Genomic DNA, 288,358 nt, shown 5'->3' with positions numbered 1-288,358 from the left:
CCTCTGTAATATCTTCCAGCCCCATGCAACTCTCTTGGATACCCCAGGGCACCTAAATCAGCAATAGGCACCCAAGTTTAATCAACTGAATTCCATTCTAGAACTGCATTGCTGAGATTTAAGGGTCAGATCCAGAATCCTGCAGATGGAAAGATAAATAATGTTCTAAAACCATGAAAAACAAGTGTCTTCATACTCTTACTCTGCTGCTAGGTATACTCCAGCCCATGTTTCTACGTATCTACCTTCATGTTTTTCAAGCATTCCACAGAGCTTTAATTGTAAGAGTCACATTAAAAGCAACTCCATATATATTAAAGCCTCGCATATCACATATGGAAGAGATTAATAACCAACAAGGCATTTTTATTTCTGCTTTGTATATAGTTATATTTGTTCTGTAAATAGGAAAATGCAAATGTACTTTCATGCAAATGTAACCTTTCTACTTGTAAGAGCTGAATTAAAAAGGTGTCAGCATCAGTTGGTTTTATAATAAATTTTATGGCATCTAGAAGTTGTGTAGATGGAAAGCTGAAGAGTTTTGTTCCAAAATTACCAAAGAAAGCAGAAAAATACAAAATCTTTTCCTACCTTTCATCATGCAAGTTCTCAATAAATGCTACGAGGCTTCATAGTGGTGGTGTAGAAACATTTTCAGGGAGCACACTTGTAAGCAGCAGATCTGACAAAGATAGTGACATGTTTTTTCTGTTCTGCTCAGACAAGAAAAAGATTGACAATTAGCACCTTCTTAATGTCATTTGGAAAGCCAACACTTAAACCATAACCTATCTTCCATCAAAAACCTTCTGTTATTTTCAAAGATCTCTGGAACTGGTCCCAAGATTACAAATGTGCCAAAACCAATAGGTGGGATAGGCTACTGAATTTAAATTCAATATGATTAAATCATTGCAATTTTTTATTGCAACTTTATAGTGTTTTATTGCACTTGACATACAACAGATCCTACTCTGAAAATCTTCCTATCAGTCAGCAGGTAAGCAGAGTCCCATGCATTTTCCACAGATAAGTGAGCGAGCAGCTGTGGATAACCTGGCTATAGCCCTGCTGTGGGTGGAAGGTGAGGAGGAGGAGGGGGCTAGGCTTTTAGCATCTGGTAAACTTGCAGAGTTAAGGGAAAAACACTGGAAAAAAGAGAGAAATGTGTAAGTGGAAGAAAACGAAAGGAAACCTGCATATGGGGACATCAGCCAGTCATTTGAGTTGGTAAGTCCTAGCTGGTTTTTAAGCAGTGCTTACCTTATGGAAAATGCCTATGCAAATTCACTTCAAAGCTGTGGCTGACTTGGTGCCCCATTACAGGGTATAAGAAGTGAAGAGGATTGAGAGAGTAATTCAATTTTAAGTCTATGTTTGAGTGGCAGCAGAAATCCAGAATAATTCAGCAGAGCAACAGCTACAAGAACCTGCACAAAGGACAGAAGGTCAGCAATATCTGATGAAATGCCAGCTACATATCAAGTGCTTCATTGAATTATGGCCAGAACTAAAATTTACTGTCCAGTCTGATTCAAAATTTCACCAAACAACTTCCGCCATGAACAATTATTTACAAAGGTACAGAATTCAATTTATGTGGCCATAGAAAGGCTATTGTGAGTTACCAAAATAGAGATAATAACTGAAGTTGTGTGTGCAAATTAGGTCACCTAGGATTAGCTTGAACATAGACAAGAATGGGCTGAAAATGCAGACCAGAGGCGATTGACAGAAAGCATAAATAAACATTAAAACAATTTAGCAACCTCTTAATCATAGATCTATTATAGTCACAAAGACAGAGCTGTTAGCATCTCTACATCTATAATTTTGGCAAAAAATACCCTTTTGAAAAAATACAGAAGTACATCATGAACTGCAAATTATTTTGTTTACTACCAAGCCTTAAAGAGGCAAGGCATTGTTTTTCAAATTACAAGCTCATATGGAAAATGCACTAACAAAAAAGACCAGGAGTTCATCTGGTTCAGCTGCCTGCTTCTGGCATCGGGAGGAGTAAAAACATGCCATGTGATGCACCTGGACTGCTCTGCAAAGCTGTGTCACAGGGAGAAAAGCTGTGTCACAAATGTGTTTTGCCTTCAAGTAGGAGTTCTATATGATTTCTCCAGTGCTCTTTATTCCACTTGATGCCTTACATTTTATTTAAGTCTAGGCTGGAATCTTTTAAAATATCTCTTCTCATTTAATTTCTGTGCCAGTCCAGGTAGGGTTTAAGTTTGCCTCTGGGACAGAGCAGGACAAAGAAGATGGATTTTAGATCAGAAGCTACTGATCAGGACTATGAACCTGTTGTTTGTCACTATGCACAGCGCTTTGTCAGCATTTCACTGCCTAACTCGGAAGACCATCTCCCATCAGGGGACTAGACAAACCCCTCACTGTTAGGACAATGTCTGTGGTCTCTTATTTCAGTTCTGCATAAGGCTGGACCTTTTCAACAGTAGATAGCACCTGTCTTTTTAACTCAGATTGCTACTGTACATGACAGCAAGGCCCTCTAATATTTCATAAAAAGCTGCTCAAAACATTTTTGATTGTTTTTAGATTGTTTTCTGCTGAAAGCTGTACCTGGAAGTGGGACATTTCAATGAAATATGTCCATTCCCATGAAGTCTTTCAACAGAAAAATGACTGCAGGTTTTGTTTAGCCAAAGGCAAACACTCCAGTGTGACCACTGTGACTTTTTTCTTCCAAGTGCGTTGTTTTGATGCATTTCAGTTTGATTGTTTACTGTAATAGAGCGAGCTAACAATGGGTTATACAGTACATAGCATTTAAGGTTAAATAAGCTGCACTGTGTTTAATATTTAATGGCAATATTAAAGGCAAACCAAAATGAATCAAAGTGATGCTATTGAAATAAAATATCTTAATAGTCCCTGAACAGAAATTTTGGCAAATTTTCATTTCAGGGGAAATGCTGAAGCCCTGTTCCTTGAAAAAAAACTCAGGAACAGTAGATCTTGTTGTGTAAAACTTCACAGAACATGTGTACAGATATGAGCTGATATTCTGAGTTACAGCAGCAAAATTAGTAATCACCAGTTCATCCTAGGATGTTGGAGCACTAGTGATGGGCTCAGCTGGGCTCTGTAGAATACAGAACAAAACAAAGAGCCAAAGATATTAGAATCTATTAGTGGAAAAAAATACAATTGATGGAGAAAGGGTATACAAAAAATAATTAGACGGTCTCATCCAGCATGGTGGGAGAATTGCCTTCACTCACCATCACTCTAACAGTTGTCATAGCTACTCTTCATAACACACTGGGTTTGCATCTTTTTGTACCAAAGTAGCGGTATCAATTTCCATAGTTTTCAGGAAAAAGAATTCAGAAAGAACTATATTTCTTCTCTGTAAACTATGTAACTTTTCTTTCTTCCATTAGCAATGCCTGGCCTGGCTTATGTGTCCTGCTATGGAACACAATGGCAACGTACAACTGCTGACCCCTCTTCACATGAGCCAGGACGTTTCCCACCTCCAGGTATTACCTACAGAAAAAAGCAACATCTAGACTTTGTGAGCGAGTAAGGGCTAAATGGACCCAGGAATTAAAGGGCTTTCTCAGCCAGATCTGTAGGCTGTCTCTGGATGTTAAGTTGAACTGCAGCCTGGTTTTGAGCTCCCACTCAAAAGTGCTTTCTGCCACTAATGTACAGCTACTTCTGCCATTAGCCCCATGGTCATGCTGACTTCAGACAGGAACATTACTGGTCCTTGGCAGAAAACTAGACTTTGAAAAACAGTGTGCTGGTCCTCCACTGTTCTTGTCCTACAGTTACCTGTTTGGTATTTGCCCTGTGTTCTAGCAACAGACTCTAAGAAAACCGCCAAAGTATATGTCAGCCAAGATGTGAGAAAAATGGTCTTTTGTATTTGAATCAAATGCAGCAAAATACTACTGAGCTGTTCCAGAAAAGGAACTTCAAGCTCCCCTGGCTTTTCACACTTTACAAAAAAGTCTGTATATTCCTTGCATAGCAGTAAACCTTGAAGGTCAAATCTCCTTCCTTGGGGCTTCCTACAGACATGGATATAGAAGCTGAGGATATAGGAGGGAAATTGCCCTCAGCAGAAAGGTGCCCTGGTAGAAAGGTGTATGATGCAGTTAATCAAGCATACAAGAGCATTGCCCCAGCCAGCATGTCTCATGACAATCTGCAGAAGAAGAGGAGCTACAGGCGGCCACAGTCAGTGCAGGGGATGTGTTGATGGGCTAATAACAGCAAATTTTCATGATTGCCCTTAACCTGCATCATGTCATGTCTCTGAGCCTCCCTAGTGTGGTGGTCAGCATATTTAGAAATACAGGATTAGCAAACTTTTATATGAGAGGTTTAATTTCCCTCTCACCAACTGTGGTGTTACAGAGGAATGAGCCTCAACAGGCCACTGCATCTCCTCAGGGAGAAAGCTGGGGTGGCAGAACACAGGCTTCCCCTAACAGTGTTTGCGCTGTTGGCCATCGCTGCTGCCAGGACTCACTGCTGGCCCATGTCCCTCTCACTGCCCACCGGGACCCCCAGGGCCTTCCCCACAGAGCTGCTCCCCGGGCAGGCGGCCCCAGCCCGTGTTGTTGCACAGGGCTCTTCCATCCGTGGGGCAGGACTCGGCACTAGTTCTTGCTGAATTTCACAAGGTTTCTGTCGGCCCATTCCTCCAGCCTGCGTAGGTCCCTCTGAATTACACCCCTACCCGCCAGTGAATCAACAGGTCCCCCAATTTGTGGTCATCTACAAACTTGACAAAAATGCGTGCCATCAGCACCTAAACCCAAGTAGGTGGACTATACATCACGTTGCCTGTTCACAACACAACAATAAGGTCCACCTGGCTCCAGTGAGAGCCTTCTCCAAGCTCAGCTCCTGCAGGGGTGGCTACCTGCATTCTCAGTCTATGCATGCCATATGTTTTTGATTTGGGTGCCTGTTCTGTGTTCCATCCAAAATCCTCTTTCACAGTGGAGTATGGCTGTACTCCCACATGTTTCTTTCATATCTGTTTTGTCCCTGGTGTGTTTATTCTAATGTTCTCACCGCGTGATATTTTCTGCCATATGTCATGGTGAAGCGAGAGCTGTGCTTCCTCCGTGCAGGTGCCAGTGGGTGCCAGAGGCACACTTCCACTACGTGTTCATGCTCGAGGAGAAGCTCACATGCTAGATGTGTCAGAGGCAGCTGCCCACAGAGACACAGGAGGCTCCAGAGATCCATACTGCTGGAAGCGCAATGCAAAACGATCCCCTCTCCAGGACCCCCGTCTCTGGCCAGGCTGAGCGTGGTAGCACCGTGCAGAGCACGCGTGGAGCCAGTGAACAAAGTCTCAACAGTACAAGTGGTGTGTGCCGGAACATGGGATCTGCTGGCCATTCCCAACGGGATCTCTTCCAGCCTCCGATTTGGAGTAGTGGAGTCATTTCAAGCACACACAGCAGTGACCGGACTGAGCAAGAGGACTGCTCACAGGGTGAGGTTTCGGGATAGGACTTGTTTTCTCCAACTCCAGCTGCATGAAGGTCAGGCCTCTAGTCTAAGCTGGACGTTAGGATCCCGCTATGGTAATGGAGAGAGAAGACTAGAGAAGGACCCTGAACTTATCCTTCCTCTTCTATTTCAGGATAGGATGGATCATCCCCTGGAAGTCCCTGTCTCTCTCCAGTGATTAGAGGAGGCCAAACATGCTTAGATTCTCCTTCAAGTGGCTAAATTTGGATAGGGATACTCCTGGCATTCTTCAGCCTGTCTAGGGGTAGCATATATTCAACGAATGAGGGGTTTTTACTATCACTGCAAAAATCAGAGATCTGATGGGATCAAGGGAAACTCTTTGTCTCAACAGCACTGCTGTCTTTCATTCACCTTAATCCCCCTTAGTTCTCAAGCAGGCTATTTAGCCTGCAAACTTTTTGGAGCCAGGACCTGGCTCCTATCTGCTGGTAAAGCAGCTGGCACATGGTTAGTCCTGTACAAACAAGCAATAATAATGCTTTCTAGAAGCAGATGTTTGGAACCTGTTCTCAGATGAAAATGGCTCAGTCTAATTTAATTGAATACAAATAATGTGTTGCATGCAATTATCTCCATATGAACGTTGGACTCATTAATTAAAAGGGGACTTAGGGAATTTATTACACACTACGTCAATCTGGCCTCACAGGTAGATGTTTTCCATACAAATGACTATGGGTGTCAATCCTGGTCTGACTGACATCTGTTGTGAAAATGTCACTGAATGCAGTGGGAGGCAGATTTGGTTCTCTTCTCACAGGAATGACTGTGAATATTCCCTTCTGCCTTTAATATGAGCGTAACTACAGAAATATTATTAGGCCAGTAAGGTTGTCTCCAGAAACTGATTATTTTCTTTGCAATTTTTAAAATCTTTAAAGATCGTGTATCAGTACTTGAATGCTGATGCTGTTTCTCTCACTTCATAGACAGATTATACAGATCCTGAGCTGCTACACTGATCATCAGTGGGTATCTCTCAGACAGCAGAAAGCAAAGATGTAAGATAGGTGGTATTCATTCTGCCCATCCCGTATTTCGTCATGGATTTTAAAACGCTGACTAATATGTTAGCTGCTGAACTGGAAATGATTCCCCTTTGGTCACCCATCTGGACCAAACAGGTATTTATTGTAATCAGACACTCTAGAGACAATGTCAGCAGATTGATTACCCTACTGGAATTTAGTAAAAAGGGATGAACTATGTGCTTGCAACGTAACAGAAGGTATCTGAGAAGAAGATATTATATATTTATATACACATTCTAGAATATATAAATTATAGAAATCCAATGTAACAGAATTTTCATTTCAGCTGAAATTGAATCTTACGCCTCCATCATCCCCAGCAGCCTTTCACAGAGGTAGATACCAGACCTGTGTGTCCTTCGTCACCCCAAGCCATGGTCTACCTTCTTTGCTAATTCATTGCTCAGGACATTATTGCACCCTTGTAAGTTAACTCAGCTTCTGGCTTTAAGGACCCAGGCCTCACTTCACCAATCACTTCTGTTTATACCTGCACTGATTTCAGTGAAGTTATTACTGATTAACAGCAGTGTAAGTCAGAGAGGAATCAGAGCTAGCTTCAATTTTCTGCTATGATTACCTACAGATTCAGAGCTACAGATAGAAAAATATGTGCAGAAACAGTGCTTCTGAAGTGTCTTCATATTCACAGTTTCTGCTGAAGAAACCTGGATAATGTTTCTCTGGCTTGCCAGGTTACACTTGCTTTGCTTAGTGGAGAGATCTGAATCCTAATTCTGGTTGTGACAAGTTCTGGTCAAAACCTTGTGGGACAGCCCTCTCCCAGAACAAAAAAAAAATGTTTTGAAGAAACCAAATTTGTTCATTATATCTCATTCATTTAGCACCATATCTTGTGCTAGGATCAAATATTTTCAATATAGAGGAAAATGCTCCAAGATACCAATACTGAAAACAGTTGCACCTCTTGATATTACGCAGTGCTTATTGTTTTTTTTCAGAGTATGGCACCGTTTTGTTAAAACATGAAGGGAAAACCATGTGATTTACAGACAAAAAATAAGATGTTTCAAAACAATACAAAATGAATTTAATATTTTATTTTATGTTGCGTATAATTAGGTATGCTCAGAATTTCTGCAGTTCCAAGCTCAGAACAAAGACAAACACCACAGTGAGAAAAAGCCCCACAGATGGGAATTCTGCATCTTGACCAGCTCTATTAGTAGCCCTGAAGTTCTCAGTGAGCTTGGGTTGTAGGTCTTAAGGCTAGGATTATCACCATATGGATTTGGAAAGAAAAATGGAGCCTGAATATTAGCAAGTATTAACTAATTGGAAAGCTCATTACACTGCAATAGCATGTTGGAGAAACTTAAGGAAGATCTTTCTCTTGTAGCACTGAATATATGGTTGGACAAAAGCACTTAGAAAACTCTGCTACAGACAAGAAGACAATCTGATAGATTAATACACCATAGCAAAACATTTCCATTTCTACTGTCTGTCCCTCTGAGTGAAAATTAGGTACTGAGTTTTATCAAGAAGACTGAATTTGATCTAACTGCTGCACAGCCTTCTGGAGTTTCATCATTTCAGCTTTCAAAACTACTTAAGCTAATTCAAGAAATTTCCCAAACCTGAATGTTGCCTTTCATCTTTCAGAGGAAACAATTCTGAGCAGTATTTTCAGCTCTGAGGTTTCAACTCGCTGCAGTAATTGGAAATGTGAAGTCTTTAAAGTGAGGTGAAGCGTGCTGCTTGACACTTTGCTCTCTGCAGTATGTTTCCACATACGCTCTTCCAGATACACAGTCTGTGCCAAATTCTCCAGTCCTACCAAGCACTGCAAATGTAGCACTTGTACCAAGAAGAATAGCATGGCTGCTGTTCTGGATTTGTGGTTTCTAACACTTCTTTTAAGCAGTTGTTTACCTCCATCCAAGTAGCCAAGTTATCTGATACTCTTAAAATATTTTCATGATGAAATATAAGGATGATTGTTCATTTTTTTTGTTCCATCCAGTTCACATTTTTCCAGTTTCTATGGTGAAAAACCATTTGATATCAATAGTAAATTCCTTGCTAAAGTTAAAATGTATTCCTCTCTCAATTTTCCAGAAACTCAGTATGATCATATTGTGCTCCAAGAAATGAAAATTTGACTTTCTAAAAACAAGAAAGCATCAGAGGCCCCAAATCACTTGATTTTCTGTGGTTGGTTAGAAGATTCCATTCCCTGCAAGCTATGGTCTGGCTGTTGGCTTCCACAACTTTGTTACCTCCTTGTTGAACTGCGATAGTAACAATATTAGCAATATTGTTAATGGGGCATATCCAACAATACATTGGATGTGACTCTTTCAGGACTTGCAAGATTCCAGTTAGCACACAAGTTTCATGTCTCAGATATCCTCAGCCACTCGAGCTCTAAGAAACAAATCAAACTACCCTCACTCTCCCACACTGCCTCTCCTAGGCTTCCCCTGAGTAATAAATCTGAAATCAAGATCCCAGACAGGTCTCTAAGGCACACTGCATCCTGCACCTACTTCTAGATGAAGTCTCCGGCTGACGCTTCATGTCTGCAGCACAATAAAACTTACTAAGGTAAGAATAAAAACTTCTCCGTACAGGGAAAAAAATAAAACCAAACTTCCTCAGGAGGCAGCACGAAACATTGAGGTGCCCTTGCATTGAAACTAAAGACAGTCCCCAGCCTCTCTGCCTGCTCCTCCCAGGGCAGAGCACATTTCTTTGACTCTGTCCCCTCTGAAAGTGCCAGACCCATGCATATTGATATATCTTCTTTAGACATTCAAAATTAAACCACCACCTGGAAAATCTTCTTCAACTGAAAGGAACAGAAAAAGCATATTATGTATTAGTCATGTCAAAGAATTCACTCCTAGAAGGTGCTGTGCTGTTGAGAAATTAGCGTAGCATAGCATAGCAAAGAAGGCAAGGCTGTTTGGCTGATTTCAAGCTCAAATCAGTGTAATTATGCAGCTCAGATCCTCCCTACGTACACCTACAATCTCCTTATTTTCACTTCCTATATTAAACTGTGATGCACTAATCACAACAGGAGAGCTCTATCCTTACAGCAGCCTTCCAGTACCTAAAGGGGGTCTACGAGAAAGCCGGAGAGGGACTTTTTACAAGGGCGTGTAGTGATAGGGCAAGGCGTAATGACTTGAAACTGAAAGAGGGTCAATTTAGATTAGATGTAAGGAAAAAGTTCTTCACTGTGAGGGTGGTGAGGCACTGGAACAGGTTGCCCAGAGAGGTTGTGGATGCCCCATCCCTGGAAGTGTTCAAGGCCAGGTTGGATGGGGCTTTGAGCAACCTGGTCTAGTGGAAGGTGTCCCTGCCCATGGCAGGGGGGTTGGAACTAGATGATCTTTAAGGTCCATTCCAACGCAAATCATTCTATGATTCTATGATTCTATGAAAAGTGAATTCATTAAGAAAACAAATAATTGCTTTTCTTACTATGCCTTGCCTATGTCAGTGGCAATGGCGTGAGTGTTAATGTTATATTTATGACATACTGTCAAATTTTTAAAATCCAAGTACTGGTAAAATACAAATACACCTGCATTAAGAATAGGTTCTTTGTTTATGTTAGCAGAGGTTATTAATTTATCTGTCCAGATGCATCAGCCTTGAATTCTAGGAAAAGAAAGCTTTCAGCTGAAATATTACCACAGTTATAGCTGCAGCTGTTACCTTTGTTAAATGTCATTTTGCACAGGCCAGGTTAGTTTCATACCAGCTGAGGTATTTGCTTAAACAGCTATACCCTTACAGAAATCACAGTACTGAACTTTTTCTCCGTGTGTGGGCTGGTGTAAGAAGCTTGTTATCATAGACAGCTCAGTGGTGTTCCTGACATTTTTCAATAGCTGCTAAGAATAGGACATCTAAAGCCATTTCCTTCAGTTCTCTGTTTGGGAAGGCAGGGAGGTGATGACAACGATCTAGAAAGCCGCAGGAAGTCGCTTTCAACTCCATTTTAATTGAACTCCAAAGCAGCACAGGCAACAGCAAAGAAAAGGTAAGAAAAACCCAGTATTTATGGTAATGTACAAGAAAATGTAAAAAGGTCTGCTAAGATTGCCAGGTAAAGAAAGATGGGCTGCAAGGGAGAGCGATGTGAGCAGGATGCTGGGCTGAGAGCCTAGAGATGTGGGTTTCCTCTGGGACAGCTTGGGGGCTCAGCAAAAGTCACTTCACTCCCCTGTGTCTTGGACTTCTTCTCTGTAAATGGATTTAAGTGACCATTTCTGTAAAGCACTTTCAACCTAAGAAGAAACAAAACTATGTAAGAACTAGGCATTAGTAAGTTATTACTCATCAACAGCAAATTTGTGATTCAATCTTCACAGGTTTCTTGAGACAATGCTAGCAGTTGCTGTCAAACTGACCATGAAAGCCAGTAAAAAAAACCTTTTCTTTATTGACAAAATGGCTGGATCGGCCATGTAAGTCTGTTCTCAGAAACACCCCAGTTACTAATTTCTGTACATCAAGCTCTGTCATTCCCCACCAGTACAACTTAGTAGATACAAGCAAGCAGATAAATGAAGGATTTGCCCTCTTTGGATTTTCCTGCACTGCACAGTGCCACGCTTTTCTTCAGTGCATACACAGCTGCTGAGTGCAACATTTACCTTCTGGGTCCAATCTTATAAGTTACATGCTCACAGCTTAGATGTGTCATCTGCTTCAGTCCCTTCTTGTCCCCCCCTCGACACCATCTCTGCATTGCAGGCACACAACATGGCTCTCCCAGCTCCGTTACGAGTCAGGCTCCTTGCACAAGGCAAGGAGAGGCAGGTATCTGGCTGACCATCGCAGCAAGGGCTCCAGCAGAGAAATCTGGATTATGGAGCAAGAAGGAGATGGAGAAAAGGAAAAAGAAATAAGGCAGCAATTACGGCGCAGTGTATGAGGAACATAGTACAAGGATCCAGATCAGGAGAAGCCATCTGGAAATTGAGACTAGGAGCATAGCAGGGGATATGGAGAAATTTTGTCCAGAGGAGGCAACCCTTCATTAATTCAAAGCCACCATGGCCTGCCAAAGGAAGCAAACTTTCCTTCAGCCAGCAGCCGCACTGATTTCAATGGGATATGGAAAGCTGGGATAGCTGTAGGCCCTGAGCTCTTCTTGAATTATTTATTAACTCAAATAGTCTGTAAGGAACAGACTGTACCATCTCATAGTGCTGCTCCACAAAGATCGAAGTCTTTAGAAAGAATCCACCTACAGTGCTGCGGATTTTGGAAGGCAAGTCTAACCCATTTACTGCTCTGGGTGTTACATGAAAGCCCACTTTGTCAGAGTAGGTGAAAGGAACAAGAGGGATTTTATTGTCTGGTAACAGCCAATATGGGAAGCTGAAATATTAAGATTAACTGTAACTTTGTTTTTAACAATTAACAGCAGGGCTTTTTCACGAGACTTGTGTGCTTTGAAGGATGAGCACTACAGATAACCATGCAATGCATTGAAAAGCACCATGCACAATGGGATTAGGAAAAGAAAATGCCCTTTGAGCAAAGGAAAGGCTGGAGTGACTCAGGAAGTAAAAACACAGCCTTGTACCTTTGGATAGCCAATTCAGCAGAAGGAAAGTAATGGGTATGAAAACAAGCACAGTTTTTAATCACACAAAATGGAGCATTTTGTAAAATGTACTGTGTGTCTCTGGGTAGATTTATTAGATTTACTCAGATACAGAGAAGAGAAACTCACTCAAAACCTCTTAATAATAGGAAGTCAAGATACAGATTTTGGGGGCCTTTCAAACCCTGCAATGCTCATCAACTGTTGACTATAAAGCCCATGGAAATGAATGATCACCTGTCTGTTAATCTGAAAGGATTCTGTATCAGTAATACAGATTGCTGACACCTTACATCCACAGTGTTTATGGTAATGTACATTCTTCCTGATGACAGTGACATCCCCTTCTCACTTGCTAGTGGAGAAAGCAGACACATCCCACCCAGCCCTCTGCTCTGCAAACCAGCTGCACACAGGGACCCTCTGCTAATGAAACAATTATCTTTACCATGGAAGATAATTAGAAGAGGCTAACTCTCTGTCTCAACCTGATTAGCCAATAAAAACTGCAAACTGGCTTCTCTTCACAGAAATTTCAGATAGAGTTAGTTAATTAATTCTAGTTAAAAACAGTCCTTTTCCCAGAAAGAAGGGTAGGGGCTGACAATTCACCTGTATGATGGTAGACTGTCCTTGTTCATTAATGTCTTCTAAAGCAAAAGCTCATCTTATTTAGCAGTGAAGACACAGCCTTAAACTCTAGTAACCAAAACTCCAGTAAATACAGGCCATGCTGATGTAGTTAGTTATAGTGTTGGGAGAAGCCTGGACTTCATCATGTTCTGCAATACGACTTGCCAAATCTTCAGTGCATGTGCAGAAGTTGGTGCTTCAGCTATCTTGGTAAAGTTAAAGCAGCAAAAATGCCTCCTGGTACGGCTCAGTTATACCAGTGTATATGTATGTACATTAAAATATTCCGTGGTAAGCACCTGCATAGTAAACAAAAACCTGCCATGGTTTGGTAGGATGGGCTGAGCTCTCCAAACAGGGAATGATGCTCTAGGTGAAATTCCTCTCTGCCGAATTCAGCTCCTTCAGTGGCCAAGGGCAGAGACACAGCTGCTTCTAAGACATGATTCCCCTCACCCACTTTGGATTTAGGATGAAGAGACTGTGGCATGAATGTGCCTGTTTGCTGGCTACAAAGGAGGTGAGATGACAATAACTAGAGCAGATGCAAACATCTACAGGGTCAATATTATATTTGGTCACATAAATTCCACCCTTTGTGTCAAAAAATGGCACTACTTGTCCTTGTAGCTGGGATGGCTCAGAAGCAATTTTCAATTAGAAATTAATATTCTACTACATAAAGCATATCTAAGAGAACAATAGCTGATATCTGCTACATAGCAGCTCCCTAAAAAATATAATAATTCATACAGTGGGAATAAAAGAGTTCTGATAGTCCCTTGATTTGAGTGAGTGACATGCACTCAATTTTTCATGCTGCCAGTACTAAGTGATGCCTAAAATTTCTAAAAATATGTATCTCACTTTCCTAACTCACAGAAAATGTGGAAAAAATCTATATTAGGCTTCATCTTGACACAGAAAGTAAAGCTGATTATAGAAAAGGTTGCTCCAGTTGGACTGGCTGCTCCAGAAAAAGTGCTTGTGCATTGATTACAGTTCACATAGCAAATGTCTTGACCACTAAACTTGGCATCTTCAGAGGGCTGGTTCCACAAAGCCAAAGATTCTTATGCACTAAATCAGTTATGAGAATGAATTTAAGTAGAAAGACATGAATGACCATTGAGAAGAGTTTAGAACACTTCCCTAGGCACTCAAATGGCCAATGCCCTAATGAAAAATAAGGCCTGGCTCATTAGCAAATCAGCCTGGCTTAAAGAGAAAGTAAAGCACGGATAATGGTAGCAATGCAAATAAGCGTATTCACATTAAAAAACAGAAATTTAAGAAAATCAAAAAGGAAAGCAAAGCCACAAAGACACTTCCATGAGCCACTTGCATGACTTATAAATAATATGCTGGGTTTTAAGCATCTCAGGTATAACACAAACTTTAAGAAGAATTAAATTCCTGTACTGTAATATATATGTTGGTCTTGGGCAATTACAAAAAGTAGGCAAAAGTGTTCAATAAATGTTTCCATTATTCTTTGGGTAAAAATATGTATTGATATCAAATGATGACAAAATACTTTCTTTTCAACAGAGCAACAAGTGACAATGTCAATCAGCAGTTATTCAATATTTATTTAAGCATATGTGCCTAAACTGCACGTGGGAGTTCGAAGAACCCAGGCCAGGAGTTTTCTGGATCATTCATGCTAAGGTTTTTGATTCAGTCCTTAAGAAATGTGGACATTGAAAGGCCTAAGGTCTTTTAGAAGTTCTTGACATTCAGAGAAATAGTGTTGAGCTAGTGTGACCTGTGGACTTGCAAGCTTGTTAGCTTGACATTGATGCCCAGAAAAATAACAATGCGTGTGATATACGCTTAGTTAATACAGAACGACAGAAGTCAATGCAATCTTTGAATATCAATGTGGATTTATAGAAAACAGATTTGGTGAAACAGCTGAATGAAATTTTTTCACGGGACTATATATTTGGATGATAAAAAGACTAGTGTTGATGTAATAACAGCAGACTTATGTAAGCAAGTTGACTTAAGACTGCACGACATTTTAAACAAAATATAACCACACAATATCAACATGGCATGTATCCTGTGGATTAAAAGCTGCCAAACTGATAAAAGCATAATCTCTCAATTTTCCAAGAAGGATATTTTAGAGAGATTTGATTATCATTTTTTAATACCTCAGAAAATGTCATAATGAGGTTCTTTGACAGTTCCTTCTACTTTTTTCATTATGCTGAAAAAACCCACAGGTAATGAGGATTCAATAGGTGGAAGTTGAAGTTAAATGCATGAGCAATTACCCATAGGAATGGCTCCCTAGGGCTTACAGGGGAGTCCTCCTCTATGGGTATTTGAAAATTGGGATTGATTGCTTTTCCAAAAATGTTGCTCTATATCAGACATATATGTAGTCAGCAAAATCCTATGACTTGTGGTATGAAAAGGTTGGACTAGAGGATAGCTCTTTCTGGCTTTAATTTATGTATTGTTGATGTCAGTGCGTTTGCCTGGGTAAACCTGAACAGTCTGTGTGGGTCCGTAGGCAGAAACACAGGTAAAGGAAAAATCATTCATACTGAAATAAATTTTGGTTCTGGCTTCAGTGGAGGCAAGATTAAGCAACCGATAATCTATCTACCCTGATCACCAGGTTTGCTGCATTGCCAGTAGTTCCAGCAAGCAAAGATACGGACGCATCAGACAGCTTCATGTGTCTGCACAAAGTCCCTGGTGCCCACAGGGCTCTCTGAGAGGGCAGAGACACTTTCACAGAGAAATGGGATGGATCAGACTATCGAAATTACTAGCAATATTAGTTCCTTTACTTTGCAACAGATCTATGGGTCTGTCTTGCAATTTTGAAGTTATAAAATATATATGCGGATACATACATGCATTTTTACACAAATAGAGCATTAAAGGAGCATGAACAAAGTCAGTGTCAAAAGGGCACATCCTTACCTATGAGGCAGATAATGATATTAACAGGGAGGATTCTCATAAAGGCATGAAGAGAAATCACTTCTGCTTGTGCACAGAAATGATCCAGGGACAAAGCTGAGTTGGAGGACAGTCAGACTGCATGAAATTCACCCTTGTGCCCAAAGTGATGCAAAACCTACTCATTCTTTAAGTTTATTTGGGAGCCTAAATAGGATATAAGAAATGCTAAGTCCAGTGCTGAACAGAATTCAAAATATATCCTTGCTTCATTCAAACAAAGTCTCAGAAGTATTTCATCTTGCAAGAGGCTGCATGTTCCTGTGAAAATGAAAAGACATGTCATCTCCTGGTGGCAGAATGCACCTTGGGCTAAGTTTTATGTGACTGAAAGACCCATCATTGCAGTGAGAGCTGCACATATGGAAAAAGCACAGGTTTTTGACTTCTGAAGAGAAATTAAATATCTCCTGAAGCTGAAGGGAACAACAGTTTCATGAGTATTGCTTGATGTCCAGAGAGGAGGCCTATCTTTCCTTTTGTATATGTAGTACAAAGTAAGAGTGAATCCATATTAGCAGTGGAATTATTCCAGGGCGAAGTAGTGGGAGAAAGCAGTGAGACCCATGTATGAGAAGATAGAATTAGCCTATTTTAGTGAAGCAATCATGTACAAGGCAAGTGAAATATAAGAAACAAAATTCATAATAATTATTATCTCCAAGGCACTGTGCTAACACTGGCATCAGTTCTTACAGTTAGAGGTTATGTTTAACGGCTTCTCCTGTAGTAGGGGAATTCCATCTCTAATCGAGCTTTTATTTGCTTCACAGGCTTAATGGGAGCAGACAATATTAACTACAAAAAAATAATTGGGCTTCATTTCTTCTGTCTGTCCGTTTTAGGTTGTTATTGAGCCTTAGCCTGCAGAAAAAACTCCAAATAAAAACTTCTGAAAAGTATTCTGTTATGGCTCTTACTGAACTAAAACCAAGGTGGGCAGATACTTTAGGATTCTTATGCCTAAGTTTAGGTAAAACATCCAGAGGTGAACATAATAACCATATAATAATGCTATATACCATTTTTCTACTGTATTTCTAGTGGATGAGACCCTAATAATCACAGAATCACAGAATAGCTGAGGTTGGAAGGGCCGTCGGTAGATCACTGAGTCCAAGTCCCTGCTCAAAACAGGGTGACCTACCGCAGGTTGCTCAGGTCCATGTCCATTTGGGTTCTCTGCCAAGATGCTTTCCAGCCAGCTGGCCACCAGGCTAATTCTTTGTCTGCAGTTAATAGATAGATACAGTTCCACTTACCTCATCAGCAGCTATTGTCCTTTAGGATTTGGCTATATTTTCAATTTACAGAGGATGCATAATGATCTCTAGGTATTGTAATGTTGCTCATGCAAATGCACATGTTACTGTAGGAAAAGCAAGTTTAGATTAAGTATTCAGACAACATTAATGCTGATAGGATAAAAAAGATAGCTTTTCTTTGATGAAGAAATAATGTATTGAATTATACTGAAGTCTATTTTAAATGAATACTTCATTAAGCATGAAATGGAGAAGTATTTATCAGCCTGCATAACAAATGATACAATGTAGCAGCAGACTGGCTTAGTAAACACCTATTATTACTGTTTTTACTGTGACAGTACCTCATGCAAGCACAGTGGAGGACGTCACCAAAGAGGACAATACAGGTAAAGAACAGAAGGATCAAGAAAACACAGAGGTGATGTTACTCGTCCAGTCTCACAGCCACAAAGCTGGAAGATTAATCCAAACCTCCTGAATTCAAATCTGTTCATGTCTTTAAAGCTACACATTTGTCCTGGTTTCAGCTGGGATAGAGTTAATTTTCTTTCTAGTAGCTGGTACAATGTTGTGGTTTGGATTCAGTATGAGAATAATGTTGATAACACACTGATGTTTTCAGTTGTTGCTAAGCAGTATTTATATTAAGCCAAGGATTTTTCAGCTTCTCATGCCCAGCCAGCAAGAAGGCTGGAGGGGCGCAAGAAGTTGGGAGGGGACACAGCCAGGACAGCTGACCCAAACTGGCCAAAGGGGTACTCCATACCATGTGATGTCATGTCCAGTATATAAAATGGGGGGAGCTGGCCTGGCGGGGATCGCTGCTTAGGAACTAACTGGGCATTGGTCGACGAGTGGTGAGCAATTGCATTGTACATCACTTGTTTTGTATATTCCAATCCTTTTATTAGTATTGTCATTTTGTTATTGTTATTATCATCATTACCAGTTTCTTCCTTTCTGTTCTATTAAACTGTTCTTACTTCAACCTACGAGTTTTACCTTATTCCTTCAGATTCTCTCCCCCATCCCACTGGGTGGGAGGGAAATGAGTGAGCATCTGCGTGGTTCTTAGTTGCTGGCTGGGGTTAAACCACAACAACATTAAAAAAGTCCTGGTGGAACAATTTTCTTCAGATTTTGTCAGTCTGTTGAAATGAAAACAACCCCAAAGATGGCTGGATTTCAGTTGTGTTCCAGTGGAAACCACCTAGAAATCTGTTTACTTTGCCAACAGTTCATCCCTCTTGTTCCAAACGCAGACTCTGATTGGGATCCAAGGAAACTGGGGTCCATGACCCTACCACAGCCTCCTGCATTTTGAAGTGGGAGCTCTCCTGACCCAGTCGACCCCATACATTTGCTGAAATGCCATCACCTTTTGTGGAAAACTAAAGAAAAAATGAGACCAGGTAAAATCAAAGACCTGTCTCACAATGGGATGATTCACTCTTGGAGGTGCCCACCTCTCTTCAGAACACGGAATGAGAAAGCCTTGATGACTAGCTTAAGCCGTATCATACCTTTCAGATGGTTAGATGATACTGGAGATGAACCCAACAGTATGTGTGCAATACAGAAGTGTATTCTCCTTATAATGATTGCCAGCAATTAATATAATTATGAACTGGATTTGCAGGCTCATATCAGCTGGAAAACAGCGTACAAAAATCCTTTAAAATGACAGATTAAAAGAATAAGGAAGAGAAGGAACAGAAATCATTGTTTTCTCATGTCCATTTAAAGCAATTAAAAAGAATGCTTTGATCATCTCTCTTTCAGATTAACTATCCTGCTACTTTGGAGAGATCTTTTCCCAGATCAAGGAGAAGATAGGAGAATTACTTTGAATGAATGTAGTATAAATTTCATAGGAGCAGTTAAATAAAGCATAATTTTTCATTAAAGTTTAATAAGTTACTGTAATTAGAGATTACTTTTTTTTAATAGCACTTAGCTCATATATGGCACTGAAGTCTGATCTTGAAGAAACAAATTAAAACCTAATTCCCAGAAGCCCCACCTCTGTCTGCTACTCTCCATCTCTTTTGAAAGGCTTATCTTGTCATAGTCTCTTGATATCATCAGGAGAACCCAAACAGGTCAGCACAACTTCATGATAATTCCTATCTGTCATATTATGGTCTTGGGAATTATTGCTGAATTTAGTAGGTTTTAATATGTGTGCTTTGAACAACACAGTACTGGTGTTAAGTTTGCAATATCTACCAATTCAAACCCTTTAACACTTTATTTAATTGACCGATATTACTGCCTTCCATGATTATTTGACTATGGGACCTCGGTGATCTTCATGTTTGTTCAGAGGACTTGTTCTTCCTCAGGCACTGCCATCTATCTGTTTTTAGAATAAAAATATGGCTAACCACAAAGCAAAAAATGTTGCTAGTAGCAAAAGACCTGTCTGGTCATGTTCCCTTACAGTCATGATGCATACAGTTTTCAAAAGTATCCATCAAATGCCAAAGTCCTTGACATTTAGAGGTCCGAGACCTTTATAGACCTTTCAGGAAGACTTAGATTATATATTTGTAAACCACCTTTGGAAATCTGAGCTTTTGGTGGTTTTGGAAATTTTTTTAACTCCTCTGTAACTCTCTTTTTCATGGAAAAAGCATTTATATGGTCCCATGGATTGCACGTGGTAAGTTTTTGACAACAGAAGCAGAGAGGGTGCAGAGGAGAAGCTGTCAGCTTGCAATACTATGTTGTGACCAGTCAGAAGTTACAGGATTTATGAAATAAATGGTTTGTCAGACCAGGAAGAATGCTGGTCCTCTAAAACTGAACTAATGTGCTCAGAGGAGTAAACTGATGTCAGGCCTCCTGGAGAAGGTGCATTACCAGCTGGAGTATTTCCTCTGGTAGAAGAGGAGACAAGGGCATGGATCTGCATCTTCTCCTTGTACTAAGGACTAAACTCAGCTTTCAGCCCAAGGAATACCTACAGTGAAAGAGAAATTAATTGTGAATATCCTCAAAAAAACAACGTAATCAAAGGCAGAATTGTTCACTGTTGTAAACGGAATAAAAATAACCATGTCCCTGCCAGCAGGCATGCAAAACAATGTCAGCCAGGATTTGGTAGGATAAGAGCTAGAACATGTGTAACGACCGGTACAGTGGGTAGATGGGAAAAGCATACTGAGAAGTGTACAGGGTCAGACAGCACAGCCTGAGCTCTGCTGCTGCATACCCTACCCACGGTCCTCTGAATGTCAAAAGGCACTACGAGGAATCAGAAACAAGCAGTCATTCTGCTTTGTTAAGATACAGCATAAAGAAAGGTCAGGGTGAGCAGAGCTGAAGCCAGATTCACCAGTGCTGCTGCAGCACCTGATCTCCTGTCATGCTCCTGAGACACGGCGCATCCTGCAGCTGACCTTAGCCGAGACACCGAAACGTATCTTGGAATGACTAGGTGATGGAGAAAATCCTGGGAAGTGCTTGACATTGTTTAGGACGGTATTCAGAGAGTCACAAGAGGGTAGAAGAGACTAAAAGGTGAAAATAATTTATTTCAAATCGTCAGGTTGATTTTTAAATGTGTGATTTGCTATGCACAGTCTTTATCTGTCACATGAACATAGAGACTGACACAGTGGAACAAATCTGTCCAATTCAATTAATTACCTGATGCTTCAGAAGAAATGGTATGATGAAATATTCAGTCTTCCTACACCCTGTCACCGGCCTATGCATTGAAGCATAAAGATTACTAACTTTTTTTTTTAACCTCATCCAGTTTGCTTGTGGATGGCCTCATTTTCCATATTATTCTTGCTCTCTTGTACCCTCTTGGCTCTAAAAAAAATTACAGAAATAAACAAAATTTACTATATTTCAGAACGTAATCTATGTTTTGCCTTTCACTTCAGTTGAAAACCATTGCTGTCCACTGTGTTTGCCCTCCTTGGTGACAAAGAAAACTCAGCAAAGGGATGTTAAAATATCAATGAGGGCTACTCAGGTCTTCCTCCACAAATTACAGATAACTACTTTATTTTTCTGATGACTGCAATCCAGTCCCAGGAAAAATCCCCTGTTAATATTCAAGTGGTATATAAAATGTTTTCAAATTGTGTGGCATCTCATTAGCATGCTTTTCTAGATATTTTAAGTGACTAGTGGATTTGAATGTCTCATTTTGAAGATATCTGAAGATGCTTCCCTTTCAGAAAGCAACAAACTCTCCCCTCTGTAAACTAGGTGCTGTATGTGTTTGCTGAACACAAGACAGACTTAAAATCACTGATAACTTTAAAAAAAAAAAAAAAAACCAAACGCAACAAAAATTACAGCTACAGTTCTAATGTACTGAAGCAAAATAATATTCTCCAGTGAACTGTTTCCTGGGGATTGCTTACTAACAGATCTGCTTGTAGCAGATCTGAAAAAAATTCCTTAAAACAAGCAATGCTTCAGCACAAAGCGGCACCCAGCATGCTCTAGAACTGAGTCTTCCTGGGAAAGCCTGCTGCTGAGCTGGGCTCTTCTGAAACAGCTTATCTATTTGCTAAGACCACCTAGGAGTATGGATTGGGAATTGAAAATTTGATTCACAGCCTATTCAAATAAATAGTAGTTCCAACTTATTCCTACAGGCTCTGCCTGAAGATAGTTAGCAAACAGCTTTTAGCTATTAGCTTGGCTTGTAGCTAAATCATTTACTTAACAGAATTCCTGCGCACGTTGAATCCTTCTACATCCTGCATCCCATCTTGCCTTGCTGGGCATCATTTGCATGTAACAGGAATGGAAATAGTTTTCAGAGTACTTTGAATAAATTAACCTGCCACTAGAAATCTGGCATCCCCTTTGCTCTTGTCAGACTTCTTGATTCTGTATTAAAAGATCAGTTGTTGATACCATTGACAGCTTTATTATTACTAAGTGACAGCATGTGTCAGAAAATCAAAAGAAAGCGCAGCAAGACTATGAGAAGCTTGAAAGCAATAGAGACAACATTACTGTTGCCATGGTACAGAGCAGCATCTAGCAAGGCTGGCAGGACAGTAGCAGTGACAGCCAATGCTCAGGCAGTTTCCTTATCCCAGATAATTCTAACAAAGCATCTGGAAAGAGGCAGAGATCATCCTGCAGAGCGCTGCCATCGTAGGTTAAGCGAGGCCTCAGTGAGGACCACGCCAGCAGCTTATTCTGAAAAGTCAAAGTTGATGAGGGAGAAATGCTTGAGTCCTCCCCAAGCAGCACGAACAGCCACTTAGTTACTTATCTCAAGGGTTGCCTTGCATTAACAGTCATATGTTTTGGCAGTGGCTCTGATAAGCCACCGAATAACATTTTATCACTTGCCAATTCTTGACCAGTTCATGTAGCAAATTGACAGAATGTGCCATTAATCACATCAAAAAGAAACACACTTGGCATTTGCAACTCTGAAGTCCATGAGGGGAGTTTGTTTCCACTCCTCCAAAGGCAAGTCTTACTTTTTTTGTTTCTGTTTCACAAAATGTCTCTCTGTCTGTCCAACTGCTGCTACTTTCTAGACAGGCATGTGGACATAGGAAAGCAAGTCAAAAGCAGCTTGTTTTCTAGCTTTCCAAACTTCTTAATTTCAATTACTTCTGAAAGTTTTGGCTGCTTCAAAAAATAGATATGGCAGAAAGCAAAAGAAATAGCTGATTTAATGTCAGTGGGAAATTAAACCTGGATAAAAAGTTGTGTCCTGTTATTCCCTATAATTACTTATATTTGCTATTATTCTCACCTTTTGTCTATTTTTGGTTACCTCGTCTCAGAAGTATTTCTTCTGTTGAGAGCCATAGCACAGTCATCCATCTGCAATGACCTTAACAGCAAAACAAGGAAGATGGATTATAGAAACAGATAAATCTTTTTACACTTATGACTGACCCTCCCTGTACCCAAGGTCATGGCAGAACACCAACCTTCCTGCAAACAAAGCCATACTCAGAGTGACTCTCTTTGAAGAACTGAGTATACCAGTTCAATCAAGGTACTTGGCTCTAACACAATAACATTGTCTTTAAATTCATTCCTTTGGGACTAACATGTATCAGTGTTTTATGTATTCTAATTAAATTTTTTTAAAAAAAAAGCTTTTACCAGAACAAATACATCAGCTCACTGGCAGAAACAGCATAAGCAACTTCCAAATATCTTGTGAAGGCACACGGGGCAAACCCAGCCGATTTAATGGCAGGTTCACAGTAGTGTGTTAGTTTACACCCATTGCAAGGGACCAGGCAGACTGGTACGGAAGAGGGTGATTGTATTTCTTCCTCCTCATCTTTGACCTCACATCCCATTTCCTGCTATTAATATCACACTGGTGTGTCATGAGGAGTCAGGACACTGCCCTTTTCCACCAGCAACTCCACATTGCACAGATTCATCCTGTGCCAGACCTGGGGAGAGAGGCAGAGGCACAGAAAGCTGCACAGAAATTGCTGGTCTTGCATGTTTCTGTAGGGATGCCCAACCTGTCTCCTTGCCCTAGTTCTCCATTTGCTGACACTGACCTCTAACCATGGTATGGGCTTTAGCATTTGGTTTCACCTAACACCTGATGAGATCACTTTCTAATACAAAAAGTAGTCAGATAAGTTGTTCTAACTAGACAGAATCAATATTTGGTATTACCCCAGCAGCCAAGGTAGCTGTGATAACAGAAAATGTATTTAATCCATTTTAAGCACAGATGAGTATTCATTTACCCAAAGCATACCCATCTGCCATTTTCCCTTGTGCTACGATTTCTGTTTCTGTAACTTGGGTTACAGATGGGTATTTTGCAGAGTGTTTCACTTATGCTACAAAGGTGCAAAGCAGATGAGTCTGAGAAAACCAACATGCTGGGCAAGATGTGGTCTCCAGTTTTAGAATTGCAGGACCCAGAACAGCCCAGTCCACATGAAGACCATCTCCAGTCCCTGCCTGCCAGGGTGATGAAGCACAGCTGGCAAGGCCAGAGACCATGTAATCCTCCATAGAGCTCCCCACACTCTCAGAGTGGGATGAGGTGCAATGGAGTAAGCATGGACTTTTTAGCCTCCCACACCAGCACTGGGGGAAGTGTGGCAGGACAGCCTCCTACATCTGTACACCACATGGCAGGGTGGCCCACAGCTCGGTCTCTTCCATCAGCCAGCAGTTCTGTAGTGCATAGGTGTTCAACCATTGCTGCCCTTTAGTTTACAAGTTTGTCATTCTTGTATCTCCTCTTAATATTTTCCTAAAACTACAAATATTGGGCCAAAATGCATTCTGTCTTGCAGGTAATGCCTCTTCTTTGATGCTAAATGAAATTATGCATAGCAAAATGATGCAGAAACTGGTCATCTGTCTCTATGATCTGTCCCCATATGAAAGTTTCTCCCTACTCATAACATTTTTTGAAGAATGCAGATCAGTAAATTTCCCATAAAGGCCCATGTAACATGCATCTATAACTCAGAAAAGGTCCTAAAGCACACATCCTTCATGTCTTCTTTGGAAATCCTGTTCCAGCTCCCCGTGCTCTACAAGGCTACCAGGAACTCAAATGAGGCTTTTGGTATATATGTTATTGCAAAGTTGTTAATCTGCTTAGGGGCCACATGAGTTCTGATTCTCATAGAGAAGGAAGGAAGGAAACTTTTATAGCAGTAGAAATTTAGGATCATCACTTACACTGATATTTACAGAAGCATCACATGAAAATACACACAGTGCAGTTTGGACAGGCAGCTCAGTGTGTTCCTCCATACTCTCTTTAGTGTTTTTCATCGGCTTTGCGATCAAATGAATGGAGATCTTATTTCTATTATGTTCTCAGATTGCTTCCACAGAGGAAGAGCTAGTTTTTAGATCTTAGGCCAAACTCAGAGTTATTTGGATTCAAATCCTTCCCCTCACAAGGATTTCTTAATCTTCAACTCAAGAAAGATTTCTCAACCTGCCTGCCACGGTGCCACTGTCAGGACTTCCCAGCTTTGAAAATATCCCTTGGGGTTAGCCAGTTGGAGGCATCATGTGCTGAACACTTCACAGAATCAGCTAAATATAACTCCAGTGTTTGACTGAGTATTAGCAAATCACTAACCCACAGAGGAATGAAATGTTCTTTTCAATCTGAAATGCAAAGAAAGCATATAAGTGTGTAGGTTTTTTCAAACATTGGACATTATATTCCAAGCAAACATGGAAATTAACTATGTATTTTATGGAAACCTAGAAATATGACTAATATATGGGATCATACTGAGTCTAGACTGAGACTAGACAAAAGGGAAACAAAACACATTAGGTTGCCACAGGTTTAGGCTGTTCAACCATGAATTTTAATTTAAGGGTTTCTGTAAAAACATAAGATGCTCTTAATACCATGTAAGACCTCATAACCAACATCTAAAAATTCAACATCTTTTTTCTTAAGAAATACAAAGTATTTTCCAAGAAAGTGAGACACAGGAGCTCAAATAGTTTGAGGAACTTCTGGCATTTTCAAATGGCTAAAAATAACCCATGACATACATAATTCCATTTTCCCAAATAACAAATTCTTGCACAAAGGGTAGGACTGCCACCCACATTGTCTAAGTATGCCAGCCTTTTCCAAGAGAGAGTCAGCCAAGTCACACAAGGGAAAAGCAATTTTGCACCATGAAGGATGCCTGGCTTCCTTCTCCTCCCACAAGTCCATCAGACCCGCTGGTTGTACCAGCCTAAATGTCTTTTTTGCCAGCACCCCACTGTCTGGGAACACGGCTGTGGGCAAGTTCTTCTTGCCGGTGGCTTTGCCATCTTCAGAGCTGGATGTGTGCGCTAGGATTCCCTCCTTATAGATGTAAGGATTTGACCGCCACTGCATGGAAAGGGGAGGGAAAATAAGAACAGGGGTGTCTTTCTTTCTTACCAAAGGAAATTTTTTACCAATGGAGAGAACAAGATGGGCAGCTCTAGTTTCATGGAAAACAAGGAGAGCAAAGCACTCCTGGAAGGCCTGCCACAACTCACAGCCCTTGAACTCTTGATGGAGCACAGCAAGGAGAGCACATGAGCAGCTGAATCCCAAGCAATGTCCATGAGACTTCCAGCTCCCTGAAGGAAGCTCTCACATGCACACAGTAAAGCAGAAGATGAAACTTTAATTAACTATCTTGATCTGGCCCAAAATAGTCTATGCATTGTCCTCTGCTCCATTCTTCTGTCATGGTGGCTGCCTGAATCCAAGGAATGGACAGTGCTATGCTGTACAAGAGCACAGATGACATTCATCAGAAAAGCAGAAAGATTTATAAAAGCAGGGCCACATCCTAAAAAAAATCCCAAGCCTTCGGAAAAAAAAAAACACAGCTGGACCCATGTATGTAAAGACAGGCTGAGGGGAGGTACACAACTGAGCTGAAGAGGAAAGGCCTCTGATGATGTATGTTGGAGGAAGACAGTCTGGTTTCCTCCATTAGGGGCAACAACCAGTTCTGCAGGCATCATCATACCACTTTTGTCAGCGAGTCAGCTTGCCATGCCTGGTGTCTAGTCAAAATGAAGGTTGTACTCAACTCCTAAACCATTCAAGGCCACAGAAAAATTAACTCAACCAATTGGTAATGCCACAGCTTTCACTGCATATCATGTAGGATTTTAAGAAAGAATAATCAACAACAAATTGTCCATTTAAAGGAAGGTTATGATTATTTACATATTTTACTATTTTTTTTCTTGAAACCTGTTGTTGCTAATTTCTGCAAAAGCACTTGCACCTTCTTACTGAGCTGGTTCAAATATATTAAGCTTCACACACCACAAGAAGTCAAAAAAAATTTGATGATTATTATAATTATGTTCTTTTAACTTCCTTCTACCATAGTGTAACAGGCTTTGTGAATAAGGAAGAAATAACTGCTGTCCTTCTATCTTGACTTCCAAAAAGCCTTTTCCAATCTGTCATTACATTCCCATAAGTAACTGAGAGAACATGGTCTACATGAATGTTGTTGCATAAAGATTCCCAGGGCATAGCTATGAATCTTTCCTTCTTGACACTGAGAACATTTGAAGTGATTTTCTGCATGGTTATTTCAGTTATTCGGTTCTGTTTGGTATTTTAGAGACAATTTGGATATCCAGGAGAGAATGTGCCTATTAAATCCTGCACAGAACTAGGAAGGACTGCACATGTGTTGGAAAACAGGATTAGGATTCAAAACAACAGTAAAAAGCTGGAAACATGAGACTGCAGCTCAAGATGAACAAGTTCAGGGTGCTATACTCTACCTAGAATAATCAATGGCATAAATACAGGGAGAGAAGCGGGCAGGTGGATGGCACCACCATCTGAGGTCAAGGTGCAGTTGAATGAAAAAAATCACATTGCCATAGAAAAGAGAAAAATCCTACTAGCAAGTCTAAGTAAGGAAGTATCTTGCAAGTCACAAGTACTGTAACTTGCTATATATCAATAGTTTTGGTGAAAGAAACAGTTATCACCTGGAATACAGAAAAGAGCAGGCTGGAAGAAACTTCATACTTATGGGCATAGTGGGGCACTGGAAGAGGACAGCTGAGAAGACTGTGGGGTCTCTACTATCACTGAAAATGTTGGATAATTAGGAATCATGAAATATATAGACACAAATTAATCCTGGCTGAGGGAGGAAAGATGATCTAAACAGACTCGCAAGGTTGTTTTTTCTTTTATTTCTCTAAAGTGCTAGGTTTTTATGACAGTCCACATGCAGGTTAAGAGAAAGTCCTTCAGCATTTTAGTCAGACAGGGTGCATGGTGTGGGAAAGAAAATCTATATAAACAAGCTTAATTTTTCTAAGAAAAGAAACCAAGAAAATGGCAAAGAGTCTGCCCAACATTACCAGGGTCCCAGCCCAAAGCAGCTTGTAACTTGCATCTCTGAGGGGTGAGTAGGAGAATTGTCTGGACTTCAGAGACACAGACAGCCTCACTTAGCTCCTTCTCTAACCCAGGTATTTCTGCCAAGAAGTAGGATGAAGGGAGGCATTTTCATCTTCAACCTTAACAATGTCTCTTTAAAGCTTTTTACCATTTCAGCTGAAGTAGGACTAATTCAGACTGCTCAGTGGTGGGTCATCACTTGCTTCCAGCTTCCTTTATGTGTATGGACACAGATGCCACACATTGTTCGCAGTTTAATTTCCTTCTCCCTCAGCAAATAAAAGCTATCTTTCTTTTCACCCTTAACTCTTTAATTAATAGACTGCTAGATATCAACATCTACCCCCTCTGTATTAGACATGCCATCACTACACCATCTGATTGCTATCTCGGGGGATTATGGAACCGCTGCAAGCAGGAGACAACAGGAGGCAACTGACCAGCCTAGGAGCACACAGATTTCAAGCCACAAAGGGAAAAGGGTTGTTAGAAATGGCAGGCATTCATCTATGCTGGGACAGATCAAGGATTAGATTTCCCAGAAGCTGTTCTCTCAAAACTCTCTCAAAATCCAACCCAGCAACCCATTAAGTTTAAGAGCAAGCAAGCCAGCACCATGCAGATGAGCCAGCTCTCAGACTCAGTAATGACTCAATTCAAAATCATTAATGCCAAATACAGATAACATCAGCACATCCTTGGGAAAAGCAAATCACCATAAATGTGGGGAAAAGAATTCCAGGCAGTTTTTGTAATGATGTATTCACTGATACCAGAGGGGAGAAAAATATACAAACCTTGCTCAGGATATCGTTTCTACTAGTGTGTAACAGAGATAGTCCGAAACAGGTGGATTCTCTTTGCAGGCTTCAACCATTGCTCTCGCAGATTACAGGACTTTAACACCTATAGGCAAATGCAGAAATCCTTCCTTAGTGATCCTATTCATTTCAGCCAGTATGCTTTCGTTCATTCTGTGCAGTGTGAGCAATAACTTCCTCCCTCCCGGGGAGCTACATGGTACTAGTCTTTGACTTCTCAGAGCCTTCACAACACTTTCTTCTGGAGGAAGAGTCCACTTAGCAGAAGAGTACATATCAGAAAATTGTATCCTGTCTCTCAGGCTGTTCACTTTATAAGTCTCTTGCATGGCATAATGGTAGCTCTGATTTTAACCTTGACTTCTGAACCAGTACCCAGTTACCATATATTTAGCACTTGTTTAGCTGTTCCCATTCCAATACCTGTCAAGCAAATCCTTCTCCCAGTGATAAAAAACACAACAATTCAAGCTTAATTCCTTGGTGTGAATCCAAAATGTCTCTATAGGATTTCACTGACTTTCCCCAACAATTAATTTGATTCATATAGTTTTCAGCAAACTGATGCCCCTTCTCTGGATACTACTGATCTGGGTCAGTGTCTTGTTATGGGAGCAATCATTAGCCCAGTTAGGCCACTATTTACAGTTGTAATATGTTCGCAGCCCTTAACAGGGATGTGCATGTGGACCTACCATGCAGCAGGGCACATCGTGTAGTGACTATACTTCCAGGTACTACAGAAGACGTGGCTGAGGGGCTACTGGGAAAGCTGGCAGGAGGCTGCAGGCTTCTGGCGATGGGGATGGTTCCTCCTGCAGGCTGGATCCAGCCTATGGACCACCTGGGGGCCTCTACTTCCTCTTGAACCCCTCACTGGGCACCTCCTGGGCATCAGTCCTTCTTCTGCAATGGTTTTCAGTGTGACTTCCCAGGGAAAGTGCCTTTTCCCTTACAGTCCCTGACGTACCCTTGAATGAGCATTGAGAAACTGTCCTCCAGAGCATTTAGCACTGCTGGCTCACAGCATACATAATGGCATCACCTGTTGTCACACCAACAAAAAACTTGAGCCTAACGGTTTAGCTAAACCATGACTTTAAAAGTGTCTCCATGTCTTGATGGTTTGTGGCCTTCCCTTCCTTTCTATATAGCTGATGTCAAAACTGGAGGAATAGCAAATACAGGAATTAGAATTAAACTAAAAAAATTAGTTTCAAATCTCAGAACCAGATAAACTGCCTCAAAACCCCCCTAGCATTTTAATACAAAATTATGAAAATGAAGTATACTCTTAAGCTACCTTCAGCAGAAGACCTTCTCCATATTTCTGTCCTAGGCATTTCCAACAGAACTGAACTGAGGGAAACTTATGATAGAGTTAAGCCATGCTTGGGTAACAGGAGATATAATAAATAGCAGACATGGTAGCAGAAGCAATAATGTTTTTATACTGCTGTCTGGAAAAGCTTATTAGTATTTTTTCCATTTTGCAATTTTCCCCATAGCAGCATTAAAGAATGACACATACTCTACCTGTAGGGTTTATGAGAAAGGCACCACATGCTTTCTACATGAGAAGATATTCACAGCCTTTGCACCATCAGATCAGCAGTTTCCTAACTCCATATAGCTTGTTTACCCAGCAAATACGTGTTCTGGACAGGGTACTTGCCAAATGCTGGTCACTGGGCTGTTAGTGCCCATTGTTTCCTGCCAAACAAAACTGAAGCATGTGCTTTTTTTAATGAAATTGCACAGAAAGACATGTTAGAGCTTTCTATTAAAAAAAAAAAAAGAGACTCTATATGAAATCACAGCTCTTTATTCAAGCAATATCACAATCAACTTGATAATGTTTCAGTTTTTCTATTACTACCAGCTGTGGATGCAGAGTAAGCCCAAACTTCATGCAATGTGGTCTTATTTTGTCTAACATTTTATATGTAAATTGTGTCCAAAAGGCCTTACAGAAGTAAATACACAGCTACAGGGAAAAATAGCAGAGTCTGAGAGAAGTAAAAAAGACCATCAAAGAACTGGAGACTGAAGAGGCAAATAGATGCAGGTATTCTTGGAGGCAGGCACTACAGAGGACCACAGTCAGAAGGACAACAGCTAGGGAAGACCCTCTGCATACAAGTGAGGGGAGAGGTTCATGTAAGGTTAGCAGGAACCCTAAACCTATGGTCTGACCTTGTATCATACCAAACACTTCTTGAAAGGTATTTTGCTGGGAATGAGGGCTGCCCTGAAGCTCTCAGCAGATCAAACTGGCTGGACTTACTTGAGAACAAGGTTTCAGATGAAGCACAGCAAAATTAAAGGGAAACAACTTTTCAAATAATCCATCTAACATAAATTAACAGAGGCAGATGAACTATACGTGCATTTTTGCAGCAAAAAATGAAATTAATTATGCAGCTGTGAACCCAGAATTGCATTTTGAGTCTACTACTAACTGTGAGTTCTGTTCTTTGCTGTATGCTTAAACTAATTAGATGATATAGTAACAGAACAAAACAGTCTAAATTTACTATGACTGTCGTTAGAAATGCATGACAAACTGCTAGTAAGTAGGTATTTCAAAAACAGCGGAGCAACACTAAATTAGATTTATTCAGCTATTGTGCAATGTTACATATCATTTAAGCATAAAAGGAAAATTCTTTAGCTAATCGTTATGATTTACATGGATATCGGTACATTAGGCAAAATATTGATTATAATTAACTGTTGCACATTTATATAGAAGTTGTTCCTGTCTTCCTTTTAATATGGAATAAATTAGAGAAATTTACCATAGACATTTAAATACATTTGTCTTTGAAATCTCGAAAGAAGAAAGGAAAATTCTTAATGTAGAAGAAGGGATTGATTTACATTATTTATACATGGTAAAGAAATCTACTTCCACTGCAAAGCAAATGTTCTAGAAAAAGTCTTCCCATATCTAGTCCAGACAATGACATATGCATTGCAGTAATAACACAGATGCTACAGGGCTTTGGGCTTTACATAAATTTAGATTTCTGGATCTTAAAATGAATACCTTCTGAGTAATCATAATGTAATTATTTAAACCAGATTACTTGATTAGAATGGCGTGTTAATATAAGAATCTTGTCATTTAGATTTTGCTCTTAACTATCTTCCCTTTTTCCCTAGGTAATCATCATTACAGCAACGACAACGATAAAGGCCCATATGTTTCTTTGTCTTACCGCGCTGCCAGCTGAGGGAGCGTGGTGCAAGTTAATGTAAAATGAGCTTCACAGCACACTGTGCCAGATAAAGATGCCTATGCAGAATTATGTGAGAGCAGCCACGGCCCCAGAAAGCAGGGCACCCAGTGCCTGGGAGGCTGCCAGCTGAGATGGGGGTACGGTTCATCGGGCATCGCAGAATCGGTGGGGAGCAGGAGCGGGGACACACGACACAGGCTTTGCCACGTGATTGCTTCATCATAACCACGGATACGTACATTTGTTAAGATGAAGAGACTAATGCTGTCTGATGGGGTATTAATGTGCAATGTGCAGGAAGCACATGCTGCAGATGTCCCAGCCAGCACAAACCCCAGTTTTTCAAAGCTGGCAGCTCCACGAATGGAGGTCACTTGTGTCTTTAACCCGCCTCTTGTCTGGAGGCACATCTGCCACTGGTGTAACTGTGCCAATGCAATTCTCTCAGGTAAGCGTGGTCCACGCCAGCATTGAATGACTTGTACAGCTGTACCGCAAGTTGTGTCGGCACCAAGACTTTGCACAAGGACAGCCGTCCCAGTGGCTGAACTTCAGGTGCAGATGAGTTCCCAGAGTATGAAAAATCAGTACACATTACTGGCCTGCAGCTGTGGCTCCTGTAGTGCTCCACACTAATTTCTCATGATCACAGAGAAGAGCACAGATTGAGAGCAAGGTTTATGAGAAGATCTGGTGTCACATAATAGGAAGCTCTTTGCAATAGTCTTTGCTGTCCAGGAAGGTAAAGGATGTTTTCCTGGCTGTATTTTAGCACTTCTGCCACTACTCAAACAAACAGGTATCTTTTTGTTTTTACTGTCTACCCACAGACAACAGTGGATGCTGTCGTACAGCAGCACAAGCTACTCTCCTGGGCTTGTTTACTTGTTCCCACTTAATCTAAACACTTTTTGCAGGACAGGAGAGTACCTACCTCCATCCTCTTGCTGTGCTCCTTGCAATGTGAGAAAACAGAACAAGCTGGTTGGCTTTCCCTTCCAAAGGCTAATCTTCATGTATCACTCCTTGATGCTGGATGCTGCTTGCGCTGTATGCTGTAATTTTTCCTTTAGCGAAATTTAATCTCTACTGTTTAGCAGAAGAATCCTGTGCAGGGCTGGCAGTTGTCAATCTGAGTGTATACACATGATATGCTGACATGTATGCTTAAAAAACAACTCAGTATGTCCCCTGCTAATATGTACAAAGAAACCTGGAAAGCAAAATACCTTCATGGCACTCCATCATGCTTGTATTTTTCTCATGAGGAATGATTAAAAATCATGCCCATGGCAGACAAAGAGAAAATAAAGAAGACAGCAGAGAAAGAACTGCTACAATGCTAGACAGACTAAACTGCTTCTGGCATTTCAAACACTTTATTAGGGTCAATGTGCACATGGGAGAATCACAATTTGTGAAATGTGTATGGGCATACCCATTTTCAAACTAACCACTAGTTTTCATGAACTTCATTCATGTAGAAAGAAGCTCAGTTTAAAATAACTTGGCGTTGGTTTCTTCAGAGGTGTTGAGCATTATTGTCTCACATTGACCTGAATCTGTGCTATGGATGCTCTACCCTTTTGAAAACCAGTCCCATGCTGGCCACACAACATCTCTATTTGCATCCAAATATGCATTCCTTGATGTGCAGCACATAATCAGATTGGGTTTTTTCGGTGTTCAAAGAAAGAAAGGTAAAGAATGTCACCGGAGTTCAAAGTAGTCATGGGTTTGATTCACATCTCAGTTGTTGATCTGGGAGAGACTTTCTCTTCCAAAGAGAAGCTTGGCCTCATTAATGCTGACATTAATCCTTGACAGCAGAAAGGAAGGACTGGTTCCTTAATTTGAAGCAGATCTATTGATTGCATTCATAAACAAGAAGGAAAAGCTGGGATTTCTGCATGACCTTTATCCTCCCTCTTCATTTTAAAAAAGCAAAATAAAACAATTCTGTTGACCTCAGCTGTGCAAAGTTTGTGGGTTGGGGTACTGCACTGTAACCACCCAGCCCATCTCCCTGCCACAAAATCCGCTATAGATTGCTCATGGTCTTGATGGATTGACCTTGATTTTCTCTTTCTAAGTGAAACCTTATATGCTGCCTGGAAAAGAGTCCAACAGCTTATTTAACTGTGCAAGGAATAGCTTTGGGGTGGAGGCTGCACTCCTTGCCAACACCAATTGCCTTGTGGAAAGCTTTCTGGCTTAGGAAGTACTGAATGCTTCAACACCCATCACAGCTTTTCCTCTTCTATCTTAAAAGATGTTTAATCTACACTTGGGCAGGTACTTTAAATGGGGTGGGAGTTCTTACTGGGGAATGGAAGAAGGCCTCCTTATGAAAACAACCTGAAAGCGTCTTTCTAAGAGTCTTTTCTGAAGGTTGCAGATGATAAACCTCTATTTTTGGCATGAGAGAGTGAAGGCAAGTCCAGCATTAGCAGAATTTGCTATTTCACATCACAGCTGACCTCCCTCCACAATATATACTCAAAGCATATTTGTTGTTTCTGGAAGAATTATGTCTGACAGGAGAAAAGAGCTGTCTCTTGAAAATTCAGGGTAGCTATTCATCAGAACAGATGTCAAAAGCTTTAATCATGACCACTCAGCCAAAGCCTTCTTTCTGACAAAAAACATTCTCTTTAACGATGCAGATAAAGATGACAGACTTGACTGATAGTTGTTGTTCAGTTTCATGCTGTTAGTATTTACCTTCATGGACAAAATCATCCCGCATTCTCAGCACTTCATAGTTTTTGTGTAATGAAAATTACAGAGATTTGAATTTAAATGGTTTTTTTTCCAACATCTCTTCATCTGAAAGGGAATAAAATCATAGGGATATTTTGGAGTCATTTGGTGAAAAGCAAAAGTGATTTGGTGAAGGTTGGCCCTTCAATCCTTTGCTACAGTATGAACAGAAAACCTAGCTCAAGGTAGCATCACCTTATTCCGTTTTGTTCCTCTATTGCTGCTTAAACTTATAGAGAAGGGGTCCAGTATGCTACAAGTCAGATCTGTAGTAAAGCAAGATAGAAGAGAGGGTCACAAAGTGGGCCAGATATTCTCATAAAAGTGCTTTAATTTCCAGGGCATGTCTTCGGCTGCCCATGCCTTGTGATTTTTCTGTAGACACCACTGATGTGTATAGACATTAGCAGTGCTTTTATTGTCTTGTTTCTTTGAGCATAAAACATTTATTTAAGGCAACAGGAGGCAGAACTTAAGAGTATTTTATTCATAGAAATACAGGACTAGAAAAGATGTCCAGGGTCACTGGGTCTTGCCTTGCTCTGCAGTAAATGTTCCATAAAGACCTTCATGAAGTGAACAAGTTTCACCTTTAAATTTGTTAGGTATTTTGTCTGCACTGTTCTTGTTCCAGAGCCTCCTTTCCGTGATGGCAAAAAATATTCTTCTCATTTGCCACTTAAATGTATTCTTACAGCAGGATAGGGAGTAGGTAGGCAGCTGAAGAGGTGGGGGAGGGTCTGTTGAACCTTGCTAGTGAGGTGGGCTAAGGTTTTCCTTTCTCCTGAAGAGCACAGGAGGAAAACAGCAAAAACCTCCCGATCTACATACAAAGCCTTCCTCTGCGATTAACTCTTCTTTGAGCACTCACAGCCAGAGCAGAGCACAACACTCCAGGGGAGCACTTGTTGATGAGATTATATCCAATGGAAACATCTTGCCTTGTTCATCATGGGAACATATTTATGTATTTCACGGCTGTAACACAGTTGTTGCTCATACTGGTCCCGTGATTGCTGCTAATTACATCCAGCTCTTAATAACTCAGCTTTTTCTTTCTGGTCAGCTCTTTCTTAGTGATGAATTCCTACATTACTGCGGAAGATGCCTGTCTATTATTTCCTAACTACAGGGTCCTGTGCTTTGTATTGTTGCCCTTTTTTTTTTCATTTCTATTACTTCACTTTTGAAGACTATCCTCTTCTTCCTGTTTGACATATAAAGGTCTCTTTGAAGTCAGTGCCTTCCAGCCTGCCTTTTCGTAGCCTCCAGCCGCTCCAGCAGTCACCCCGTTGTGATCCTGCAGACCACAGGCCTCCACTTTTTGTACACGGAGGCCACTGCAGACTTGGAGGTGAGAGAAATGAGCAAATCTCTCTCTAGCACTTTCTTACTTAGCACTTTCACATTTCTAATTTAACTTCTATCATCTGTTCTCTTCTCTGTTAAGCAAGAAAGGTGATTGCATTGACACAGGCCATCTGTGTACTTTAAGGTGTAAGAATAAAAAATGTTCTTCTGCTGTCATAGAAAACAGTCCAAGGGAGTTGCGCTTTAGGTATCAGAGTCAAATTCATCTTTGGACAAGAATGCATTTGGAGTTTCTGTTACTTCACAGAAGTTCCCTTCAGTTTGGTCTTAATACCGTGCAACTACATTTTTAAAAAGGCTTTGGGATAATAGGTCTATTTATCTTAATCCTAGTAATAAACATAATAAAAATGTTTTTTCAGCTTACAAATATCTCCCCTCTGAAATTACTGAAAATCCCTTGCTGACATCAGCTCTGTGGAATTCCTAATGCTAGTTAGTTAGATTTACATCATTCACTATTTAAAGTGGGGGAATTTAGCTAGAATTACACCAAAGTAACGCCCAGAAAACTTGTAGGATAATTATTTGCAAGCTCAGTACCATATATTTAATTCCAAGAACTATCATTTGCTCAATCCATATTTATTTGCATTCTGCTTTATCTCTTCATACTTACCTGAAGACTTTAGTTTTGTAAAGATCAACAAATAAAAAATACAGTGGTTGTTAGGAATGTTTTACTTAAATGATCTGGAGAGTTTATTCTGAGAGAGGTAAAGATGGTTGGGCAAGAGGACTGTAGACCTAGAATGACATCTAAAGTGGAATAGAGATGAGAAGTGTTCAAAAGATGGAATGAACATCACCAGATATTAAATGGAAACCAAGAACCAAATGGGCTATAAAGACTACGAGACGGATAGCAGTGGAAGCAACTGGAGCGAGCACAGCAGCTTCTGTACATCTCCTTCAGACACATCACTTCAGTGCTACAAAAGCCCAAGGACTCTCACCCCCTGCAGAAGAAGTCTAGGCCAGTAGTAATGAAATGCCAGCACCACTGGCACTGAGAGAGATTTGGGTGGGCACCAGTAGTCATGTCTACAGCACTTCTTATTATAGAAGGATTTACTTCATAACACACCCATACAAAGCTTCCCTACATGCAAACTTTTTGAAGAGAAGGAATGAAGACTCTGGTGGAATAGCATAACCCAGAGGCTAATTCTGTGGGGGAGTTAGTGCCAAGCCTCACTTGCGTCCCACTTCAGAAGCAAGCTGATCGACTCTCTTGATACAATTGATATTATTATTTAAATTCTGGAAAAGTAAATTGATTAATGCAGTTTAAAGTGCCTAAAAAAAAAAAGGTTAAAAATTGTGAAGTGTTACATACGTACACCATGACCCTTAAGTTCTTTGTCTTCATAGTGGTGAAGCATAGAGGTAAAAAAGTAAAACCAAGTCCCAGTAGATGTTTTCAGAAATGATGGATACTCAAGGATACAGTGATTGAATGAAAGAGCAAAGCATTATTAAAAAGAAAAGATTTTGTAGAATGATTATTGTTAAACACCATTTTGAAAGGCATCAGAAAAAATTGGTTTTCAAAGTGGAAGAAAGAAGAATTCTTATTACTTTAGCAGCATGCTTAGGAAATAACATGTTTGACTGAAGTAATGTGATATTACGGTATTTTGAGAAGAAGGATGAGTTTATTTTTTTAATTAACTGTAATTCTCTCCAAAGCTCCTAATCCACTTTAATGGGATGCACATCAACAAGGACTAAATGCAATTTTACTATTTAATAAATTATTAGGTGGCATGTTCTACTGTTCAACATGGAAAGCTCCTATCTGACAAGGACTGCATAAAAGAAACTATATTGTCTTATGCTATATCATTCTTGAAGATTTAAGTTTTAAAGTATTGAATGCATCAAAATATGCAGCAGGACACAGCTAAAAAAGAATGAGCCCGCTCAGATATAATATTACAAATCTACTGAAAGATAATTTGGGCAAAGAGAAATAGTTTTCAGTTTGTTTAGATGAAAGGGTTCTGAGACAATATTGACAAATACAGTTAAATAGCTGTATGGTATTGTATTAAAAGAGTAACTAAGCTCGACGAACAATAAAATCAAACATGTTTGTGAACTTAATGCTTGAAATTGATCTAGTTACATCAAAACCCACATATTTCCTAACAAATGTTGAACCAAATCTGAGATACTTGTGGATTCCTACCCGTATGAAAAAATAACTGGGCATTCATGTGGCATTTCACTGCCACACATGAAATAGTTCAGACAAAAACAAAACACGTAAGACCAAAAATTATAATACAATAACAAATAAGTGAAAATTGTAACAAAAATATAAAGGGAATTGTATTGCAAGCACTGAAAATCACTAGTTCAAGGTAATTCTGGGAAAGGGAGTTCATAGTATTTGGTGATGTTGATGAATAAAAGTATGGGACAACTTAGTCATATGCAAGTGTTTATTCAGACTTTGGAAGAGGTAACATTATGGCTAGCCTCCAATGGCCAGACTTATCCATAACTGTGTTATCAACACTAGCCCACAGACTTCATGTGTTTTGCTAATTTTAATCTTGATCTCAGAACACTAAAATATCTATTTCAAGATCATGAAAAAAATGTGCACAGTATGCTCAAGCTTCAGGAGAAACTATTTTCAAGGATGACATTTGAAAAATTAAAATGTTTCGTATTACCGAAGCTACTTTGGTAAGAAGAGAGCATTTTCACAACAGTGCTGGCAGTAATTATGGAACATGGAGGTATGAAGTAATTTTTTCAATTTCATTATTTCATGAGAAGTTTAATCATATTTTTTTATTTAAAAAAAAAAAAACCACCACTAGAAAAAAACATTAGAATGATTCAGTTCATCATGAATCCTGATAAAGCTAAATTTCAAGTATTATAAATGCAGAATTTTGTCCATTTCGCTATAAAAAATGTACAGATGGAGAAGATTAATTATTAGCTGAATTCAGTTTGTAAAAATTATATAGGATTGATATAGGAGAACAATTAAAAACTCTTCAATGTGAAACACCACATGTCAACATCGAAAGTTAAATCCTAAGAGCCTAGAAATTCTTGCGCATGAAATTTTTACCACTGACAACGTGAAATTTTTTGAACCAATGTATTTCTCCAAAAAGTTGTTCTCATTTAAGAATTATATAAAATGCAATGCAAGAAAATGTCTTACAGAATAAATGAGGGTGACGCATGTAACTCTCAAAGCAGCCACATACAGGTACAGGATTATGCAGGTTCACAGATCTGCAACAGCAGACAACGCATTAAGTTTCGCATATTACCAGCAAGTCACAGGAGCACCTCTACTCATACGAAAGTTGACTTTTTTAATAAGTTGGTCTTCAGACCCCGCAAAAGTTGCCACCACAGGATAACGCTTTCCATACACTAGAGAGTCAAGACATATTCTAAGATGGATTATAGGCAGTTAAGTGAGACGTTTCATTTTACCATTGATTTTGTAAGAATCCTAGGCATCACTCTGCATAACTTGGCCTTTCCAAACACCAGACAAGAAGAGAGCAGGAGTCAGTCATACAAAAGGCCGTGTATACCGGCAGACGCCTGTGTAGGTGCCTCGTTCGGGCCTTCTTCATGGCTGCTAGCTTCCACTCATTCCAACACCCTCATTTGGGGACAGACGCTGATAGGGAGAGAGAGGAGAGCAATGAAGGGAGTGAGTGAAGAAGACAGCAAATCAAGAGGTTGTGGGGCTTTTTTTGAACAGACAAAGAAATTAGACCACTACTGAAGAATGAGGAGAACTGACATGTAAGCCCCCCCCAACCTTGAATTCACAGATCCTACGTTGCAGGCAAATGCCTTTAAGATCAGGCCAGAGAAAAATCCATGGTGGAGACAATCTCTACCCCTCCTGAGTCATGGGGTCATCCTATAAAGTGCAGAAGTCTTAACCAACATGAAGGCACTTCTCTGCGGGAGAAGACCCCTTTGGTTCCTGTCTCACCCCTCTCTCAAAGCAAGTGGGAACTCTACACGGGCAAGGTATAGGCAAGAACTGTAATCCGGGCCCCTACCACCCTATTCTCTGAAACCAAGGTGCCTAAAATTGTGACCTAAATTATGACTGAAAGACAGAACATTTCAGAATTCAGAGTGCATGGTCAACCTTAATTCAATTCATTTTGCATCTAGTCTGTAAATTGAATGAAAGAGTTTTAAAGAAAATAATAGGCAAGTACCCCATTTTTTTACTAAATACAAGTGCTTGCTTTTCCAGCTTAAACCTTTCTCCATTTTTTATACCTATCTTATTCCTAAGAAGATACTAACTAATTCTGATCTATCAAAGACCTCTATGAAGCCTCAAGGAAAACTTGAATCTTCAGTATAGGTACAATCAGACCAGGCAGGAATTCAGCACACTACAAATAGTGCTGGAGAAAGAACTTCTCCATGAAAAGGTTACTCTCTCATTCTAGACTTCTTCTGAAATATAACTGATGTAACAGAGTGGATTAGGTGACCTTGACAATATAACATATATGCAAAAAACCAGTCCTTCTGATGCATATGAAGCTAACTTATTACTACTGAAGAAAAGAATAGCACTATGTGTTATCACACTAATTTTCAGTGGTTTTAAAACACATGATTTCTTCAAACCAGATACTATATCCCACAAAGCAAAACTTACTTAGCAACCTTAAAAGCAATTTAATTTTTCAATAAGCTTCATAGATATCATTTTAATTGTGACTTAATGAGCTTAAAGTAAGCACAGTGTGGATATAATCAACCCTCCTCAGAGTCCCTTAGAGCCACTGTACAGAGAAGATTTAATCTCAGCAGCATTGGTAAGCAATATAAACTCTCTCCTATTGAGTGGCAAAAATGTACATAGTGATTCACAGTGGTTTATAATTACAGAGATTAGCGTCTCATAGTCATGGATACCACACAGTGTGTTTCTCTTTAAAAGAGAGATCTTCCTACCCATGAAAAGGACCAGAAAAACTGAGTGAAGCCTACACTTGTTGAGTACTCAGTGGGAAACCCCATACCACTAGAAGGGTCAATCACTCCCACAACAGCAAGTGTTTCCAAGCAGACCCATCTATTGGCTTTCACTCCATGGAGCTCTCTGTAAGGTCCCAGGAAATCATGGCAGAAGACAACTTTCCTTTTTTCATTCGTAGATAATGAAGTCAGTTACATGGAACTGCTCAGCATTACATTTTAATCTATGGTTCCTTGGTTTTTATGGTATGACTTTCTTTTGATGATCTGAATTTGCAGATTCCTGTACTTTCTGGAAAGGAACTCTCAAAATTTAAACAAATTCCCAAATGAGTTAAGAATGAGCTATTCCTGTTATACCTGGCCATGAAACACTCTACAGTCCCACTTTAGATTTTAAAACAACTCTTCCATTCAGTTGCCAAACAAAGGGGGTAAAGTAGATGGCAGACTTTATGAGGCAAATACAAAAATAGCAAGATGGAGAAGTGTTCACACTGGGATCACAGAGGAAGTTTATGTCTCCAATCCAAGAACCAGGTCAGAAGGCTCTAGTCTATCATCACTGCCAAAACTCCCCAGTTGGATGGGTGGGACCCCAAGTTCTCTTGGTACACCGTGTTTTGGTGCATGCTCAGAGTAGCACAGCCCAAGAGCTCAGCATCTTCCTAAAAACCACTTCAGGCCAGACATTAAGCCACTCATGCTGTAATTTCTGCTTTAGTTTAAACCCCGGTAAACAGAGTTGCAAATCAGCAAAGTTGCAGATGTGGAACTTTCTCAGGCATGTCAGAGCCTGAAAGTGAGATAAGTCTTGCCTCAGCTTCCAAACAAGACCCTCAAAATAGGCAAAGTTTTTCATGTAGATGTGAAAACAGTAAAGCATCTGGCTTGATCCAAAGCTAGAGAAGGTCCATCAGAGAGCCCCATAAAGCCCATGGAAAGCCACTTGCCAATTTCAGTGAGATTTGGATTAGACTTTTATTGCATTACTTATAGCTCTGGAATCCACAGGTGTAAAGAAGCCCTGCACACAAATTCTTAAAAAAGGAAATAGAAAGGGAACACCCTGTGATTTCTCATTCCAATTACAAATTTTGAAGCTAAGGCAAATAGTTAAAATAAATATGTGTTTTCACAGCTGCTCATAATAGCTTAAAGTATATAAAGCTTGAGTTATAAGTTATTTTTCTACTTTAGAACTGCATCATAACTTCCGCCCCTGTATGCATTTGCTCAGAGAGCCTGCTAAAATAATTTGCCAAGAATGGGAGTGCATTGCCATCTGCTAACAGTCGAATGAGACTGGAGCAAGGTTTACCCACTTTTTAAAAAAAATCTTGTCCTCATATTGCCATCAATTTCTCCCCATCCTCTGCCTTGACGTGACCTATTTTCAGTTTCTGAAAGAATCCTGAGGTCATGAATAACAGGAAATGTAATAACTTAGGCAAGAATCACTGAAGTCAGAGAGGAAGAACACTAAGTGGGCAACGAAGTCTGCCTCCTTATAACTACATGACTGTATTCACATTTTTTTATTTACAGCTTCAGTACATTTTATAGCCTGCCAATTGTCAGTGTTGCAGGTCTGTGTTGCTCCTGCTTCCTTTCAGAAGTGATTCTGTAACCTAACAGTTCTCATTCCCACAAGGCATTTCTTCATATCATGTGAGCATTTAGGATGACCCTTGTTATATGTATCTCAGTTGTTGCTTACTTCAGAGAAGTGTTGACTATTCGGTATTATATGGCTGACTCTCAGAGAAAGGAAAGCTGTAGCCCTTCCTTCTTTGCCAAAGTTAATAAGACACTGTGGCTCTGCAGTTACTTCTCCAGCATTTCTAAACAAGGTTCCAGTGTGGAGCTACACTAGTAATGGGACCTTTCTTTTTCATAGTGGGAACCTACTCACCCACCATGAACAGCATCCCAACTGTTCTCAGTACTTCTGATTTAACAGTTCTTCTTGTTAGTGAGAAAATCTAATGGGACTTCTGCTGCATAAAGAGAAGACTCCAGCAAGCTACACAGCCCAAGGTCACAATCACATTCCTTCAGGGAAGGAGATATTCCTGTACTTGTCAGCTAAATAAAGGAAACAGGAAAAGTCTCCATTGTGTTTTGGTGAAGAAGAGTCAGAGAAGAAAGTGGGAACAAAGCCAGACTCCTAGGTATATGGCTGAGATAATGTACCTCCAAAATACACATGCAAAGCAGCAAAGACGCATCTCCTTGGGGCGGAGATTAAATACATCACCTTCTGCATCTTTCATAGGCATGCAATTCTGAAGAATTTAATCAAAGGCAATATATCTTATAAGCAGATACCACATTAGTACAATTATGTACGACAATTATTGTTCCTACAAATTGATATTATGATATTACATTTTAATAAAGCCATATGACAGGTATCCTCTGCTTATCTCTCACTTACACCCACTTTCTTTCTATAGTGCGGAGGCAGAAAATTTTCCCAAATTAGTTTAAAAAATTGGAGGGGGGAGAGGATTTCTTTTTATTTCCTTCACTGTAGTTCAAACATCAGAGCTCACTGTCACTCATCTGAAATGATCTGGGAAACAAGTCTGCTCAAAAGCAATCTGCTTTTACTCTTTGCAAAAGAGGTATGATTTTGCTCGTTTTGCCTCACTAATTGTAAATTTTGCAAGTGATAGAGTCTGAGAAGTTTCATAAATTTTCTTTCTGAGTTCTGTTTATATCCACACAGCATATATTATATTCTCACATTTTCCTCATTTAAGTTATTTCATCTGTGATCCAGAATAGATGGAATAGTGCCAAAGGTCTGAAAGGTGAGACAGGGAACAAAAAGGTTCCTCAAATCTTTCCGGTTTGGTATTTTGAATTTAACATACTCTGTTCAACTGCTGGGCTTGCAGTAAAATCTTATAAGCAAAGAATGGGTGCCTCAGCCTTTCAAACTAGATTAGCCAGTTCAATATCATGCTCATGGATGGGCCATACAAAGGGAAAGCCTGAAATGCTGGTATTGCCTGAAGAATAGGAAGACATTTCTCTACATACTTCACGTGATGTATCGGGATATGTTCATGTTGTTTTCAGTAACATTGTTCTTTTCAATATTCCTCTAGCTGAAAGCAAGAATTACAAGCCTAAAATTTCAAATGGCCCTAATAATTTTGTAATTCATATTTTGGAAGTCATCTGGATGACCTTAGTGAAAAACAAGACATTCAAAAGCTAAAGAGCAGTTTTTTCACAAAATTGTCTGTCTAGAACAACAGAAATTATTGGACTCTGGTTGGTACAAGTGAGTATTCGGATCACAGTTTCTTTGCCAAAGGGTGCATGGTCCCCTCACTTGGCTTCAGGGCGGGAGGGGCAAGTAAGTATTTGGGTACAAAGTCTTAGAGACGCGAGTCTTGTACTGTAGCCTTGAACATATGTCAGACATTTGTTACGCTCTGAATGGGGATCAAAAAGGGCATTAGGATGAAATTTTATGTATTATTATTTCTTTATTAGAGACTGAGGTAGGACCACATCCTGGGGTTGCTAGACCAACATATGTGGGATTCTTGGATCTAGAGGTCACAAAAATACTTTGGCAAATTCAAGGTTTGTAACTCTTCTTTGCCTTTGAAAAGATCACTGATCAACTCTACTGATTTTAGTGTTGTTCTTCGCTTGACCTGTTGTAAATGAGAAAAGAATCAAATCCAGATATTTCCACAAAAAACAGTTCTTGTGATGATAGCTGCAATATTTTGTCAGAGTTCAGGTAAGTAGAGAGAAGCAGCCAAATAACTGGAACTGAAACATGGTAAGGAATAAAAACATCATAAATTTTCAAACACAGTAAGAGCAAGAAATATATCAGAGACCCTGCAGAGACAATAGACCACGAAGCTAAACCAGAAAGGCTCAGAAACAAATGAAGCCATAGCAGAAAAACTAAGTGTATTTCATAACTGCATTTGCTGTGGGGAAAAAAAAGAAGACAATATGCTGGTACCCATCCGAACACTTTTTTATGGTAAGCACATGGAAGATCTGTCTCAACTCAAGGTGTCAATAGAAGTAGTTGCGGAGTGAAAAAAAGAAAGAGTGGTAACAACTGGACAGGACAAGATGGTAGGAACTCATGATTTCTAAAGGTATTCTCAAGGATAAAAAAGCCAAACCACTAAATCCCTTAAAACTGCCTCATGAACAGAAAAGTGGCAACAGTTTTTACAAAGGCATTCAAAAGAGATTTGAGGAACTATAAGAAAATAATCTCAACATCTGCACTGGGGAAATTGGTAGCAACTATTCTAAAGAATAGAATTAGCAGGTACAAAGTGGGGAAGATCAACACAGCCTTCACAGAGGTCAAGTGTCATAAATCTGCTGGAATTCTCTGATTATACTTTTAAAAAACGTGTGGACAAAGAAGATGCATTTGATATAATCTACTTTCATTTCCAAAACGCATCTGGCAGGGCTTACTGTGAGACACTCTTAAAGAAGCAAACTAAAATGGACAAGAGGAAAGGGCCTTACATGGCTACATGGCTAGAAAACAAAGGGTAAGTATATTTACTCAGCTTTATGTTGTGGGAGGTCACTATGAGGCTCTGCCTGGGGCCACACTATTCACTGTATCTATAAAGAGATAGATAATATGCATAAGAATTGTCAGCGTTTGTTAACAATACCAAGCTGTGCAAGGTAATAGAGGTGCCAGCCAACTGCAGAAATGCAGAAGGATCTTATCACTAAGTGGCTGAGAGAAAAAATGACAGATCAAGTTTGGTACAGGTAAATCTAAAATGATTCAGAGGAGGAAAATCATAATTGCCTGTTTATGATGCTGGGCTCTGAGCTGGCAATTGCCAGTCAGGAATGAGGCCATGGGGTAATTCCATGAAATAACTTGATAACATTGTAAGAAATACAAAACATTCTTTTGAAAGTACTGGAAGACAAAAAAGTATCACAGGTCACTGTACAGGCAACTGCATCTTCAATACTGCAGCAAATTCTTACTTCTCCACACCAAAGTGGTAGGAAAAAGCATCACTAAATGCTGCTCATTTCTTACATTCTTACCTAAGCATCTGCTGTTGACCCCTCTTAGGGTTAGCAGGGCTTCATGGGCCTACTATGATCTAATGAATATTACTTTTATTCTTTCATATCTTACAGTTTCTATGTCTAAGAAAATTCATTCTTCCTACTATTGCAACATTATACTTCAAATCCAGTAAGCAGTGAGACAGGAACGCTTCCGGTCCTAGTGACTGGTGAGATAATGATTTCAGTCTTATCGCAAATCCACAAAGCTCTCTAGCAGAGCTTTTTTGGTATACACAAGCTTGAACAAATGAAATAGTAGAATTTAGAAAGGAAGATGCATGACACTATTTGGTTTTATGCCAGTTCACATTTGCTCCTGAGAATACAGTTTCTCACTGGGTTTTTTTCTACTGTCTAATTCCTAAGAGACATTTTTCTATGGTTAATATAGCTCATGTCATTTCCCAGAGGTTGTGTCACTGTAATTTCCAATCCCTGTGTGTGGTAAAGACATCTGTGAGAATTATAAACACCCACCCTGAAACTGCAATCTTAAGTTAGGCAAAATTCCCTTTTGAATAAATGGGAATGGCCCTCCTTGAAAAGAAGCCAGAGGCCTGTAGATGCAAGTGGAGGAAGAACTCGAATTGCTTTAGAAAAAAATGAAGTAAGAGCAAGTGTTTTTCAGCACAATATGTACCAGAGCTGCAATTTGATCATTATATCCACTCAGTCCCCTGGAACACAGTATCTTCTATTATTTCACAAATAATCAGGTGGTCTCATTCTGAACAGTGTGATTTCTCCTAAATACAGTTACAATGTTTCATAATGAACTGTATGATTTTCTCTTGTTTCTCTCTAATGCAAAGCAGTATCTTAATTTGACACTTTGGGATGCCACAAGCAAAATTTAAGCAAAAGATGCAAGAATAGGGGGTGATAGATACATCCCCCCCTTTACCACCGAATAAGCATACAAAAATCTGATTCATATACATACATTGTACAGGCCAGGGCCCTAACTGGACAAGAAGATGCTCCCAATACCGTATCTCAATGTTTCAGAGAAGCGTAAGGACAGAGAGGACCCCCAGAGGTGCTGCAGAGGCCAGTGCTTTCAGGTGAAGTTAACAGCAATTGACTTTCTCCAGGGAGAAGGGAGTCTGCTGGTAGGGTTAAGAGAGCCTTCCAGCTTGTACTTCCCTAAACACTTCAGGGAAGTCTTCATGGAAGACATGTTGAAGAACCAGTGGGTGCTACATACTTATTCGAGGACATCTGTGAGAAATGCTGTGGCCTGAAAGTTGCACTGGAGGGGGGACTGGTTTATGTCCTGACAGTCATGCTAGGGAGAATTTAAATAGTTCAATAGTTTAATGACAGAGGAAAGGGCGGGTACCAGCGGTATATATATAAAAAATTTAAATGGCCAGCTGGTTTTCTTGATTTCATGATCTTCTCCTTCAGCTTTTAGACACATCTGTCAGTCCCCTTGCAAAGGCTGCCTCATGGAGGGAAGGCTGCCATCCTCCATCTCAGACCCTTCAGGATCCTCTGATAGACTTCATAAAGCACAGATATGACCAAAAAGCTGCTTGCTGAAATCTGGACAGGGGAGTGTCTACCCTGGCAACTCAGCCAACTGAGATAGAAAAAGGAAGGCCAGCACCCTATAAATTCAGAACTTCAACATGAAACAGCACCCCCAAATCTTCCACGAGGAGTCTGGGCCTCTTCCTGGCTGCCACCATTGCCCAAGCACTGTCTGCAAGATGCGAGTCCCAAAGCCCTCTCAGGACTGCACCTAGAGGTAGCTGCCTTTGGAGGTACAAAGTCTTTGGTTCGGAGGGACTTGGTATTTTTTTCTGAAGACTAGGTGCCCCAAAAAACCTTATTAGTTCCCCTCCCCTCGAGAACACCATGGCAGGAGTAATATGAGTTCCCATCTCTTTAAGGTGTTGATCTGAAGAACACCCAGGCCGGGCTTTTTCTCTCCCTTCAACACAGAAACCCAAATGTGAATGTAAATGGACCCAGGACAGGGCATTTAAGGTTTAGTATTGTTACCAGTGACGAGAGAAGGTATACAGTATAACTATATACAGTAGAAGCTGAAAGACCAAACTACTTCATCTAAATACACACAGTACTGGCAAAGGCTATCCAAACGTCCTGGGACCACTCTGGACTCTGATGTGGCTAGTCGCTAGGCACATTTGGGCCACGTGGCAACTCCACCTCAGATATCCCACGATGGTATCAGAGCAAGGGGATGTGCCATACCTACACACTGGATGAAGGGTGTATACACGGGCTGAAGGGTAAGCCTGGGTGGTTTGGATTTGGTGTTCAAAGTAAACAGCTCCTGATGTTCCCAAGTACACTCCCAGAGCAAGGCACTGTGGATGCTCAGGGAATGGGACCATGGGAGAACATAACTGACATGGTTAGTAGAAAACAGGCCTCCTGTTCATCATTTTACTCTTTTGACTTTTTGACAGTTTTATTTAAAAAAAATACATGTTTTCCACAATCTTACTTCTCTCTCTTATAGGTAATCGAAATATGAAACTGAAGTAATAGGTGCTACCTGGAGAAATTCAGAGTAGATTCCACACATCTGAAATCCCTTGTGCAGTTATTTGTTCTTTACTTTGGAACTTTTTCCTCATTACAGATTGCATTTCAGTTTTTAGAGGATTGACAGGTAATACATATTTTTAATACGTGTCCATGGCAACATTTATTTCATTAAAACATACTGTATATGCCACACTGGCAACAAATTGACAGTATCTAAACTAATTCCAAAAGTAATAATTACACCTTTCCACATTGTCAACAAAGAGATCACTATCAGCATCCTCAGCCTCAGATAATTACTCAATCCACTCCTTATTTTCGGTCTAAAGACCACTTATTTTCGGTCTAAAACTAACCTCTTCCAGGAAACATCTGAGTGATTGTAAAGCCTTGTACTACTAAAGAGTCACCAAAATAAGTCTGTAGTGAAGTAAGAAATTAAGTGACTATGAGATCAGAGAACTCTCTACCAAGGATCTCAGATCCACATTTCAAAATCAGCATCAAATGTCGTTTAACAAAAGCAGTGTGGCTGAGTTCAGCTTTCTCATGTAGTTGGAATAAATGGTCTCTTCAGTGCTTTACGGATTAATATTTACTTTCTTGGGCTATTTCTATGATACCAGTGGGATTTACAATGCCTCTAGCGATGGCCTCATTCTCACCTAAATGAAGGATAATTGTGCATGATGATCGCAGAATGTGTTTCCTTCATTTATTGCCTTATTTTTTGGACCCTTCTCAAACCTTGCATGGCCCAATGTTGCCCTCCAGGTTAACTCAGCCAAGGAAGGATCCTGTTGTACACAGTATATACAGTACTAATATGCCACTAATTCTTCTACGTCTTGCCTAAATATATGCTGTCTCCCACATTCCTGTAGGAGCATGTTTTACCTTTTTACTGGTAAGCATGCCAGCACTGTTGCCAGCAGCAGAGTGGCTTCCTTGCCAGGTGAACACAGAGTCAATATTCTGCTTCTTGTTGGGAAGATTCAGTACAAATTAGCAGATCGTTGGCAGAACACTTCAATGAAAATTAATTAATTCACATCCTGCTCTAAGTGGACTTTGTTGCCAGTGACTTCTAAAAGTGGACTGAACTCTAGAAAACACTCTGTAAGGCATAACCCTTCATTCTCACAGGAAACTGGATACCCTAATAAGTATATCCTATCTGTGTTAGACTTCAGCACCTGTGGCCTCTCAGACATCAGGCCAGGTAGAAAGGTGTCTAGCAGCATCTTGAAAAGCATATTAATCTTTACTTGGATATTAATGAGGTTGTAGAGGTCAGATGTATAGTTCCAGCCCATGACTCCAAGATAAATGTGTGTGAAGCAGTTCAGTCATCAAGAAGAAATGATTAAAGATACTAATTCTATCTGCCTCACACCCATCGTACCAGCACCATTCCCTACACTTTATTAATGAGTCCACCATTGGAAAATCCATTATCAATGTTCTTATTATGCAAAGGTCACAGACTGCATTAGCATTTGCAATGCAGCTGTTTTTTCTAGAGGTTCTGCAAGTCAGTCACTTGCCAGACAAGCTACCATATAAGAACCCATCGTCTTTCTCACATTCACTCCTGCCTAGGCTCAGAGCAGAATCTATTAGAAGTCAAGAATTTCGTGAGCATCAAGAAGTCAGTATTATCCATATTGCTCACATCTCTTCCATGACACCCGTTTTCCACAAAACGTTTGCCTACGGAGATCTGAAAAGCAGCACAGTTGAAAGTATCTAGCTGCCAGCATGTCTCAACAAGTTTCTATATGTTTGTTTTCAGGATGTGATTTTGTGCCTGCCACTAAGTTCTCAAATAAATGTCAGTGCTGTTCCCAAAGCAGCAGAAACTCGGCTCAGAAGACAAATGGGGAAGGAAAACACAACAGCTTTTTTTATAATTGCCAATCTTTACAGAACTCTGAGGTCAACAGGATGATGACATTCAGATCTTGATAATGAACATGACATTTTCATAGTTATATTATCTTCTCTAAATGTCAGTACTCCAGTCACAATACATCAGTGCACTCGGAGGGGATCCAGTCTTCCATTCCCTCATATCAGTTTTATACCAGTTTGACTTCACTTACGTTAACAGAATCATAAAATAAAATTTAAATTAAAAAAAAAAAAATAAAAAAGGAATACAGCAGAGAGATGGACCCAATAATGATTTCTGAATTTCTGTGGGGAACACTTGCCTAAGTAGGGTATCTTGGACATTGTAACAGTTGTAATGATGATTATATTTTAGGAAGAAATCAACTCATCCATTCTCCAATATTTCAGACAGTACAGTGTCTGGGGCTTTTCTCAGATGTAAACCAAAACTGACATTTTCCCTGGTGTTTGGTACCTCTGTAAATGACCCTGAAAATTTGAACTAGACTTGCAGAAGGACATTTACAAACTGGTAAGCAGAAAATAAAAAGCAAACTGAAAAGAAAGAATCAACCCCCAAAATATTGATGCATACCCTTCAGCACAATCAATCCAGAAACTTTAGCCTTTTTGCTCAGAATACTTGGTTGAAAATATCAGACAGATATGGGCATACGGACAGTTAGAGGAGCTATACTGCTAAAACCATCTGTCACATCACTTTTTGGTACACATGCAAAACCTCTTAGTGAAGCTAACACAATCTCTGGCTCCTTGTCTTTGGCACATCACATGACTAGAGTCAGAACCTGTAGTACAAGAAGAAGGAATAATAAGGGAGCACTTATATTTTAGATCTCTGCTTGATTCCCCCCATACTCTCATAATGATATTTTCCTTTAAGTACCTTTTCAAAGGTATAATTAAATAAATACATACATAAATATATACATATACACATACATAGCTTTGACAAACATGCATCTGCCAACTTTAGTGAAAAAACAAATTTGTGTAATTTGGCAGATGAGAAACTTTACTTTAGAAAGCAGAGAAAATGACAAGGGTGTGACAGGGTAACCAACTGAATATGAGGTGAGAGTGATTTAATTTTAGCTGAGAGCAAAAACGCAACCTTACAGTGCATTAACAGACACTATGCAGTAGAAGTGGTGAAGTAGTAATCATTTGGTACATAGCATTTTGTCGGGTCCTCACGTCAAACAGGCAAAGGTTTGGAAAGCTATTCAAACAACAGTGGTACATCCAGATACAGCTTTGTTATTGAAGAATTAAAAGCACAGTCTACGCAGTTTCTCTAATGGAAGGCGAACACAGAGCTTGATCAGTCTCTAGGTATCTACACAGAAGAGAAATTTCTGAAAGTAAATGGATCTTTAAGCTAGCAGATGGATCATTAAGCTAGCAGAGGAAAGATATTATGAAATTCAATATGTAGATATGGAAACTGGAGACTTTGACCTAAAAATAGGTGGAAACAGTTAACAAGGAATTTAACAACTTTCTTATGAATGTGATGAGTTTTCTTTAATTTACAGTCTTTAAAGCAAAACTAGATGCAGGTCTAAAGGCTATTAACACTCATGGCAATTAACAGCTAGAACAAAAGACAGTGAAGAATAGTAAGAGTGATTTTTTCATAAATAACTAGCTGCTTTAATTCAGCGCATGTTTAAATCATGGCCACCATAACTGGTAACAAAAGTTACAAGACATAAAAATTATTGCAAGAAATTTCAAAATCATAGTATTATGGTTAAATGTGTTGACCTAGAACACATCTGGGACAGTTTGATTTCCAGTTGACTCCTCTCCCAAAGCCAGTGGCTTTTCACATTTAAAGAAAATCACACATTGTAAGTGTGTTTCCCACATGCAACTGCTCAAACGTGTTTTCTCTGTTGATGTTAACCACTAGCAATAGAATATTAGTAGTCACATTATGTACAGAGAACAAGTAATAAGAAAACATCCATTTTTCAGACAAGGCAATGGAACAAATAATAATAAGAAGACATTCCAACGATGTTAATCCTGGTCTGATACAAAAACTCACGTATCCAATGGCTGGACACAGCTCAGCAGGATGCACAGATATCAGAGTTCAGGTACACTGAGATCTCACCACCAGAAAAGCAAGAACTGTGGACAGTAACTTCTTCTTGCTTCCTTAAATAAAGCACATTTCTCATGTACAGTGAGCCTGGTCCATTCAAATTAGTTCTGCTTGGAACAAATGGTAGTTCTGATAGATGATGCCTTATATTAGCACGATATCAAGATGTAAGCATTACCTGTTCTTTATCTCGTATAATATCATAATCTTTGACTTTAAAATTCTTTTCTTTAAAAAGATTAAGTTACTGATATCTGTAATTCAATATACAGTGAAGAGCACAGAAATAAAAATGCAAAGAACTGATAAATACAATATTTATAAAAATGCTTTAGTAAATATTTTCCTAAGGTATTAGCTGTTTAGATCTTAATGGTATTATTTTGAAGTGTTTGGATCACTGGCAGGTATGTATCCTCATACAGTTCTACCACCCTCTTCAGAAACACCTTCTTCATCTCTTGTTAGTAAAAAGAAGAGACAGGAACATAAATGCCTTCCAAGCACAGTTTTTTAAACATTTTAAATGATGAAGAGAATAGCTCTGCATAAAGATTATCTTTTTTCCTCATGCATTTTCTATTTCCCACACTGTTGATCTCTCATAATTTTTAAGATATCTGTTCCCCAGCACCCTGGGAGGAACCATCTCTCATACCAAATAGCAAAACTGCAGATCCAGTTCAGTGTTTGACCACTGCACAGCTAACAGTGAGCTCTTGCTAACATGATTACATATCATTGCTTAGCTTTGCGCAGGTGTGTATGCATTCAGTAAAACTCACTTGTTAGACTGCCTTCATTGTGGATGCTGAGACTCAACCAGCTCATTACCAAATTTATCATTTTGATAAAAGATTTTGTTCTAAATTCTCAAGTGTATGGGGAATGCTTTCAAAATGTTACATATTAAGATTCCAAGAGTAGTGAGACCACAGATAGTAGCCCACTGACAAGGCTACTATAAGATATCTAACTACGCACACGAATCCAATGCTCTTCACAAATCTGCTGGTTTTGTGCTGCTGATTTTAGCTGTCAGTTAAACTGCTGGAGGCAAATCCCCTGCTGGCTTACAGAGAGGCAGTTTTACATCAGTAGGACAAGAATCTACTCCCAGTGGATTGTCTTCACTACAGCCTTGATCTGACAATATTTTGTATATCCTTGTGCATTGCACACTTTTCTAAAGGGCAATTGTTAGTTCCTGAGTGGCTGGTAGCCTCTGGCAGACCCAGTGTTTCGAGAACTTTTTCACCTTCAGACAGTAAAAAGTATGCTGCTCCATTAGGAATTGATTTCTTTATGCTTCTACAGTTACCACTTAATGTTGCCTGCCTGACATTACAAGGATTTATACTGAATCTTCTGTTTGTTTACTTTTCTTCCTGAACCTTCTCTCTCTCAGCCCTGTGTTCATTTTTTACCATGAATAAAACAGTTTCACATAAGTTATGTAAGATGACAAAAGATATCATAGAGAATAAAATATAGGAAATCTTTTAGTAAAACAAGAAAAATTAATCCAAAACTTTTGGGCAATAACAGTTGTCTCCTTATGCAGTCCACCCTTGCATGCTTGATACTGTCACAGTAAAGGTAATTTTCTTCTTCCTGTTTTTTAAATGAAAAATCCATGTTGAAGATTAGATTAGATTAGATTAGATTAGATTAGATTTTCCTAGCTGCTTAATTTTTTATGTATATTTATAAGTGAGAAAATGCATATATAAAACTCTATCTCCTTGTACATTGGTTCCCTCTCCTGCAATGAGCTGAGTGCTGTAAGCCCTCTGCCATAGTGTACAGCAACATAACAGTGTTTAAACCAGCTCCCAGAGGAAAGGCTGTCAAAAGGGCAATTGTTCAAAAGCTTCTGACATTTGTTTCTCCACAGAGGTTCAGTGGAATGCCTTCTTTTCACAGTCTTTTAAAATAAAGCTGTTAAAGAAAAAAAAGTGGGTTAATTCTCAGTGCTGGTCCCTCCTAACCTATTCTACCTCCCCCCTTCTCTTCACAGGGGTCTTCTCCAGGGCCTTGTGCACAGTGGTACTCTTAGGGTGTGCAGTGCACCGTCCTGAACTACGAGAGCATACCGTGTGAGCCTTATCAGCTCTGACAGCGGGTGCTAGCGGGTTGTTGGACCGGTGTGTGCTCTCCCCTTCTCTCCAGCACAGCAGGCCAGCCTTCGTGCTCAGTCCAAGCAGCAGAGCTCCTGTGGGGAAGGCTGTCTCGGTGGAGATGCTGAGAGATGCTTTCTGACCTTCTCCACATAGACACAGCAGGATAGTTACTCCAGCCCTCCCATGTCCCTTGTGCTGGAAATACCCATCTGCTTGAACTCCACCACACATGGAAAGCTGTGCTCCCTGCACATTCTTCATCTCTCTAATTTACAGCTCAGCAGACTCACGAAGGGGCAGGGGGAGCAGAAAGGTCTGTGGAGGTAATGCCCTTAACGCTCTGTGGCTCAGCAGGACGTTGGGTTACCACCTCTGCGTTGGTTGGGCTGTTGTGTAGGTACCTCACTCCCTTGTCAGTGCAATGCAGGGAAAGATTTTCACAGGAAATTTTCCTAATCCCAGTTCCTCTGATTTTGTAGCTTATGCTATTTAAACCTCTTTCTCCAAAGCTGCCTCTATGGTCATGTTAATTTCGTGAGTGAACTGTATTAATGTTGAAGTGCAGTCTTTGAAACACATGCTCCATCTGACTCTAGAGTGACTTTCTCACACGGACAGGCCCTTCTGTCTTTCTTTCCATTGGCCTCAAAGTGAGTAGAACTAGCAGATGTGGAAGTAAGAAGGAGGGAGGTAAAGCAGGTCGGGTACCACACCTGCAGCCCAACTCGTGGCACCATAAACAGCCACCTGAGACAATCGTGTGGGGACAGGCAGGGAAACCTACAATTTCATGCAGAGCAAAATGGCCTGAACCACACAGGCCCACAAGAGCTGTGGTTAAAGAACCATGCCTGAGCTAAAGGCCAACTGAGTAGATTTAACTTCCACAGCCAGCCGTGCACCTTCCACATAATGAATTGAACTTATTCAGAATCCAGCCTTTCTAGCATCATTTCTGTGTCTTGCTCTATTATTTCATACCTTTGGTTTTTATTTTTCTAAATTTTTTTCTAAAATTCAAGTAATTTGAAAATTACACAAAAAGAGCTGGAGTACTTCCTAATTCATTAAGATAAAAAACCAAACCAAAACAAAATAGTAACTAGGAAACATTTGCCCCAAAATGTTCTTTGAGAAATGACATAACATTTGTATATTTTAAGTAGTCTAACATTATAATGTTCCAGACTAGTGAAGAGAAAAGCAAGAAATTAAGTTCATAATGGTAACTCATTTTAAAAAACAATATGGATTGCATCCAATATAACTCAAGTTAATCCTTAACCAGGTTCAGGACCAGTTACAAAGCTTTGTTATTTTTGGTAGTGATAGTAGTAACCATAGAAGAAAAAAAACAGCTTTAGTAATTTAAATGGCATTTCAAGCATTCTTAAAGCACAATTTATTTTTACATTATTGAAAATTCATTAGTCATTCATTTTGTGTGGTTTGAGGAAAGCTTTAAGAGTAGTTTTCTAAGATTGTAACTCAATATATGAATTAGATGGTGTTGTCAAAGCATAAACATATTCTAATATTAGTCTTTGCACTGTATTCAGTGGCTTTAAATTCGCATGGCTTTACAGAAAGGCTTTCAAATGTGTGAGATGGCACAATAAATTTACATAGCCATAGATACATATATATAAAGATCTCTAGAAATCCACCTGTCACCTTTTTTTACATGTTAGCCTCTCATGCTTGCAGAGACCCTTACAAACCTGAAGCAAGTTCATCCAACATTATCTACCCAAGTCCTCCTTTGCTGAACTATCTGCTTTAAAGTACATAAAAGTCATCTGGAATCAAAACTATCTCATCAAGAAGCAGTCATATTAGTGGTTCAGATAGGGTAGGCACTGGAGTGAAAATAGCTCCATTAGGAGTCGAGAGTTGCACCATGGAGGAAAATGTTACAAAAACAAGGCAGAAGCCTTTCAAAGACAGGAGGGAAAGAAGGAGCAGAGATAAAAATGAACAAAATACAGCAGGAGCATAGAGCAGACCAGATTTTCTTAGTGATTTGCAAATGTAAACAAAAGGCACCAAATGTATCATAAGGACCTAAGTGTTCAGTTACCACAGAAAGTCACATTCTCCCTCTGATCCCCATGCAACCTTCCTACCGGTATCAATGGCTTAAGAGCTTTGTGCTTTGGGGAATTCACTGGCCTGATATTGTAGTCCTGGCCACATGAACTATGTTATGCCTAATCATATTTTGGCATTCATTATCACGACATGCCAGAGAAATTATATGCATAAATAGTTTTAAAATAATTAAGCAGATTTATGCAGAGAAGATCTATCAATGACTGTTAAACATTATTAATATTTAACCTGCTGGCTCCAGAAGCTAGAAGGACAAGCTAGGAGAAGGAGCAATCTGTACCTCTACTGTTTCTCTATGCATCCACTATTTACCACTACTTGATAGAATCCCAGATTCACTAAGGTTGGAAGGGACCTCTGGAGACCGTCTACTCCAACATCACTGCTCAAAGCAGGGTTACCTAGAACAGGTTGTTCACAGCTAGGTTTTGAATATCGTCAAGGAGGGAGACTCTACAGTCTCTCTGGGCAACCTTTCCCAGTGTTTGACCACCTTTACAATAAGAAAACTTTTTCTTATGTTCAAATAGAATTCCCCATTTTTCCATTTGTGTGCATTGCCTCTTGTCCTGTCATTGGATACCACTGAGAAGCATTTGGCTCCCTCTTCTTTAGTCCCTTCCATCAGGTATTTATAAATACTGATAAGGTTTATAAGGAACCCCTGAGTCTTCTCCAGGATAAACAGTCCCAGCTCTCTAAGCCTCTCCTCATATGGAAGATGATTCAAGCCCTTTATCATCTCCATGGCCCTTCGTGGACTCGTTCCAGTATGTCCATCACATTCTTGTACTCCCCCTCCTTGTCTTCCCAGCTCGTGTTTCCAATCCACTGCAGCTATCCTACCATATTGCTGTGATCACAGTGAGATTCTAACCCTGCAGCTACATGTAGACCTGTAACTCCTCCTGTTTGCTCCCCATGTGGCATGCACTAGCATACAGGCACTCCAGAGAGGTACTTGTTCATGCTGATTTAGCAGCTTAGTTCAGACTTTGGTCTGATGCGGTAAGGCTACTATTGTGGTTTAACCCCAACTGGCAACTAAGCACCACACAGATGCTCGCTCACTCCTCCCTGCTGGTGCCATGGGGGAGAGAATTGAAAGAGTGAGAAAACTCGTGGGTTGAGGTAAAAACAGTTTAATAATTTAAAAAATTATTATTACATCCAAAATGTAAGGAAAAGAGGAAAAAAAAACCAAAGAGAGAGAAAAATAAAACCCAAGAAAGACAAGTGATGCAAATGAAAACAATTGCTCACCACCAACTGACTGATGCCCAGCCAGGCCCTGAGCAGCGGCCCCCCGCCAGCCTCCCCCTAGTTTTATTGCTGAGCATGATGTCGTATGGTCTGGGACATCCCTTTGGTCAGCTGGGGTCAGCTGTCCCAGCTGTGTCCCCTCCCAAACTTCTTGTGCCCCCCCAGCCTGCTCGCTGGCGGCGTGTGGTGAGAAGCAACAAAGTCCTTGGCTCTGTGTAAGCCCTGCTCAGCAGGAACGAAAACATCCCTGTGTTATCAACACTGTTTCCAGCACAAATCCAAAACTTAGCCCCATACTAGCTACTGTGAAGAAATTTAACTCTACACCAGCCAAAACCAGTACAACTACTCTTATAAACTGGTGCTCTGAGTTTTTACCTTTTCAAGGTCAATATTGCAGGTAGTTACCATAAAATCATACGCAATAGGTAGAGAAGGAACATTATACGGTCATGGTCCAACACCTTACTCTAAGCCAGGGTCAAATAATGTTCCTGAGAGATGTTTTTTTAATATATTCTTAAGGTGTGCAGTAGTTTCAAATATCAATTATCTCATTAAGTGCTTATCCCTCCTTAATGTTTGAATCCTTTTCCATAGTATTTAACCTAACTAGTCTTTGCTTCAGCTAAAGTCCAAACTTTGTTCAGCTAAAGCTCCCTGAAGGAACTTCTGTTCCTTCTTCAGTGACCATGGACAGCAGTCCACTGACTTCTTCTTTTTTGATACCTTTTATATATACCAAGACAACCCATCTCACTGTTATTCACATTCCTTTAATTTTTGTTTCATTGGCTGTGCTTTCCTGTCCCCTGACAAGTCTGGCTGCTTTCCCTGGGACTATCCAACCAGTTCACCTTTTTCTTGACGTGCTTCCCCAAAACTGACATAATAGAGCAGTGAGGCCTGTCAAACAGAAAAAGTACACCAAGTATCTTTCAGATGACACTTGTTCACAATAACATACCATTATGGACTCCCATTTACTTGGTGACTTCTAAACTACATAATTACAAAATCCTTTCATAGAATATATACAGCCCCAGTTTACATCTTAGTTGAGGACATCCACAACGCAATGTCTGATGGAAGAAAGTGACACTAATGGTCTTGGGACATGACCTTCTCTCCTAACAACATCTGAAAAAGGCTACCACTCAGAGAACAGGTGGGTTAGCAGTCACAGAGGAGATGTGGCAAAGGCAGGAGAGGATGTGTTACTTCTATACAGCAAAGCATCTGTCTTTCCCAGAAACCTGTCGCACCATTAAATACCCAACCCTGAAGACTTCCTGCCTTTCTTTGAAGGGACTCTAACTGTATCACCTTGCATGAACATAGTGTATAATATCTATTATCTTCTATGTTATTGTTGAAGATAAAGCCTCAGGAACCATCCCTGTAAATAAAACCTGTATGTCCTCACGTGTTTGTCACAAATTAGCGCAAACAAATTCTCATTATGAATAGCCTGCTTTTTGCATGACTCCTTACTGATGAGACAGTTACTCTGTTTCTTTCAAAGACAAAATGTGTTCAGTTGCTCTACTTTCTCTGGCCCAAACTCCCACTAATCCAGGCTAAGAGCAATGTGAATCACAGACCCTGCATCAGTCATTCAGCAGTATGCAATGATCATGTAGTTTCCCAAATGGGAGAAGCCAAGTGGGCTCCTTTGATACAAAAGCAGGTTCACACTAGAAGATGCATGGAAGTGGCACTCCTTACTTCAAGGGTTTCAAGCACAAGAGCTGACAAAAACCAAGGATGTAACAACATCTCCTGAACTTTGTTTAAAAAGGTCTTCAAGTTGCTTTGTTTATTAAGTAGATCCAGTTTATGAGATCAGAGGGCACGATAAATATTTATAAGTATAGAGATATATATAGCTCCATAGGAATTGTCAGAAGCTTCTGCTTCCCCATGCATGTAGGCATAGGAATTGTTTTATGAAAATGCTAATGCCACTGTCTTCTACTAGCCTTCTGGAAGTACAGCACTTCTGAAAACCAGACATGTCTGAGCTATTTTTAACACACTAGATTAATTACATTAAATTAGGTCACTTTGTCTTTTAATGATCATTTTCACTTCCTGCTTTGATAGAGCATATAAGTCAAACTTCACCACTGAGCAGAAGCTCAGAAGAATATTAGAATTATAGTCAGAGCAAGGATAAAAGCAATAAATAAAGGGGAATATCAGCTACATTTGGGTTCTGAAGGGAATTATGAATATTACAAAGACACTGTACTATTCAGGCCTGGAACCTGGAACTGAGTGGCTCTGTTCCTCCTAATGATTAGGTAGGTGACCAAGGTAAGGTGTTTACAAATTCAGGTAATCTTTGGAGGGAAATCCTTCTATGAAATTAGGTCCTCTGTTCCCTCTAGTTTACTCTTTACAATAAGGGCTATTACAGACAGCCAAAAGTCGTCTTATTTATTATCAGCCACCTGCAGATTTCGCTGTTGTGGACAAAAAAAAAAAAAAAAAAACAAAACCTAATTTTAAAGTATTACAGTTGATACTTTATCCTAGGGAGAGAACAGACAGCAATATCCATCAGTCTTTAAATCCCCTTGTTTACTGTACCACTAGACTTTATGTAATGTTGTTTTTCTTCCTGAAATGCGTCTGCCAGTGATATGAAATGATTGCAATGTAATATCCTAAATGTTTTCATAATGTGTAATTATTTATTTTCATGCCATTCTGAAATCCTAGGCAGATTGCCGACTTGATGATCATGTTTTCCCCCACAAAATACTTAACAGACAAGAGACAAAAGCCTTAGAAGGATCAGAAATAGAAATGTTTACATAACCTGCCACTTGAATCATCAGAAAGCAAATGCTATATCATATTACAAAAACACAAACAAGCTATTCTTGTCAATGGATTTTTATTAATTGTTTGCTGTAAACCTTTATCAATTAATTACAGTAATAATTACAAACAGAAATTACAACAAAACAAAGAAGCAAAGAAAATAAGTAAAAGACAAACTGAGTGAACTAATTTGTACCATCTTTGCAAAACCTGGCAAAAGGCTAACATGTAATTTCAATTAATGTTATTAATTTAATTGAATGCCTCCAGAACTGCAGTTATATTAATTCAATTTACAGCAATTTGCAAATAAATTTACAGTGTAGACCTTAGTTTTTAAACCGGATGGAGAGAAACCAGTAATAACATCACAATCTGGTTTATTTTTTAAAAAAGCAAGATATTATGTGAATCTTTCAAAAAATAATGTTCAGTAAATTTTCATACCAGATCAACAATTCTGAAGCCTGCCATCAGAGTGGATAAAAACACATGACTTCAGGAGTATGGGGATGGTGTCTTTAACACCACAGCATGAAAAATGTAATTTTAGCATGTAATTTTAGCTACTCTGCTAAAAGAAAGATACCCTATGAGCATGTTCCCTGTGGTCAGATTATTTTACCATTTGGGTTGAATTAATTTGACTTTGAAAAGTCAGTTGCTGGATGAGCATAAAATGAAACCATTGCTTTTTTCCTAGGGTCTCAGATTTCAGGCACCCTTGGCACTTCTGCACACTTCTTCAAAGTTTCACTTGTAGTAAACAATTGTACTTCGGTCTTCTCTCAGTTGTGCTTGAAAGCATTAATAAATCCCAAACCCAGTACATGGCATGGCATGTGCATGGACAGAATGCAAGAGAACTTGTACAGGTTGGAGAGAAGAGACGAGACAGTTCTTCCAGACACATTATTAGATAGCAGAATCGTTTGGGTAGAATTCATCTCAGCGAAAGGTTGTAATGTAGTTGTCCCGATCTCAGCTACGTCTCTCTAAGTTCCCTTTATGGTCAGTGCAGGAAAATAGGCACTTTTAAGTGTGATTCATCTGTTTTGTTTTAAACATCTCTTTGAGAATGCAAAGACTGGTATTCTAAAAGTGCCTGTACCTCTTCACTAATTATAAAAGGGTGGTCAGATGAATCATGTCCAGGTTGCAAAGTTCTAGGAATCCATATGCTTATAAACTGACCCTTGAGGTGACACAGCAAATGCCTATTATGCTTGCAGATGTGATAGTTCTTCATCACAAGTAACAGAGAGCTGGTATTCTCCACTTCTCTGGGTCCCATGTCATTCTTGTCAGCTTATTCACAAGTAGGGCTAAACAAGGGCTGAAACTGCATTCATGGACTGTTTGCAGGGAACCAGCCCCATCTGGAAAACATTATTCTGCATGGTCATGTCTGCTCAGAATTCTTCTGGTCCTGGCTTTCTTTAGAGTGTGTCAGCTGGGTGGCAGGAGGGAGAAGAGTAAGTTAGCCAGACACATGTTTTCAAACCTTTTCTTGTGATGTCTTTGAGAATCTTCCAGGAAGAATCCAGCAAAACCATACTGGTGTTTTGCCATCTTCATTTCTTCCTAGCCTTACCAAGATAACCGTTATAACGGAGAGCAACATAGCTTAATAGTATTCTGTATAAGCTTTGGAACTCCTTTTGAAGCTGTACCTTTTACTAATACTACAGGAAACGTGGAAAATACAAATGCTCTTATTAGCCACAAGAATTACTAAAACTTAGGGGTTCTTATCAGTCCTAAGAAGAGCTTCTACTGCTACATCAGCAAAAAACAAAAAACAAGGTGAATAAAACCAGGTAAAATTTTCAGCAGAGTATTTTGGGCAGGGATGAATACACTTTTTATCAAGCTTTCTCTCCTGAAGTCCTTTCTTCCCACCTACACTTTCACAAATGCCACAGCTCTTTTCTTCTACATTCTCAAGTAAACTCCCTTCAAGTCCACATCCAGAAGCTGCTGAACCAGTCTTAATGACATTCCTCAACTGCAAACTCCATACAGAACCCCATCTGAGAAGGATGGGTTTTTAAAAGTCCTTGACAAAAAAAAAACCCAAACCAACATACACTTTCAAACCAATCTGTATGCTCTTTCCTGGACTCATTAGCAACTCCAGGACAAGAACAACTTGATTTGGGTTTCTAAACATGTGTCCAGGACTCTTGGACCTATGACCTGCTTGGAAAGACTGAAAACAACTGGCCAGGGATGAACTTTGCCTGGAATGCAACTAAGCTCCCCTTTGTAAATACATGGAAATATACTCTGAGGAATTTCTAGCATTTCTGATTCTATCCTAGTATTTTCCATTATTTTAACTGAAGTCTGCTTGAAAAGTTTGGATTTGTTTTTCTCCTTGTTCCAGCTACTGGTCTATCGCTCCAATCTGGCTGTGTATGTTGTTCAGTTTATAAGAACAGGTTTCACATTTTCCATTTAGAACTTCAGTGATTCCTGGAATATATGTGATTTACAGGGAAGAGCTTCCACATGTTATTTCAGCCTGACAAGTGTGACTGAAGAAATGGAGAAAGCAACATGGAGAGAAAATCCAGCAAAGCCCTTCCTTCACAGAAGACAAACAGACACGGGAAAATGTTTGAGTTTTTTGTTCCTTGATTAATACTTGTCATAAATTTTCATTATATATTTTCTGAAATGCTACAAACTTGAGACACATTATAAGTATTCACAAACAAGCTCTTGTCTGAATTAAATAAGGTGCCAGAACACCTATCATAGGAAATGTAAGCCTGTGCTTTAACTCTTCTCCATGTTTCTCCATGGCATTCCATCAGCAAGCCGTCAGCCTATACTGGAAGGATTATATCTTCATGTGAAAGAATGTTTTTCCCATTCTCAACTCAAACAGTGTCATCTTTGCTAAAGTTAATGTATCAGCTGAAATGTTAATTGGGATGTTTACCCAACCAGGGAATACACTAAAACTCAAAACGTATTTTAGTGATGCTATCAAATAGCTGACGTGTAACTTAGTCACTGGTATCATAAATGGATCTAAACCATGTATGAAAAACTAATCACACACCTGAAATAAGTATATGTGTGTAAAAATTTTATTGTATGTATACTGAATAATCTTGTGCCATGGTTGAATCTAGTTCTCTAAAAAGAGAGGCACTATATCACAGTATTACTCTACAATATTAACTTTGTATTAGACCTTTATTAGATTCTTGGGGTCAGAATCTATTAGTATGGAAATAAAAGCAAAAATATACTGGTCTATACCAAGAGACAATTTGAGAAAAGTGGCCTTATCTCTTACTGTGGCCATAAGTGGATGCTTAGAGCAAACATATAAAAATAGGCCAGCATGGAATGGTGTTTCCCTTACTAGACTTTCTTGCCATGAGCACTGAGAGACTAAGCGAGCTATAATAGATCATGTGTGCATCATCGTTTTTAACAGTTCTTCTTGTCTAGTTCATGGACCATAACATTGACTGATCATATTTTAATACATTTATAATTCTGTAGGAAGTAATATTTATTGTTAAATTATGGATTGTTTTCAAAAATACTTCTTGCTTAATTTAAGTCTGTCATTTTATCATTTCATCGGGTGCCTTCTGGTTCTTATGTTACTTAGAAGGAATGAACAACCATGCCTGTCCATGTTCCTACAGAAAACTCTATCCTATACTCCATTCTTCAGCAACATCCATCCTAAGGGTTATAGCCCATGTAAATTTTTTCCTACAGAAATATCTGCATATTTCTAATCATTCACAGTGATTTTTATCTCTACCTTCAAATGCAAAGAACAAAAGTGTATGCTCTTGTAAGTGATTTGGAGTCATTTTTCCTTAGATGTGATTATCAACATCAATTTTATGCTCAGCAATATATGAATGTACTGAAAAACAGCTTTTTCACCAATAAAAGTTATTAACCACATAATTCAATTATTATTCCAGAAAAAATCAGAAAGACAGATAAGTACATGAAAGATGAAGCAGCCACCTATACCAGACAAGGAATACAAAAAACCTTTCTGTTCATGATATTTTCTTGTATTTTGAAAGGAAGTGAAACTTAAAATACAGATTTTTATATATATATATTTTTTTTTTTTTTTATTCAACAAAAGCTCTGGGTGTATTAATTCTCATGTCCTGTATACCTAGCAGCAACACTTTACATTGTCTCAAATAGCAGATGTGCACCCAAAAAAATGAATACAAAGATCATTTCTGGGAACAGTAGGTACAAGAGGCATACAATCACAGCTTTCTCTGGGACCACAAACATTGTGTTTCTTGGATTTTTAATATTATACCTTGTGTAGAGAGTGATAGATTTAAAAGTAAAATACTCACAGTCCTGAGAATGTGCCCCATTTGCTTAGCAGTCTCTTTAAATTCAGATTCTCCATTTGTCATTGATTCCATTCCTTCTTCCTTATGCATGAATAACACAAAAACCTTCAGACATAGAGTACCTTCTAGTAAAATACTTAGATATCTTTCCTAAAATAGGCAGTATTAATTTCATAGTAATAACAATGCCAGAGATCGGAACAGGTGTGCCATGGGGTGATAAACCTGTTTGTTTTAAACATCACTTTTACCAGTAAAATAATAGAATTCAGAACCAATAGTATGTGATATTTCTCATAGGTATTACAACCCTTAATAGCTGTCCAACTCCTTTGTCTACAGTTTTGGACAAAACGTCACAAAACAACCAAAATAGACAAGGGGAATTGATGACCAATTAACTAACTAGCTCAAGGTCATACAAGGAGTTAGTAGAGGATTACAGTACTAAACTGTCATTTCATCAGTTCCAATATCCAAGCTCATAACCATCAGACAAAGCCTTATTAACCATAGGAATAATCCATACTCTCCCTTCATCAATACGCATTTTCAATGCATTATGAAGAATCCTAACTAGTAAATCCTCTAAATGCCTTCTTAAGAAATCAACTAGTTTCTATATATTGGTTATAAAAGACAAAGAAGCTAGTGGTTTTGTCCTACGGGGAGGACTAGTAAGGGACGCCAAAGCTGAGCAGCCCAGTGGGATGCTGAGAGGCTTATACAGACACACGTGGTAAATCATGTTTTCAACAATCTGCTGTGAGAAGAATCTTACTGCATATTTGCATCTTGAACTGCTGAAACTTCATGTATAGGCACTGAAAGAATACTGCTGATCTTTTCACTTTCATCTCGCATAGGTGATTCTGACAAATCTTCTAATAAATTCGGATCTTCACAAAAGAAGATGGTTTGTTGGGAGTACTCTTTATCATAGGACCAGATCACTGCATTTATCTCAGCATCCATCATGGCCTACAGTGCATAGCTGTTGACTTAGAAAGACCCCAAAGGAGAACTGAGAGAAGAAATGTCTTCTCTGTCCATTTCAGGGGAGGCCTTCTGAATACCCACAGCCTTTGCTTAGAAAGTTTCAATGTAGGTCATGAGCCAAATCTCTCTTCAGCATGTTTTCCATATGTAATCTCTATGGATACAAGAAGAGACGGCCTGTTTTCCAGAGTGGTTATGCTTTTCCTAAGCCTTTGCCTCCATTTGTGACTGGCAAATAATTTTCATCTTTGCTTCTGAATAATAAACATACTACAGCAAGGGATGCGGTTCCAATATGCGCATAACTACCTTGGACCCAGTTAGTTCAGACAGTAATACATGAAAAGACAACACTGCAAGCCTCAGTGCACACTGTAAAGTTTACCAGGGAGTCTGGTTGCCCAGGTTACCATGTCTTCACCATCTTGCAGACAAGCTCCATAAAACATAGCTGGAGTTGTTCTTTCTATGCATGAGCGGAAATATGGCAGTCAAAACTACACACAGCCTTTGCAGCACAGTGTATTATACTATCTTCTGCAAGATTATCTTCCACAGACTATGGAATCACTATTAATATAGTCTATCATCACATTTAGTTTCTGAAAGTAGCGGCACAGTGAGCCATTCTCTTTTTTTCCTGGAGAGTTCATAGTAATTCTGGACTACACAAGCATGTATGCAGTTGAAATATTTGCCTCCAAAAAGCATTGCTGAGCATTTGTCAGTGTTGGGTTCCCATGTTATTCCTTAGGCTCTAATAAAGTCTCCTGAAGGCTCCATGTACCTTTCGTATTTTTGAAGCTGTGTTTTAAAATCACCTAAGCAATAAAGTATGAGCTTAAAGTTACATTATATTATAGGATAAAAACAAATAACAAGCCTGCTCACCAGCATGTTCCTCTCAGCTATGCGTTTAGACCCTAAAACCCCAGACTTTTTTCCCCCTTGTACTAACTAAACAATAATCTATGCTCCAAAAATTTGGACTAGAAAGAATATTTCATGAAGAATTTCAGGTGGAATTTTTGCTGTGAAACCAAATTTCTTAAAGATTTTAAGAACAAAAAAGAAAGCTTCATTTGCCTCAAGACAGAATTTCATGTTCAATAAGCCTAACTGGCTGATCTGCAACATGGATTTCAGAAAGATTTCAACATCTTTTATACATCTCCATACAAACAAATATAATTGAAAGACCCCTCAAACAAACTTCAGTGCCTACACAGAGCCTTCAGTCAGACCCCAGAGGATACCACAGTCTCTCCCTTTGATACTCATTTCTGCATTGGGGCCCAAATCCGTGCCTTGCTACAGACATACTGAGTTTCAGAGGTTGAAAGCTGAAGTCAGAAAAAGATTTTCTGCTTGTTTAACAAGTTTTTATTTCCAGATATCCCTATTTATACTATGTGATCAAGGTGCATTGTAGTCTTTTCAATAGTAAACTAAAATTGGGAATACATGCTCAGCCTCGCTACTGGCTGGACCTGAAGAGATGGAGCTGCAACAGCCACACCTTTGTCAGGCTCCCAGATACAGCAGCTGAGCACAATGGACAAGGCTAACTCACAATCCAAACTCTGGCTGCTATTTCCCTACACGCTAAAAAAAGACAGAATTTAAACAAAAAGTACTGTGTTATGCTCACAGTAAAAAGCTTGTAAGACGAATTTTAAAGGATGAAAGTTTGACAACTTAAAAATCACAATAACATTTTAAATTAAATGCTTTTATACCTATGAATTTTCATGTCATATTTTTACTATTAATATATCTAAAGACAGATTCACCAAATGTCTTGCACTGTGCTTCAGACAGAAAAAAGATTCTGTAGAGAAAAGAAAGTAGTAAGTTCAACACCAATGCCACAGAAGAACATAGGACTAAAGTGTCCACCACTACATTTACAGATAGTTTCTTGGTTTAAACCAACAGGGTGGATGAGAAAAAAGTATCTGGCATACTTTGCAATTAATTTCATTTGTAGAAAATTAGATAAATAATAGCTACTGAATATAAGCACCCAATAACCACTACTATGAGTATATGCACATGTAAGAACAGCCACTGACTGCATTGTTAAATGCAAGGATTCAAGGCTCTTGGTATGAATTACAAGGGAACTAAATGGTTACCCAACAGCAACTTATAGATCCTGCTGACTGTATGGCTCCAGAAATGCTAGTGGTAACACAGGGGAAGGGTGAACACACACCTGTGACCAGAAAAATGCAAGACCTACTTTTTCAGCAACAGCACAGGTTTAGATCAACCTTAACTGGTCATAAAAAGTCATTTTAAGCACAGCGATAAAAGCAACACATTAATTGAAGGTGAGTAAACAATAACTTTTACTCGAATGACTGTTGCCAGATACTACAGTTGTAAAAATTAACTATTTATAATGATAGCAACTTCACTGAAGAAAATACCTACTGTAGAGTTAGAGCAGAAATTGTGCACATTGGGTAATTCTAGAAATCGCTAACACATACACCCTGTCTAACAAAAAACCCGACGAACTTGCAAAGTCTAATCCCTTTCATAGTATAAGTAACCTAAATCTAGGATACTTCAGAAAGGTAATTATAAATATTATGAGCCAGAAAATGTGGGTGAGGAGTTGAGATTAAGTACAGCATTTCCCTCAGGTACACTGATGTGTCTCTCTGTGAGACCACCACAATGTTTTGAGATTACTTGTCTAACTCGTGTAAATCTTAGAAACCAGATAATTCAGCTGTCAATGCAACGTAATTAGCATTTCATTGATGAAATCATGCTTGCAATACACCTGCACATCCCCTGTCTACTAACTTTTCTGAATCATTGCATTCGGCCCTGTCTGCAGTAATATAACAGGTCTCCTTCCTTCTCCAAACTCATGTGCAGCCCTTCACGTAACAGAGGAAAATGTAATGTAATCACATGGCCACACTACAGAAAAAAGCCGATAGCGATTACATACCAAATAACTGAGATATACATTTGCAGAATTTATCATCTAAATGAAAAAAAAAAAAAAAAAAAAAAAAAAAAAAAAAAAAAAAAAAAAAAAAAAAAAAAAAAAAAAAACCCAAACCAAAACAAACCCCAAACACTAGCCAGGTTTAGTGCATTTAGTCATTAAATTTTGAAAGCAAAAAATCTTGCTCAGAAAGGGCAAGATACAGACGATGAGAAAGGAGGATGAATTTGAAGAAATAACAACCGTCTGGAAAGATGATCTAGACAATATATATGTGTTTTCAACCTGCATTTGACTATGATTTTTAACTACAACTACATTGTTTGCACCAAAGACAACAGTCTCTTCAGTATTATCTTTCCAACACAGTGTACTTTCAACCACAGATAAAGCTAGTGAAGTGCCTGAGATCACACTTGTGCAAGTAGTAGCAGACGAGTGAGTCCACCCAGGGTTAATCCATGCTGCCATCTCGTGGTTACCCACATTAGAAACACTGACTTTTACATTGCCTGCATTTTAAATACTGTCGTATGAAATTAAAAAACATCAGTAATGTTCTCTGAATAGCTAAGGGCACAGACAGAAGGTGTTCCTTCTTTCCTGGAAAATTACTGTTGTCTTTTCAGAAATAATGAACCAAGTTGCCGGTTTTGTCTTCAGATTTTCAGAGTGGTATGAGTGCAAAACTGAAGAGGTGCAGTGTATGTTTATTTATTCTTTCATGTATAGGCTGACAGAGCTACAAACAAATGTAATGTATGCATGATATATAACATAACATGTATGTATATCTTTTATAAGTCTTTGCAAAGGCAGAGAGAACAGAATGTGTGGCTCTATTTTTATGAATTTTGACAAATTCACAAGCAGAAAATGATAACGAGCATTTGTTGCTATTGTTCACTTAGTTATTAAATGGAGCTCAAGCTGAATTATAAGCAAGGATTTGCTGTCTTCCCACCAAAGAGCTAATTAGGCCTAATTAGGCTTCTCATCAAAGAGCTAGTTAGGCTACTTTTTAGACAATCCTGTACACTGCTGGTTTAAAATTGCATTCAGACCTTTAACCAAGGCAATCCTTCCTATCATTTGCCTTTCTCTGCTACATCCGCAACAGCTCTGCCATCACCCACCCTACATTTTACCCCTCAGCTGTTATTCACTATGGTAAGTAATAAGAGTCAATTTTTAAGTGGGAATTAACAAAGACGATGGAAGACAAAATATTGGGTGCAAAAGCCTTTCCTCACCTTTGAAATTGAGGAAGCAATTTCCAAAGCTAAATACAAGTTGAGAAAACTCCTGAGATTTTAACTTCATTGGAGAATCTGACAGAGAAGACAACTGGTATTTATGTGTGATCTTTCAAACTCTGCCTTATTACTCAAGTCAAAACCCCAGCCTAACACTTACTTGGTACATTTAAAATGAAAGGTGTGGGGTAGAACCTAGCTTTACAGTGTGAACTGTGCAAAAATATGAATAACCTAGTTTTTGTTAGCAAACTTGCCTCTTGGAAAGCTGGTCTAGTTCATGATTTGGCAAGTGTCTAAAAGCTGCAGGGGAAAATCACTGTATTTTTAATTTTAAAATTTAACTATATCTTACTAGATGTGATTTAAACAGAAATCTGGAGATTATCATGCTACATTTATCACAGCCAAAACAGGAGTGCTAAAACACTGCAAAAACATCTAGTCCTTGTTCTGCAAATAATGACAATGCATGTAGAATAAAGTCACCCCGAAGCATGGGCTTAATGACTTCTACCCCAAGAAACACCCTGTCTTCAAAAAAGGACCTCTGGTCTCCCAGCAGATGCAGGGAAGGATCACGCCTGGCAGCGCCTGGCCCACCACTCCAGCACACCCCAGCCGCGCCTCAGGACAGCAACATGGCGGCGAAGGCTGCCCGCGCGAGCCATAGCAACCACCACCCTCCCGCCTCGCCGTGATTGGCTGCGATGGGAAGAAGGGCCGACGAAGCGCTCCGTGATTGGTGTAGCGGTTTTGGCGCGCGGAGAGCGCCGGAGGCTGCCCGCGGTGGGGGTGCCGTCGTGGTCCTTCCTTCGAGCTGAGGGGAGTCCTGTCGCCGGTGGTCTCGGTATGTCCCTGCTCCGGCCTCTTTACCGGCGGCCTTGCGGCATCTGCAGCGGCAGTGGTGCTCTGGGCGCCGGCTGGGAGGAAAGAGCACCTCTCTCATCGAGTAGCAAAAACAACAACAAAAAACCGCGGGGGAGGTGTAGATGCTGCGTATAAGCAAATACAGAAGGGAAAACAAATGGTAGGAGGCATTAAGGAAAGGAGTCGGGGTCAGTATACATGGTGGATTGCAAACAGGCTGTGAAACTACAGTATTGAGATACTGCAGAAAAGAGGAATAATCGTATTGAGGCTATATGATGAGGAAGGAGGTTTGACGACCAGTAGTGGTGTCTCCTGCTGTGTCTGGTAGTGGTAAGGTTAGGGGTGGAGTAGTGTATCTAGTGGAGTAGCTGGATAGTACAAAACAGGCCAGTGGTTTATTGCATTTAAAAGATTTGCTTTCCAAGGAAAAAATAGGTGTATGTTTTTTGTTAATTTTGTGTGTATCTTTTTCATTTTACTCTGCCAAGTGATTCACACTCTGTAGTGTTTGCTCAAGCAATGAAATGTGTATATTGTAGAGAATTTGTCACTTTTTTTTTTTTTTAAAGTCAGACACCATCATGAGTAGAAACAAAGAGTTCTCCTTGGTGGATGACAGTAATGAAGAGCTTAAGAGAAGAAAAATGAAAGCTCTAAGGTATGTGAATGTTGAGATTGCTCTAGTGGCTTTATTTTAAGTTCTGACAATATAATTATCAGGAAATAGTATTGAGGAAATGTAGAAAATAATGTTTGTGTTCTACAGTGTTGCAAGTGAGTCCATTTTTATGTGTTATGTATGTGTGTAAAATATGCAGTTTGTGGAAAGTTTTAGCATTTGGACTAGGTTCAGGGGAAAAGAAATTTTAAATGCTTCTTGGGATGTTGTCAAATACTGAGTTATTAGGTTACCAATATCTTGTATTGGTCTGCATGTATATTGTATAAGTAAATAAATCACTGTTGATCTGTTCAATGTATTTTTAGTTAAATAACTATAGAATGAATATGATGAAAGCTGATTACATAACAGTTTATTAATGTTGGTTCTAGTTAACTTAAATGCTGGTTCTGCATATCTAAAAGCTCTAGTACCACCTTTGTGGATGACGAATTCAGTATCATAGAGGTAAATTGCTTTTCCTCCAGTTAAAAGAGTATAACAAAATTTTTGTGTGTGTTGTGTATTTTATTAACTGCACCTTCTTCTACATAATGTCATTTGGTAAAAAGTGGTAAGCCTAGTTTTAAGAGAGCTGCAACTCAGAATTCGTATTTGGTTGATATCCCTAGCAATCTTAAACCTTTACTTTTACTTCTGAAGGCAATGTCTTGAGATACTAAAAGAGGATTTTGCGGAACCAAATCAGAGAAACAGTGATTTGTGTCATATATCAAAAGCTCGGAGTATGAAAGGTAAGGCTTTTGGATCTTGACTTTTGTTTCCAGCAATTTTGTGGTGTAGTATTCACTGTTAATTTATATTTTATGTGGTCTGTTAAAGACAATAGATGGGCTGCCAGATTTGATTAATGCATTGTTTATTTACTACATTTCCAGTACTTTGCAAGAACAATCAATACCTTTCTCTTCCCTTCCTGCTGTTTTTGTTGACAAAGCTACTGAAAAGTTTGTTTTAAAAGAAACCTAATTTTTCTGGGATTTTCTGCTTGAGTATCTTTTTTCCAAGAGTTGCAAAATTGTGTTGAGTACGTAGTATTTATGGATGCTTTATGAAACAATTTTTTTCCTGTACTATAGGCAAACATTTTGAATGCATGTTTTCTTTTGCCTTTTTGCCTTACCTTTCGTGTGTTTATCGTGTCCTGAATGTAGCAGCAATGTAATAAGCTAAGCATGCATGTAATACCCTAATCATTAAATGCAATAAGTTTTTCTAATTCCCAGGTAACTTCCATATGTATTTATCTGGACTTCTAGCTTTCAAATTCTGTCATTACAAAAATCAATGTCCAAATTCCTGTTGACTTGATGAATACTATCTAGAAGACTGCTCCCGTGATCATGTATTCCTGTTCCTCTCATTGATTAAGATGCCCTACAGTTAACAACATTCAGTGTCAAGTGTTTCCTATGCTTGCTCTTACAGCATTGCATGATGATGTGAAGGATGAAGACACTGATTTTTTTTGTTTCTCTTCTACAGAAGTAAGTTGATCTAAAGCTTTTTGTTCTGTAGTCACTCTGGTGGCCTGAATAGTAATATTTCAGGATCTTTTGAATTTTCATTGAAAGTGATTAAAGCAAGCTTAGGTCCTCTCTGAGGTAAGGGCCTGCACTTTATAACCACCTGCTCCCCAGCAAGTCTTTGCTAGCATTTCTCATTATGCATCGTACCTATGTAGTGCACATCTGATGTCCAGAGTCTGCTTTTAGGGAAGGTTTATTTTTACCTCATTAGCTCCCCACATTGCCAGCTCCCTTCCACCCTCACCTGCACATAATGTGTAAGGGAGCAACTGGTGCGTATGTACATTTTTTGGGGGAAAAAAAAAATCTCCCTGTCAGCTCCCAAATAAAAGGACTTAAAAGATTTTTTTTAGAAAGCAACTTCACTTTGCATAGTATTGCATAAGTTATGAATATATTTCTGTTTCTGTATTTCTTAAAAAAATGGTCTGTTTGTGAATCTTTTCTGTGTTAATGACATGCTAATGCCATTTGTTTCACACATCTACATTTTGGACAACTATTAAATGCTTTTTTTTTTTTTTTTTTAATTTATGCAAAAGATAGGGTGTGGCCATTCTGTTTTTTCTGTTGTGAAGTTCAGATTTAGCCTTTATTGCAAAATACAAATAAGTCAAATCTTTGGAATTAAGCCCTGCCATTAAACTTTATTGAAAAAATAAGTTGTCATCAGGTTCAGTAATGCAGTTTGTTAGAAGTTTCACATAATAGCGGGAAAAATACTAAGAGCAAACAGGAAATCATTGTTCCTTTTACTAAGAACACTTAACCATTTGCCACAAGGATACACTGATGGCTGCAGAGCTTCGGCTTGGAAGCTGTGTTCTTACACTTCTTGTGGCTCAATTCAACAGCACTTGCTTTGAAGCTTGTTCTCATTGAAATGGGGGGAGGGGTACTGAAGGTGAAAACAGGCTTATAGAACATTTTTTTGCTGGGACCCTGGATTTAACCCTGTATTTGAACTTGCTTTATTTTTCCCCTATGAATTTAGACCAGAACTGATTTTAAACTTGGGTTGTGCTGTGGCAACTCACAAAGGCTAGCAAGGTAAACCTTTATTAATTCAACTGGGGTTTTTATGTGTTTAGATGCCAGAGTGGGAGGGGACTTGACCGAGCAAGCGTTTCCAGCTGTTTTTCTTGGGCTGATTTTTTTTTTTTTTTTAAATCTGTTCTTTAAACTTAACTTGTGTTCTCAGTATGGGTGTCTAGTACTGTGGGAACACAACTTGCTTGACACTTGAGTACAAATAACATTTCATTGAAAGGCAACAAAAAACCAGTTTGGTTTGGCTTGAAAATGTTTGGAACTGAATTGGTTTGGCTTGAAAATGTTTGGAACTGAATGGTTTAAGCACTGTGGTAGCTCCCTGATAGGGGTTCAGAGGGAGAGTAGAGAACTGCTGAAATGCCAGGCTGTGGTAGGAAGGACTGTATCATTGAAGCACCTCCTTCCTCCCACCCCCCTGTTGCTCCCATTGCACCTTCTGCTTAGATAACCAGTCACAGCCATAAAGATTAGATGCCAGCAATGTTCAGTGGTATTGTCATATCTAAATTACATTCACTCGTTTATTTGTCTAGCCTACGTGAATTTGAAGGAAGTCTTAAAGCGAGTGTCTTTCCCCCCACTGCCATTGCTGCGGAGATTCATGTTGATACAAATGCAAACAGGCCTAGATAATTCTTACGGATCTGTTCTATACTGATCTGTTCTGTAAGGGAGGTATGGGAAATTTATCTTCTGAGATTGGTACATGTAATGTGCATCGCTGACCTTGTCCAAAGTAAAATAGAAACTCAAGATTTCATGTATGGCTGTTGGTCTCTGCAGCAGCGTTCTCCAAGTCCTCTCACAGTCCATAAGAAACAACCAGCTGAGCACAGGAAGAGCAACACAGTGCTTCCTGTAGTTAGGCTGGTTTATGCAGACTGTTTTTGTGGGAGTCTTGACAGCTGTTTACCCCCATGTGTGTTTTGCGGAAGAGCAGATATAGGTAGCCATGCAGCAGAATATAAGAGCCTTCCTAGGCGGTTGTCAGTAGATGGTATCTGTCACGTATTCTAAAGATTTTAACAGCCTAATCAATATCTGATGGGATATCTAAAAGAAAATATTTGGGCAACAAATGAAAAATGAATCCTGGCATGTTAGTAGTAGTCATTCATTTTACTCTCACTGAGGATAAAAATCACTATCACCTACTAAGGTTTTGTTCAGCCTTGCCAAAATTGTCGGATGAAAAATAGTTACTAAAGATTAATTATAAGATGATGCTAGTAGAAAGGAAAATTTCTGAAAAATGAGGTATCTGTAGTATATCACAGTGTGAATTCTGTTTCAGGAGGTGTGTGTATGTATTTAATGACAGATTTTGAAATACTCAAATTGTGTCTAAAGTATTTGTGGGAAGTTTGATATTTTATTTAAATGTGCAGGTTTTTTCCTTAAAGCTTTGTTTTGCAGGCCCTTCAGTCACAACACTGAAGAGAAAAATATTCAGCACCCAGTTTATTCAAATGGTGGGCTGAGGGATAAACCAGCTTTAGCTCCATCAGCAGATATGGTGTGTTAATATTGAATTTCCTTATATTCTCACTCGTTACTTTTGTATATGCTTAATTAATACTGCACTTCTTAAAACACAAAAACCTTCAGCCTTAATAGTTACACGCTATTATTCCATCTTATCATAGAATTGATGTGCAGCTACAGTGTTAATAACTTGACAAAATGAATGCAGCTCAAACCCAACCAGATCATAGCTGAGGAGGGCTAGTGTATTCAGCTGGCTGTGAAACAATGTATTTTGAATTTAGCTTTTCTTAAAAGACATCCAAGGCTTCACAATATTTAGGTTTGGGGCTTTTTTATTTCTTTTTAAATTCAAGATGGCTGCAAGGCTCATGGAACACATCCTTAAAGTAGTCATGCAGGGCAACAAGGTTGTTGGACAAATGGACCTCTCTTGAAACATTCTATTAAGTTTTCTAACTTGCTCTTTCTGAATGAGGTTTGTGAAGTTTTAGGCTGGGTGAGCTAGTGTTGTGGCTATTTTAAAATGACAGAATAAAATGGAAATGAATGATACATCCTGTGCCAGTCCCATTTTCTTCTATGGAGATTGTCCTGTACAGTTACCTTGAAAGAATCATAACTTGTGAATGTCTGTCTTGGCTTCTTAGGTAGTTTTGTTATAGTGCCTGTTAAAGTTTGAAAATATAAAGTCATAAAGATGCGTCATGTTACTTTAAATGTCAATGTGTAACTGTTGACAAAGTATTAAAGGAAATAGCCTGAGGTTATCTTTTGAAGTATCTTGAGTTTGAGGTCATAAGTAATATTTTGATGGTGGTCAGCTCTTCTGTTGACAGAATATTTTCTTTTTTTGGAGAAAGTTGTTGAGAATGAGCATATGTGAAAACCCCCATTTATTGAGATCCTAGCCTAACTGCTACTTACTTTTGTTTCTTAATTTTTTTTTTCAGACTCCTTTATTTTGTGGTTGGTGATTACTAGATCTTTGGCAGTATCATTTCTTACATCACTGAATGAGTATACCCGTGTCCTTTGAGTTTTGGAAGGATTTTTATTACTGAGTCATTGATCATAATGAGAACCACGAAGTAGAGAGGGAGCAGTGTAATTCCATGACATTTTTACCTATTATGTCTCCTTGCAGTTGCTTAAAATAGAGTGGGAATAGTTGTCATAGGAAGTATTCCCAACACAGTTAAAATCAAAGTCATAATAGGAGGAGGGTTTTCTTCCCTTTTCTGCTCCTAGGATGGAGACATAATTAGTCAGAGATATTCAGATACATTAATTGGAAAGTTGTTCTAGACATGAAGGTGACAATAAATATCTTTAATAAACTCCATAATGATGTGTGTGTAATTTCTCCCAGATTGTGAGCAGCACTTCCAGACACTTTCACCAGTGTGTGGTCAGAGGCAGAACTATTTCAGGTTTTTGAACTCTAAGCTTTAATTTCTCTGTAGTTTGTGTTTGTTAACACTCGTGAGGAACCCTTTAGAAATTGGAGATGTTTGCATGTTAGTTAAGTTGCCTTTTGGAAAGGTGAACTGGTTGCCTAATAGTGACAGACTTACACAGCACCATCCCTGACTTTTGGGGGCATTCCCAGCTGATGATGATCTCATTTTGCTTTTAGCAAAATACCAGCACTCTAACCAGTACTTTTAACACTAGCTTTAGTAGTGCCAGTGACAAAAATGAGACATTTCTGTATGTATATTTGCTTCTGTGCCAATTCATATGCAAGTATTTTATTGTCTTTTCTTGTATCAGCATAACACAGAGCTTATTACATTTTTTTAATTTTTGTTAGTTTTCCCCAAATGATATTCCTAAATATTTTACTTTTTTCTAGGCTGTAGTATTCCCATTCTTCAATCTTGCATGTTTTCTTTCCTCTCTATAAGTAACTTTATTTTGCTTTTCCTTCATGTACTATCTTTTCATTTGGTTTTTGTGTGTAGGGTGTGTGCAAATAAATTGCATGTATTTAACAAACAAAAAAATTTAGAATCCATGTTTCAGAAATACTACAGTGTAAATGTTCTCAGTGTAATTCAGGTGAGCTAAGTATTTTGGCCCTGTTTGCAGCCATAGAGCTGCTCAGAGCCTTACACAGATCATCAGTCACCCACATCAAGTGCTTCTTTGTCAACACAGCAAATGAGTATGGCTCATCTTGTCTTCTAGTCATACAAGCAACTTTATATTCGTTGGCAAATCTTTCCCCAGGACAGCAAAATTATGGAAGATATTGATGAAGCTTTGTGTGTAGCTATTTGTAATCTCAGCCACTTACATGATGCAGATGAGGTAGGTGAAAATAAGTTAAATAAATCACAAAATATTAAATCCTATCATTGATTGAAGCTTTTTGTTATGAGTAGTTGCCCATTAACAAGCTATTTAAACATGCTTTTACTGCCTTGGTTTTGACATCTCTTTTATCCTTCAACTGTTTGTGCTATTGCTGTGAATACACAGCTGTTCAAACTCCAGGCTATAGTCTGGAGTTTACAGACTACAGGAAAGGAGTACATAAGCCTATGCATAATTTAAAGTTAATAGGTCAATCCATATATTTAGCAGAACCATATATAAGCCAGTCTTTAAGTACTAAGCTTGTGTTTCCTTGGATCAGGGTAAAATTCAGCATTTGTTTTTGCTTTAGCAACTATGCTAACTTTCTAGTTTTCACCTGCCTCTTTCTGGATTTAAAGCTGGAAAAGAAATGGTATGGGCAACAGAAGTAATGATTTTAACAGACACTATGCAAAACATATAAATCAAGTAATGCATTTTTATGCACAGTATAAAATACAGGAAGAATCCTAAAATACTGGATAATGCTGTTAATAGGTTTTACTGAATAACCTATGAACTGCATCAATGATAATTATTTTATTTAAACTGTAACTCTTATTAAATGTGCTGTGGAAAAGCTTGCAGTTCTGTCTATGCCATTTATTTACATTTTATGTGTATTCTAAGATACCCAGGCATAGAAGCATTTAATGATCAAAAAACTTAAAGCAAATTCATTCTAGTAAGTGTGGCATGAAGTGTCCTTAAAACCTGCTTTCCATTCCCTTTCTAACTTGTTTTGTTGCAGTGGCCACTCTGTCAGTTAAGCAAAGTCACATTAAATACCTAATTCATATACTAATAGCATCTTGTAAAAACCTACCATTACAGCAGCTCTAATATAATAACTCATGCATGCAACTGTGGTCTTCCAAAAGCTTTTCAACAAAGACTGAGAATTGCCAAAGCAGTGTTGCATTACTGAGATTTTTTTTTTTTTCCCCGTAGTCTCTTCATTAAATGTAACTATAGCAACAAAACCCATGCTTAGCCAGAGGAAGAATCTTTTTTTTTTTTTTCCTTTATGCTCACAATGAGTTTAAAAAAACAGTAGAAATCTTAGCATGCTAGGTACCTGTGTATGGTGCTGTATTAGAATGTCAAGTAAGGAAGGTGAGGCAATGTGCCCAAGATCTGTGTGTTTCTTGCCTCAATAGACCTAAAGACTTCAGTTGGTGTGAGGATCCAGGCAGCGTGAGCTGATTAAAGTTAGAGAAATCAAAAGGATTAATGAGCTATGATTGGTTTAAGCGTCAATCCTGCTGGTGTATTGATCACTGTCTTACTGTTCATTGCTTCTGTTCTGTTCTGAATTAGAAGAAAAAAAATAATGTGAGAATAATGAAATAATAAATGCATGTTTATTCAATACCGAATGAAATAGATGCTGGAATACTTGGAATTGAAAGTGAAGCAGGAAGGAGACAAAGTTGGAGAAACTGCAGATAGAACGTTTGATGAACTTATTACTTCTCTCCTCTCAAGGTAGTAATCTGGTTTGTAGGATGGTGGGGGTGAGTTATTTTTATCAAGAAGTTGTTTCTAATTCAGATAAAAGAATTGGAAATAAAATTTCAGTCTTCCTTGTAGCAGTATTTCATAATACCTGTCTCTAATTTTTGTGCAATATTTTTGCCCTTTCATAGTGGCATTTTGGAGCTGGTTTGCATGGTTGGAAAACAGCAGCTTATGCAGCCTCTGCTCTTTAAAAAAAGAAAAAACTTGGTCTTAATTATGTTAGTTTTCTGAAATATCTCAGTTTTGAGGGTTTTTTGATACTGCCATTAGTGGATGATCAGTTTAACAGCAAGAATAACTTTTTTAAAAATTGACTTTCTGCAGATTTTCAAGCTGATAGAAGCCCAAGGATACTTTATTTCTTTATTTACAAAAATACTTATATCTTCAGGTTTAGGGGGTGTGAAAGCTTAGGATTCCAGAAGAGCCCCTGAGAGGGGGATCTGATATCTTGATAGACTGAATTATAAAATCCAACTGTTTAGTTTTCAGTTGGATGTGTATGGAAATATCAGGAGGTTTGAATGGAAGAGTGCTTTAAACATTCAATAAAAAAAATGTTTCTCCAAACAAAGTGGCTTTTCAGTGTGAACTCTTAACTTTTGTGGTTCCTCCGGTCATTAAGTGGGCTTTCCATGCTTTTCACTGTTTGAGGAAAATAATATTTCTGTGTGAGATGTATCCGCTTTATATTGAGGTATAACTGGCAGTTGTGTGTTATAGTTGAAATTTGAGTCTTTATGGCTGAGTGCTTATTAAATTCTGAAAAGTAATGTTTTTAATACAGGAAAAGGAAATTGTGTGCAGAATTAGTGAAGAGCATCAACAACTACAGTGCTGGTATTGCAAAAGCTAAGGAAGTCATTGAAGAGAAGAAAAAGTGCCTGATTGGTGCCATTAGGATTGCAAAGGAATTAAAAATTACACCTTCTGTAAGAACCTATTGTGATCTCGCTCAGGTAGTTAAATTCTTGCACTGCAAAATAATTTTTAATGAATATATTCAAATTTGCATTGAAAATTTCTGTGATCCATCTTTCAGTTTGCTGACTTTAATATTGAGATTTTTTCAGTAATGTATTCTTACCCCACCTCTACACATGTACACACAGAGTTTATATTTGGTCTTGGTCACAAATTAGGGTCTGGCAACTGATGTGAAACAAAAAAAGATGATTCTTGCCTTGAAGAGCTTGCTATCTGAAACAGCAAATGGAGGGGGAGGACAGGAAAACTGTGACACAGTTTTCACAGATCAGTGAAAGGGCAGCGTTTTTAGCACTTTAGAAGCCTCTCCAGCCTTTCCCATTCCAGAGCTCTCCCAACCTTCTCACTGAACTACTCCAGAATTAATAGCCATGCTCCCCTGATCCTCTTGGTCCCAGGCCTTTACTTCCATTCTTCCTCCCTATCATATCTGCTGTTCCTAGAAACCCACACTACCTGCTGGATGTATCAGACCAAAGGTCTATCCTGTGAAGTCTCCTGTCTCTGACAACAGAGAGGAAAAGATGCTTGGAGGAAGAATCTAAGAACCTGGGCATTTAGTGAGTAGAGGAAGTTGAAGGTTAAGAATTTTATAATCAGTAGGATACATCAGGGTTGTTACACTGATTAAACGTTACCTCATTCTGTCATAAGCTTGTGTAACGCTTCCTTGAATGTCTTCATAATGCTTGTGGCTGTGTGTGTACATATGTACCTTATATGTGTGTATTCATACGCAGTGGCAGTGAGTTCCACATTTTAATATTTAAAATGAGTTTTACATAAAATAGCGCTCTCTGTTCTTTCTAAATGTGCTACCCAGTAATTTCATTTGGAGCCTTTGTAGTCCTTGTATTGAGAAAAATAATTAATAACTGGTCTCATCATTCTTTGAAGTAGTGTGATTTTTAGACTGTCGTGTTCCCTGCATCCAGTTGTCACTTTCTGTGTGAAGAAACTTAGTCTGGCTCATCTGACCCAGAAAAATAAGTCTGATCCCTCCTTTTTTCTGTCACTTGCCTCCACCTTGCCCAGTATGACTTTCAGGAGCTGGCATCCACCACTGTCCTCCCATAGGCCTACCTTCTTACTTAGAAGTCACCTTCTTAGTAGCTGTTCATACAAAAGGAAAATCTGGCTTCTGCTTCTGTTTACATGATAATGTTACAAAATCCCCAACCGTTAGGTTTTACCAATGTAAGAAGGCATAATTGAGAATTGGCTATTGGCCATTAATGAGTAAGCTCTCAGGTTTTTTTCTGTAAAATTAAAGATGTCATACTCTGGCTTTGTCATGCTGTAGATAATGGGTGCCTGTATAATCTGCTTTTTGTATAATAGAAGCTAAGACTGTACTTCTTCATTTCAGGTTATTTATAATTTAAAGTTGCCAGTTGAGGCTGAGCTCTCAAGAGTGAATAGTTTGAAGGAAAAAATATCTCCAAGGTAAATGACTGGAGTGGGAGGTATATTGGGAGGTAAATGGGTGCACTGGTTATCTTAATTACAAAATCTGTTCATTTAACAGATAAACAGGAGAAATCGAGCTGCTTCATTTGCATTTTACTGAAAAACTACTAGTTCAGATGTATACAAACTCATCACTAACTGCACAGTAGCCTTCATCTGAGGATCAGGGAGAAAGCACATACAATTTGCTGCTATGTAATCAAATATATATGCATTTAGAAAATTCTTGACAGGCTTCTGCCACTTTTTAAGCTTCCTCTCCTTCCCTTGTAAGTAAAAATAAATTGGTGAAATAATAGCTTATTTTTTAAAAAATGAATCTGTTTCTTACCTTCAGGAAAGGCTTAAATGCTCTTTGGGGCACTGAAGTCTAAGAGGAAATTCGTGGGAAATCCAAATTACCATGTTGCCCTCCTTGAAATTGACAAATACAATTTCTGTGCCAGAAATGAGCAAGAAAATGTGTTGTGGCTGTGGTACAGCTGACCCTGTGCAGCTTGGTCATAAGGCTGGTCGGAGTACTGTTATCCTAGTGTATAAAGGCCACATTCGGGAATGATGAAGGACGGACAGAACAAAGATGGTGTTAGGTTGGAACATATTGGGGATCTCATTATATTTCAAGACATCGAACTAGTCTGGGGGATAGAGTGGTTGTGTGCCATCAGATTCTGACTGGCACAGAGGAATGAAGCTCAAAGTTGATTACTTGCATGCAAAGTGTGAAAAATTACCATAGAATTATTTAGGTTGGAAAATACCCTTAAGATTGTCGAGTCCAACTGTTAACCTAACGCTACCAAGTCCACCACTACACCATGTCCCTAAGCGCTGTGTCTACGTGTCTTTTAAATCACAGAATCATAGAATGGTTTGGGTTGCAAGGGACCTCTAAAGGTCATCTAGTTCAACCCCTGCAATGAGCGGGGACATCTTCAACTAGATCAGGTTGCTCGGAGCCCCTTCCAACCTGACCTTGAATGTTCCCAGGGATGGGGCATCTACCGCCTCTCTGGGCAACCTATTCTAGTGTTTCACCAACCTCATTGTAAAAAATTTCTTGTATCTAGTCTGAATCTACCTTTTAGTTTAAAACCATTACCATTTGTCCTATTGTTACAGGCCCTGTTAAAAAGTCTGTCCCCATCTTTCTTATAAGCCCCCTTTTAAGTATTGAAAGGCTGCAATAAGGTCTCCCTGGAGCCTTCTCTTCTCCAGGATAAACAGCCCCAACTCTCTCAGACAAATGCCTCCAGGAATGGTGACTCAACCACTTCCCTGGGCAGCCTGTTCCAATGCTTGACAAAAATTATGACTCCTCCTGTTGTATGTTAGTTGAGTCATTAGAATATGCATAGAGCAATATTTAAAATCATCTTTTAGTAAACTGGGTGACTTGGTGGGTAAGGCCTAATTTGAAGATAATGTCAGCGGTGAATGAGAATTTCAGAGAAGCCTAGTTAGATGCACAGTGGCAAACTCCCAACCTAGAAGAAAGCTAAAACATGACAAAATCAAATCTGTTTGCATTGGAAGACCTTTCAAGAACTTGAACAAAAGAGGGGAAAAAATCTGATGAAGGATGAATATAAAGGCCTCACGTGCTGGTGCCACTCCAAAATAACACCAAAGGTGAAAAAATCACAACTAGGTGGTGCATAGGAGTTGAGGCACATTCTGTAGATATAATTTCCTGAAGGGGTGGGGAGAAGAAAAGATGGACTGCTTACACTTCAGTTTTCACAAATTGTTCATTATAACTGGACAACAAAGCTAAGGATTTGATTGAATGAAGTTGTGTTTACAGTTCTGTTAGCCTAACTGTAAAAGTACTTAAAAGATTTTGCTAGCTTTCATCAGTAAAGGAAACAGCTGTTTATTAGTGTAGCAATAAACAAAAAGAACATACATTTTGGACTTCAGTTATGGTTTTGTTCTTCAGGACTGTTGGAGAATTCTTTCTCTCTGTGCAGAATAATTTATTGAACTAAACTGGGTATGGGTGTGAAAACTCATTAAGTGAATGTTGGAGTACTCTGCATGAGAGAGAAAGCAAAAGGCAAGAGAGTTTTTAAGTATGAATGTGCAGTGCAGATACAAGCAACCAAATCTGTTGTTAATGGGAGTGGAAGAATGAAACTGGAGTAGGTAATTAATCTCTTATTTTGCCCCTCTATGAATATTGTGCTGAAATATATCATACATCTCAAGACTGCCAAGAGTGATTTAGGTATTTGTGTTACCTTCTGTTATATTTCTTCTCTTCTCTCGAGGTTTTTCCTAAACACTGATGAGATTACATCTTTGTTAAAAAATTTGGGCAAGATTGAATGGGGAACAGCAGGGCCGTAAGTATTTTTTTAATAAAGAGGTTAGGTACAGTAACTTACCTGTTCTTCTAATGGTTAAGTATTTATTGGAGATTAAATTTAAAAATAAAAAAAAAATCTGTATATGCTTAGGGGTTTCTAAGAGTATGAGGAAACAAAGCAAAACTTCAGATGCTGGTATTTCAATCAGCATACCAATTAATCTGGTTAGTGTTTCAGTTGTGACATTTCAGTTTTACTTGTGTTTCACCCAACTATATTTCAGTGTATCACTCAAGTTATCAAGATTTTTTAATGCTGTGTGCTTTTCAGCTTTGGCTGGCATTTAATGATACAATCATAGAATCATTTAGGTTGGAAAAGACCTTTAAGATCATAGAGTCCAATTGTAAACATAACACTGCCACGTCCACCACTAAACCGTGTCCCTAAGCACCACGTCTACATGTTCATAGTACACGTAATAGAGATGTTTATCATTTCAGCATATGAAAATTACTTCATATAAGTGTAAATAAATCTAGAATCAACAGCAAATACTGAAATTTGTAGTATTTCTACTTCACAGTCTAAATACTGATTGCATCAAATGCCAAAAGAAATTACTTAAAATTAACTTGAACCAGAAAAAAACTTATTTTAAAAAATACAATTGCTTTTATTTTATTAGTCCTCTTTATTTATTTTTCCTTGCAGTCTTTGACAAGAAATTGAGAAAATAGAATAGAGTTGCTGTTATGGCAGTCTAGTTAGCACTGGTTATGTTAAAAAAGGCTTACTGCATACTATAATATTTTAAAATCCTTCAGATTACAGTGAAGAGTAACTGTTAGTACAAAAACATCTGACATGCCTTTTGCTTTTAAGGTGAACTATCTATCACATTATTAACATTTTTTTCAAATAGTTTGTATTTGTACTTGTGGTCTCTGATCATTTAAGCAGAGGTAGCTCTTGTACTGAGCTGTGCCCAAAAATATGTGCCATTTCTATGCCAATCCTTCTTAGACTTCAGAAATCATGTTACTGTTTTTGTTGTCTTGGTACTCAAAAACGTAACACAGTTTATTTCTGTAAGCTCTTATGAGGTGTTTTCTTAATACAGTGATATGTTCTTAATAAAACCTTTGCTTTGACTTGTGTGCTTTTCTGAAAACAGACTGGATTGTATTAATTTGTCTCCAAATAAATGTTTTCCCAAATGTAGTGAAGATAATGTACAACAGAGTCTTATCCTTGATGACAAAGAAGAAAAACCAGGCTGCTATACTCAATCATCTGTGGAGAATATTTTTCCAGTACTTAGCAGAGAAAGTAAAATAAAGGCTCTTGAAAATAAACTAGGTGTTCACAAAGAAGTGAAAAATACTCAACTACAAGAAACACTTCCTATGATACATCATCAGAGTATTCCTGCGCTACCCAAATCTCCATCCAGCCCTGATGTCATAATAGAAGAAATATTTGAAGATGACCTGGAAAGTAAGTTTCTTAATACCTGATGCTTTCAGTGTTCTGTTGTCAAGTATGATATTATGTTCTGTATTATGTTGTGTGTTTGTAGTTATACCTACCTCATACGAATTCTTTAATGATCTCTGTATTTCGCTTTATCTTCCTTTGAGCTAGCATTGTTTCTTTTTTGTCCTCCTTCAGCTTAGCTTAGTGAAAACTTTCTTACAAGTCCTCTCAAAGAGGAGTCATAAGTTCCTGTGTCTGCCTGGATGATTTTCTTTAACTCTTAGTTACTACAGTCCCCCTCAGAGTTTCTGACATTGGCTCTTGGAGAGTGCTTTTCTGGCAGGTCCCTTGGCTTCCTGAATCTTCTGCCAGGGTATTGTCCTATGTTAACTGGCAGTAACGATTAGGTTCCTCAGCTTGTCAGGTTTTCCCTGGACTGTAGTAGTAAGAGTGTAGCTAACAGGTCCAGGAAGTGATCCTTCCCCTCTGGTAGGCTCTTGTGAGGCTGAGTCTGGAGTACTGTGTCCAGCTTTGGACCCTGCAGTACTGAAAGTCACTGTCATACTGGAGTGAGTCCAGCAGAGCCTACCAAGCCGGTGCCAGGAGGTACTCAGGGGTAGGGCTGAAGGTGTTAGGAACAAGATGGAACATGGAAATTCCAATTAGATAATAGGGGGGGAATAGATAGATGCATCCCCCAGTATAATTAAGATGCTTAACTTCAGTGTTCTGTGTCCACAACATATCTAGAAATTCCCTATGATTAGTAATGCTTGGGGAGGATGAGGGAGAGGGTAGGGGTGGTATGCGAGAGTAATCGTGGTAGCATATAGCTGTGATCAAGGTGAAGTAAATTTCAGAGCTTGGGCACAACTGTCTAAAATAGCATATTACAGAATCCTCGTGGACTTCACAAAACTCTTGTCAGAACAAAATTCCTTCAAACTGCAGTGTTACATGAATTTTGCATGTCTTGAATCTTAAGAATTTTAACGTTGGTTTTATAATCTTGGAATTAGCATGTGGGCTGGCCATGTGCCACTGTGTGTGCCTCTGTTTCAGTCATATCAGATACGAGAGTTTTTGCCTTTGCAGTACTCTTACAATACATGTAATTTCTCTTTACTGTGTTTGCTGCTTTACTACATACATATAAATACTTAAGTAACCTAATTCACTAAACTTTTCTCCTAAAACAATAAACAGAGTTTCCCACAGAATATCATGCTGATGAACAGAGGAAGAAACTCTTCAGGAAGGAAACACCTCTTCAACACAAAGCTGGTTAGTGTTTTTCCTATCTGGTAAATGGTTTAGTTCACTAGAAGGGACCCATCCTCTCAGCAGTGAGAGCAGACACAGGAATTTGTTGGAGAGTTGGACACATACATTAGCATTCGAGTTGGGATCAGGAGGGTACTAGGAAGCAGATCTCCTGACCATCCCTAGTTAGCATGTATTTGCTCACATGTAAGAGCAGACTTGGGGCACATGAATTGAGTTCCCTCTAGTTAAAACTAGTTTGAGAGGTGCTTACAGTGCAGATGTCATTCTTAGTACCAGCAGTTTTGCTCTGCAAAAACACTCCCTGGCCTGCTCTCCTCGCTAATGTAAAGACTATACCATCTTTTAGATTTGCCATAAAACCATGTAGTTGGAAGATGCAATACAGGAAGTCCCAAGCAGCTTTCAGAAACTCAATGTTGGCAGTGTTTCTCAACACCTGGCAGATACTTGACATAATGATTGCAGTGCTTGCTGTGAACAGCGAGACCCATTTCTTAGTAGTTTATATATTGAATTTTGAACTGTTGTCTTGTTCTCCCTCCATCTATGTTTGGTTTTCTAAATTGTGAGTGAACAGATAAATGTACAAAACAGAGAGTAGTTTGAGGAAATAAGTTACTTCAGAAATTCTGTAGGCACAGTTCGTGCAGTGCTTTGAGCTTTGTTCATTGTTGAGTGTAGATGGTAATGAAGAGTAGAAGTCACAGTATTGGGAAAGAAAGAAACTGACCTAAGAAGTCGACAGAGGAAGAAGCACTGCTGCAAAAAGATGTGCCTTAATCTAGGACACAAAATAGTATTAGCAAAGAAAAACAATAAAGGAAATTGCATTTTTGTTGTTTGGTTGGGTTTTTTTAACATCAGAGTCATATAAATGCGCTTTCCCCTGACAATTTCCTGTCCAATAACTTCTGAATTCACTGGCTGCTCTTAATGAGACTTGACAAAGCTTTAGGGATTTTGAGCAGTTTAAGTCCATAACAAATTCTGTGGAAATAAGTAGTTAGTAGAGAAATTCTTCTAATGCTCATACTGAAGTTAGTGTAGTGTGCGCTCACCCTTTATTAGATATCAAAGAATTTGCATGGAGAGAAGAGAAACACCTCACAGCTATTACAGTTGTGTGATGTTTGAGCCTTACCAGACACATAAGTTTGAGTATCTCTCACATATACACTAGAAGAACAACATCTTAAGAGGTGAGATGATCACAGAGTTACCTGATGTGATTGTTTTTATCAGTAATATGCTAAAATAACTATTTTGTGCAACACTGGATCTTTTTGGATTATGGGAAGCAGAATTTGAAGTTTGATATAATGAGGTTTTCATTCTCTCTTGCTAGTAGGGTTAGTTATCAGACGAATAATATTTGATAAATTTTTCAAATCCTTTTCAGGCAGCTGTGGTTTGTTGGGATTTTTTGTTTGCATTTAGTTTAAGGAACATAATCAAACAGTTTAAAGACATCTCTTCTGGATCCATCTGGCTTTAGTGATCCAGAACTGGCCCAGCTCCTGTTACTGTTTTTGGCTGGAGGTATCAGCCTCCACTGATGTAGTGAAGTGGCTGTTAATATGTGCTTTTCCTGGTCTACTTAAGACAGCTGACTCATCACATTATTGGAGATGGTGACCAGGGGTAATTCAGAAGAGTTAGTGTACCTATAGGTGAAATCTTTTGAGTCATTCAGACTTTTTACTCGGATACCATCTTCTCCACTGGAAATGCCCAAGAGTAATCTTGCATCTGTTCTGGACACTGCATTTCCTAAACTTCCAAGCACAGTCCTGTGTACATGCTCAGAATGTTTCAAATGCCAGATTCTTTGTATCATCTTTTGCTCACCATCAGTTGTAGTTCAGAGATGGGCACAGAGATGGCAGTGCTCTAGGATGCTGCAAATCTGTCAGTTTGCTGTCCCCTGGTCAGTCACGCAGGAGGCATTGGATCTGGGTGATGCTATCTACTCCTGCAGGAAGTTTTGTGGTGTAAAATACTCGTGTAGGAGTTGAGTTGCTGGGCTTCTAAAACCTTCTGACCCATTCACCGCCTTCAGTGAGTAGCTTCAGAAAGAGAAACCTGCATTTTGGATCCCAAATCAAGGGAGGTACCTGCAGTACAAAGGATTTGGATGCTTAGTCAGAAGTACTGTCTTATATAGGGTCATCTCTTGGCTAGCTTCAGGTCATTGCTTGATCTTCATGTATTATCACTGAATAACTATACAAAAGTGCTTAGCATACCTGTTCTTAAAAGTAGGAGTCTTAATCTCTCTAATTTGCTTTCTAGAAGCTTCCTATTTCTCTGTTAAATAGAGGGAATACAAACTCTGAATTACCTACTTAAATTCAGGCTACCAATTTGTAAGCAGCAAGACAGCCTTTTGTTTTGCAGGGTAGCATAAGGGAGGTAGTTCAAAGGAGTGGATTTAATCAGAAAGCAAACATGGTAACTAGTTTGAAACAAGTATGAGTAGACTTGGCAGATTAAAAGCTATTTGAGGTAATGTTATCCTGATTAATGCAACATAAACCCAGTCACATGTCTAATAATATCTGTTGGAGTCACTTGGAGAGTGTTTAATAATCTGTTTTATGTCTTACTCAGGTTCGACAGAACTAGTGTTTGTAAGCCATGTTATAAATCCATGCCACTTCTATGTTCGGAGATACTCACAGAAGGAAGAAGCAGGGGTTTTGGAGAAGAAATTGAAAAACTTCTGTTGTAAAAATAGTTCGTATCTGTTCCCTTCAGATGTTTTGGAACTAGGTAAATGATTAATTTCTAAAGGTTGATGTTAGCTTAAAATACTCTCTTGCAGTATGTCTTCCTTAATATAATATTCTTTCCCCTGCCCCCCTTTACATAGTAAGCTGTCCTTATATGTTCTGGGACCTACAGTCAATGCTTTTTGGGAAACATTGTACATACACATTGTTCAGTAAAGTAGACTTTTATTAAAGCATATAAACAAAAATGATAGAAGTAAAAAAGACTGCAGTTCTTCACAACTTCAACAAATTGAGTGCTTAGAGTAACCAGCAGTTGAAACACCTGGCTGTAAACTTAGTGTTTTCCAGCATGAAGTGGTAATTGTTAACTGACAGTTTTTTCAGTATACTGATTTTAATGACGAGCCTAGTTCTTCCATTACTTCAATAAATCATGCAAGCAACATTCCCTTCAAGTGGATAGATGTTTTTTTTAAAGTTCACTAACTGGATAAAAACCATTCTAGAAGTAAAAATGAAAGACAATAATACATTGCTAAATCATTAAAATTATTTTCTACCCCACGTGTTGACAATGTTACTCACTTCTAGAAGGTGTTTAGAAAACTGATAAAAAAATATGTAATAGCCGTCAACTTCAATGTTTATTTGCCACTTTACTAAGATGTATAGAAAGTTTGCCAGAAATTACTTCTTAATACAAGCCAGACACCTCCTAGCCTTACAGACATTGTGTAAATGAATGTGGGGAGAAAACTTCTGGTGGCTATCGAGACAAGGTTTTTAATGTCTTTGTGTCTTTATTTTAGCAGTAGCACTTTTACTACCTGTGTGGAAGATAGGCAACAATGGAACATAATGCAGAACTGTAATAACACTTCCAGTGTGAAGTATCTACAAATACTGAATTTTAGTCTGTGTTTTTTTATTATTTGCTTCTGTATAGGTGCTAGAACTTTTATTAAGAATAAAGAAACTGGGATGTGGTGCCGTGGAACTATCACTGAACTAATTCCACTAAAAAGTAAAAATGAGAGGAAGCCTCGTGGTCCAATAAGATACAAAGTTTGTGATATTGCACTGCTGGAAGTATTCCTGATTGATTTTGGGAGCTCTGTAGTTCTAATTTTCTCAGGGTATGTTTACAGAGAGAGGTTTTTGTCTGCAATTGTTGTCCTTGACTGTTCTTACTCAAGAGGATCTCTACTAAGAAACAAGTCCTCTGTCAGCTTCACACAAACAGATAACCAGATATCCAAATGACACTAATATTCTATATGTACGTATTTCCAACAAGAAAAGTGGCAGTGTAAGTACACAAGTGTACAAGCCTTCACAGGTTAAAATGTTTCACTTAGACTTGCATTGCCAAAGAGAACACGGGAGTCCTCAATGTTTAAAAAAAAAAAGACATTTATTTCATTGAGACCTTCTAGTTTTGTTTCAGTGATGTGACATTATGCCAATTATTGCAATAATCACCATTACTTTTCTGGGGTTTGGTTTTGGGGGTTTTTTTTGGTGTTGGGTTTTTTTTTTTTTTTGCTTTTCTTTTAAGCTAGTACTGCTTTTATTCCCATTGACAATAGATACGTTCCTGCTGAAAGGCCTGAACCTGCTACTGTGCAAACTATTGAAACAGATGACATTTGTTTGTTTGTAAGGAAGCCTGATGAGCACATTGAGGCAGAACTCGCAGCTGTTCCTCCTTTAGCAGTACAGTGTTCATTGAAAGATGTTGTTCCCAAAAATGCAGTAAGTAGAAGCTGTTTGTACTATTTCAGTAGATTTTTTTTTTCTTCCTAAGATTTATATAAAAGAACTTCAGTACATAATTTACAATGATCTTATTCCAGTATAAACAGAAGGAAACTTGAGAGGAGTACAGGGTATATTTTATTTTAAAAAAAAAAAGTTAAATTATCTCTTGTAAAAAGATGGGTTGCATTGCTTTCATTGGAAAGGAAACAAGCTTATAGCAGTCTGTCTTAAAAAGCCTCTGGGTTTGCAAATACATATTTCAGGCTTAAATCTCACTACTCTTACTCTAAGCATGTTCTTTTGTCAAATTTAAAAACAAATTACAGAACTGATACTCTTATTTCATGGCTGTCTGATAACTTTATGCAAGTAGTAACTTTCAAAAATCATCCAGAGAAGAAATGGCTTCAGAATTTTTAAGAGAATCTTTTCAGGGATTGGCCTTTGTTCCTTAAATTTTTTTGCCACATATTGAAAAGTGTTATTTATTATCTTTCAGTATAACAACAAATAAAGTACTGTCAGCCTTTATTCCCTTTGAAAAAGGGCAGATATTGCAGCATTATTTTCTTCAATATTCACTTATTTATTAGGCTCTTTATTTTTGCCACTTTCACATGGGAATGAACTATGTCCAGTGCAGCTGTGCATTTCTGATGGTATAACTGCTGGTTGGTTTGGGGTTTTTTTACCAGTCTGATGTTGTCTGAAATAGCTTTAAATAGGAACGATCTGAAACAATTTTCACAGGTGTGGGTAAAATGCCTTCTTTATATGTGCTTTCATTTTTTTCACACCTAAAAAGCACAGATTTGCAGTATCAAATGAGAAACGCATTAACTTGATCCAAGAGAAATAAATTCAGACAGGCTTTTTCAAGGTAGGTAAAATGTCAAGAAGGATGATGTGGAGAGGAGGAATGTGTAATTGATCAAACTATATTTGTATATTTTTATGAAGCCATGATAAGAACAAACTTTCAAATGAATTGGGAGAGCAGAAATGTAAGTCATGAGATTAAACAGTGTATGACAATTCTGGTTTATCTATCAGAACAATCAGAGGGGATGAAATCTTGAATCTTTAAAAGAAACATGGTGGAAACTGCAGTCCTTTGATCTGACTCAGTTTTTTACAGTTAAAAACACTTCTAAATCCATCATAGAATAATACTGTTCAGTGCTGTCATGGCTATGGACTAGATAGTGTAACAGTGTGTTCACTATTTCATCTGTTCAGATGCATCTGTGCTCCCTTCCTTGCTTTTATTTTATTTTATATTTATATTTTATTTTATATTTAATTACTATTTTTATTTTTTGTTTTAACATTATCTGACATCTTCAGTAACTACTTCTTTCTTCCTAACACAGAGTGAAGGTTGGGGAGAGGAAGCAAAGACAAAATTTTTAGGAATGGTAAATAATAAAGTTGTTTTAATGACCATATTTAGAGAAGAGGATGGTGTTCTCATTGTGGATTTGAAAAAACATCCTTTTAATAAAATAAGCAATAACATGCCAGTGTCTCTCAAGGATGCATTAGTTTTTTTAGACTTGGCAAGGTACGTGTTTTCCTTTAGTTTATGCTCTTATGCCATAAATGGTAATGGCATGATACTTATAAAGTGAAGTTTACAAAGCAAGTTGTTTTTGCAGTGTTTGATATATTAATGTGTGATGTATTAATATTCAGCAATATCTGTTAATTTCCTTTTTTCACCTTCACCTTTTCACCAAAAGCAGTGTGGCATACTCAGCACTAGTCAGGCCTTTATTTAGATAATGAACTTTATTTTAGAAAATGACAAAATTTAAATTTCTGTACAAGTTTGAATAACAAGAGGGTGAAAGGAGAAGCTCTTAGTGTCTTACCATGTACAGAAAAACATACAGAAATCAAGCCTTGTATCTGTTTGATTTGGCTGGTAGGCAGTGACAGGCTAGTCAGCACATCTGAACCAGCCGCGTGACATGGTGCATATAGCACAGTGAGTAAGAGAAACAATGATAGGGTATAAGGGGGAGCTTGATTTTGGCGTTAGGACAGAGGAGAGCTGCTTTGGAGGGACCAGTGGAAGAGACAGGAGATGGAGAACAAGATGAGCATTTTGGTGTTCGGGTACAGGGGTACGGCATGCAAATCTGTAGGAAATTACAGTTCATTTTGCTGCACACAGAATAAGGTTTTTGTTTATATTTGAGCATATCTAGTTATGGTGGTGAGAACAGTGGGAGGTAATTTTTTGCTGCATCTATTCCTCGGGTAATTGCTTTTCCTCATAAGTAAGGCTAAGGAAATCTAAAGAAAATGGTTTTATCAATGTAGTGGATTCTAGCCTTTTACTTTTTTTTGACAATTTAAATGTACGCTACTGCATCCCAAATAACAAAATCTTTTTAGGAGCCAGCTGCCATATATCATTCTTCATATATTACTTTGTGAGGGGAGAAGCATTAGAGAGAACTGGCTGCACCAAATGCAAGAAGGAAAGTTCAAACTATTCATACAAACATGAATCAAGTTATTTTTATAAGACCATTTTGCAGTTTTTATGAGAAACTTGACATTTGAATATAAAAGGGTTCCTTCTCAGTTAATTTTGACAGAATTTATTAAAAATTTCATTTTGTTTACCTTAGGTTTAGATCACAGCTTCCCAGTCAGTTAGAAAATAACACCATCTTGCAGTACAGTCCACCTAAGATTCCACAAGAAAGAGAAGAAGTCTCTGTCGTTGTCTGTCATGTTAATAGTCCAAGTGATTTCTATCTCCAGTTGGTAAGTTTAGAAATAAGGTCTATTTAAATAAAACTCGGAACAAACATTTTAATGTTGAGCTACTTGTAGTCCACACTAAATAAGGTACAATTTCTATTAACTTCTGTCACTTGTTACCAGTTTTAGGATTCCTAGAATTAATAGATGAGATTAATTCCTACAATCCTAGATTAATCCTAGATTAATTCCAGGAATTCTTACAATTCCAGAAAGTTAACATTTTTTTGTCAGTTTTGTTACGTGATTAATTCCTATGTGGGTGTGTAGTGCTTTACTGTTTAAAGTGGAGATTGAACATGGCAATATTTAACAGTTGTTAGGCTCTTCAATTCACTTTATCTATTCATAACCACTGTTTAATTTCAGGTGGAAAACTAGGAAGTACACTAGAAAAAATGTCCCTTAAAAGAGAAAAAAATACCATTTTAAAGAAGAAAAAAAAATCTGGTGTGTATGTATGTTTTGTTTTTCTTATTTTAGAGAGATAGCCTGGATTCTTTAGCTCTTCCCAAGAAAATTCAGGAGGTATATAAACATGAGTATGGGAAAAACTTGGAAATTGTCTGCCCAGTTGAAGGCCAAGCCTGTATTGCAAAACAGGAGGATGGGAATTGGTACAGAGCACAGATTATAGGTGAAGTATTGGTTCTTTCACTCTAATGCTAGGTTGCAAAATCAGATGTGGTACCAGATCAGTCACACACTGGCTATGAATGGTAACAAACAGTCATTATTTTTACTAGGCATCCTTATACTAACAGGTAGGTTCTAAAGTCAGTAGTAGTAATTCATGTTATATTCTTTTGCTATTAATGGAGTGGTTTATACATTTTCTTTTTTAAATAGAAGCAGTATACTTAATTTTCTATATATTATGGAAATTTCATTATATAATTATTTAAAATAATGTTTCATTTTACTATTACAGTTTGAACTACAGAGTTGTCTATTATAGCCAACCCCTGAGTGTAACTAGTGTGGGTTAATAATTCTCCATAGGAATTCCAAAGGGGATGGGGGCTGTACTTGTGCTCACCCCTATGTTGCCTGCATGGGCAGTGTGGCATGCCTCTATGCTTACATGTCTACTTGGCATGTATTTAACATGCCAGTGTCTCATAAAGTGATTAGATGGAAGGGGACCAAAATGCTTACTCTGTCGTTTCAGGAACCTGAAAGAGCTGGCTCTTAAAAAATATGGGTTTTGAATTGGGTTATAGAACATTTGAAAATGTGATATTTTATGATTATATGGTATAAATGTGTATTTTGCTCTGAAATTCTGGTGCTTTAACCTGTATCAGGTACTCATTTTTTGTTTTAATAACTTGGGTTGTTTTTCTTGAAGGGCTGCCAAGCTGTCAAGAAGTTACAGTAAAATATGTTGACTTTGGCAATGTTGCTAACTTAACTCTTAAAGACATATGCAGAGTAAAAAAGGAGCTTCTGAGCTTTCCAGAAAAGGTAAATTAGTGCTTGCCTAGATTAAATAGTCAAAATTAATAGAATCTCAATGGTTGGAAGGGGAAAGAGAGGGTTGTTAACATTCTGAAGTAAATAAAATGTTAAGCAAGTTCCTTTTCACATGGGTTTATGATGTGACTTATTAAATATGTTTTGGGTGCACATTGAAAGCTCTTAATTTTTTATTTTTAATATCATTTAGTTTTAAATGAAATCTAATGTTACCTTGCGGTGAGGTGTATATACATTGTGTGTGTGTTTAATTCAGATACCTTCTTTTACTCCATAGTAAGCCAAATTAATTTTTACATTCTTTTATTTTCCAACCATAATTAACACTAAACTTTAAAACTTGATATATTGATAGGGTTTTTTTAACCAGTTGTAGGCACCAGAAGTAGTGAGTGTTGTAACTAAGGTTGTCCAGCATCTTCTACTGAAAGTAGGATTTAATTGTTTATATTTTGAGCAGATGTTTCAGGGGAAGGTTTCAGCCAAAACAATTGAGCCTTTTTTGACAGCAAGGGAGAGGAAACATTCTGAAAATGGCAAAATGTTCTTGCAGTTGCAATGTCTTAATGCTTCAGATCAGAGCGGCTAATGAATAAGGCTGTTGGGATTTTTGATGTGTGTTATCCCATCATTCCAACTGATTGCTTGTTATTGACCAAATACAAATCCTCAGAAGAACCTGTTAATTTGTCAGCTCTTGAGCACATACTACTATACCTGCTCACTTTGAACATAACAGAGAAGGGGCTAAAGAGTTACCAATACAGATGGGTATATGACCACTAGAGAATGGTCTAAAAAAAACTGAACCCATCAGTTATTCTCAAATTTCAGCATTCTTATGCTGTGTATAGGTTATGGTGAAACACTCCCGCAAGGTGTTTACAGTTGAAGTTTGTGTAAGAAGTAACAAGTTCCTCTTGCTATTAGTTTTAATACAAATAATAGAAAGATCAGCAGACTTGAGTCTGCTTATGTGTTGCTATGGTTTCAGATCTTTTGTATTTACAAAAAAAAAATGTTAAGGATTTAAAACTCTTTGAAATGTGAATGAACACAAGATTGCAAAATAGAGCATTCAGAAGGTAAGTGTATCAGAAATGAGGTTGCTTGTGCAGCTCTATCCTGTTGCATGAAAGCATTGTTAAGTCTTCATACATGATCATATATTGCATTGCCTCAAATGTAAGTTGGTTGTTTAAGAGATTTGAATTAGGCTGTTACAAGAGAAGTTGGACTTTTTTCAGCCAGTTAATACAGTTTGCAGGCATTTTAGGGGAAATGCCAGAAATCTTGGCCAGGACTGGAATAAGCAGTACTTAATGTAGTGTTGGTTTTGTCATCCACAGCCCTTTCTTCTAATTATTAACCTGTCAGTCTTATTTTCATATTCCTGACTGCCTGTATCCTAAGAATATCTGCACAAAACATTCTTATTTCTATTGTCTTTATTTCCTTTCTCTCCCTTTTCAGTCACTTGTGTTACTCTTCTTCCTTGTGGTGCAGTAAACAAGAAGGAGGAAACAATAACATTACAGTTAATTTAAAATTGAGGCATAGTGTAGCCACCAAAGTTTGCAATAAAGATGCCAAACAAAAATTCTTTTAATCAACGTACTTCATCTTGTCTGATTTCTTGTGTGTCTCTTTTTTTATGTCTTCTAATTAATACCTTTCAAAAATCTGTCAGGAATTTTTGTGACATAGTTACTGTGGTCCTTCAGACTTCTACAATGGTATAGTCATGTTAATCTTAGATGCTTTGAGTCTGAGTCATTACATCATAAGCAAGCCAGGATGAAGGCTTTCTTTATCACCTCTCTGCAGTAATCTTTCCTGATCTCTGCACCAATTTTATGCCTAACCATAAAGGGAAGCAAGGAGAAGTCAGCTCTTTCTATTTCAGCAGGAATGTATCTGAATTTGAGGTTCCTGCTCAGCTGCCAGCGGGGTGGGCGGGGATCATCTTAAATCAGTTCAAATAATGGTAATGTGGAACCAGAAGCCAAGGTCTTGCTGTCCTGCATGAGTGCGAAGCAGAGGCTGTGATTTGGCTGTAATGAGATGGTGTTGATATGTAATGGTAGATACATAATTTGAGTTATTCTTTAGGCAATCAGGTGCAGGCTGGCTTGCATTAAGCCTTATAAAGGGGCAAATGAGTGGAACAGAGAAGCCAAGGAGAGGTTTGAAGAAATGACTGAAGATAAACTTATGCTCTGTTCAGTTGTTGGTAAGTTATCAAGAGTGTATTACTTTAAATATTATTGAATTGACTCAAATGTAGAAACATGCACTTTCTTATTTTAAATAGTATTTATTTGAAATGCTTATGTTCATACTTGCAACAGGTAGCCTGGAGTGAGAGTATCTAAATCTGAACTGATTGGAGGAGACCTAACAGATAGAACTTCTGACAAAAGCTCTGTTTATGTCTTCTCTTAGGGACCACACCAGCATTAAGTGATACAAGTATCCTGGTTTATTAAAATGGGCTTGTTTCCAACAGTACTAGCTATCCTTGACTCTTCCTAATTTTATTAGTATCTGGGAGTGTGATTGCTGCTGCTCTAAAACATTGGGGCAGGGAGGGAAATTCAGATAATGCATACATGCCTTCGTAGGATTTTTCTTAATACCATTTACTGTTAATATACAGCTGGTTATTTTTCAACCCCTGTGGAACGGTGGTTTGGAACCCATCTAAAAAATGAAATTACATGTATCAGTTGGTTCCTTTGTACAAAAACACTGTAACTATTGGTGTATTTTAAGTTAACTTTATAGATATGTGCAAAGCTAAGCCTCTACATATTGTTGATGTTCAGAATCAATTATTTTATAAATCAAGTGTAATTTTACAAAATTCTGTCTTTTAGTACCATTTGCCATGCCTCCAAAACCATAAATAGTCTTTATACTGTCATTGGTTGGCACTAATTATGTTTATATTATTCATTCACAGAAATTTTAGATAATAACATCTTATCTGTTGAACTCTTTGACTCCTCTACTGTTCATGGAAGAAGCTTTAGTATTAACTGTCAGCTGGTTAAAGAAGACCTAGCATCCTACACACCTGGGTAAATACCCTGTGCATAACTTAAAGTATTTGGAAATACTGCATTTGTGTAACAGAATTACTGGCTTTAATATTCACCTCCAGTGGCTGGAACTTACCACATATGTGATAAATTCATTACAAATCACATTCGTCAGCTGACGTAAGTTAGAGAGTGTAACTCTGCAGTTTGGCATAGTTGAATTCTCAAACTAAATCTTGACTAACATAATGTATTGAAATTGTAATTGATTCAGAAGTTGGAGATAAATGTTTTGCATCATACTTGTAGCGTGCTTAAGTGCTAAATCTTCCCCAAACTGGTTATCATTAAGGTTCCTGTTCCCTTTTAGTAAGAAAAGAAATACTACTTTTGTGTGTTTAACCTGCACCTGAGGTAAGTCATCTCTTTGGAGGGTCTGTTATTAGAAAGCAAATACTCGGATAGCCAGCTATGACAGCGATAGAAGAGTTGGGAAGTTGTGAGGGAAGATGAGGCTGATAAGGAGATAAGACTGCTGCATTTAATTTGTTGACTTTTTAAAAAGATAATCCATGGAATGTATTCATGAAAATAAATAATTACTCTTTCATTAATAATTTTTGAATACTGATGAAAGTAAAAAGATTGTTATATAGAAAGTTTTGATTCCTAAAGGGAATTCCTGAATTTGCTTTTTTCAGGAGGAAGCAAGTAAGTGGATTTTCATCTCGTAGCTCAGAAATACAACTAAATCATAGTAACACTTTTGTACTGGTCACAATTTTTAGTAAGATTTTTTGTGAAGTCAAACAGCTTTATTTAAACCTGAAGAGCTGAATTGTTTTGTCACTCTCACTAGGGTATTTTGTTGTGTTACAGCTATACTTAGATGCCTGCTTGCAGCCTGCAAACAAGTGGGTATATTACTTTAGTATAAGTTGCTGTGTAAGACTGATAACTTTACTACAGTGGGTTTTTTGGTTGGTCACTGACTCCCCCTTCTTTAGTTGGACTGGGGAGAGAATAGAAGAAACAAGCAAGAAAACTCGTGGGTCAAAATAAATACAGGGAAATTGCTTACCAAGTACTGTTGCGGGCAAAACAGACTTAATTTAACTTAATTTATTACTAATAAGCATAAATATTTAATTAATGCTTCAGGCATTGGTACATAAGAGACAAAAATTTATGGTACCTACACTCCCCCTTTCCCAGGCTCAAGTTTACTCCAAGCACCTCTCCTCCCCCTCCTGCACTCAGGTGACTTCAGTGCCTTCAGTGAGGCAGTGAGCGGTGCAGGGGGTTGGGGTCAGGACACAGCAGTTTCTCCCTGCTCCTCCTTCCTTCTTGCTCTTTTCCTCCTGTGCTCCAATGTGGGCCCTCCACAGGCTTCAGTCCCTTCAGGAGTGTGCCTTTTCCCCCCACAAAATACCTTCTACTCTTCTGACTTTGCTGTTCCCTATTTTATTTCTTTTCTGTTCCCTCCTTTCTCTCCTTGGTGTTTTCTGCCGTTCATTAAATTAGAGGTGCCACCAGCTTCAGCAAAAGGCTCGGCCATGTCCTCTGGAGGGTCTGTTGCAGAGAGCGCTGAAATGGGCTGTGCCTGCCATGGTACAGCACCTGGCCTCTTCTCTCAGAGGTCACCCCTGCAGCCCCTCTCCCCACCTACCAACACCTTGCCATTTACACCCAGTGCTCCACGTCTTTTAGTTGGAATGATGTTTCCACTGGTGGGGTGGGGCAAGGGAGTTGTTTTGTGTGGGCTTGGGGGTTTTTGGCTGGCTTTGTTTTCCAGTGTGCGTAGGTCCCTAGCTCTTCAGAGTTCATTTAACACACTTTCTCACTGAATTTCACATTTGTGAAGATGGATGTCTGCAAAAAGGCAAGAGACTGGTGAATAATTTAAAACGACTTTATGTCATTTAGAATCACATTTGGGATTACTCTTTCATGTTTAATGCTGTTGAGGAATACCCAGGCCAGTTCTAAACTAGTATAAGGCAATATAAGCAGGAGAGCACAGTGCTTCACTGAATCCAGCTTGCTGACAAGCAAACATCTGTAACCTTACTCATGCATTGGGGTAGGAAGTAGTCCATACAGAATTCCCGAAAGAAACCTTGGGAGTCTGAAGTTCATTCCAAATGGATTTGTTTTTCTGATGGATCTGCAATGATAATGCTATACTGGAGTTACTAGAGAGGTCGTTGTAAGACATGTAACATGTATTTCACTTGGGACAACTCTCTGTGTCAGATTGCCTCTGTCCATTTCATAGTTCAGACTAGTTGTATGCAAGGTAAGCGTATTTGTGAGCTGTGGTGTTCATTTTTTTTCCTGGTTCTACAAGTTAGCTGTTTAACCAAGCAGTTTCCAAAGACCTGCATCAGGGAGGTTTGCATAAATAATTGTGTAGCAGTATGTAGTGGATGATTCAACACTTAAACACTATGGAATTTTCTCTCTAACAGAGCAGTTTTTTTCCTTCCCATGACGGAAAAGACAGGTGGTAGATCTCTGAAAACAGGAGAGAGTTTCTACCTGGAGGCCCAGAAATGGCTAGCATTTAAACTCAGCCTTGCCATCTCCTTTAGTCAGTGATGTTTGCAAGAAACCAGTTCTTTTGCATTAGCAGATGTTTCTTCAAGCTGCAACCTCTTACATTTCTAGCTGGCACAATTCATGCAGACTCATAGTAAGCTGGGTTGTGGCTCAAAATACATACCAGCCAACTCCTGATTGTTGTTGGTCTTTATTCTATCCACTAGAGCACAATTTAAACAAGTTCTCATAAAGGTATTAGCATGACTATACTTCATTCAGTACTGTACTTAAGAAAGTGGTAGCACTGGTTGTGTTGTATTTATATCCTCAGAGAATGATAGAAAGGTAAATGTTTCACTAATGTCAATATTCTTTACTTCTGAAAGGATTATTTACACATCATAGAAGTTGCATGTTGCAGCTTTTACTAAGAGGCAACATTGCTTTCCAGAAGCATGATAGTAGTAGTTTGACGGTTTTTAAGGCAGACACAAACATTAATGTTCAGCAGCCTGTTTGTCAGGCTTGCTTTTCTGCTAGCAGCCTATATTGCATAGTGCTTTCATTTTACAGTAGAATGTGCAAGGATACCTTCTGAAGGAGAATAAAAATGTTACTATCATGAGTGTTTCAGAAGTAGCATTTAGAAAAGTTTTTGTCTTTTGTTGGGATTTTTTTCTGCATTTCTGAGTTACTCTTTATTCACTCTGTTCATGTTGAATGATTCCTGTCATGTTGAAGTTTTATCATTGAGCTCTTTTTCACTTTGTTTCAAATGTGTTTAAACTTTCCATTCTAGTTATTTTATGCTCTTTACAGGTACACTGAAAGTACTGCTGTAAGGCCCAATGAAATATGGGATGTTCCTCTAGAAGAAATTCCTGAAACCTCGGAAGCTTTAAATCCTATAGGCATGGAACCTGTGGATGAAGGAGATTTCAGATCACTTTCTAAGAAAGAGCTACAAGCGAGAATTAGTCATGTTGTGTCTCCTAGTAAAATTTTTATACAATGGCTGTCATCAGAAAGTATACTGAAAAGGTACTTTTCTGAAAAAGGAAAATTCAAAGAACTTTTTTCAAGTTAAGGCATTCTTATTTCAAACTGGTGAAGTATAGTTAGAAGAAACTGTGATTAGGGTTGCATTTGGCACTGGGTACTCGTTTTGAATGCTGTTGGCTTATCTTGCTTTGTTGAGGAAAGTATAGGAGCAAAAGACAGATTGGCACTATGTTGTGGTTTATTAAATATTTGTGATTCCAAATTAAGTACATGATGTAACTCTATTTCAGATTGGTTTTAATGTAGTATCGGGGCCTGATAAATGCAACACTGTCCAGAAAGATTAAATCTTTTTGCTCTTTCTTTTCTCCTCCTTATTCCTTCATTAGGAATCTTGTTAAATAATACTGGTGTCCTAAGTCATAAAACTTCAAGTTATTTCTTTCAACATGATTCTAATACGCTGTTAGGAAAGTTTGAAGGCAATTTCTACATGTTAGTGTATCAACCTTCCTTTGGTAGATATTTAGGTAACATTTAGGTAATACTGACTACTGTTTGAAGACCGTTAAATGGAAATGTCATTGCTTAGTGCAAGAGTTGCTTATTATTCTGCCTCTTATTATTCCTTTCTTTCATCTTTTTACCTTCTTGCATGTAGCTACCTAGAGTCCCTTTGAATTAGTCATGACACTAAATGAGTACCACAGTCGCAAGTTGTCAAGGCAAAATAGTGCATCTTTCTAATAGTGCTATACAGAATGATCAGTACCACTCAGATTAACTCCATTGTTTAAGAAAACATGATAGTTTTACAGAATTTTAATCAGATTGCATGTGTTTTGAAGCTCCATTTCATGTATTTCTAGCATATCATGAAAAACTACAATACTATGTCAGACACTTATTAAAACTTTACTGTGTGCTAGTTAAGCAGTGATTGACTAAATAAGCCCTTTATTCACTGGGTAAAATTTTACCACTAAAAAAGTGTTGTTTTGAATGTTAGTTTACAGGAGAGGATGGCTACCATCTACAAAGAATCCCAGCCACAGTCCGTGAAGTGGGAAAGTAGTATGCACTGTGCTGTTTATGTACGTGATTTGAAACAGTGGCAAAGAGGTCGAATAAGCAGGATTGTCTCTGAAACGAGTGCAGAGGTAAACCTCTTATCATAACAGGGTTTATACTTTCATTTCTAAAGATTGTAACCATTCATTGATTAAAATAATGTGAAATCTTTGCTTCTTACTTCTGTGTTAATGTTTTCTCATACAGCCTTTTGCTTTTGTCCAAAGTAAGTTACATTGTACATTGCTGCAAATAAGATTAGTCTCATCAAAGCTCAGATGCCTTTAGCAGGGAACCTGGTAGTTGAAGAAGGCTCATGAGGTTGACTTTGTGTATGTTTACACTACTTTTTAGCTTAGATTCCAGAAGCTGTGGGAACCTGAGGGTCACATTAATTCAAACTTAATGATCCTTGCTAAAAGATGGAACCAGTTGAACTGAGTGCACACCACAGGAACACATGTAGTCATGCTGTTCCTTCAACCCTAAACTGATGGTGATGCGCTGTGCCATGTAGGTGTAACATTTTCCACAGTAACTTCTCACACAGTGCTGCATTAAACATGTGTCTTGTGCTCATTTGAAAAGAATAAGGAGCATCAGAAGAGGCATTTTGTGAATAGATAACTACTTGCCTCAAAAGTAAGAGTGGCTTTTTAATCATACAGATAATCCAGGACTGGATTGCCATGGGTTCTCTCCACCATTATCAGATTATGCCTGTGGGTCTTGTTAGTAGGAGGCAGAAGCGGGACTTCGTGTACTTCTGGTTTGCATCATCTGCTTTCTAAGGCTAAGGGCCCTCAAAGAGCTATTGAACCATGTCAGAATAAAAAGCAACAGGTGGAGGGGAGCTATTTCAGTGTTTCTAGGTTTACAAATTTAAATACACTAACATAACTGAAGCATGGGAAAAGAAGTTTTCTTATTCTAGTAACAGCATCTGTAAAGTTGTTTTAACCCCCTTTGAGCACATTTTTGTGTTTGTCCTCTGGGTACGCTGTGGTAGTCATTTGTGTTGGGTGATGAAGTACTTCAGTGCAAAGGCCGTTCATTGAATGCTGGTAATGTTTGTTCGAATTTTGTTTACCTATTCAGGCATGCTTTGAATTATCATTTGTTACAGATACACTAAGAGAGGTTTTTTTTCTTTTCATTGTGTTTCTTGTCTATAACAGGTGATACTTTATGATTCTGGAGCTGAAAAAACAGTGGATATCAGCTGTCTAAGGAAACTGGAGGAAAATATGAAGAAAATTAGGACATTAGCAATAGAATGTTCTTTGGCCGATATCAGGTAGCCTTTCCCTTATACTGAGCAGCAGTATTAGAAACTAATAATGACGTAACTTAATATTTTCCTGTGTTAGCACTGATGATCTAAGATTTGGATGTCGTTTGCTTTTTGAATAAAGAAGAAATGGGATGGCAGCTGTAATTTATTTTGTAAAGGGTTTTTTTTCTAAGGGTTATGCTACATGCCAGTAAAGCAGAAACCATGCTGTGGAAAGAAAGAACATTTATAGGATGAATTATAAAATACTGGACAGATGATAGAGTTTTTTCTTGAGATGAATCGTATCTCATTAAAATGTACAGGAGGTCTCTCTTTTCTAGACTGTAGAAAAGAGAGAACCGGGGTATTCTCCCACGGAGTTGTTTGTGTGCTGTCTATACTGTGAAGAAAAAATAATTATGTTTGTAATACCCATTCCCTGAATGAATATAAAAAGCCTAATTTGCAGATGAAGTACGGATTTTCCTTTGTTCTGTTAACACAGGCATCATACTTCTGGGACTCATGATCCTCCTCATTTTGAAGTTTTGGCGTTATATCTTTGAATTCTTCCTGTCACATAGATTCAGAGATGGATAACAATTTCTTTTTACTGTTGACTGTAATATAGATTGTCTTTTTTCCCTGATGGCTCAGGCAGTTTAAAAAAAAAAAATCAAAATCTCAGTAAAGGGAGGGGTTTGTGGTTAAGCTCAGGAGATGCCAACTTCTCTTGTACTAAAGGTTATTATAATTTGTTCTATGTTAGACCAACAGGTGGAAGCACGCAGTGGACAGCAACAGTGTGTGAATGTTTATCCTATTACCTAACCGGTGCACAAGTAAAAATAATCATACAGGTTTGTAATCAAAACCAGGGGTATTTGTAAAATCTCTCAAGTTGTCTGTTAATTTAATTTTTTTCTGAATATTTTCACTCTTCAAAAAGTCCTGAGTGGAACTTAACTAGATTGCTGTTTGCTGTAGGGGAAAAGAAGCTTTTTCTTTTTTTGCTTTACTTTTGTTACTCACTGGAGCATTAGAGCAGTTTGGCTACCCAGTGTGGAAAGAACACAGTCTTAGATATATTTAGTTATTGAAGAATAATATTTATATCTTTGGGATCACTGGATGCTGACAACTTTTATGGACAGATGAGCAAGATGCTCATGTTCTTGATGAGAATGATTTCAGCAGCTACTATATTAGTTTTCAAGTCTCAGAACCTGAAAACAAGTCCAATGCTATACAAACATCATTAGTAATTGACTTCTTCCACTGGTAAAAAAACCTGAATTATTACAAGGGTTTCATTTGTTCAGTGTCTGTTGGCAGCTGCCAGTGAAGTTTTACAGTGTGTCTGGAAATAAAAGCACTGATGAGCAAAGGTATTTATGAGTGGGTTTAGAGCTCCTGCTGGAGGAAAACAAGTGTTTGGCAGTTCATTCTAATGAAACAGCTAAGGGAGGAAGCAAGGTTTTATTCTGTTACTGGTTTTTTAATGTCATGTTTAGAACAGTTGGTAAAATGATGGGAACTATGACATAGATTAAACAAATTTTGTGTCTTCTGATGTGGGCATCAGTTGTTCAATGATGTCTGATTAGCAGTCAGTACCAATAAAATGAAAAATATGCCTGTAGTTTAGAGGAAATGCGTATTGTAATCTGTTGTTCAGCATGCTCTTGTTTTTTCCAGGGAAGTGTTGTGGCTTGTGCATTGCCTGTGAAAATTCTTTGCAAAGATGAAACAGGACAATTGATTGATATTTCAGAACACCTTATTAAAAAGGGTTTGGCTTTTAGAAAGAGAAGGTTTGGATACTTTTCTTTTATATTCTTTCAGACTCTAGTATTGGCATCGTGATAAGCTAATAAGTAAAACAAAAATTTGGATTGTCCTCTACAGCATATGTAGCAACAGAACTCCATTTTTAGTGAACTTATTTGAGTATAACATTATTAATTGTATCCATTGCACATTTCAGTTATCTTAAGTTGGTAGAGGAGATATTAACAGTATTTTAACAAGCGTTTGCCATCATTGTGTGTTTGGTTTTTTACTTCTATTATTTTATTCTTTTGCACTTTTCAAGTTCTTTGTCAGTTAATGTGTTGATATGATTTGATTGAATCTGCTAGAACTGATAAAGCTGATGTGGCTTACTCGGTCTCCAAGGAACATCTTGAAGTACATTTAGAGCAAGAGGACACACAACTGGATGGTTGTAATACCAGAACTGCACATGCAAGAAACAGCATTGCTCCAGAGGAAAACATCACTGTTTCAGAGAGTGAAGAGAAATTATGCAAAACATATAAGTCACTGCTTCATTCAGGAATGGGCGAAGTATATAAAACCCCTGTTATACCTGAAGCAAAAATTTTTCAAGCTGTAGTAAGTTGCGTTGGACATGATGGAACTATTTATATAATACCAAAATCATTTGGTAAGATTACATAGAAGAAAATACATTTACGTCTATGAATCTGATGGCTTTGGTGTATGAGAACATACCAGATATGTGTTCTAGTATACATGTTTATCTGTATCAGAACACAGTTATGGAATATTCCTGTTGGGGAGGATTGCTGTTAGGAGGTGGTGAGGCCTTTGGCACGGGGGGTGAGGGGTGCGTGCCCCTGCACCCCTTGCTCTGCGGAGGTGGGGAGAGGTCCCGCAGCTTCTGGCAAAGAAAACCCACATCCCCAGGAGGTGGTGCGCTCTCCTTAAACCCATCAAAATTGGCTCTCCTGTCCTTCCACCCTCCCCAGAAACCAAAAAACCCCAAGCCCTTGGGCAGGCAACTTACTTGCCTCTGTTCTCTAGGCAGTATTGGGTAAAGCAGCAAGTGCTTTATTTTATAATGTTGAGACTGTGATACATTTTACTAATAATGAAGATACATTCCTAAAGATTCTCAGAAGTTAGCCTGGTTCTCAAGTATTGCTGAGTTTTTCTCCTTCAACGTGAGCTCAGTATCCACTTTCCTTGGGCTTTTTATTTTTACTGTGATAGATTCTGTATATCTCTTAATATTTTCTGTTTGTACTGTTTGAAAGAGATACAGATGCAGTGTCAGTCTTCAGTACCATGATAATACATTGTACTTTAGAGAAATGTTTCCATATGAGAATGCTAATTTTTTTTTTTTTTTTTTTTTACTCCACAAGTACATTTAACTATTAGATCATATCATAAAACTTTGAAGTTCGAAGGACAGTAACCCCACTTGCCCAAGACTGTATTCTTACTGCAGTTGTTGCTGTAGACTTTACCCGTAGCAAAAGAGAGTCTTCTGGACACCTGTTTTGTGTTGTTGCATGGTGTCCTACCGCTGTCTGGGAATCTGTTGTCCTGTTCACGGAGAGGCTCTTGTATTAGTGCTGCCAAGGTGTCAGTTGCAAAATTTATGGACCCTTCTCCGAGATTAGAATCCAGAATTACTAATGGCTTCACAATTGGAAATGCAGTTTACTTTTTGTTCTAAGTAGTAACTTGTTTGCATATACTAGATGTTGAACATACATACTGTATCAGTGTTGGAAAATATTTTTTGGAGCAGCACATGTATTTTATGTTCATACATGTCTTCATCTGAATCTGCTGGGTTTTAGTGAAATAATTTGCACTAATAAGTTACAGACTATTTTGAATTTTTTTTTTTTTTATTCCTCCCCCAGAAACTGAACTAAACAAATTGATGACTGAAATACAAAGTAACTTTAAATGCCTTGGTCTTCTGGAACCCTACTGCTGGAAAAAGGGAGAAGCTTGTGTTGTAAGAGGATCAGATACCATGTGGTATCGCGGTAAAGTTGTGGAACTTGGTGGTAGTACTCTTCAGGTAAGTTTGATGGGGGGGAGGGGGGCGGTGTGCAGGAACATGTATGTGCACATGTATGTTAAGGGGGGGGGGGGGCAAATAATCTAATCCTCTAAAATAAATTTATGATCACACCTTTTTTCGTTCAGCTGACCTGACTATCCAGATGCTCATTCTGCTTAGAAGTGTGATAAATGTCCTGATTTTTACATTTATTTTAAAGACAAATTCTCCCTACTTTTTTCAGTTGTCACAATTTTTCCCATAGTTTTCCTGGTGATGATAAATGTTCTTAAGTAAAAAGCTACCTTTGATCATCTGTAAGTAATCCCTTTTAAGTTTTTTCTTCTTTTCTTGTTGTTGTTGCCATATGTGGAATGCTTTGAAAATTCTTAGTTTTAGCTTCTCCTCACCCTGTCCCCACCCAAGAAGTAGTGGCTGTCTTTGTTTTGAATTCTTTCTGCTGCACAGGTATACAGCTGCTTTTTCTAATTAGCAGTTAATCTTATCTAAACTCTTGAGTCTGCTCATGCTTTTTGAATGTAGATTTGCAAGTCTGATACTATCCTAGTTCACAAATTTTTTATTTCTTTCCATTTTAAACCACTGTAGGTTATTACACAAAAGGTAAGATCTCTTGCAAGATAAGTTGGGAAACTGAACTTCTAATCTACCGTACCAGTTTTTTAATCCTTTCCTTCATTTCCACTTTGTCACATCACCTACTTATAAGCAAACAATTATTTTTTCTTCCAGAAAAATGCATGCTGTAAATGAAAGCTTTCCATTATTAAATGACTTAAAAACCACAAATTATTTCAGGAAAGCTTTTCTTTTCATATAGGTACAGTATATAGACCACGGTTGCATAGAGAGGATTCCTCAGTGTCATCTGTATCCAACTACATTGTATACTGGTATTCCTCCATTTTGCATACCATGTCAGCTCTACAAGACAGTACCAGTGAGTAATGGTAAATTTGAAGACATTTTAGCAGTTACTCAAATTGATATACTGTTTAGTCATACAAAGGTTGTGACTAGTTGCTGGTATTTTTTCTTGCTGATGAGGATTGTTTCACAAGGCAGGCTTTTATCGGGAACTGCCAGATTGCTTTATGAAGTGACCATGCTTCAAAAGCAGCTGTTACTGGAATAAATCTTTGAGACAGGACACCGCAGTAGTTGGCAGGATGACACTCTGAAGTGGTAGTTTGTTTTGCAATAGCAGCAACAAGAAGTAGGGCCTGGATTTCTTAATGCAAAATGGCCAGAAAATTGTAAATCCTCAAGTCTTGCAGAAGTGTTTCTGTCATTCTGAACTTAGCTGTGTAGGAAACAATCTGTTATGCTAAACCAATACAAGTGAATTGTTTTAGGGGTTTTTGTTAGTAAGTAATTGGTACGTCAATAACATCTTCACATGCCATCGCATCTTACTTGAATTTGAATGGTGCATTTAGTAAATGTGAATTACTGAAATGACTAGCTTACTTTTAAACTTATTTTTAAAGAAAACCTTTTTAGTGCTGGAAGCACTTCAACTGATAGATTAAGAAAGACATGCTTATAAGCCTACGGGTTAGGAGGAAAACAGATATTGCAGGGAATAAAATAAGTATTTAAAGTATCCTGTGTTTTCTGTTGTCTGTTAAGTTATCTTTGAATGTAATTCTGTATCTTTGGGTTATGCTTTGGGTAATTATGCACACATACGTTATGTATATAGTAAAGGTTAGACTTGGCAAGCAGCATCTCTTTCTAAGCCACTTCAAGACCTGAAAATTGCTGTTCGGCTTTGTCACACAGTAAGTTTTAGTGTACCAAATAGCAGATAATGTTTAAACTGTTGTAGATAAATCAAACTAATGATGTGTGTTTTCAAATAAGTTTTTCAATGATAGGCATGTATTTTCATCTTACTGTGTTAAGAATAGTAAGAGTATTCCTTGTCAGCATCTTAATGTGTGGGGATTTCTTGCTTTTCACCAAATAGATTGGAAATTTTTGGCAGCAGGATGCAGTAGATTGCCTTCAAGAGCTACTTAAAAATGAAGAGGTTGAAATACATGTTCAGGTAGCTTAATTTATTCATAGATGTGGAATGAGGCTTACTTTTTGTTCTCTTTTTTTCTTTTAACTTACATTAAGAAAAATAGGTAAAGGAATATAGCAGTAAATGTATTTCTTAGACAAAACAAAATCAAAACCTAAAGTTATTTCTCCTGTGATTTTAGCGTTATTACAATTTTCAGGCCTTAAATGTGTCCTTTAGAGATATTAATATTTTTTGATCCTGTTTGTATTCTCTGTTGTCATTCTGACAAGCAACCTACCTACCAACAGCATAACTCTTCTAAATTCAATTTCAAGTGATTAAAATTTAGCATAATTAAGTATGGCCAAGCTTAAATTAATATATGAACATTATAGGGAAACACATAATCTGTATTGTCTGAAAACCTGCAATTTCAGATAGTTTAATTTCTAATGATAAATTGTGAAAGAGAAGGGTTTATGACTGAGTAAGCAAACATGGGATAATGTTTCAGTGTTAGACTAAGTAGTCAGTGCTGTCAGTCCAGAGATGGATATATTCCCATTTGTGTCATAACTGATGTTAATAGCCATCCTTACTAGTTTTGTATCTTTGATGAATGAGTATGGTGCATATAGGAATGACAGGTTTGAATTTCCTGATCACTATTTCTAAAACCTCAGTCACGCTATTACTGTTATAATCTTATTTTGTCTCCTGTAAGTAGGAATTACCAGATAATCCATGGGGCAAATTATCCATCAACCTGTATTTTGGTGGAATGTCGCTTTCTTCCTTCATGGCATTCCAGAAGTACTGTGTTGCTGAAGATTGTCAGGACATGGCAATGCTGGTGAGATTTTTTGTGTGTCTGTGTGTGTCTGTGTGTGTCTGTGTCTTCTACTGTTGTAATTCTGACATGAAAAAGATTACTCAGTTGCTTGTTGTGACCTTTGATGATTTGTTATTTCTTTTTATATTTCTGTACAGTTTTGTGATGTAAACAGCAGTAAGACTACATACACAGCTCTGTAGCATAAGAAGGGTAGATACGATGTATTGATAAAATTAAGACTACATACACAGCTCTGTAGCATAAGAAGGGTAGATACGATGTATTGATAAGATTGTCTGGAATAGTGAATTGCAAAGAGTTTATTCTTGGACTCCTTGCTGAAAAGAGATTTTTGCATTTCTGTTTAAAGTCCAATTAGTTTTTGTGTACATCTAAAACTTAAAAGGATAGGAATAGGGTAATATTTTTGTCACCTGAAGGGATTAATTAATCACAGAAATATATCCAAGGATGGAGATACTCAAAAGTAAATTGAATCAAGTATTTCAACATAAACCTAGTGATTTCTAAGGGAATTACCTAGGTTTTTCATTCCAAGTGTCTGAGATACTCATCTGGTGTTCTTTAGAGGAGGATTGAAATTTTCACCAAACTTCATTGTCTTAACACAAAAAAAGTAGATAAGTAATTTCTTAGTATATTTTTTTTCTTGAAATCTGAGGATCAGTTTTATTTAAATAACTAAGGCTTTGTTGTTGCATTTTTTCTCTCAATTCTGTTTAAGCCTGCCAATGTATTTTTCTTTCCAATATGAGTCTTTGCTTCAGAAAATAATTTTACAATACAGAGTACGCTGCTGTCACTGCTGATGTAAGTCTTGGCATGTACGCTAGTGGGCTTGTGATTCAGTTAGAAAAAATCTCTGCATGTATTAGAACTGAGTAACCATGGAAAACCTAATTGTAAATCAGTGTCTTGTTGCGTTTTCATAAAGTCAGCACATGACACACAACTTTCACCAAACAAAATATGGATCTTGAAATGACATTGTACCACTAAAACAAAAATGAAATTTGGAAAACAAAAATAAAGTTGTGGAAGAAGGTTATAAGCAAGAAGCATTCAGAAAGCCTGGAACGCTTTCCACAAGGAGTATAGCATTAAGCAGATCCATTCCAGGAATAAGTGGTTCAGAACAATTTGTAAGAAAATTAGTATTGGAGGTGTTCAGTTGTGGACCAAAAAAGGAGCAAGGTGTCCAGAGCTCGAGCTGGTTCCAGTAGCAGAACCTCGGGAATAGCAGAAGTGGGAAGCATGCAGCTCTGAGAACATTCAAACATAATCAGCTCGGGGTTTAGCTGTAGAGACTAAGCAGCAATCCTCACAAGCCAAGTGATACACTGCATTGACTAAAGGATACTATTATTATATAAAGTATAGTCATTATATATTTTACTATTTTATAGTTTTGTAACTTTATTTCATTGCTTCAGATCTGTGTTCTCAGGTAAGTAAGCTGGTAAGGACTGTATTCTGTTCTGTGAGTGTTGTATTTCTGTTAATAGTGGTAATAAGCTGCTTATGCAGAGCCCACTTGCTGCAGAGTGTATTATTGTCTTTGAGAGGCACTTCTGTTGAGCTGCACAGGTGAGTTTAGGAACTTGTCTTTGTTATCATACGACAATCATAGCTTAGTCATTAGCCAGAAAATTCCCTGGCAGTAGGGTATTGGAGAATACACCAGAACCCCAAGCGTGATAAACTTAGAGCAGTGAATCTCATTCTAGGTGTATGTGTACATATATATGTGTGTTCGTGTGTATACACATATATGCACATATATTATCTATATATACAAGACCATTATACTGTGGTATTTTTTTATTTGGCTTTTGGGGAGATGGGATTTGTTTGATTGGTTGGTTTTGTTTGTTTCTCTACCACCGTGAGTCAGAACTGAGGCAGCCAGGTGCTGCCTTGTGCTCATATATTCAGGCATGGGGGACTATGACCTTGCTTTATTTGACAGACAAGTTTTTAATCTCTTCATTCTCAGCTCAGGCTTATCGAACAATAATTTTTAGAATTACTTTTTCTACAGCAGTTGACTACAAACCAGTTCCAACCATCTGAACCAAAATCAGTTCAAAATTCCTTAAACAGACTATTTTTATATTTAACTGCATTGCATATCAGCCCCTTTACAGTGAGGTACTTGAAGTCTGCAGATTTTAATCTTATACTCTGAGCAAACACTTGACCAGACAATTCCATCTTAATCCACCCCTGGCAATGCCAATGCTGGTTTTTTGGAATAGTCTATTAGTTTAGGTCAGAGGAGAGATGCGCTTCAAACTGCTGTTGACATAGTAGCCATATTCATTCAGTTAGCACCTGCCTTCTGAATGACAGCAAAGACAATGCTGAAAAGACTTCATGCAAAGCCATTTTTGATGTTACTTACCTGTAGTCGTCTGAACACTTTGAGCATCACCAGGGCAATTCTAGAGAGAGATCAGTGTCTTTTCAGACAGAGAGAGAAATCTTTAGGCAGAAGTAGCAGTGTACAAAGGGCTAATTCCTCCTCCTCAGATTCTGCATGGACTTCCATGATAGATGAGAGCAGATACTGCAGTTGGTGTTGCAGTGCTGCATCATTACAAATTCTAGCACTGAGATTGCTGTGTGGTTTGGCACTTCAACTTGCAGGAAGGCTTACTCCTCGTGTCCCTATTCCCCACTTCTAAATAGGCAGTTAATTTCCTCTAAAACCAGTGATCTGTATGACTCAAAGACCTGCCAGATACCCTAACCTGTTGTTACCTTGTTAGGAATTTATCAGGACAAGCCTGGATGAAGGATTGGAGTGTCAAATGACTGTGGGCATACGTTGAAGGCCAGCCATGTGGGTTGAAGGCCAGCTATGTGGGTCGTAAGTCCCACCATCTCTGACACCAAGAAGACCTGTTCTGTCACTGATGCTTACCACAAGACTAGTGGAAAAGCATTCTGAAAACACCTAGATAGAAAGCCCTTTCTGCTTTCCTTTTGTCAATATGAGAGTAAAGTCTAAGATACCCTGTCTGTTTCAGGGAAATACAGAATCTGAGACTTGCCAGACTATCACTTCAGTCTTCATCATCCTAAAGATGTCTTTAATGTCTCACACTACTGGGTGGGCCTATGTAGACCATTCATTAACAAAGCTTTGCATGTGGTAGAGAAGGAAGTACAGCATAACACACTGCACTGCAGCCTACCATTTACTTAGTCTGGATTAAATTCCTCATGCTGAAAAGCACTCTTGTGTTGCCTTATTAAGAATAGGGTATTATGTGATGTGTACTATATATTAAAAATACATAATTTCTGCTATGGCTTTACAGATGTAATAAGGAATGTAAGCCATTTTTAGATTTTTAAAGAATAGGCACAAAGGCAGAAGGGATGAGGGGCAACTGTTTGAAATAGGTAACTCCTAAAGATGTCTTAGTAGAACATCTTTTTAGTATCAGTATTTACAACTGGACTCTCTGTGCCTAAGTGTGGTAGATTTAGCAGTAACCAATCTACTGACAATAAGAAAAGTCTGTTAACATTAACAACAAAAATGTGAATGCAGTTTTTCTTTCAGAGACACGTGCAAGAGCTGACTTGAGATACCCAGCTGAGCTACGTGCAGTGCTTATCTAGGAATAAGCTGGAATTTAACTTGAATCTTTAGAGCCAGGTGTAGTGAGGTGGCCTGTCACAATGTTCCTGATTGTTTTGCAGAAATCTGGCATTTAGTTTGTATGTATCTGTGATACAGTTAGATGTCCTTTCCTTACTAGTATTTATTGAGATCATTTTTTTATTTTTTTTTAATCTTAGGAGTACATACTTTCAATGGAAAAGCTGTTCTTTCCTAGTTAACTCTGAAGAACACAATGGGTTTTTGTACTGTATCCTATGTGAGATCATGCAGGGGGAAGAAAGGGTCAGAATTTATTGTTTTATTTTGCAGTCATATATATCTGGTTGCTTCCACTTTTCTTTTTGTTCTGAGCATAGTAAAAACTGTTCATCAAGTAGATGTGTAAAAAATAAAATGTATTTTAGAGAAATTGTACTTTAATGTGACACATAACAAAAGGTACAAGAGAGAATAGGAGCTGTATTCACGACCTATGATCCAGCTGAGCTATGTGCTATACCTTATAAAGGTATAATTTAATGCACCAAGGTTTATTTTGTAATGAACTAAATGAGTTAATGGCATGTAGAAAACCTGTAAAATACATGGTTCTGGAAGAAGACACACTGGAGCATGCTATGCTACTGAGACAGTATGTCTGTACTGTGCAAAATCTGTTATCTTTTTGAAGGAGTGATAATTCTGGTGGCGAAGGAGTTAAATTATCCTTTGCCTTTCTCTTAAGGGATGACTTGCTCTGGCAAACAGCAGTAACATTGGGCATGGCATTCAGGTTAATCTGTGCCAATTAATTGCTACTGTTCTAGTTTTTCTTTCTAAATATTTTTTTCTCTTTAAAGGGAATTCCATATTTAATGCATTTTTTTAATTATCAGCAATCAAGTTAGCAAGTTAGTATGTTAGGACCATTTCAAAGATACAATCTTTATATTTTAAAAGTGTTAATTAACTATCTTTTAGTTAAAGCTTTTTTAAAAACCTAGTAAGTATTGAAAGGAAATGCTGATTAATACTTTTCTCATCAAGGACACACTGTTTACATTATTAGATAACTCCTTTGAACCAGAAATTGTACCAAAGCTAGTTTCTATTTTGTTACTAAATACGATGCTTGACCAAAGTCTGTCTCTGTCTAGGAGCTACTTGAAGGAGACGTTCCTGTTTTGCCTTCATACAAGTTGCCACCGCTACCTGTTCCAGGAGATACCTTTCCTGTCAGAGTTACCCATTTGGTGTCCCCTAAGGAGGTACGTTTTGTAAACATACATGTTGCAGACAGGAAATGCTGCAGTCCCATCATGCTGGTGAAAAGAAAATCATGGCTGACAGTTTTAGATAACATAAAAAAGTATTAGTAAGGTTGCAAAATGCTACTGAGTTATTGACCCAGCTGGTTGTGCAGTTCAACTATCTGAATGAACTCTTACTTTAAATATCCTCTTGGGTGGGGGCAGAGAAATAAATACTGACCATTTCCCTAAAAAATGAATTTTAAGAATTACAATACTGCAGTCTGGTACTTACCTTGTATAATAAGAAAATAGGTCATTGGATTTTAACTTGGCAGAACAATAATGATACAGCTTTTCTTTAATCTCCAAAAATTAAATTACTGGAACGTTGTATAGTAACGTGAACATTTGCTGGCTGTTACAGTTGTATTTTACTGTCTTTGGTTGACGATTGATCATTGATTTTTGTGTAAACCCACGCAGCTTCCCTCTAGTAGTCTCCCAGGCAAAAGGTGGAATGTAATGTTCATTGATCAAATAAGATTCCTATGTGGACTTTGAATGTCAAATGATGAAATGGGAGAACAGGAAGTGGTGGGAAACTGATTGTGTTACAAAATCTAACATCTTCTAAGAAAACAAAAAATGTTTCTATAAATACATTAGCAACAAAAGGAGGGCTGAGGAGAACCTCCATCCTTTATTGGATGCAGGGGGAAACATAGTAACAAAGGATGAGGAAAAGGCTGAGGTACTTAATGCCTTCTTTTCCTCGGTCTTTAACAGTAAGACCAGTTGTCCTCTGGGTACCCAGCCTGCTGAGCTGCAAAACAGGGACAGGGAGCAGAATGAAGTACCCATAATCCAAGGGGAAATGGCTAGCGACCTGCTACACCACTTAGACACACACAAGTCTATGGGATCCACCCAAGGGTACTGAGGGAGCTGGCAGAAGTGCTCACCAAGCCACCTTCATCATTTATCAGCAGTCCTGGCTGATGTCCAGGCTAACTGGGGAGGTCCCAGTTGGCTGGAGGTTAGCAAATGTGGTGCCCGTCTACAAGAAGGGCCAGAAGGAGAATCTGGGGAACTACAGGCCTGTCAGTCTGCCCTCGGTGCTGGGGAAGGTTATGGAGCAGATCGTCTTGAGTGCCATCACATGGCACGTACAGGACGAGGAGATCAGGCCCAGTCAGCATAGGTTTATGAAAGGCAGGTCCTGCTTGACTAACCTGATCTCCTTCTATGACAAGGTGACCCGCTTCATGGATGAGGGAAAGGCTGTGCACGTTGTCTACCTGGACTTTAGTAAAGCCTTTGACACCATTTCCCAGAGCATTCTCCTGGAGAAACTGGCTGCTCATGGCTTGGACAGGTGTGTGCTTCACTGGGTAAAAAACTGGCTGGATGGCCGGGCCCAAAGAGTGGTGGTGAGTGGAGTTAAATCCAGTTGGTGGCCGCTCCCAAGTGCTGTTCCCCAGGGCTCAGTATTGGGGCCAGTTCTGTTTAATATCTTTATCAATGATTTGGACAAGGGGATTGAGTACACCCTCAGTAAGTTTGCAGATAACACCAAGTTGGGCAGGAGTGTTGATCTGCTTGAGGGTAGGAAGGCTCTACAGAGGGATCTGGACAGGCTGGATCGATGGGCCAAAGCCAGTTGTATGAGGTTCAACAGGGCCAAGTGCCAGGTCCTGCACTTGGGTCACAGCAACCCCATGCAGCGCTACAGGCTTGGGGAAGAGTGGCTGGAAAGCTGCCCGGTGGAAAAGGACCTGGGGGTGCTGGTCAACAGCCGGCTGAAGATGAGCCAGCAGTGTGCCCAGGTGGCCATGAAGGCCAACGGCATCCTGGCTTGTATCAGAAATGGTGTGGCCAGCAGGAGCAGGGAGGTGATTGTTCCCCTCTACTCGGCACTGGTGAGGCCGCGCCTCGAATCCCGTGTTCAGTTTTGGGCCCCTCACGACAGGAAAGACATTGAGGTGCTGGAGCGTGTCCAGAGAAGGGCAACGAAGCTGGTGAAGGGCCTGGAGCACAAGTCTTATGAGGAGCGGCTGAGGGAGCTGGGGTTGTTTAGTCTGGAGAAAAGGGGGCTGAGGGAAGACCTTATCGCTCACTGCAACCACCTGAAAGGAGGTTGTAGTGAGGTGGGGGTCGGTCTCTTCTCCCAAGTAACAAGCGATAGGATGAGAGGCAACAGCCTCACATTGCACCAGGGGAGGTTTAGATTGGATATTAGGAAAAACTTCTTCACCGAAAAGGTTGTCAAGCATTGGAACAGGCTGCCGAGGGAACTGGTTGAGTCACCATTCCTGGAGGTATGTAAAAGATGTGTAGATGTGGTGCTTAGGGACATTGTTTAGCGGTGGACTTGGCAGTGTGAGGTTAATGGTTGGACTCAATGATCTTAAAGGTCTTTTTCAACCTAACTGATTCTATGATTCTAATATTTTATAATATAGAACTGTTTTGACTAAATACAATATGGAAGTGTTTGGGTATCTTAGAAAAGGGCTTTTCTTAAATTATGTATTCTGCTTCTTCTCTTAAAGGAGAACCATTATAATGAGTATTTTCTAGTTCCTTTTGTGCAAATGATTTGAACTCCTGCTTTTGATCATGGTATATAATTGTAAACACTAGATCCTGCTCTGGACTCCTGTAGATTTAAGTAGCAGTTGCATGATGGAATTATGGCTTGATTATATTGTGTACAAATTAGAAAATGAAAATTAATTTTCTTCCCTGGTTAGTGCATTATAATGTTGAGTTTAGAAAAAATAATATCCTACTCATTAATTTGTTTGGACTACCACTAAAATATTGTAATGTTCTGAAATAGCTTTGGTTTAAAAAAAAAAAAAAAAAAAAGGCATTTCATTTAGAAACTTACATAGATTTTAATTCACCTATGCATGTTGTTTAAACTTTCATTTCCTTGACCTACAGCATTATACTGATGACCCAGTTATAAATTAGGTGAATGGAATGTCTGCGTAGCAAACAAAACACCATTTCAAAAGCTTTTCTTTCATTAACTTTAAAATTAATCCTTGGTTTGATATTATGAAGTGAGATTATTTACCAAGTAGCAGGAGGAATGAATTCTAATAGGACACAGCTGTGAAATCTTACATGGGTATATTCTCTAGTACGTGCGTTCCTTTCATTCTTACTTTTTAACATTAATAAATCATGACTCTCTTCTGTTTTTGGAAAAAAAAATTGTGCAAATATGAAATTACTCATAAATTGAGGAAAGAAGAAAGGGGAACAAGGATATGCTGAACCTTTCAAAGATGGGAACAAGTAATCTTCTAATCCTCCTCGATCACTGATGGAATTTGAAGGTTCTAAGTCATCTGCAAAAATTGTAATATGAGAGCCTTTTCTTTGAGTAGGTTTATATTTGCCTTGATCCTTCTAAGTACCTTACGAAGCAGTCTGCCACAGCAGGAGATGCCAACTGTGACTCGGAGAGCCTTGATGAAGCCCTGAAGTGGTGCAATAAAAGTGTGGAGTCTCTTCCTTTTCTAACACACTTCCAAACAGGTATATTAGTGTGTTTATTTTCCCTGTTGTTTCATGTGGATGTACAAAAAGCCTGAAATTCTTTTTGAGGAATAGGAGTAATTATATTTCTATGTATCTTTAAATAAAACTTTTGGAGAGTAAGGAGTAACACTACACTATAATCATATGATACCTTATAATCATATGTTTTTACTTTTCATGAAATTGAGACTTCTGTGTCATTTTGCTCCACTGGAAAATGATGGAAAGAACTCAGACTTCTGAAGCCTCTTAAAGTTGTTGAACTGAGTTTAGATTGCATATGGCAGTAATAAAACTTTTCCCTTAAGGTGACTGTCACTGAAGATGTAACTGTGAAAATCTTGCTATTAAATATTCAAAAGACACAAGTTTTGTACAGAAAATCATGTTACCAGGAGTTAGAAATTATGTGAACCCTGAAGAGCATCACTTCACTTTAATTTTGGATTTCTCCATTTAGGCAAAAGATGGGCTTTAATTCTCTTGTCTACAGTTTTTGGGCCTAAAATAACGTACAGTGTGTGGGTCTAAAACTTTGTGAAGAAACCAGTTAGTGCTAATACTTGGTTCTACCAACTAGTAAAATTCTGGTTGAGGTTTTAGGCAGCATTTGTCGTCTGTCCTCCAGACTATTGTCTGTTCTCTTAGAGAGCGATCTGTTCACTAATTGAAATGTGCAAATGAGTCGAAGTTGAAAAGTTTAAATGTTAAACAGTTTGGATCACTATCTTTACCAAGCAATTTTCTGTTAATTCTCATCATTGCTATGTGACTTAACTTGCATACTAATGATTGTGAATTGAAATTCAGAGAGAACTGGAGGATGCATAGAACAAAATAATAGCATGAATTAGAGAAGGAAGAAAAAACTTAATCTCAGTCACAAAGTAAAATGGATTTTCAAGTTCAGTTAGTTTGTACTGTGCTGTGAGTATATTTTGGGGTGTTTTGTGTTTGTTTTTTTTCTTTTTACAGAAATGCCTTGCCTTGTAGAATACCAGGACGGTTTATGGTATAGAGCAAAGGTCCTCTCCGTTGAAGAATTTGACCCTATTAGGATCCTGGTTCAGTTTGTTGACTATGGTAGTTTTTCAGTTGTCCCAACAAGCAGGTAAATACATAAGAAAAAAAATGCATGGAAAATGTCTATGTCTGTATACACTTATATTATCAAGTATGTACTTATAAATAAGTCTACGTATTTTTACATTTATTATTACTTATTTTTATGTAACTGTAGATACATTATTTATAATAATTCAGCATTAGATTTCAGTTGGAGAGAAAGTTGGTTGGCTGGTTAAATAATTTCTGTCCGCAGGGCATGGGGTTGTGCACCTGTTTCTTTCTCGGGTTTTCCTGAGAAGCCCATTATTACAATAACAGATTTCTCCATCATCTTCAGGTTACTTGACCTGTGAAGTAGGCTCAGGCTTATAATCTGCTTTTGCACCCAGGAAGCTTACACAAAATAGGGACTGAGACCTCCAGGTGTGCAAACAAATCCTCTGATCCTGTGCAACTGCCATCTGCACAGAAGACAGCTGGGGAATAAGATAAGGGAGTATCTGAGTGGGGCACACCCTGCTCTGCTTGTGTGGAAAATGGAAGTTCAAATCCCTGTTCTGCCTGGTGCTGAGCCACTAGGAACTGCTCCTGTGCTGACACACAGATGTCAGCTAAATGTCTCAAATGCCCCAGGCTTTTAGGGTCCCCTAAGTTTGCCTAAATTTTCTCTCTTGAAGCACTTTCACTTCATATATATACTGCTTAATTGCATTGACTTGCTCTTGAGCTCATTGGGGAATCTACAGACCCTTGCTGAATATGAGGCAAAATGGGGATTTGAACAGATCCCCTGCTTTGTGGACTATTGGATCATGGGAGAGAGTGTGTTTTATTTCAGGGTTGCACTTCCTGCTCTGCTTCCCTATTCCCTTGCTTCTGGGATAGAAAGACAGAAGAATGGGGAGATGATAATAGAAAACTAAGGTACCTATTTCCAGTAGTGTGTCAAGAGCACGTCCAGGTGTGAAGCACTTTGGACCACAAAGGCCTATGACATTTTCCAGACGCAGCAGATTTGGAGCCTGCATTGTGATGACTTGCACTTGCATTCCTGTGCTCAAATCTTGTTTAGGCACTTGAGACTCCTCCCCAAGCATTGTAATGCGGAGCTAGTGTGCCTGGCGGGTTTGAGGGGTCTGTATGATACTAGCCTGCTTCTTGATAGTTACTGTGCTGAAGTCCTTCAGAGAGCCTAGCCCTGCGTGATGAATTGTTCAGTCTGACACCAGCATGTTATTGTAGGGCAGGGACTCTGATCCCAGTTTCCACACTGTAAATCTACTGCATGAAGCATTAAGCTATCCTTACATACATACTGACAGTTCAGCTTGACAGGTGGATTGTTGCAGGCAAACATTTTTCATTTTTGTTTTAGATTGCGTCACATACCTTATCATCTGCTGAAGTATCCTGTTCAGGCAGTACGAGCTCTGTTGGCTGGATTTAAACCTGCTTTATATGACAGAAATGTGAAAAGAATTCCTTATTGCCCAGAATGGAGTGTGGAAGCATTGTGGGCTATGATGGAGTGCATTGAAGGAAAACAGCTCTCTGCTTCCATACTTGTGAGAAACACTTTCTTTTTTTTTTTTCCTAGTTCTTGCTCAGCTTAAAATTCTTACTAGCACTCTTAATTTCTGAGTATTTGTTTTACTGTGAATCCTCATAATTTAAAATTGTGAACCATTTACCATGAAGGTAAAGAGAGAAAATCATGTGGCATTCTTCTTAATCCAGCAAACAAGTTTCTGAGCATTCCTGTTACTCTAAAACCACTTTCCTTTACTTAAACACAGATACTCTTTGTGTATTCACAGTTCCATTTAGGCAGTGAGTATAGTCAGTAAAATAACTTTCACTATTGGTTAGCTTGAGATTTAAATGTTCTGTCAAAACTCTGTGAACTTCTGATTTTCAGGCTCTTTCACCAGAGGTCACTATTTCTTTGTATGAAGATGACAAAAATCTCATTCATATGAAACTGATACAAATGGGACTTGCAGATTTGGATGAGTGAGTGACATGTAAGTACAGTGAATATGAACTACAAATTCATACCATTGCAAAGGTATAATTTCAGAAGTTTTAAGCAAAGTCTAAACTGTCAGTAATCTTGACAGCTAGAATTTATTTTTAAAGAAAAAATCCCTTCTGTCCATATACATCCACTCTTAATAGAATAAAATGCTGTTAAAATATTTTAATTTCTTTATGTACACATTACTGAAGCCCATAGTGTAGCTTTAAGGACTAACAGGTACTGAAACAAAGAGCCCTAAGGCAATAAAACAGAAAGAGCTTTTGCTGCTAGTAACTGAAGAAGGTAACTTGATGTGGGGCATTGTACCCTGCCCAAACAATCAAAATTAATTGTTTTTCTTCATTTTCAGCATTTGATCTCAATGTTCTGTATCAGTTGTTCTCAGACAGATCCATAACATATGGATGTCCACAGATCTAGTCAAACATGGAATATTTTAAATGGAAAGTTTTACAGTCTACAGAGAATACTGGAGACTTAGATTTTCTAATTTCCTGGCCAACTCTATGTTAAGTAGTCATTTTCCCTTCCATTTAACAAGCAGTCTTCTAATCAATGTTTATAGATAACGTTCCCAACATTATTGAATCTTGAAATAGTGAAACTGTGTATTCACATCTCAATCTCTTGACCTTAGAGCCTTAAGTATTGTTCTGTGATACCCTTTTCTTAAGAGCAGATAGAATGAATGTATAGTAGTAAAGAAATAGATAAAAAGCTGATGCTGGGCACACTTATTCCTCTGTCTATCTTGTTAGAAGACTATAGTTTCATTACTGTGATGTAACTCTTGTTTATGTTTCAGGCATATTTGGTGACAGACTTCTCCAGTACCAGAGTCTGGAATCAGGGGTGAACAGTTGGGGGTAGGGGAGTGGTTCTGTCTTTGTTCTGGAATATGTTTGCATTGCTGCTGTGTTTTCTGTTTTCAGTCATGATGAGATGGATGTGTTTTGGGTGCCCTTGCACCTCCTTCCTACTCCTGGAGCTGCACTGTTCATTTGAAAGTGTTGGAATAAAGAAGAGCTTGCTCAGCATGCATCTGAAAGTTTGTTTTCCTTTACTGCTACAGTATGTAAGGTTTTTTTGGATGTCCCTATTGTACTAGCTTAGTATATCCTTTAGGTTTAAAGCTCAAACCCTTTGTCTAGATTATCAAGGAAAAAACATGCACAAGGAAGACTCCACAAGCTCTCTGGGCAACCTGTTCCAGTACTCGGTCACCCTCACAGTAAAAAAGTGTTTCTTGGTGTTCAGAGGGAGGCTCCTGTGTTTCAGTTTCGGCCCATACTACCCACATACCCTTATATATGTCTCTTCCATCAAGATCATGTGAAAGTACATGTACAAAACCTACCTCAGTAGTGTTGCTCAGGTATGCTGCAAGGCTAGCTTCCCTGTCTATACTACCAGTGGAAAGATCCTTTCACAGTTTACAAGACATGGGCCATATGCTGTTGCAAATACTCTATAGAGCTGTCATGTGCTGTTTTCAAAATGTGTTTCTTTCCTTATTTTCATTTAAAAAACAAAACAAAAACTTATTTATCAATCATCATGAAAGGGACTTAGCCTTGAGTTACATAAGAGCTGCTGTTTAAGATTGCCTAATCACCCCACCAAACAACTTCTAGTTGTCAGTGAGCATAGTTCCCACTACTACAAGTTGATTTACCCCTTGAGTAAAAAAGGGCACAGGCACAGTAACTAACTACAGAGCTTGCTTTCACTGATGAGAAAGGGGCAGGGGACAAAGGGAAGAAAGTATCTTCTACTGTGCAAAAGAATGAAACAAATTTTTCAACATCCACTACAATGAAGAGTTAGAGCAGACATGCTAGCAGTACCACTTCACTTGTAGGTACTGCAGAATTTTAAAAGACAAGTCAGCTTAAAAATGCCTGTTAGGTGGAAGAATTGGATGAGATGACCTTTGTCAATTTCTGGTGTTTCCTCCCACATTTCTGAGTAGCTTGGAGTGTTAACCTGTCCCAGTCTCACCTGCCCTAGCCTGATGAATACAGAAGATCAGTTTACAGAACAGACTGGGGTCTGCTAATGCTGTTGCCTCCTAACTGTGAGATGAAGAAAAAAAAATAAGATTATGAGGGAAGAAGAATAGCCTAAGGCTAACTGAAAAGGAATACTGCCATTTGTTTATTGTTAAGCAATAAGTAAACTGATATCCAGACTATTAAATCTGGCCTTCTGCTGTATCTCACCACAGCAGGGGTTCCAACAGCACAACTTTTTACCTTGGATTGAAGAATCTTTTTTCTTAGATGTCTAAAATAAGGTAGTCTGCAGCTGTTCAATGAAATTTCACTGACAGCTGAGGATTTAAAAAAACAAAACACACCCTTTAAACTACACATGGCAGAATACTGAATCAATAAACTGCTGCTTAAAAAGTAGAAAGGGGAAAAAAATAAGAAAAAGCTCTGATGTATTAATGCCTACAGAAAAATAAATTTATTTCAGGAAAACTATAAACAGTATCTACACAATAAGCTTAAAGGGGTTTCTCTTCTTGTTTACAGGAATATACATTATTTTTGCTGACATGCCAACACTTCCAACAGTTTTGACATTACCTACAACTTAGTGTCAATGATAATATTACCATCCTTGTCCTTTACTCTTACTCTCCCAGAGACATACTTTGTTTCCTGCTGTCCATTCATGTACACAGTCTTGACAGTACCATCTGGATACTCCCGTCTCTTGAACTGTGATGTGTGTAGTTCTCTCTGGCCATTATTGAACTCTATAGTTTTGCTTCCATCTCTGCAGTAAATAAATGTATTTAAGTATTTTATTTTTTTTTAAATCATTGTAAGGACTATACATAGGCTTAAGCTTAATCTCAGAAAAAAACATTAAATATGCAAGCCTAAACAAAGGAAGAACTTAAAAAAATACAGTATTTGTGAAAAGCCTGTTTTGTTAAATAGCATCCTAGCTGGTTGGTACTCAAAAACCTGTTTCTGCAAAACTGACATGATTTCTTTACCTCAACCGCACTTTCTCTGCACTAAATCTATTGCTGCAACAGTCCAAGAAAAGTTTAAAACAATGTTTTGAGCACTATCAGTTATCAGCTGTCAATCAGACCTGCTTGCTGCACCAGCTAGGTTTTCACACATTCTCTAGGAATTACGCACAAATCGGAAAAATCTCTCAGGTTAGGGTATGAGAAAACACACACAGGCATTCAATCTTTATGTCTCCTCCAAGATACAAGGAAAAAAATATTTCAGCTGTAAATACATGGTCACATTACAATATATTCAAATGTAAACTTCTAGAAATAGATCTGTCAGTGAGCCCTAACTGCTCCTTTCCCCTCAACAGGCTAGGGTACCTGAAAAGGTAAAGCTTACCGCTGAATACGAACAATAGTACCATCTGGAAAGATACTTTCTTCTTGCCCATCCGTAAATAAATTTTTAATCGTTTGATCAGGGAAGGTAATTTCTTTCTTACCATCAGGGTAGTGCTTCTCTGAAATGTATTTTGAAACAATATGCTTATTACATAAATACAGGTATATATGGGCAGCAATTTTGAGGGTTGGTTGGGTTGGATAATTTCTTTACCTATTTGTCCGTTTGAAAACTGCAAGACCTCTAAGCCATCAGAGTATGTAGTATGTGTAGTCTTAGCATCAGCATAATAATAAATCTGCAGAAAACAGTTCAGATTTAACTTAACTAGTGAGAAATTTTTTATGTGTTTGTATGTACACATGCACATAAGTACAGAAAAATGCAAAAGATGTAGGATACATACCACTGTTTGATCAGGCATAACCTGCTTCACATCCCCATTGAAGAAGGTTATAGTTACAGTCTTCCCATCAGAACCCACTTTTTTCCATGTCCCATTGGGGAAAAATATGAGGTGACAGCCATTTTTTAAAACCTTTTCAACCTAATGAATACATTACAGAGGTCAGTATTGAGCCACCACACTCACATACTCATTCCTCTGTTCCAACAGCTGTCCTGTGGAATTTCAGAGTGCCAACCTCTCATTTTACCTTTCCATCAGGATAAGCAGTTTCTCTCTGTATCTCTTCACTGTCTGTATATGCAGGTCCAGATGGTAGGGACACATGAGCTTCATTGGAAGAGGTGTCCTGAAATGACAATAATTAAGCATAAACTCAAATCGAGCTTTGTCTTTTTACATGTTTTTTTTTTTCCTAGGCTGACAGGTATTTCAGGAAATGAGCATCAGGGAGGAAGACAAGTAGAGGAAGGCATAAACACAATCTGGGTTTTATGCAACTCCTAGTATAATTCAAGTGGTAAGACAGACTGAAACTCAGCAATAATTGGTTGTCTGTGGTCAGCTGTAGTCTGGACTAAAGTGGAATTCAGTGGTGTATTGTAGCGTGGTGCTCAACTACCTTAAGTCATCCATATCAAGGTATGAAACAAAGTTCATAAAGCTTGAATGCTACTGACAGCAATTAATGTAAGAATTCATTCAGCTATTTACAAGATTCTTGCACAGTTGCCCTATGTGGAGCTCAAACATCTATCTTTTTCCCCCCTCTCTCAAAAGGTAGAACATTTTGCAAAATTCAAGGGAGGGGGAGATTATTCTTTTCTTTTCTTTTCTCGGCCAAAGAATGTTGCAACTACTAGACACAGGTAAAACCATTTTCTGGTATGACAATTGTTGTGGTTTAACCCCAGCCAGCAACTAAGCACCACGCAGCCGCTCACTCACTCCCCCCCCACCCAGTGGGATGGGGGAGAAAATCGGGAAAAAGCAGCAAAACCCACGGGTTGAGATAAGAACAGTTTAATAGAACAGAAAAGAAGAAAGGAATAATGATAATGATAACACTAATAAAATGACAACAGCAATAATGAAAGGATTGGAATGTACAAATGATGCGCAGTGCAATTGCTCACCACCCGCCGGCACCCAGCTAGTCCCCGAGCGGCGATTCCCCGCCCCCACTTCCCAGTTCCTATACTAGATGGGACGTCCCATGGTATGGAATACCCTGTTGGCCAGTTTGGGTCAGGTGCCCTGGCTGTGTCCTGTGCCAACTTCTTGTGCCCCTCCAGCTTTCTCACTGGCTGGGGATGAGAAGCTGAAAAATCCTTGACTTTAGTCTAAACACTACTTAGCAACAACTGAAAACATCAGTGTTATCAACATTCTTCACATACTGAACTCAAAACATAGCACTGTACCAGCTACTAGGAAGACAGTTAACTCTATTCCAGCTGAAACTAGGACAACAATAAAATTGCAGTTGAAGAACATACGAAGGTGAGTCAACAGCTTCGCCAGTCACCCTCCAGATACTCATTTAAGTACAAGCAAATATTGTTTTACTTTAGGCTTTTTCCTGCCCCTTAAAAATCAAATCCAGATACAGGACTTACTACCATAAAAGTCCTAGAAGAATCTTCTAGTGCTGTCATTGTCTCAGAGTTGCTTGTGTCACTAGCAGGTCGTGATGCAGGTGTTCTAGAAAGCTTTCCTACTCAGATAGATGTAATACAGTTAATTTGGACAGTGAAATTAAAGTACAGTTTAAGTGTTATATATGAGGTCAAGCTGTACAGGACACCTAGATTTTTTAAGTGCAGTTAAAACTGAAAGCAGTACATTTAGGAAAAGAATCAGCACAAGCCACCTCCCTCAGGTATGTCATTGCTTCATGTGTCAGCAGGAAGTTATAACTGAAGAATCGCTGCACTTTCTCTCCTATATCATCTGTAGATTTACAAAGGATTTTTTCCCCCCTCAGTATCTAGACAATATTATTAGTTATGCCTTATAATGAATAAAGGAAGACTAATATAACCTTTTAACAGGAACTGATTGGCAGACTTTTCCCATGTCTCTCCTCGCATACCAGAAAGATTACCAAGTAAAACCAGCAATGGCTTCAAATCTGGAACATACTCCTCTAACAGATAACATGATGGTTGCTTGAGCTGTCAGAGGTGTCAAAAAAGTACCCTCCACTTACTTTCCGTATGTGATTATTCATTAGGAAGGGGTATAGCTGCCAACAGCATTTGCTCCTAACTGTGAACAAGGAACGCCTGCTATAGCATTGCCCATATGGTCACAGATCTTGATAACAGAAGGTTCTGAAGAGACACAGCAGTTCTGATGCTATCAGCATAGTCATCAATGTCTGCAGCTTGGAGAACATCAATAATGAAAGCCATTTTGGATTGCAGAACGCAGCTTCTGGGATGCTCCAGACCACCAAACATGACCAGAAGCATATTTGCTCTGAGAATGGTCTCATCGCAGCTTTTCTCCAGCATCTTACCCTGTGAGGTATTTGTCCATAGGCTCAAGTCCATTACAACTATTCTCTAGCTGCTTTTGAGGTGGTGATGCATTCTTTTTAATACAAGCAAAAATCCACATTCATTTTCTTTTAAAGAGTAAACAGAATTCCCTGATTAGACAAACATACCTTTTGCCTGTGAATAACTTCTGCCATTTATCTTGCTGCACTTCTGTACTGGAAGAAGTGGAGATGCAGTCTGACTTTTTGGGCCTCTATTTGGTAGACACTAAAAGAACAGAAGTTATTTGTGGTTTACATGGCATTTATTCATAACTGTTCATACAGCGGCTACAAGATTTATACACCATGCGACATGAAATTTACTGGAAGCTTTCTTCACAAACTATACATTTTTAAGACTTAGTCAGCAGAATGGCTTGTGTGATATAGCCCCAGCTACACTTTGGAACTCTTCCTCTGTCTGCTGCCTCACTACTAACAACTGCAGAATGTTAATTTGGTGCACGCAATCCAGAATAACAGTTACAGTTTCAAAACTAAATATAATGGCTTTAGGCAATGGTGAACTGCCTGGTTTGCTTGGCTTACCCTTAAGGTGCAGAGGTTCACAGGTTAGATCCCATCTACGATTTTTCTCTTACAATTGCATCATTTTGAATTTCTAAGATGAGTTCCTCAACTGAAAGGATGCTGGACATTGTAAACATCCACATTTGGAGAGAATGTGACTTTAACAGAATTCTGTGTCTGTCACCACTAGTGGAGTCCCAAGATAAGTAAATTAACAGTAAACACCCAAGTTGTAGCTATTGGATTCCAAGTTTATGATCCAAAACTCAAGAGTATTCACAGATGAATTTAAAACACCAAGATTAATAACTTACAGATTCTGCTCTTTTTTGAGTCATCCCAGAATTTTCTATTTTCCTCTTGCTTCCAGCAGCTTCTACTTTCTTCCAGGCTTCTAGACGAAACCTCTCCATAATTCTGACTTCCTCTTTTAGCTCCATATTCTCATTTACTAAAGCTTCTATTTGATCTTTCAGGCGTCGATAGGTGGTTGACCATTTTGCCTCTTTTCTCTTTAAATCTTCCTGTAATTCTGCAATCTGCTGTTTTAAAGCCTTAGAAAAATGCATGCTTATAAATCAAAGAGCTTTCATTTTTTAATATATTAAAAGATTTTAATGTTCTAATAGAAATACAAGCACACACAAAAAAGCACAAGAGTGGGAAAAAAAAAAAAAGATCAGCTTAATGGGGCAGAAGGTGAATGGTAGGAGAAGTTTTCTTCCCTGAAAGAGGTATTATTTACTTTAGACTACCAACTTTATAAGCTCAACTTCAATCACAGAAAGCATCTTTACTACCCTCTTGGCATCCTTTACACTTCATAGATTGGCCAGCACAAATACACTTGAGACAGAAACATGAAATCTTTAAGGCTACCCTTGAGAGGACCCTTCAGAAATCTTGGCACAGGAAAATAGGGAGGACACAATCGCATACAACACATGCGAATCTGCCTAGCCAGTTTAGCAAATGTTACTTCAATCTGTTGAAGTAAGGAAAATTTATAGGGAAGAAGGAAGGAAATCCATGTGTGATGTTTAATATGACTTGTCTGTACATCTCATGACAACAAAGGAACAAACAGATCTTGTTTCTTATATCTCTGATACCTAAAGACCTACAAGTAATAACAAAATGTAACTTCAAAAATTGTAGATTACTACATATACTGTACAACAGTTATAGACAAAATAAAACTTAAGTACAGTTCTAGTTTGCATTTTGATCCACTACCATGAATAAAAATATTACTTAATATTAACTAGAGTAGTTTTTTATCAAAGTTGAAGATCATTCTACCAGTCATGAGCAGTTTTTAGTACGGAAATGTGACAAAAAGATTTGCTTATCAAGGTTTTTTTGCCTTAAAACCATCAAACAACATTGTGAAGACTGTAGTTCCTTCTTCATTTAGGCCACGTGTACTAACAGTTCCCATGTTGAAATCACTTGCAACTTTTCAATTAATTTAGAATTTAGTTCTCAACTGCCTTTAAATGTATTTATGTGTTCCTGTGTGGACTAGAAGAATAATATATTTTTATACCTGAATTTCATCACGTTCTTTTTTATCTGGAATTGCTCTAGCTTCTGTGGTATATTTTTCAAAAACTTTACGCTCCTTTTGCAGTTTTTTCATTTCCTTTTTTTTATATTCTTCTATTTCGGCCAGTTCTTGAGCTTTCTGCTGTTGAAAGTCTGCAATTTCTTTCCTATAATTATTGAACAAAATTGTTGGTTTAGCCCAAAACTACTTCAAATCTGAATTTTAAGGAAGAAAATGAAGACTGAATTTTGAGGTCATTGATTCCAATCCGGCATCTATTAACCCCAGGAAGACTTGCCTAAAATGGTATTACTTATTTAAGGAGTAAGAATTGTCACACAGTGTTTGAAGTCCAGCAATTTCTGGTTTTATATCTTCTAGTCGCAAAAGTTATCCTGAATTTAAGTAGGCTTTGGCTAAAATCTTCAAACATTCTTCAAAGCAGTAGAACACCATTCCCCCAAAAGTACTGGGGAGAAGAATCTAACAGCAGGAGTTCACAAATTAAACATTAGCCAACAACACAATGCCATTTCCAAACAAAACAAAAGTGACTTTGGTACAAATAGGTGTGCCACATTTAATTCACAAGAGATAATTATTCTGCTCTACATGTCACTTATAAGTGCCATAGTTCAAATGAAAATATTCTCAGTTTGTACACACAAACATCCAATCCAAAGGAAGAGCATCAGTCATGATGTTAGCATGAAGATCAGTTTTGCAAGAACAGTTTAGGACTGTGTTATTATTCAGAACAAAAGTATATAAATTCTCCCAAGTATAACCTTTAAGGATATCATATTAAACTAGCAGGGGTTCTTAATATTATAACTTGTGTGTGAGTAATAATTACAGTTTGATATATACATAGAGCAACAACCAGTTTCTTGACCTATGTCTCCACTGTAACTGAAACACAGCAGTTATTTACATGTGCTTTTGGTAACTGGACACTATGATAGTCTGGAACATACTATGTAAGTGAACGTACCAAAATGTTTCAATAAAAAATTACCTGATATTTGCCAAGGCATGCTCTCTTTCTTCACGGAGTTTAGTTAGAGTTGTGTTTTCAGCTCTGAATCTCTCTATTTCAGTTTCCAATTCAGTGAGTCTCTCTCTCAGTACCTGGGATGGAACAGTGTTTCCTGTCAAAGAACAGCCAGATGCAAGTTATCTAAGCTGCATCCATATGACTGAAGTAAACAATTATCACACACCAGTTAAAAAAAAAAATTTAAAAAATCAAGTGATACTATTTTACAGACAGTAGTAGTATTGCAAAAAATTTCTACTATTCAAATAACACAGAAGTGACATTTTAAAGCACTCTGCGCTATTTACTCAAGTACCTCAGATATTGAGTATATCTATCATCTTCGTAGAACTAAATATATATTAGGAACTGGAATGTGAAGGGCTTCACGTCAAGCTAGAGAAATTAAATGAAGGTATAAGGGCCAAGCATCAAACAGAAGCGTTTATGGTTGTAAGTTTTTCTAAGTTTTATTCACAAAGTCTGCTCACACCCATCACTGATGTGAAATCTATTGCAGGGGCTAATAATAGGATTTGTGGGCTTTTTTGCCATCCCAGTTTCCTGTTCAGTCACTACTTAACACTCCCAGGGTTTTAATAGTCTGCTTCTGATATGCAACCAAAGAGCCTAAATACCAATGTTGCAGTGTAGGTAGTTGCCTCATTCACCCTTAAATGCTCTGAGATTCAGTACAAAAAAAAAAAAAAAAAAAAGGGGGGGGGGGGGCAACAAACCCACAATTCTACCCCTCTTCCTGCAAACAACATCTAGCAGGCATCTTTAGACAACCCTACAAAAATCAACTTTCCGCAAACCAATAAGCAGAAGTAGCAGCTTTTATATGAACCTCTTATAAAAACCTAAACAAAATCCTAAACATTCATTGGAGCAGAGTTTGAAACCAAAATCTCACCACCTTACAGAGAAGAGCTTTAAATGCTAGGCTATGCCACCATGTTTTCACTGAATAACTGCATTTTTAATGATGTCACACAAACGCAACAGCTTCAACAGGAGCTTTTAGAGGCTTCCCCGGACTATAACCATATGGTTGAAATCAACTTGGGCAAAGTAGAAAAATGAATCCATTGTTTCCCATATTCCACATGAATTCTCTAGATACTATATTACTGTGAGAAAATACGGACAGGGCTGCTGCCTCCTTATATTTTATGAGGAACAAGCTAACCTAACAGCGCATAGCATTACCCTGCTGGGGTGTAAATGCACACTGTAGTGGAAAGGGAGGTACCACTTCATTTTCGGCATGCCTTTGATACTCTCCTTGATTTGGAAACAGTGATCAAGCAGCTCCGGGTCAAGTTAGCTCAATGAGCTGGTCTGACAGAAAACTAGCCTCCAGGAAAAAATATTACAAAAGAATAAATTAAGTTTTCACTGATCCTACTCATTCTGCAACCTGCATAATTGTTAGATCTGACATTAGACATACAACCATGAGAGGAGATGAAAGGTGAGAATAGGGCCATTCCCTGCAGCAGAAGTCTGTACTTACACCCTGTGGTGTAATGTCAGGTTGCAGCTTAAGTGTTAGAAGGAAAGACTTGTAATGTATGTCGTCTTCAACTTTTCCTACCAGTTGCTGTTTTCTCACCTCCTGGCTCCTGTTCCTCATTTGATTTGATTTCATGCTCTGAATGGCAGCCTGCCTTCTGTTTCGGTTTCAGTGAAGGAAACAGTTTCATCATCAGGTTTGATACAGGAGGTCCATTTGAATCAACATCCACTGCAGACTCTTTGGACATTTCATCTCCCCTCTTTGAGGCAACTTTTCTCTTTATTGCTTTATCTGGGACAGTTGTAACATTCTTACTGGAAAAGTCCATCTGTAAAGGTATTTTAGTGTATTTTTCAGGTAAATCACTGTTAACATAGTTTTCATCAAGATCGCTCCATGTTCTTTCATCATCAAACTCAAACTTACTCCTACTTATACAAGACATGCTTCTGTGATGGTCTGAGGGTTTTCTAAACTTTTGCTTTGACAGTATACTGCAACCTTTGTCTGAGAAGCCAAGGTCAGCATCTCCATTTTTGCTTTCTTTGCTGTTGTCTGTAACAACACTTCCATAATCAAAAAATTCTGGATCACTTTCTCTATGGCTCATAAAGGATGTCTTAGCATCTTCATTTTCATGCTTTAATGTAGTCTCAAATTCACTCTCAGGATCTGTAGTAGTATCACCATTGCCCTCACCCTTAACTTCATTTACAATCCATTGATTACTTTTTAAAGCAGGAGCTGCTGTCATGGAAGAAGCTGAAAATATTACACTGTCTGTTTTATTCAATGGATCCTTCATTCTAAAAGATGTCCCTGAATTTGAGACTGTATGCATAACTGCTCTATCATTTATATTGCCCTGTGTCATACAGTCTGCCTTTTTATTTTTCTTATTTATAAGTTCAACAGCCAGTACCTTTACTTGCTGCTGTTTTGCCTTGATAGGGGTAGAAGACATTCTACGGCCTTTTAAAGTTTGCTGATCTTGATCCAAAATCCTTTGCACAAATGAGGAATTACTTGAGAAAGATATTTCATCTGCAGCTTGTTCTAGAAACAAAAATTCATCTAATTCTAGATTCTCTTTTTCTTTTTCTTTTTCCCAGTTTTCCAGCTTATTCTGAAATGAAACTTCAAAAGACAGTTCTGAATCTTTTACAGGGTGACCTACAGCACATTTAGAATTAGAAAAGGCTCTGGCCAGCTCATGAGACAACTGAGGATTTTCTGTGCCAGGTAATTTGTTTCCGATTTTGACAGTGTTAGACTTAGCAAATTCTACTATGTTCTCTTTATTTTCTATTTTGTTGTTAATTTCTAATGGGAAAGAATCTCTCATCTGTCCATCATGATTTTTTCCTTGTTGCATTCTTGTTTCCAATGGCAAGATATTTTTTCCATTGTGATTCCCAAGTACCAGGGTCTTCTGAATAAGACAATGTTTTGCTTTATCAGGGTGGTTATATTTTTTGCATGGTGCAAAAGTGTTCTCAGAAACGAGTTCATTGCCAGGAGGCACAGTTTTCTTCTGTATTTGTGATCTGTCCACTTTAATAACATTTCTGTCATCTGAAGCCCTTTGTTGAAGTTTTAGGGCATTTTCTCCAAGTTTTGTAATTTTAGATTTGGCACAAGTGAATCTTGTTAAGCCTTCTCCTCTTTTCAGGAAGGGTCGTTTGATCACTGGTTTTTGAATGGCCGATCCGTTTGTCACCTGAAAAGGGGTAAGGAAAAGTAAAACACAAAAGGTGAAAGAGCCCCTTACACAGTTTGAAGATTTCTTCAAATAAACCCCACATACGAGTAGGAATCTATATAGTACATTTCTACTGGATTTCTAAAGACATCTTAAACAAGTGAAATATTTGGGGATTATTTTTTTATTTTTAAGAATATGAATATTGCATTCAGTGTTAGCTTTTGATGCTAGAATCTTACTTGTACATTTTTAAAGCACCTATCGCATCTTGGTACAATATATAAAGAACAATAAAGTTAAAAAATAAATAACCTGTAACTTCTGGGTTTGCTCCAGACGCTGCTCTTCTAATTGTATCTGTTCTTCCAGGAATTCTTCAAATGTCTGTTTCTTCTCCTGAATTGCAGCTTTAATAGGTCTAGTGTAATTTAAAAAAAAAAAAAAAAAAAAAAAAAAAAAAAAAAAATTCAAGTCATATTTCTATATAAAATAACTGTGTTTAATGTCACTGCTATTCAAAGACCTAAAGTGTAATTACATAAAAGAGGACACATTATGAGGTACTTTAGTCATTAAGTGTCAAAGTTAATCTGAGAAATGCATCGTAACACTAGCTGTTTATCTTTTGAGAAATGGTTTATCAAATCCCTGCTATAGTTAATATACATATCTAAAAGATACTGTATGTAGGTTTTGCCATTTCTTCTTTCATTGGTTTTCTCAGTGACCCTTTCTTCTGCCCAGATCACCAAACTTTCACTCATGTTTTAGTCATACTGCCAATTTCTACAGTATCATCTTCCCACTCAGTAATGCTACTGAGATTGTGTTCCTTATCTCCCCCTTTGATACTCCTCCTCCTTCACAGGAGTACTGGGTCTGGCTGGGATGGAGTGAGCTTTCTTCATAGTGGTCCATATGGTGCTGTGTTTTGATTTGCGACTACAACAGTGTTGATAACACACCAATGTTTCAGCTATTACTCAACACTGCTTGCACAGCATCAAAGCTTTTCTTTGGTTTTTTCATGCTGCTCCCCGCCCCCAGCAAGTAGCCTGGGGGTGGGTAAGACACTGAGAGGGGACACAGCCAGAACAGCTGACCCAAATTGACCAAAGGGATATTCCATACCCTATAACGTCATGTTCAGCAATAAAAACTGGGGGCTTGGTCTTCCAAAAGTAGCTGTTGCTTAGAGACCAAGTGGGCATCGGTCTGCTTGCAGGAGGTAGAGGGTGACTGCCTTTGCATCACTTGGGTTTTTTTCCCCTCTTTCCTTTGCTTACTAAACTGTTTTTATCTCAACCCACAAGTTTTCTCGAGTTTGCTCCTCTGATACCCTCTCCCATTCTGCTCTGGGGGACAGAGTGAGCAAGCAACTGGGTGGGTGCTTAGTTGCTGGCTGGGCTCAACCAACCACAGCCTGGAATAAGTATTTCTTGGTTTTGTGATCACCTGGCAGGCAAGGCAGAGCTTTAAAACAATGCCAACCACTACTTTTATTCTATCAACTCCATAAACAAAGCTTTTACCATACATGAGAAGGCTTCTGCCACAAGCACTATTATTACTTCTTAGCCATATGTAGACATTTAAACAAACATAACTCCTGATAATAAACTAAAAAGTCACAGCCTTACACTCCTCCTTCACGTTACTACTTTCACCACGTAACAGTGGATAGGAGGTTGTAATAAATCAAATTGGAAACAGTAATTGTAGCTGCTTATATATTAAGCCATACTAAAAAGTGCTTCTAAACTGCCATTACCCCAGCTTGCACACACCTCTTCAGCCAATATACATCACATCTTTCACAGCATAAGCAATTTCAAGCCAGAGCCTCTCCTACTACAGGTCTCCACAGTACCTAGCAAAATGGGATCCTTGGTTGAGAAAGCTGCACAAATTGAGAATATCACTCTTTCAGTCAGGACTCGGATTTCAACCAAACTCATGTTATTTGACAAAAACTGCATAGTAATGGCCTGAATTACCTTTCCTCTGTATTAGTCCACAAATGTTTTCGTCCGCTGGAATTTTCAGAGAGATCTGCACTTTGCACACATAAAGGATCAATGTGATTATCTTCACTCTCCATTAATATTTCCATCTTTTGTTCCGGACACCACATGTTTTTTCCTATGAAATTAATAGAATTTTTTTTTTCCTTCCCAACAACAAATCAGTTTTCAGCTCATACTTTAAGCAGCATTGAGGTCAGATTAAAAACAGAAGGGAGCTTCATGGTAATGTAGTCTGAATTCCTACATAAAATAGCCCTAAGATTTCCCCAAATTAATTCTTACTGGAATTTGAGCTTTCTTTTTAAATGAACATCCAATTATGCATTAAAAATTTTCCACAGACCTTAAATAACCCATTCTGATTGTTCATCTTCTTTGCTATTGTTAATTTATGGCTTCAAAATAAAATAACTAAACACATTTGGATGTCTGCTGTACTGAAGAACTCTCTTATCAAGCTTCTGTTTCCGATGTACATATATATAAATTAAGATCAATTTATCCTTTCACATCTTCTTAAACCAAGCTGTCTGATTAAAAGCTTTAAAGCTGGTATGACGTACGATGAAATGCAATCACATACCTTTTCCCCGAAACCTGTACAGATTAATAAGGTTTAACTTTATTAAATTGCTAGATTCAAACCAAAACCACTATTTCAGTCATAGCAGCAGAGTATTCATGCTGGTACCAATAGTAAAACTGAGAAGAGGAGGAAAGATAAAGAACTCCAGTGCATTGCTTCTGATGTACAAAAAATTTTTAGTCATATGGTGGGACCTTGTCAACACATCTTGATTCTTAATTCCATTTCAGTTACTAATCCTCACGACAGAGCTGGTCTGAAGACATTCTGTATCCCTGGATAGATTGTTATTTTCCATTTGCCACATAAAAATGTGGGTACAGTTCAACCCAAACAATTCAGCTAATCAATATCTGTCATTTGCTATTTTCCCAGTCTCTATCATATATAAGCTTTAGCAGTAATGATTTTTTTTTTTTTTTTCCTAAAACAGACAAGCATTTCATACAGACAGAAGAACTTGACTTTGGTCTCATGCTGCTTCTAACAAAACTTACATGGACATCAATGGGAACACTCTGAGGCCTGTAAGCTGTCAGTAAATCAACCAACAAATCAAGTAAACCAACACTTGTATAAAATCTTCACAAAAAGTAGTAGAAAATTATACTCAGTAACTACAAGGGCAAAAAAAACCCCCCACACAAAGTTATCTTTCTATAAATGACTATCCAGTAATATATTTGTCTTCCTCGTTTTTCAAACAATTCTGCATTTTCAGAGGCACAGCCAGACCTTGTTTCTCACAGGCAGACACTCCTGAAAGACTGTTCTTCAAAGATAAGGTGCATTCTTTGTTGTTTAACCTTTGTAAAAAAATTACTATCTTGTGTATATGGAGAAACAATCGGAGCACAAGCTCTGTCTTCAAAAATATTCTGATACCCAGATGATAGCAATTGGTGTAAAGTTGTTAAGCCCGCTGAATGCCCAGGTCTTAGCTTTTGACTTTCAGCCATTAGTGTATCGCCTTGAAATTAAAAGAAAAAAATGGCTGTGTCATTGTATTTGTATTACAACACCACTGTTCCACAGGAGAAAAGAAATTGCACTGAAGGGCAAGACTGATCACGCAGCCTCCATCCTTACGTTACTGATGAAGAATAAGTGATTAGGCAATCTGGATTTTGTTCTCCTAAGGCTAAGCCCGAAACTCATTTTCTGAGGTAGGCAGAGTGAAAGAAAGAGTGAGGTTGGACTGATACTGCCAACAGTAGAAAAAAACCCCTGCTCAACTCTACAAGCTTTTTCCAGCCCAGCACTGTCCCCTCCCTTTGCATTTAGCAAACGAGACTGGAAAACTGATAACAGCTTACAAGTGTTTGTTTTTAAATACAGATCAGCTCCCTAGTCTAGTTCAGTTCATCACCTGAACAGATTTGTGCTGCATGAGCACAAACAAGGAGGGACCGCTTCATTTGGATGCGCTGACAGCTTAAAGCAATCGAAAGTATTGTGAGAAACAGCTAATCAGAAAGGAAAGCAACTGTTTGTTTTACACTGTCTTATATTTAAAATATGTTCTTTGAAACAAGGGCTCCCATCACAGCGCATATTGATCAAGTTACAATTACAGTTGGCATTTTATAAAAACAGGGTAGTATTCCTTCTACAGTAGCACTCAACTTTCAGGTACTGAAGCAATCCAGCATTTATCGCTGACCAATCAAGTAGTCTTAAGGTGAAGAATGCTGAATACACTTTCAGATTTTAACTAGAAAAGGAGATTAAATTCTTCAGTTTACACAAAATACATCATATGCTTTCTTTCTCAACTTACCAAAAACTGCTGTCTGGCCAGATACCATGCTAAGTAGCTTCTGCTGCTCTTCCCTTAGCCTTTGAAGTTGCTCCATCTGTTGTTTCTTTAGCTGTTCCTGTTTCTGTTGTTGCAATTCCTTCAGCTTTTCAAATAAAAAAATAAATGTATTAGAGGCTAGGTTTACTTAGAATGTACCACAGGATTAGTGTCATCAAGACAATGGGGATTTCTTGTTTTAAAGGTGTTCCATTAGGTAAGTGTAAAATGAAGGAAATTAAGAATTTTTCTGTCTATGAATACACATGCTATTTCTAGTTTGCCCAATTAACAGTTCCACTAGTCTTTAATTGACCAATCTGCAAACAATAGGAATCAGAACACTCATTTTTACTGCATGGGAAAAACATTCAAATTCCGCTCTTTTAACGTTAACTTCTATTATGCGTTGTTTTTATTAAAATGTGAAATACTTCATAATAATTAAAGTTTTAGAAAAAGTGTGGGGTTGTTTTGGGGTTCCCCCCCCCCAAGATCTCAGGGAACAGTACTGATACAAAGGACCAAGAGAAGGGAAAAAGAGCATCAGAGAACATCAAGACTCATGAAGCTGCCTGAAAAAAAAGAATTAAGATACTGATTAAATTCAGTAATCCAGTCTTTATTTCCTTGTGTAGCAGGAGTCCCTGGCCCTGCCTCAACACCAGCCTCGAGGGCCATATGAAGGCAGGGCATTCTGTACCCTACCAAACCGCAGCAGTGGGTGGTGGGCCTCCATGTCCGTCTGTATCTCCAACACAAACATATGTGCTAGTTCCAGCTCCTCCAAAGGAAAGACAGGAGGCCTGATGAAATCCTTCCACAGATCCAACAACTGGACCATGCCTGTCATCCAACAGGTAAGAAAAAAAATCCCTTGAATTTCCCTTGTAGTCCCTTAAAATTCTAGTGAAAACAGAAGTAAGGCACTATGCAAGTAGAAGCTGTGAACTAATGATCAAGATCTAAAGATCACCTAAGTCTCATCTCCAACCCCTTCATTTAATTTATTGAAGAAATCGTAATTCTACCTGTTCTAATAATATCTTCAGAAAACCAAACTGAAAAAAAATGTCATACATCCAAAACTACATTTGCCACTACAACCATCAGATTTTTTTTTTTTTAAATATATTAGACTGTCAGTAACTTTCTAAGACAGGAGACTTAATAATTCCTCTTAAGATACCATTAAAGCAGCTAATATCTGTCATTTAAAAACTGATACTACTGACAATACTGAAAGAGTGAATAAATATTTTCCTATCATGTAAAATACAGGCAAAAACTTTTACAGCACCAGATAAGTTGTGAAATTCTACTCTAAAGACACACATGCACTCTCTCTCTCTCTCTCTCCACTTGAGTGAGGAGACATAGACATTTGTGCTGAGGCAGCTGCTAGCAGAGTGGACAAGGAGGTAAGTGAGTTCTTAATCCTCAAGAACAAGATCTATTAAAGTGCCGCTGAACACTTCAGCTATCACAATTTATATCTAGTAATTGGGAAGAGCTACAAGCAAACATATAGCCAATTACAGTGGATTAACTGACATGCTTGCATTGGAAAAAAACAATTATTAACATCACAGCATTGTAATTCCAGGCCTTTTTGTCCTGATGTCTTGGATACTTCATCACATTCAACACTAACATCTCTCTTCATCTGAACAGAACCAGGTATATGGGTGTACATACCTACTTTGAGAACTAACAGAAGATGTTGCTATAGATACAAGAACATACAAGTTCACCATGCTGTGAATATCTGTGGTGAAGTACTACCACTGTAATGACCAGCACCCCATTTCCACAGCTTCAAGTGAAGAAACAACGGAACGTTGTAAAACTGTGTACACCTTTCCAGGTAAAAAGATTTTGAGAACAAGTACACTGCCACTGAATGCAATTTCATTTTAAACTTGAACCTGTGCCAGCTGGAAACAATGGAAGTTAGACTCTCAATAACTGCACATCATGAGGAGGACACCAACTTTTATGCATTCGTAAACGCGACTTAGGACTTGCTCTTTAAGCTTGCTGTGTTCTATACATTGCAAAGAGTTTGCTTACTTCCAGGTATGACAAATCATATTCAGGAACAAAATAAATCTTAATGAATGCACATCAAGGAATTCCAGGACTTTTACCTGTTCAAGCTTTTGTAAGAGTGGATCACTGTGTTCGGATTTATTCTGACCATCCACCTCACCACGGACAAAGTCTGTTTTAGAGGTTTCTATGTTACATGCTGCTGCTGGAAAAGATGTTTCAGTGGTATATTGCTGAAGTGTACAAGAGCTGCCAGGCTCTTCACACAAGGAGTCATCACTTACAGAACAGCTGTCTGAAAGATGCAATGCTTCAGCAGGGAAAGCTGTGATGTTTTCAGGTCCAGATAACAAATTTTCTTTGTTGATTTTCAAACCAGTAAAACTAGGATCTAATAAGACTCCTGCACGGGAACTATCAGACATCCAATGTGCAATGAAGTTTTGTTCACCACTTGGATCTTCAACAGTTGGCATCTTGTAAATTGTATTCCAATTTATTTGCTGATGTAGCATTAACATAACAATATTATGTTACATAGTATCAAGACAGTAAAACTTTCAAAGTTCCAGGTATTTTGTATGGGTGGTTACCTACTTTTAGCACCTAGAAATTAAGCAGATAAACAAAATAAGAAATCTACAATAACAGATGCCCAGTAAAAGAAAGTTACTCTCTTATAACCAACCTAGTGCATTTATAAAAATAAGTCACAATCTACTTTTCCCTTGGCAATAGAAACAATTTGGACAGCGAGTAACAAACACTGTCTGTGCAGGAAATCAACATAATCCAACTTTTAATCTTATTTGAGTGCAGTTAATATTATCTCAAATATTATAAAACTGTGTATAATAGTCTCTTCAGTAGTACAGAGAGGGATTCAGAATTTTTTTTAAGTGCCTACAACAAAAGAAGAGGATGATTTGAGGAGCTGAGAGACTTCCCACACAGGACCTTCACATTAATGCAAAGTTTCAAATATGTCCAACTAAATACAAACATTTTACTGCACATATTTCAATGCAGCACTTATTGTTTTCATGTCTGTCTTAGTTTCTCATGGAAGCTCTACAACCATGCTGCCTATTAGCTTCTTCCTCCCAACCAGCTTCTTTTTTTAAATCCATCCCGCAAAAAAGTTTGGAGACTGCAAAAGCTTCAGTGATAACCAAATTCCTACAATACTCATAAAACATGAGTGAATTCAGGTACATAGGAGACCCAAAGTGATTTCCTCACTTCGGAAGAAAAAGAGACAGAACTACTGCCCATGACGATGTGGCAGCAAGAGCCTGACCACTCAGCCCTGCTACCTCAAACTTGTCCCCGGGCAATTAACTCTCAGCCCATGCCTATGGTGTGTCACAGGGAATAGAGAGGAGAGAAGGGGCCAGGGGACAAAGGACAGACAACCACAGCAGCCCAGGCTCAACAGTCCTGCTGACCAGGAAACAACTTCTTAAAGCTTCCTCATTCCCAAGAGATCAGTTCATGCCAGCTCTCGCTTAATTTTCCCGCTGTAAAAGGGCTTATGCTTTCAAACAAAGTTTGAAACTGTGACTAGGGGAAACAGCGAAATTCCCTTAGAAAGATATTTTCAACTGCCTTCTGTTTTGAGACACCGCTGGAAGTTTCCCAGGGAGGTACAGATTCCTGCACAAGCAAATTCAAGCCTACAGAGTTCAGACGCTATTTTTCCCATCAACTTTTAGAAACCCTTTCAAGGCAGCCTGCCAGTTTAAAGCTTCCCCTAAAGTTTATGGGCAGCAGCACCTTCATGCCGACCAAAAGAGCTGGCGGTGCAGAAGCTGACCCGTCCCGGGAAGGCGAGGAGGGACGAAGGGATCCCCCCCAAAGGTCGCCGGTGGGGAGACAAGCACAGCCACGTTCCTCAGCCGAACCGAGGGGCCAGGCCCGGCGCCTTCATTCCGACGCGGACACGGACACGGACACGGACACGGACACGGACACTGCCCGCGGCACCGCAGCTCCCTCACAGACGGCTCACCGAGGACGCCCCAAGCGCGCCGCCAGCGCCCGCCGCTCCCCCGGCCCCGAAGTACCCACACCGCCACAGCTCCGACCCCACAGGTACCGGGGTGGCTGCACCGACACCGCTCCCCAGGCCGCTCCCGCAGCAACGCTCCGCTCTGGCCGCCACCCCTCTCCTTCTATTACAAACCTGCCGCCATCGCACAGCCTCCCGGCGCCACAGGCTGGGCACCGCCCCGGCGCCGAGCATGCTGGGAGTTGTAGTCCCAAGCCGCCGCCTTCCCCGCCCAGCTGCGAGGAGTCGTTTCCGCCCTCGAACTACAGCTCCCAAGAGCCTCAGCGGCGAAGAGGCCGTTGATGGGCATCAGCGGTGAAGTGGCGCGCCCGCAGCCGCCGCTGCCCCGGTTCCTGCCCGGGGCGGGAAGAGGCGGCGGGGATCCTTTCAGGGAGGCGGGTCTGCCCCTCGCTCCCGAGGGCGGCCTGCAGGCGGAGGCGGCTCCCGGGTCCTCCCCTCGTCGCCGCCGGTGGCCCTTTTGGGAGACGGGGTTTGTCTTCGGCAGCGCCGCTCCTGAAGAGGCGGAAGGCCGTACCCGCGCAGTGTTCCTCAGCGGCTGTCCCGGCACGGTGTGTGAGGAGATTTCTGTCTAATGAGCCGTCCGCAAGCCTTTCGGGGTGTGGCGTTTTCTGCAGGCGTGAGGCTTTGGACTTTTAGTCTGCTTTTATTGCGGTTACTTACACCCTTTTAATTTTTAAGTAGCTGCAGTAAGGGAGGAACGGAAAGATCAATGGGCAAAAAGCATCCCCTGGCTTTCTGACATCTTGTGCTGTAGGCATGCTCTATCTTACTGAGCGAAATTAGTGTTTTCCTCTAAACTCCAGTAAGTGGCAGAGCATCACAGTCCGAAAACTTGTGGTATGTCGGCTGTGACCTGGTTTTCTAGCTGTTGTGGGCAGGTACAAAACTGAGCTCCAGGTTGTATAAACCCAGGGCAGCCCTTTCGGTTGCCTACTATTAGTTTTAATTTCTGCTGTTACTTTCTATAGTTCCACAGAGCTCTTTCTGCTAAACTTTCAGTCATATTTCCTGCACTTTGGTTTTGCCAGTTATGCATATATTGTGTACATAATTGTCCTCAGACAGGATTCTGCATTAACAGTGATAAGCTACTGTGCTGGAAAATACAAGGCTTTGTTCTCGTGCTTTTTTAAAGCACAGCGTCACATTCAGTCCCTTTGACATTTTTAGTAGGAAAATACAGTAGAGGTTTGTTTTCAGTTTACCTGCACACTGAAGGCCCTACTGGACTACAGATTATTCATGGTCTATTGTTGGACGATAAAAATGTATTTTTGGCTCCCTCTCTGTGCTAAAAATATAATCCATTGCTAACAATAGTGTTGAATTTGTGGTTTGATCATGAAGTACAAGGTCATGTGCTTCTGTGAAATCCTTTTGCGGCTACTGGGGCCTTGTGGATCTCCACCAACATAAATTAAAATTGTAAGAATTAAACCAGTGATAATTGTCAGCAGTTCCACTTTGCATAACTTCCTTATATGGTGCTGCAAGAACACAGTATTCCAGTTATAAAAGTGTTTATCAGCAGTTAATTAATTCTCAACACACAGATTAAATACAATATTTTTCTATTCTGATTTTGAATTTTGGAAATTTTGCTATTCAAAAAGTGTAAAACCAAACACTGCTAAAATTCGTTGGGAAGTTTGGTTCTCTAGGGAGTCTATGTGGGAGCTCTCATTAAGTTGGAGAAAGGTCATTTTTGCTCTGAATGGCCTCCCCAAGAGAGAGGGCACTTAATATCAGAGATTTTTGGCTAACACAAGAACTGCTTTCCTTTCACATTATCTTTACTTTCAAACAAGCAATTTCTTATTTGTTCTGCCTCATCCTCTGAGTCCAGGCTGAATTTGGAGAGGCCAAGTATTCTAGAGTGTCAGTTTTGTCCCGTTATCTCACAAATAAAATTATTTGGCCTTAAGTCACTGTGGAAAATTTACATCAAGTAGTTTTTCCAGAAATACAAATAGAGTAAAACCAAAGTCTTTACCAGTGACACTGATAATAACCCTTGGGATGAGATATGAACACGGTATACTGGGATCCAAAGAGTCACTGGTAAAAAGAATTTATGACCTGAATATTTTGTTTTACGAGCATAGGTTCTCTTCATGCTAGTTACTGTAGTGTTAGGAGTGTGTCTGCATTAGCAACGTGGCTTGGAGCAGCGATGCAGTTTTAAGCTTTTGTTTGTCAAGAGCTGCCTTATGTTGATTAAGTTCTCAAAGTGTTTTGAGGTTTGCCCTCAATGTTTTTCAGAGAAAACTAAACTGGGTGCTATGTTTCAAATTAGCATAGTGGGGGCATTGATTTTGGCTTCTGTCTGAACCCACTCAGTCATAAGGCCCTCTAGCTCACACTTAACACTCATTTACTACTGAAGGGCTCTGAAACCCTAGAAAGCCAGTGGCATGCTGAGGAACTCCTGTGCTATAAAAAGAGCTCAGTGCTCTGTATAGTGTTCTCATTTACACTGTAATTATCATTCTCTTCAGTTATTAAAATAAATTTACACTCATAGGCATCCAGGCAAACAAATATACATTGATGATACGTTTTAATCACTTAAACCAGATGCTACCTTTATATTTGGTTGTCATAAATTCTACTCCTGTTTAAATAAAACTTTCCCAGCCTCTCATATCTGAGCATAGTTTGTCATGAATGACACGCAGCCGATTTTCATTCAAGTTGTTTTACAGACAATTTAGCTTGACACTGCTGAGAAGAGATGCAATCCCCCTCCTTCCATCTCTCCCATACATCTCCATCACTTCCACTGCTACACTACTCCTTCTTGTAAGTCTTTGCCATAGACCAGAGGGTGAATTCAATCAGAAACAGATCTGGATTAAAACTAGCCTCTTGGTTTTGGAGGGTTTGTTGTTGTTGTTGTTGTTGCTGGGGGTGGTGTTTGCTGTGTTGGGGTTAATCTGGATCAGTTTTCCAAAGTTCTTTTTAAATGTTGTGGGATTTTTTTTTTTTTTTTAATATTTACAGATTATAAATCAGTGAGTGGAAACATGAAAAGCAGTTTACATTTTTGAAAAAGAGTTATTTTATAATGGTGTGGTGTGAAAGAGGAACTAAAAGAGAGGTTGTTCCAGTCTAAATTAAGATAATTCCACATTACTAACAGTGGGTATGAGCAGCAAGAGATCAAGACAAGAGTTTGGTACTTAGTTTGAAGACCAAACTAAGGTCTTAGTTTCAGACCTTACTGAAAATGCAGGCCACACTAAATTTTCCACATAATTTAAAAAAAAATGAATAAAACGGATTAAGAGATGTTCTGGCTGGGTTTGATTACCATGCTAATAAAATGGGATTTGTTCTGGAATGTCCTAGAGTTGCAAAGAATATATGTGGTGAGAGACTACTTAGGTGGATAGAAAAATAAAAGTTTTCTCAGCCAAAAAAAAAAAAAAATTCTTTTCTCTTTTAACAGGAGGGCAATGGCAATCTTTGCAAACTGTGTGTTCTTTATTAAAGTGAAATACTTACCCATTCAGGGGAAGAGCGGGCTGAAAGTGTCCATAAAAGAAAATGGTGGAGGAATTAATTTTGTGCTTAATCACAAGGTAAGTTCCAGATTCATTTCTAAGATCTCAGTGGGAAAATATCAAGTGGTGCAAGTGTTGTAGAGTGTTAATCTTGTCTCATGTAGAGAAATAGGAACTGTAGAGATTATGTCTCTGTTCAGTATTTAAATATAAATACGCAGTTTACATTTTTAATGCATCTGGCTCTGTAGTACGGAAGTGTCACATAAAAAATTAAGAGCAATATTCTACCTCCACAGAAGAACCGGGGAGGTTTTTTTCCTGGATAAACCTGCCATGCTGTTTTTCTTCTCTCATCATCAGAGAGGGGAAACTCTGAATATGAAAATGCATCACTGAATTAGGTTTTGGTTATGTTATTGCTAATGCAAGCATTTGATTACAGAGTGAGGAAGCAATGGTTGTAAATTTACAAGTCTGTGACATTGCAGGTTTTTTTTATTTAAATACAGCTTTTTATTTTTAATATACGTTGAACACGCAGCACGGATAAATCAAGGAGCCTGTTTGCATGATATGCACAGCAGTGAAATCGGTGAGCTGCATCTATACTGGTACATTACATGCCTAGGAATGCTTGCAGGGACTGTGGCCCGCTGGCATGGCTTGGCCCACACCTATACTAGTGAACCCTGTTGGTCGTCAGGATTGAGTGTTCATATCCAAACTGCCTAATGGGAATGGTCATGGTGATGTTCTGTCTCCCAAACCATGCCTGGAAACTGGGAAGATGTGAGCTGGCAGAAGCTTGAAGTGTACCAAGGAACATGCTAATGCCTTAACGATATTCACATGCTAGTGACAGGGAATTATCTAACATTATCTAACTTAATAGGGAAGGCGTAATACATTGTTACTTCTGCCACTTGAAAGTGACATTTATTTCCTCCTCCCCATAGCTAGCAATTACGGCAAGCTCATAAATATCGTCCCATGAGAGTGCTTAATTCTAATCCACCTTAGGGATAAGGTAGTGCCTTCTATTATGATTTCATTTTATTTGTTTCTCTATATACGGTTTTTTTAATTTTTAGAGGAGTATGATTAAGTGCATTAATTTCTCCCTCTCACTCTTGTGTGACATTTCCTAATACAACATTGGGTGAGTTACTTTAAATCCTACTGTTACATATAGCTCCCATAGGTGATTGTCATTTTACAAACAGCAAAAATTGTATACGTCGACCTCAAGAGTCTGCAGTTTAAATTGTGCATAACATAAGGTGTTGACGTTGAAGGAAAAAGAAAGGAATGTGTGAAGGAAAGGAATATTGTAGGTACATTATCATCTTGTTCAGGGCCCAGCAGTTTCCTGGTGACTCTGACTATGTGCATCTGTTTAGGAGAGAAAGCGAAGAATTGAAGAATAACATACCAAGGTCTAGCAAGAGTATTCAAAAAATGTGACAGATTTCTTTGTGCTGTAAATTCAGGATCTTCCAAGGTGTGTTGACACACAAACAGCTGATCTCCAGATATGATTTGGGGAAAAAGTTAAGGAAATTGTCTCATTAAAAACAATAAGCTTTAAAAAAAACTTTGCTAAAAAATTTAATTATTGAAAATAGCAAGTGAACTAGAGTTAATGCAGTACAAATATGTATTAATTGAAATCTGTATTTTGAATCATCTTTATAAATACAGTGGGAAGAGAGATACCTAAATTTTGTGAGCTCTGGCATGCAGAGAACAGCTAACAAGTGGCCAACCTGTTCCGGGTAAATCTTGGCCAACCTCTTCCGGGTAAATCTTACCCAAACTTCAGAAGTTACATTATGATTAAAAAGTGTCTCTATCTCCAAATAGGAACCTCAGAACAGAGCTGGGCTTAGTGCTGCTGTATCAGGGAAGAGCTCTTGTTTTTTAAAGCTGTACTTTTGTCGTATGTGACAAATAAAAGTACATGCATTCATCATCTTGTTTCAGAGTAAAGTAGATCTAATTTCATTCTGATGTAATAGCCTTTCATTTATTTGCGTCCATCAGTTCTTGCATGCTAATGTTAACTGTTAGAGGTGCAAAATCCTCTGCCTCTTAGTTATGGCTATATTTTATTTGATTTGACTTCTCTAAATGTTTTTATGTTGTCCTAACTATGCAGAAAGTTTTAACTTTCAGCATATATATGATTCCAATAAAACAATGTGTGATTCTTTGTAAGTCTACTAAAGCATAGTATGATTATTCAGCATTCTGTCCAGGTTTTTTTTTTGGTCTTTTTTTTTTTTTTTTTTTTTTTACAGTCTTACCCCAAATAGCTTTGGGTTTGTACCATGTTGGCCACAACAGAACATGGCCCATTATTGGACCTCCTGTGTGCTGCTAAAAGCTCTACAGAACGTTTGGCACCTGGTCACCTTCACACCTTTGTAGTTGAAGTAGAAAAGTGGATGCGCTCTGAACATAACCATATTTTAGTTGAGCTGAACTGTCACCTGAGAGAGTCCTGCTCTCTGCTGTCTATGGATGAAGTGCAGAGGTACCATGTTTCTAAATTAGATGTTTCAACTAAAATATTGTCCAAAAAGGTTGTCTATTTTTAAATGTTTCCTTTGGACTCTAGGATTGTACCAGTATTAATTGCAAATAAACAGTATTTGGATTAATAATGTAGTTACGTTTGCATAGCAACTGTAATTGTAACCTGCCTTTCAGACTACACATGTTCTTGTGAATACTGCTGATGTCCTCTGCTGTCATGATCTAAGAAATATTCAGAAGTATCAGCTCCCTGTTTTATGTGCAGATTTCACTTGGAAATCAGTTGAAAAGGGGGAACTTTTACAGATTGATGCATATAAGGTTAATAAATCACAAGGTGATGCTTCTGACCAAAGGCCAGTGTCACGACCCGATCAGCAAGCTACCCTGGGTGGTGTGGAAGGTCATGTAAAGCTTGAAATCCCCTCGGAGTAAATTAAGGCGAAACAACGCCAAACGACCAGTCAAATTGTTTATTGAGCACAAACATTAATAAAGCCTATACAATCATGCGAGAACTCTAGATATTGCTGTCTGCCAGGTGAGTCACAAAACCTGGGGAGAAAGGGGAGAAGCTTACCCGACTTTACAAAATGATTCAACATCAAACTTTAACTCTATGGATGAACTATTTAGATGACTACAACATCAAACTATGCACATGAAGTGAGGTAGATGCGGCGAAGGAAAAGAAGAGCAAGATAAGGTGCTGCAAAGAGAAGGAAGAGCAAGATAAAGAGGAGAAGAGAGACAGAGACAGAAGATATCACCACCCTAGGATCCAGCGACATCCTGTTGGTCCTCTTGATTGTTGGTGTCTTGGTGGTGGGGGGGTCTCCCACCCTAGCTCCTGATGGTGCCCTTTTATACAGTCCAAGTCCCCAAAATCTCCACACGTTCCAACTTAAGTAGTCAAGGCAACAGAGACCCACATGATGATCGTGTGGTGTCTCCAGTCCACTGCGCATGCTTAGGGGGTCGTCGGCTGTCGGGTGCCCCCATTAAGTGCTGTGACTACCAGCTGAACTTTTTTTGCACCTGTGCCACAGGGATTGTGAGAGATTGTGCCAGGCTATGGGCGTCATTGTTGTGGTGCAAGCTGACTGCAGGGCTCTGCTCTGTAGGCTGGCGCTTGTGTTTCACAGTCTTGTGGTTTCCTTGGTACCAAGAAATGTTTAAGACAAATGTCTGCGCACCTGTCCCTTCCAGCCAGCCAGTCAGGGTAGTTATATTTAACATAGTTTATTCTTTTATCAGGTACCTCGGGGAAGAAAGTTTTAGAAGATGAATACTTAGAATCAGCTTTTAAGAAATCAGCAACCATGGAAACTGGCAATAAAGTTGATAAAAAAATTAGATTTTTTTTTTTTTTTAAAAAGAAATATTAGTTCCATTCTGTGGAGTCTTTCCATTGATTTTTTTGTTTGTTTTATTTTAATGAAACTTCAAATAAGACTTTAAGTTGGAAATGTGGATAAAATACTAAAAATAACAGAAAAGCTACTCTGATGACTCTTTATTTGACTCCACTGAAAAAAATGACAGTAACTTAGAAGTTTTAGTTAATTTCAACAGAATGCAGTGGGTTTTCAGTGCCTTTGTATGAGGAAGTGTTCTGTTTTGAAGTAAAAATTATGAGAAAATAAGACAGCTAGAGAACAGGTTAACATGGGCTGGAAATATTATGCAACATCATTAAAATAGAGGAACTTCAAGCATTCCAATACTTAACATGGTTCAGATGTAAATGATTATAACTCTGTGTAGAAGGAAAATAGACAAATGTTCATTTTAATGCTGTGAGACAAGCCAAATAATGTGCAAAAGAGATGAGAAGGATAACTATTTAATGTGTACAGTCAGCAAAAAATTACCATTCTGAAAGTTATTAGTGTTTTAATTATCTTTTTTTCTTCCTAGTAACTACGCTTTTTATTTCTTTTTACTTTTACATCTCTTGGATTTTGCTGGGTGCTAGTCTTTCCTTTAAATATTTTTAAAAGTAATTACTTTTGACGTAATACATTTTATTTTATGAACATTCTCATGTCATGAATCAGCACAATTTTTAGAACTATATATAAGAATAAGAATCAGGACCAATGCATTTGTACATTTGCTGCATCATTGAGTCTGTTAAACAAATCTGGTTTTGCACAGCAGAGGCCATGAGCATGCATGGCTGAAGCTGGGTAGACCCATTCGGTAGCAATCCTAAATAGTTTTAAGCTAAAAGTAAAACTGCATTCATACACTATGTCTATACAACTTAAAAAAAAAAAAAAAAAAAAAAGGCAAACCAACCAAAAACCCTCAAAACCAATGTGAGTCATGGAGGAATAGCTCTCGGGCTCTGTGGTCAAGTGGCACAGTGTAGCTCTCAGCTACGTGCCCTAATTCTTTTTCCCCTTCCTGTCACAGAAGTCAGGGTGGCAAAGTGCACGGAGGGAATAAGCTCTGGCAGAGCCAGTGAGGCAGCTGGGGCAGTTGCCCTTCAATACTTGACTCTGTATCCTGCCAGTTATATGGCTGAATAGACTGTGACCTTAGAAGCTGTTAACTTGTTTCAACATGTAAAATATTTATGGATATTAAGTGATAGTATTGTTTTTATTAACTATCCATAAGTTAAATTAGAGAAACCAGATATTATACCAACTAAATAAATGTTTTGATTGCCAATGTGGAAGACCTCTCATCTGCTGAAAATAAAAATGCCACAAAGAAAAATGCAAACAATTCCAACCTTACTGTTATTGAAGACAGTGAGAGAAGAATTGAGTCCAAAGTGGGCACTCTTACATAAAATAAAATTAAATTAAAGATATATTTTGATACATCTATGTTGATATTTCTGTAAATTGGGAGGGGGACAACACCCACACACACACACATACTTCCCAGTCTGTTTCAGTGACTTCTGGAGATGGCTCTCATTATCTTAATAATAGGTAGTACAAGATAAAATTATTCTTTCTTCATTTTCTGTATTCTCTGTGTATGAATTTATAACTGCTTTTTTTTTTTTCCTTATACCTTCAGATCTGTCTGTGGAAATTTATTTTTACATTTTTCCATCTCAGTGTACGCCTCCAGTCCAGCTCCCTAATACGTGCAAAGCTTCTACCAACTCAGCAAGCATTAGTATGGCTCGTGCTTTATGATTTTCTGACTGGAGCTCTGTTTATTATCACAATTTTTTTGTTTTCTTGGTTCACACAGTTTTTTGTAATTCAGTCCGATTCATTGTTTTTAGAAGTGCTGAGCATTTTTTTTCACCCATGAAAATTCTTGGGAAAGCTGAAAATCAAGGTAACTGAGACCATTCTTAGTTGATAAGGACACAGTATTATTATAACTGTTTCTAATTATTGAGTTAAAGGAACAAAACCAGCTCCAACAATCTTAAATCTGTTAATAAAATGCAACTTTCACTTTTAGAGACTGGTGTTCAGTCATAGGGTAAGTATTTAGTTACTTTGTGGGAATGTACTAGAAGTTACACTGGGTCTAAAAGTCCTGGTGCTAAAGGATATGACTACACGTATGTATCCTAATGTAATAGGAGGAGGGAGGAATTAGCTTCAGACAGCACAGGTAGCTGACCAAGCTATTAAAAAATTAACATGTAACCAGGCAATGAAAATACATTTCCTGTGTTACTTCCATAGTTGTTCTGAAGAATGAAGATTGAAATCTAGTCTTCATCTTCAGGTTCACACTAGACGTTCTGGCCTGTTAGTGCAGCAGCTTGTCCGGGTGGGATTTCATGTCCCAAAACTTTTTTGTTGTTATTTTGCTGCTGAAAAATAGATTTCTCTTCTTATATTAGCTTTTACTTTAGTATGATGTTGCAGCCTATTACAGTACAGTATTTACTGGGCATATGTGATTTTTAATTACTCTGATTCCATTCCAGATTTTACAGTGAAAATGATCAAGATACTCCTTTTTTCCCCCCAAGATTTTGAAGTTGCAAAATACAGTGTCCTTGAAAAAATAAGCCTTTCTGTTATTGTGAGAGAATGTAGGAGGATCAGTAGATTAATAAAATGTCTAGTTTTATACACATCAGCAGTAACTCTTCTATGTTATCATGTACTCCAATGAGAGGAGTATTGAAAAGTACTTTAATGCTTTCTGGCTTTCAGTGCAGCCTAATTCCACCCAAATAAAACTTTTCTATATCACTGTAGTGTTCTCACCAAAGTATTGCAGTAGAATAATATGTTTGCTTCTGACAAGATCTACATTACCATGGCTGTTATGTGTTGAATCTAATTTAAATTTTCAACTTTTTTATTAAAAATCTTGCAAAACACAAAGATTATGGAAATGTACAGCAATCAGTACAGGGGAGCCCTGAGAGGAGCTTCTGCTTGTTACTATGATACAAATAATGAATAATTCTGCTTCTTAGCCAGCCATAGAGTGTGGTTCTAAATGGGCTGAAAAAATAAGTAGGACAAGGGGAAGTACTTGGTGCAGTATCATTTGAATGAAACATACGTAAGCAATAAATTGGGGGTAGGGAGTCTGTTTGTCTCTCCATTTAGGTTAACTCCAAGGAAAGCAAAGATTTTGTAGTTATTGAATTACAGTGTTGCCACTTCAGTGTTCGCTTCAGTGCATCAAATGTAACAAAGGTATGAACTACTCATTGACATTACCTGTTTGTTTCTTTATGCATGTTGAATGTACCTGTTCCAGAGAGCTTCAGGTGCTTTTCATTCTTACTTGAAGGCTAATCCTTAGATACAGCTAATAGGAGGTCATTCTGTTAATCTTTATCATAAAAAGTTTGATTTATAATTGGCTCCTCTACTCTGTGTGTTTGCTTACAGCTTGCTCAAAAGAACTGTTTTGGGACTTGGCAGCAACGCAGCATGGGCGTGGATGCACCTGCCTCATACTCACATATGTTTTCCTGGCAATACCCAAAGTGTGTAATGACATGTTGAAATGCTGAAATGCTATAGTAAGTGATATTCTGGACATACTGTTGAGAGAGAAAAGCTTGTCTGGAGGACAGCTTAAATGTTTTTCTCAGTATACAAGTTATATATGTACTCTGGTATAGCAGTTGCAGTCTGTGTCAGTGTAATAACATTAGATTCAAGTCAAAGGAGCTGTATCAGGGATGAATTTTGAGTAGTTCAATTGATAGAACAAGTTATTCCAGCACACATTCAGATGAACCTATCTTGTCACTGTGGGGTTTGTATATGGAGCCCTGTGCTTGTTCTTCGTGTCCCATGAACCCTCATGAAAGCACTGGCTTGCTGGAAGCCTGTTAAATCACAACCCAGAAACTGTGTGGATTGTCAGCTGTTAGAGCAGTGTCTAGTAAAATTGATTCTTTAAGTCTCTACATAGTTTCTTTGACTAACTTTACTCTTTCAATTTACAGAATAATAAACAGTTCGTAACTAATACTGCTGAAGAAATAAGAGAAAAGTACAAGTCTTTTATTGCAGACTTGAAGAGCCAGGATTTCCTGCTCAGAGAGTTTTCCACCAGAAGCAGAATCTGTAGCTTCTACAAAATTGCAAAAGGCTTGTACAATTTGCATGTTTACACTTTCCTATCCTTAATGATTTATTTTAGTTTCTAATTTTCTGAATGTGGTAAACATTGTCTAGATTATAATAATACAGCCATCGGTTAAGGGAAACTGTTTATATATGAATGTTTTGAAATTATTATTTTTTTCAGAATATTGAGTGAATATTCCCAGTACTTAAACACATTAAAAGCAAATGTAGTCAGATTCATTATAGGTTTGGGTTTTTTTCTTAGTAGATGCATTATCAGCTAATGTGATATCTAAAAAGTGATGTGCTCATATAGCAAACAGAATTGTGTGATGTATGACTTCGATTGTCATTATTCTGCACACTATACAGATGTCACAGGCTTGATGTAGATCATATTGGAATCAGTAATGGGACTCCCCTCAATGGCAGTAACAGTTGGATTCTGCTCCCTAAGGTACTCTTCAGACAATGTTTTACTGCTATTTAAAATGGTTGTAATGTGACAAATTTTTTTTTCCTACTTACGTTCTTACTTACTTTATCTACTTCTCTCTTCCACCACGGTTAGCTTCTATTATAATGGGGCACAACTGGCACATAGATTATATCCAGCAATGTTGAAAGGCCCACATATGTCCTCTAGTGATCTCAGAAGCTGTGTGGTTGATGCCATATAAACAAATAATGTAGAATGTCCAAACTTGTGTGAGAATTGTTTAATCACATCAAGTCTAATAGCAGCTTTTGGAGTTGTAGAACAGTGAGAAAATGTTTAAGTAAATGCTTCAGAAGAACATGAGAATATCTGTTTTCACAACTCTTTTTGATCTACGAATTCCACTGATTTTCATGGCCTCTCTATTCTCCTGTAGCTTTGCTGCTCCCATTTTTTTATTTTTGCAGGAATAATGTCTTTCCCACCGGAGCTTTCTGAACTAAAGATCTACTGTCATCTGTTAGAGATGTGATAAAACACTGGCCATTTTGAACCATCTGTTCTTTTACCAGCTGTGCAAAAAAGGAAATGGCTGGGGTCTGCAGACTATCATGCCCATGTACCTGATTGTACAATGTACTGATAAAGATATCAAGTAAATCAACTTCTGTCTTCTCCAAGACTTTGTGTCTCAGTTTTCAAGAGAGATCATGGCCATCCAGCCTGCCGTGCTTTCCACTTGAAAGAATTTATAAAAGCAAACCTCCCCTTCAGTTCGACAGGGCTGAAGAAATTATGCTAAACATGAATGAGCATTGCGCGCTGTATTGTTTATGGGAATAGGTAAGTTTAATTATCTGTGTAAGAACTTCACTGCCGTGACTTGCATCTTTGTCTTTTCACTGAATTGTGTTTATTTTACTACAGTTACTTCTAGAAGAAGCCATCCATTCAAGTGCTGTATGTCAGGAAGTTAGTGATTTTGTGGAATTGATCTGGGCAGGAGCTGTTGGGCATCTGGATAGTTTACTACTTGAATCAGTAAACAACATAAGCCTAAATGATGTAAGTTAATTTTTGTTACCCTTTGAGGGTGAATACATAAATGCTGTTAGAAGTAATTTTTTCCCAGCAAACACATATGTTGGGTTTCAGATTGGGATTGGGAATTACACTTTTGATACTCCTGCACTTCAACAAATCCATGCTTCAGAAATTTTATCTCAAATTTTGCTTTTAAATCATGACACTAAAAACATGCTCTACACCCTAGGATGGATGGCTGTCTTTTCCATTTTATAGCAATTTACACAATTCTTGCCGGAGGATCCCTTTCATGAGATAAGTCAAGTTACATATAAAGATAGTCATAGAAGGCAGTGTCTCCTGCCAGTATGTTTTAACCATAGCCAGCCACTCTCTTGTCAGTCAGCCATTCTCTTGTAATGGAAAAATAGTTTTAATTATAGTCCCTGTCTCCATTATCAGATGACACCTGTAATGAACACACAGCTACTCCTGAAGGCCTTTGGGTATTACAGCTGTTATTAAGAGTAACTGCCTATCCACCCCTTCGTTAAGTCTATGGCTCATTTAACCCCACTTTCCCACATACTTCAATTCTTTTGCTTTGCTCCCTAGACATTTAAGAGGGTAATGATTATTCATGTAATTTAAATTCATATAACTTAACAAACAGCCAACAAAATGACTGTTTAGGACAAGAGTTTTGTTCATCTCTGTTGTCACTGAAGGCAAAATTACCTGAAGTTTATGTTGGTTTTAAATTGGAAGAACTTTGCCAGTAGAAGGTCCCCAATTCTGGAATTACTTTGCCCCAATCTTATTATGTGAAATTCACTTTTGATGCTCTTCAGCTGATGTATGGTAGAAGAATATTTCCTTTTTGATGTGGAAATAATGCACATTTATGTAGGTTCTGGTGAGTAAGTAGTACTTTAGTAATATTGTATACATGTACTCAGAGACAGTAGTGAGTGCATTGCATAAATCAGTAAAGACATAAGGAAATGCTGTTTGTGGTAAATGCTTTTTATGAGGTGCAGTTGTTTGGGTATTAAGATTCCTAACATATTTCAAGTAGGTGAAATTTGATAAATAATTTTCAATCCTTGGTAGCTTTTGCAAGAGCTGAACCATAGACCTAAAAGATTCTGTATCTCAATGCATCGATCTGTAAGAATATGATAAAACTGTTTTTACTAACTCTTCCCACTTATAATTAATTTGCAAGAGAAATAGCATTTGTATTGAAAGGGAAAAAAACCCTCTGGATTTTTGAAACACAATAATTAAGAAGTGGGTTGCTGTTCAGTTAGACTAACCCTCCATTTTTTTCCCAAAGGCATTTGTGAGACAGAGACCAGTCTTGGATCAATATTGAACTGCAGTAAGACATTGCTATGCAGCCTCTAATGTCAACATTTTACTAGCTGTTGCCTGTGGTTCATGTAAATTAAAAAGCATTTTGCCTTCTTCCTCCTGCCTTGAGAAGACAAAATAATATAGAGTATTCTGTGAAAAATTTCCAGTTGAGAAGGAATATCCTGTCTGCCTGGACAAACCGTCTAAAATTAATCATTACTTTCATTTCATTTGTAGGTTGCACTTTATAAATAGGAATTCTACTCTGCTTTATGTATTTTAGGATGAACTAGTGAACTTAGACATTGAGTAAGAAATTGATTATCCTCTACTTCCTGTTATTTCATCAATGCATTAATGCTGACAATATGAATCGACAAGATGTTAAGGAACGCTGTCTTCCAATGTGATTCATATTCCATTTTATTTCAGGGAGGTTATTTTACTGTCTCTTAGCTCTGCTTGAGGTACTTTGCAAGTAGCCCAGTATAAGGGCAGAATAATATCCAACTTCTAAATACTGCTTTCACATCCTAGCTGCAAGAAAATATTTTGTGGATATTGCACTAACAAGAGTTAAAGTTTTATTTCAGTGTGGAATTAAATGATCCACTTTCAGTATTTATCACTTTGTGCTCTTTCTGCAATTTTGCAATAGCTTTCAGTTTAATAATCTCTTTTAAACGTGAGCAAAGCAGAAGGTATTTTACTCCAAGTAAAGAATTCACTGGATGAGGGAGCTGGCGAGGTGGCACTACAAGAGATGATGATGGAATTCTATCAAGTTATACGTCACGAAACTGAAACAGACTATAAAGTTTCCAAAAAGCTGTTACCTAGAAAACAGGACCTGTGTCAGTTCACTTTTCCAGATTGCTGGTAAGCCCTGATGTGCACTGTGCTACACCAGTTTTGAACATGCTCATTAGGTAAATTGACAGGATACTTTGCACAGGTAGTCACAGGCTGTTAGTTTAAAAAAATAATTTATTGCAATCTTATGAATAGAGTGACACCCATGGGAGGAATTCAGTGTTTTGAACAGGAAGACCAGTTGCTGTCCAGATGGTGACAGGAGGTTCCATTGCAATCATTGTTGTGATGGCATCTTCAGCTGCATCAGTGGAGAATCATGGAACTGTTGTTATCATCCAGCTGACCCTAGCAACTACTCCACCATATACATAATCTGTTTCTATTGATTATCTTAAACTATATACAAAATATATCTAAGCTATTTTAACTATATGCAGAGACTGGTCTGTGTACCCTTTGCTTTCCTGCATATGCAGGAACAGTTTCTAGAGACTATTTAAAATTACCAATGTATGTACAGCTTGGTCCGTTCCTACATCTACAGCACAAACTGCTTGGGGGAGTTCCCTGGACTGCCTGGATTGTTAGTGCAAGAAGTTAGTCAGCATATCTAAACAAATAACATCTTTCAATTGGTCTAAGCACAGCTGGCCTGCCTAGGGGAATCTCCAAGTATGTCCCCTGTAGCTCCCCCTCAGCTCCTGTGTTACTTAGTTCCTTCATTTTTAAGCTCGCTAGGAGTTCAGTCAATCGGGAGTTCAGTTAGTCTGCTGCAAGTCAGTCCATTGTCTCCTCTTTGCAGAAGCTAGCTGGGAAATTCTCAGCCTGCTGGGGGGATTGCCGATGAGGTGTGCTGAGTGTGGACACACATGCAGCCCTTGCACCCAGCAGCAAGGGCTAGCTGCTCTGTAAGGGCAGGTGGATGGGGCTGGGGGTGAAAGTGAGCAAGGTACTTCATTCCTTGTGTGACCTGTTTTTCCTGTCCATCTGTTCAGAAGTGCTTGTGTATCCTTAAACTCCTATGACGTTTACATTAATATAAATTCTAATAAAATGTGTATGATCTTTCTTTTCATGTAGCAGCAGTATTAAGTATTCTTCACCCAGTGAAATGGATGGAACCCAGCTCCTGGCAGTTTGTGATGTGGCACCTTGGATCCTGCTCAGATTTGTATGAACAAGATTATTCATTAAATAATGCACCATCAGGTTATGACAGTGTGCGTGGAGTCCGTAAAACAGCAGACATCTCTTCAGACTTTGAGGTACTGATCCTGCAGTATTGGGCACTTGAAAAGGCAACAAGTTTTTGATTTATTATGCCACTGATAGATAACAGAATGAATGTAACCCGCATTTCAATTCAGACACTAAATCACTAGACAGCAATGTGTAAAATCACTTCTGTCTGTCTCGCAGCCTGTAAAGCACATATAAAACTTCTAAGCCTCTAAGCTGCTATTTGTAAAGAATTCTTGCAAGAAAATAATACTTAAAAGAAAGATGTAAATGTTATATTTTATTATAACTGAATCATCATACAAATGTCTGGTCTGTGATATTTAAATTGTTATTTGGAAGCAATATTCTACTTTGTATGGAATAAGAAATCACTACCATGGAAGGTTCATTGTTTTGTAAATGAATCCAGCTGATAAAAATCCATGTCCTTATAGGTTGGTACTGTAAGGCAGGGATGATAGCTGTAGTGGCACACTAGCAGATACAGTTGCTGTCTAGATATCCACCAGGTTTTTTTACTTCTTTTGTTCTTAGTTATTTTGAGGAATGATTGTGCTTTACAGAGAAGAGGAAATACAAGGAGTGTGGAGAATACAAAGTGAGAAGAGATACAAGTGGTAATGATACAGAGAGATTAGGGGAGTGAAAATAAAAGCTGTCAGATTCTATTATTTTTCAAAAATCATGTCTCATTTAGGTTCACCTCTTAATCAATTTGCTTTTTTTTAGATATTATCTACGGCTTTGTTTTTATTGTAAAATACGTTTCTTTGTTTCTACCAGGGTGATGAATATGTTGTGTATAAAACCTGTCAGGTTAAAATTAGGTATGTTGCTAAGTTTTGCCTTGCTGAAGATCAAAAAAAAACATTTCAGCCTGCAGATGAGGTGTAAGTGGAGCAAGATAGCAATAAGCCAGAGTCGCACTGTCATTTACAGTATGAGAGTAAGAAATGTTTTCTGTTTGTATATTGACTTGCTTCCAGAGTTTTCTAAATACTTATCAGAACCCTTTTTAGAATACTTGTATGAAGATAACATAATAAAAAATAATTTGTATTTTATTTGCGGATGTTATCAAATTAGTGATTACCATGTGGCATCTGTGTAGCATCTGTTTAACAGATTTCCTATAGGCATAATTACCAATGGCAGTTGCAACTCCTCCTGTCACAGTGTGTTTCAAGAGAAGCAAAGGAAGCACTTTTGCATAAATCATCAGATGGCCTTTAAATAATTCAAATGCAAGGTTCTAAACAAAGACCTTGTAAGACCTGAAAGAACTATCATGAACTCGTGATCCCTTAGACAGACAGCCTATAGCTCAGCAGTACAACACAAGTATTCATAACAGAAACTGAGTGTTAATTTTGTGTTCTGAATTGCATAAATAAACATGGGCCGTTGATATAGGATTAATTTCAATCATCCTTCCCGAATGTATATTTCAAACAATATCTTTTTAATCTTTCATAAACTCTTTCTTTAGGCTATGAATTACCAAATGCAAATCTTTCAAATCTGGTAAAACTCTTCTTCAGGACAGATACAGTAAAAAAGATTTGTGTTAAACAAGTAAAACCACAGAAAAAGTAAGTTGGTTTCATTAATATTTTTATCTGCTTTATTTTATCAATGTCTTAAATAATTAAGTTAAAACATTTACATTTAACATTTTGCTATTTATATGGAATACTTGATGGTAAGTTGCAATATCAAGAAACTAGTTTAATTTCACCTTTCACTCTAATCTGTTACTATCCTTAGACAGGTAATATCATAGGGAAATAACTTAATTATTACACTTGTTTTCTTCACTAAATACTTCCTTTTGTTTCAGAAACGATTCTGTTATTAAGGATTATAAATAAATTCCCAAGTCACAAAACTTAATGAGACCATGATCTTAATTTTTTTTCAATATCACTGCACTTAATATTTTAGCCTTTCCTTGCATTTGCATTTTAAATAAAAATTTACAATTATCTGAAACTGTGATGTTGCTGGTAAAGCAAGACTTCTTGGAAACTGAGTATTATAATTTTATTCCCAGTAACATTTCTGCATATGGCTGTTTTCAACCAAAATAACAAGAAATGCAGGTAGTAGTAGCTGTAAGTGTGTCAAAACTTAATGCTATTCATATTTCCATATTAAAAACCATGAAAAGTGCTTTTCATGAGCATGTCCTAGTTTCTTCTCTGTTCTGTCTGCAAAGCAGGCACAAAACCACATCTGTTATAATATTCTAAAGTTATATTTAATCTTGAAATACTGTTTCCTATTATTAAGTTGCTTTTATTCAGTACAATTACTACTGGTTAATAGAAATATTGTATTGATTGGCTAAAGAGTTGATGCTGGTTCTGCCATATATCAGGAATAAATTAACAAGTTCATACACTACTCATCCAGTTGTAGAAAAGGTATTTAAAATGATAATACAATTTAATTTTTAATGTTAAGGGAAAATTCAACTAGAAAATAAGAATAAAAATTGGGAAACACTTAAGAATAGTTATTCTGTGAGGATGGAGATCAGGTATCTCTATCTCACTCTTTGCAGCTTCAGGTTCTAGAGGGAGCAGCACAAACACATCCAAGTTAGGTGCAAACTTATTAATACTATATTAATAACATAATACATTTTTCTGGCTGTAGGCTGGTTCTCTCTGCTAATACTTCAGGGCTGTATTGCATGTTTTATCCACAGGCTTCTTAAGGATAATGGAGATGTGGCTGTAAATAGAAAATAATTGCTCATAAGATATGAAGAGGATACACAGATTATTGGTACATTAATAATTGAGGTTAGGACTCAGAATAGTCAAGAATATTTATTAAAATGGGCCCATGTAACAAAAATGCTGTAAGACTGACAAATGCAAGGCTACATGTAGATGAAATGATTGCAGCCCTACACATCTGCATCTTGGGAGATTATATCCTGGAATACAGCAACTACCAATAACCCAGGGTTTATTACTCACCCAGTGAGTCAGCAACCTGAAATGAACAACCATTGCGATATTGTGGCAAAAATGGCTAATACAGTCCCAAAATATACAAACCAAAAGTAGCAAAGAGAGATTATTTTACTTTGTCAGACAAGACTGACCAAAATTGGCAAAATGCCAATCTGAAGACGTTAAAAAAATGAAAAGCAAACCAAAACATAAAAAAACCAAACCAAACCAACAACAACAAAAACAGCCTCAAGGCCACACACGTTGACCTCTGTCTGCAAACTGGAAGGTGATTCCATGACGTCGTATGGTATCTTGTGTCTTTTATGTATCTTGTATTGTATGATTGCACATATCAAATTGCTTTTTAATGTCATTACAGAAATATACTAAGAAGCAAAGACTGGAAATTAAAGCTGAATAAGAAAAAAAGACATGGTTTTAGCAGTGAGGTTTGGAACAGTTAGGCAGGGAAAATGATGAACTCGCCTTCTCTGAAATCCAGTTTGATGTCTGTTATGAAGCTTTGCTTTAGAAAATAAAACATTAGGTTAAATGAAGAGATAATAGGCTAAAATGTTATGTAATGTGTTATAGAGGAGATCATGTCAAATGACCTCTTGATCCCTTCTAACCTTTTAAACTATGAATACCCATAGTGAATCAGCATGGTTATTCTTTGGGTATCGTAGTGACAGAAACTTGTCTAACTGGTTTAGTATTCTCCACTTTCATCCAAAGAGTTAAAAAAGACAGGAAACAGCTCCTTCTCATGCAGATGTCATGCAGATTAAACATCTTCCCTGGAGTGCCATTCAGGTTTTTTTTTCTTTTCTCTTTATTTAGTGGATTTTCTGTGGATATGTCTATTGAGATGCCATCTAGTATTGAACGCATACATAGTTGGACACATAAACTTAAAATAAAGGTAAATTAATTTCACTGTAACTATGCCTCTGCCTTGGCAGTTCTGCTGTGTATTTAAAATGGACCTTTTATCCTAGAAAATGCTTGTGCCAGATCTGTCTGGCTTTGTGCACTGTTCATTCTGCAAACAGCTTGTTCTTCTGTATCTCTCGGATGAAAATTTCTCTTGTGCTTGAAGCCTTTCTGGTTTGGTTGTCTTATCTAAAAATAGATTCAGGAAAGTTAATGATATTTTAAAGAATGTAATATGTAAATAGAAACTATACCTCATAAACTTTCAGTAACCTTTTCGGCAAAAAGCTTTGGGACTACCCCTATGAAATCTGCTGTTGTCATTCCCTGTCCTCACAAAGTAAATGATATTCACTTTATTGTTATTAAATAAGTATTTAAATGCCTGTTTTCCCCCTCTTCTAGAAAACAAACTGCAAGGCTATAATCAAGACTGTGGAGAGTAGCTCCTTGGACATTAGCAGCTTTGTTCTAGATATCTGGATTTCTCATGTCTACCTACCTCGAATGTGGGTAGAGAAGCATCCCAACAAAATGAGTGAGGTACTGCATAACAATACTGAATATGCTAAAACGTAATAAACAGGAACAGTTTAGTTTTGGTGGGTAAAAGATGAAGAACAATTTCACACCGTGGACAGTGATCAATTTGATCTGTTTTATTAAGCTGAGTATTCTCCAGAAATTAGTTTTCTTTTCAGTTGCAGAGAATCCTGTTGCTTTTGTTTTATTGTTTGCCTTGTAAATGTTTCAACATAGTGTACGATCATTTCTGTTAAAACAATTTTTTTCTAACTGTTGTGCTGCTGTTTGTATTTCATAGAAATATGACTAGTGTTTGATACAGATGTTGCATTTGCAGCAGTGGAAGTTAACAAATAAGACATGGCTAAGGCTGGAACTAAGTAGCTTCAGAATCATGCAATTGCTATACTAATTAAAAATAAGTAAAATTTTAAACCATTAAATTTGTAGGGCTGTATTTACAACTTACACACAAATATTTATAGACTCTGTCAGTGTTTTTTAAGGCATCTGGCCTTCCTAGAAGATTTTGCATTCTATCGTAGTTATTACTGCTGCAGTAATTATTCTCAAAGACATTTGAATCTTTTCTTTTTCACTAATAAGTGAAAAAGACATAGCTAGCACTTCTAGCACTCTGAATCAGCCAGAAACAGAATCCAGCTGTGGCTATGTCATGAAGAGCTCATTATCACCACTGGAGAAGAACATTAATAAAAGGTTAGCTAGGAAAGGAAAGATCAGTTCAACCCCTTTTACTTTCACCCACAGTAAATCCTTGCCTGAGAAATACATTTAAAACTTAAGAGTGTGTCTTAAAGTATGTGATTCCAAGTTACTAGAAGCTGTTGCATTCTCCCACATTTTTTATGAAGTCCCTGGCACTTTTAGTTATTTTCAGCTCCTTTTTTTTTTTTTTTTCTTAAATAAGATAAAATGCTGCAGAGGTGAAATGTAAAGTCTTGGTGTTACCAATCTGTCAATCCAATATTGAAATTGATTAAAATAAGTAAAATGACAGATAAGATTGTCTTCTTTCCGACAATGAGGTCTTTTTTTTTCTTCCTTTTAATCAGAGTTGCTTAGTTTAAATGTATTAGTTTAGGGATTTCTTTCTGATTACTGCAATAATACTGATATTCCCCCAAGGAAAGGAGAAAGAAAGAGATTCCTATTTGTGTCTCCAAACTGCAAACCTTTCCTTCCCTATTGGAAACACTTTCACTTCTTCAAGGATTTCACTGTTCCACTTTTGAAAGCCTTTGTTTTTTACAGCATCTCTGTTCATAGCAAGGATGGTATGCACCTCAGGTTTACATATTTTTTTAATTCTAGTACTTCTCGCAAACTGATGGTGGCAGTGATGATTGTAAAAGAATGATATCTGTGATTTTTTTTTTAAATTTTTTTGTAACTTGTAGACGAGAATCCAGTGCTGTTTGCAGAAGAGTGAATTAGATAAGAACATGAAACCACAAAATTCTTTTTTCAGTTTTTTGTGTGAGACCTGGCATACAGGTAAAGGACAGGGAAGTTGCACTTTTCAGGCATTAAGAGTAAATTACATATATTTGTTAAAACTTCAAAATATGGCTATATTCTGCTCTCATTCCATAATAAGAAAAATGGAGGTGCTTCGGTACACTTCTAATGAAATAATATTTGTCCACTGTGCTGATGATTTTGTTTCTCCCTCTATAAGCTTGTATGCTTGTATTCCAACCAGAGCTTGAAACAGCATTTGAAGAAGAGCAGCTGTCCAGTAAAATTATTATTTTATTAGATTGCTTGAATTCTATGGCAGGTTCAGCTCTACACCAAGCAAAGCAGATTGCTTTACGTGTGTTGGAACTATTTTGTTTCAGACAAAGAGTGAATGTGGTCAAATTTGGCACAAGTGAGTTTCTCTGTTTCCTTTTTACCTGACAGCCACCTTTTACCTTCTTGTCATGGCTTATGCACATCATTATTATCAAACCAGCATAGTACACTGAACTGCAACCAGGAATATGTAGCTGTATGGAATACTTCTACTCCGATATTCCAGTCATAAAACTTAAACTTGTGTTTCCATGTTGTTGCTACATGCTTAATATTTTAATGCTCTTAATATCAATCTTTATTCACAGATTTCACAGAATTTTGTTCTTTTTCCATGAACATCACAAATGATTTGGCATCACTGAAGGAGTTATTACAGTAAGTAAATCAGTTTCGTTGTATTCTAGAGAATACTTCTTTGTATGGGATGCTTATCATTGCAAAACTATGTTATGCAACTTTTCCTCTTTTATTCTTTTTCTTTAGGCCAGCTTCTAAGATTTTTCTGTGATTTAGTCTATTTGAAGTCTATTTTCCCTAGTAACAAGCACAGCCACATCTGAATATTAATTACAGTTTGGTTTTAAGCGATTGCTTAAGTTGGTATTTTGAAGCTGAGTAGCTATCAGTGTTTCCCCCTAAATTTATCTTTTGGAATTTCATACCTCTCATTGCCTGCTCACAGCAGAAGGAGAGGAAATGATGGACTTCCTTCTGGAAATCTACAGTATGTAAGTGAAGGCAGCACTTAGCCCAAAGGACTTCCAGTGATAAGGAAAATGCTTTTGGCACCAGAAGTTCAGATGTAGACTACTTAGTGTTGCGAATGGAGTGGTTTTTACTGCTTAAAGAATCACCTTGAAGGGTATTAGCAAAAATGATTTAATAGAAATTTATAAAAGTGCAACTTCACAGAATTCATTGGCAAGGTTCACTCTATTACTTAGTACATGGATAAAATGCACACAGGAAAATGAGATCAGAATCAAACTAAACTTATGTATATAGAGACCAAAAACATAACAGGGTAAAAGAAAATGTGGGAAAGGGTAAGGGAAACCCTCCCGTTGAGTCATGAGGTTCAGAGAAGACCCCCTTGCTTTCTAAACTCCTGTCGGAGTCTAGGCGCAGCTGGATCAACTCCTAGTCCCAGACTTGGTGAACAGTTTAAAGGGATTATGAGTATAATAGCAGCCTGAGATTCATTGACAGTTGAATAACGTTCATGACAGTGACTTATGTATGGATTTGAAAAGCAATATTTGTAATATACTTGCTATAGAATATTCAAGGTAGTACACACACATGCACAAAGACACTAAGAGATATACATATACACGAATCAAAGCAGTATATCTGTTAATCAAGTTCAGTGAAAATATTCACATCAAATGCTTCGGCATCTTTCTCAATGGGTGAAGGGTCAAGCCTCAAGGATTGAAGAGTATCAGCCCAAGTCTCATCGGCTTTCGGTGACAGACCTCCGATCTTTGCAAACTGAGCTCTGAGAGGCGTCCCACTCAGAGGGAGATGCTGGTCGCAGCCCGCTGCAGTTCGGGAGGGCTCAAAGGGTCTCACTTCGTATTGCTGTTTATAGGTTCATGAGATGATTGGCTTTATTCATCAGCAAATTACTGGGATTCCAGTAGCACTGGTACCCTTTCACATGAGTTATGATTCAGATAAGGAAGGTTCCAAGGCTGTCAGAGAATAACTTAAGATTTAGATACAGGATGCTCCAAGGCTGTCAGGAGAGGACTGAGATATGTCCCAAGGTTGTCAGGAAATGACTAATTATCCCTACTCCTGTCCCCAGCCTCCACCAGGCAACAGGAGTCCTTGGTATGGTGAGTGCAGCTCCCTGTCTTAGCCATGAAAGAGTTCCTGGTATGGTCAAGGGACGCTTAACCGCCTAACTCATTGCACTTATGCTAAGGCCTAGTGAGACTCCCCGAATTCGCAGATCGGCCCAGAGAGGGGGAAAATGCACCACCGCACTTAGAACAGTAGGTTTTGATTAGTACCATATCTTGTGAGTGCCAGAAGTAGGCTTCTCATCTGTAACTAAAGCTCCTTGATGCTAGCATAATGCATAAGATACTAATGTAATGGATGTCTTGAAAAAGTGATGGTAAGATGCAAATGATGATCAATGCAGAGTAACACAAAGCAGAAAACAACACTAACTATACCTGTATAATGTTGGGCTTCACCCAGAAAAGAGATGCTGGAGCCAGTGTAAATGGTAGCCCAGTGTTCAGCAGCAGTCAAAAAGGTAAACACTTAGGCAGCTGTATAAATCTGTATTGCTATGGCATCTTGAATACTGTAGGCATTTCTGGTCACTCCATCTTAAAGAGAGGAGCTAGAGAGACAGAAAACAAAGATGGCCAGATATATGGAAGACCTGCTGTACAAGGAGAGGACTCGTCCTGATTTTTTTTTGCTTCTGTTGAATCCTTACACAGTAATTTCTTTTCCAGGATAAACAGAAGAAAGGGGGAATAGGGATGGTTACTTGCTGTTTCTCACCTCTTAACGATAAAAGGACACCCAGCAAAATGATCAGTCAGCAGATTTAAAACAAAAAGCAAACAGTCAGCAAAGTCTTCCATTCAGTTCTGTAAATAGGAATGAAATTCCTGAGCTCCAAAATCAGTTGCAGTACCCATCCTCTATTCATGCATTACCTAAAAATAAGATACGAGTAGAAGGAAAAATTATCTTCAGTCCTGCCCTGAGATAAACATTTTGTAAATTATTTTCTTTGCTTTGCTTTATAAACTGATTTTATAAAGAGCATGATGACATCAAACTCATGGTATTTTCTGTTCTTTTCATGGGCAATCCATCATGCTTAAGAAACAGTATAAAATCAGAGCCAACAAGTGGTGATAACATCTCCAGAGTCAAATTTTACTCTGGATTTGCCCAGGGTGAGGTAGAACAGGGCAATAAATTTTTATTTTAAATAATACATTTTTATTTTCATTTTGAATGTACAAATGACATTATAATGATAATGTGCATAATACAAGAAGACATACATTTTTGATTAAAAAGAGAAAAAAGGTCTCACTAACTCTGGAATTATTTCATTCCTTGTAATTTTGCTAAACAGGAACTCCAGCTGTAGCTGATGTTTGTGCGAATGCTTTCTTAAGTGGAAGAGAATGAACCTGAACCTTTTTCAACAGAAAAAGGTTTCTTTTTAAAAAGAGGAGTGGTTTTTAAACTTTTAAATGCAATTACTTTGTATCATGATGTAGTGGCTGTATGGGTAATGTTGGTAAGATTCTTAGTGAACATTATGCTCTCCAGGAACAACCAAGGTGCTTTGTAACAACAGAGAAAGAAAGGATTCAACAGAGAATTGAGTTGACTTCTGTAAACTGGAAGGAAATTTTTGCGCTCCAAAATCAGGTACAGTACCTATAGTCTCTTCATGCATTACTTAAAAATAAAATGTAGGTAGAAGGAAAAAATATTTTTACTTTAATCCTGTCCTGAGATAAAGTAAAATACATTTATAAAATCTCTATAAACAGATTTTACAAGTGTATGATGACATCAGTCATGCTATGTTTTATTGCTTTCATGGGCAACTCAGCAATGGATATGTAAGGAACAGCATAAAATCAGGGCCAACACGTAGTAATACACCTCCAGAACCTTTTCACAGCCTCCATCAGTTTGCAGCCTGGGGACTTCCTGAGACGAGTATGAAAACATATCAGGGAAGCCGAGTGGAAGAAATATATGCAAATAATGCACATTATGCAAGAAAATAAAAAGTAGTTGGGTTTTAGAGGATTGGACTGAGATGTTGCAGCAGGAACTTCCCCTGGACAGTCAGACCAATTGCTAGGGAAACTGGATGAAACCGTACTGTCCCAGAATCCTGCAGGTAGGAGTCAGAGCAGGTAGTGTTTAGCTTTGTTGGTTTTGGTATGTCCCTTGTGGTGGGAGAAGTCCCTGTTACCCATAGCCAGTTTGGCGAGTTTACCAACTTAAGGGGTGAGGTTGTGATCAACAATCAGATTGTGGATCACACAGTCAATATCTGTAAGTAATAAACAGAAGGAGGTTTTCAAGAGTATTACATGATCCAAGTGAAGAAGCCACCATGGGATGCACTCAGTGGAGCCTTCTGTCGTTTATTGGCAGAGATTGGCCATTCAGCATGGTGGTATGTTGAACTACCTTTTGCTGGGAGTACACCCTATACACTAGATTAAGTAAGTCTTTCAGGTGCCCCAGCTTCATGTTCCTTTGCACAGCAGAGTCCACCTAGTATTTGCATCCTCATGACTCTTTCTTGCTATTTTTTTTAAAGCATTGCTTCGTTCTGTGTGTAATTAACTTTATGTATGAAGATTGTATGTGAAAGTAGTGAAGTATAGCAAACCTTAGCATTAAGAAGAGATACGTATTTTTCCTATATTTTTGACAGGACACTTTTATTTCTAAACATTGAACCATTACCATATCCCACATGAATACAGTGGGGATTAGAGTAGTAGACTTGTGATTGACTCTTGTGGGAATTAACTCCTGAACTGCGGTTCAAGTTTTCTTCTTTTTCAGCAGAGTTGCCAATTGTTGAATTTTAAAAAGGAAAGTTTCTCACAGTTTTTTACACTAATTAAATTTAATATTCTACAGATTTTCACTTTTTACATAATTTGGATAATTACTATCTAAACATCCATTTTAAATCATATATTATCTTCTAAATTACCTTAAACAAATGGTTATAAATTTGTGTCTACAGTTACAGTTTTCTAAGACATAAAGCTGCAATGACAGGAAGAGTTTCGGAAGTATTTAATATTGAAGAGTAAGTACTTGAACATCCTGTCGAAAGCCTGTCTTCCATCTGACCTGAGGGTAGCAAACCATTTGGCAGATAATTTTAATCATGAGACTTGTCTAATTTTTGGCAGGGAAGGTCAGATAAAATAGGATTGGTTTTGTTAATACTGCATTTAACAACATATATAGTGAACTTTATAATTTTATAGAGACTTTGCATTCTCGGCAGAGGAGAGGGATCCTTTATTGTTTCTTTTGAGTAAGAGGAATGCTTATTTTTTAGCACCTTTAAAAATAATTTTCAGAAGGAATTTGAAATAAATTTGAAAAGGCTAGTGTTGTCATTGTGCATACTTAATATGGGAGTGATTTCAAAATGACTTTGTTCTTACTGTTTAAGGGTTTTTTACAAGGTAGGCTAACTATAACATTCCAGGTCAATTACAGACATTTGATGGTGTATCAAAGGTTTTTGAAGTTTAATATTTGAATCACCTAAATTGATTATGTAGAGTTCAGGTTTTGTGTAAGCTTTTTAAAAAATATTTAAAGTAATCCTATGTCTATTTTGTTCTTGCCAAATACATTTTCAGTGTCCTGAATCTTTGGCTTATCCATATCTTTGTTTATTCCATAGGATGGCTCTTGGAATCTCTAGTCCACAGTTAGGAAAAATCTTGACACTTGATGTTGATCATTGGATTAATAATTTCCTTATTAGAAAAGGCATTCAGTCACTTGGCAAATACTTTTCTGTCATTAAAAAGCAGTACATTGTATTATGTTTCCTATCTGTAAGTGTTACTACTCTATATGTCCAGTGGAACTCTCAATAAGATATGCTCAGAATTTAAATGGATCTCTTAACTTAGAGTTTTCAAAAGTGCCTGATTTTAATAATATATTTTCTTCTCAACTTCTCTCACAATATAGTGTCCTGATTGCTAAGCACATCTCCTGGCAAAATATGTGGAGGATGTGAGATAGTTGGAGTAGCAATACAGGTTCTTTTATCTCAATTATTGTATCTGCTATATTAATATCTACTAAAGAAAAAAAAGGAAGAAAAGTCTCTCGTAGGAGAGAGGCAGAGATCACTTCTGCTTTTCACATTTCAAATAATATGAATAATATTTATGTAACTCTTACACACGTACACTGTCTGCAGCATTCAGTATGCACTGCACCTATACACACTTTGCTGTTTGATTCTGTCAATCGGGGCTGTTTGCTGTCAGCAGACCAGAAAACCTGGGGGGAAAAAAAGGCAATTCCTTCTTTCTAAATTATTAGAGGGTGCAATGTTTCATCAAAAGACAAAAATCCTACAAGTTTCCCATTATTGCATCTATTAAAATCAAAGTAGATTAGAATCCAAGCAAACACAAACTGCAGAAATTCCAACAAAGCATTACCAAGTTTAAGTTTGAAAGCCAGGAGCATGTTTGTCAAATCACTAATGTGAATACTCTCGATAGTAGTGATTGTATGGTGAAACAATTAAATGGCATTAGGACAATTGATGATTTAAAGTGATATGGAGTACTTTGCAGAAAGTACCTTTTCTGTTGTCAAGGAATCATTTAAATAGTAATACCTACTGCGGTTGATTGCTACTCTTCTTGTGCTACAGTCCATATGCTGCACAAAGGAACTGAAAGGGATAGTTTTCAAAACACTGATGAAACTGGATGATTCATCTAATTCAAGGTGTGCTTTTAAATAAAATTTTATAATTTAATGTAGCAATATAAACTTTCTCAAAATACAGAAGATTAAATTCATTATGGAGAGTCAATAACTATACTATGGGATATGGCTGTAGAAAAGGGAAGGGAAGGTATTAATCATGTTGTTGGCAACTGGTTTCTTTAAGAGGATGGATGGAGGAAGGAATACTTTGCAAAATATGATACAAAAATTGAGAAGTATAGAAAGTAGTAAAAGATATTTTGTACTTCTTATTAGAATCATTGAATAATTCAGGTTGGATATGACCTCTGGAGGTCATCTCTTCCTTAAAGCAGGGCCAACTCAGATGTTGGATAAGTTGTTCAGAATCTTGCCCAGCTGAGGTTTAAATATCATAAGGATGGATATTTGCCAACCTCAACTTTTTTAAGGGCAACCTTTTCCAGTGTTTAATATCACTTATTTTAGAAATTAGGAAAAAAAATTCTGTTGGACTTTTCCTTCATGTAACTTGTGCCTGTTGGACTGCACCCTTTTTTAGGGTTACATTTATGGCTTGGTGTTCTTCACAGGCATACACCATAAAATATTCTGGACAAGACTTTTGAAATTATTAGAGCAGATGATTCTTCACAGCACAACTTCCACCCTTTCCTTTAGCTGTGGGGAATGCTGGTGCTGGCTCATTCTGAACCCTTCCCCCCTCACTTCTGTAAGTCCCAGCGCTCTATTATCTTTTGAATATAGGGTCCCTACATCTGGAAATTCCCTTTCTTTGGGCGTGAAGTTAACAATTATCAGCTGGCAAGTTTTTTGGTATAGAGGAAAGACAAAGGTCTTTAAAAGAAGTATGAAGGAATAGGCCTCCAGTGAATCTGGATTGCCCCAGCCACCAACAGACTCCTCGTGCCAAAATGGGAAGATTTACACACTTCATACTTTACAGGGCATGTAGGAACAGGATAAAGAAACAGTCAGGAGAGCCCTGGAAATCTTCCTCCCTCTTTCGAAACTCCCTGGCAGAGGGAAAAATTGGTTGTATAATTTTGGCTACTCTAGTCAGGAATACAAATAAAATTGCATTGACTGCTGGATGAAAGCAATTCTAACGTATGTGAGTGTACAAAGGAGTCGTCAAGCTTGCCTTTATGAAATGCATAGTACTTCACTGTGGTGATTGGAATAGTACAAATAAACGCAAGTAATGATTATGAAAGATTCTAAAAAGATAGGGCAGCTTAGATAGTTTTCTGCATCAGATGATATTTTATACAGGCTGGATCATCGTACCATAGATTATTTCAGAGTACAAGTGCACTTTTTTTTTGTATTAACCTTTAGGTTGCTTCAGGGTATTACCGAGATCAAGAACTGACCCAGTCTATGCTCAATATTGTCCACTGTGGAAAAAGATTTCCTTTTCAGTTCTTTGTTCTTCCAAATTTATGTAGCATTCCCTTTTTCTTCTGTTAATACACTGGCACAGCATTTCCTACTTTCTCTCTACCACTAATTGCTACAAATTTATCATTTACTCCCCTTTATTCTTAAGGTGTAGAGTCTTACTTTTCCCAATGTCCTCTTAATTTTTTTCCACAGCACACTTCTGATTATTGCCTTTCCTGAAATTGTTAGTATTTTAAAGTTCAACATACCAATTTATGATCCAGTACCATTTGACAATGGTAGAATCTTGGCACAAAGCCTTACTAGCCAGATGAAAATATAGATCTACAAGTTCGGGCTGTCCACAGAGACATTCATATTAAAAGATCTGCAATGATAGTAATTCTGGACTGACACATGTTGGACACAGGCCCTTCCTCTGAATAGAAAAAAGCTGCACTAAAGCAGCTGTGAAAAAAAAAAACCTCAAGCATTATTATTAGCTTCTGCACTTTCTTGTGCTTAAAAAAGGGCAAGGTCTTCATTTTATCCTCAACCTTTTGCAAAGCAGAGGGCAGAAGGTGCAAGTATACTCTCACCTCAGAAGTTAATCCTACAAGCAGGAATACCAGGTCCGAAAAGATTTTTCAAATAATTATTGTTGCAAGAAATTATTTTTTTTTCTTGCTCCTTTGGTGGATTCACAAGATTTTATTATAATAAAACTTCATTTCTACATACAGTGGTGTTCACTGGGCTTTTGAGTTGATCAAGAGAGCAATAGAGTGGGTAAGAAGAGTTGAGAGGTGATTTCCATCTATTTGCTATCGACTTGAACTTGGGAAAGACTGTGATTCTGCTACCAGGAAAAATACCGGGTATCAAGTTTATCTAACATGAATTCTCTTTCTACTTAAAATATTTAATCACATAATTCTTTCAGTTAATAGCAGAGTTAGCTTTCCTTGCAGTTTTATATAAAAATGTTTAAATTGAGGACATTTGATCTTATATTATCACTGAATAATAATTCTTACAGTCACAGACTTAAAGGTAGGGAAATAAAGGGTCTTACAGTTAGTAAGTCTTGTTTTTATATATATCTAGTATTTTACTTACCTGTAACTGTTAAAAATACCTTAATATTTCATTTTTTTATATTAATCTCTTTGGTTCATTGCACATTATAAAGGACTTTTATAATATCTTTGTTTTGATTTCTTCTAAAACCTTATATACTTCTTCAATGGCACGGTAAAGAAAGCATAATGTAGCAATTCAGTTAAATATGGCAGGAGATGTTTTGACAGACACAAGAATGTGACAAAGAACTAATAAATATCTTCATATCAGTGTTTTCAATTGGATGGTTTTGTAATTCCTACAGCGTGCCTTGTAACGCAAACAGCAGAACAGTTATTTTTCTCCTGCACTGCTTTTCTTATCGGTCATACATCAATTTGTGAATACAGAGGTCAGTTTTCTTAGGAGGAATGAGTTCTCTCCTTTTGTTTTTTCCTGGTGTTACTCTGTATTCTGATTTTATTCTGATGAAAACCTAACTGATTAGTTTTATTTTAGACCAGACCAAACACTGAAGCCTAATAACAAAACCAGACTAAAAGCAATTCAGTTTAATTTAATGGGCTTTTCACAGGTGTTTGAATGAACACACTACCTCTTCTAAATCAAGGAGCTGCACAGAATCACACTTTGGTACTTTGTGATCTGAGGAAATGTAGTTAAGACACTTCGTACAATTGCTTGCACTGAGGCGGGATCAACTGTGTACAGAACATACTCTACACTTGTTTGTCCAAACATTGGAAATATTCAGAAGCAGGAGATAGATTCCACAGCCACCACAGCTAATGCGTTACACTGCCCTCGCAAACGGAGAACGCTCCCTGGCAGTAATAGAGAAGTGTTGTAAGAGGTTACTAAGGAAAACTGTGGAATCTCTTTCATAGATGTTTTCATGAGAATTTAAGCAAACATCTGCCAAGGACAGAGTAGATACGCTTGATCTTGTAGAGGAGGTTGCTAAAAGGGATATCCTGAGGTCCTTCTGTTTCTAAGGTGCTCCGAGTCCTTGTTTTCACATGTTTAAGATACTGGCTCTTTTTAGTAAAAATACAAAGGAAGGATTTGTACTACACTTTCTATTTGAGAAAAGCTAAGATACGGGTTTCTTAATAACTAGAAGAACTGTTTAATGTAGACAATTATGAACTAGCTTCTGAATCTGCTGTTAAGTCTTTGTATGGTACTAGAGTTACCTTAGAAAGTAAGTGCTGGCAAAAATATGAATAAAAGAATATTTTTTTTTCCTTCACTGAATTATTCAAATAGTTGGGTGTTTTCACTGTTGCAACAATACATCCCATATGGGTATGTATGGAAAGTATACATGCAGGCTAAAGCCTGAGTTTCATTTGCGTGATGTGTGTTCTTTAAGGAACTGTTCCTGAGATACAATACATTAACACTCCGGCTCTAACAAAGGCAGCTGAATAAGCAAATAGGGTGTGGTTTATTTGCTTTTCTTACGAGATTGTCTTTTTTTTTTTCTCCTGCACAGAGCTGTGCTTGCCTATAGGCAATTATATTAACATGCAAAATACTACAAAATTTAAAAAGATTCTTTTTCCTAGTGAAAACCCCCATTCCCCAGCAGGACCGCATCCCAAGGTGTCCGCGTACATCTTTCTTGTGCGTTTCCCCAAAACCTCATCCGGCTGAGGGCAAAGAGTAACACCTTTGTACCGGGGCACTCAGCACGCTCTGTCTTTTCACCTGGACAAGCCAGGCCCACCCGGGCACCGCACCTTCCGCAGAAAGGTCAGCGGCGTCTGAAGGCGCCTTTGAGTGCCCCCGGCCACCGCTCACCACCGCCCTTCTCCGGAGAAGGGCTGCTGCGCCACGCACCGACGCCTTACGCGGGGGTTCGGTCGCGCTTTCGAGGAAGGGGCCCCCCGGGCCTGCGTGCAGACCGGCAGCTCCAGCGGTCAGCCGGCGCTCGCTCCTCGCCGACGGGACCGGGGCTCCCGGCAGCCGTAGTGCCGACACCCGCGACGGCCAGCGCCGGCGGGCGGCCGCAGCGGGGCGGCACCGGGCTCCCCGCTTACCGCCGCCCGGTTCCTGCGGCGGGCACGGGGCCGGCGGAGAGCCGGCCAGGGGACCCGCCGCCTTCACACGGCGGACCCGCCCCCTCCGCCGTGGCCGCCTGCTCCGGCTGCCGCCGCCCCCACCCATTGGCTGCCGCGGGCCGCCGCGCGGAGGGCACGAGGGCACGAAGGCCTGAGGGCTCGGGGCCCCGCCCCCGTGCGTCATGGGCTGGCGGGGCGCCGATTGGCTGCGGCCGCCGCCTCGCTGCCTCCTCGCCCGGCGGTGGATGTCGCAGCCGCATTTCACCGTTGTCGTTTGAAATTCGGCCCAAAATGGCGGCGGCGGCGGCGGCCGGGAGCGGGGCTGAGGCGGCGGCGGCCAGGCTGGAGGGGGCGGAGGAAGAGGAGGAGACGGCGGCCGCGGCAGAGGACGAGGAGGACGGGGAAGAAGACGGCAGCGGCGCTGGCAAGGCGGCGTGCGCGGCGGCGGCAGCAGCAGCAGGCGGCGGCGATGGCGAGAGCGAGGAGGAGGAGGAGGAGGACGTGTTCGAGGTGGAGAAGATCCTTGACGTGAAGACCGAGGGGGTGAGTGCGCGGCGCTCCCCGCCGCCCTCCTGGAGCTGCGGCGGGGCTCCCCGGGCGGCGGCGGCGGGTCCTTCAGGGAGGCTGCCGCGCCGTGTGGCGGCGGGCGGCTGGCGGGCAGCCCGGCCGCCCCCTGACTGGGGCCGGCGGCTGCCCTGGGCTCGGGTTTCGCCCTGCTCCCCGAGGAGGTGCGCGGCAGAACGGGAGTCGGGAGCGCCGGTTAACCGTGCGGCGGCGGCAGGGTGGGCCTGAGAGCGCCGGGTCGTCTCCTGCTCTTCCCTCGCTTTCTGTGCGCGCAGGCTGTGCAGGCTGCACAGGCAGAGGCTGCTGTTGAGGCGGATTTTCCTGCACGATTCTTTTATACTTGGGCGAGAGGCATGCAAACACAGGAGATCCGTTATAATTGTAATTTAAAACCCGTTGTGCCTAATTTTGCAAGGAAGCTTTTTGTATCTTTCAGCTTTGACTAAAGGGACTAAATCTGGAGTATCTCTACTAAGGTTTTTTTTTCTGCATTGTTAAACTACTCTGCTCTTATGGCTGGACTGCAGTAGTGTTTTGATGTAAAGTGTTTTGAGTGCAGAAATGGGCAGGACTGAATATAATGGAAAACTTGGAGGTGGTTTCAAGGTACGTTTACTGGCTTATAAAATGTGTGAAGACCTCTTAATGTAAGAGAGACTTCTTCCAATTAGAATAACTAGCTGTAGTGATCTTTGCTTTGTTTAGACAGAAATACCATACTTTCCCTTCTTTCTTTGAAAGCAGTCTAGACTGGTTGAAGTTCGAAAATTTCCTAAACCTCAACTACCAAAAACAATTAACACAACTCTTTTTTTTTTAATTATTTTGTGTCTGAAAATTGTTTATTTTAACTAATTTATGGTTTTTATTTTAGGCTTCAATCAGGTACAGGATAGTATAGAATTCTGCCTGTTTAGTGTAAAACATCAGGGTTTTCAAACCCTTAGGCTGGAGAACCTTCAGATCAAGAATTTCTTAGATATTTGTGATGCTATCATGATTAGGTTGTATTTTGGCTGTAATATCTTGATGGCTTAAGAATGTTTTGCTTTCGAGGTAATACAGTATTTATAGCTTTGCCTGTATTAAGTGTTGGCCAAAATAATAAGTCGGGCTTAAAACCAAGAGGACACCCCCCCCACCAGCAATGGAACCTAAAATCTGTATACTGGTGGCGGGGCGGAGGGGGCTCATACCATTGCACATACCTCTAAAGAGTACCAGAATACATCAAGTACCATCTCTTAAAAATGTCGTTGGCATGTGCTGGTAAAAAGGTGTGTTACACCCCCTCTTTCTATGATTCTCCTCCTCTGAGCAGCCCATTCTGCAGCAGGTTCTGAGCTGTATGCACTTGATGTTTCTAGGCTGGGTCAGTGCAATTAGCTTTACTGTGTGTGTTTGCCTTACCCAGTATGTGTTGGTTGTAGCTTTGTAGCATGGGCTCCAGTTGTGTCAGGTCTCCTTTCCATTGCTCTTCAACTGGGGTCGTGCTCCTGTGCTTCAGAAATACAGGGCAAGACAGATGCTTGCACCCAGTCCTAACTTCCAAAATGGCTGGAAAAAGCTGTGTGTTACATTCAGTGGAGTATATTTTATGTAGTCTGCTTTAGACTAGTGGTTCTCAGCTTGCAGATTCCCAAGTCTGATACAAAGTCCAAGCAGATACGGCAAGCCGGCCACTGTCCAGCACAGCATAAGGCCAGTCGGTGTGTTCCTGTATCACAGTTGCAGAAGCGGGAGACCTGGAGAGCACCGCACAGAGAAGCTCTTTTCATTCACACTCTTGATGTTGCTGGAGCTGGTAGTAGTGGTAGCATGAGAGGCAGCACTCCTGGGATGGGATTGGGCTGGGGAGTTAGACCTACTGATAAACGAAACATTAAGATGTCCTACTTAAGAGAGCAAGCAATAAAAATTTGGAAATGTTTTCTCTCAGTATATCTAGAAAGCCTTTCATACTGCACTACAGTTATACTAGAACAACAGGCTCCAGTGCAAATCATGACATTCCCCAGTGGAAATGGGTAACCTTAACTCTGCTCTTTAATGACATGGTGATACCCGTTTCCACAGGAGTTGGTTCTAGCCCATCAATAGTTCTTGTAAAAGCTACAGCAGTATAAAAATGCTTGGAACTGTTCTATTATTTGTAAGTGATATGGAGGAGAGAAATAACAATGTTGAGTAAAATAATGTCAACAGATGAGTGTGAGGGTGTGTATGTATCTTCAGTATGATGCTCCATCTCCCGTCTTCACTTACGCTGCATTTTTTTATCACTTTCCATGTACTGGATGTAGAGTCATTCAACAGCCAAATAGTCTTACATATGCATTAGACTTTATTTTATCCAGCTTTTTCAATTAATTAAAAAAGGACTTCTAACTCATTTTGTACCCAAGTTACAAGGCTGTAACTATGCAGCTAGCTGAAGTCCTGCATCTGAAATGGCATAACCCTGTACCACCAGACAGGTGAGAGGCCAGCTGGCTAGGAAGCAGATTTGTGGGAAAGGAGCTGGGAGTCCCCACAGACAAGGAAGTTGAACATGAGTCAGCAGTTCTTGCAGCAAAGGTGGCCAACAGAATCCAAGAGTATAGCCAGCAGATCAAGGGAGATGCCTCTTCCTCTCTTCTGAGCACTGCTGAGATGCATCTGGAGTACTGTGTCAAGTTCTGAGCTCCCCAGGACAGAAGACACATGGACGTACTGGAGTGAAGGGTTGTGGAAACATTTTAGGGAGCTGGGTTTGCTCTGCCATAAGAAGAGAAAAATCAGATCATAGTGGTATGTATATCTACTTAACGGGAGGATGTAGAGAGGACAGTCAGATCCTTCTCAGAGGCGCACAGTGAAAGGATGAGAGAGGCAGTGAACACAAGCTGGCATGCAGGGAAATCTGAATAGCTACACTTGACTGGGCAGATTTCTGAGCAGCCTGATCTAGTTGGTCCTGCTTTGAGCAGGGCATTTTACTGCTTAGTTCTGGAGATCCCTTATGACCTAAATTATTCTGTGACTGTAATAAGAAGTTACTAGTCATTTATTTCATGAGTAGCCCCATTAGAAGAAGGAAAGAGAGATGTGAACATGATTTTGAAAACTAATTCCTACATCAAGAGTATATGGTTAAGCTAAATTATAAGAGGAGAAGGATTACACTAATGTATCTGAATATAGGCTATTTATTTATATGTCAGTGAAGCAAAATACAGAAGATTGTAAGTAGAGTTGATTGCTAAAGTTTAATGGCATATATATACACTTGGTCAAAGGTTAATGGTGCTCAGGCAAAAATGTAAATTTATGGATTTAAATACATTTAATAGTAAGTGTCAGATGGCAGTTCTTTTGAAGCTTTCCTTCTCCAGGCTTGTTGAGCAGTGTAGGATCTTTCAGAGCATTATCAATCTATTTTTGAAAGAAAGAGATACTGTTATTTTGCTTTTGCAAAGGTGATTTCCTTCGTACATTTGCTAATAGTTCTTTTTTTAAGTTCAGGAATGGCTATGCTGCCTCGTATTCATTATTTGCACAATGGATTTTCCTAAGTTTGGTGGTACCTTTTGTCATACATCTGTTAAAAGAGACTGCAGGTTTAATCTATAAAGGTGACTGCATTGATTTCATTGGACATGTCTCTGCTTTTCAGTTAAGCTTGGAGCAGAAGGCCCTGAATTGCCACTTGTCTGGCTATATCAGCAACATGCTGATTCCAAGCTAATAAGCCTTGCCTCTCAGCAAGAAAAGGAGTCCATCTTGAGAAACATAAGTATTCAGACTTTTTAGGAGAAAGGCAAGAGATCATTTGGTGGAAAGCTTTTGTGTTGGTTTGGGTTTTGGGGTTGTTTTAATGGTAAAAAACTTTCTAATCTGGTGAAAAAACAAGGTAGAGACTAAAAGGTGCAATTTCATCCTACAGTGAAGTTAAATACTGTTGAAACAATTGGTCTAGGGCTTTCGTATGTACTCTTTTAACAAAATCTTTGTAACTAACTCCACTGAGATGCACACACTCAGATTTTGTCTAGGTTTAACTTCATCTCATTTGTGGGTTGTGTGTTTTGGGTTTTTTTTCTAATTGTTGGTATTTCAGTTTATCAAAAATGGCATTGATTACAAATCTAACATGAGTTATAAATTCCAGTATAAAACTACGTGAATGGTGTTAATGCATTATAAATCTTATGGTTTTATATCAACTTCTTCAGCAAAGAGAAGCAATTCAAGCTTGACATTTTTATAGAAGAAATATTACAGATTTTACAGAATAGATATTATAAATATTTTGGAAAAAAACACTCCCAACTACTGAAATATTTTACAACCTACTTAGTTCAGTATGTGATGCAGTTGGAAATAATTCTGAGAATTCTTACGTCAACATTGGGTTGAACTCCCATTATATTCGTTTCTATATACACAAAATGATATATGCACCAAGATCCCCAGGTATTAAGTAGATGATGCAATACTATGCTGTATTGTATTAAATGTTGGGGTTTTTTTCTTACAGGGTAAAATTCTCTACAAAGTACGGTGGAAAGGATATACCTCTGATGATGATACCTGGGAACCAGAGGTTCATTTGGAAGACTGCAAAGAAGTGCTGCTTGAATTCAGAAAAAAAATTGTGGACAATAAGCCTAAACCTGTTAAAAAAGACATACAGGTGTGTTTCACCTTCCAGTATCTTACACTGATGACATATTCCCTATCTAGGCCCTGCTAATGAGGGGAGGGAAAAGGGAAGACATTTGGGATATGGAATTAAGAAGACTTAAAGAATCTCTTCTATCTAAAAGTGTTTTGTTTCATGTGAAACTGACTATTGTTGCTGCTTTCTGGTTAGGGATTTTTTTTGTTAATTGACAAGTTTGCTTGTAGACTCTAAAGCCATCTAAACTTTATTTCAGTTTTTAATGGGACTACATAAATGATGTATGGTCATTTTAGTTTGCTTTTGACAACATAAACAACCCCCTTTCCCTACCCACATGTATATTGTCTTGTCAGTGAAGCTGGGCACTGTTCATTTTACCCTCCTGCTTTCTGTAGCAGATTGGTATTTTTGCCTGTTAACCATTAAATTTGGTAAGATAGGAATATAGAAAAATTAATTGTAAGAAGGCAGCATATGGCTTTTTCTTTTTTTTTTTAACTGCTCAGTTTTAAAATGAAGCGTAAGAATCTTTTTTGAAAACTGGTACCGTACTTCTGGGAAACTTATAGGTAAATTGTACAAAATCAGGTTGATTGGTTTTGATGTAAAATAGTTCAGATTCAGTTCTGTTCTGGAATCTGGTTGTTGGATGTCTGATTAGTTTACTTGACTTGTTTATGTACTGATTCTCATCCAAGCAGCTAGTAATGTAATTTAGGTAAGTGAGCTAGAATTGCATTTACAAATTTTACAATTTGGCAATGAGGAATGATGTTTGCAGTGATAAAAAGATTAAAGTGTTTAAAAATTTACTTCTCCCAAGCACCACCACCATTGCCATTTTTGTATAGTTTACACCAAAGTGAACAGTTTAATGGGGAAAGAAATCTTTTCTTTTTTTCCCTACCTTTTAGAAACTATCTCTAAATGATGATGTATTTGAAGCAGAATCTGACAGTGACTGGCAAAGTGAAACGAAAGATGATGTTTCACCAAAGAAGAAAAAGAAGAAGTCAAAAGATGGAGAGGATAGAAGTCCAGATGATCTGAAGAAGAAGAAGTCTAAGTCTGCAAAACTTAAAGAAAAACCCAGAACAGAATGTGAAAATTCCTCAGATACTTTGGTTTTAGATTCAAAACCAAAAAAAAGGACTTCAGAAACCAAGGAGGATTCAAAGGACCCAAAGAAGCAAAGGAAAGAAGATACTAAAGAAATCAAGAAAAAGAAGGGAGAAGTTAAAGATTTTAAAATAAAATCTAAAGAGGATTCTAAAGAAAATAAAAAATCACGGAAGGAGAAGCATGGAGATGTTCAGTTTGACTCAGAATCAAGTACTCTAGACGATGTATTTTCTCAAGGAACTGATAATGAAAATTCAGACTTAAATTCTGAAAACAAAGACGAGAAGCAAAAGGTAATAAGTGGAGAAGAGAGATTGGAACAAGAAATTGCTGAAAAAGATTCCATTGCTGATAGGCATCTTGATGGATCAGCAAGTAATGAAGATGATAGTATTGATGTTAAAGTTAAAAGAAAGAAGAAAAAAATTCAGAAAGCTGAAGATTGTAAAGAGGAAGGTAGAAAAGTGGAAACTCAAGACGCCTATTTAGAGAAGAAAAGCATGCACAAAAAGCAAAAAGGTCAAGAAAAAGTAAAAATGGTACCAGGAGAGTTGGAGAAAGTGTCACCTGCTCCTTTACCAGTGCAGAAGGGTTTGAAATTGAGTGCTGATGAAAGAGGGCTCAAGTCCACTGATTCAACTGGGGAGGTAAGCAATGTTAAGGCATTGGAGTGGGGGCTGGGGATTAAACCAAACATCTTTGAGGTACAGATATCTCAAAAGGCTAGTGTTCCTGATGGCAAAGAGAAAAATACAAATTGGAAAGTTCATGAGCTGGATGAAGCTAAAGAAAGGCTTATGTCCTGGTTTCGGCTGGGATAGAGTTAATTTTTCTTTCTAGTAGCTGGTACAATGTTGTGGTTTGGATTCAGTATGAGAATAATGTTGATAAGGCACTGATGTTTTCAGTTGTTTCTAAGCAGTGTTTATATTAAGTCAAGGATTTTTCAGCTTCTCATGCCCAGCCAGCAAGAAGGCGGGAGGGGCACAAGAAGTCAGGAGGGGACACAGCCAGGATAGCTGACCCAAACTGGCCAAAGGGGTACTCCATACCATGTGACCAGTATATAAACTGGGGGGAGTTGGCCTGGGGGTGTGGATCACTGCTTGGGAACTAGCTGGGCATTGGTCAGCGAGTGGTGAGCAGTTGCATTGTGCATCACTTGTTTTGTGTATTCCAATCCTTTTATTAATATTGTCATTATTGTTATTATTATCATTATTAGTTTCTTCCTTTCTGTTCTATTGAACTGTTCTCATCTCAACCCATGAGTTTTACCTTTTTCCTTCTGATTCTCTTCCCCATCCCACTGGGTGGGGGGGAAGTGACTGAGCAGCTGCATGGTGCTTAGTTGCTGGCTGGGGTTAAACCACAACAGCCCACTGCACAATGTGTAGGAGAGACTGAAAAATTTCTCGATTCTGAACACTATAAAGGATGGAACACTTTAGGAGAGAAGGGTGTCTTTAAATGTGAAAGTATTGAATTTCTCCTGTTTGTTATATGTACTTACTTAGAATGAAATTTACTGTTCCTCCAAAGCATTGCTGTCATTTTGTGCCAATTTTGGCTGGGATAGAGTTAATTTTCTTCATAGTAGCTAGTATGGGGCTCTGTTTTGGATTTGTGCTGGAAACAGTGTTGATAACACAGGGATGTTTTTGTTCCTGCTGAGCAGGGCTTACACAGAGCCAAGGGCTTTGCTGCTTCTCACCCCACCCCACCAGCGAGCAGGCTGGGGGGGGGCACAAGAAGCTGGGAGGGGACACAGCCAGGACAGCTGACCCCAACTGACCCAAGGGATATTCCACACCATATGACGTCATGCTCAGCATATAAAGCTGAGGGAAGGAGTGCTTTACCTGTTAAACTGTCTTTATCTCAACCCATGAATTTTCTCACTTCTACCCTTCTGATTCTGTCCCCCATCCCACTGTGAGGGAGGTGAGTGAATGGCTGTGTGGGGCTTAGTTGCTGGCTGGGGTTAAACCACGACACATTTTTAGCTTTGTTCCCTCCAGCTTCAACAGTTGTCTCAGTTTGACTTTTTTCTACTTGTGTGGTAAGACATTCAGTCTTGAGCAACTATCCATCCAACACTGCACAATGAAGTGCACTTTTGAGCTAAACCACACACTTGATCTCTCTCAAAAGCCAGCCACTCTGTTATACCTACATATGCTACCACCTACCTGAGAACTGGAATGCTGAAATGACTTCTAAACCCAACTATCCCAGATAATTGTGCAGCTGGCTTGTCTTGTTATATAAGCACCCCAGGAATTCTAAATTGCTTAGTTTCATATTAATTACAAATGCTGTACCTGTTCTAAGAAATGAGCTAAGCAAATACTGGAATATTTATTTTTCCCTATTATTCCAGTAGTATTTTAAGAAAAGCAGGATGATAAAGGTAAAAGAAAAAAAAATAATGGAAAAAATAAAACAATATTTCTGGAATGTTTCTGAGAATATAATTTCTTTCAGCTGCTTCAGACTGTTCTAATACAGTTTGCAGTTCATAAAACTTTGGCTGCTCAGAGAAATCCCTTTCTGATTTGGAACAGGATTGCAGCCAAAACACCTTGATAATTACTGGATTATTTCCCACTTCTTCTGAGGCCATAATTCCATGGCAGCAAGTTTCTTCTGGAGGTTCAGCGGTGGTCCGCTGCTTAAGATTGTTGTATGTATGGAGTAGGCCACCTTAAACATAAGGAAGTTGATTTGAGGGTAGAGAATTACATGGCATAATCTCAGAGTAGAGCTACACAAAACAGTGGTTTTGCAGGAGCTTAGTGGTGAAAGCTCTTGTAAACAAGGTTAAGCAATAATTATGAGGCATAGCCCAGTTTCAGAAAGTTATTTAATTAACTGAAATGGTATGACTCTTTATTACTCAAGTATTTTCTCGTAGTTCGAGGCTATAGCATTCATAAGAGAGACATCAGTGATGATAATCAGATAAATCTTTGGAATTCTGTTTTATTTACCAGTAGTATAAAAATACTGACACCTCAAACATGAAGAAATCAACAACAGATGAAAGTTTGTTTGCTTATGGCTCTTCAGCCAGCACTCTCAGTAAGTTGTCTGTATGCATTTCTCATAGTTGTGCTCCATGGAAGGTCATGCTCCAAGGTACCAAGGAAGCAAGGCAGGCATTCTGCTCTTTGCTTTTTTTAGTCTAGGAGGCTTAAACAATGTTTTTGGTAACTGGTTAGTTATTGTTTAGAGCAGCTGCGGACTTACGACATGAGTGGGTTTGGTGGAGAGTTCTGGACGTCTTTTGGCTTCACTAAATTGTTGGCCCAAGCAGATTATTCTTTTCAAATAAAATCATAGTGTATGTTTCAGCTACCTGTCTTTCCTTATGTAGCTCTGATTACAGAACACTGTCACGTCAATTTTATAATATAGTATTCTCTGTTTGGAGTCAGTTTGTATGCTGAACCATTCTTTCCATTCGATTTACCTCCAAAAATAAATGTGCAGTGTACATTGTGCATCTGATCAGTATTGGAAATCTGGAATAGAATTCAGGATTACTGATTTTAACAGCCCCTCTGTGTAGCAAATATCTGGTAGTCCCTTTAGTGAGTTATGGATCTCCTCCTCCTCCTAAATACTGGGCATCTGCTGGGATTAACAGCTGTCTGTGCTACTAGTTAATCATGTCACTGATCAAAAGCTGAGGTTTTGTTGGGGGAGGGGGGGGGGGGAGAAAGATGATTAAATATCTCAGCTCTGCTAACACATTATGATACACCAAATTAATCTATTTTAAGTGAAGTTTTCCCTATGCCAAAGAAGTGGTGGCATTTAATGATAAATTCAATCTGTAGTTCTTGTGGGGACTTCTTTTGGGGCAGTTTTTTCAGAAAGCCAGTGCTATTCCATGTACCAGGTTAGTGTCAGGGGCTGATACAAAACCATGCCAAGGAGTCTTGTCCTACCTACTCTGCAGTTTGGAATTTTCTGGCTGAATGGAGAGAGAGGGTTACAGGAGGAGAAAGGCAACTTTTGGTGGAGCCAGTTGAATTCTATTTTGGCAAATTTGATTATATACCTACATCTACTACACGTTTCTTCTGTGATACTAGATATTGCTAAGCTCAGTCTTCTGTGTGGATACGGTGGGTTTGGGTGGATTTTTCTGAGTGTCTGTTTTTCACAAATTACTGTTGCCATAGCATTTCTGTATGTGTAAATTGGAAAACTTGGAACCTTCTGTATACAGATTTCAAGTTTTCTCAGTTAAGGTTCAAGTCAGTGCTGTCATAACTGCTTTGAATATGGTGCTACAAAGGTGGTAAATACTTTGAAATAATTACATTCTATTCAGGTTTGATATTTGGAACAAATGAAAAGTTCATAATTTTGAATTTCCTTCAAAATGCTGGTTTTGGCCTATCTGCACCTCATGCCATAAAGCACCTTGCATGGCTGGGATGCAGTAAAAATCTGAATTGAAGTTGTTTTATTTTGGAAATACCACTTCTCTTATGGAAGAAGCCTTCACAGACTTAACTCCTGACTTGCCTGTTTAATTCTTTTCTTAGGAATGTCCACAAGTCTGTTATATACAGGTTTCAGTAGTAGTAATTTTATTTTGTCGCTGGAGTGGTGAAAGATTTATTTTGCTTTTTTTTCCCTACCACTTTAATTTGACCATTGTTCTCAATATCAGGAGAAAGAAGTAAAGAAAACTGAAACAAAAGAAAAATCTCAAAAAAAAGAGTCTGAAAAAGAAGAAAAGAGCAGAAAAGAACAAAAGGGCCTAAAAAGTAAGTGCTAACTGCTTAGAAGAGAGAAGGGAAAGACCCTTCAGGACATTCTCCTCTTATTTTTACAAGAGTAGATATTGTATAGTTTTGTAACACATACCAGAAACAAGAATTTCTGCTTTTGTTTTAGGAAGAAAAAGTCTGCTGTTTAATGGCTTTGTTAATAGATGCTTCATGAGAATGCTGTGTGTACTTTCATGTATGAAGCATGGAAGTGTATAGAAATCTCTTAATGTTTTTGTAGACAAGTCAAGATTTTGCCCTTTTTCATTTAATATTGTCAGCTATGCTTCTGTGGCATGTAACAGTCATCTTTTTTTTTTTTTTTAAAGGAATTCATCCAACTGTTGGCTATTTCCAGAAGTGTTTTGGTGATACTATGAATACACACTTTGTATGTTTAGAAAAACTAGTAGAGGTTCCCATCAGACAAACTTCTTGCCTCTTGCTTTAGCCACAATGATGAGTTGTATTATACAACCCTTAAAATATCACCAGAACTGGATGATTTGATATATGAAGAAAAATGCCTAGGTTGTATTTCTATTCTTAATAGTATAATAGAGTGTTGATGTTACCACTCTTGATCTCAGTAAAATTTTGGATGATTTTATTCAGGATAAATTCCCTCACTACTATGATGAGGGTGAACTGAGGAAAACTAGGTAACTCCTCCTTTGATAATAGTGAATGGATATAGGAGGAGCTATGATGCCTTGAATAGCTGTTGCTAGAGAAACATCTTTCACTGAAAGTAGCATAGATGTTTACAATGCTCAAGAAAAATAGTAAGAGAATGATTAATTATTGTTCCTTACATAGTATGTGTCCTTTGTTCATCACAGATACTGAACCATGTTTTCAAAGTAGTAATTTACACATAATTCTAAACTACATTTCTTAAAAAGAAGATGGTATCATGAGGAAAGCAGTCAGAACTCAGACTTGCCAGGGTAGCTGGAGGTGAACTAGCTTGCCTTGATTTTTGGTTTATGTTGTTAAGCTTGCTCCTACGCTTCAGCAGTGATTAACTTACAGAAAGAGAACAGATCTTTTCTAAATGGTCTCTGGTCACTCACTTAAACTTTGTTATGTAATAGTCTTTAGTGGCTCAAGTAGTCACTCTTGGTAACTGTCTTAATATTCTAGGCTTTAAGGACATCAAAAGTGCATTTGACTTGTTTAATGTAGCTTCAGAAGAAAAAAGTGAATATTCTGAGAATAACTGCAAAAGAGAAGAATCTTCGCTAGAATATAAATTCATAGAAGAATTAAAATCAAAAGACAGCAAGGTGTACAAGGAAAGGAGGAACGTAAGAGATGAAACAGACACATGGACTTACATTGCTGCAGAAGGGGATCGAGAAGTAGTGGATATGTGTCAAATGGAGAACTCTGGTGAGCAGTAGAAACAAATGCAGGGGGAAGTTGAGCACTGGCAGTTAATATTTTCTCCATTCCTTCTTGCATCTTTTAGTGCTCCAATTCTTGTCTCCGCAGGAGGCTGAAATAATGTTTTCTTTTGAAACTCACTGATAACCTTTCCATGTGTTTCTGCTATTACAGTAATGGAGTGTTCACCATCTCTTATCACTTTAGCCTAATTTATTACAACAAATGAACAATTTGTTTCAAGTAAAAGCATTTTATATCCATTTGTAACATAGCCTTCATTGTTTGGAACCATTCCATGCTGACTTCCAGAGTCTACTTGAATGAGAAGTAGTAGTATGTTAAGCTGCTGATCATTGAAGCAATGGCAAGCAATGAATGGTTTGGAAATTTATAAGTTACTTATTACTTATTTTACTTTTTTTTTTTTTTCCTTCCATAAAATCAAATACATGATAGATGGCAAACAACAAGTCTTGAGTTTGGGTATGGACATGCAGTTAGAATGGCTGACACTAGAAGACTTTCAGAAGCATCTTGATGGAGAGGATGAGAATCATGTGTCAACAGAACCAATATCAAGTAGTGAGTACTTGCTGGGAGGAAAGCACATTTCTTAGCTGGCGTTTCAAAGTGAAATATCCTATAACTGCATTGAATTTATTTTCTAGCTCTCCTGAGGGATGCTGTTAAAAGTGGAGATTATATGACAGTAAAGATGGCACTTTCTTCAAACGAGGAATATAATCTGGATCAAGAGGTAATTTTTCTGCAGTAGAGGTATTGGAGCGGGGCAGGAGGGAAGAGTACAAATTTGGATTATTGGAAAAGTTTTCCCCTCTTGCTAGTAGCAGATTTCTGTCTCACCTTGGGGAAAAAAAGCACTAAGTGAGAAAAGGGAGTACAGAATTTGAAGCTTCGATATTTGTTATCCATTTCTTCCAAAGAAAAAATAAAGTTTGATAGAAGTAAAGTTTGATGGAAGCATCCCAGTAGCTGGATTTGCAGCAGATTCACCCACTGGATTTAACTGAATATTAAATTTAGACCTTTACATGGGGTAAGAAATGATACCCATCAGGTCAAGTGGCTAAACTATGTAAAACATCTGTACATGAAAAAAAAAAGAATGTTCTGTTTGACAGACTGGGACCACTTCACTCCATGAATAATTAGTTTTCTGCCAGATCTTCATCAGCTGTGTTCTTACTGTTTTTTTCTTTCAAGGATCTATTTTCCCGTTAAGTAGTACTACAGTTCCATTTTTGAGGCTTAAAATCTCTGATGTCAGTATTTTCACTGGTGAGCTTGTGTAGTTGTTATTATGTAGCATTTTGAGAACTATACATAATGCTAAGACTTCTGTAGCATAGTAGAAAAGATGCCAAATGAACTACTGAGGCAGGCATGTGTTCTTTGAATTGTAGTGTCTGGTGGATAAATGCAAGAATGAGTGAGGAGACTGGCCACTCACAGAAGTCTCTTCATACTTATACTCTGATAAAATCCAAAAGCAGCGTTGTGGTAGCAGCTGACTTGAGCAGTTTTGTTTTTCCTCTAGTGGTGGCTGATTTCTTTTTCCACTGTCTTGCTGTCTTCCCCACCCTCAGATACCTTGCTGCCTTTCTTCCTGGCTCATTCTGTTTTTCCTCCTTCTTGTTGTGGTCCTTGGAATGTTATGGGTTTTGCAGATTATGGAGCTGGAGTGTGAGGTCTGTGGACAAGAGAAGTAGGAGGTGATAGTTTATCAGTACCTGGCAGCCATGTATGTGTGAATTCTTCTGCCAGGGAGGGGATTCTTTGTGAAACCTATTGACGCACTTGCAATTTTTGTCTTGCAACTTTGATTTATCTTAAAGTATTTCATTTTTGTGGGTTATTTTGTTGGGTTTTTTTTGTTTGGTTTTTTTAATGGCAATGATTCTTGTTGCAGGACTCAAGTGGAATGACCCTGGTAATGCTTGCTGCTGCTGGTGGGCACGATGACCTTCTCCGGGTCCTAATCAGGAAAGGAGCTAAAGTTAATGGTAGACAGAAAAATGGAACAACTGCATTGATACACGCAGCTGAAAAGGTTGGCTTGGTTATTGTCATGTTTGTGGTTATTGGCTCTTTTACTTATGTTTAAAAGTGGTACACAATTTTTTTTCCCTTGGATGATGCCTGAAAAGTAGTTAGCAGGATATAGCAGGGTGTCCTTAACTGCATATTTCAGCAGCTGTGGTTACTGTAGTGTAAATAAATTATGATCACAAACCCTGCCTTGAACAGAGAATATCATAGGGCTAACTAGAAGGGAAAGTGGAGGTAAAGGATACCTCTGAATTTCTCTGTCACAGGGACTGAAGTTCTTGTGTTAGAATTGCTAGTTATGATCTCTGGCTACACAGGATCCAAACTTGGGAGACTTTGAGACCAAATCTTTGATTAGGCAGGGTTTACTATTTGAGAGTTGGGAGATGGAGGCAAGCTCTTCTCAAAGTAAGACCAACTGGACTAATAAGTTAGAGGATGTTTCATGGGTGCACTCTTGTTCAAGTTGGTTCGTGTGTTTTCCCGTGTATGGTAGATACAAGGCCAAAAGGCAGCTTGATTCCAGTTTGGTGATTAATGCAAACATACTGTTTTCTTCCTGTGGTGTTAACTATTGCAAGATTTTTTAAAAGTAAGAATTGTAAATACTCATGGCTATCTACTTGCCTGAATCTGAATTGCTCTTTATTAGCCATGGGAGAGAACATTAATTGTGTCATGCCTCATGCTTTGGATTTTACTGATGGATTTTAAATAAGTGTCACTTTATATTCTGAAACAAAACCAGAATATTTTCTACCTGCTTGTTTTGTGGTTTTGGGTTTTTTTTCCAGAATTTTCTAACAACAGTAGCTATTCTTCTGGAAGCTGGGGCATATGTGAACATGCAGCAGAGCAGTGGTGAAACTGCTTTAATGAAGGTAAATTCAGTGTTTGTCCTGACATGGTATAATAGTAAATACTTTTGGCAAACTAATAAAACATAAAAGCGTATCTGTAGAGTTGATTTAGGGAACATGTACTATATCTGAAATACAAACGCTACTCTTTGTTATTCTAGGCAGTGTTTTAATCCATTTTTTTAATGTACTGTTATATCTAAACAATAAATGCAGATGCCATCAACATACAGTGCTAAATGTGGCTCATCACCCTCTTCCATTATTTGGCTCAAAGAAATGCAGATGTGGTCTTAAGACTGAGATAATCCGGTTGTCAGCAGGAAGAGGAAAATTCAAGAAAGGAGAATCTCTCACTTGGGTGTTGCTGTGATTGACTTCTGTAGTTTCGTTGCAGGCTGGAAATAAAATAACCGGTTTGCGGTCTCCTTCCCACTGCTTGTTTTGCACCTTTACTTTTCCCCCCCACCACAAAGGAAATTTTTAATTATTTATTTTTATTCTCAGACCCTTAGAACAGTCTGTGCTCCTCTTAATTTTTTTGTTTGTTTGTTTATATGAAATAATTTCACCAAAGCTCCCGTTCCTGATAAACTTGCTGTATTTGTATGTAGGCTGTTTAAGGCAGTTTGTTGGCAGAAGAGGTTACAAAAGCTTTTCTGAACAAGACAACGTGGTACTGTTTCTCTTCTATCCTCTGCAAAGCTTAACAAGTGTAGGGAAGTTCACTTTTTTCTGTAAAGAAAATGGTAACACACTTGTTTCCTCAGCCACTTCAGTCCAAATTCTCTTCATAATTTGGCTACCTCCATGAACCTCAGTTTTGACCTTCATTTTTTTTAAAGGTTTTGTTAGTATTTGATGCACAGCTGTACGTACTTTCTAATTGGCAGCCTACAGTGACTTATTATGGGTATTTGTTTTGCTATGCAGATACAAAGAATAGGTTCTTAATTTCCAGTAACTTACTGGAACAAGTTTAGCCATGTGTGGATGAACATGTAAATGTGTTTATCAAGTCTTTTTTTATTTAACCTTAGGAGTTTGATCATACTTTTCAAGAGAGGAAAAAAAAAAAAGGTCTTGGCACTTAATTCCTTTCTCTGAGGTGGTGTGTGATTTTTGTGAGTTGTTTGTTGCGGGGGGGACAGGTACAGGTGGGTTTATTTATGGAAGATTGAAAGCACAAATGAAAGTTCAGAGCTGAGACAAGTTTCAGAAGGTAACTTCTGAAAGGGCTCATGAAGATAGAAATGTCTATATCTTGTGCCTTTCCCTAATTTGTCAAAGTATTTGAAAACAAGCGACCAAGAGCATGTGTTTGCTTTCTTCAAAGTAAAGCTTTCTTTAGACTTTCCTGTACTTCGGTCAAGTCTTCGGTTGACATGCCCTGAAATTCTTGCTGTTAAGTAACAGTGAAGAGCCTTGGACGCTTAGGCAGTTAATAACGGTCACTGTCTAACATAGCTAAATAACAATTTCGGGCAAATTCTGTTAATTTACTGCACACCTGAACTACCATTTGAACTGAGATTCCTAGAAACAGACACTTTGAAGTGTTAATTTAGTCATTCTGAATACTTCTGCAGAAACACATATTCACGTAAACAATTGCAAGAAAGTTTACAGTTACTGAACTCCAGCAGATTGGATGTTTTCACAGAATTTGGGGGGTTTGTTTTATCTATTTATTTATTTTTTTCTAATTAAGTCCACTTGGTAATCCTGAGTGTTGCTGCTTCTGTGGGATCAGGTGTGTAGTGTTGCCTGGGTAAAGATAAAATATCTATGGAGCATGATCCTGAGTTTCTAGTTGTGTTAGCATTCACAGAGCAAATACCTAAACTTGTTTTCTGAATTGTAAGTAATTTTGGATTTTAATTAATTTCTGCAGTTCTGCTTACTCCAATGTTATGCTCTCTTCTAACGGGGTATTTGTCATTGTTGTCTATCCTTCCATCTTCTCGCTTTCTGCACAGGCTTGTAAAAGAGGGAATTCTGATATAGTGCGGCTTATGATTGAAAGCGGAGCAGACTGTAATATTTTGTCAAAGCATCAGAACAGTGCACTGCATTTTGCTAAACAATGTAATAACGTACTGGTGTATGAGCAGCTCAAGAGTCATTTGGAAACGTGAGTAAACTGTACTTTGAAGTCTGTTCTGGTGACGTTTGCGAAACTACCCTGTCATAATTTTGGTTTAAGTCGGGGGAAGAGGGGGCCATTTCAGGAAAGAAAACATCTGATTTGGGCAGAAAGCTAACTAATAAATCATGTGAAATGAAAATGATGTGAGCTAACAGAACTAGCAGACACTTGCTTAAACACTGAGTAAAAAGATGGAAAGGAGGAAAAGGGAATTACTAGAAGTGAAAGATTCCTTAAACTAGAAATACAGCAATTGGGAAAACCAAAAAGTGTGTAAGCACTGGACAGTTGAATGTAAACTCTTATTAGGGCATGCCAAATAAAATACCTTGCTAAAAAGCATAAAAAAAAAAATAGAAACAAACAAAAGAACACCAAAAAAACCACCATAAAAAGTCAGTGCAGGTAGTTAGGGTGTTGTTGGACCCTTAACCATCAGCTGTGAGCTGAGAGTGCCAGGGCTAAAGCTTTCATGCCAGTAAATGATGGAAATAAAAATCTTCATTGTGCAACAGAATGACTAAAGAGCAATGCAGCCTATGTAGTATGTGAAGAGTTCATGTCATATGGTCATGTAAAAATATACTGAGCTGATGAATATGGATGCTAAATGGAGACAAAATATAAAGAGAAGGAGCAAGGTCTTTTAAATACCGATTTGGAGGAATACTGACAGTTAACCTATCAGGGCAGAAAATCACAACCAGCAATCTCTTAAAAAATCATAACCAGCAACCTCTTAAACTTGGAGAAGACTCAAGGAGGGTCTCAGACCTTCTACAGCAGGTGAGATTTTGCCATGAATGCATAGCTAGTGCTAGAAGAACACTGTCTCTGTGCAAGGTCCTTTTATTGTTTTATGATTATTTTATCCTAATGATTTATCTATGTAATGTAAGACAATCTGTCAAATAGTTTGTAGTCCAAGCTCATTCTCTTCTATTTTAGTGTTTAGAAAGCCGTGGCTGTTTTCTGTCTCTGATCTCTTGTGTTTTCCATCAGCTAACATTGTAAATCTATGTTGATAAAAACTTGTAATGCTCACTGATATGTGCTGTAGTACTACCAATATTCTTATTCTATTTTAAATAGTTATGGGTGCTCTTTCCTTTAGAACATTATTAAATACTAAATTTAAGCATACTAAGTCTAAAAACTAAGACCTATAAGCAAACGCTTCCATATGATCATTGCAGCGGTGGTCACAATGGAGGTTAAGGGAGCCCTTCTGTAAAGCAGAGAAATTTGTGGAACAGTTGCAAAGTGAAATGTTGGGTAAAAACTGTTGTAGTGCAAACCAGTAAAACACAAATAAATAACGTTTCCAGCGCAAGGCTGTATTTGCCTATGAATTCTAAAGGAACTCGGTTATGAAATTACAGAATCACAGCAACACAGAAGGTTGAGGTTGGAAGGGACCTCTGGAGGTCATCTTGTCCAACCCCCCTGCTCAAGCAGGGCCACCTAGAGCCAGTTGCCCAGGACTATGTCCAGACAGCATCTGAGTATCTCTAAGGATGGAGACCTCATAACCTCCCTGGGCAACCTGTGCCAGTGCTCCATCACCCTCACAGTAAAAATGCATTTCCTGATGTTCTGAGGGAACCTCCTGTGTTTCAGGTTGTGCCTGTAGCCCTCTGTTCTGTCACTGGGCACCAGTGAAAAGAGCCTGGCTCCGTCTTCTTTGCCCCCTCACTTCAGGTGTTTATTAATATATACACATTTATAAGATCCCCCTAAGCCTTCTCTTCTCCAGGCTGAACTGTCCCAGCTTTCTCAGCCTTTCTTCATATGTCAGATGCTCCAGTCCCTTCATTGTCTTTGTGGCCCTTCATTGGACTCTCTCCAGTATGTCCGTGTCTCCCTTGTAGCAAGGAACCTGGAACTGGACATAGCACTCCAGGTGTGGTCTCACCAGTGATAAGTAGAGGGGAAGGATCCCTTCCCTTGACCTGCTGGCAATACTTTGCCTAATGCAGCTTAGGATACCATTGGCTGCCTTTGCAGCAAGGGCGCGTTGCTGGCTCACGTTCAGCCTGCTGTCCACCAGGTCTTTTTCTGCCAAGCTGCTTTGCAGCGGGTGACTCCCAGCATGTTCCTCCCCAGGTGCAGGACTTGGCACTTCTCGTTGTTGAACTTAATGAGGTTCCTGTCGGCCCATTTCTCCAGCCTGTTGAGGTCCCTCTGGATGCCATCGCCACCCTCTGGTGTATCAGCCACTCCTCCCAGTTCAGTGTCATCTGCAAACTGGCTGAGGGTACGCTCTGCCCCATCACCCAGGTCATTCATGAAGATGTTAAACAGGAATGGACCCAGTATTGACCCTGGGGATACACCAGTAGTGACTGGCTTCCAACTAGACTGATTTTTGCTGAACTAATGTGTTCTGATCCAGTTTCATACTGGGAGGGAAGTATTGTAATAATGCCAGTATTCTTAATGCACTGTAAAGCTTGTCTGAGGTATTGTAGATCACTGAGCAGATAGAAGCTATAAAGAATGTTTTCTTACAGCAGGCTAAATGGAAAAAAAAAAAAAAAAGGTGCTAAAAGCATAAAAACTAATAATAATTTTTCAAAGATAGAAAACTTGTTAAAGTGAGCAGGGGCAGTTGAAGTGGATAAATGGAATATGCTGATTCTTCCCCAGAGAAGGAAATCATGACTTGTGAGTTAAGGTTTTGAAGGCAACAGCAAGCACGCAGATAAAAGTGATCTGGTACCTGCTGTTCGGTGTATTGAAACTTTGTCACTCATTCACTGTTTGATGCCTTTTCCAGTTTGTTTCCTATTTAAAATCTGCCACCTCAGTTTTGGCTAATCTCAGTAATGAGTTTTGGAAAATCTCGAACGTGTTATTTTGCCAATGAAAGGGCAGTTGAAATTAAATATTGATAAATGCAAAGTGATGTCCATGGGGTATCACTGTAGTAATGTGAATTAATACAGGGAGTAACACAGCTCTTGCCAATTGAGGGAGCTTCTAGACTCATTACCTGAAAATACCAGTTCAGTGCTTCTTGTCAGTCAAAAAGGAAGATAATATAGTAGTAGTGGAGCTGGAAATAAAACGTAAATCCCTGGTGTCCGAATGCCTTAAATAGCATGTGCCATTCCAGTTACTTTGTTTAAAAAACAGATGAAGCAAAAAGGGAAAGTAAAGATGATGGTCATCTGGAGTAGCTTCTGTAGGATAGAGATGAGGGATGTGATATAAGAAGTCACTTGGGACAGATCAAAAGGTCAAGATTTAAAATAAAATCAGGAAACAACAGAAAACAACCCAAAGCCACGAGGCAGGTTCTACAGACCATCCTGTTAAATGATTTAGTGATAGGGTTTGAAATGGAGGAATATTTTTGCACAGAAGAACTGAATTACAGATCTCGTTGCAGAATGCTGTGGTCACAGATGCATGGGATTTTAGAAGGGATTAAGTACATCTAAGGAGAGGTGTGATTTGGCTGCAGTTTCTAGTTTTGGATGCCTCTAAATGAGATTGCTGGAAACTAGGACAGTGTACCAAAAAAAGACAACTGTTTAATTTCCCATATTTAATACGGCTTTGTCTAGCATCTGGAAGCTAGGCTAGATGGGCTTCCAGGCTTGCTCTGGTATGGCAATTCTTGTGGTTTCTTTCCGATCAAACACTTAAGTTTTACATTCCGCAGATGGTAATCTCAGCTAGCACAGAGAGGAATTGTGCTCTGAATAATAGCTGACAAAGCTATAAAGTTGAGAGAGTCAGGACCTTTACCTTGTAAAAGCGTTTAAAACCCATTTGTGTCAAAACGGCTTTCTGAAGAGGATTACTTAGTAACCTGCTTGTAAAGGTGCCAAATACTGTTGGTTAATGTGGTCTCTCTTTGAAGGCTAGGCTGCTTGCTTAAATTAAACGCTTCTTCCACCTCCCCAGCCCAAAAAAACGAAACAAAAACCCCCAATTTGACTGTTTAATGGTAGTGTGGCTACTTTTTCACTGCATTATTAGTAGAGTTTAACTGGGAACTGCATATTTCCAATAGTATTGCCAGTAAAATTATACAGTGACTTATTTGTTTATTTTTACATTGTACTTGCAGTCAGGTTGATAAATCAGCCATGCTGGAGAAGTGGTTGCCTGTTTCTGTTCAGGCACTAGGTACATATTGATGTTTTGGGGATGTCTTTCTACATAAAGAGCCTTCAAAATATGTGGCTAGTTGGAATTTTTTTTTAATCTGCTGCAGTGCATTTGTCTCGGATTTTTATTTTTGTGGACCCTATAGATGAATTTCTCAAACAGATTGCTGATAAAATGTTTTATTAACAAAGTATTGGGACCTGGAGTTCATCTGTGCATAAATGCTAGTGATGAAGGCATTCACTGCTGAAAATTGGGAATCCAAAAAGGTGATCTGGAATCCTTTTTTGCATCAGCCCTCACTAAGTCTGTGTCTGGTAAAGTAATTTTACTATGTGAAGCACAGGCCTCACTTGTTTTGTCTTTCAGGCTCTCAAGAGTAGCAGAAGATACCATCAGGGATTATTTTGAAGCTCGTCTTGCTTTACTGGAGCCAGTCTTTCCAATTGCGTGTCATCGTCTCTGTGAAGGGCCAGACTTTTCTACAGATTTTAACTATAAACCCCCACAAAATGTTCCAGAAGGTAGGGGGGTTGCTGTGGTGGTGGGTTTTTTGTTTCTTAAAAAAAATACAAAAAACAAAGGTAGAACAGTGCATTAAGAAACTGCCTTTTAAGTATGTCTTGAAGTATCTGCTCTGCGAAATTATTTCTGTATTACTTATTGCAGTACACTATGTTAAGAGTGTGCTGATTATGGAGCATGGGGAGAGCAGCGACATTTTGATGCATTGTGGGTGGGGTTTGTGTGTATCTTTTTTTAAGAGCTTTTTTTATTGCCACATACACAGCTTCTTTCTTCTGTTCACAGGTTACGTTAGCTTTGTGAGGGTTACATTAGCCTAGTGACAGGTGTTATAGAAAAGGAGTGGTTTGCCTTAGAATTAATCATTTGGAAAAATCTTAATCTAAGAGCATACTTAGAAAATACCCTAGCGGGTCATCTTGTTTTGTAGACAGTACCTAACGCACTGGAGTCTTGAAGTATAGTCACAGCACTATCGTGATAGAAATACTACAAAAAAGAAGGCAGCATCAATCAACTCTGTTCTGCCCACAAACCCTTTGAAAAAGCTGGGAATCAAATTCCCAAGATACTTGGGAATGTTTCTTCATTCTTGCAGGAATCCAGATACTAATCTCTGATGCTTGGCTTAGTTGAGTCATTTTTATTCACCTTTTGAGTACATCAGGGAAATATCTACTGATTTTTCTTGAAATAAAACATTAATGTGACTGTGGAATACTACTTAAATTAAGATTGAAAGTGGTTGTGTCTGCCTGGTTTTCTGGTTGTTAAGAGTTGTAATAGAAGTCTTCCAGTTCTTGTTTCTTAATTCTATAAAGGATACCTATAATCCTTATCTAAGTTTCTGTATTAAAATGAGGCATTTGTGGGTATTGAAGATTATTGCTTATTGAATTCCAGTGCAGTTCATAAAGATCTATAATTGACTGGGCTCAGCTGTCCTTACCAAGAGAATAGACAACCCAAACTAGATTAATTCCATAGCTCTCTTTAGGTAAACCTAAACCACAGAGGTGAACCGTACTGAGGATTGCTGTATCCATTTTGCTTTCCTTTTTAATAGCCACGTAAAATTATTTCTGCTGCTAAAAGACCTTAACTTAGTGACCAAGTCAGTTGTGTTCTGTGCTGGGATCCACTGGCTTGGGAGATGGGATTTCTGCATGTTGCTTTGATACTCTATTGGGGTTTAATATATACTATATAATATTTATATTTTTATATATATTTGTACCTAACTGTCTTCAAAGGTTCAGTGTATGTAGTTCTTCTAACTGATGGATATCATTTCAAATTCATGTGACTGAATTACTGTCCCTTTCAGGATCTGGAATTCTTCTCTTTGTTTTCCATTCAAATTTCTTTGGTAAAGAAGTCATTGCTCGTCTCTGTGGACCATGCAGTGTACAAGCTGTGGTTTTAAATGACAAATTCCAGCTCCCTGTATTTTTGGTAAATCTTTTCATATTACTGATTGACTGTAAAACTGCTTTATAAAGTCTTTATGGAGCAGCCTGGAAAATCTTAGTGCCTTAATTTGGATTTTGAGTATTGTGATGAAGCATTTTTTTTTAAGCATGATAGGGTTTTTTTTAAATGAAACTTAGTTCTTCTTTGTATATGGAGAGAACTACAAACCTTGTGTGTACTAGACTCCATAAAAATTTATGACTTAAAAGGCAAGGACATAGTGCTGGACAACCTGCTTCTAGGTGGCCCTGCTTGAGCAGGGGGTTGGACCAGATGACCCTGAGAGGTCCCCTCCAACCTCAACCCTTCTGTGACTTCAGAACTGAGGGTTTGAGCAGGCAGGCAAGAATTCTAAATTTAAAGGTGTTTCACTTCTCAAATTCACCTAGCCTCTCAAATCTTTGACCGAAGTAAGTTCTTAAATACTTGTTTTAACAATCTACCTCGTATTTCTAAAGATTAATTTTTTATTTTGTTTTTTAATCTATTAAATGCATCACTTTGCACAATTTTCAAGCCCTTTTGTTTTGTGGTTGCACCAAAGGTTCTTTGCAGTACACACAACCTTCTTTCAAAAATGCATAGTGAAAATGTCATGTTCTATTAGTCCACTTGTATAGAATTTCAGCCATATCCTGCCATTAACTTTGTCCATTTTCTTTTTTCTTTTAGGACAGTCACTTTATTTATTCCTTCAGCCCTACTGCAGGCCTTAACAAGCTTTTTATACGGTTGGCAGAAGCTCCTACTGCCAAGGTACAAAATGTTCTCAAAATTAAATGTGCATGTTAATTTGTTGTACAATAACTCCTCCATAGTCTAAATGCTCTAGTAGTATGTTGCAAATGTAAAACTAAGAACTTACCACTGTCTCCTCATCCTGGTTCCCATCAGTTACAGTTCCATCCTATGACATTGCCAGAACTTAGGAACGTTGCCAAAGGTGATAGTTCTGTCACAATTAAATGTTTTTATGCTGCAGTCAGAATAATTCATGCACCAGGATAAAGTAATGTTACAGCTAAAATTTTCCCCATCTATATTGTAAATGCGATGACTAACAGATACATGGAGTGTCAGTTATTTTTTGCGTACAGATGTTTTTGCGTGCATGTTTAGGAGAACTTGGAAGTATTTACTAGGGTATGTAGTCTGCTTTTAAATAGTCTGTGTAGTCTGTTGTATTTTCCAGGTGGTTTGGGCAATAGTCCCACTACATGTTGCAAGATGAATAACAGATCCTGTTCTGGTAGCATTTATTCTATCCTTGGAAGACACACCAGTAAATTTTCTAGATCTTAAGATTTAAAACTTTTTTTATTGTGCATTTTTTTTGAGGGGAAAAAAATTGAACTCATAATCAAATGGAAGTATATGTATATGTCTAATTCAAATCTGGGGCTTGTTCAAACATAACCTAATGCAGTACTATTCTACTTGAGTCCTTTTACAAGCCATTTGTATTTCAGTAGGGCTACTGTAAACTGATTTTATTAAACACAGATTGTAAATTCCTTTTTTTCTTTCTCAGTCACTAGCGATTGTATGCCTTTTCTCATGCCATTCTTATATTAGAAGTGTTTAATGCAGCAGTTACATGTGAACAATCTTTATCTGAAACCTTCGTTTGCTTTTACAGGTAAAGCTGCTAATAGGAGCATACAGAGTGCAGTTGCAGTGACCTCACAGCTGCGAGCATGTTGAGTGGACTGACAGTTTTTTGGATATACTTCTGATTCCTCTGTTTAGAGACTAAGCAGTTTGGACCTTTTTGGCACTCTTAAGACTTAAGTTCTCATCTTGCTGCCACTCATTAGCAGTCACATAGGAAAGTGTGTGTTGGAGAGCAGTTGAATACGCTGGGAGAGGTATATGGTGGGACAGGGTTGTCAGCTTTTTTTTTTTTTACTTTGTACAGATGTAGATGTAAGTATTTGTGCCAATACATACAATTCTTTTTTTCTTTAACTTGTGGAGTCCAGACTGCGTATTTCAGCTTTTCCACAATGTGGAATGGTGCATATAAGAACTATTTAAGGTAACTATGTGAAATGTCTTTTTTAATAGAAAGATCTTTTCCATTTGTAAACTAAAATTTTCTACTTACTCTAACTGTAACGTTTCTATGTAAAATGCAGAATTGTCATATTCTTGGAGCTGTGGGCAGAAATTACACTTCAAAGTCACTGCATTAGATTTAACTTTGAGTTGCTGAGGGCTGTGTTCTGGTTTGAAACTGTTCCTGCTACTGTCTCCTGATGAGAAAGCAGTTATGCTTAGAATGATTCCCTTTGAAGAAACACAGTTAGGTCTGCAGGTATGAGCAAAGACAGACAGACATCTGAATAGGCTCAATTCATAGAGGATCGCAGTCAGATTCCTAGTTACATCAGTGTTTTAAAACTACTTTTGTATTAGAGAAGCTACTGATAGTTTTACAGACATCTTAACTTTTGAGTTCTTAGTCAAGTGACACATGGGAAAACAAATAGAAGCTGAAAATAGCAAACCAGAAAACTTGTAACTACCTTAAATGTGCAGGCAATGCTTTTTGTAGACAAAAAGATACATAGAGGATTTCAGATGTTCTCAACCTGACAGATGAGAGAACATGTATTGTCCTTTAATTCAGAAATTCAGTTCCTCAGTGCAAAGAGCTGCTATTTTTTTTTCTTTATTTAAATGACCCATTTTATCAGATGACAGCAGTTCTGTAACGGTCCTGTGCTATAAAATACAAATGTAATACTTCTGCATGAAGTATAGAATATTTTTCTTTGTGAATTAACCAACATCTTGAAAAGTGGAAGAAGAATGGAAAAAAGAAAAAAAAAATACCCAGATTGTGCCTTTGCTGTTCTGGTTGCCAGGTGTAGTTTACATGCCACTATGTGCCTATATTATTAGCAAAACTGTTGTGGATAAATGCTTGATGTATTTGAGTACTCACCATCAAAATGGTGCAGATGTATTAAGAAGTATCCTGTTAAGAACTGTGACTTTTTAATATAAAGTTCAATTAACCAGTTTTTAATTTTGGGTTCTTTGAAAGTTTAAAACTTTCATATTTAAGAGATGCCAAACGAGTAAGTAACAAAGCACACTATTTCAATTTTGTGGAATGTCACATTAAGCTATATAAAACTAGAACAGCAACACAACATAATAATACTCATTTCTGTTTTGATTTTGAATAGTTGCCTATCTTTTTGCAAACAGTATTGATGGGATGTTAATAAGTCTGGGTTTTGAACAGACTTGGTACCTCCACCTCTCTGAAATATTAGATACCTCATTTTGGTAAGTGTGAACACCTGAAATGCATGAAAAGCACTGGCTGAGAATCAGGTATGTCACTACCAGCCCTTGGGACTTTGTGTAGCTGTATTTCTTTTTAGTCACTGTGCATAATCCCAGAAGATGCATTAGGAAAGGGGACATTCATAAGTGTTTCCTTATGTTAGAGTGACAGTTTTCATGTATGTAGCTACCCCTTCCTCAGTTACTCCTGCATTGTACATGTAACAGTATAGTGCATGTGTGATAAGCTCTGTACAGCACGTCAGTGGTAAATGTTCAAGCTGTTCAAGGTGAGGACAAAAGGGTTTTCAACAAAAGTCCATATAATAGAGATGCTATTTAGAAACTGTTGTACAGTCTAACCTGAAAGTGTCTAGTAATGCTCCAAGAGTTGACTTAGCAAGTAGTTTGTCAAAGGCTGTTGATCTGGGGGTTTGTTTTGGTTTTTTTTTTTTTCTTCCTTGAGGCATTTGGGAGAGAGGGAGGAGTTCTACAGGACACGGGAATAAAATCTGGTTCATGATGCTTTTGTGAAGGGATGGGTTTTGCAGCCATCTTTCTCTTTTAGTTGGCAATATAAATTCAAATCCCTACTGAAGATGCATAAAAGGCATATGAAAAGATGTTTAAAGCTGGTTTTTGTCTGATTTTATTTTTATCCAATTGCTAAGAAAAAGGTTTTGGTGGACAAAGGATGAAGAGAAAGTAGCTACAATAAAAAGCAATTCTTTAGGCACTGTGGAGAAATACCTTTTAAGTACTTCCTCAGTTTCTTCTTGCTGCTGTCAGCAAGGCTAAGCAGCTGCAGTTACTATAACCTGCAGTGGTAGTAACTTGTTCTGAAGGCTTGGATTCATTATCTTCCACTGCTACATCATCAGTACCTGTGTTCCTGGCTTCTTTCACCAGTACTGAAGGTTGGTGGGTGATGCAGCTGACTATCACAGGTCCTGTGTGCTTTCTGCACCCATTTTTCAAAAATAAGATGTATTTTGATCAGTCTGGAAGAAAGCTGTTTGTTTCAATATACAGAAGAGACGGCACAGAGTGCAGGTGCCATCTTAGGCAGCTAGGATTCCTTAAAGTACTGAGGGCTGTCCTAAAATGTTCTGCCTGTCTGTACCTGCTACAGTTCTGTTCTCACCCTTTGCCTTCGCATACAGTACTGGAAAACAGCCAGTGTAAAAGCTTTTTCCTTTAGGTCAGTCTTTCAGAGCAGCAGCAGTCCAGTAGTGTGGGAGCTGAGCTGACCCTGCATGATGCATTCCTATAGCAGTGCTTTTAGTTTTGCTGGAGTCTCCCTCTGTAATGTGGAGCTGTAATGGAGTCTTACCTTTTAAGAATGCAAGAGAACTATAAAGGCCACATTTTTCTAAGCTGCTGGTGCAGCATGGGCTGCAAGCCCATCGCTGAATCCTGACACTTTAAAATTCCTCAGCTTTTTTGTGTCCCACATAAATGGGGAAGATATTTTTCAGATTCTGAACCTGTCTTAAAATGTTTGAATGAAAGGCAAAGAGCAGAGTAAGGAAAAAAAATACTAAAAGCAGATAAAAGGCAGCACAGAATACAAGTTTGAGCAGGACTGAGGCAGCAGTAAAACTTACTTAAGGTTAAAAAAGGGTCTCTTAAAAAAATAGAATCTCAAACATCTCAAGTATCAGGAGGAAGGGACCAGGCAGAAGATGGTTCTTTTTGATTTCAAGTCAACTGTTTCTCCACAGCAGAGTCTCAACTGTTATGCAGGATAGCTACAACTGAATTTTTTTCAAGAATTTCTGTAATTCTTCCTAAATGATCTGAATTGTAAGGAACTCCTCTGGTTAGTTACTGTTGGCACAGACTGATTTATAGTAGATGGGTCAGACCTTAACATTGCCTAGCTGCTGTCATGTGCATGCCACTCTTAAAACAATGGCAGTCATAGCTCTGCTTTGAAGATGACCAAAACCATGTGTACGGGAACTGAAGACACCATCACCATACCCAGGGAGACCGCTGCCTACTCCAAAAGTGGATTCATCCCAACTGTTTGGGCACATGCCAGCAGCAAAAGTGTTTTCACCTGGAGCTGGAGGACAGTATTATCCATGTGGTGACATCTTGATCTGTATCACAAAGCCCCACTTTCTGACAAGAAGTCTTGTTCCCTGGAGCTCTTACTTGGAGCAGACTCCATAGCCAAGTGGAAAGAATATGAATTTGGGGAAGAAAAAGCCCTATTAGGCCTGTTACAGCAGTTGCACATCTTACACTGAACACAGTCATCCATATTATGGGGGAAAAGCTGCTATCCCTGCCCCAAACAGCCAGAGCCCCAGCCTGCAAAGGCTATGCTTACATGTGTATTTATTATTTTTTTTAAAAAGGCTTTACCAAGCTGGTTGAGATACCCTGTCTGGAAAAGTTTGCACAGGAGCTGTGCAAGCATTTGAAATTTCCTTTACTTTCCTGGATGTGTCAGCTCTACTGTCTTAATATTGGAACAGTTCTTATTTCTGTAAACGGCAGGATCAAGACCCCTAAAACCACCAGTGAACATCACCCCAAACAACACCCCAGAGTAGGTTCCCTGCACCCACCCTTCCTGAAACAAAAGGGTTCCACAGTGTGGGGGGACCAATTAAGTACAGCAAGACAGTACTGACTTGCACTATTTTTATTAGTGGTATGATGCAGCGCTTACATACACTGAAAATTACACAAGACTACCTCACTACTGTGCACCACTAAGATGAGCCTCCAGCCCCTTCCATTACACAGCTGAGGTAGGATCCTACCCCTCAACCTCCTGTTTTCCAGACTGAACAAACCCCACTGCCTATCCCCATGGCTCCTGTGCTCTAACCTCCTGATCACCGTGCTGGCCTCCACTGGACTTGTTCCCATCTTGTCTTCAGGAGCCCCGAACTGGTCACAGCACTGCAGCTGCAGTCACAGAAGCACTGAGCAGAGAAGAAAGATTGCTTTCCTTGTCCCTGCTCAGCTGTGCTCTTCTAATGGAGCCCAGAATGTGGTTGGACGCCTTCATCTTCACTTGTTCCTCAGGACTCCCAGATCAGCTTCTGGAAAGCTGCTTCACAACCAGTCTGTGCAACTGCATCAAGTTAATTCAGTACCCAGTGTACGACGTTGCATTTGCCTTTTTTGAACTCGGTGAGGTTCCCGTCAGGCCCTCGATTCATGTTCACTGCCTTGTCGATTCAGAAAATAGAACAGAAAATAAACATCCTGTTATTCATTGATTAATCTGAAACAGTTTTATAACAGATACAGAAACCCTATAAAAAAAAAAAATGGGTGGTATGTTACAGTCCGATGTTAAAACTGCATCACATCAAAATTCATTTTTCATTATTAATTTCATTCATGGTTTTTGTTTTTCATCTTTTTATTGGGCTACATTAAGACAGCAGGCATTTTTATCATAAATTCCAACTCAAACTTAACTGCATGGACAGCGAATCTTACTGCAGCTTTAATCTCCCCATTGGTTAACATTTCCTTCCAGTCCTTTTCAGCTGTTGCTGGCTTACACCATTTTCTCTAGGTAACTAATACTTCTGTGCGCTTTTAAACTACTGCAACTTAAACACAATCCACACTATTGTTTTTTCTCTAAATATAGACCCCACCACTTTCCTATCTTTTGTCACATATTTTAGTGCTTGAAAATACTTCCTTACTCATTTCATTTAACTCTAAAGGCTTTTTTTAGTCCAAACCCAATCATTTTACCAAGGAGCAGTCTTTTAATGTATCATGTACCCTTGATTCCTATTGTAGCATGTGCAAACTGTAATCCTTTTATCAACACCATTTCCCAGCACTAGTATTTCTGGAAAGAAAATCTTCTGGTACAGTCTAGATAAAAAGGGAGTCAAGACCTCAGTTACACATCCAAGTTGGCTAACGTCAGCCTTCCTATGAAATGCTCGACTTTGCTTAACGCTGGGTACCACCTCCTCTGCCAGAGGCTGAAAATGAAGACAGTAGCATCACAAAAGCTGTAACTCATCTCCTCATACCAGAGAAGGCATCTTGAACCTCGGAAGCAGACAGTGCATTCAGATTCTTCTGATGTGTCTTTTCAAATCCAGGGTGCTGGTGCGGAACACCACCTCCATGCGGGTCCCCTTCCCATCACTTGAAACAGCCCGATTGCCTCGGGTCTTGCAGGGCAGACCTGTCTACAAGCAGAAAGAATACAACCTAAGTGGAGTGATCAATTCATCCCTCTCCACTGTTCAACTAGGTGCTACAGATTTAATTACTATTTTATTATATAACAGCATCATTCTTGTGGCCAAGAGCACAGAAAGCAACAAAGAAAAAAAACCCAAGAAAACCACGTTAAGCACAAAAATAATACAAAGAGACTGGTACGCGCACAGAGGAAACCGATTTCATCACAAAAGTCACAACCACTGTTAAGTGCTCTAATGAGTGACACCACCATTCTATTCTCACCCCTGATGGTCCTTGTCATTCCAACGTGAAGAGCAGCATCTTGCACATGATAGCAGAAAGCCATCTTCAGTTCTGAGGGTGTATAGCCACCAGCAGTTTTCATTGAAACCGAATACAATGGAGAACATTTTCAGGAAATGAGTATGACTCAGGCTGAGGAGATACAAGAGATACTTAAGTGATAAATTCCTTGAAAACGCACTTCTGTAATCAAAATACAGCAGACAAGGAGACTCAAATAGCAAACTGCAGAGCAATGCATTAGCAAATACAATTGGATAAAGAGCTGGGAAATGCTCACGCCTTCCCAGATAGCCCTTCCAAGAGGTTACCTGGAATTCTCTACCACTGTTCAGGAACCCCAGCAGCAGGCAGCCTGACAGAACATTTTGACCTCACTACAAATTAAGTCGGAGCACAGTGCATTTTCTGGTATAATAGAACTGTATATGCAAATTATTTCAGAGCTGAAGAAGGGAAGGCAATGACACACCAAGGCCAATTCTCTTCTCTACAAATACTGCTCAGCAACAAGTTAAGGAAAATCAAACTAAGCAGGTATAATTTTTTTTTATGTGACTGATTTGGCTCACTCTCCCAGTCTTTTGCAACTTTTTCACAGTTTGCTATTACACACTCTGCCCCGAGTACAATGCAATCCACTCACATTTTTATCTAATCTTCCCTCAATTTTTAACGCAATTTTATTAGGCCATTAGGCTTTGTCAGCCAGGTTCACACTGCAATCTAAAGTGCACACACAAACACAAATAATGGGGAAAGAGAAAGAAAGGATTTTATCACTCCACTGAGACAAGGAGTCATTATTTAGCCAGTCAAAGAAACATTTGTGTCTCCAAGGAACCTTGGCCATCCACTCTTCCCTTCACAGGAAGGAAACTGTAAGTTGAGGACAGAAAAATTCGGAGACGCCTGGGAAACCTGCCAAACGCAAGGCTCTCAAATGGCTCCTTGCACAGGGGCAGTCTGATACATAAGGACAAGCAAGACTGAATTCCCAACAGCTATGTGGTCAAGGCAAAATGTCAGCTGGATAGAAAAATTTGAGTCAAACTTTGAAAAAATTAAGTGTTTTTTCTGTAACTACTACTTTTCAGATAAAGTGTTTTAACTGTATTGTCTTTTTTATATTTCGTGAGTAAATGCTTGTAGCTTGCTTATTTCCGTAGCCTGGTGTGTATTACATATTATCGTGTGATTATTTTTATATTACGATTTTATTGTGATTTTACTACAACTAGAAAATATCGGGGAACTCCTTAGTAAAGGGCAAGGCAAAACCACAAAACAAGGTGCCTATCAGTTTTCCCACCTCCTCAGCTCCCCCCCCCCCCCCCCCCCTGCCCCTTTCAATATCAAACAGGTAGCAGGGTCCAGGCTAGGGAACACTTAAACTGGACTGAAGTTACATGCGTTGGGCCTGGTGGGAGGCAGCCACGAGTGCTGAGGGAGCTGGCTGCTGCCACTGCGAGGCTGCTCTCTTGCTGAAAGAGCATGGCAACTGGGAAACGTGTGCAAGGACTAGGGGAAAGCAAATGTCACTCCAATCTTCAAGAAGGGCAGGAAGGAGGACCCAGGGAACTACAGGCTCTGGGAAAGTGATGGCCCAACTACTCCTGGAAACCATTTCCAGACAAAAGAAGGTAACTAGGAGTAGTCAGCATGGATTTAAAATACAAAGGGGTGGTTTGCAAATCCTGAAGGATCCTAACTGATAGCCTCTATGATGAGGTGAGCAGTTCAGTGGGTATGGGGAGAACAGTGGATATTGTCTACCTTGACTTCAGGAAGGCTTTTGACACTGTCTGCCATAACATGTTCATTGACAAGCAGATAAAGTACAGGCTCGATAAGGGGACAATGAGGTGGATTGAAAACTGGCTCAACAGCCGGGCCCAGAAGGTTGTGATCAATGGCACAAAGTCCAGTTGGAGGCCAGAGTACCCCAGGAATCAGTACTGAGGCCAGTCCTTTTCAACATCTTCATTTATGGCCTGGCTGATGGGACAGTGCATCCTCAGCAGGTTTGCAGCTGATACAAAGCTGGGAGGAGTGGCTGATACACCAGAGGGTGGTGCTGCTACCCAGAGGGACTTCAACAGGCTGGAGAAATGGGCCAACAGGATCTTGTGAAGTTCGAGAGGGAAATGCCAAATCCTGCACCCAGGGAGGGACAATCCCAGGCACCAGGACAGGCTGGAGGCCAGCTGGCTGGAAAGCAGCTTTCCAGGTAAGGACCTGGGGGTCCTGGTGGACACCAAGTCCAAGAACCACCACAAAAAAGGCCAATGGCATCCTGCACTGCGCTACAAAGGAAGTTGCCAGCATATGGAGAGAGATGATCCTTCCCCTCTACTAAGCACTGGTGAGACACCTGGAGTGTTGTGTCCCATGCTGGGCTCCCCAGTACAAGAGACATGGACATACTGGATTGAGTTCAGTGAATGGAAGACAACTGAGGGACTGGGGCATCTTTCGTGTTATGAAAGGCTGAAACAGCTGGGACTGTTCCACCTGGAGAAGACGGGGCAAAATCATCTATTTGTAAACATCTAATGAGAGGGTATAAAGATGACAGACAGAGTGTTCCCAGTGATGCCCAAGGACAGGACCAGAGGCACTGGGCACAAACTGGAACGTGGAAGTTCCCTGTGAACATCAGGAAACTTTTACTGTCAGGGTGCCTGAGCACTGGCACAGGTTGCCCGGAGAGTTTGTGGAGTCCCTGTTCCTTGGAGACCAAACCGAAACGGACATAGTTCAGGGCAACCTGCTCTACCCGCCATCCTGCTTTGAGCAGGGGGTTGGATTCTATGATCTCCACAGCACTCTTCCAACCTCAGATACTCTGGGATTCTGTGAAAAGCCTGCCCCAATTCCAGCTGCAGAGGTGAGATGGGAGTTAGCGCTGCAGGGCTCAGTAGAGAAGTCATTTCCAGTAGCATGGGTAACGACCAGACTGTCTGGCATGCAGCGCATTACGGGGGTGACCTGAGCACTGGGGAGGGGAGCAGGGCTCCAACTCTTCATCTGAAGCATACACAGAGAAAATCTTTTCTTTGGAAAAATCCTTTACAAAGCAGTGCTACCTAAGTGAAAGATGCATCAAGGTATAGCAGGTAGAGAGCACAGAGATGCTTCCAACTCCCAGGGTAGATGACACTACAGACCTGTGTGTACGCAAACTGAACTCTACCCCAGGTTTTACAGAGTACAAGGACACAGCCTTCCAGACCAAAGCCTACTGGCTAATCCTGAGGACTGTTCAGAATCAGAAACTACAATGTTGATGATACAAACTGGATTCTGAGTGCAATGTACCAATAACACCAAGTAGCTCAGACATGGCATCATGTTAATGTGGCACTATGGTTTTTGGATGTAAGACACATTATAGCTAGTCAGATTTTGAGCTGTCTGCAAGACATGTACTTCAAGTCCTTTAAAAACGTTAACATATGACAGGAATTACGCAACGAATTACATTGTCTGAAAGCAAGTATTAGCTGAAGTGTAGAAGCAGAATTACTCTATAGCAAACGGCAAATGTGAACAAAAAGAGGGCTCCTAATTTCAGTAATTGCTGAATAAAGCCAAATATCCTAATACATACCTCGTACTAAAACTTGGTTTAGGATTCCCTTTTGTATGCATAAGGCAGCAGAAGGATTCTGCACAAGCCAGTCTTCATCTGCATTTTAAGATTTTAATAGTAACCTAAAAAATAAAGAGACAGTAAATAACTGATGCTTCAAACAAACTAGAAAATACAGTAGTTTCTCTTTTCATATACCCGTAATTACAATATGGAGAAATAAACCATAATAAAACTTCACATTACCAGGAAAAAAACCCTCCTTTATTCTCTACCCATTCTTACCCCTTAGTTATTACTACACAGATTTCTCTAAAGATTTTAAATTTAGTTTTACTACCTCCACAGTTTAAAAGCAGCTGTTCCAAGAGCATTAACAAGTTCCTAGATTTTCGTGCTTCTGCTTGGAGTAGATTAAGTGCAGTTCTGCTCCAAAGAGCCCCAGGTCATTTCTCATTGGAGGACTTTTAAAAAACACGTATCAAACACAACACTGTCTTCTTCTAGGCCTGCCAATGCATGTGGCCAAAGTGACATTTCATCCTTCTCATATGATTGCCAATACATTAGGATCCCTGCACACAACACAGAGTTATTAATGAAACTTGAGAACTAACTGCTCTCACTGTAGTTGTACTGAGGGTATAGAAGCACAAATAGTCTCCTCCCTGTTCCACAGCCTGCTGTGGTACAGACATTTAACAGATACTTAAAAGGGGCAAAGCTATATATGAAAATAATACAACTGAAGTAAAATGTTGTCCTACTTTATAATAACATCTCAGAACAGAACTGCATACAAGTCTCATTAAAATACATTTTAATACTAAAAGCATTAGAAATTGATGGAAAAGTTTAAGACTTTTGTAATTTTACAACTTCTGCTTGCATTTGCAATAAGTGCAGTTGGAAGAACAAACAGCAAGACAGAGTATAATTTTATTCCTATTACATTTATTAATTCATAATTATTGTAATTATATTCAAAAAGGCCTAACAATAACTGAAAATGTTAATAAGGGTATCCATCTTGAACTCTGTGTGTCTTGTTCCAAAGTCCACATGCAAAATAATTATCCAAAGTGTTTAAAATTCAGCAGCTCCCTACCCCAGCCATTCAGGCTTCAAAACAGCTCCCACCCATCCACACACATTCCCTCCTTCCCCATCCCCAATTAAAGTCACCTCTTCTCTACAAATACTTCCAATTTAAAACAATATGCGACTACTGCAGTGTTTGATAGGTTTAACATAATCCATTACTCAGGCTGGGGAAGCAGACACAGAACCATGTTGCAGAGCCAAGGAACCGTAAAGAAATGTCTGTAGAGAGGAAGACTGCCTGGAAAGCCCCAGATTACAGCAGGCCAAGGAGATGAAGAACTCTGTATGCTCTCAGATAAAGACTTCTTAAAACAATTTACCAATACCTTGAGGTCCTGTTTGATGATCAGAAAACTTAGCACACCCTGCAAAGTATTTGTTACAGAAAGAATTACTTTGAAAAGCCACACACAGGTTGCACCTTCCAGGCTAGCTTCACTTCAGGAACAGCCCCAAAAAGCAACTCAGAAGTGACATTCATGCAAATTACAACACACAACCACAAACATTTACAATAAAGGTTAACCTTTACCTTATCAGATACACCTAAAAAAAGGCTGAGGCTAGCAGCTCAGAGTAAATACAATTTCAAAATTGGCACAATTTAATGTCTGAATCCTATTAAAAGTGCTGTTAATTCATCAATTCTCCCATTTGCTCCCTTTTCATCTCCCCCCGCCCCATGATGCAGCTTGCTATATATCAAATTTCAAAAGTTCTGTTATCTATTCCGTAACACAGACATTCAGCAGGATGGATACTTTCTTCCTAAAGCAGATATAACAGAGCACAAGCCCACTAAGCCTTTATAACCAGAGCTATAATTTTGCAAGTGCTAGTATTAAAATCATTTAGCAGGTCAAATGCAATAATGGCCATAGTGGTGACTGTCAGCCACAGAGACCAGGCTGGAATTGTCATCTGGACAAATATTAGTGTCCTGGACATTACCTCCACATGGTGAAACTAACCCAGCTATTGATAAGTATGTACCCATCTTAAAGGGAAGCTACAATTACAAACTGTACATCTTTCAGTCTGTATTTTAGTATTATAAAAAACCATAATAATTAGGCTTTTCTTCCTTTTTCCCCCCTACCTACAAACAGCAAGGCTAAGACCTCCAAAGGCCTAACACAGCCTCTCCAGTTTCTGCAACAGCCAGTGTATATCACCTTCTCTTTCTTGGCCACCCAGATTTACTGAAGAGAAAGCGGTGACCCAGATTCTTGGCAACTAGTAGATACTACTGACAAAAGTGTGGCCAAAACCAGCTGGTATGTTTTTGAAGATAACCCGTAACACCAGCCAGTATGACCATATGGTAGTGTTACAAATTAATCATTTACCATAACTCAAATACTTACAAAGTGATTATAGTGTGTGTGGTTTTGGGGGTTTTTAAACAGTATGTCTCTGCCTCTGCACTAATTTCTTCAGAATTCTCTCTCTCTACAAGAAATTAAGATCATTACAACCTCTCTACCTTATATAAACCCTACTGTTTATGATTAACAGTAATTACTTTGTTAGACCTGCACGGATTTGTACGAGTGAGCAGGAACACAGCAAAGAGTTATTTTCAAAGTAACAGACTCTGAATCATCTTCATTCATATGATAAAGCTTTTCTTTAAATTAAAGCTCAAAGTGGGTATGGTGCCAAGCAAAATGAATCTGAAATACTCTAAAAGGCTAACAGCATGGTAAACATGCCTATTCTGAAGAGAACAGATGCACCACACACAAACTGAGTGATACTGTGTGTATATTGTGCCACTATCAAGGAAAATTGAAAACCAGCTCCTCAGCACAACCTATCTCAAGTAACACATATTCAGCATTAACAGAGTACTCTCCACTACAGAATTGCTATGCGAGACAAGCTCCAAGCTGCCACAGCAGCATACCAAGCAGAAACAGCCATGACAATCTACAACACTGAAGGATGTTTTACATTTACCTTGCACACAGATGCTATACAGCTTCACTGGCTTGACTAACAAAACAGGTTGCCTTTTTTTTTTTTTTTTTAATCAACAGGATTTTTGGTGGCTACTGTAACAAAGAGCTTCCCCCCTGTATTTCCCTCCATTACCCCCTTTATTTTATGTCTACTTTATAAATTACCTAGCAACACAGAACAGCAGCATGGGTAAATTTCGACTGCCACTGAAGTGGACCATACAACATTTTGCACCAGCAGGCATAGGTATCATTTTGAGAGTAGCAGAGCCACTATCCATCACACAGAAAGGAAGAACTCCAATGCCGAGCTGTTCTCAGGAAAACACACAATCCCTTGTGGCCATTTATTTGGGGTTTCCAAAGGGAACCCGAGATGATCCGCGGAGCTGTGTTCATGTTTGCATTTGTTCAGGTTTACCTATCAAAAGGTAACAGATAACAACATTGGCTGCTAACAGAAGACACAGTGCTAGACATTTTTAAATGGTCAAGCAATCTTTTCCTCCCCATTCTTCCCTTTGTTTTTACTCGTCTGGCCAAACCTCCTCACCTTAATCATGAGGAGCCCCTGTCGAGGACAAAAGCACACCTTTGTAACAATAAAACCATCGGAGAGTCAATCATCACCTGGGTGTCATTGCATGGTTGCCAGTGATTACAGGAGACAAACTACAACGTAACCTTTCCCAGTCTGGTTACCCAAATTCTCTCCTTAAGAGCATATACTTGCAGACAGCTACAAGCAAGTATTTAAGGGAAAAAATGGACACTACCAAATGAAGGCTCAAAAAGAAAATTAAGTTGCTAGAAACAAAAGGGCAAATACTACTTGAACTGAGCCAGCAAGGCATTCAATTTCCTTGACATGACTATTAAAAGCATTTTACATCTATTTCACAACGTTCAATTTATACGGTAAAGGGTATCTGAAGTTAGCATCTTGGACAGAATGCGGAATGTGAATGTAGTAATATTCTTCTTCTGGAATCGGATTTCAAAAAACAAAAAACACCAGCAGTTACTAGTGGCTAGGTAATAAACCCGTACCAGTGACAATACTATGATCAAGGGACATTTGTTTTTCTGTTTTGCCTGGATTGCAAAACTTCACTCATATAGAAGTATTTCTTCTATATTTGGGGAATAATGAGCATGTCTGAAAATATTTAAACAGAAAGGACAAAGATTTCATCTGTGCAGCTTAAGCAAGGTCTGAATTTGATGGCACTGAAATTTATAAGTACTTTGTAAATTTAGTAAAAATTGTTCATTTGCGAGTCATTATGTTCCTAGATGTAAGACCGTGCATTTAATACAAAAGAAGGATCCATTTTTTTGGTAAAAAAGATTGCCTATAATTTCAAAGTCTGGATTTGATCAGCAGAAGGGAATGAAGTCTTTAACTTCTTAACATCACTCAGGCTTCTGTCAGACAGTATAACTAAAGTGTTATATTTTTATATATAAATAATATACATTATATTTTTGCCAAATTTTGTGAACTGTGAGGCCATAGTCATATAAAGTCATTAAATTAACCCTACATGAAACAGCAACTCAATCCCGTATTTTTTAAAATGCCCCCCCCCCCCCCCCCCCCATTGTTCACTAACATTCCCATGTCAAGTTGGGCAATCTGCAGCACCAGAATAGCTGGCTTATCAGACAGTAATTTTCATAATTATGCATTCTATATGTTGTCATTAATGCAGCAGAAATGGCTTCAGATGTTCAGATTTCTACTTTTAATGATTGTGTTCATGCCAAGCAGCCTGGAAATGCATCCACGCAACAGTATCATCTTCTCCGTTCAGAACTCACATGCCCTGTTACATGGATGCAAAGTTCCTAAGCATTTTGTGATACTTTACCTTATCATGAACAGCTAAGAAGTACAAAATTGTTGAAGGAGCAAGGGAATAACCTTTAACCCTCATGATCTCTTTCACCTAGAAATAATGATGTATAGATGTGACTTCACCAATTAACAAAGAAAACTTAAGAAACCTGACAGATCAAAAGCATCTGAAACCATTGCATCACTCAGCACTGGAAGTTAGTTAAAATTTCATGAGCTTGTTTTATGTCAGGTTCTAGAAATTCTCAGTGAGTTCACCAATCACAGAAATTTATGGCTTGTTTATGTAGAGAGTTTGAAACAAGTTTAGAAAAGTCAGTTGTAAACAAGATAGTTAAACCAGCACAGCTAGCATTAAGTACCATCAGTATTGCTCTACTACTTTTAACAGAAGTCAGGATACCATTTCACTATACACTGTGCAACAAGTTTACAACTATGCAATCCGAGATAAGAGAACCACTAAGAAAATTTTAGATGTTTAAATAGGCATAGTTTCATTGATTTAGTTTTATTTCAAAATAATTTTTTAAAATTTAAGGTAGCAAAAATGTGTACAGGCAAAGCCTAAGAGACAGTTTTCTCCGATTTTACAGTTTTTAGAGAAAAATCAGCATAAACTGTGTATTATAGAAAAATACTTATACATAGTTGAGACATGATGACCTCACTAGTTGGAGGATATTTTGGATATTCCAAAAACTAGGGGGGGAATCTAGTTTCATGGGAAACTTCCTGGATTGTGCATAACCCAACTTTCTCTAATTTAAAAAAACAGCATTCCTAAGGAATTGTGAAACTCGCTGATACACAGCACATTCACTTCTGAAGTGTTAGCAATGCTGCTTTACACAACTTCACACAATGCTCCCCATTCCCTCCTGTAGGATTCCTTACCTGTCATTTTTGCAGCAGGTGCCAAGTTAGGCCAGTGTCCTAACCTCCTCTTCCAAAATAATGACAGCAGAATTTATTATCTTTGTGGGGCTAAAATCTCTGAAGCCATAAGACTGTGCTGGGGGAAAGGGCAGGGCAAACTGTGGTTGCACGGTCCTTAGAAAGAGCAACAGCTCAAGATTCAAAGAGCTTTCATCTTTGAAGTGCTTCATATGAAAATGTAAAATTAAACAATACTAAACAATACGTACATCTATATTGAAATGAAACCTAGTAAGGAAGCATTCAAATACCTAAGCATGTAATAATGTTTTAATGTTACTTCATATGAAGTTCAATAAAGTCGAAGCTTTATTTAGATGACAGAATCGCAGAAAGGTTAATGTTGGAAGGGACCTCTATAGATCATCTGGTCCAAGCTCCTGCTCAAGCAGGGCCACCCAGAGCCGATGCTCAGGACCCTGTACAGACGGCTTCTGACATCTCCAAGGATGGAGAGTCCACAACCTCCCTGGGCAACCTGTGCCAGTGCTCGGTCACCCTCACATTAAAAATGTGTTTCCTGATGTTGAGACAGAGCCTCCTGTGTTTCAGTTTGGGCCCACTGCCTCTGGTCCTGTCAAAAGATTCAGTAATTCATTATGCAGTTAAGTAATTTCCTTCCTGTGCTAACTCTGCTGGGTGACAATTTTTATCTCCAATTACTTTATGAAAAATACAGAACACCAACTTCTAGCTTCCACCATAATAAAGCCACACTTGGTAGAAAAAAGAAAAATCTTACATTAGATTTGAAATACACAGGAAATGGAATCTGTATTTCAAGACAAAGACAACAGAACAGCATTAATAAACTGCAGCGTATCCTGCAAAGACTATCACATATTGGTCCACTGACACGAAGACTTACCTGTTTACGAAAAAAACCACAAAGCAATGTTGAATAAAAGTACCATTTCTCATGAAAACTTGAGTTTTGTAGAGATTAAGGCATTTACATATCTGTTTCAATAAGGCATAACTAGTCCTTGCAACAAACCAAGCGTGCACTTGCCCAGTCTAAGCAGATTACTATTCAGATCTGGGCTAAAAGTTGTGCATAACACCACCAAGGAACGTGTGAAAATTTTTAAGGCAGAACATGTGGTGAACTCAACTGCATAAAACTGAACAGCAGAGATTCTCTACTTGCTACTGTTATAGAAGCTTCATCATCTGGCAAGCTGGGACTCCAACTTGGCTTTTTGTACTTCACTTGCACATTTGGACATATTCCTGATGCTGCACTAAGTAAGATTTATCTCAACTTTCTAATACCATTTTACTTTCCTTATTTTAGTAGAAGTGGCTACTACCTGTAGGATAAAGTTATTGTTCCTACCCAAAGTGAAAAAGCTTTCTAAGTGAGTATCAAACATTAGAAATAAGCCTCAGCTCTCTCATACGTAGAGCTAAGGAAGCACCTGCTAACATGTAATGAAGAGGACTGAAAAGCATATTAGGAATAATTACAAGTTTGAATAACAGATTTAACTATTAGGCATCTCAAGTGTGTGTTAGGAATACTATTAAAATTAACCCTTCCACCATCTACCTCCCCTTAAAAGACACTCCAGTTGGCTACAGCTTTCTTCACTTGAGAACAACAAAGGCCTTAATGATGAAACCACATTTGCACAGGACTAAGCAAAGACCACATGGTAAGAAACAGGGAACTTCCTTTTGTTATCATCTCACATACAAAGGCAGTCAGTTGGCATCGTGTTCAAGACTAAAATATTTCGAATCAAAGAGATTGACTGTTGGCACTATTTTTCATCACGGTTCAATCAGATTTCAAGATGCAAGCTCATACTATAATTCTCACATTAAAAATACACATTTAAAAGTAAGTTTTCAAAATCATTCCAGGTGACAAATCTGTAAATATCAACACATTAATAAGAAACTGGTTATGAACACAGACTAAAACATAAAAGTTGTTACTTCAGTTACCTGTTTGTGACTTCGGATGTACACAAGGAAAAAACATCCATTCTAACACACTACAAGCATTATTTGCTACGTCTTGAAACTCCACGTAAGCAAGTAGCAGCTTCTCCAACGAAGTCCGCATTTCAAACCGAAGTTCTGCATACTGATGCATCCATTTCTTTGAAAGGTTAACAGAACATTTACCTGTCATCAAATTCTTCCACTACTTTTTACAGACCATCTTCAAAGAGCTCGACAGTTTGCTCTCCTATTATGCTCAACTTTGTTCTTGCCTTCTCGTAACTTTATTTCCATCTTATTTAACAACCTATTTCTGTTAACTTACTTTCATTCTGAGCTCTGCAAAATCTCACAACCGATCAGCATCTGATTGTGGAGTATGCTCTGACAGGGTATATTTATACATGAATTCTGAGTCATTCTGGTTTACACTACACTGTGTAAACTAAAATAAATGCAGATACCCAAGTAGTTCAAAGATGAACCTTCAGTACCTGGAGATAGAACCAGGGCTTCGCATCTTTATTACGAAACTAGGGAATCAGACTGAAATAATCATCCAACAGACTCATTTTCTGTAACACACCTTGAATTATCAAAGGATTTGTGTCATTGACAGTAACAGTGTAACCAGTTTGTATTTTTTGAAAATCTGTATATTTGTTAAGTTTCTACTCAAGCTTGCTGAGGTCAATACCTCATTGAGAATACCACATTTATAATGCAGGAAAGTGCACTGCAATGACTGAAAAGGTGTAAGCTAAAGATGACTTTAGCTGGCAAGAGCAAATGTAGATTTAAGCGCTCCATGACTATACCACCCTCAACCCCCAACTGCAGTAGCTGCCACCGTGCGACTGAAATTTGCTAAGCAGGAGACGAAGACTTTGAAAAGCATCCTTGTAGCCATAAAGGAACTTCATTAACTGAGGCAGGTGAAGCAACTGCTGAAACAACCGAAGGCACTACCACATTCAAAGTCCTGGGAAGGCTATGACAGTCGTGCAGCTGTACACGTACCCAATCAGCAGACAAGCCACCTCAGGTGCTGGCCGTTCGACTACTCAGATTTATCACTGTGGCAAGATAATTACGTTCTTCATAAACTTAAATCCCGATAGTCCTGTTCTTGTTTTGTCACAATAAAGGCAATGATGACATTTTCCTGCAATAACAGCAGGACCAGATTTGGGCAGCATTTGTTTTTAAGCAGGAGCTCTCTAAACTCATGACCGAAGTCCTCTATTGGAAGGATCGGTAAAGTAAAAGTGTAAAGTTATACCTATTTGAACTTCAGTCCTTTCCCCGCACAATTTTGTCTTGTATATTTAGCCTTTCCCTGCATGTCATTATTAAAGTTCCACCTCTGTTACTTTAATGTAGACAAAACCTAAAAATATGAGAAAATACAGCCAACTCCCCAATAACATTACTCTTCTCCATATCTTAATGAAACTCAGACTTATTTTGTCCATTAAAGCATGTATTTTATTTGCATGTTTACATTGAACTAGTTTCATTTATAGCAGAACTCTGAAACAACATGTAAGAATTTTAGATTAAATTTATCAAGAGTCCTATTTGGGGTTTTTGGTAGCTATAGTAGCTTCCAAATTCTTAGAAGAAAAACTGAAAGATGAGGTCAAACCCCATCTTCCATGCTTTTCCACATTACTATCTCCCCTGTCTGTAAATCCATGAAGAGCACTTATTTACTTTTACTTTTCCATATTAGTATTTCCACACACCTATGAGTCAAGAAAGGGTACCTATTTTTTTAAGTTCTTATGTAGTCTGTCAATTATTGTGTATTGATTTACACAAAAGAGAAACTTTAAAATTAAATTAATCCAGAACAAAGTCTTTCTTTTCCCTCTTAGGACGAGCCATAAATTCTTTTTAAAGACACAACAGGTTAAGAATACATACATGATATTCATATACTAAAAAAACACATACTGAGAGGTATGTAATGACTTGCCAAATCATATAAGGGACTGTTTTTACTGTGCATCTGACACCTGATTCTTTCCTTTAACCCACTTCCATCAAGTTTAGTATTACAACCCCCAAATAAAGTTTTATACAGCTCATATCTTACACATCATCGGGGAAAGTTAAAGCCTTTTACAATAAAAGAAAACCCGGAATACAGAACCGGAAACAAAGTCCTAAATGGAATGGATAGGGATACCCAGAGCAGGCCAGTGACAATCTTCAAAGATGAATGATTTAGCCCAATCCTATAGTTAGTATGTCACATTACGTCCTCACATCACTTCTAAAGCTTTGCAGAAGGTTGCAGAATTTTCACCATAATACTAAGTGAAGGTTAGGGTTGAGTCACAATGTCCTCAGTGTCAGATCAGTGAAAGATTTAGAGCTCAAATACTTGATAAATACATAAGACCTCTAGTAAAATAAAGTTTTCCCACCTTCTTTAAAGATACACCATTCAGCTTCCTCGACACGAGGCAGTTTTGAAGATACCAGATTTTTAAACAATTTTGATTTTTTTATTTTTTTTAAAAACAATAATATTAAGAAGATTCTACATTACCAGTTTTCCCACCTGAGGCCTCAAGAATTAAGCAACATACAATAATCAATCCCTTACCCTCCCCCAAAATCTAGATGAACACTTTCAAACCTGTGAGTACTTCTGTGACTACTACAGCAATAAAGCAGAAATGCAAATACAGTATCAAGGTTCTGGGCACACAGTTTTAAAACCAGTATTTATTTCCCAAAAATATCAGTCACCTAGGAAATTCAGGTTTAGGGTTAACTGGAATAAGAGAAAGATATATGAAAGAATTCATTTCAAAGGTAGTAAGAATAATGCTCAAGATCAGCTTTTATCCAACTAGGCTTAAAGGCACAATATATCAGTCTTCGGTAGCGACCATCACTTGAATTATCCTATTTCTGATATTCATACTAATGCCACCATCTTCAGTAAAGTACATGTGCCTAATCTAACCAATTCTATTTTTAAGATGCTAACAATGAATTAATACTTGTAACTGGGTAAAATAAGACAAATTATATTTCTTACTAAGTCTTTATAACAAACAGTTTCACACAATGGTCCCAAATTAAAGAGTAAAAAATGCATGCCCAGTAACATAATACAACTCAAAACAAGAGCATCATTTCTCCACAGATTTGTACTTTCCCCCACCCCCAGTGGACTGGCTTACTCTCACTCAATACATTTTTTAAAGTTTCACTTTTAAAATGATGAAACTCAAACTATTTTTTTTTTATGTTTAATACAACTTGGGGAGTTACAGCACTATTCAGAGCAAACATCAAGTCATTTGTAATTAATTTACTGTCTTGTACACATGCTTGTGATTAAAACCAGATTACCTATGGAAACTAAACTCAGGATTTTTTTTATCTTGAACATTAATACTAAAGTGGGCCATAAGCAGGAAAAAAAACTAGATGTAATCATGCATGAAAGTATACCAAGTGATTTTATTCACCTGAGCCAGCTGTCATTTTAGAAACAGTAAGAGGCATCCAGGACTTCCATTTACCTTCCTAATAAACACATTTTCATGACTTGCTACTTTTCCCCCGTATGCAATAGAAAAAAGTGTATTTTGCACAAAACATGCAGAGTGAACACAAAACAGAAAGCAAGCTTAGCAATGAAAAACCCTCTTGAACAAGTTACATAATACTAAACAAATGCTCTAGTACCCCCCTTCTACAGACATTTGCATTCAGCAGTGTGAATAAAATATGAAACTGTACACAACTGTGATGCAAGAATGATGCTGAACATGCATTAAGTGATATTACAAAAACTACACAAAGCATAACATGGCAACGATAAACTGGCACATATACCAAAATGGTTCTAAAAGCACAGCCATCCCAACTGCCAAGATGACATAATTTTCACTTTTAAACCAGAAATTCAATATATGACAATTATTTCATACATTTTCTTTCAAAACTCTGAATATTCAATTTTTGAAATGTAATAATTGCATTCTTCACACACTAAGGCAGAAACTTTATTTGTATTATTTGGCACAGCTCTGGTTCTGAAAATGTCAGATGTGGAACTGCTACTGATACAATGCTGGAAGTTCTAGAAGCACAATGTTCCACATTGGGATAAAACTGAAGATGAACTACTGTTTCATTATATTAAAGTTTTCCTTCTGTGCCTTCTGGAAAAGGCTTTTGATTTGAAGTTGATTAAAACTGGAGCTGCAGCTTACCTTTCACATGCTCTGTCCCTTAAAGTGGAACATAATATATGGAACAAGGCAGTGCTATTTTATCAAAGAATGAAGAACATTAGCATTTTAAAAGACAGTATTTCCCATCTTTGTAATTGCAGTTTACATATTTTCTTCCAAGAAAAAGTATATGTGAATATTCTTGCTTCTCTAAAGCAACTGTGTATATCATCTTTCCTGGAGAAATCATGAAGAATACTATTTTCCATATTTTACTGGCTTGCATGTAACCTTCTTGGCAACTGCAGAAAGTGAACAGACAGATCAAACTCACATATAATTTGTCTCAACATTTTAGTGTACTTTTTTTTTTTCATTACTTCAAATACTTCCCCTCTTGAGCCAACTATCACTAAAAATGTAAAACATAACTGTGCTATTCAGACATCTAAAGCCCGCAACGTATTTCTTACCTATTTGTTCTAAGCTATATATTTCTTAGAAGTACTGAAAAGTCATCCAAACTCACTTAATAAAGAACATACATAAAAAACTACATTCTCTATGTGGCATATAGATACAGCACAAACTAACCTATGCCCACACAGTTATTAAGAGTCTTGCTCTACTGCCCACTCCTTGCTATTCTTTCCTTCCACACTGAAATGAGCAGAATCAAAAATTTTCACCAGATTTCTTTTACCCTGCTCACTGTATGGGCACAGAGGTGCAAGGGTGGCACAAAGCCAGGAGGAAGCAGGACCAAGCAGTAAGGAGGGCAAAGGGCTATTCATATCTGCAGCAATGCATGTAATGAATTATTATTTTAAATACACACACAAAGGCTTCAAATTTCCCATTAGCATACAAATATTTAAAACATTTGTAAGCAGCTTGAAAGACCACTTCCAGCTGGCAGTTCAAAGACTGCATTCAACTGCAATAGGTTTATGCAGGGTTTTTTCCTGCAATTTTACACTAGATAAAAATATTTAAAGCTTAGTAACAGCGCTGCAGAATAAATCCTTTTACAGCAAATAATGAACAGTAATGGAGCTTTTAAAAAAAGAAACACATTAAAATGCCCAAAACACCAAGAGCAAACAGCTGCAAAAAGAATTACAATAAAGCTTTGTGGTTTTTACATCTTTTTAGATTTATTACATTTCCTCTTCCAACTTGCTTAAGTATATGTGGTTATTTAAAGAGGGAAAACCTGTTTTGCTTGAGGGGGGTTAGGCACTAAGGTTTTTTGTTTTGTTTCTTTGGCAGGGGTGTTTTGGTTTGGTGGGTTTTTTTCTTTCAAATATTCAGTGAGAATAAAATTACTTTCCCTTTCACATAAATAAAAAAATTATTACAGTGAAATTAAGGCAAAAAACTAATGAAAATACCTTAATCCTATCCCATAATTACTAATAAATATTCACTATTTTATTTTCCTTTACACCATCTTCTGTCTGGCACTTCTCTGGCTATGACATAAAGTGTAAGACTGGATTCTCATTGGTTTGATGAGAGGCTAACAATCTTAAGATCAGCTGTTTCATACTTACGACATGAGGTGTGTACGCTGTATACAGTTGCTGTATTCAGCCACAAAAATCAAGTCCTACAGAACAATTTCATAACAACAACATAGAAGAAACATAGCCAACTGCAGTGACCCCATCCTACATCCCATGAATATTAAAATTTTTTTGAACATTAATTCATTTCAGTTTTTCTGATATTCCTTGGCCATCTGCACAATACTAAACTCAAAAGTTTAAAAAAATCCAACACATTAATGTAACTGGTATTTCCATCTTTCGCATTAAAAATTAGTTTGTATTCATGTATAAGAAGCTCTAAAGTTATTTTTGTGAGTCTGCTGTAGATAGAAAATTAAACCACATTTCTCCAATTTTTATTATGTTACTTTATCCCCCCTCCCCCATCTTTTTTTTTGATTTACATACAGGACCCTTCACACTTACTCCTGTTCAAGGTTCTATGCAATTTTTTTTACTGAAAAATTAAAGGCAAGAACAGTATCTTTATTCTCACTGCACTTCTTTCAAGTCAAGCACTTAACATCCCACATACAGTTAGCATGTAACTTCAATCAAATTACACAGCTATGCTTTACTCTACAGAAATTAAGATATACAAGAACACTAGTAAAACTAGGAACAGAAGCTCTAGACAAACCATTTACCAAAACAAATGGAAAAACCTTATCAACACATGTATGCAGTAACACCATTAAGTTCCTTTTGAATCTCATACCTCTTATCATGAGCATTTTGCCCTCTCTTTCAAGGACTACACACAAATCAGTAAGCTTTTACCCACAAAGATTTTTTTTTCTTTTAATGTGATTTGGGTATAAAATAATCATTATATAAAAGTTTTTTAAAACAGTTTTAGCTTTAAGTATGCTATGCTTATCTCTGAACTTAAACTTTTCTGAACAGCTCCTTCAATTAGGAAAAAATAGTTGCTGTTCTAAACTGCTTTTCTGAAGAAACCTATCTCTTACTGCTTTTAGAAGTCAGGCAGAGGTCATCAATATGAATACCTCCAAATTTAAATTACATTAATTTTCACAGTAGCTTAAGGAAGTTCAAGATGGAAAAGACCTATTAAATCTATCCCACTGAAAATGAACACATTGAGGGCTTGTTTCCATGCATTTAAAATCAAAAGTATTGTTTTCATGAAAATTTCATGTTCAGTTTATCTATTCTACAACTTGCATTTTAGACATAGACAACTTAATTTTGATAAACTTCAATGTTTCATGGATCACTGTGAAAACAAACCTGAAATGCCTACAGCTATGATTTTTAGAATATTTTATGGGGAAAACCCCAAAACTATTAACAAAACAGATTTCTTCCTAACAGCAAAGCAACCAAATTGGCGAGACCACCTACGAAGACTCAGAATATTTTATGGTAAGGAAATATTTTATGGAAAGGCAAGAAAAAGCCAATCCAATGGGAAAAATTATACTTAAGTATTTCAAGTTTTTAGTCAATCTTTCTATTAAGTTCTCACACTTCATTGAATGGATTCTTGAGAAAGCAAATCCTTTTGGGATGATACAGTCCAACGTTTGCCACTAAACTAGCACTGAACAGCCAATAACCTAAAGGATTAATGTCCAGCCTCTGTATTTTCCATAGGCCACACTCACTCACTATTCAAGAATCTGGGAAGTTTGGACTGATACAAGCTAACAAGAGATGCCAGGTGCATACTCTGTAAAACCACCTATGGATATGCACCACTTGAAGTTTCAGGAATGGGTCTGAGAACCAATTCACATTTGCAGTCCAATGTAAAATGACCCCATCAGTTGCTACCCAGCCTTCCCTGCCATTTCAATAATTCAATTACAGTTTATTTTGACTTGTCTTCACTGAAAAGGGAAGAATTATGATCCAACTTCTTACACAAAAGTTTATATATTAAGTATGCCAAAAAATTAGTTTCCACAACATGCTTAAGCAAAATGAGCTTCATGCCAGAGCACACCGCTCAATTGCTGAACATCTCACCTCAAAGCTTATTCTCCGTTCAAAAGGCCTAAGGAGTAATGTTTTTCACTTGAGAATCTTCCTTTAGATTGGTTATTTCAGCATTTTTGAGCCAAGTTATGTGAAGGCAGATTGTGACCATTTAACAATCATCTTCATAAATCATACTTCACAAAAGTCAATGCATTTGTATTTAGTACCTTTCAAAAGAATCTGTAGTTACAGATTGTCCTATTTTTCAAGTTAAAAAAAATCTGAAATCAAAAGTGGAAAAGGGGAAAAATAAGTTTGGTATAACATTTTAAAATATGACAGTGTACTTTAGATCAGAATGCTCCTCAAAGAATGCATACTATAAAATCTTACTGGATTATGGCTAAAATTAATGTAACATTTAGTTCATATTGTCTTCTTGCCATCTATTTTAACCTTTTGTTCTAATAAGAGTCTCCAGTTTATTGTACCTTTAAGTCCAACTGGATAAAATAGATCTGGAGAATAAATAAAGCAACTTAAGGTCAGGAATTTTCTTTCTAGGTAGTCCACAGTAATTAGTATTTATCTTCGGAAATAAATACCGTTAAGTATATTTGAATCACCACCAAGCTTCCCAAGATATCAATGTGCTTTATCTAATGAGCACACTGGACAGAACTACAAAGAAATTAAAATAATTCATTTTGTTTGTGAGTTAAGTGCCCAATGGCTCCCCTTCAAGTGACTGAGGTGATAAATGCAAATGCAGTTAGACAAGCTGAATTCTAGTGGTGTTTTGTGGTGTGTGGAATAGTAAAGCTTTGCTATCTTTAAGTATTAAAATTGTATCTCGTGAAAATTAAGCAGTTTAGACTGAAATTTCAGGAATAATGTAAAAACTCAGCAAGTACAACCAAAAGTAAGTGCATTGTAGTTGTCAATTTCATATCTTTTCCAAGCTTATTTGTTTTACCACAGCATATAGCACAAAGAGTCAGGACTTCACTGTGCTTTCTAGTCAGACAGACCAAAGACGGTTAAAAACTTAAGTACATGTGTACACAGAAAAAATGATAAACTGATTAGCCAGATGAGGAACAAAAAAAATTAATCACTTCCAGCACATGGGCAGCACCTTCAAGCAAAAACACTGCTTGGCTGCATCTACATACCATTTTTAGGAAACAAATTGTGACCATTCCTTTTCTAACAAAATAATGTATTTATTGTATAGCTAGAGTCAGTTACTACCACATATGGCAAAATGAAAATCACTGCCTTTACAGTTGAGCTGTATAGAATCAACACACCCAGGCAGCCCTAAGAAAGCTTTTATTAAGAGCAGAATTTGGCAGTTTGTCATAAGCTACAAAAGGAATTCTTCATGAAATCTTTAAAGTGTGCCCAAATTCAACATTTCAGTATTTATTTTTTAGGACTTAAAGGCTTGGTTCATGGGTATTTAAAAAGAGATTAGATGATTTTCTGCAATAAGGACAGCAGATAAATCCACTGCTACCATGCAGCAGAGCCATCCAAGTCAGAGTTTTACAGGAAGGGTAGATCACAACTGTAGAATGAAAATCACTAATATTAATTAAAAACTACAGCAACTTTCAAATACATACACACCTCTGCTTGCTAGCAAAAATGCAGTGCAACAAACATGCACTTAAAACAGCATGAGGCTGGCAAGGAAAGAATGAAGTACTTTTTGCAGATTTGGTGTATTTAATGTACTTCTGAAACATTCTCAAGATACTACAAGGATGAGGGTGTATATATCTAAACAAATATACAGGAGTTAGCCAAGAGGCCTGAATGACAGTGCCTCTTCCTTTGAAAAACTGAAGAGACCTCTTGAATCTAGTTCAAGTTATATTTAAAACATGTTCCCCTTACAGCTTTACAGTTTAGAATTACCAACTCACACTAGTACTTTCTCAATCCCCATAAAAACCACCATGGACAAGGGGAGAAAAGATGAGACAAAAATAATCTAATATTCAGACACCTTACTAGACACTGATGTAAACTGCTTTTTCAACTGAATGCAGCACACCAAAGCAGAGAGCTTAAGTAGTTGCTATATGCAAACACTAGTTCACACCTAGTGAAAAAACAGCAATTTTCCCAAATGTTGAGTTTTATGAATAGTGTGCCAAGTAAAACCAGCTGCAGAGGGTTTTTTTTTTGAAGCATGAGTGCTCTAACATGATACATATATCAAGTAGGGGAAAGAGTATTTTAGACTTTAAACCTAACTCACTATTGCATTACAAACTATAAAGTGTGGCATGTATCAAGTCGAGCAAAAAAGGGCAACATTAAAGACAGTCTAAAGGAAAATGCTTAGCAGTTACAGATGTCACAAGCGAGGACCTACACGTGTGATAGCTCCTGAATTACATGAAAACAATCTCGATCTTAAGCCATAACATTGGCAATTTAAGTAACAGCGTACTTCCAAAACACCAGCACTGCCACAATTTCCCTGTTACCCATTTGCTCGCAATTCAATTCACCAATACCATCACTACTATATTAAGAAGTAACACATACATGCTCTCTCTACTGCTTGCATCCCATGCTTTGAGCTATGTACATACCATTTCGATATAATTAGGGCACCATGTTATCTCAAATCAGTCTTTAATCAATTTAGTATCACTATTCATGCAGATAAATTCTAGTAATTTCTATTTCTGAAAATGTGAGTGAACTAATAAAAACATAACAGTAATATTTTACAAGTATTTTGCACAGGAAAAAAGCAACAGTAACCAAAAATATCCCTACTTTCTTGCCATTACAGGAATAGAACCAATAGGTCTTTTCCATCATCTTCCATGATTGACAAAATCTGAATCATAATAAGCTTCCCAATAGCTTTCTCATCAGTTTTATCTTAAGACTCAATCAGCAAATCTAGCCCAAGTTGTGTTGGAAATGGGTATTTTTCAAATTCATCATTCTGTAAAACGTTTATCAAGAATACTCATGTGCAATCCTTCTAAATGCATATTACTCTACTATGTGAACAATTATTTTAACTGGAAAACATGTATTTGCCTCCTAATTAAACAGTTAATCAATGATAACAGACTTGTTTCCATTCAAACCAACCATTGGGGGAAGTGTATACTTATAATGATGTATTACACAGTGGAAGGCTTTAAACCAACTTGCACGAATGTCTCCTTCCTTGCAATGGCAAGATACTTTAACGATCAGTAGAACACACAGATGTCACAACAATTTTTCTTCTGTAGAAGTACAGTTTAAATGAATTCATTCATACTGTTATGAATAAAGCATACATACAGATTCTTTTTCCAAACTTGTTGTTCAACCCCCCACCCCCAAGTTAAATTTTCCTATAATTTGAATAACGGATATACTCTGTTGATAAGCCTACTGTGACTAAGTTCGCAAAGGGAGACTGAGATGCAAGGACACAGCATCCTTGAGAACACTTCATATAAAATTTGATGCTCTTCAAAAGTCGAAATAAACAAAAGCAGTTGTGTTATAAATTGTTCATAGTATGTACTGCAACATGCAGTTTAGCTAAACAGGTTCACTGTTAAGAATGGAACTTTCTTGACACATAGTAGAAGCTACATAAGAATGAAAATGATGCCACTTATAATTAAGCATAAAATTATTCTCACCCAGTATTAGTAATAACATTCCCAAAATCCTTTCAAGTGATTTTTGTATTTTATTGTAATCAGGTAACTGCACGTTTTACAGCATAGTCACACATTATATTTTGCTAGAGTCACAAACACATTGCCTTACATAATGATCCGCATCATTTCTGCTCTATACTACAAAGCCTATGACTGAATACAAAAAAAGTTTTACAAAAGAAACTGTTTTAAAGACTACAATAACAATAAAACCGTTTCCAGATAACAGCTAAAATTATAAAGGCATATCACTGTATAGTTTTACTGGAATTTCTAAACAGTAAGGAATGAAATAAGTTTTAGTATCTGCGACGCTTGTTAGGTCCTTCAAAGTTGCCCCCTGGGTTTCCTCTACCAAAGCCACCAGGTCCACCACTCACGGCACCTACACCACTCATTGGCGGCTGAGGAGTTTCAGAGCCCGTTCTACTAACCAGAGGTGAACCCATCTGTGATGGACCTCCTTGAGGGAATCTCTCATTATGCTAATACAAGTCCATTTGGAACATGCCAAATGCGAGTTACAACAAAAACCACAAGTGATGTTGTGATGAAGTTCAGCAGATAGTCCAGCAGAATCAGGATCACACATAGAGGGAAGAAAGGAGCAATTCAATTAGTTATTATGGAAAAAGAGCTGGAAATTAAAGAGTGCTAATGTTACGCTCCAACTTTGTAAAGTAAATTAAAAATTAAAAACTTAAGTATTAAGACCAACTCTGGTGCTGAATGTAACTGCATCCTTTCAAGCACGTCTGAAGCAATATATATTCTCTATGTAACAGAAGAGACAGCAAACAATTTTATGCCTGAGCCATATTCTGCCTTACGTACCAACTACAATGCTTCTCCCTTAAATAAATTAAGACACAGAAACATTGTCAAACTGGGGGGGGGGGGGGGGGGGGGAAGGAGGCGCTTTTGTATTTCTAGAGACTGCAGGCTTATTCTTTCAATAGCAATATAACCTGAAGACTTACACACCCACATATCTGTGGATATTTCAGTCCATACTACCTGGAGTCAGCCTTTTGTATGGCACTTTAGGAATCTTTAGTTAGTCTTTTAAAACCCAGTCCAAATAAACTGACACAACTAGTGACAAAATGCATAACTGGACTATGCTTAGTTTAAAAAAACTTGATATATATCTAAGGCTTAATCTAAAATATCAATAGAAGATGAAAATCCAGTTAATGTTCCACATTTATTTTCTTTAGTTCTGTGCCTAACATTAATAAAGGTATATGTGCTTACACAGATTTATTTGGCTATAGCAATTAAGACCTAAAACAGAAAACATGCATCTGAGCACTTATAGGTCAGTATTTATGCAAGCATTTAAAAATAGAACCCCACATGATGAAATTTAAAGCACTAACTCAACATAACATAAACCATTAAAAGCATAGATATATGGTACAATCAGAGCTTTAAGTAACTCATCATTCATCTGCTGAGGACAGTTATGCTTTCAGAAGAAATTCCTTCCATACAGAGATCTACATTAACTGGCCAGGTATTCAGAGTTCAACAAGAACATTCAATACTAGCACTTTATTTATATGCCCGAATCAGAGAAGAATCCTTCTGAAAGTGTAACTCCAGTAACAGTAGTAGAGCTCAACAGTTCTGAAGTCTGCTAATTCCTATATCTATTATTTAAAAACAGCATTATGTCTATATAGATAAAAATATATGCAACTTAGATCATGGTTGTATATAAGTGCATTGTTTAAAACTTGACATTGAATAAGAAAAAAGTTACTTCAACAGTTGCATAAGGATCTACTACTGCCCCAAAGTACCTTAAAATCTGCAGCACTGCTTAAAAATTGTTAAAAATTATCTTGCACTCATGCCAGCTTGTTAGCAATGGATATGAATTTCAACAAAGAGCTTATCACATACTTCTGATAATTTTTACCATTTGACTTTTGGTCAAAGAGTCAGGTCCCCTTTCCAACAAGGACCCCTCCCTCCAGCTAACAAGAAAACTGCAGTAATTAAAGTATGAGAGGGAAAAAGCTATTTTAAAAATGTTATGTTCAAAGCTAATCTATTTCAAAAGACTGCAATGGAACAAAAAGAAGATTGCTCCAACTTTCCCTTAAAAGACTTCAGAAAAACATCCAAGTTAAAAAATGAAAACTGTATTTCTGGTCTATAAAGCATATTCTCCATTTGCTTCAGTGGCAACTGAAATTAACTCTTACAGTGTTTTAGTAGACAGCCCTCACAGCATCTTTAAAGTGTCTTTCCAATGACAGGAGAAATACAGTAAGGCTATCCGTTTCTGCAGGGGCCTGACACCCAAATTAAAAACCTTGAAAGTCCAAAATGAGGGGGGGGGGGGGGGGGGGGGGGGAATCTAATTTGTCCTTCAGTAGCATGCAGAAAAAAATGGAAGAAAAAAAATTTTTTTTAAAACATGCATTTTGCAGTGTCATTATATTCCCTAAATTTCCATACCTGGAATGACTTTTTGTAGAAAAACAACAGTTTGAGATAGATACCATGATTTATGACTGCATTCTTTTCCTTATACCTCTTTTTTAGTGTCTATATAATCACAAGACAATGTTCCAGAGGTGACCAGTAACAAAGTGGTCTCCAGCAAAAGCAACTCTGAAAACAGTATTTTGTGAAGAGCATCCCCCCTGCTTTGTGAGAAATTATACAACTGATAAAATGAGCTGGCTCCTATGATGTGAAGTGAGATCCTCTCCTCTAACTGGTAAAGACCAGACTCATCATGTATTTTGTGCTCAAGCAAAATCTCATTCTCCTCTAAGGAACAAAGGATTTTGTCCAAACTTCATTATATAGATTGCTCAATCACATATGGATAACACTGAGAAGACATATATAAAACAATACAGTTACAAAATGCTTCTGTGTTCCAGTAAAACTATAATGGAATTGCTGTTTATACTATATACTCCTTTTTATCACACCTCCACTAGAACATCCCAAATATCTATTTACAGAATAATACTGAAAAATATGTAAAAATCAGATTAAAAATTATATAGTTGTTTCTCTACATAAGACATTACAGCTAGGAAAAGTGACTGGCTATGAGAACAGAGAGAAAGTGGCTAGTGTTTTAACTGCATCCCAATGGCATATCTGCTTTTGACAAAAAATTCCAGATGTATACAAGACATTCCCTACCACCCTTGGGAACTGGGCAATATTATTTTTCCTGTATTGATATGACAGTTATCCCTAACAGCTATTGGCATACTTATTTTGTAAGTGGAGTAATTACTGTCATAATCTCATGCTTTCAACAGTGTTAGAAAGGAAATACAAAAAACACTAAAGTCGCTTTTAAAAATTAAATAGTTTACACAAAGATATCTTCACACTACATAGCTTCCAATATCTAACTGTTCATCAAAAACCCCAACAAGCTAACACATAGAATTTAGTTTCACAAAAGGAAAAAACAGCAAATTCCTAAATCTACACATTACTCTGGTATGTTGTTGCTTCTTCACTTCACAGAAGTGATTTCCTTCTGTCAGTGAGTTTTTCATGACAGGTCATACATGCAAAGTTTTGCCACAAGTGCTGTACATTCTAACCTCAATTTAAAGTCTGGTTACCGATCAAAGAATTCACCCCATTACTAAGGGAAGTAGGATTTTCATAGTAATATCAAATAAAGATTTCCCTTGTGTTGTAAATTATTTGCATGAACAAGTTTTATCAATTATTTTTAACAGATTCAAAACATGTAACATGTTCTTACTCAGTGTGAAAATATCTTTGGTAACAAAAATGGGCCATGAGGCATGACAGCTATTCAAAGTAATTAAATTTGTGATACGTTACCACTGTTCCATTATCTGGCATCATTGGTGTTCCCATATTTGCAGCTCCTTCTGGTCCCATGGAAGGACCAGGACCCATTGCAGGGCCAGGTAAAGTTCCTCTGTTGTTCATATTCATACCCATCATTGGAGGAGGGCCTTGGTTACCAGCAGGTGCTGGGCTAAACGCATCTACGCAAAACAATCTATACTTAGAGCTGTCCTATCTGAATTTTACAAGAATAAACAAACAGTTTACAATATTTAAAAAGCCAAATGTACAAGACTTCCAATACTTGAAATAAATAAAAAAAAATATTCTTTGAGACTGTACATTTATCTCAATCATCTGCTTTTAAACAGATTTTCATTAATTCCTATTATTTTGCATTACATAATCTGCCTCATGTATTTCAAAGTCCTGAAATTTACAGCTAAAGATAGCTGTACGGTCTCTCTGCAGGAACTAAAGTGTTCATATAGCATATATATGCAGTATACACACCACAATTTAGCAAAAATCTCAAGTGATTTTGCAGTAACTGGCAACTATGAGGCAACTTGGCTTTTTAGGGATCATAACATATTAAATATACATTTGCAAGAACTGTTCTACCAATATTATGTTAAATGTATATAATGTTACAGTATACTAGTCTAACATCTAAATGCAATACCAAAGATGGTGCTCAACTTTACAATAAATTATTTGTAATATGGCATAAATAAATCTTGCATTTAATGTAATTTATTATAGTAAAAGTACTAGAAAACTGAGGGAAGTTTTGTTAGAATTGAAAGTGACAGAAGTCTCCTCCAAAATTCTGACTCACAGTAGGAGGTAGAAGAAAAGCTTAAAAACTTCTTTTGAGGATATCATTTAGCTATAATATTGTGCTAGGAAACACCACTCTGCCAGTACCCACTAACATACTCAACAGGTAGGTAAAATTGCCTTCTTAACATTTTCTCATGTTATAAGAAAGAAAAAAGTCTAGTTATATTTATCATTTACATCTGCTATTATGAAATATCATCAACTTTAAGACTGGTGGTGATGCGCTCCCCCCCGCCAACAATAATCCACCCTTTTCAGCCAAAAGTGTGCATCCAAAATTTGATAATGGAAGAAGACGTACCTTTGGAATCTAGCCTACATTTTAAGTCATGACAACATACAAGAATATCAAGAAATATGACATGTTGCTAGACTAATAAACTTGTTATTTTTATTTCAAAAATTAACCTCTCATCACAACTGTAACTTCTTTAGGAATGAATATATAAATGTACATCATTTTAAGCAGGCCATTTAGCACAAATACAGTAATATGACTATCTGCAGGTATGCAAAATTGCATCTTCATTACCTGCCCTGAGTACACATATCACAGCAGTCAGTGAAACCACTGCATCCAAGATACTCTGCTGAAATTGCTGACCTGGGCTTGATCATATACATTATGCCAACTGCAAACTGCTTAGCAATAACAATCCATGCAACACAGTAGCACATGTAAAGTGCTAAACAAGTTTCTTAGAAGCAATAGAGAAAAATCCTGTAATTTTGAAAAGCAGAACTCATTTGAGCTTATTAATGAGAAACTCCAAGACCTCTCCCTATGACACTAAGCCAAAACAAAGGTATGTGCAAGTCGGATGCTTCTTACCGACCCACAAGCATGATCGGTTCACGTAGCAGGTAGGATATCGTGCTACAATTCAAGAGGATTACAGTTGAATATGCCCTAAAACTGTTTTTTAGAGTCATCCATTCAGTGACTAAATATAGAATGAAAAGGGGAAGTCTGAACTGCCAATATAAGGAGAAACCTTTATCTTCAGTACTCTGCAGGACTATCATGATGGCAGCGCTTACTGCTGGTAGTAGTGCCATTAACTAAAAGCAGTCAATGCTCAATTATCCATTACCAGCTTGCTTACCAGCCCAATTAAATTTAGCCAGCTGGCCACACGCAGGTAGTGTTCACTTATCTTTCAACTGCGACAAAGTTCCTATCCTCTGTATCACACAAATGCACCCATATTGCTTCCAGGGTGATGTATAGTGACCTATACTATCAAACCTCTATATCACTAAGCCAGTTTCAGGCAGAGTCAGCTCTGACAGAAGGACAGCTAGGGAGTGTAATGCAAGGGGAGAGTGGGACCCTGCACAGTTTCAGCAACTGGCCACTACAACATTTTAGCTGTACCTCAGAGGTTCTCCTAGCTCCAAAGCAGACCCTAAAACTAACCACTTGATTGCCTGTTCTTTTTGGTGGGACACTGATGTTAGCAGTTAATTCACTGATCCAGGTCCAGTAACAGATGGAAAGCAGTCATCAGTGTTCATGCCACAACGCCCAGACACTAAAAAAAGGTCTTTTTCTGCAATCCAGAGGGCTAAAAAAGTACACTGCAAGTATCTGAACTGCACATGCCAAGGTCTGGCACAGCTGGCAACAAGCTATAGTCAATAATCCTCATCAATGCAGAGATAGTTCCCAAAAAAGTCTTTTCTTTTTCTATATTAAAAAGCTTATCAGCTGCACTTAGCATTACAGATCCAGTCATGCGCTATGATGAGGCATATAGATTCTCTCAGAACTTGTTTGCTGCAGAAAATGGAAAAATGAGTGGTTCTGCACAAGTTAGCCCAACACTAATTAAATCCATCACAAAGGTACCTTGCTTTCTAGTAAGGCTATCATACAGGTATTCCCATTACTGAAGATACTCCAGCTTCCCATTGTCCCACATGATGAAAAGTCACAAATGGCACAGGTGAAGGCCAGTTAAAGTTACAATTCCAACAAATGTTGAGAAAGAATTGTAAGATCTACAATTAAAGGTTTACTACTTAAAGGTCTACTGCAGGTTTTGAGGGATGGGTTTTTTTGGTTGTAGGGGTGGGGTTGTTAATGGGCTGGAAAAAAAAAAAAAATCTCTATAGCGAGCTAACCTAAAATCCAGATACTGTGAAAACAAACACTATCTTTACCTATTCACTATAGTTATTTTTCCATTTTTACAATATTAGTTCGCTGTTACTGTACCTTCTTTTGCAACAACACATTTATTTCTAAAAGCATTTGTATCAAGTTTAAAATCAAGTCACAGCACAAAGCTTACAAAGCAAGACTATGATGAACATCACTGTTAAGTGTTAAAACCTGACAAGAAAAGGGCTGTGAACTGATTGCTATAAATACACATTTAAAGTCTGTACATAAAAAGTGTATCCTGTGGATATGGACAACTGGCACAGTATCAATATTTACAAAGTCTCCTAATTAAAAGAAATTTTCAAGTAGACTGCAATAATATGCAAAAGTAAAACTATAAGATAAAAAAATTCAGTCACAAATTATGCTTCAGCTTCTTATTTGTAGGTAACTTCACAATGTCTTCCTTTAGAATTATTTTTAAAGCTCTTCATCTTCACTGAAAGAAAAAGCCTATTTCTATTTTGCAACTATAAATGTGTCTCAATGAATGAATGCAAGGAAATGGTGAATAATGTATTTTAAAATCTGGACCAAGCAGATTCATGCGTCTATAAATTCACATTACTCAAAAGGTCAAGACACAAAGTTTACTTAAGTTTTGTATGTACTTTCAAATTTAAAATACAAAAAAATAGTATTAACTTTTCTTTAAATTATCTTCTTAATTCATTTTAAATGAACATCAGGAAGCTTCCAAGAGATACATATTGACATTTAATACAGTTCAGTAAGTTTTGGTTTTTTTAAAGAAATATCCTAAGTTTCAGTCTTGTTTAAAAGCAGATATTCTGGATAAGTAAGATTCCAAACTGTTTCAAGTCTGCATATACGAAGCAAGGACTAATTATTAAGAACATACTTTTCTAGACTTCACAGTAACAGCTTTTAGCAGTGACAATATTTTAAGTCACAAAAGTGAACTGAGAATGTTTGCAATTACAGACTTACAATAAATTAGTAAACACCAACCACATTATTGATTTATCTTTTGTCAGATACATCAACAAGAACTTACCAATTTTAAGCTCTACATCATTTCACTGCACACAATTATAGTCCCAACTTCTCTGAACAGGTAGTCCCTCCAACAAAAGAATGCCAAATACTTTCTGAATAGAAAATTCCTCTTTTGTATCAGATAATTTCTAGAGCATTACCTTTCCCTGCCTTTTTGCTTCTCTTAACTTGCACATCATATTTTTCTCCCACAGGTAGTCAAAACAATAAAATCAAGATACACCTTGGGAAAAAAAAAAACCAGCTGTTTGGAAGCAGAATATGTGACTTTTTTTACTTCCTAATACTGTTTACTCCTTTTTACCAGTAGTTGTCACTAATCAGTAGTGCTTGAGTAATATGTACAGTCCCAAAGAAAAAGAAATTTTACATTACAGAAGCCTTTTTCCTTCAGATCCCTACCTCCCATGTTTATTGCTCCACGAGGACCCATATCACCCATTCTCATTTCCTGTTCTCTCTGAAAGTAAACATAGTTTTCATGGTCAACCTATCATTCTTAGAACTTGCAACATTCCCATTTACTCCATGAAAATAAAAATTTTCAAGTTTCAAAAGTTTCCATTGATTACAAAAATGCAGAAGGAATAAAGTTAACTATACTCCCCTGTTTTTGTAAAATCAAATTGGAATAAGTTCAATATAACAATGCTGTACATTTTTTGCATAATGCTAAAGGTTAAATATCACAAGTTTCATTTATCAGATGAAGCAGTGTAAAGCTCCCAAATAGTTATGTGATCAACTGCAAATGAATCCATCTTCACGCAGTGTTTTTCATTAATAAGAAGTATATTTACATTTTAACTGTAAATAAAGAGGTCTTATTACAGTATTGCCTAAAGGCCGTGGTTCAGTAATAGTCAATCTGGCTTCACAACTCTAAAATGCTTGTGTTGACTGGAAACCAAGCTCTGATGTGTTATATTACGGTATATAAACTCAATCCGCCAGTTCATCTTTGTTCAAATAGTTTTAACTTAACTTGGTGGTGGTACATGTTTTGATAAATTATATCACACTACTGATATGTTAGTTCAGATACTGACCATCCTTTTGAAACCAGCATAAAAACCTGGTATCAACATAAGCTATATAACATCCATTTATACTAAACAGACAAATAACATGCCAAATTGATCCAGATTCAACTGATGCTCAGTCATGCCACAGCAAGAGAGTTCTGACATTACTGATCATGAACCACGGCCTGCTGTGAAACAATACTCAAAAGATAGTACCCAGAGTGGCAAAAATCATCACTTACAGGAAAACAAAGTACACCTATCACAGATAATTCCAAGGGATTTCAGTATTAGTTTACATCAAAAGGATGAAATAGAAACAAATTCACAGTTCCAAATGAAAACTAATGAAACATACCAAAAATTCTCATGCATTTTCTGCAAGAATGTTAATGTATATTCCACTCTCAAGTGAACACATATGTACTGAGAATAAGCATATACAAAAAAATTTACCTGATTCTGAAAATCATCCCACTTATGATTTAAGAGTATAAGTTCAGATGCACTTTGAAAACAATTCCATATACTAGGCAACAGAATCAATCTTGCTATAAGCAACCTTTAAACGGAAATATTAATCAAATGGAAATACATTCATAGTATTTTTACAGTTTCACAAAACTCCTTTTCCTTCAGTCATGTTTGTGATGCCAAACATAAGTCTTCTATCTTCACACACCTAAAGCAGCAGACAGCAATATCTGACAGAACAGAGTAAATAGTTTTGTAAAAATATCCTGGTATGGGAAATTGTCATAAGATACATGACAAAAGGCTCTCTGGTCAATAACTTTGTTTTTACTAATATTAACCTAGAAAATATACTTAACATAAGAAGATTATACACTATTTTCAAAAGAATATGGCTTAGTGTGGAGAAGAAAGGTAAGGCCTCATAACTAAAAGACACAGGCAGGTTTTAAGGTCCAGCTATGAAAGGCCGTTGGTGAACACTAAGAAGGACCTCTTCTTCTGACCCTAGAACCCATGTTAAAACTTCGTAACAAAACATGCAACTACTTTGTCAGATCTTTCACAGTAATGTCAGCTGACATTTTAAGTAAAATCAGCAGCCCTATTAGGATCAATCATACCAACAAACTGATACAAACAACTTAGTCACAAAATCAGCATACAACCTTGTTGATATTAGTCTGCTTTTACACCGCAACCCTGACATGAAGAAGCAGAAGGAAAAGTGGTATATTATCCCTAATGTCAATCCCTAGCCCAACATGGTAGAAAAACACCATGGCTATCAGTTTACATTAATGAGACTGTGTGTGCACGCATGCGTGCATATATGCATGTGTGAAAGCAGGACATGCCACAAACAGCTGTGAGAGACTCTTTAGCTACAAGGGAAAGTACCAGATTTTGACTTACTGCACATAACTTACTTGATGCATCTCAGGTTCAACTGCAAGTTGGTGTTGTTTTTTTTTAAATGTGAAATGTGCCATATAAGGCAGGGCCCAGTACAATACCAGCTAGATAGGGATGTTAAATACAGAGCTATAAAGCTGTACGAGTTACTAGAACTTAACTTGTTTTCTTTGCAAAGGATAGAAGCATTGGCAAGCTATAACATACACTTCTTTTAAAAAGCACACTACACTTCCTCCTAGCAATAAAGCAGTTTTTTCTCAGCTTGAAATGCTACCAGTCTTCAGTTAACAGTAAGTACAACAAAAGAGGGGGTAGAACCCATAATTTTTACTTGGTTTTAGTCTGGTCTAACCTTTATAACAAAAACCATGAAGTAATTATTTGCCATTTTGTAGCTTTAACTTTGGTGTTGAATTATTACCATATAAAAAACCATTTTCAGCACGGGGCAATTCTTCTATACTGTTAACATGGAATTTGCAAATTTAAGATAAAACCCCTGTCAGAGAAAATACTCAATTTCAAATGTTAACTGACAGCATATATCATTAATGTAATTAAATGCTTGACATATTAACTATAAAAACATGTACTTAGATAATTTGCCAAAGCCTGTATTTGCAGGAGTCCAGATGATAACAACAATTCAGACCTATCCCACACAAATCACATCCTAGACAGCTATTTACTACGTGAGCATAAACAAGTTACTGCAGGTTAAATTAGGTCAACTATTCCACAGGTTTTGCCCAAAATATGACAGAGAAAGTAATACCAACAGGCAGTTATGACAGAGTAGCCGAACCAGTGCTGGTTGATATTCCAGCCCACCTGAGAGCTTCGTTCTTGGATACTCAAGCTCTTTGCAGAACATAACAATGATTACATTATCTTCTCAGAGCTTCTTTTCCTCACTATGCAACTGCCATTCTTCTGCTGAGTAGCAGCCTGCTTCAGCCCCTTCCCTGAAGCCACCCATAACTACCCATAACAGGGAGTTAAAATTGAGCAGCAAGAGAGGAGGGCTAAACTTTTACTACAGAAATATGTAGGGAAGTGATTAAGAACCTCTGAAGTCACCCGGGTACCTGGGAAAACAACTTAAACTGGAAGAGAACAAGAAAAATGGATGATATGCAATTATAGGGGGAAAAGGAAGCCTTAAGACAAAGAACGTGTAGTAAAGTGTAATTTAACCTTTAGGAAGATTAAAAAAAAAAAAAAAAAACAAAACCAAAAAACAAAGGAAAGCAAACACAGAATGAATGATATCCTATTGTAAAAAGATAATTGTTTACACAACTCAGAAGAAAGATTTGCAAATTACTTCTGTTGCAGGATTCCTGTAAAATACTTCACAATTCACTAATGCAAACAAACCTCAAGAAGGTCTGATTCATCCAAGTAATTTGCTTTTAGAAAAACTGCTACAATGCAACTATAGCATTATATTTGCTAGTTACTTTAGATACAAGCATTAAAAATTTTATTTCCTCAGAATTCCAACTCATTTTAATGTCAACTGTAAAAAGTAGATCTACACAAAAATATTGAATACACTCAGTTTTCAGATTACATATATACTGTATATTTAATATAGTATAGATTCTCCCCTTTTTACAAGTATTAGAAATGATTTCTTGAGCATTTGAGGTATATCATGCACAACATTCTTACATCTCAATCACCACTGATACCAGGAGTCTAACTATACAGAGAACTGCCAAGATGATTATTCTGTTTTTAAAATTATTAGGGTATTTTTAAATTCACTCTATAAAACCATGAAACTAACTGTTTTTAAAAGACACCTAAGAATTGATACAGGAGAAATGGATCAGATGGAATTCCCTTCTCACACTGAAAACAAAAATACTAGTAGTAATAAAACTGTTTGGTTTTTTTTAACTGACAAACCAACACTATTTTTTTTCCCCTGGAAACAGGCCTTGCAATTGCAGCAGCCCAAAGAAAATTAAAAATCTTTTCTCCAACTGATTCCATATTCATGGTAACAAAACTGTCAAAAAAATTATGGTATGGAAAAAATACGGCATGGAATATTTTAGAACAAAAAGCAAGATATCAACAGAAATATTACAACAAGAGATCATACAGTTTTCTTCAAGTGTTTGTGGCCAGGAGATGCACTTCCTAATTAACACAGGACTATTCACTCACCTCTCAGCTAAGGAATGGTGACCACAGTAACACTAAGACACAGCATCAAAAAAATGCCTTATCAAAAAAAGAACACCCCATAAATTTGCACATTAAAATCAGTAACTTAATTAGCACTTTAAGTTGTGTGTGTAGAGCAAAATGTAATTCACAGTGCTGTTGATTCTCACCTGTTTTCATTAACATGCAAACTGAATTCTGTTCTCTAGCAGACTTCATATTTGTCAAAATAGGTATGACATTTCTTTACCTCTTATTCGAATTAATTACTCTAGAGCAGTTTATGTCATTGAGTTCTTTCTAGAGAAGAAAAATTATTTCCAAACATCTCTCCAGGAGGCATAAGACCCTTAAACGTTACACAAAGTTGTAATTTACTGAAAGATGCCTACATTTTAAAGACATAAATCATACAAGTGGTTAAAATTGCTAGTTTGGCAGTCAAAACTAGAATTTGGGGGATACTTTCGATTGTGCATTATTTGTCTTTTCCTCAGAATATTCTACTATTTCACTCCAATGACTAGCTCACTGGAAGTTAAGCTGCCAGCAAGAAGTTAAAGTAATAAAAGCCTTCTCTTCCACCCATTCCTCTTGACCCCTTTCCGTCTTTGGTTTATCCATCAATTAAGATCTGAAAGTTACAATATATCAAAATAGTTCATTTTATTCCATCACATGCAGTAATAGTAAATAACTTTAAATGAAAAATACTGATTGTCTTTCAAAATCCAAGATTTCTGTGTGTTCCTGAGCACTGGAACCTAAATCCAGAGCTAATCCCCTCCTCTGAGCTGGGCGTCATACTAGATGATTCCAGAGATCTCTTCCTGCCTAAACTACTCAAGAATTCTATGAATTGAATGATAGCTCCCACCCAGGAGTCTGGGGAAAAAAGTAAGCTCTCTTACCACACACAAAATTACACAAGCAAATACATTAAACTAGGTAACAATTAAAGTAAATGTAGCTATAAAACATGTAGCATACAGAAAACTACACAGCCCTATTTTTAAAGAGGAAGTCTAATGAAAAGAATTTTTATTAAGTTTAATAGCTGTCAACAGGACTCGGTCTCTGAGAAAAACATTCTAACAGGGCTAGAGCAGATAGTTAAAGCCAATCTCCTCTCTGGTGACTCAAGTCATTGAGAGAGTTGATGGAGATGACTCACTAAGTTACACCATTAAAAAAACCTAAACATTAAAAAACTTATCACATCAGTAAAAACAGGAATACACATTGCATGAAATATATGCAGATACATATATTCCAGTAAATGCTACAAGTTGGAAAAACATTCCTAATGGTAGTAACTGGTAATTATAGCTGTTCAAAAAAAAAAAATTCTTATTTCCCTTATGGAAAAAAGATTTATTGTTAGTCCACTGCATTTCTTAACTATTTCCATCATTTCAATAAGATTGTAAAGGAAGTATCAAAGTTATTAAAATAGGGAAATTCCACTTAATACTAATTAACAGCAGAAGTATAGGAATGTATTTGGGAAAAACCTCCATGCACTACATCTTTGTTCTCTGCTTTTTGTTTTGGGAAAAAACAAGAAAGGTCTTCAACTTCTGTGGGGCCTTCCCTCATTTTCCTTCTATATATTTTGGAGAGCACTCAGTTGCTAAGGGTAGTCCTCAGCATCTAAGCCCCACAGAAAAAAACCCAAATGTAGTTAAAACAAGCCAAAAATATTTACTAGTTTAAGCTGAAGTTATTCTTTAAAAATACAAACAAGTATTTTACTTCAAACAATGTTTTAAAATCACAGATGTATTGTCATAAAAAAATACTAAATTTAATGTGCAGGACAGCTACCACAGCATATTAAAAACATCAGTCTTAACATACCTTGTAACATATACTAGTATATTTTACACAAAATTAATAAATAATTGGGTAGGATAGTATTCTGTTATACAACTTCATTACCTAAGTATTGAAAAGCCTCTCAGTGCATCACCTAACACACATTAACCCTGGAAAAGATAGAAATGGATTGGAGTTTTGTGTGTGAGACAGAACACACACACACACAACACTTCTATCTTACACACTTAGAAGAAACTGTTTTCAAAAAGAAAGTTACATATTCTCTCAAATTCACCTTTATTTTAATACCAGCCATTTCTGATCTTTACAAGATGGAAGACAGTTTAAGACCTTCCTTTCTTTAGGTAAAACCAGCTTCTAATTTCCAAAACATACAAGTTGGGTTTTTTTGGGGAGAGTACAGTGTTAAATAACTGTGATCCTCCCAGTATGCTTTGTTTTTTAAGTCATCCTCCTACAGCTGGATGCAAAACCCAATCTGAAGAAAAGTTTACTTCTTTTTAATACATTAATCCCCACTTGATGTTTAAGTCAGGTCTACACTGACAGTTTTGGAAAAGAAAGCAGTTTAATTGCACTAATATTACTCACGTTACAAAGGTATTTAGGGGACACCTCACTAACCAGCAACATTTAATGATCCCCTGAAAGAAAATATTAATACAGAAGAGACAGCCACTAGGCTAAAGGAGGTTAAGCCCACAGACCATCTGGAGGCCCCTCGAATTTGTGAGCATCAAGGAGACTGAAAGATCCCAGAAATTGCAACACATTTTTACTAAACACTACAACGTAAATCTCATTGTACAAGTTAGCACTCAAAAAGACTGTCATCTATAGCAGCTGCAAAGTCTTATTAATGCAATCTGATTACAAGTATTGAAAACATTCAAGAATGAACCATCATTATTCTCAAAAGATATTGCTGCAAGTAATCTTTTTTCTTAAGACTAGTTTCAACGTGAGTTGTAAGATTTTAAGTTTTCCTCAAAATCTAAGTCAAAGCACAGCTGAGTATTTTAATATACTTGCTGTTCTCACATCTTGGACAGGAAAAATTGTATTTCATACTTTCCAAATATGACTGCTGTTTATAAGACGCAGCAGTCCACATGTCCTTTCCTTCATAATGCAAAAGAACCATTATGTTATCTACCAGATTTTACTTACATTTCAGGTGTTCTTTTCTCTTATTTGATTTTTTTAAAATCCAAAATGTTCTAGTTAATTCCACCTCTAAGAAAGCAAACCTGTGACATCCTGTACAAGATGAGCATGTACTTACACAATCAAAAAGTAAAACTGGATCAAAAAATGTATTTTCTTTTTAGAAAATGTGGACCAAAACACCACCACTGAAAGAGGAAAGAAAATTTACTTTTCACCACACGGAAGACTCCCAAACACTCCTGCTATTCATCAACCTCCATATGGCACACTGGGCTTGTTCCAGCCTGGAAATATGTTTCAGCTACTACTTCAAAATTAGCAAAGGGAAAACTAAAAAAATCTTGTAGAAAAATACTGATGCAAGAAGGCAAGTTAAGAGCTGGTTGAAGTTCTTTCAAAGAAAAAGTCAACTGAAAATGGCTAATACCTTAGAGTGAAACCTGTCTGCAGTAAAGAGTCACTCCCAGTAAACTGTTAAAATACTGTCAAAAATTTATTTTTGTCAAAATTTAAGTTTGGGGTAGAAAGTAAACTAGATTAAGAAAACAGTCCAAAATGCTTGCAACTGTTACACAATGGAGACATTTTCTCACTCCTATGTCATCAGAAGCAGAAAATAACCACTGCTCTGAACTACAGGAATAACGCAACAAATGACAAGAGGCAAATGAAATTCAAAATTATGTGGGGAAAAAATGTGAATAATCATTACTGGTTTTCATCTCAGAACAAGTGAACAAAAGAATACTTACTGTCTGAGCCAGAAAAGGTAGCACTGTATGAATAGACAGTTTATCAGTCACTGATTTGGATGCAGAGATATTCACCCATCTTCGATATTAAGACCTGGCCATCACTACTACAGAAGTAGTCTACATGCCTATAGAGATTTTTCTGAAGGTCTTTATCTAGTGACCTTAGATGCTAAACTTGAAAATTGCAATCTTTTACAGAAAATATCCAAAGTCAGTAACTTGAACAAAAGCACGAATAAATATATTTTCTTTAAAAAGCTTATGTGCTTTTAAAAGACCTCTCTTCACATAAGCTACTGCAGCTTCATTTTACACAGAACTCATACTTTCAGAATGCTGTACTACAGGCCAAAAATTCAGATGACAATCTAACTTGTTAACAAAAAAAGAAGAGTCTAAAATAAGCCAAGATTTACTGTGGAACCTACTCTGTTGATTATAGAACTTTGCTACGTATCAAGATTTATGTCTTTTCTGCTTCATTATTTTGTCTTTTAGTTACTTGCTGCTTCTCGGAATTTTAATACTGCATTTAAAACACTGCATTATTTCTGATGTTTCTTCCCACCTCCCCCATTTCCATTTGTTGTAATACAGTAAAATATTGTATATACAAGATCTACAGAATGAAACTGACTAAAAAGGTTCCTCATTTTCTCACAATCTGTGGAAAATGTTATTCACCAGCCAAAAAATTAATGTATACAGAAGGCAAAAATCTGGCCCCAAATAAATTGCAATAAACAGTAGCTAGGAATAAAATCCAAAGATTTTCATTCCATGCCTCTAATTCAATCACCTGTTCAGGTAAAGGAAAAATCCTACCATGTCCCTTCACTGTCTATGGCTATACAGATGAAGCACTCTCTGAGGGTCTAACTGCAAAGACAGATTTTATTTTTTTTTTTCAATCACCATCACTGTTGACCATTTGAGAGCAAACAGGACCAGAGGTTTCTGTCAAAATTTCCCCTTGATCTAACAACTAACACTCACAAGGAAAGTAAAATTCTGCTTCTCAACTATTTTAAGGTAAAATTCAGAAATAAATAATTTTTCACAAGACAAAGGTGCTAAAAGAAGGTAACCACTTTAACGGATTCAGAAACCCTTTGGGGAAAGAAAAAAAAAAAAAAAAAAAGAAGATATCTATATATGAACCCACTTAATAGCAACTTCCTCATTACAATATTCTGTCAATTAATCTGGTTCCACTAGAGTTAAGAGCCACTTTAGATACATGGAACCAATATATAAAAAACACTTCTTCCATTTCTATTAACTTCATTTTTTGAATGACAGTAATGAAAATCAAAACATAGATTAAATACAGTTCAACAGCTGAGCATAATGCAAATGTTTTTCATTTGTAATCAATTTAAGGCACTGTTTACTTACCTGAAAACTAGTGTCTGAAAGCATTATCTACCATATCACCAAGTTCACAGTTGATACATGTAATATAATTACATTACATTCACAATATATTCACATCTTCAGAGGTATATTAGAGAACTTTATGCTGCAGCTTAGAATTACTCTGGTTTTATTTTAGCTAAAGAAATGTCATGAGAGTAGGTAAGTATCAAAACAGACATCCATGGGAGCATGGAGGATACCTTACTTTCACAGAACAAGTTGCAAATTATTTAATTTAAGATTCACTCCACAAGTCATCCTGGTGAGTGTGGAGTTGAAGGGCTGTTTAACTGGTAACAAAGTCTGGGCTAACTGTACCATCATGCAGAAGTATACTAAAATATTTAACTGAAAATGGGGTGTTATAAAGCAATGCTGCATTTTAGATTTCCCAAATGTTAAATTTTCCTTGCACAGGAAACAATTCTAGGCAAATATTAAAACAGAGTAAACACTGGACTGATCCAAAACAACAATTTTCTCCAACTGCAAGATCAAGGATGAGATGAAGTGCAAGTCATTGCTGTTTACTTAGAAGAAAAATTAACCTGCCAAGAATAACCTTTATCATGAAGTGTTTATGTAAAAATCTAACTACTTCTTAATTGGAATGTCGAATATAACATTGCAAAATGAACTTAAAACACTTTAAAAGCAGCAGTAGTTGTAGTGACCGTACACTAAATATGACTCTTTGCCAGACTTTTGTATTAACAATTTTTCCTCACCAAGAAGATATTACATATGCTAAATTGTAACAAAAGAGAGTCCAGTTGTAGTTGCTATCCCATAACTGATCTGAGTTACCAAGTAATTAAAATATGCCAGTATTTGCCAAAAGGAAGCTGAAAGCCAAAGTTTTTCATTGCTACAAATAAGTCCTATAGGAGAAACTCCTAACAAACATCTGCAGTCTGTTATACATGTTATGAATGTTGCTTACAATCAGAATAGTTCAATGTTTAAGATTTCCCCAACAAAGTTCTGGCCTGTCCACACATCCAGCACTTAAAAATATAAAACATGAACAAAGAAGCATCAATGAAACTCCCTGACATGAAACCAGGCTTCAGCTGTTTTCCAGCTCTCCATAGTTTTCCAGCTAGTACTTTCATACAACCTGGAGGCCATTTACTGTAAAACAGGAGCAAGATGAGGTAGACTTGATTGAAGACACTCATCATTTGAATAAACAGAGTTCTGACTGAGCAAAACAGTATGTATTGTACCAGGCAAGTCTAGCATTTTGATCAAAAGTTTAAGCAACTGGTCATCTGAACAAATCCAAATGGATTAAGAAAAATTGCTTTCTAGTTAAATTCCCTGACCCAAGTCCACACACAGTAACTCTTAAGCTACAGTGACTGCTTTCATCAAAAGATATCTAACAAAAACTACTATTTTATTTAGGTACTATAGATCCAAAGGTCAAAATCATGTTAGGGACACAATGGGCATCACAATGAACAGGGACAAACAAGAATAGCTGGTTCTTACCTAAAGACATGCAAGTTCCCCTACAGATAAACACATGTTTAATAATTCAGAAAGGACAGGGGGGAACAAACACAAAGACTCATAAGAAAATCAAATTTAAAAAGGATTATAAAAAGCAGCACTATGTAGAGAAGAGAAACAAAGCCTGAAGAACCTAATTTTGACATTATACTGTCTTTTTCAGATCTTTTGCATAATATATTTAGAAGAGACACTTACCAGCTAACCTGTCACAAGTACATCAACAAAACTGCTTTCAGCCCCACTAGTAAAAGCAGTGTGCTTCATGTTGTGTAAAAAACAAAACTAATACAAATACTCTTTCATCCTAGGCAATGCTAAGTCTAAATTAGTGAGCCATTAGCCACTGTAGGAAATCATAATGGGGACAGACATTTTAGTAGGACCTGCAGCGACAGGACAAGGGGTAATGGTTTTAAACTAAAAGAGGGTAGATTCAGGCTAGATATAAGGAAGAAATTTTTTACAATGAGGGTGGTGAAACACTGGAACAGGTTGCCCAGAGAGGTGGTAGATGCCCCATCCCTGAAAACATTCAAGATCAGGTTGGACAGGGCTCTGAGCAACCTGATCTAGTTGAAGATGTCCCTGCTCATTGCAGGGGGGTTGGACTAGATGACCTTTAAAGGTCCCTTCCAACCCAAACTATTCTATGATTCTATGACAACATTCAGGAAAAACATCTTTAAATGGTAAACCTTAAATATATTTGACTCTTAAATGTTAGCTTCTCTTAACCAAGATATTAAACTCCCCATCTGAACAGTTATAAAATGGCTCTACAGAAGCTCATCTCACCTTTCATTCCAAAACCCACTACTTATTAGAAATGCTAATTCATCTAACAATAACACCTAATCTCTGGAAAATTAAAATGGAACCTGAAGAAAGACTTGATGGAAGACAGAAATATCAGACTTAAATTCCGTATTCCTCATGGAAGATTTAATAACCCAGAACAAGCATTAGCTCTGATAATGAGATAAACCTACTTGATGCCTACACTACAGAAAGGAGGCTTATGAAATAATCATGAGAAAAAACCTAAATATTTTAATTAAAAAATAGCATTTAGACTGGTATCAGAAGACAGGCAACCTCACTAAGACAAGTTAATTTCTATGTCTTGGGTTACTGCATTACCACTACTAAAATTTTCCACTTCATGAGAGCTACTGAAGCCAAACATTAAGAGACTAAGCAAAAGGTCAGAGGCTTACTGCTCACGCTTGAAGAAAAAAACTGCTCAGAAGGCACTGCCTCTTGAGAGAGAAACCAGATCTATAAATAAGCCTTCCTCACACTAAGCAACAAATCCATTAACAGGTTTCCTCACATCAAAAGATACTATTTCTACAGAAATTTCACTTATTGCTTCTTGGATATTTTACTCTTCCTTTAAAGACAGACCCTTTGAATAAAGACAAACTTTTCTAAGCAGGGGAACTTATTTTGGCTGCAAGTCTCAATGCCACCAAGTAAGATCTCAGCATTTAGACAGGTGGATGAGTCCAAAACAGGTACCAAGTAGACAACTGAAACTTAGTTAGTTTCTTCTTAGTCTGGGTAAATACGTGTACAAACTCCAAGTCAAATTTAACTCCAGTAGCTGAGGAAGAAAAAATGAAAATTATTAAGGCAAACATTAATTTTAGTTTCTTCAAAATAAGTAGGGCATTTACCAAACACTTAACATTAACAAAGGCTTTCACTAAATTATTTATAAAAGCTTCGTTCTTACTTGTCAGAAGATGAAAAACTGAAGAACTCAGTATTTGAGGAACTTAACTTAGGTAAGTAGATTATTTTTTTTTAAACTTGTGAGCAGTAACAATTTTCAGAAATTATATTAAAAATACTGAATATAGACTTATTAAATCTATTCTTTAATAATTTTTTTCATTTTCATCTGTAAACCCCAGGAAATAGAAGCTAAGTATGCAAATGGAGTATTCTATAAACAAACACACCAGATGCATTTGTAGTCTTTTCATTAATGTTTAAACAAAAATGGCATCTGCTAAATCTGAGGCCTCATGAAACACTAAGACTGACAAAGACTGATGTCATTCTGCCACTGCATATGAAGCATCTGAAAAGTGTTCTTTTAGTTTCTTGATCAATCAGTCTTACTGAAAGAAAATTAAGTTACAAACAAAAACAGATAAAACTAAAGAACACGGACAAAATAATTCCTTGTCAATTACTCTAGGAGAGAACAAACCTGGGAATGGTTACAAGCAGTACCTCAACACCTAAATTCATACTGGAGATTTATGCACATTTGACATCACATTAAGGGACAAAAATTACTTATGAACAGTCACTTGTTTGCAAGTTCACATGAAGTAAATATTAGTATGTTCTCAAGTATTTTGTGCAAACATTAGAAGATGATGGCAACAGAGTAAAAGATTTTAGTCTCCTAAATATCTATAACATAACTTAACACAAGGAGAACTTAGCACATTACCCTAAATATTCACAGTTCACACACACTGAAATATAGTTATAAATTAAATGTAACATTGTAATGATTATTTGCTCCATTACTGAAAAATTACCTTAAGTAGCATCCTTAATACACATAAAAACATAATCTAGAAAGTCAATTATGAGCCATCCTAAAATGGTCATGAAATAAATACTTGCAAACAAAAAAATATTATTCCACAAATAGCTTCAGTTTACATATACAAACACATAATATGCTACAAAAGATGGCTGAAGTTCTGCATTGATTTTTATGCAATGTCTTTTCATACTAAAAGCAGATATGACTGTTAAAATAGTTTTTATATCTGGCAATGTAATTAAAGGCTGAAATAATACAATGTGAATATTTTAAGGCCTGTTAAGGAATTATTATTCTTACCTAAAGCACCAAATTTAGTATCTAAAACACTGAGGAACAGAAGAAATGCAAGATTTAAGTATCTGTCTACTGATACATATCACTGCAATCCTGCAAAAATAAAAAAAATTTAGTGCTACTGCCAAAACTAAGACCACCCACAAAAACACAAACTGCATATTTATACACTGCTTGCTCAAAGGCCTAGCCTATGTTGCTTTATGCATAGGAAGGAACTTGATCACTGAAGTAAAACCACTGCCAAGAAAGCAGGAATGTTTTGTCAGGTTGGGTTTTTTTTTTTAGTTCTACATTTAATAATCTGCCTTTCTTCAAGCTAGTTTTACCTTAAAAGGCTTTTAAGGTGTCAAACATGAACTACTTCTTCCACAAGTATGTATGCTGGATTGCAATAAGGAGGCAATTCATCTCTCCCAACCAAGCTCTACAAAAGAGCTTTTATAAAGCAGCTTAGCTTTATAGCAGTTTAAGAAACAGAGACTTTATTCATACAACCTCACAAAACATCACCACCATCAGCTTCATTAAGTACACTAGGCTGTCAAGATAAAATAACCAAATTTTATTAGTAGAAGAAAACAGGTCAAATTTGAAAAGATCCTTGGAATTTTTTATTGATTTATTTATTATTGGAAATCTGCCTTAGCTTAGTTTTGAATAAGGCAGGAAACAATTCTGCATTCAGTGAAAATTCAAACTTCTTGCATAACTGGGGCTTTTGAGTGTAATGGAATCAGAAGACAGAAAAAAAAATGCAGTTCTATTCACTTAAGAGCCAGGAAGTGCAAAAAACTATTCCTGAATTATTATTCCTGAAAACTATTCCTGAATTCCAAGGAAATCTAACTGATAGCCTCATTTCAAAAATGTCTACTACTTAACTTGCAAGTGAATGTACAAGTGAGGGATAAGATAGACCTCAGTAGGCTCAAAATAATAAAGAAATGGGAAGCTACATTTATGAACTGCTCCAAAGAAGGACAAAAGTCTTAAGAGCAAAAGCTAAATATGTGAGGTTTTTTTTCAATCAAGTTTCTGGCATTCCTGAAGCTATGAACTTTGTCGTTGTTTGGGGCTGTACTTTTTTACTCCCTTGCTTTCATCTCTCTTACAGCTTTTGATCTAAGTCCACTACAATCTCTGCTGTTGAGGCAATCTCCACTGCGTCAGCGAGTGCCACTTTATGCTGATACTTACACAAGATACTTGAGCAGGAGTGCTTCTGTGTAAGAAAAATTAAAGGAGCGCAAAATAACATCTAGAAATAATTCCTGAAAAGACTAGGAGATTAAAAAAAAGTCAAGTAATATACAAAGTCTTACATGAAAAAACAGTAAGCATTCAGAAGTTGAAACTGATTAACTCACAAGAAACAGTTCCTTACAAATGCAAGTTACACTTGAAAAAGGGGGAGCTTCCGTAGAGGGGAGAGGACAACAACATCCAAAAATCTCAACTCCCTCTTTAAACCATTAGTAAGAAGACGTGTAAGCTGCAGGCCAGTACCACAGCTATTGTTTCATTAAGTACAATACCAACCTGACACTATTTTACAGTGTTACTACAGAATTAAACCTGTGCACCATAAAACTACAACTCCTACATATTTTGTTCTCTTTTGTAGACACAGGAAAACTATTTTAATACACTAAATCCAAATCCCTCTCTTTTCACTCTTCTAAGCTGGTGACATGAATAGAAGTAGTTCCTGGAACTTGAATTCTTTTGCTCTGAGATTTAACAATGTAAATCTATGTAAGCCATTCACAGTTGGATAGTAACCATTGCACAGTTTGAATAATTAATGTATTACTAGCATTAGAAGTACTATTTTTTTTTAAAAAATATTTGTGCTGCTGAAAAATAAAATATTGCTTCCAATCACCATCGGCAAGCTCCTCTTTCAGCAAGAAATACGTATGCAAAATAAAAATTAATTAGCCAAATATTACAGGAAAGCAAGTTTCCTGATTAAGCTATTGTGAAATTAGAATACATATATATTGAGCTGGAACAGCAGATTTCAACTAACCAACTTTTACAAAGCAAGTGAAAACCCCTAACCAATATGAAAGTGTTGATCAATAACTTATCTACTAGAGATCACACAACTAGATTAATAAATTGTTTAGGCATCACTAGGCTGCCCATTAGATTAACAATCAATGCAACCAAATCTTTAATGTACAACATGACCATGAATAAGAATGCTTCAGGAAGATAAATCCCCTCACAGAAAATATTTTTATCATCTGCAACTAAACCAAGTAACTGGTAACTGCATTAACCTTGATTACAACATTTTTCAAAAGTAGTTATACCGAAAAATTAAAGTTTAACAAGTTAGGGAAAAGATACAGAAAGAAATTTTAAACAGGAAAGCCTAATACTGCAGCCTTATATGAGAGGTTCCAATTCTGGTTGTCATTGCACTTACCATTTATGTCCTTCTTTTATATTGAACAGTAAAAAGGGATAGGATATAAGTGAAGGAAGCTTACTTTTCAAAGCTTTTAAGAAACAAAAACAAGGATTAGAAACAATTATTATTTTCTTTCTAAATACATGGTTGGCAGAAGACTTTAATAAGTTATAAGGATTATGCCAAAAGAGTTTATCAAGACCTGATACAGTAAAAACTATCCGCCAGTATCATAAATTGCAATTTTTACCAAGAAGCAACTTTTAAACTCTTAAAACAGGGAGTAACTTTTTTCAGTGTATGTACAATGGTAATCTGAGACTAGAAGTAGATGGAGTCTGTTCACCGTAAGCAAGTATTAGTAAGAATAACTAAAAAAAATTAGTTGTATAAGAAATTCTACTAAATTGAGAAAAGATTTGATGTATCATTTTGCAATCTCCTAAAATGGTCTACAATTCTTCTCTGCTGCAAAATGCAAAGGCTTTTTCAATTCCCGTTCACACTATACAACTTAAGTACCATTATCTAAAGACATGTTATAATGAACACCTATAAAATGATAGGCCATGCTTAGAGTTACAGAGCTGCCCTTATTAGAAACAGTTGCTAAAGAAAGTAAATAAATACATCACTTCCAATTTTGTTTCAATTCTTCCTCTTTTAAAGTTCAAAGGACATTAGAAGTAAAACATAAGTCAACACATGACCAGAAGACTAAAGACTAGTCTGAATACTACAGGAAACATTTTTTTTATTATTATTGTATATGCCACTTCAACTTCACATGATATTAAGAAAATAACACCTGTACTATATATTCCTTTATATAAGACTTCTGGTAGGGTTGTCACTGCACAGCTACATCTATACATTCTTGCAGTGTATTAATTAGTTCCAGATGAACACAAAATTCCAGCAATGCAGCTCAGTGGGAAAGCTACACTCTTCCAAAGCATTCTTCCACCTTTACCTTCCCCCCCCAAAAATTTCATCGTATTAAAGTCGCAAAAAACACGTATAGTGATTGAAGTGCTTTCCATTTGAACCATTCCTCTTCCCTTCTTACACTACATTTTTGCCATGTCCAGCACACTAACTTGAACAGTTCCTATTCACACAGAGTTAGGAATTTAAAGATGCAGATAAGCACGAGGATGGCCAAACTGTGGCAAGCAATTCAAGCACAGAGTCTAACTAACAACATCTCAAGACAGCTCCAAGAAGAAAACCAGCATTACCTAGTTTTCCCCAGCACCCCAAGCTGTAGGATATAGGCCACAATCTCCTAACAGCAATGGAAACTGAGAGCTACTGCCATCTCAGGCCTATGGGTTGGCTCCCCAGCTTCCCCTTCCTGCAGCTCTCTGCAGCAAGTAGCATGGGTCTCACAGATCAGCCACAGGAGGATTTTGACACGTAGCTTATAGGGTCAGAAAGTCAGGCTACCCCAAGAGATGCTACGTGAAGGTATTATGGTAAAATGAAATTTCATATTTGGCACTACAGAAGTCACAATCAATAAGTGCTATTTCTAAATTACATCAGACAATTGTTATATGCTATTTCACAAAGTATGTTTAATAATATGTGCAAACACACTAAAGGACATTATGAGTTTTGAATTCTTCATCTTCATCACCCCAAAGAAAAGACATGCTGAAAGCAGTTTTCTTTTACAGTGTGAGCACATATGGAAATAAATGATTGACTGTTTTCTGCTGCAAAGGTTCTCAAAACACAATCAGCAAAATCAACTGATAGCTGTTAGTAACATCAAAGGAACAATTTTGCTTCCTCCCCATCTCTATTAAAAACACTAAGGGGCAGAGGATGGGAAAAAAATGTCCTGCTGAGAACAGGAAATCTTTTATTTTCTAACTTCTCTTAGCATGTCTCAGAATATACATAATATATTCTTCTCGGCCCTACAGAAAACGTTATGGTATAGAATGTAAGATCGGTATTTCTTTCACAAAACACAAAATCAGAAAGTAGCTGAAAAACCAGCAGTTTATTTTTGATTTATGTATCAAGTGGTACCTGTGAAGGGGAGCAAAATTCCCTCCTGCAGATTACAGTTGTTATAATAATGTAAAAGAGCACTGTGTGCATCACTTACTCATTGCTTCCTCACTAAGAGTAGCTGTAATAGTAAAAGGTATCCTTCTCACATGAAACTAAAGCATTCACAAAACAGGTTGCGTTCATTTAACTGCTTTGGTTGGTAGAAAAAAAAAATCATACCCTCGACCAAAACAGATCATCATGAAAATTTAGAAGCTGACTCCTCTGATACCAATGTTTTGCTAGTCCTGCAGGAAGAGTCTTCAGAGGCAGAGCACACCTAAATTACTAATATAAATAATGTAGAAATTATAGCAGAGGACAATTTTCTTTTCCACCTTTATAATCTTTCGGTCTCCTTTAGTACAGATTTTGAGGTTTTCCTCATCTAGTTTTACAGTAGGGTCAAAGGGGAGAGTGATTTTAGGCTCCATATGAAGTTAACACTGCCCATTTTGTTTCTGAAGTGTATTATTCCTAGTAAGTTAAGCATAAATCAAAACAAGAAATTCAAATAAGCTTAACAGCCTAAACTGGTTTAAAATTTAAACCTTCAGTCAAACTAGGGCACCTCCTCAGGGAAACATAATTAATTCCCTTGGCCTCCTACTCCAAAAAATTCTCTTATTTTCTTGGAAAATTTCATTTCCCAAATAAAAAAGGCAAATTATTATCTGAACACCTTCACTTCACTGAAATGTTACATCACCAGCTTGTAGGAAAAATAACAGTGATGCCATCATACAAGAGAATAACTACGCTATTAAATTTCTACCACTCCATTCATGAGAATGATGGAATACTGAAGGAGAACCAGGAAACAAGGCGGCAGCAGCTTAATAGCTAGTATGTAAAAATATTATAATAAAAAAGAATTCTTTTACAATTTGGACTTTCTTCACAGAATTTTACTTACATTGTCCATGAAATTTGGCTTAAATCCTCCCTCCTGCTGTCGTCGTAATTCCTCCTGTTCCCTCTGGCGTAGCATCTCTTCTTCACGACGCCGATGTTCTTCTTCGTGTCTAGAATATTTTTCAAAAACTATGTCAACTTAGACTCTTGACCTGTTCAGGCTTGTACTCAGTCTCAGGAGATAGGATCAAGCATATAAAAAAACCTGGTCATTATTTATTTATTTTTATATATGGTGTAAGGCACTAATCTACTCCACCTGATGGGTTTGAATATTATTGAAATTTGTGGGGTTTTTTTTGAACTAGAATACAGGTAATTACAATACCAGTACATTCTATAACTGTTCTTCTGGCTATATATTGGTAAGCAGGTTAAAATACTCCACTTCTTAACAAGTTACTATGTATTAAAACATTTCAATACTGCCAAAAGACACATTTTTAACTCTGCAAAGTGTTCGTGTTTTGTTCTTTTTTCTCATCTATATTTCTTGTGATATTTAACATAAAAAGTATAAACTCCATCAACATGATACTATCTCTTATTTTCTTAAGTTTTAGCAGATGCATGGAAAGAAGTATTTGTATGAATCAGATCCTAAAGTAAAAACTGTTTGCAACATACCACAATGTCAAGTGAAAATACCCCCAAAAATTTCATGTCAGACTATACATTTGCAATGCTACTATTCCACATGCAGATCACTTGCCCATAAATCTCAGAAGCACGTTCATATCTATTACAGCTATGCTTCTGCCACAAGGTTAAAATAAATTATATGAAACAAACAAAAAAAATTGTTATGACACTTCTACATTATTTAGAAAGCTCAGAAATTTACAACAGAACTAGTAGAGCTGAAATAAATGAAAAAATTCAAGAAATACTTGAAACCATTCTCTTATATAAGCATAAGTGATCGCTTTTCTGTTCAAGAACATTAACAGAAACATCACACATTATGCTTTTGAAAAGCAACTTTTTAGCAGCAGAAACATTTTTATTTGGTATCAAAAGCAAGCTCTACAAGCTAGAGTATCTAAATTCATGCAGGCCTACAGCAGCTGCATGCCACACCTTTGCACAGTAGAAGACAAAATACCTCAATTGTATCTGCTTGCGTTTTTGAAGTTCTTGATTTCTAAGTTCTTCCAAACGCCTCAATTCTTCTTGACGGCGCATGAGATCTAACAGGATTAAAAATGTAATAAAGATAAAAGCCGCCAATCAACAATATGGCAAAAGAAAAAAAATTGCTATTACTGTCAGATTACAGTTCTAACATTCAATTTTTAAAGAAATTTCTCAACGCATTGAACTAGTTTCTTCCCACAAAGCTCAGTCTAATATATGAAAAAACCACACTGGATCCATGGCTCACAGAAACATGGAAAGGTACAGGACTGGCAAAGCCTCTGAAGCAGGTTATGGAAACAGAAATCTGAATTCCTCAAACAAAGAAAAGGAGAAAAAACTCTAAATCTCTTAAATCACATCCTGGTTTTACATCTAGGGCAAGGTATCAATTTTCTACTGCTAAAGTCACACTAGCAAGAAAACTGGTACAATATATATGGGCTTATACTATGCACTACTCATTGCGGACCACTGCATGGCATACATCAGAAAAAAGTGATATGAACTTCAGGTGCATGTAATCCGAGCCGCCACAGAGATTTATCACAACTCAGCTTATAGCAACTTACAAATGACTTATCTTTTAACACTACCAGAAAGGAACAGATGGATCCTCTTAAAAAGCATTTAAAATGCTCTTAAAATGCAGGGCGCAACTATTAGTAATTACTTTTGCTGTACTGGTTTCTGACTAGTCACATTATTGATTTCTGCCTGGAAATTTATGCTTTCTTCAATGAATATTAATTCTATCTTTTGTTAGAAAGCAGTTGTTCGCCTTTTCTATCTTTGCAGGATATTGGCCACATGACATTATAGACACCATGAGGAACATTCCACTATACCACCTATTATATGCCTTTTAGGCTTTAGTTCAACTACTCCACACACTTATCTATGCATTTCTGCACTATACTAATTAAAGCATCTTTTTAGCTGTGCAAATCACTTTCCTCAAACTTGCATCACCATGTATTACAACTTAACCTTTTAATGTCCAAAACCAACTACAATGACCAGTACATTTCAGCAAAATATCATGTATTTGTTTTCTTTTCTAACAAAGCAGATTATCAGTTTCCTATTCTCACATCATCCTTATTGACATTAGAACTCCTTTCTCAAGCACATTTTGCAGGCTTGCTTTTCCAATCTCTTCTGCGAAATTAACACATTTCACACTTCAATAGAATATGATTACATTGAAGATTCATTCAAATCACAAAGTCTGAGGGCTGCTTCTTTCCAGCTGTGCTTACCATAGAAGACCTGGCCACTGTTATACTGATACTCAGGGAGCACCACAAGCATACTTTTTTTTTAAAATAGCTTTTAGATTATTTCAGAGTACAAGTGCACTTTTTTTTTTTTATTAACCTTTAGGTTGTTTCAGGGTATTACCAAGATCAAGAACTGACCCATTCTATGCTCAATATTGTCCACTGTGGAAAAAGATTTCCTTTTCAGTTCTTTGTTCTTCCAAATTTATGTAGCATTCCCTTTTTCTTCTGTTAATACACTGGCACAGCATTTCCTACTTTCTCTCTACCACTAATTGCTACAAATTTATCATTTACTCCCCTTTATTCTTAAGGTGTAGAGTCTTACTTTTCCCAATGTCCTCTTAATTTTTTTCCACAGCACACTTCTGATTATTGCCTTTCCTGAAATTGTTAGTATTTTAAAGTTCAACATACCAATTTACGATCCAGTACCATTTGACAATGGTAGAATCTTGGCACAAAGCCTTACTAGCCAGATGAAAATACAGATCTACAAGTTCGGGCTGTCCACAGAGACATTCATATTAAAAGATCTGCAGTGATAGTAATTCTGGACTGACACATGTTGGACACAGGCCCTTTCTCTGAATAGAAAAAAGCTGCACTAAAGCAGCTGTGAAAAAAAAAAAACCAAGCATTATTATTATTAGCTTCTGCACTTTCTTGTGCTTAAAAATGGGCAAGGTCTTCATTTTATCCTCAACCTTTTGCAAAGTAGAGGGCAGAAGGTGAAAGTATACTCTCACCTCAGAAGTTAATCCTACAAGCAGGAATACCAAGTCTGAAAAGATTTTGAAGTTGTTTTAGCTGCTGATTTTTCAGGTTCTAAAAATGGAAAACAAATGCCCAGCTTCCATGTAACTGATAAAGAATGAAGCTTTCAGTTAAATTCAGTCATGTTTTCCAGGATTTTCATAAACTATTTAACCACCATTATGAGAGAATATTTACAAAAATCTGAAGCATACCACCAAATACATAGATCAGAAACATCGCGGCAATTTACTTACACATGGAAACCCATATTCTGCTTTACAAATTACTTCTGACTCAATCTGTCAAAACATGACACTTAAAAGTGAAAGATTACACATATCAAAAGAATGAAGTCTACTTTCAGTACTAATACCACACCGCAAAAACCTGAGTACTTAAGCCAACATGTTCTAGTTCAAGTCATACTAGCTCTCATAAAGTAATTTCTATAAAACCTTCACCTGCAGGAGTATATGGACTCTAGTGAGCTCAGCCTTCCCATCTTCTTTTTAGCTCCTAAAAATTAACATATTGCATTTCATATTTCAGAAAAACTACTTCAATACACCTTTAAATCTGTGTTTTGTGCATCAGGTGTACAAAAATATTAATTCTAGGTTCTGATGCGTCAAAAGTTTCACCGCATCTTTCTTAAAAACCCTGTGATGCACTCTCATTAACATAATTAATATTCTTGGCATGGTCTGAACTTATACCCAGAGACACTATTCAGACCAGCAAGATTTAGAAGCAGATAATGTCTGAAAAGAAATACAAGAGAAAAAAACACCTTATTTTCATACACACTGAAGCTGCAGAGTTGACAAGATTAAAACAAAAGGAATGTTTACTAACCCCTAGAGCTTGACAAATTAAACATCTGCAGGTGAATAAGCAGAAATCTAATTAGCTGAACAAAATTCCAAGTTATTTGGTACCAAAGAGAAGTACTCTGTTAACCAGGCAGGGAAGGAAAAAACCCTCCTCCCACACTAACAAAAAGCATGTTTCCTCACTGGAATATTAGCACCAAAAGCATTCATATTCTAGTAGCTCTTTAATGGAAGGAGTAATTCTCTTCCTTTTCCATATAAAAGTGGAGCTTAACAGACACTCAAAAAAAAAAAAAGGAATATTTTTTCTTCACAATGTCCTTATAAGAAACTCTAATATCCATAAAACATACCTAAACTGTTCTCCCACATTGTACCATCAAGACCTTTTCTATCTTAATAAACAGGCCGCTGTCATCTTGTCGCAGTTTAAAACACGATTAAGGTATGCTAATTTAAAGAAAAAGTAATCCCTAGCCTTGCCTTCAAGTACAGGCAACAGATGGATAAATTCTAAAAAAATTAAAGAGTAGAAGTTCTAGAACTGGATCATTAGGACTGCCAAATATTAACAATTAGTTAAGTGAATGGTAAATTTAGCCAACCTGTATTTTCAGCACTGAACCGTCTTTACCAATATCAGTCACACAGATACACAAAATTTAAAATGTGTGTCTAATTGAAAAGGAGGGGTTGTACTGTGTATTATAGGCATTGTTGTTAATCACATTAACATTCACATTCCTCACATGTAAGATATACCTATGCTTAACGCAAACCAAATGCTTTAACATTTTTTGCTTGGAAAATAAACCAAGAACCAACTTGACAGTTGTCATTTCAGGTGCTGCAATAACTATCTGGCATTTCAAAACAGTTTTTTATTTTATTATGCTCTGTATTTCAGTACAAGACCTTATATAAACAGTATGGTTTCACACTAAAAGCAAGCATGCCTATTTAGAGAAAACAGGCTAAATAAACTTTTTCCTAACGACAACTTTCAGCTGCAGTAAATTTAAGAATACTATGTAAAAAATGAAATATGCTCCTTTTAATCTCTTTTCCAGTTATGAAAATGTTTTAAAACAAATTTAAAAGGACTACTTACTACCTAAACACCAAGCATTTAGGTGTTTTAATTCCACCAACCTAGTGAATACCCTAAATCCAGCTCATATAAATATTTTCAATGTGTCATTCAAGTCAGCAGAAAAAATTAAGATAAACCAGTCTCACACAGGGAAGTTGTACTACCAACAAAAATGTCCTTTCTTAAGAGTGAGCATTAAATAAAGCCAAATAATTGCAGCAGACAGCTTGTATAAATTACCTAGGTTTAAGTTTTGAAATGCATCCACTACTTGGAATCTCAAGAAGTTCAAATCCCTTTAAAATGACAAGGAACTCTTATTTAGCCTATCAAGCTAGTTATTGCACTGTCTTATGATCTAACACTCCTAGGGATAAGAATTTTTTTTAGCTAGCCATGATCTCCCTTTAATTAAGATTTAAAAAAAAAAAAAAAAAAAAAAAACCACTTCGGTGTTTCATTCATGCAACAAACCTTGAGATCCTTTCTGTCAGATCTGCAATATATTTAAACTTTACCCACTCAAGTCTTGCAATTTAGCAGTCATACAGAGGGAACTAAAATCAAGTAATAGTACAATAGTTCTGAACTAGAAAGCAGTGATTGCATGCCCACAGCACTGTGGGAAAACCACGTTTTGGGGAGAAGACTAACAAGCAGAAAGTACCAGATACTCGCCCTGCTACTGTCCTCTCTGCTCAAGAAACACTCCAGCTCTGTTCTTAAAGATAGGGCTTGAAAGCAATTGCTAGAGGACTTCCCCGCCCCCCTCACACTAGCAGAAGACAAGATGTCCAAACAATTACTAGAGAGGGATACATGATCTTAAAATTTCAAGAATGACTGAAATTCATGGCAACTGTGAGTTATTTTGAGTTGTTACATACATACAATACTATGCACACATCAGACTTCTTAGCTGGGTTTCAAAGGGGAAAAAAAGTAACATTAGCTACTGGAACATTTAAAATCATACCAGAGGTGCACAGAACAGCCGAAAGAAGTACAAACTATCTATCATTTTTTATTTTTTCCTGCACAGGGCCCACAAACAGTACTTAGTCCTATCTAGTACCATAAGCAACACCAAAAATGGAAAATAATTTTACTGATGACTGTGAAGCTACCATTCAATTTCTTTACATAACCTGCTTACACTAGACAAATTTAAGAAGTGAAGAAAACAGACCTAGACAATGACTGCTTTCTCAGTTTCTTAATTCATCTCTGCAAATCATCAAGGAATACGTGTAAGGAGTAATATTACTTCCTTTTTCTCAGTTCAATGCATTTAATTAAATAGCATCTGCAAAATCTCTACGTTTAGCGTACAGCTCAATATGCTACACAAAGAAAATCTGTGACAAAACAAATTTAATACTAGTAGATAATCTGATTTTACCTTGCCTCATCAGCATTAACTGATGCTCATGTCTAGCTGCTTCCATTTCTGCCTCTAGTTTCTCTTTGGCTTCTCTAATGTTCCTGTCAACCTGTTCACGCTGTTGCTTTTCCATCTCATCAAGAGCCTTCCACCGTGAAGCATACTCAAACTCAAATGTTCCAGGTTGAGCAAAGCGTGGTGGCTGTTCTCTTTCCCTAATAAAAATTTTGCAGTTAAAATGTACAGAAAGAGACATTTAGATCAACAGCTGTAACTGCCAAAGAATTTATAAATAATCACTTTAAGGGTAGATCAGACTTTAAATCAACCTGTCAGATGACTACATTCTAAACCAGTCAAAGCTTAGTTCAGCTGTTAAGAGTGATCAGAGAAATTGTCCAAATAAAGATCTGTTCAATTCATATAATTTTAAGATAAAAATTCATGTTTACATTGGTACAAAATACTAAGCTGCAACACTAGATTAACTGTGTTCAGCCTTCTAAAGCAAGCAGTCAATTCATAAAACCAGTTATTTAAATAAATATCAAAGCTCACTAGACAGCTCAGAATATTAGCCACAATCTCTAAACATTAAAAGGTGCCAACATTGTATTTCACATTCTGACACTAATATTGTAAATAACAGTGACACATTTTTTAAAAGTGGTATTCTACAGCCTTACCAGAATGAGCATTTTAGCTTCAAACAGTGTGATTTCTAAATGGCAATCAAATTTCAATGTTAATAATTAATATTATCAGATTAGGTGACTTCTCTTCCACCTCATGATGAAGACTCACTTTCTCATGTTATGCGCAAAGTTTTATCTGAACCATGGAAGCTGCAAAGATTTACACTCCACTGACTTTACAATCAATTAAGGGTCTATTCAGAGAACATAAAATCTGTGGGTACACAAATCTCTGCAGGATTAGACCACACCCCTAATCCATAAAAAGACTATAGTTTGGCTGGCAACAAGTTTTAACTGATTTCAGTGCAGGCCAGGAAATCTACCTACTTTAGTAAATGCACAGAATGTTAAACCAACAAGTCAAGTCTGAATTTTACTATGATCAGGAAATCTTGGCAAGGTCCTACTTAATCCTTTGACACAAAACAGCACAACATACAAAACATTACTTCCTGTTATGCAAACTCAAAAAAAAAAAAAATTAGCATATATTTACCAAGCTAACTAAGGACATAAATCATGTTTTATAAAATAAAGCTGAACACGACTTACTTGTGATACTGTTGTGTTTTTTGCATTAGCTTCTCTGGGAGCCCATCTTCATCATCAAATTGCTCCATTGGTTCTACAACAACAGGTCGAGGTGTTCTGGAAGACAGTTTCAATTTAATAATTAAATCATAAATGAAGCAGTTAAAGTTATTTTAGTATTTTGAGGAAACACTCCAGAAAGCTAACATATGTTATCTATAATGCCTGTGTCTTGCAAATTCTTCTTAAATCGTAGAGTTCCAGTGAATCCCGATTTGAAGAATTACCTTTGAAAATAATTGTTTCTATACACAAAACCAACTATTCTGCCTAGAAACCACAACATACTTCATGTAGTTCTGTTTCCTATGAAGTAAAGATTTAAAAAAAAAAAAAAAAAAAAAACTCAAAACCATCTACAAACAATTACAAAATAGGAAGGAACTACCTTTTTGTTTTCATCAGTGAGGTAATATGGGGGCCATGATTATATTGGGAAAGCATCAAACAAACCCAAAAGAGAACAACACAGCCTATTCATATTTCCACAGAATATTAAAAGTTACTTTTGAAAGTTACTCTGCAATTGAAAACAGCTTGACAATTTGGCATTAATATTCCAGTGATAATTAGAAAAACATTTCTGCTTAAGTTATTTAAAACCCTTTCTTTGAACAACCATACTCTCACAAATCAGAATCCTAATTCATCTTTGAAAATACCTTCCTTGAATTCTCATTATCTGTAGTAATCAGAGATGAGTATTAGCCAGTACTGCCAAGGATAGCAGTATAAGGATCCTGAATGGCATAAAAAGCTCTCTGCATCAGTCTTGGGAGCATAGCCTATAATACACACCTTAAAGCGGTAAGAAAAGAGCTAAAGACACTATTTGCAAAATGCCAGCGCTTATTTATTGTGTTCCACACCTTCATGTCACTTCACAGATCTTTTCACAGAAAAAAAATCAATATATTTTAACAACATCGACAGCTGAAAAAGAAAACTTTGGGCATCGAGTGCAGATTAAAAAGATGAAGTCTGGAATCACAGAGCATGCAACTAACTCAGCAACTGTTTCTCCTGATGTTCTCCGCATGGCAATTATTGGCAGCTCTGTTATTTAAATGCAACTGAACTATGGTGTTAACAAGTTATTATTTAAAACAACAATTTTAAATCTCTAAATGTTTAAAATGCCTGGTTTTGATATATTTAGCCCCTGAATTTAAAGATTTGTCTTCTGATGAGGCAAAGAGTTTTCAGCTAAAACCATAAAATCTTAGATTCTGAAGCAAAACGTTAAAGTATCATGGCAGCAGATTCATGCTAATTATCTTTGCAACTGTGCGTTAGGGAACATGTCAGCCACCTACGCAAGACAAAGATCAAGTGCTTTTTATTCACTCAGGCGATGGTTAGCTGGTCATTTCAATCCAGCTAATCTATCCAGAATACCCTCCCTTATATCCCAGCTTTTTTCCCTGCCACATCTCTCATGCCAAGAATAGCATTCATGTAACACTGAACTAGATTAGTTCCCTTGTTTGGTTGACCATCCTTACATTCAAACACTAATGCCAAGAAAACCCAGGGAGCAAGAACAAATTGCTGGCACCGATAACAGTAAAGGCATATTCAGATTGAATTTACTACGTAGCCACCAGGTCAGTTCAGTGGCACACAAAATTTATGAGATTATCACAAGAAAATGGAGTTCCAGACCCTTTCCCCAATCTCCTCCTTGCAACATTTTCTCCTGCTTTATCCTCTGCTGCACCTGATGTTCATAGTACCCACATCAGCAAGCACCTTCACATGCTTTAACAGCCAAAAATGAACCCAATAAAAACAGATTAATACTTTTCTGTTGTTTCAACGATCAGAAGTGGCTTATGGAAGTACCAGAAAGTTCTCAAGCAGATAAAAGATCAACAGCACAGCCAGGGCAGAAAGAGAAAAAAAACCTGCAAGTTCCCCAATTTGATGACAGCAAGCTTTCATGCTGTGGAACCACAGCCTTACTTTCCCAAATGAGAATCAAAAAAATAAAAATAAATCCTGAATAGCTATCATTTTACACAGTCCTTAAGAAAGCATTTGAAAATGTCACTAGTGAATGTGTTCAAGCACAGCAGTTAACAACTTCCTTCACCAAGAACAGAAATATAAGATGCAAGAGAGAAGTGCTGTAATTTGCAAGCTTGCTTGACCTTGAAATAGAAAGTTTTCCAGAGATTGTTGCCACAAACTCCTGCAGAATCTAAGTCTACATTTAAAAAAAAAAAAAAAAAAAGTACTTATGGCCTTTCAAGCCACAAATAAAACTTCTGAGAGAGAAATAAACACAGGAACACTTCCCTGAGTTTACAGAAGTATCAGCAATGTAGTGCACTGTTTTGCTAAGAAACAGAGGTATATTATTTTGTCACATTGTTACCGGGATCAGAAACAGTGCAAGCAATAAAAATAAAGTCTCACTAGAAAAAGCCCTACTATATAGAGAATGAAAAGCAATATTACATATAGACAAGGAAAAGCAAAATTTTGGTATCAGACTCTCATATGGTAATTACAAGTCTTATAAACAGTATGCAGAAGAAGATGGGTTTCCTCACAAAAAAAGAAAAAAATCAGGAGTATTTGGGGTATTCATGTAAAACAGCTTAACTTCCTGCCTCATGGCTTTCATAATTTGAAAATAAAATAAGAACAAGGGAATACCCATGAATGCAGTTTTCTTTCACATCAGAAACATATACTCACACAAATTCAAACAAAAGCCTGTGAACTTACGTTGTTAGCAAGAATGCCCCATCACTGCATCTTTCTAGAGCTTTCCGTGCTGGAGGTTTTGCTGCAAACTCTACGAAACCTTTTCCTGTAGCTCTGCCACGATCATCTACTACAACAACAGCTCTTTCCACTGGCCCAAACTGAGAGAATGCTTGTTCCAGCAGCTCATTAGAAACCACAGGTGAAAGATTCTTGACAGTTAGGGCAGCTCCATGTGTAGCAAATCGAATTCGAAGTGGTCTGCTCTTCAAAATAGTACCATCAAGTTCTGCCTTTGCTATTTCAGCCAGTGTCCTAGATTCCTTTGTCAAGATATAAAATATTTTAAATATTTTATTTTTAAAAACAGGTATCACTTTTGTGTTCCTCCCCCCCTTCACCCCTCCACCAAAAAGTAGCAAAGTTTTTTTCCTTAACTTGAGCACATTAGCATCAGGGTCATTCAACTTCCCTCTCCACCCTCCCACCCCAAAAAAGACCACCAAAGTTCCTGTCTGTTGACTGAACAAAAATACACATTTGTCATCCCTTATGATTTATTCTAAAAAACAACACAGGTGCAAATTTTTGTTGCACATTAGAGGACTTAATAAATTCTCATTATGACAGATACATTTGTGCTGCTCTGTAAAGGCTTTCAGTAGAGTTGAAAACTTGATGCTTTTTTCTCTTTACCTACTCAAATGTTTATATTCTGCATCCCTAGCTCCGTATAATAGTAAACAGTATTTTCAAAGATTACACTACAGGATCTAAGGTGTTTTGGATTTTGGTTTGGGTTTTTGTTTTGGTTTTAAGTGAAAATATCACACTTGCTCATTACCACTGTTGAACTCTTAATGGATGTCCAATTAGAATTTCATCAACAAATGATGAAATTACCTTCTTTGCTCATGTATTCGTTCTTCTCACATTTATGGGCTTTCTGCACCCACATCCATGAAACAGTCTGCACCAATAACTACCCTTTTTCCTCATTTCAGAGATTTTCACCGATTTTGATACCTGCAATCCCTTACATTCAAATAAATTATTCTTTAGATCATAGCCATTTTTTCCACAGTTCAACTGACTAGGTAAATTGTTAAAAAATAACATACTCCCTAAACATAATGGAAGAGGGGAGGTCAGATAAAAGCTATATCTAATCTATATTACATACTAAACTGAGTAATGACATGTAAATATATTGCACTTCCTCCAGAAAATTTCTATTTCAGGCTGGGGGATTCTCAGGGTACAAGATGTATGGCAGAATGCCACAAGCACTTATCTTTAAGATGACAACCAAAAAGAAAAAAAATCCTAACCAGTAAAATATATGGAAAAATCATAACTAGAGACACCCAAAGCACTCTAAAGCTATTCCCAGAATGATATAAATCAGTGCATTCTAAATATGGCTGTCACGAAAACTAATCCTGCACATTAAATTGACATTTAAAAACAGTATCATAAACTTTTCAGATGATTCCTTTTTTGCATGCTCAACTCCAGCATATTTGATCGAATATTGTGTTATCCCTAAAAATCTAGTCTTATCTGGACGCAAGTAATTTAAACTACCCAGGGTCCCATTTCTTTGCAATTTGGAGATTACATGTTCTGTTTTCACAATGTGTGAGCAGTGGTATTTCGAAACAATTCCGTCCAACCTTTAAAATTAACTGTGTTTTCACAGACTAAACTTGTAATGAACTAACTGTACAGGCTGAAATTCGCTTCTGCACAAAAAAAGGATTTTTTCTAGTCCTAAAGCACGATAAATTCTCCCAGTTAAATAAGTAAAGTCTTTATACAGGTATGACACGAACAAAGCAGATCGCGCACGCACATCTTCCATTCACTGAAAATAACAGGCTGCAGGAATACCCGTGGTAGCAGCACGGAAACGGGAACCGATGGAGGGGCCCTGAAACAAGCGGAGTACCGCGTAGTGAGGCGGGAACCTAGACGCGAGGGTCTGGGAAGGCTGCTCACAAAGCAGGCCTCTGGCTTGGATGTATGGAGGTAAATGGCGGGGGGGAGGAGAAGGAAGAGGAAGCCGAGAGAACAGCGCTAGCAGCAAGGAGAAAGCATGAGGAGCAGATGCTGTCTTTTTTTACACCGGCCCGACAAGGAAAGGCGGGGGGGGGAGGGGGGCAGCAAGGGACAGTAGTCTCCCGCTTGCAAAGGCAGCCCCCGGGTTACGGGGCAGCCACAGAGGCTCGCGCGAATCCTCACCAGGCGAATGAAGCCAAAGCCACGGTCCCGATTGATAAAGACTTCGCTAGGCTCCCCGTAGCGCTCGAAGAGGCGCTTGAAATCTTCCTCGGTGATATCAGTAGGCAGATTCCCCACGAACAGCCGGCAGCGCTGCGTGTAGCTCTTCTCGCCAGGTTTGAGAAAGCTTTTTATATCGATGGTGAACCCAACCTCCTGCTCTTCATCTCCACCTTCTTTGCTCGGCACTAGCGCCATGGCCGCCGCTGCCTCACTCTCCGACTCTAGGCCCCGCAATCCCTTCAGGTTGCCGCCACCACCCCCCACCATGCCCAGCGGCGCCGCCGGGGAGCTATTCTCGATCCGCACTTGCTTCAAGTTCCTATTCGCTGCCATATTCAGAACTCGCTCCTTTCTCGCTGGTCTTCTCGGGGGACGCGGAGCCCGGTTCAGCAACCACCGCCTCCGACCCTCAGCCAATTCAAAATGGCGCCGCCGCCAACCTCGGCGAGTTGTAACGTCCCTGAGGAAAGCCCCGCCCACCGTCGCCCGCGCTGCCTTCCCCGCCACTGCTCCTGGTCGTTGCTGGGCGCGGGGTGAGGGGGGGGGGAAACACGGGGGGCCGCGCATGCGCCGTCCTGCGCGGCCGTGGGGCGGCCGAGTCCGCCGATGGCGTGTTGCTTCCGTAAGGCGTTGTTGTTCCCTTCCAGCTCCGGCATAACAGGAGAAGCTGCTTCAGGCCGCGAGAGATCGGTCTTTGCGTCTGCAGAGACAGATGCGTACCAGCGGGCTGCGCTGCCTGAGAGGATCAGCCGCCCAGAAGCTCCCTGCTAGCTCGGCTCCCTCGGAGGCTGACCGGCCCGCACGGAGAGCAGCCCCAAGCGCAGCCATACTGGGTTAGGGTAGCGGTCTCAGAAGCGCTCAGGTCCTGCGAGCTCTGCGACGGCCCGTCCGCGGGCGGAAGAGCCCTCTGCTGGGGTCTGCCCTGAGGGAAGGGCAGGCGGGCGCGGTGCCCCAGTGGGGCGCCTGGCCGCCGCGGGGGAGCGGGGCAGGCCTGACAGCAGAGAGGCTGAGGCGGCTGGAGGGGAACGGGCCGGGGGAAGGAACGGCCGAGCGCTGCGGAGTGGAGCGGGAGTCGAGAGGAGAGGGCGGACCTGCAGGCAGCGCAGGAAAAGCGTTCGACGAGTTACAGATGTGCGAGGCAAGTCGCAAGTGGAGAGACGCCTTGTTACGTGTGCTGCTCATGGAGCAATTTCTTACAGGGCAACAGCTTTCGTTATAAAGGTGATGACTTTCTTCTGAGAGGTGTGAAGTCAAACGTTTCCTTCCTTGGGCACCCCTTCCTCTAGCTAGGACTACATGTGTCTCATCCGCAGCACAAGACTATGGTTTTCTCTCCTCCTCGCCTGCTAGATGCCCAGTTGCTTGGTTTGATCTGCGTGCTTCAACCAGTAATTCAACTCGAGCGTGGTTTCTCAGACAAAGAGCTCATCAGTCTGCCTGCGGCCTCATAGAAAGCCTGATAATCAGTTCTTGGCTCTTATTACCATAGTAGCCTGAGTGCTTCAGGTGCCCACGTAACTTTGCATCATGCAGGGGAACTCCTGGAAAACAGAGCAAGACTTCAGGAGAAAATAACTATTACTTGTTTTGTTAATACAACTATAGCACTGAAAAAGTCCAGACAATCTCATGTGGTTAATAGTTACTTCAGCTAGCGCATGGCAGGTACTGTTCTTTTGAAAAAGCAACGTAAAGCATGATACTCAAGAAAAAGTCAATTCTACAACAGGCATGAATCCATTGCTCAGGGATTTCCTTGTCTATTGGGGAGTATTTTAAGTTCCTCTGTCTTGTTTTTCCATTTGAGGCAGAGGAAAGGTCTCAGTCCCTTTCCTCCTATCTGTGCTTGTACCAGGATCTGGAGAAAACATGAGTTCCCAGACAGCATGAATTACTTCAACAGACCACCTGTTTCTGAAGCAGACTTGTGGGTGCAGGGCATCAAACTGAACCCAGATTTAAACCGCTGAAAATCAGAAAATACAGACGGTAGAGGAAGGGTATCTGCTCACAGCAAAGGAAGGAAGTCAGGCAGTGTAGGATGGTGAGAGAGGTATTAGAGTAGCAGTATGGGATCTCTAAAGCTTATTCACCTTGACTGTCCAAAGAGCTATGGTTTGTGATATGTTTAGGATTCAACTACAAGTGTTAAGACAAAAAAGGAACCAACTTAGAGCAAGTCAATAGCTTTTTAAAACTGATAAGCATGTAAAGGGAGTAGAATATATGTTAGAAATGATGTGACTATACGAAAGCTCAGTAGATGGGAAAAAGGAGACGAATAGTAGTCCGCTTGTTAAGTTAGTGCCAATGCTGTGTAATAAAATTGCCATGGTTTTCAGACACAGCTTTCCAAATCAAGTTAGTAATAAAAGCTACAACCATTTAAATATACAACCATGATTTCCTGTGTACTATGAAAAAGTCAATAGGAGAAGCAAGGAGTGTTTACAAATTCCATACTATTCTTACCTTTCCTTAGCCATAGCAATGTCTCAATAGTAAATGATTGCGGAGGCACAGGACAACACACACAGACCAATGTGATCAGGTGAAGCCCACTTTACTAGAGCATCAGACATCATTTTATACATTAGTTACATCTGTACATGCATTTAGCTATTTTACTATTGGTTGCACACATTATTCACGCACTGTCCACGCGTCCAGTTACACGTAATGATTGGTTATATCAACACTGTACACACGCATAAACATAAAACATAATTGGTTATACTAACTAAAACATACGAGACTTGTCTCAGTCTAATTGGTCAAGATAAACTGCCAAATTGAGTTTGTTTGTGCCAAGTTCTCTTTATCGTGGAATGCGCACCTTGTTTTTCTAATTGGTATCTTTCTTATTTTTGTCTTCTGTTTATTCTGTTCAAGGCCTTCTAAAGGCGTCTGGAATGCTCTTGTGACCATTAGCTAAAAATGTTCCACAACAAATGATAGTCCAGTAAAATAGATCAATAACATTCCAACTTCAGAAACAAGAACGTGATTAATATATCTGCAAAAAAAGAGCAATATATATTTAATATGCTCATGCGTCCATAGCTTACCTTCATTAGTCAGACTCATGGTACAACCATAATGCATATACTTGCATTGTTTTTAAACTTTGTTGAGCAGGAGCTATTTGCACATGCCCTATAGTCAAACATTTTAGGGTGATGTACAAAAAGAACCTGATACCTGCTATGCTCACTTACTTCCTCACCTTCATTTACAATATATCATTTCACATTTTACTTATTCATCAGAACAACCCCAGACAGTTCATCTCCTACCTAACTGCCCAGAGTCTTTGTGGCTCGATGATTGCTACACCTTGCAACTGACACCAGTTAACAATAAAAATGTTTTGAAAGGAGAAAAAATGGGTCCCTTGATGTTCTTGCTCCAATGCTTTCCTTTTGTTATAAACATCCAGTTGAATTTTTATGACTTACTAATTGCAACTTGTATCACAGGAGGAGTTCTAGACAGTTCCAGCCACTCTCCATAAGTTTGGTATTATTATATTTAATACTTTGAATGCAGTTTAACTACATGAAAGTAATTCCAGAAGAGTGGGGGAATAATAGTTATGATCACATAGTAATTTGTTTTCACTGTATTTCTTGAAGGTTTTTTTGGAAGCCTGAATTTATTCAACTTGTCATTCAAAAGGCCACAACAGACAACCCTAATTTTGTACTAAAAGTTTGTTTTGGCCTGGAATTTATTTTAAGACCCTAAAAAGTTCACAACTTCTTGTATTAGTAATATACTGCCGTTACATGTACTACCAGACTCCCTTTTCTGACTCATGTATAGCCTTGGATTATGATCCTGCAAATGGTTGTGTATTTAAATTTATTAGCATAAATACAATATTCTGCATATGCATGACTGTCTGTAGTACAATCACTATTCCCCTAAGGAAAAGAACATTTTAGTGGCAGAAAACAGGAGCAGAATTGTGAAAATCACCAGTATTTTTCATTTTGTCTGCTACAGAGAAAGGTGCTGTTTGGTATATGCGAAGTGTTAACACTATCAAGAGATTTGGGTGTATTTCCAAAACATGCACCACCCAGGCATGTGCCATAGACACAGTCAGAATCAACAGTTCTAGCCTTTAATTTTCTGTATCGCAGCATGACTTCCCTACCAAATATGAGGATCCTGCTTAAAATCAGGGAGGCGTCAGACCTTTAAAAGAAAGTCATGAGAGCTTTTTATGCTGCAAACTTGTAAATGCTACACATCTTGATCTGCAGATAAAAATCCCAAACTATTTGTATTTACCCTTGAACAATTTCAAAGTGATTGCTCAAATAACAGCACGACAGTGGTGACAGCTCTATGAGTGCTAAAGTCAGCTTCTCAACAGAGCCAATTGTAGCTTACTGCTCGACACGACTCAACACCCAGGTTTATTTCTTTTTACTTCCTAGAATCTGCGATGAGTCACAGTTAGGATCAGTACTTGTAACTCAAGCTACAGTGGTAGATCATGACAGAATATATCAGGGAGCACTAGAACTGAGAGGTAGATTAGTGCATGGAGGGGGATGCTCCCTTTGAGAGGAGGAGAAACGAGGGAAGGCATGAAATTCTGCACTGAAAAAGTAGGGAATGGAATAGGCAGTGGTTGATGGCCTGAAGTTGGGATCCTATGCAGAAGTGCAAGGCCAGGGAACTGAGGCACACCTCTGTGCATGACCTGACACAGGTGGGAGCTGCTGCTGCTCTTCATCCCTTGCCATTCAAGACAGCGTTTGCCTGCAGTATTGCTCATGGCAACATCTGGACAAATTAAGCTTAGGGTAGGTTTTGGTCTCCACTAATGAGCTTTTCTTACAAAGTTAAATTGGCTAAGAATATTAAAAACACTAGCTGTCATAGCTGTGCCAGCAGGCCTGATGGTATAAACATAACGGTGTGGAGAAGGAAGTGCTTAATGCAATCTGAAGAAGTGATGCATACTTTGTAATTATCTGAGGATGACCTCATTATGCTACTACTCGAGCATGAAGAGTGCTTACAAGAGCGTGTCATTGCAGTGCCATCTGGTGACAAATACTGGAATTATCACTAGAACTGTAATAGAATAAATCAAGTGAAAATAAAGATGGAAAACCTACAATAAAATTATCTCTCTGGTCCCAGATGGACAGGATGACTTGGATTTTCTATTTTTAAACCTGGTGGGCAAGGCTTCTTTCTCTGTTCTCAATATTAACGTAATTCAACAAGATACATTCATTGTTTTTACATGGAGAGACATGTATATGAATCACATTTATAAAATAAGCTGTAAAACCTAACCTAATATGGTTAGTAGTCACCTATATGCATGCCATATTAATAGATTTTTTTATGTGACTGAAAACTCGTATTTCAGTATTATCTGAGTATGAGAAGTCAGTGTTATTCTTTAAAACAACACTGGTCTCAAGGAAACAAGGACTGAAAATATATGAAAATATATTTGTCTGTGAGTGTACTTGTCAGATGGACATTTAGGCTCGACAAAAGTTACCTAACTTTTCCACAGCTACTTTCCCCACTAATACAACCAATGCATACAATGCACTTCATTTTGAATATTTTTCAGCATACTGTCTTTGCCTATTCTGTAGAAGGGTGACAGTTAACTACAAAGGCAAGCAGGAAGTTAAAGCCTTAAGGAAGCATTCCCCAAATATATTCAGCCCTTATCTCTAAACAATCATTCGGTGTGCTGTCAGCACATCAGGCAGTAGAGCTTCCTGACAGACAGTCCCTGGGCTTAGGTTAGGAAGAAGCAGCAGTTTGTGTGGAACAGTTAAACTGACTAGGAGAGACCCAGAAGGGCTGATCTGCTAGCCCTGAAAGAAAGCAGTGCCACAAATGTGTTTTATTCAGGCCATTTTCTTCCGAGCAGTTTAACACAAACTCAGGCAGTTGCAATTTGCCACCAAGCTGGGCAATTAGCCCAACCAGAATAGTCCACAGCCCCCAGAGGCCTTCCTGTTTGCACTTCCCAATGGGCGTATTTGTCTTCCTCCGGCCCCAGGAAGCCTTTCTCTTCCTCTGAAGTCCTACCATAACACATGGCCTGCAGACAAACTTCAACCAGTCTCCGACGCTTTAACCCTGATGTGAGCTGATGAAAACTGCATTACCAAATCACAGAACCGCCTGCTATTCTCCATCCTGTGCTTTGCACGCCATAAATAGGATCCACCACCGGTCTGTCTGTGGTTATGGCCTCTACACAGCAGCAACCGTCCAAATAACCACACACTAAGGTCATGGAAACAATCTCTGCAGGGCAATCACTCAAAATTGAGCCATGCCATTGATACAGTACTAGGTACTTAAAAATACTAAACCTCACACCCATCAGGTATTTACTTCCTCAGTATCATGTGGGAAGAATTTGTTCTTGAGATCACATGAGTAAAGGAAGAGCACTGAGTTGAAGAAGAGTAGGCTACCAACTGCTGAGGGTGAACCCTGTTAAGTAGCACAGATCCTGATGCAGAGCTAACACCTCTCCTCTGGTCCGTGGTGAATTTCTGTACAGGTAGTAGGAAGTGTTGACCCACCACATCTAGGGCATGGGTTCACAGAGTAGGAGAGGGCTGTGACATTGCACTGAGAAGATGTGATAAACAGCTGTTGGTCCAAAGACAATTATGAGAGTATCACAGTAAATGTGTGAAACTTAGAATAGCTGGAAACATGGGACAGGCTGAAGATGCTGTTAACATCTAATTCTCAAATGTTAGATAAGCAGGAGACATGCCTGGCAATTAGATCATTGATACGGAGGTAATGGGTTTCCAAGTACTGGCTATCTCAATTCCTTTTTGTGGAGACTTTTTGGGGGGATAGTAGGCAATTCTTTTCAGTGCATGTCTATTGCCCCAATGATTTTGAGCAAGAGATTTCACTGCATTAGCAGGCAAGAAGGAAGCTGGAGTTTGAATGAGCTCCCTATGAACTTATTAAAGCGATGGAGTCATAGTTTGCAGAAGCAACTGAGCTGATCTAATAGTTTATTGTCACCAAAATGGGGAAGTAAACACTCCCTTCCTCTACTGCTGCTCTCTTCCTTACTTTCCTCTCACCCTTGCCCACAGAGTGTCCCCCTCCTTGTGCTAGCTTGCATGCTCAGCAGATGCTTCCATGATCCAGTTAGCTCACTAACCAACAGAAAACTTGACACTCTTTTACCGAATCAATTTTCTGCTGGGTTAGTGAATTGAATCAGCTGGAAGAGGGGTCTGACAAGCACCTGACTCAACACAAAGGTAAGCAGTGTGTAAGTGGCCAACAGCAGGGAGAAGGTGAAATGACAAGAGTTGATGTGCTTCAGTTTCAACCATTACAGAACTTTACCTTCTGTCATTTTTGGTTCAGAATGAGCAGTGGAGGCTGAAACCTGAATGGCTTGGGTACCGAAGAAGGACCACATCCTGCCAGAGCAGTGGACAAGCATGCCTTGCTGTCACCTGGAAACCAGGGCAGTGTCATCAGGTGAAGAAACAACCCTGGAAAACCTCCCTTTCAAGCATAGCTAGGACTTTCTTTGTTTATGACTTGACTTCTCCATAGTGATGCTTTTTTAATTTGAGCATAATGAAGAAAATAAATTTTTTTGTATTAAAATTATTTGACAACAATGCTGTATTTTATAGTCACTGTTAGTGTTATCTAAAACAGTTGCTGGGTTCCAAACCTGTGTAAAAGGTAAAGAATTCTAGTTCAGATGTAACCCTAGACTAAACTTCTTCAGTTTACCTCTCCCTGATAGAGCCTTGACCTCTGAAAGTCTGTTGATAGGAAATGCCGTTCACACAATCCCCCTAAAGCTCCAGTATCTGGAATGTTCTAGATTATGATACTGAAATCTTGAATCTTGTAAGAGAATCCAGACAGAGAATCCTTGAAAAACAGTTCTGTATAAGTAATTGCACATGGCTTTGAATATTTATTACATATATCATTGTCTCCTGCAGGGTTGCATAACTAAGCACTTGTTAAGAGTTTGGTTCTTGAATGAGCTAAACTGCCCTTTGTTGAATGTCTAAACATGCACCCATTAGAAGTAAAGTGACCTATAAAGTTTTGGTAGCCATATGTTTTTCATGCAAACCTATTAGTATGACAAAATTCAGAAGAGCACATATTTCACCCTGTCTCTAAAGCAGGTATTTTGACTGTGAAATACATAAGTGAAAGAGTTAGTGTTATACAAATCAGATATTAACTGCTAAGCAACTTGCTAAAACAAATGCGGTGAAATACTGGTTTTAACTCATACCTGTAGTGAAATGTACAGATACTTATAAAATAACTTCTCAATATTCAGCCATTGTGAAGAGATGAAAGAATTTACCTATTCCATGAAAGGCTTTTAATGGGATAATTTGAAACTCTAATGAGCCAGTAACACTAGAGAGAGAACTGTCTGGCTGTTAGCGGCTTCGAGGGACGATTCACTTGATGTCCAGTAGGAGGTGGTAGATGCCCAATGGTTGGTTGTCTTTTACTCCATCTCTTTTCCAATCTGTAGGAAAATATATTTCTTGCATTTGATGATTTGTATGTTCTCTGATTAAGCTAATGTCTTCTGAAATCTTTCTTACATGATTTATCTTTGTACAGTAATTTCTTCTTTTGATTTTCCTTTCAAATTGTGGCATAAGAATATTTCTCTGTGAATTGACTTACTCTTCCACAATGCCACTGGGGCTGAAAATGTTCTGTATCTGAACAATTTAAGAGCTCTTGCAATAGACAGTGACTATGATATGGAAAGTATGAGGCATTTCTCTGTGGTCTTATTTTTGCTTTCCAGGTCTAGGATTGGATTTTGTGTTTGGCAAGGGAAGGAGTTTAAACTGGGTTAGGAATGTGTGAACTCAATTTTCAGTAGTTTATTTAATATTTTTACCTAAACCTCTTTGATTTCACTCATATCCAGCAATCACTCTTACAGCTAGACAAGAAATAGTATTTATAATCTTTGAGCATTTTCTACAGGTCAAAATATTTTACCATCCTGAAAATTCAATAACTTAAAAATTTGACCTAATCAAAATTATGACATAATGAGAAAATTAGGTGAATTGAAACATTGTTTTGACATGGTTTTTAACATTTAATTTAAATTTTATTTAATTATTTTCAAGGTAGGATGTGGTTTGTCTGTAGTATAGCACACAGGAATTCAGGAACTGCCATAATAGAAAAACCTCAAAGCCCATCTAGTTCATCATACAGGTAGTTGATGCCAAATGTTTAAGAGAAAAGTGCTGACCTGTCTAAGAAGTAGATGTAGGTAGTAGATGTACAGTTTTACTGTAAAAAAAAAAATCAACAAAAATAATGCAAGATGTGTAATCTTAAAGTTGCTAAATTAAAATTGTTATCAGAAAATTAAGTTTCATTTCATTTCATGTAATGTGGCATTAAGCTGTTTTCAACCTGCTATAGTTGCTATTCATTATTTGTTAATTCGGATATATGTCTAAAATTATACTGCACATAGATCAGATTTTAAACATTTTGTATATTTTTATTATTTTTGCAAAACTCTCAAAATCTAAGTCTTGTGACCGTGATTATGCCCAGCAGCACCACTTACACTGGTCTGCAAAGCCTCTGCTCCATTCTTTCCCCTGATAATTCTTACTGTCCCTGTCTTATTTCTTAATGCATTTATTTTTTTAACATGTTACTCAGCTGCTTATACAGCCACATGTGAACGGGATGGGGGAACTAATCCAGCTAAAAGAATAAAGGGAGAGGGAGAAGAGGAGTAAGTGAAGGGCTGTTTAAGCAAGCACTGATAGCTAATAAGTGTGGTATCACATTCCATCCTAGTCTCAAACAGCATCTGTTAGAGGCTTCATCTTCCCTGAGAGGAGGGAAGAAACACTCCTTAAAGTACTATCTCCTTCGATATCCAGAATTTGGAGGTATCCATCTGTGTGAGCGTGACAAAGAGTCTGTCCCTGTAACAACAGCACCTGAGGAATTTGAGGAGGAAGCCTAGCAGATCCTGCTGCAGTTTAAAATTTTTCTATCCCTGTGTCAGCCATCTTTCTTCTGAGTCTTGCCAGCTTTCTGGTACACTGCTCATCACAGTGGACTTGAGCTAAAATAGTAGGCTGAACTGGAGTAAATGAGACATGAGCACATATTTCTTGCTCCCAGCTTTTCTTGGGGTTAAGGTAAAGTTATCTTGTCAAGGAGGTAGCTAAGCTAGCAGGCAGGCAGCTGAGAAATATAACACATGGAATCACGATAGTAAAATTAACCATAAACTTTTAGCCTAGTGAAAACATTAAATGTAGACTCACTTTTTTTCCCAAAGTCATAGTCCATGTAATAGTCCAGTATAGTCCATCTTATCTCTTCAGACCAGAATAAAGAAGGCCACAGGCTCCCCAGTTAATCTCTCAAGCAAGCTTTAATCCCAAAATAAATGAAAGGGCAGTTTAGCTCATTCAACAAACAAATACAATAAACTGCCCTACATGCCTGCAGGTCAGGAAGCCTTGCAGCGATAGCCTGGTCTCAAAGAAAACCTCTTGCACTTAAAGACAACCCTCCTGTAGCCAGCCAGCTCCTACTTCTGTTGGGATCCCATTTAAGCCTAGTAGCAGGGAATTGTTGCCCTGAGCGCTTCCCCGCACCAGTGAACTGATTAGTTACAGGGCAGAATAAGCCGCAAGTCACTGGTTAAATCTGTAGCATAGCAAGATTGCTTCGTTGCCCAGCAATGAAGAAATCTGTTAGGAATTGTACTGTCTCATATAGAAATTTAAGACATAACATCGCATCTTGCCAGCTTCTAGATAAGACTACATATATGAGCTCCTTTCTGGTTTTGGGGGTTTGGGTTTGGTGTTTTTTCTGGTATGTTTTTTCCTAATATTAAAGACTGTAAAGGGAACTTAAGTAGGGTTTCTGTTTGAATGTCAGACCAAGCAAAGGCAGATACTTCCTGTGAACACATTTAACACAACACCCTGTGACCCAGGGCAATTTATTTAAGTCAGTATTTTCAAAAGCAGGTGACAAAAGCTAGAGGCTAAAATCAGTGGAAACCCTAAGTACTTACTACCTTCAAAAATAACGCCATTTGTATATAGGTGTCTATGGGACATACAATCTACAAAGTCTTGATCTTCTTAATATCTCAGTTTCTGCACTGGGGGAAATGTTTACTTGCCTCACAAGGGTAATGTAATGTAATATGAATTAACTTTTAAGCACTCTGAATCCTCAAATGAAAGGAACTCTTCAAGTATAAATTCCCAAGATTAATAGCATATTATCACACACAGAATCCCAGTTATCCTATGGCAGAAATGTGAGCAAGACAAATCCCCAAAGCAAGTGATGTTCATTAGGTGTTCCAATTCCGAGAAAAATTGGGACACTGTGGTCATTTTTTTTATCAGGCAAAGGACTGAATGTACTGCTTGTAGGAACAGGACTGGAAAGAATAATAATAATTAAAAAAAAAGCCAAATACCCATACTACAACTCTGCAAATCAGCTCATGTGGTCACCTGATGTCTCACAAAGAGGCATCCTCCATGCAACAACCTACTTTGCCATGTACAATGTACAGACCAGCCCACACACAAAACCAACAACCCACAGTGTTTGCACAGTGGGATACGCATGTGCCTGAGCCTGGCGAAGGATATGTGCCTACTGGCTAGGGATGAATGCCTCAGTTAGTGTATATAGGAAATAGTGTGAAGTTTGAAAAAAATGTGATGATGCAGAAGCAGCTGGAGCCTAGTGACATTCCAGGCTCCTGGAATGTCCAAAGTCCTGTGTCCAATTCCTTTGGACACAGTCAAACCAAACTGGAACTATATGGTCACAAAAAGTCACTAATTCAGCTTTTTGCAGATCAACTTATTTGGTGGATACTCAAGGGAGAACTGTGACCAGAACACCGGAGACACACTTTTTCTCAAACTGGCCTGACCCTGACACACTATGCTGAGTGTGATGGGATGCAGAACGCAGTGAGGAGAGCCTCCTCAGACATGTGTACACACTTTCTAAGACATGTCAGACTTCAGTGAAGCGCTAAAATGGAGAGGCCAGCTTGGTGGGGAGGGAGAATAGGCTGGCTGGGGTCCAGGTGTGAAGGGGTACTGCTATTTCCGAGCTTGTGTATAGGTCTGGTGAGAGAAGGTTGCTTTATTTGGCTACCAATAACTTGATGACTTTTCCCTAAGCTCTCTATGGCAAAAACGTTTTCTTTCTCAGTATTTGTCATGGCTCAAAAGAAATTAAGAAATAATAATCTCCCTGTGTTTATTTTAACTTTTGCTTTCTCACATGACTAGGTGGAATATTTATGTGACCTGGTCCTGGACTCGGTCACCTAAACCTGGCTGGTGGCCACACTCAGGTAAGGTACTACCATGCATTGCAGCAGAATTTAAATGGTTTTGCACTGAATAGGATTTGAGCACAGGCAAAATTGGCCATAAAGACAGCTGCAAGACTGAATATCAAAAGCTAAGTAGAGAACTGGAGTGCTGTTAGCCAATTTTGAACCATCAAGATGCATCCTTTCAGGGACTAAACATTAGCTTTGATTTGGTAATCAGTGGACTGACTACAGAACGTATGCTCTAATTTCAATAATAACAGCAAAAGAACCATGAGGAGTATGTTTGAAGATAAGGCAAAGGAGACTCTCTGCTATAATCAGAGACAAAGACCTGATGTTATTACAGACAGTTAAAGCATTTGGTGAGTCCAGCCATCACTTTGTTACACTGAAGAGCGGCAAAAGGCATCTTTCCAAGCTGCATTGTCATATGAATCATAGGAGGAAGCTGTAGATACAGGTCAATAATAGGGACAAAGTGGAAAGTAAGTGGAGAACAGCGGCATCGCATCCAGCCCACTTATCAAGACAGATAAGGCCAAGTCTAGAACATGAATGATAGAGAACGAAATGCAACATAATCTGCCCTGATGTGGAAGGAAAGAAGAAAGAAGGTGCATGACCAATGCAGGGAACCAGTACTTGCAGAGCAAGTGCACTGAAGGGATGAAAGCCTTCATCAAACAGCATGGCAACATCACCCTCGCTTCTTCGTGTTTCTGCTGTTAGTGGGAGATGCCCAAGACAGAGTGCTTGGAAGATGAGGAGACAGTTGGTCACAATACCAAAATACATTGAGGGCTGAAGTTATTTATCTCTGGCGTGGGCTGTACACTAGTACTCTCGACACCAGAAAGCAGTGAATGCTCCCATAAAAGACAAAAGGATTAACAGTGTTGAAAGGAAAACATGCTGCAATCAGCACAAAAATTGGAGGTATTAGAGTGGGCAGCAGAGTGAGCTTGGAGAAGGAGCTGGGCTGCGCAAACAGCAGCAGACCTAGCTGCACTTGCAGCAAGCGGCCAGTTTGGTTTTCGAAGTGTGAATTACTTTCACGCAGTTACTCTGTTTATGCTACAAAACACACGCACTTTTTGTTATATATGTGGTAATTCTCTCCTTCATGTCCATATAGCCTTGCAGAGCATCACACATTTCTCATTCTAATCTCTTACCATCTTTTTAGTAAAATGTGCTACCATTGGTTGTCTTTTAAAATGCTTACTTAGCACTGATGGTCTAATTCCTTTTTTTATTATTACTTTTTTCCCCCTGTAACTGGAGGCTTATCTGTCAGCAGAGGCTGGCGCATGAAGTCGCCTGTGAGGAACCTCATGAATAATTGATCCCATCCACCGTGCCAGCGCCTCCCATTCTTCCCAACGGGGCCGAGAAGGCAGGCCCATGTCCTTTTTCCTGCCGTTTCTCAGCCCCGCGCCATTGTTCCCGACGTGAAGGGAAAGGCCCAGCCCACCCGCCGGCCACAAAGCCGCCACCGCTCTCAAAATGGAGGCCCGGGGGTGACGGCGGCTTCACTGCCGTTGAGAACTATGTGAACTGGCGGCCATTTTTGAAGAGGGCGCTGGTGACGGCGTGCCCGGCGGCTTCGGCCTCAGCGGCGGGTGAACGTTTGCGTTTGGGAGTACGGGGCAGTGGTCTTCCACTAAGAACAGAGCCGAGTGTAACACTGACGGGGTGGGGTGCTTGAGGTGCCAGTGGTTTTCAACAGCGTAGGAATCTGAAAGACCCACCTTGTTTCCATATTGGGACAGAAGTGAGGAGAGTAAGCCTATACACAGTATAGAAAGCTTTAGATACAATCTGTTCTAAATTTTAGGCTAAGTAGTTGATTTACACAATCCTATAACTGACTTTGTACTCAAGAAGAGAGCGCTGAAATCTTCAGAAGTATATTCTCCATTTTTTAGATACAGTAAAAAGTTGACTCTACGCTGATAGGTCTGGTCGTGCCTGGAAACGTCAGGGCCGAGTGCTGTCTCCCAAGACGGGATCGATCCTCTCTGCCCATGGGACAGAGCATCACTTACCTTAATGGCGGCTTGGCCAGGATTCCCCCACGTGTCTTTACTCTTACAAGACACTTCTCCAATGGACAATACATTGGAAAGACAATAATGTCATTTTACTGTTTCTTTTTCCATTTAACCTTTCTTACGGGGAACGTTCACCGTTTCCTCAACAGAGATGTTGCAGTCTTCCTTGCCCGTCCATCATGGCCTTGTCATACCTGGTCTCTCGGTGGCTGGGGGTACGTTGCTCTGAAAACGAGGTGGTGGACATGGCGGTGAGGCCAGGTGGCCCGGTGAGCCGGTGTCCTGCCGACCGCGCTGCCCAGGGCAGCCGGCTTGGGTATGCCCGGTGGGTCTGGGGCGGATGGCGAAAATGCTTCAGGCACAGCTTCAGACGTAGCACCATCCCCACCAGGGAATGGGATTTTGACAGCAGTTTTGGACTAGCTTTCACGATGCAGTTGTAGGTATATTCAGTGCAACTTGCAAGTCAGACGTAGAAGGATGATACAAGTAATTTGTTATTAGTCATTTAATAGTTCCTCTTGGAATTACACTGGTTTTCTAAAGTGCGACTCATCAGAACAACTTTTAAAGGAAACAGTATTACCAAGCTTTAAGAAATAAAGGCACTTGCAATCTGGACTT

At 38.1% G+C, this 288,358-nt stretch overlaps 5 protein-coding genes across 18 annotated transcripts; 3 read left to right on the top strand and 2 right to left on the bottom strand.

Annotated features, from left to right (window-relative positions):
• The first annotated feature begins 71,738 nt into the window (after nt 1–71,738).
• RNF17 (ring finger protein 17) lies at nt 71,739–124,759 on the top strand. Its single transcript, XM_041118577.1, has 38 exons — nt 71,739–71,820; nt 72,192–72,280; nt 72,947–73,038; nt 73,733–73,791; nt 74,828–74,883; nt 76,303–76,402; nt 78,607–78,687; nt 80,123–80,223; nt 81,044–81,215; nt 82,613–82,689; nt 84,987–85,061; nt 86,251–86,525; nt 87,711–87,788; nt 90,402–90,563; nt 91,473–91,662; nt 92,116–92,281; nt 93,661–93,851; nt 94,930–95,068; nt 95,549–95,702; nt 96,417–96,532; nt 98,657–98,777; nt 99,510–99,627; nt 102,952–103,173; nt 104,144–104,294; nt 105,384–105,502; nt 106,251–106,341; nt 107,180–107,295; nt 107,623–107,930; nt 109,165–109,328; nt 110,152–110,271; nt 111,304–111,384; nt 112,073–112,198; nt 116,975–117,085; nt 120,472–120,622; nt 121,601–121,736; nt 123,069–123,258; nt 123,612–123,717; nt 124,540–124,759. Exons 1-37 carry the CDS (start codon nt 71,818–71,820, stop codon nt 123,708–123,710), a joined length of 4,800 nt encoding a protein of 1,599 aa, XP_040974511.1. The 5' UTR covers nt 71,739–71,817; the 3' UTR covers nt 123,711–123,717; nt 124,540–124,759.
• A 1,424-nt stretch (nt 124,760–126,183) lies between these two features.
• On the bottom strand, nt 126,184–145,172 carry CENPJ (centromere protein J). 5 transcript variants are annotated; one of them, XM_041118570.1, is made up of 16 exons: nt 144,982–145,119; nt 142,982–143,489; nt 140,814–140,937; nt 138,418–138,562; nt 136,733–136,838; nt 134,794–136,435; nt 133,173–133,305; nt 132,155–132,320; nt 130,920–131,159; nt 130,201–130,300; nt 129,146–129,243; nt 127,777–127,875; nt 127,527–127,667; nt 127,334–127,418; nt 127,118–127,238; nt 126,184–126,521 (listed from the first exon to the last, which is right to left on the bottom strand). In XM_041118570.1, exons 2-16 carry the CDS (start codon nt 143,402–143,404, stop codon nt 126,329–126,331), a joined length of 3,816 nt encoding a protein of 1,271 aa, XP_040974504.1. In that variant the 5' UTR covers nt 143,405–143,489; nt 144,982–145,119; the 3' UTR covers nt 126,184–126,328. The 5 variants fall into 5 exon arrangements, with proteins under 5 accessions (XP_040974504.1, XP_029899019.1, XP_040974505.1 ...); XM_030043159.2 differs by having other exon boundaries at nt 134,812–136,435; XM_041118571.1 differs by having other exon boundaries at nt 129,149–129,243; nt 134,812–136,435.
• A 90-nt stretch (nt 145,173–145,262) lies between these two features.
• PARP4 (poly(ADP-ribose) polymerase family member 4) lies at nt 145,263–177,896 on the top strand. The gene is given in 26 exon segments (XM_030043268.1): nt 145,263–145,502; nt 147,660–147,756; nt 148,406–148,538; nt 151,176–151,404; nt 153,692–153,800; nt 154,918–154,957; nt 154,959–155,018; nt 155,558–155,647; nt 156,412–156,509; nt 156,511–156,556; nt 157,902–158,053; nt 160,050–160,238; nt 161,256–161,325; nt 161,327–161,440; nt 162,201–162,363; nt 162,907–163,009; nt 165,230–165,311; nt 165,728–165,865; nt 167,269–167,365; nt 167,550–167,744; nt 167,977–168,046; nt 170,938–171,091; nt 173,121–173,138; nt 173,140–173,238; nt 174,075–174,193; nt 176,305–177,896. Coding segments are annotated over 25 exon segments (2,793 nt in total). The 5' UTR covers nt 145,263–145,502; nt 147,660–147,688; the 3' UTR covers nt 176,462–177,896.
• A 1,056-nt stretch (nt 177,897–178,952) lies between these two features.
• On the top strand, nt 178,953–206,366 carry MPHOSPH8 (M-phase phosphoprotein 8). 3 transcript variants are annotated; one of them, XM_030042572.2, is made up of 14 exons: nt 178,953–179,253; nt 183,794–183,949; nt 184,855–185,709; nt 189,753–189,849; nt 190,999–191,247; nt 191,701–191,826; nt 191,913–192,001; nt 193,175–193,315; nt 194,109–194,195; nt 196,154–196,308; nt 200,815–200,969; nt 202,298–202,425; nt 203,116–203,199; nt 204,083–206,366. In XM_030042572.2, the coding sequence occupies exons 1-14, from the start codon at nt 179,002–179,004 to the stop codon at nt 204,122–204,124; spliced, it is 2,616 nt and encodes an 871-aa protein (XP_029898432.1). In that variant the 5' UTR covers nt 178,953–179,001; the 3' UTR covers nt 204,125–206,366. The 3 variants fall into 3 exon arrangements, 2 of the variants coding, with proteins under 2 accessions (XP_029898432.1, XP_029898433.1); XM_030042573.2 differs by lacking the exons at nt 200,815–200,969; nt 202,298–202,425; XR_005930891.1 differs by lacking the exons at nt 196,154–196,308; nt 203,116–203,199; nt 204,083–206,366 and having other exon boundaries at nt 202,298–202,410.
• Nucleotides 206,367–208,387: 2,021 nt separating this feature from the next.
• PSPC1 (paraspeckle component 1) lies at nt 208,388–273,844 on the bottom strand. 8 transcript variants are annotated; one of them, XR_005930893.1, is made up of 12 exons: nt 273,221–273,844; nt 270,998–271,299; nt 268,223–268,318; nt 266,991–267,187; nt 261,589–261,673; nt 260,485–260,593; nt 241,305–241,362; nt 236,897–237,066; nt 213,848–213,951; nt 213,796–213,798; nt 210,214–210,342; nt 208,388–209,933 (listed from the first exon to the last, which is right to left on the bottom strand). XR_005930893.1 is itself a non-coding variant. In XM_030042574.2 (9 exons), the coding sequence occupies exons 1-9, from the start codon at nt 273,827–273,829 to the stop codon at nt 233,353–233,355; spliced, it is 1,812 nt and encodes a 603-aa protein (XP_029898434.1). In that variant the 5' UTR covers nt 273,830–273,844; the 3' UTR covers nt 233,063–233,352. The 8 variants fall into 8 exon arrangements, 3 of the variants coding, with proteins under 3 accessions (XP_040974429.1, XP_029898434.1, XP_029898435.1); XR_005930894.1 differs by lacking the exon at nt 213,796–213,798 and having other exon boundaries at nt 208,388–208,937; nt 209,772–209,933; nt 210,214–210,366; XR_005930892.1 differs by lacking the exon at nt 213,796–213,798 and having other exon boundaries at nt 210,214–210,366.
• Between the last annotated feature and the right edge of the window lie 14,514 nt (nt 273,845–288,358).

This window comes from Aquila chrysaetos, chromosome 19 (assembly GCF_900496995.4).
Source record: "Aquila chrysaetos chrysaetos chromosome 19, bAquChr1.4, whole genome shotgun sequence".
NCBI classification, from domain to species: domain Eukaryota; kingdom Metazoa; phylum Chordata; class Aves; order Accipitriformes; family Accipitridae; genus Aquila; species Aquila chrysaetos.
Note: the sequence above shows the minus strand (reverse complement) of the source record. Positions and strands in the feature narration are given on the sequence as shown.

Coding starts and splice junctions, on each gene's coding strand:
- PSPC1 (XM_030042574.2), bottom strand. CDS start 273,829: ATGCGCGGCCCCCCGTGTTTCCCCCCCCCCTCACCCCGCGCCCAGCAA. Junction 267,188..268,222: donor AAAACACAACAGTATCACAA/GTAAGTCGTGTT, acceptor AATTTTTATTAG/GGAAAGAGAACAGCCACCAC. Junction 260,594..261,588: donor CGCAAGCAGATACAATTGAG/GTATTTTGTCTT, acceptor AAAATATTCTAG/ACACGAAGAAGAACATCGGC.
- CENPJ (XM_041118568.1), bottom strand. CDS start 143,404: ATGTTAATGCTACATCAGCAAATAAATTGGAATACAATTTACAAGATG. Junction 136,839..138,417: donor TGGACTAATACAGAGGAAAG/GTAATTCAGGCC, acceptor AAATTACACTAG/ACCTATTAAAGCTGCAATTC. Junction 127,668..127,776: donor CTGCTTATCCTGATGGAAAG/GTAAAATGAGAG, acceptor TGTATTCATTAG/GTTGAAAAGGTTTTAAAAAA.
- RNF17 (XM_041118577.1), top strand. Junction 104,295..105,383: donor TCTCTGAAACGAGTGCAGAG/GTAAACCTCTTA, acceptor TGTCTATAACAG/GTGATACTTTATGATTCTGG. Junction 123,259..123,611: donor AGCTCTCTGCTTCCATACTT/GTGAGAAACACT, acceptor TCTGATTTTCAG/GCTCTTTCACCAGAGGTCAC.
- MPHOSPH8 (XM_030042572.2), top strand. CDS start 179,002: ATGGCGGCGGCGGCGGCGGCCGGGAGCGGGGCTGAGGCGGCGGCGGCC. Junction 183,950..184,854: donor CTGTTAAAAAAGACATACAG/GTGTGTTTCACC, acceptor CCTACCTTTTAG/AAACTATCTCTAAATGATGA. Junction 191,248..191,700: donor GTGTCAAATGGAGAACTCTG/GTGAGCAGTAGA, acceptor AATACATGATAG/ATGGCAAACAACAAGTCTTG.